Source organism: Pezoporus occidentalis, unplaced genomic scaffold (genome assembly GCF_034315485.1).
Source record: "Pezoporus occidentalis ecotype Australia unplaced genomic scaffold, CSIRO_AGI_Poc_V1 ctg34, whole genome shotgun sequence".
Taxonomy (NCBI): Eukaryota; Metazoa; Chordata; class Aves; order Psittaciformes; family Psittacidae; genus Pezoporus; species Pezoporus occidentalis.
In genome coordinates, this window is record NW_026915376.1 from 2,283,583 (window position 1) to 2,571,940 (window position 288,358).

Consider the following 288,358-nt stretch of genomic DNA (forward strand, 5'->3'; position numbering starts at 1 on the left):
ACAGATTTTTCTATTAAAAATATAATCATCGTACAGCCACAGTTAAACCAATATTCTTTCTGTCACTCTTAGATTTTAAATCTCACATACTAAAAATTGCATTTAATTAGGAAAAAAAAGTCTAAGTGTGAAATATAAACTGTCTATTTGAATTACTCACAATGATCTGGAAAAATTGACACAGAGGATATTAAATGTCCAAGGATTATTACTTCTGAAAATTTTCACTTCTCTTTGCCTATTTTTGAAAAATAAAAGCAAAAATCCTTATTTTCTTACAAAAATTAAGAGCTATTATGGAATAATTTGTAACAAATAACCAGGGGGACTTGAAATACTGCATAATAATAATTTTTTAAGATTCAGCTGCAGAATTAGAAATCCTTTCTCTTTTTCATATTTAATTATGCCTCAGAATTGTTATACTGAGAATGAATACCTACAGGACTTTCAGAATTAAAAAAATACATTTATATATTTTGTTTGCATTCATTCTAAAAGGCTCTCTACAAAACATATGATTCTAATTGCACCACTTAAGCTGGATCAATGAACTTGCTTTCTTGTTTGAAAGAAAAACAACAACAGAAAAAAAGGCTGTAAGTTGAGGGATAGGAAAATGTAACTAAAAATCTAATGTATTCAAAGTTTGATCTACTGAAGCCTATACTGGATGAAGAAAGGAAGGTGTCTCAAGATGCTTTTGTCCTTTCTTGAGGTTGGATATAAAAACTGATTCAGAAGGCATAGGAAGGACCTGGACTTTGGTTACATCCTGCTGCCAGTTGTTCTGAGTCTCTTCCAAGCCTATTATGGGAACTGGGAACTGTCGTCCTCTTCCTGTTCACCTGCTCATGTTCTTGAGACAGTGTCAGTGGCTTTATCCTCATAAAATGTACTAGAAAGAGCAGGATGGCAACACTTCTGTCATGTCCTTCTCAGTAACTCCCAGTTACCACCCCCGGGCATGACGTGCTGTGGTATGGAATACCTCTTTGGCTAGCTTGGGTCAGGTGTCCTGTCTCTGCTTCCTCCCGGCTTCCCCTCCTCCCTGGCAGAGCATGAGACTTACAAAGTCCTTGGTCAGGGTAAACATTACTGAGCAACAACCGAAAACATCGGTGTTATCAGCACTGTTCCCAGGCTGAAAGTCAAAACCACAGCACTGCACCAGCTACCAAGAAGGAGAAAAATTGACTGCTACTGCTAAACCCAAGACAACTTCCCATGATGTACTGTAGCTGAGGCAGTGTGAAAAGTCTGTATATGCCCTATATAATAGTGACAGGTGTGATCTGTTTGCTGCTTGCAAATCTATTCATGAAAAATCACTGTAGATCCAGATTAACTGGCCAGTAAAAAGTAAGTTTTTACCGCTAGTCTGCATTGCTGTGAATAGTTAAGCAGACAAAGCCTAACAGCAAATCTTTCGCCTTATTGCTAAGAAAACTCTTAACAGCTTCACTGCCATAGAACTATAGCAAGCCTCTATAGCAGTGTTTCTGGTAGAATTCAACTTGTGAGAGCTGCTTAACCTTTTTTCCAAATTTGTCACCTAAACTCTCTTCTTTTCTGAAGGAAAAAAAAATTAAAACCAAAAAGGCATAAATGTCAGTCAAGCACTCAAGAGAACGTATTAATTACACCTCAGAAAGTCTCTTTGATAAATAAACTCATGCTAAAATCTACCTACTCAATCTAGAGCCTAGTTAACCTGGGGCAGGTTATAAAAGGCTGTAATAAGATGTGGGGGCTAGACCAACTAGCTAGGAGAGGAAATGGCAACTTCGGCTTTGACATAACCCCATAAATAAGGGATTTCTAAGTTCTAGAACATTGGATCTGCTTCAGCTCAAAAGCAATGATGACCTGAAGATTTCATGAGAGGAGAAGCCTTCTTTTTCCAAGGAGATGACATAGTAGGCTGTTGACATTAATGCCCTTTATCTTAAGAGGGAAGGACTGGGAGGATAATACCAGTGATGTCTTGTGGTTTTATTGGTTTATTGTTAGGAAGTTATAGAACTTGAAATGTCTATGAAACTGCTAATATCTTGCAAGTTCCTAAGAACGGTAGGATGCTAGTCCCTGTATTTGCATGCCTCCCATCTTTCCCCTAGCTTGAGAAAACTTTCTTGTCCACCTGGTCTCTACCAGTCCATATCAATCAAACCATCCTCCTTCCCATCTTCTTTGTTGCTGAAGCTTCTCTGCTGTTCAGGGCCCTTGTTAAAAGCAAGCCGTCTTACCTTCCTGCTTCTTTCTTGAACCACAACCCCACAGTCCCTTTGTGTAAGATTCCAAGTTCACACCTAGAAAGATAAATGCTGTTCAAAACACTGGGTAGCCAGCAAATTCCAGTGGATTCTTTCAGCCAAGCTGGACCAAAAAACCTACTGAATATGTCTTCCTTCAGACTGAAAGAAAAGGTATTTGATCTTGAATGATGCTGGATATGTTCTGATATTGGCTGAGAGCATTAATGTTTGTTGAAGCCTACAATAAAATTCAGACTTGCAAAGTCTCTCAGTCTACTTAGCAATTTACAAGACAATTTACAAGACAATTTACAAGTCACCACATTTCTAAATATGCAAAGAAAAACAAACCAAAACAAAACAGAAGTTAGCAAATAGTTATTTCTAATATACAGAAATCAGCCATGGGAGGCCAATTAATATCACAACATGAATAAGAAAATATTAACAGAAGAAAAAACAATGAGTAAGGCCTAGATACCATTGGAAAAAAAAAAAAAAGACAGTAATCTGTATTTGGTTTTGTTTTTTTCCCTAAAATATCATAAAAATTAACACAGGCCAAACAACTGATATGAATGTGATTTATATTAACCTTTTCTCTCACTGTAACCACACCACATTAACTTCAGACATATGGACTTTGCAAATGGTATCCAAGCTGTGCATAGTTCTAAGGAAGCTTTTATAAAGCTGAGCAGTTAGACTGGCTATTTACTATCCGTCAAGAGGAATAAAGAAGATCAATTTATAGAAATACTGGTTTACTTTGGGAAAATGTCTCTGCTTTACTCTCATAAGCAACATTAGCTTTCTAGGATGGATGACCTAGCAAAATCTGATTTTCTCAACATATTTGGTAGATATCAGATGGCAAGCTTCTTAATTTGGCATACATTAAGTTGTAGTACTCAGAACAGCCTTTGACTTTGCCCTAAACATTTCTGCTAACCCATATCACCATCTGCAGAAATCAAGATCACTACAGACATGAATGGAAGCAAGTCAATAGGGGTTAGTGGGTTTTATGGCATTAAAATCTAGAAAGAGCTAGGAAAAACAATGAAAATGCACTGTGATTTCTTGGAATGAAATCTTCTATCCAGCTTTAATAAAGACACCAAAAATAATTTTAATTTGCTAAATAAGTCCAGGGCCGGACTGAGGTTCCTTAATAACCCCCGGCATCTGTGGGTTCTAGCGGTCAGAATACAGCGAGAATATGCAAAACTGCCTGAAAAAGTTACAGAAAACATTGTCAGGATACTCAGTGGGGTTTATATAGCTCCTCTGCCACAAAGCAGGATAGCTATAGCTGCCTCTCAATCCCTTGCTGAAGGCTTGTCTGGGTTATGCATTAACTGTGTGGCAAGACCCAAGACTCCTGCAAGGCCCAGCATGAGCCAGCTCATGTTGGCAAGCAGAAGTGTTGTGTCTGCAGGACACAACTGTGTCTCCACCCTCCACAGTCACCAAGGTCAACAGCCTATGCTCTTCCCCATGGCATTCTTGTTGCTTGATGCCAAAGACTGCCTTACATTCATCTTTTACCACCTGTGGGTATGGGGTAGGGTTGGGGTTTGAGGTGCTTCTTTTTCTTTTCCCTTTTCATGTTACTCTTGACAATCAAGAGCTGACTAGGCCCACGCATATGAATGTACCTGATGAAGGGAAATGTTTCTGACACAGAAGATACATTCTGGAAACGTTTTATAGATATAATCCTCTTAGAAAAAGAGAAATGAGAGATCATACTTGTCATTAATGTTGTTATTAAGAAAACCTTTTTTCAGTGGTCTCTGAATAAGAGACCACTATTCACTCATAATTAGACAACCTTCCTTTTAGCATCTGATTTAGATGCAAACTAGAGGGTAAGTCATTTTGCCCCTATTCGAATCAGTTACTTCAAGAGTTTGAAGCTCAGTCAAGTTCTGATGAGTTTGAACTGAAATAAAGGGTATTACAGTTAGGGCCTGACTTACCTGGATAATCAGCTACCTGCCCGCATGCCTTTACCCACCAACTTCAGCCTCTTGTGCCTTTCCTTCAAGAGTTCAAAACCATGTTCAGAATAAGAGGTACCTTGCCTAGAACTCTATGAACTATTCTTGAACATCCTAAGATAGGGTATTAACTATTACAAATTTCAGATCACATCCAGCATATCTCTCATCCATCTGATTTCATCTGTTTTATACGGCAGTTACTGAAACACATACTGAAACACAGCAGACTGCAGTGAAATAAAACAGCATTTTAAGTTTTATATTTTAACATTTCAAATCTTGTCAGTCTGCAGCACTATGAAGAGAACTGTAGATGCTGACTTAATCCACCTACTTTTTGGCTGGCCAGATCTTCTGTAATAAAAATGCATATAATCCTTAGAATGACAATCCAGTTAAAAGACTGCTTCTTTTCTTATGTAAATTGAGAGCAAATTGTCTACCCTTGCTAGCTGTATTAATTTGTTAAAAATATTTTCTTTGTGCTATAGAAACTAAGACCAAATTGACCTTGAGTGTAATCAATTTAAACACAAAACTGCATTTCTAGATATAGCAGTTGTTTCTCCTGATACATTCCTGGTAGATAGCCTTAAATAGCTATTGACTCCCTAGTTCTTTAACCTTGCAATTTTAAAGATACATATTATAAATTGTTTGGATCTGAAAAAATCCTTAACTTGCGTGTGCAACAATTTCAGTGATTTAAGCGCAATGTGAAGAACTGCACCTGTAAATGGCCAGTCCTGTTCATTCGCAGCTTATTTATTTATAATTTAAATTAAATTAGTCATGCACTTGGATTTTAAAATTGTTCCAGCAGTTGCTCTGAAGCCATTAAAAAGCAGGCCCTTTTACTTCTATGTTCCATATGAGCAATCAAAGATGTATTACGAAAAAGCTACAAACAATTCTGCCTGTTAGTTACTCTGGACTTAAATTTTGAAGCACTGAGCTGTCTGAAGCTAGCGATTCAGCTGAAATGAAAAGCTTATAGGGCTGAAAAAAAAAACCAAGCCAACAGAAACTACCCAATGGGATATTTATTTATTATGAACTTGTTCAAAACAATTCTTAAAAAGATTGTTTCTATTAAAATGAGTTCTGATATTTGCTTTCCCATTTTCCATTTAAGGGTTTTAAAACACTGCGCAGCTACTAATGTAGTAAGTCCATGGTATCTCTGAAGACGAGAGAAATTATTCCCATGTGGTTTAGACTGATTCAGCACTGCTCGCATTAGTGGCAGGTTTCATCTTGATCCTTTTTTTTTCTGGGAGCAGAGATTCCTCATGTGTACAACCTGCTTGTAATTTTATGTCAAGAGACTGCTATAAAGGAGACACAAACAATCTTAAAAGACTAAAGAATAAAAAACTAATTTAATGTGCAACGAAGACACAATGAGGCACAGAAAAAAACACAACATTAGAGTAGAAAAAAGTACAACTTTGGTACATTCAGAGATGCATATGGAGATACCAGTATATATAGCATATATATACCAGTATATATAGCATATATATACCAGTATATATATATATACCACAGTAGAAATAATCTTTTGAATTGAAGTGAAGGTATTCTGGCATTGTACTTAGTATTTGGGGGTGGGATAGTAGTATAAATGGTCACCCACACCATAAAATGAAATCTGTATTTCAGCTATCATGATGGTGAATATAGACTTACCCGGAGATTTATGCTGAACACGTATTTCTCACAGGGAGGGACTGACCAGTAGTAATGGAAGTGAGTAGAGGACTGAGGAATTAGTGAAGGGTGTAGTAGTTTTCACATAGCACTGTGTGGCTGAGCTTTTTTGCAAAAGCTCCACATTACAGGATGACCAGGAAAGCTGTACAGTTCCACTTGATTACTGCTGCAACTCCATCCAGCCTAAATGTGGCTTTGATACAACACTAACATTACAGGAAAACAAGCCCAGGAAATTTCAGCTGCTACAGCCTGTTTATCAGAATGCTTTTCTTCCTCCCACAGTAGTATTTAGCAGTATTTACTAACCTGTTTCTAGGGGAAATTAAAAGATGGATTTCACTTCAGTAGCTGAATCTTCTTACTCCTAAGCTATTTGTATCAACAGACCCCTTAATAAATCAAGAGACAGCAAGAAGCAGGGGTAGAGTGAATTTCTCTGTAAATATCCTTCACTACTTCTTGATGGGGAAGGCAGGGATATTCACCTTCAATGTAAAGTCATCAGACACCAGATTTGCTGATTTCCAAGGAGTACATCATTGTCCCTATGAACTCTTCTCAGGTTTGGGGCAGGAGCATTCGCTATCTTTCCTGATGAATTCATGCCACTGTGCATTGAAGTATTTAAATTCCTGGGGCCAGAAAAGGGAAACACAAGCAAACGCACAAACAGTTCATGTCTTGTACCTAAAGCACAAGGCATAAGGAGACAAGAACCCTAAATTTTGGTCCCTGTTCCATGTTTCCATATTTTGCTCCCTTCAACACAGCTATTACTGGGTAAACAGTGTATGAAGCAGGGCTCTAATCCTGTTCACAGCTGAAGTCTCTCTCATTTGGCAGTCAGCTCAAAAGTTTGCTCTCTTTTTCTCAGGGCCCTACCACATTCTTATCTAAGCTGTCCGTAGCTTTCCTCTTCGTCTGTTTTTGTACTGCTTCTAGCACTTCTTTGTTCATTCCCACACAAGCAAACAGGCACAGTAGGTCCAATGAATTCTTTGTGCATTGAGTATACTGCACATCAGTACAGTACATGACGGTAGGTCTGGCATGTCTGGGAAATATTGAACCGCCTGTGCATGCAATCCAACATGTCTGGGATTTCCATGCTGGCTATGTTCACAAGTCCTGGAAAAATACCCACATATTTTTCATAGACCAGTTCATTTTTCCACATGAAGGGATTAATACACTGTAATTGGTTCACTTTTCATCTTTTGATAAACTAAGCTGATTGAAGTCGCTGATCATGTATTGTATTGTATTGTATTGTGCAGCGTCCTCTCCAGCACTGAAATCACTTTTGTAATTCCTCTCCGCACAATCTCAGGTTGTGAACGGTGTTTTAAAAATACAGCCACAGGAACTGTGTGCCTCATGCAAAAAGCAATCTCAGCAACACTATACACAGATGGTAAAACCCCTTCATGCGCCTCATCAGTAAGACATGACCAAAAGGCTGTGTTTCCAGTTCGTAGGAAAAAGTCTGTTTTTACAAATTGCTCTCATACAAATCACAGTGGTTTTTTTGGTGGAAACTTCTGGTGAAATCAAAAGTACTCTGACCCCTGCAGGTGCTTCGGCAAACTGACGGGAGGGTTGAGGCTGAGGGAAGAACCTGCATTTATGGGGAAACAGCACAAAACTTGGTGTTTTGCTACATCTAGAGCATTGCCCATTTGCCATACGCAGCATTTAGAATTTGCGTGCTTGTGTAATACGACCTTCAGAGTGCTTTCCTGACTTACTGCTTTCCGAAACACAGAACACACAATGGTTTTGGTTGGCCTCAAACGTGTGCATTGGGTTTGTTTATACCAAAGCATGGTGCCTTTAATGAGATCAGCTGGTCATTTACTTTCCAAATCTATTAAAAAAATGTAGCACAGCATCAGCTCAAATACTGATGCTCAGGAGACGGCTGCTCTTCATTGTCCGTTTCTTGGGATAATCAGCCAAATGGCCCCAATCCACTTAATGTATGCTGTACTGATAGCATTTTATCACAGTAATGACATTTCACTGAAAAATAGACCAATACCTTGCAAACTACTGGGGCTAATGAAAACATCTGTAGCTCTTGAAAAATAATCCCCTACAATTTAGTTTAAGTTCTGAATGAACCAGAATATAGTCAGCTGGTCTGATATGATAAAAATAACATTATTTTTAATGACAAATATGGGAAATGCTTTCTTTTAGACAAATATGGAAATGCTGTTTTTCAGCATCATGTTAACGTGGCTGTACTGTTTCCATTAGGAATGCGCCTATTCTAGTAACAGGGAACCTTTGCTACCAGCAAAAGTTTAGGCTGGAGTGAATAACGGTGAATTACAGTGCCTGTAAAACACGCCAAAAAGGTATGCGGCCGCTGACAGAGCACAAGGGATTCTCCTGATAGCAGCTTGTCCTTTGCTGTGCCAGTGGGGTTTTGCCCTCCCGTAGCACCTCTTCCCTTGACACGAGAACAGGCTCTTTCTGCTGAACCAGATGAGCGTATAGGACTGGAGAATCAGTAGAATCCGTAGAAATACTTTGGCACTTTCTGCAATAACCTATATTAAGTTTTCCCTACCGCTGGCGCCAGCGTGTGCAACCCAAGCCTTGCCCAGCTCAGCACCGCGCAGCTGACACGATCTCATCGGGCGAGTAAAGGGCTTTGCGCTTTCAGTCGCACAGCTCCGGGCGTTTCGGGCTGGGCTGACCCGGGAGCAGCGGATCCTGATAGAGGGGCTGCCCTGCTGAATGCAATGGCCTCCCGTTCCCCTGCCGATTCTTCGCCCGGGCGCTGCTGCCTGTGGTTACCGACAACCCAGCAGTTGCCCTTCGGCAACACCGCTGTTTTCCCTCGATCGCTCCCGTGCCTCAGCCCGGGGCACGCAGCTCCCGAGGCGCAGGGTCCGAGGCGCCGCTGCCTCTCGGCCCTACAGGGCGCCGCCGGACAGCGCCAGTCTCCGGCCCCCGCCACCCGGCCCAGTGAGGCAGCGCCGCCGCCACCGGACCTCCGTCCGCAGTCGCCTTTTCAGGGCCGAGCCGCACCAGCGCACCGGGCGCAGGCAAGGCCGCGGCTGCCCGTCCCGCTCCCCTCCTGCGGCACGCCAGCCGGCTCTGCGCAGCGACGGCAGCAGCGGGCGCCTCCTGCCCGTACGCGGCGAAGACCGCGGGCCGACCCGGAGACGGTTTCGAGTGCCGAGGTCCGCGGGCCAGCCGCGGCACCTCCGGTTGTTTACGAGCCGTCGGAGGGGGAGCCCGGGGCAGCGCTCCCCCGCCGCTGCCGGCAGAGCGGGGCAGCACCCCTCAGCATGCCGCCGCGGAACGAGTTAGCCACGGCTCCGCACCCGCGGAGCACCTGGGCGCGACCCGGGCCTAGCAGCTAAGACCGGACGGGGCGGGGAGCGGGCGCCTCTCTCCCGCCGAGGAGCAGGGGCTGAGAGCAGCTCCCCGTCCCGGATCGCCGCGTCCCTCCGCGGGGCAGGAGACAGAGAGGAAAGCTCTCGCCGCCGCGGCCGAGAACGCGAAGCCCCTTGCGCGACTTTCCCTGCCATCGCCGCGACCTTCGCGGGGCCCTGTCCCTTCCCGCCTGCGGTGTCCCCCACAGGCAAAAGTGCTCCCTTTGCCGCCGCCACCACCACCACCACGCCATCCCCGAGCTCTGGCGCAGCCGTCTCACTCCGCTCCTCGCTCACAGCCGAGGGGGAGGGGAGGGGAGGGGAAGGGAGGAGAGAAGAGGACAGGGCAGGGGTGGGGGCGGGACGCGGAGAAGAGGAGGTGCGGCCGCCGTGGGGCCCAAGCTGCTCCTCGCCTCCGCCATCTCTCAGACCCAGGGCTGCGGCTAGGTTGATGTGTGCGGGAGGAGGGGGCGGGGCTAGCTTGAACGGCACCCAATGAGGAGGCGCAAGCAGGCAGCCGGGGCGGGGCGAAGGCGATCACCGCCCAATGAGGGGAGGGCGGAGGGTGCACTCTGAGTGGAGCGGGTTGTAAGCAGGAGGCGAGTTGGGACTCGGGCAGAGCGCGGGGTAGAGCTGCCGCTGTCGGCGCCTCAGCCGGGGCGGGGGGGATCGTTCGTTGCCGTTCCTGGAGCCGGGAGCTGGCGGGCGAGGCTCGGAGGAACTGACGGACACCGCTTCCCGAAGGGGGCAGCGGGTGGAGCCGCCGTTGCCGCCGCCCGGAGGAGAAGTTTGGCTGAAGCTCCCGCCGCCGCGAGAGGAAACTTTCCTCGGGGGGCCGGAGGTGGGGGCAGCGGGAAGGAGCCGCGGCACGGTCGGGTACGCCGCCTGGCGAGGGGGCTCCCGAGAGGCTCCCCCCGGCCCAGGCCGGGCTGCGGCGGCCGGGATGTACCTGGCAGCGGTCTCGGCGGGGAGGAGACGCCCGGGCGGAGACGGCGGCTGGCACCTGGCGGCGGCAGGGTGGCTGGTGCTGCTGGCCGTGTTGCTGGGCGAGTCGGGGACGCGGGCTTTGGTCTGCTTGCCCTGCGACGAATCGAAATGCGAAGAACCGAAGAGCTGCCCCGGTAGTATCGTGCTGGGGATCTGCGGCTGCTGTTTCATGTGCGCTCGGCAACGGAACGAGAGCTGCGGCGGAGTCTACGGGCTTCACGGAGCTTGCGACCGGGGGCTACGCTGTGTCATCCGGCCGCCGCTCAACGGGGATTCCATCACGGAGTACGAAGTTGGGGTCTGCGAAGGTGAGAGGCGGCGGGACGTCATCCATCTTTCCATCCATCTCTTGGGGAGGGGGTATCCGCTGGGCGGTGGAGTGGGAAGGATGCTCCTTTTCACCCCACCGCCCGCCTGTCCCATCAATGAGCATGTCTTTAACCCTTCCTGCCTAAAAAAAGAACCCTGTTTAAAAGTTTTGACCCTTAATTTTCTTAGCCTAAACTTCCAAGCTCTTCCACTTCGCCTTTTCCATAGCGGTCCACTGCTCAGGTAATAGCTTAGACCAGCTATCCTGTTGCCCACCTAAAATCCCTCGATGAGGGACTTGGGAAAGGTTTGGCAGATGTACATCGGCTGAGGTCAGTCGTACACACATGATGCCTGTTCCGGATTGCCTCCTCTGTAAGGAAACACAAAGGCTGATCATCTGTTGCAAAGTTTTCCTTCCTGTTCCTGTCATTTCATGTCTCCCTTGCCTGTCCTACTCTGTATAGGATGATAAGGGATGGCCTTTTTTCTTTTTTGGAGCATCAAGGGGGAAGGGAGAAATCCCCGTGGCAGAACTCTCGAGTCACTTCTGTGTCCTGCCGGCCGCTTGTGAGGTGATGAATTGGTATGGAATGCAAGAGGAGTTAATCTCCCACCCCTCCAAATTTTGTATGTATCAGAGTCCCTGAGGCTTATTTTTCAGGTATTATAATTTAATGGGAGGCCAGAAGCAAATCTTTAGTCTCTTTTTATCTCGTACCTCCAGCTCCCTTTTCCCCCAAGTTAAGGGAAAACATGGCGCTGTAAAGAGATTACAAATAACCAGTGGTTTGGGATATGTATAAATGTATGTGAGACTCGGAGCAGGAGCTTCGACAGTTCTGGAAGGGGAGAGGGAAGCGATCCGGTCTCGGCGGGTAGAGGGCGGTAGAAAGTCCAGAGAGCTGATGAGGCAGCATCTGTCCGAAAAAACTTGCATTTGAAATGATGCACTGTTTTGAGAGAGCTAAAACCGGTCGGTTTTAGTGGGCATTTGACCTCGGTCCCGGCGCTCATTATTAGTTTAAAACTCCATTTGCCTCCCTAACAAATAAGTTGCAAACCACGGTGGAGCAGGGCAGTGTGTCTCCCCTAACAAAATGTACCGTAACAAATGCCATCATCCCCTGCTGTTGCTTGGGTAGGACAAGCTCTTAAAAGCTCTGTAGCTTTTTAAATGACCTGAAACTACTCTGAAGACCCTGGTTGATACCATGTTGCTGAATATGTGCATTGCTGTAGTCTTTCTCTCCTATTAATATTTTGAATATGTATTGTAAAAGTTTTCTTAACTAGAAAAGTACAAGCAGAAAGGGAACAGGTACTTCAAAAACATGTCTAGATTTGGGTGAGTTTCTCTTCTTGCATGTTTTCAAGTAAAAGGTGGGCTTAGATTCTCCCCCTTGCTTAAAGGAACTAAAAGCGTGCAGTCATTAAATGCCTTAATATTCCAACTTCCTTACTGTATCACAGTACGGATGTCTCTGGCAGTTTAGGAGTATTTCATTCCTTTGAAGTGATGCAATCTGTACGTTGCTGTAGTTCAGCTAGTAACACGTCCCATCTACTGTTGAAAATAGTATGAAGCATTTGTTGGCAAGATTGCATTTCAATTAGCGTTGTAGTTTAGGAACTAGTTCCAGCTGTCCCTATAGAAACAGTCAGGGAGATAACTTATCTATTTAACTCTAATTCTTGTAAGCGAAAAGCAACTGAGCTGAACTGTCAGCCTAATAAATAGTCCTTGAATACCTGTTACTTGAATTGTCAGGAAGCTGCCTCATTCTAAGCAACAGAAGTAATGTGGTGTTGTTCATGGTGTGTGTTGTGTGCAGGAGGTGGCAGTTAAAAAGGGCTTAATGTACTACCTCCAGTCACTAGAATAAGGTTGATTAGCTCTATATTTTTCTTAATTGTGGTGACCTAAACAGTTATGCCATTTACAGGCACGTGATGTCTGATGTGTGAGTAGCACTAAGCTGTGCCTTTATCCGTTGATGGAATAACTGCTCCTTCTTATTTTTATTTTTTTCCCTGTCGGGAGCACAAACCCTTTCCTATCACAGTTCAGGGAGGAGGGAATGGAAGTGATTTACAGCACTGTGTGAACAGAAAATGATGTTTTTACTTGCCTTCCTGTCTCTATCCTTTTCTTTCACTGCAGTTTTTTACACTGAAATGACCCCTACTGGCTACAGTTATAAGCATATATTTTTATAATTATTGAAGCTTCAGCAGTGTCTTATTTCAGAGTATCAACACATCCTAAGCTACAGAAAACTTTCAGAGCTGGAGTTGCAGCAGGTAAAAATGCTTGTCTGCTAAATTAGTTTTACTGTTTAACACATGGCTAAGTGAGTGCTGTAACATCTGATGGAGAAGTCTCTGTGGCATCTGTTGATGGTAGCATCTCTCTCTGCAACTAGAAAAGGAATTGTCTTTGTTAAATCAGTGTTTATTAATGAAATCTGTTGTTCTTTCCTTTATCCTTCTAAAATCTGAAGGAAGTCCTTTTTTATATTGCCTCCTTAACTGTTCACAGCTTTGTCATTCTAAGACTCCATTTGTGCTGTTATCCTGAAGTATGTAAATACCCTTCCTGAACTTAGTTGTTTTGTGTAATGAACAGTTCTGAGGTTGGCTTTTCCTGGCACCCATGGGTGCCCTTCCTGAAGGGCAATCTTGAGAAACTTTGCACACCTCCAGCCTCTCTTGGCTTTTCAGGGATGATACCGGATTGACTTGATGAGGTGTTGAGAGCCTACAGCCCCTTCCAAACTCCTAGTGTTGAGAAGTTGTGAGCTCAAGTCAGGAACTGCCCTTGGTCGCCTTTGAAGATAGACCTAGAGCCACCCCCTGATTAGACTGGAGATCTCCAGAAGCACCTTAGCCTCAGCTTCTTTGCGGCAGTCCAGCTGGGCAGGGCTTCTGCTTTCTTGGGGATCCAAAAGCCTTGGAAAAGCTCTGCCAAAGAAGTTCAGTTGCTCTCTGAAGGCATTTCTTGTGGTGGCCCTTGTCTGTTTCAAGACTTCCCCAATTTCTGGTGCTATTAGATGAAGAGGCCTTGATTGCTTTCCTAAACTCTTCTAAGGCATAACAGCAGCATATAAAATAACACTGAAATTATTTTTAGCTGTGTAACGAATGTAAGCTTGCAGTATATTTGAAATGCATAGTTAACAGAACTGCTAGTCTCACAGTATTCTTGGGTTCCTTTTAGAATACACTTCTATATGAATAGAATAGAAAGAAGGTATTTCTGCTCCAGTAGCTTACCATGTAGTACTTTGGTTTAGTTTTGGTAGGGTTTTTTGTGTGTTTGGTTGGTTGGTTTTGTTTTATTTTTCTTTGTCAGCAGGGAGGACAGGAGGGAAGAATACAGTATTTTTGTGTACTGTAGGTAATTTAAGGCTTACCTGGAATACCTGAGGCTTGTGTGCTGAATGTGTAGCTTCTGAACAGGGATTCCCTTGGGACTAGCAGAAAGATACTGTAGCAGATTTTAGGCAAGTAGCAGGAAGTGTGCAGGTTAATCATCTAGGATGATGGTAGAAGCTTGCCCTAATACAGGTTTAGTCCTGGTCTCTGAAAGCTTGGAGCGTTACTGTCTCACTCCTTGCTTGGGCAAATGGGAGAGCTTGGGTATTGTTTCCTCCCTGCTTTAAAAATAGTCTGGACTAATATTCCTCCCCTAGAAACATATAATGGAGTATGATATATGTAAGGGCACTGTGCACTCTGTGTAAACAAAACACTGTGAAACTGTAGCTGTGGGAAGAAATTAAACATTGAAAACCTAACTTTTTAAAAAAAAAAAACCAAACCAAAAATCCAAAACATTTGCAGGAGGGGAGCTAACTTGCTATTTTTTGTTGTTGTCTGTCTCTTCAGGCATTGGTTTACATGTATACTAGTGGAGTTATCCTTTGGTTTTCTGAAGAATAGCTTGCTTACAGACTGGCTACTATTTTTGTCACAAGTAGTGCTGCTGCTTGTGACTTCTGTAGCCAGTACCCTTAGGAGAACTTTGTCTTCAGTTCTTCTCAAGTCCAGTACTCTCTATCTAACGGGTCAGTGAACTCAAAGCCTAGAACTTAATGCTTTGTGTCCAGACACACTTCTGTACAACATACTTGGCTTCTTGCCTGTGATGCAGTCCAGAACCCTAAAGATTAGGTAGCATTTTGCTTTGAATATGAGTTACTGAAGTTCAAGTAGTTGAGAAGTTGCATGTGAATAACCTGGTGGTTTATGTCTGTTTGACCAGAATGGTGTTGTCCATATTTATAAACTTTTGATTTGTTTAGTTTTTTTTCCTTAATCTATTGTATAGTGAATGTCTGGAAAAATGTCCAAATAGTCCTGATGTCCATATGTGTACAGAGAACTTCCTCCATAAACATCAAGATAGAACTGGTGGTCTAGTTGGGGACTTAATCAGTATTAAGTGGTGCACCAGATATTAAGTGGGGATGAAGGAAAAAATTCATGGTGTCAAAAAAGTAAAGTCTCAAAAATTACTGAACTTGTGAAACTGGAATGAGAAGTAATTCTTTGGCAAATATTCAGCTTTTGATATGATGGCCTTTATTTCACAGTTCCTTTACCCCTACCCCCCAGAAAACGCTTACTAGGCACATGCTGACTTCTTATATACAGGCTGAATAATCTGTAAGTTATTTCTACTCTGTCTTGTGTCAATGCCAAAATCTCCACAACAGTAAGAACATGCAGCTTTCGAGTGTGGCATGGAATTTGAATTGAATCGGGTGCTTATTTGACTTGGAAATGGTTTCCTCTCTGTTTCTGGGCATCATGTTTCAATTTTAGAAATTACTGGGTTCCAATATTTCAAGAAAAATGAAATGGAAAAGTCCAGTGGAGAAGAGGAGGGCTATTGGAGGGGTTTTGCTGTTGTGGATCAGCACAGTTGGTTTAAAACCAGAAATCTCACTGTGGGTAGGCTTAATGACTAAATCTTTTAATTTCTGTTAAGAAGAATATTCTTATTTTTATTTTTTAAAGCCATTTAATCTCACCTGTTCACAGTTGTGATTTTATTTTTTTTTTTTTTACCCTGTAGAAAACAGTTATTTCATCACGTTCGCCAAAATCATGCTACTTGCAAAAAAAATAACTGCCTTCAAACTTGTCATACAGTAATTTCTTCACCCCTAGGCATGTTTGCTGGTTTAAGTACCCTCTAGCTGATTCAAGAATACTTGCATAGTACTTAGTCAACCAAAATATCATTTGCCTGACAGGTGTATTATGCAATAATTAATCCATTGATATGGTTCAAAAATGCCTTTCTCTTTCTTTTCCATCTCTTCCCCAAGGATCGTTGATCTAAATGAGTAAAGTTTACAGCATCTTGCAGACAGGGCCAAATGTTTTCCCTGTTTGGATGGATTAAATACTTTGTAGAAGTGACCTATTAAATGTCTCTTGTGACTTGTAAACGGCTTTCATTTGAGAATGCATTTAATCCACAGTGAATTCAGGATTTTGACAAAGACTTCAGGTGACACAAGTTGCGTAGTCTGACCATGCTGTGTTTTAACTCTGCCTCTCGGTATGTAAGTATGCAATTTGGAAAATGACAAATACTAACATACAAAGCTTATGTGTATGGAGAAAATTATGAGTATAAAATAAGATGGGAAGATGGCCTCTACGCAAAGTTATCTTCCCTTATACAAAGTTATCTGGGTTAAATTCCACATAAGCATATGGATTAAAAGATGGTCCCTGAGGGAGCTTTAGTCTAAACAGACTAGTTTGGCCATGTCTGGGGGAAATAATCCCTTAGTAATGTATTGAGATGGATGGAAGCAGTTCACACCTTTACCAGAGGCAATATTCAGACCCTGGCAGCTTTCACTGGGTATACTGGGTACTTCTGAATCTGCTGATGATGTTAATACCTTTTGTGTCATGAGTGTGCAGGTCTTTCAATAAGAAAGCAAACAGGAGAATATAGGGTTGTGGATAAGAGGAAAAGCACTAGCTCACAGGCATGCACCCATTCCCATGTTCATACTCATTTCCAGAATTTTAAGCCTTAAATAGCCACTCACCTTGATACTGATAGGCTTCAGATATTGGGGTCTTTTATTAAGTAGTGAAAAATTTAGCAAGTGTAATGTTTCTCAGTCTGAGAGAGCCCATTCTGTTGGATGACTTACCCATGCTTTGATACAGCCGATTTTCTGTGTTCAGGAAGACTGGATGTGTGCATGTCAGGTGTTTCTTCTGCTCATTGATGGGCTCTTGATAAAAAGGTGAGGCCATACTGATAATGGTATTACATGTGCTAATGTAAAATATGCTGCTTTGATAATAGAAAAAGTCAACTTGACATCTGTCTTTAAGTTAGGTCTAAGGAAAAGGAAAAAGAGAATCTGGGTTATGTAGAGGTTTTCCTGTAGTCTCTGTGACCAAGAAATTGGGTGTAATTCCTCTGAAGCATCCTGTAATTATGGTGCTCAGTGATGTTGCCTTAATGACTGAGGGGATAAAGTGGCAAAAGGTTTAGGATATCGGGTTTCTTCTAATAGTGTGGATTGTGCTTGCTATAGGTTGCTTTGTTCATAGCCCTGTTACAGAACTTGTCTTAGCCAAAATTTTTCCATCTTCTGTCAGCTTTGCCTCTGCTGAGCAGTTTCTGCACACTTGGTCAGCTACTTCTTTGCAGTGAGTCTGGTATGTGCTGCTATGTGTGCAGGCTTGTGAAGTGTGTGTGCAGAGGGCAACTTGGTGAAAAAAACCAAAAAGTGGCATTTTAGCCCCCTTTGGGAAGTGGGTACAAAGGTTTTGCTCTTCTCCAAGGCTTTAATAATTACTATTTTAAGGAGTTTTCTGGAGCTAGAGGAAAAATCTGCTAGGACAGCTGAAATGGTGCTGTCCATGCTCATTCTAATCAGGGGAGTACTGGCAGAGGCTCTGACTGAGCAATTAAATCCCAGGAAGCTCTAGTATTTTCAGTCAACTATTTACAAACAAGATGGAGGTCTGGTCATAAGATTAAAATAACTTACTTGCAAGTATTTTTCAGGTGCTTAAATGTCTAGGAGTCACACTTCAAAACTAACCGATTATTTCAGACAGTCTTTGGGGCAGAAGTCTGTTGGAAATATTATTTGGTCTTGTTCGGGGGACCCCTAGTAGCAAAAGTCATAGAATTAAGTAGCTTGGAAAAGACTGTTGAGATCATCAAGTCCAACTGTTAATAGTGAAAGTCATAAACAAAAAAAGCCAAATGAAATGCACACCAACCCCTCCCTGCCCCCCCCCCCCCCCCCAAAAAAAAAACCCCAATCCCAAAGCAATAAATAATAAACCCCAAACCAAACAACCAAAACAATTAAATTAAAAGGGGGGGGGGGGCGGGCACGTTGCCTGGAGAACTGAAATACTGCAGAGAGCAGGAACAAGGGAAAACTTTAAAACTTTAATAGTTGTTCAAGTCACATGCTTCACTTAACACTTCCATTTATCTCCTTGCTTCCTTGGAGTTTCTGATAATTGAGGAGAAAGCTGGTTTGTTTAAATGCTTTCTGCATTCCTTAATGTGAAATAACTGCCTGAAGACACACGCAGAGCTGCTGCAGTGAAATTTTTTCTTGCTGTATTAGGGATTTGATCACCTGAGATTCAAGCTCTAGCTTGAATAAGGCAAAGCAGGCAGTCAGATTTGAGATGAGCCTTACCATGTGTGGTGCTCCTCAGGTATCTAAATGTTGTGGTATGGTTTTGCTTTCGAGCTTTGACTAGAAACTCTATCAGGAGACTGCAGAGCCCTTTTGTACTGACATGCATTCCATGTGAAGGTTCAGTCTTGAAAAGCAGACCCTTCCAAAAGGTAGTAAAGCCACCTTACTGTAAAACTCTCAGCTGTGTGTCTTACCATAAAAGCTTCTGCCAGCTCTGGTCCCCGACTCATGACTTCACTAAAGGAGTAAGTTGCGAGAGGGGAGAGGATTGCAGCCAGTACATGAGCTCAAACTAGCTTCAAGGCTAGCCTTCCCTTCTGCTGCTTTTCAAGGTCTGGGGCTGGGTTTCAAGCATTCTTTAGTGGTGATTACTCATTTCTATTGTTCAGCTTCTCCAAAACATGCATTTCCTTTCCATCGTTCTTTTTTCCTGTTCAAAGAGAAGCCAAAGCCTACTGCCAAGAAGTATTTCCTTTTTTAATTTTAGAAAGTCTGTAGAATCCTCTCGGTCTCATACCATCTTAATGAATAGCACTGATTTGAAAATGCTGTTGTGTATACCATTGTGCAGGAGCGGTGGGGCTAAGATCTGGGTCTGGCTTAATGGAGAAGCTTCTAAAAGGTTGCCCCATTCCCAGAGTGTAGTACCAGTCTCAGTAAGGATCACTTCTGTGTCACCATGAAATCCATTCTTCCTCCTCCTTCAAATGCAGGATTTAAAAGGATGCAAGAGTGTAAGATGTGACTGACTGTCCCAGGTTAGCAATGCATTTGATGGTCTCTTTTCTCTTCAGCATCCTGAGAATCTGCCGTCATGCTTTGAACAGGCTGAAACAGCTGAGTAACACGCTGCAGTTAAATTATGGAAGTTCACTTAATTCATTTCAGTTATGTTTTACTACCCTCCCAAACTGTAATGTAAGATCAGTGTGGATGTAATGCTTGTATATTAGTTTTCAACAGTAGAGACCATTCCAATGTGTCGCTTGTTGGTTTGAGGTGATGCATTACCTTTATAAACAATGAAGGAGAAATGTATATGATTTTCCAAACAATAGCTGATATATTCATTGAATGTCCAGAAAAGAGGAGGCACAAAAGAGGAGATACTGCGGCAGGCAGAAGGAATTGAGAACTTGAAGGAAGGGAAAGCAAAAAATATAATTAATGGAAGAGGAGTCTCAAAAGAGGACTGTCCTTGTACTTTTAACTTGCACCTGTTTTGAGGTGATCCTTTGCAAATAGGAACAATAAATGCAGCTACTACATACTTCAAATACAAGGCTTTGAGTTAGTGTCTCACAGTTGCATGCTTTTCTGGAACACAAGCAGCTCTTCAGATGAAGAAGATGTAAATGCTTCAGTGATGAGCATTGTGCCTCTCATGCTGCTGTGGTGCTGTATTGGGGGTGCTGGTATGTAGGATTTAGCACAGAAGTAGTGATGGAATGCTGCTTACCAGAGACATTTCTCGGGCTGTTTCCCAGACTGGACCTGTTGTTTAAGGACCTCTTGTTCAACTTGTTAATGCCTTAATCCTCTTCCCCAGTTAAGATGCATGCTATGACAGGTCTTGAGAGTTCAGCAACCCAGAGCAGCACTTGAATCATTACCAAGCTGAAGCATTTGTTTTGCAGAAAGCAAGTGATTATATGAGTGATGGCAGAAAATGAAAAAAGTTGGGAATTAATGCGATGTCTCTCCTCCCATGGCTTCTTTATGTTATAAAAGCACACCTGGAAGAATTAAAGTATTGTGTCCAAGACTTAACTCCAGCCTGAGTAAGTGCAGAACGATATTGTCAGAAAAAGGACCTTGCCTGAATGAGTTGGAAAGAGTAGGGAACTGCATGTAGATAGAAATGAAAGAGTGACTTTTGAGCTACAGTTATCAGCCTGCTTGGAGAGTTTGAACCAATTCTAGGGATGTGTGTTCAAAAAGTAGTTGAGTGGCTATCTAACAACAGTTTAATATCAATGCATGACTGCTAAGAAGAGCAGTCCTTCCCCCCTTCTTTGTCCATACCCAATCATGCCAGCACAATGAGATGGTGGAAATTGCAGCTTAACAGTTCGGATAAAAATTAGCAGTTTACTTCGGGTGCTCTTCAGATGGATTACTTTTAGAAACCTAAGATTGTTAAACAGCTGCTTGATCTTTGTATTTTTAAGTGTCCTAGAAGTCAGCTAGTGGAGAGGATGCTCATACCGAAGTTTGAGAGGCTCTTAGATTCTTGAATTTGGGTTTTTTCAACCCTGCTTGCAGAGAAGAAAAGCATTCACAAACTGTTATATCTCAATTTCTTCCTTCCAATCACCTAGATCTGAGAGATATGCATGAAAGAGCCCTCTCCTGAAAAGGAAGCCATAAAAGAAGTCAAACACAGCATGCAGGAAAATGTGCTGCAGCCTGGAATTGTTCGTGAACTGTCCCAGGTCTCCAAATCACTGGTGTGTAAAAGTTTGGTTTTTAGAATAGTCCACAAGACATAATGATTTGGGGAATGATAGAGGCTAGGTTATATTCTTCACAGAGCCTAGACTTTGTTCAAGACTTGTTTCTGTTAGCAGCTGAATTATTGCTGTTCCCTAAAGGAGCAGGTATGCTGTACTCGACCACCTTTTATCCGCATTCAAGTGAAGCATTAGATGGCTTTGCATAAAGTAACTTAAGCTTTGAATCAAAGTGAGACACTGGATTAATCCCTTTAGCTCATACAAGTGCTTTGATGTGATTGTACCTTTCATTCCAGGTGATTTTGGTCTGCCTATACTGATATGACTTCTGATGGTTTACTCTAAGTGGTAAACAAGTATTCGTTTAACAGGACCTTCAGCTTCTGCTCATGAAAGGACAAAATCAAGTAGGTAAGGGAGCCTTAAGTGTGCATGAAAGATCATGCCAGACTTTGCATTGATTAACTAAACAGAAGTAAGCTCTTGTTAACACATTTCCTCCTTCACTGATGGAAGTCTTGTTTCTAAATGAAATTCTGTGAAAAGGAGTCTGGTAGAAGATGTCTAGGCTAGAACTGGATTTGCATTCTTCCTGACTGGATGTGACTTTTTTGTATTCAGAGTAATGAAAAATGCCTTGTTTCAAGATTCATCATGTTAGATCTGTAGTTTGCAAGTATTACTGAGGGATTTATCTTCTCTTCCATCCTCTTAATGGCTACTGAGCTAATAACTTTCAAAGCATGCAGCACTGAAGACTTTAGTCTTCTTAGACTTTAGTCAACTCAGTGTTGCGCCATGCACTTTCAGTGTACCTCCTTTCCCTTGTTCCATTCTGAGAAGTCATGAGGTGACTGATAAGATATCAAACACTCATCTGTCCTGGAAATCAGATAATACTGTGGTACTGCCAAAGTGCGTGGTTCATCTGCATTGATGCATCCTGCTGTGAGTAAGAGGTGGCGCTGCTTTCCATGCGATGTGTGTCCCACCTTATGTGAGGTGAGCAGCTTTTGTGTAGCAAGGTTCCTGCTCCTATCTGTCAGCCTTTAAAAGATGTGGTGCTGGAATACTGCAGGGCAAAACCACACAAATACACTGAACTGGTGTCTTGGAGTGTAAGTGCGCTGTCGTTGCTGTCTGTGTGGCCCAACAGCCTGCAGCATGCTGGTCTTGAGAGGCTGGTGGGTAGAGCAGCTCCAGGGAGCCAGGGCAAGGGGACCTTGCAGCCACTGGGGTCAGCGAAGCTCCTGGCTGGCACACAGTGGTAGGGGAGAAGAGGCTGAGTGTCTAACAAGGAACAATTCAAACTGTTTTCTTAAGACTAGTCTGGGTGAAGCTGTGGTCCCTGCAGTTACAGAATTTGAAACACCAAGTCTTGGAGCGTAGCTGTAGCCTCTTTTGTTCTTGTCATTACGTGGATTACTGCTGTGATTTGTAAAATACAAATTGTCCAGGCTGTATTCCGGCTTCTCAAAAACAGGATGTATTATTGTTCTCTGAATTCTCATGATTTTTTATTTTTTTTCCTCCCTCTGCATGCATGGCCTCCTCATGATGAAAGCATCCCAAACATTACTGAAACGGCATCTTCTCTTGAAAGGAATTTTAATAGTTTCTCTTCAGGAACTTCTTCACTTCCTGTGACTTTTATTGATACAGTTGCTCTATGGGATGATAGTTTAACAGAAAAAAAAAGAAAAAAAGAGAAATTACTTCCTCGGGTTAATGACTGCTCTTCCTTTGCTATTTTTATGGAGTAGAAGAGGTTCCCTTTTTCATGTCTAAAACTGACTTGGTTGTTTATTCTGTTTTCTTTGTCAGCAGGGTACTTTGCTTACTTACAATAGAAAGCAAGCAGTTGGTTATACAGGGAGAAGCATATCTGTGAGAATCTCCTGTGACGCTTTCTGTACATTATGTACTGTACTTAACTGGTAACCAGTTCTTTCCAGGTGTTGGTTGTTTTTCCCCAAAACAGGAAAAACTGGAGGGTAGCAGGTGTTCTGCATGTTTCTGTGAGCTGAGTGTACTTACATGTGAATGAACCTCGGTGTGTGTGGGTATACTGTTATTTACTATCAGTTTTCAGACTCCTATTGAGTGTCAGACTACTGAATGACAAACAGCTTGTATTTGGCTGTGGTCTTCCATATGGAAAACAGCTTCTGATAACCCAAACAACCACCAAAAAACACATCCTTCATAGGCAGGATCTATATTGGAAACTTGCTTGTTGGTGTGAACTACTAGAAAGTACTCTGTGAAAGCCGCTCTGGGGTAAAAGGATGTAAAGATCAAAAATAGGCTATTTGTCATTGCTAGAAGTTAGTGGATGCTCTTTGAGACTATTTTGTAGTATTTGTTTTGGTAGGTAGACAAGGTTAGAAAATTATCTGGCGCTCTGTAGCGAAGAATATCTTGTGCCTAGTTTATCTTCTTCAGTCTTGCATAAAAAGCATGTATCTTGCTTAAACTTCTGCATTGGTGGGATGTTGCTGTATGTGATTTGACCTGAGGAAGCCTGTAGGATTGCTGATCTTGGTGGAGTTCTGGATTGACTGGATTTGTTCCTTCCTGGAGGGGGGGGGAACATCAAAACAAAAAAACCCAAACAAAACCCAAAACCAAACCCACAGACACCTTTTTGCATGTAGCCTCCTTCTGAAAGGAACATGTGCAGTTGTATATCAGTTAACATACATTTGATGGGACTGATTAAGGAAAAGCAGAATTATTTGAGCAGAGACTTGTTCCAGCCTGGTTATCCCCCTGCCCCTTGACATCAAGGAGCTTGGTGTGCTTGAGCAGTTTTCCTAGAGTTGGATAGTAATCCAGGAGTGCTGGAAAACTCACTTTGGGTCATATTGCAGAACTGGAGGCCTGGCATCTGGCAGTATTTTTTGTAATAAAAAGCTATCCCTATGAAGCAAGTTCTATGTGATGTATTTTTTTTAATTAGGTTTATGAATGCTCTTCCTGATTCAATTTTGACTTTTATAACAGCTGCAGATTCTGTTCAAAATTCTCACTTCCATGATAAATATAGCTTCAAGTATCTGCAAAAGTTATTTTGGTTAGAATAGTGCTCATTTGTACTATAGCTATGCATTTCCCTGAGACATCATAGCTTTTCATACAGATGGAAGCAAACAATGCCAGTAGCTATAGCAAAATGGGCAGTAGAACAGCTGCAAAACATGGTATTTGGCAAATCCCACAGTTTGGATTAATCCATTATTATTTATTTTTTTTTAATCTGTTATCTTCTATTTAGCACTATGTTGAACATGAAGTAAATCACACCCAACTCCAGAGGAGCTGACTTTATGTACTGCAGCCAAAATCCAATAGTGAGAGAGTTTGTTTGTTTATTTTAGATGAAAACTGGGATGATGATCAGCTGCTTGGATTTGAACCGTGCAATGAAAACCTTATAACAGGTTGTAACATAATCAATGGGAAATGCGAATGTGCTACCATTCGGACCTGTAACAATCCATTTGAATTTCCAAGCCGGGATACTTGCCTGTCTGCTTTGAAAAGGATTGAAGGTAAGCACTTGTCTTCAGTAATTCAGTTAGTGATTTTTCTGTGCATTTGGTTAAAAGCTAGGGTCTAGTTTAATATGTTTTAGGATGACTTGAGTAGTTTCAGATACCTGTGGTCTTGTACTTTTCAGAAGAGGACTTCAGTAAGCTTAGTCTTCCAAATATGATGGTTTAAGAATGGAAGAAACTAATACTTCGTGATTTGTGTGTTATGATGTTTACAGGTTTTAAGACTTAAACTGTTCTGTTTAGTTCATGCTGCCTTTGCATATCTTTAGCTGTAAAGCAGTGTGGAAAACTCTTTAGATGTATTGATGTGACTAAACCATGAGTGAATACAGTGGATTTCAATAGCAAAGGCATGAAAAAGGAGTAGTTGTTGATTATACTTCTATCTTGCATAAATGCATGAATTGCTGTTTCAGTTTATGTAATGTAGCATTGTTTTAATGCTCATATTTTTCAATTTCTGTGTTCCTTTGGTTAGAGTTGCATTAGGCCATGTATGTTTATGCTTCTGCACACATACATAATGGTTTCTTTGGGCTTTTCACGTTTTTTTTTATGTTGTAGGGTAATTTTTTTGTCGTTGTTACTTATGGCAGAACTGGAAATAAGTTAGCTCAAATACATCCAGTTGGAATTAAACTCCCATGGTGTATTTCTAGTATCGTTTTGAACAGCTGTCAAATGCTTGATCTTGGTCCCTTGCTATGATGTCATAATTACTGTTTGTTTTCCAACATGTCCAGGAACATTAAAAAATTGATTAATAGTGTGAACCTGATTGATTGGCCTACTTTAAACCAATGTTTAAAGTCATTGTAAAAGTAAAGGTATACTAACTGTGTTTAAAGTTACTGTCTTTGAGTTGTGTGATTTGATGTCATTTATTGTATTTCCTTTGTGATAAGAAAGTTGTTTTTGAGCTGTGAACTTTAAACGAGATCTTGCGAGAATGTAGGTTATTACTGTCAGCTATAATGTTGATCTCTAAAGGCGTGCAAGTGCTTTGTGTGGGGATTTCATGGTTTTTTAGTTCTAGGAAGAGGAAAGGCACAACCTTTAGTCTCTTGTTTGTTGCTGTGTAGTGGGCAGTAGCACGCAGGAGTTCTTAAGTAACCTTACTCACTGCTTCTTTTTTTTTACTTGAGAATGTGTGATTAAGTCTGTAGTAGTTCAGCAGGGCTCTCTTGGCATGACAATTCATAGTGTTAAACTTGCTAAGTAATTCTGTTGTGGGATGCCTTTTTTTGCAAACTTGGAAGAAATGGAGTTAGTGTGCAGAATGGCATAGCCAAAGCAGGTTGATTCTTTGAGTAGCTTGCCTTCAGCAACCTTGTGTTTCGGATAAATTCCCATTTAAAGAAGAATAGCATTTTAATCTTAGCCACGAGGTGGGAATAACTCTCTGGTATGACCGGGGCAGCTCAGTTGTCTTTCAGAGGGGAATGAGAGGGCAGTGGGGAAGGGTGTTCTTTGAAAGTCTCAGGGCACCAGTAGAAGAGTTGAGAACCTGTTGATTTTTAATCCTTTACAGATAGAAAGGGTAGTGATGACGCAACAACAATACCCTTAAATACCAGGAATATGGCAGTTAGAACAATCCAGCTTTTACTCATAAGAATGTGACTTTGCATTTGCATCCTCAGACTGTCAAACCCTACCACTGAGGAATGTTTGAAGTTAAATTCATCTGCACTTCCTAATAGAACGCAGAAGTCATAGCATAACTTTGATTTATCTGCATTTGACAACTGTAGTCAGTCAAATTTCCCTACTGTGTTTTGCACTGTAAAGCTTATTCTCTCTCTTTTTGTAATTAGGATTGGGAATTGAATGCTGAATGTTTATGGAGGTTGTTTCTTTAAATGCATTACTTCTTGTTTTCATAATTAAACCCAAATTAATGCTTCATCCTGTACCTAATGGAAAAGAAGAGTAACTTTTTTCCCCTTGTGCTTACCATGTCCCTTTTTGGTAAGCAAGCCAAGTCTCTTAGATTGAATGGGATAGCCACTTTGGTGTGTCTGAGCCAGTATTTACTGTTGGGTATTTCAGGCTTTCGAAGTTTATAGTCTAGAAGTTGAATTCGAGAAGTCTGTGTGAAACACAGCTTAAGGGGTATGCAAACCAGAGGGCTTTTTGAGCACATTAGAATAGAAAAACCTTTGTTTCTTTAAAGCCAGCTAAGTCTTAAACTTTAGTGTCGTGTAAGATATGTTAAATATATTTAAGATTTTCCTAAAAATCCTAAGTACTGATGTGTGCTTTGCTCTTTTGGCTTGTCTGTTAAAGATAATAGCAGGAAGACTTGAAAATCTAAGTCTTGAAATATTCTTTCAAGAATGTGCTGCCATGGGAAATGGGATCAAGAGAGGACAATCCAAGTTGTCTCTCCACACCACACTTGATGTGGATAATTAAATACACAATGTGATTAAAAAAACCCATAAAGATATAAATGAGCACCTGAATGATGGATACACCATAATTGGAGTTTCTGAATAAAACTTTAAGAATTTAAGTGCCATCTAAACAGCTGTTTCCATGTGGCTCATACTTTGAGGATACTTATTAGGCAATTGAAAATGTTTTATAGTGTATTTGTTATAAGGTGAACTTCTGTAACACAACTGAGGAAAGGGAGGATGCTTAATCCCATCCAGCTGAATGGGCAAGGTAGCTTTCCTTCTAATTATGGAGGTAATCAGGAAGGTCCTATGAATTTTTTTTTGTAGTGCAGTTTATAAACCACAGCTGAAATAGATTTATAACTTTACAGAATATTTGCTAAATTGGAACCTAGAAAAATATTATTTAATGGCATCTTTAATGGAAATTCTGGCTTATGCATTTCATTAAAGCTGCATAGCTATGTCAAGTTATTTTGGGCTGTATAAATCCATTTAACTGAGGACCTGTCTTTGTTTCCTGAGCAGTTCAGGCAAGGCTGTTATAAATGCCAGTGATGCTGGATCAGTGTGGTTTGCTTGTTTTGATTAAAATGAGTTATGTCACTTGCTTTTATTGTTTTGTTTCTTTTTGTTTTGAGTTTGGGTCTGTCTTTTTTGCCATTTCCTTGAAAGAAGGAGGAAGTGGGCAGTTAGGCTGCACTTACTATCCCTGGTGCGCGCAGACCTGTGCACAGGAGTCACTAGTTCTAATGCCAGCTGTACCAACCTGCATAGCTCACTGAAAGCTACCTTTGCCTGCAGGTATGGAGTCCATTCATAGTCGTGACTTGGGAAATAACAAGCATGAGCCAAACACCTGAAGTCCCATTTCCAGATAGGACCATGTGTGTGAGAAGGGGTAGGGGCTTTTGCATGTACTTCAGTTTCTCGTATATTTTGTTGCTCACACCATCCCTTTTAGGTGCCTCTCCAGTCATCTTCCTTTTTTAATCTAATTTTAGATTAAAAAAAAGTCTAATCTTAAGCTTTTCAGAGGTGAAGACCACACACAGCTTGGGCTTGATGTCAGTTCTGGCTTGCTTTCTCGGCTAACCCAAAGTTTTTTCTTGTTAGCTTTATATAGGATCTTTCTATCCCTGTTGGCTTGTGTCTGCCTGCCTGGCTGGGCCCCTCATTTACCTTTCCCTGCCTCCTTTTCTTACTTTTTTTGCCTACCTGTCTCATCCTGTTTGCACCCCAGTTGGCTTAAATAAGCCATTATGAGGCAAATAGGACCACTTTCTGTCCTTCCTTCCCCAAATCAGGCTGCACGGACTCTTACTGTCATGTTGCTTAGATATCATTAACAGGGCCCAAAAAGCCATGTTCTTTATTTTGTGTCTCAAAGTCTTATTCTGCCCTGAGCTGTGGAAGCCTCTAATGAGGGTAGTTGGTTTAATCTCTCTTAAATATATTTAACTTCTGTAGGGATGCTGTTGTCTATTTGAGAGAAAGTACTGAGAGGCTAACATGGGACCTCAGTAATATAGGTAGTGAAGGCAGTTGTTGCCACTTCGTTCCCCTTGTTTTTCCTGGAAACTGGAGGATTGGGTACATTTAAAGGATTGATTTTTATCATAGAACTTGGTAGCTAACTTCTAACTAATCTTTGTGTAGGCATACTGCAAATGCTGAAAGACTTCTTACTTGAAAAGAATATCATATATAAAGCATGCTTATGCCTTGGAGGTCTCTGAGCCTTGCTACCAGGCTTAAAGTACCCGCTTCTCTACATGGACCATCACTCAGCCTTCATATAGAAGGCTTTAACAGAGGTCACAGAACCATTCTGCTATGAGGAAATGCACACATTTAGGGGTATAAAGTAAGTGTCTGGAAAAGCTATTTCATACCTAAATAATAAGATTACTGTGTTGGTGTTCTGTTGTTTAAAATGCTTTTGGTTATTGTCTTGATGAGTGCCTGCTCTGTTATGGTTCAGGAAATCCTGTGTTCTTGAGCTTGGAAAGTTTGTTTCTATTCAGGAGACTGCTAATGATGACAGCTTGGTTGAACTTGAACTGCTGGAGTGGACTGTGGAAAATATGGCTAGAGGGTGAAAAGTGAGGAGGTGCCATCTGTCTGCTGAGCCACAGCAACGGGCAAAGTCTAATATGCTGCATCCATGCATTCTTGCAGTCAAGAATTAGCTACAGACAATACGGACATTTTGTCAGACTTTGTGAGACACTGAGGACTGGGGTGAGGGAAGCAAAAGAAGTAATTTTTTCATCAAGATACATTATTAGGGCGTTGATAGGTGGTAGTGTTGAAAATTTATTATGTAGTGCAAGTCTAGTTATCTCAATCTTGCCTAGCATGTGTTAGTCACTAGGAAGTCAGTATCTGAAGTGACCCAGCCTCAAGAGTTTCAAAGGCTGTGTTCTGGTTCTGGGATCTTCTTTCTCTTCATTTATGCTGGACTCTGGCAGCAGTTCAGGTAGCCCAGCAGAGCTTTAAAGAACAGGAAGCCAAGGATGTTTTTGAGCCTGCTCCTCCTCCTATACCAGAGCAGGTCAGGATCTGTGCTCTTGTGAGCTGCCCATGGGATCACAGTGTGTGCCTTGCCGCTTTACTCCTTCAGAGGTAGCTGTAGGTCTTTGAAATGGTGACTTGCTCCTTCATATTCCCTGCTGGAACAGCCATCTCCTCTTCCCTCTGGGAAGCGAGGGGAAGGGTGCCTGTCAGAGGCATCCAGTCTTTCACTAGGTGGGCTGTACTCCAGGTTGGGATCTCTTCAACCGGATTTGCTAAGAACTTCAGTCTGCAGATTCTTTGAAAGAATGCATGCTTCTACTAGCTTGCTGCTTTAATTTGGCAGCAGTGTGTGTTTTGGTAATATGAGGTACTGGTGTGGCATACAAAGGTGTTCTTGAGTACTACAGAGAAGCATAAATGCCAGCTGTCGTAGCAAAGGTGGTGGTTTTCTCTCTCAAATTCTCTCAATGTACACTTGAGGTCTAAGAGGAGATACTAATTGACTTTAATTTGTTCATACTCTACCAAGAGCATAAGCATGTTCCATGTCAAAGTTAAGCCTAGTCTTTATACAGAACATATGTGAAGAATAAAAGTAAAGAATAAAAATTTTTACCTTTTTTTTGTGAAAGATACAATTACTGCTGTAGGTAGACACCCTTCACCATTCTGTCTGCATGTAAACCCTGCTGCTGATATGGAGTTATCGAAACTTATTTTAAGAGTTGCTTCTTAATTACCTGGCTTGTGCCTTTCCAAGCTGTTCACAGCTGTCCTTCATAGGTGAAAGGAAAAGGCCTCTTAGGTTGCTGGCATCTATTAAGCTAGCTTATTGCAGCATACTCCTTGCATTCCATTATTTTTTACATGTAACTGAATAACTTTATGCTGGCAAATGTTGCAATACCTGTTAGACCAGTCCTGGAATAACAAATATGAGAAAGTAATTTTATTCTGAATGCTTGTTTGGTGGTGAAGTCTGATTTTGTTAAACTTTCAAATGTGCTTAATCTGATATACTTTCCACTCCTCTCGCATAACAATTAACGTATGTTTTTGCTCAAATAACTGAAGTTTGAAGGTTGGCATGTATTCGCAATAAGGAATGCGGTTGTGGCAGAGGTCCAGGTTTTACTCTTGAACATGCTTATGAGAGCCAAGTAAATACATTTGAAGGCAGAATTTCGCATGAAACATAGGAAAATAGCAGTATAGCTTTCTGGCTTTGTTTCTGAAGGCATAGATACAGGAGGAGAAAATACTTGATGTGGAAATACTACAGATCAGGAATACTGTTGTAAACTGGAATCTACAAAGAAATCTTAAAAAAACCAAAATTGAAGAACTTGCTTGTTAGTTGATGAGAGAGGGTTTTGTGACAGTGGCACATCTGGCAGTGCATTTGCCTTCACAGCATAAGAGAGGTGTTAAATTTGCAAGACTTGTCACTTTTTTGACTCTAGCTCCTCAGTACTTCTCTGATCAGGGAACAGCACTCTATCTTTTTCTAATGTATTGGCTCTCTTAGCATTTTCTGTTTTTAAGATGAGCTCTTGTACAAAGAGCATGTGTGCCATGAAATTTCTATCTAAAGGTAAGAATTTTGCAGGAGTTTCAGGAACATATTGAATAACATATGACTTTCATATTTCTGTATTGATGTGGCTGCATACCTAATTTTAGGCTTAATTAGATGCTGAATAATGCTGTATTTGTATTAATGAGGGAAAACAGCATTGCAGAAACTGTTAGGTGGGAAGATTGAACCAAGAACCCCAAATGGAGCAGCTGGCTAAAAACCCCCAACCTTGAAGTGTTAGCATCACAGAAATCACTTAGGATTGTAACTTCACACTTTTTTTTTTTTTCCTTGCCATTTTATGCTAATGTGTGATGTTTTTACTGTGGTGTAACTGAGCTTATTGTGTTTCTGTGCTGCACTTGCTCATGTGAGCTGCTGTGCAGACGCCACCCTTGACTTTCCGTCTGCATCCAGATCTCTTGGGTATGTTAAGTTTACGAAGAGGGTACTGGATTTTCAATTTGTGACACTTCAGTTTCCTCCAAACTTGCTGTTTCAGAGTTTGTCGTGGACATAAGTGCAATCTTAACTGTAGGCCTTGGGGTAGGACTGTGTAACAAATGCTTCCTACAGAGCTAGCCATCAGATGTGGATGGTCAAAATGTGGTTGTTCCTAGAGACAAAGGAGCATTCTTGTGTTTTTCTGTTTCAAATGCTCACCTGCATTCTTCTGAAACTGAATACAAGGTTACTTGTTGTACCTGGAGCCTCTGTAAGAGAAGGCAAAGAAACAAGACCTCTTACAGCTGATAAGATCTTGCTTTTGGGGAAGTTCAGTGCCTTCCAAATACTCTCTTCCCTGTTGGCAAGTAGGCTGTGCTGAAATACGTCCACTTTAACTGCAGTGGCAAGTTACAGGGTTTAATGAATGCTTGACCTTAAATTCTGTTGAAGCTGGGGAGAGAAAATGGAGCAGGTGACTTTGAGGAGAACACCGCTCGATGCAGCATTGATGTAAAGGATCAAAAGTTATCTGCACGTGACAGAAGAGACTTGAGCAAAGATCTCGAATTGAATGGTGTGTAAATATTAGGCTAATGTTGCATGCCAGCAGGAAGCTATATTCCTCTGGCACTTGTGTGCTGGGTCACAGGTCTTGTTTTGACAGGGCAAGTCTTGTTTGGGTATATGTAGCATTGATGCTGACAGAGATAACTAATGTTGGATGAATGTATCCAGTGATAGTGGTACCAGTGACATATTGGTCAATATGATGATTTTAATAGAATGGCTTTGTCTCTAAATAATGAGGAACAATTCATTGAAAAATAAAGCTGTCATTTTTTTTTATCCTCTTCAGTAACTTAACAGTTGTCTCTTGTAAAAAAGAATATTATACCAACATTTTGTACTTACGAATAGTTATATAGCATGGTGACAAATTATTTTATCTGTTTGTCTCCAAATTTAGGCCTTGAATTATTTTGTAAAATGTTGTTGCTGTTTTCTAAATAGAACAAACACCACACAGCTTCCACAGCATTAGACTAACTTTTCTATGGACTAGAATGAAGCATTACCAGCAAAATCTTCATCTTGAAGATGAATGGATGTAGATTACAGTTGATGCAAGATCCTGTGAACCAGTTAGGTTTCAGAGAAACTGGTTTGGTTGGGTTATCCCGTGCAGAGGATGGAAGTTGGAAGGGGAAAGGAGAAAGAACAGTGTTTCTGGAAAACTTCCTTTGGTTATACTTTGGGAAAGGCTGCAGATATGATGCTTAATAAGCTTTTAAGTAGAGCAAGAATATTCATATAGCTGTAACAACAGTACCCTTTTCAAGATGCATGAGACACTAACCCAGTCCAACTTAAACATTCCAAAAATGTGTGTGAGACTGTTCTTTAGCTGTGTTCACTATTAAAAGATGAAACACTTCCTCCCTCTATACAAAAGCACTTGCTAATTAATACAGTAGTAGATGTCCCTGTCTATAGTATAGATGTCCCTATGGTATAGATCAATATATCTATAGTATAGATATAAAAATTTTGTTCTGTAAGAAAGCAAAATAATTAATGTTTGCAATGGAATTGATACTGGTATGATAAGAAAACCAAAATTATTTGCTGACCAGACATGTTGGTTGCTTGTAATTAACCCCCCCCAAAAAAAAACAAAAAAAAACCAACAAAACAAAAAAAAAACAAAACAAAAAAAAACCCAAAACAACCGAACAGTGTTCTGTGCATTAACTTGTCTCATATGGGACTTGATGTGCATTTTTGCTGTTGGTTTTTCTATGCTGGTAAATGTAGGGGAATTTTAATAGCTGGTTAAACATTTGGGGTCTAGCTGAGCTCATGTCCCCATCAGCTTCAGTGCAAGGTTCTGCTCAGCATTGCTGCCAGCAGTGGTGCTGATGTGCACCACTGAGTGAAAGAGCCTCTAGTTTGTTTTTACATTCAGCAGAAGTGTATCAAAGACTTCAGTGTAATAACCTCAGGAAAATAATGTTCTAAATTGGATACTGTCCTAGATCTATGCTGAGGCTGTGTATTGCCCTCCCACAACCCTTTGCTCCATTGGTTAGTCTGTTTTAGTGTACATTGTGAATCATTTCAAGTAGAAGACTTGACCTGCTTCTGTTCGACTTCTTTCATCTCATTGCTGTTACCCACTTCCAACAACCTGAGGAATGGAATATTTAGTCTGGAACCATTTTATTTCCTACAAATGGCAAAGTTTCATGCTGTGTTAAGTGAATTGTAGAATCGGCAAGGTTGTAAATGACCTTTAAGATCATCAAGTCCAAACATTACCCTAGGCTATAGCTCATCACGTCTAGCCGTGAGGTACCTCTAGGAAACCGCCCTTTTATTTATTACTTCATGTGATTATTTTTCTGATAGAGGAACACCTTTGGAAAAGAGCACTACTACTATAACAATTAAAAATCGTGTCGAAATCTCTTTGTATGTGTGGTTAACTACTTCTCATCTTCCTATGGGGTTGGGTGGAATTTTTTTTTTTAAGGGGACTTCACATTACTAAGGTTGCTTCTCCAGATTATGGGTGCACATTGCTTCAGTAGCATTAGATCTGTCTGATACTATGTAACTAATCCAGTGTCTGCTTTTCCCGTTTTTTAAGAGGGGAGTGTGTGCGTGTCCAAAACCATTTTGGGTTGTCCTGTAGCCCTGACTGCCAGTACAGCCTGATCTAATGATCTAGGCAGGAAGCTCTGTTCTGAGCTTATTGTTCCTGTTTACCTGTTACTATGCCCTTCTAGGCTCCATATGGGGAGGTGTTGCTCGATTGCACCTTCCAGCTCCCCAGACAAGCCCCTGCATAAAACTTTTCTTCCTAAGTTCCTCTTACAAAGACCTGTGAGAAGAATTTTTGCTCTACATCAGCGTATTAGCAGGGGTGCAGCTCACAGTATAAATAAGTCTGAATGTCTGTTCAAGTGTATGGAAGCTATCTAGTTGTAAATGGGCTTTCAGGACTTGGTTCCACCTTTCTTGGTGATACTGCAGTGAGATGGTACTCTGGCCAGTATACTTAACGTGATGATCCTCAGTGTTGGTGGTGTGTGTGTGTGGATACTTAAAAACATAAAATGACTGGTCTCCAGACACTGGAGCATCTGTCTATTTGCTGCTAATATGTTTAGGGCAGATGTTTGTGCTTCTAGTTACTGATAAAGGATTCCTCTACACAAATGTAGAGGAACTTCCTTCCTCATTCATCAGTCAACTTATATGATGTACATTAAATAGCTTGTCTAGAATCAAACGTGCTAAAAGATGTAAATTCTGCCTTTCTGTCTGGGAGAAGTAAAGCTTTCACTAGCTCTTAGCTTCAGTTAGGAAGAGAACAAATAGTACTTTTGTATATCAACTTTGTTCTGGAGACATGTAAAAAATTGTTGTCATAGTGACAAACCAGTCTACATAATTTAAGGTGCTAGAATTTAAATGACTTGTCAGATACATATGCCAGAATCACAGCTTCTATAAATGATGCACTAATATGTTAAATGTTAAACATGTTTGACTTTAACATATGACTTCAGAAGGGCAAAGAAAACACTCTTGATTTAAAACCAACAAACAAAAAACACCCAAAGCCCTGAAACTGGAAACTCAAATCTGCTTTTGACCTCTGGGTAGGAGATGCAGTCACATACAGCAGCAGAGGAAATGCCTGACATTCTAGCCATCTGAGCTGGGCTTCCAGCTCTTCGGCACACCTACATGTGTAGGTCTGATGGTTGGTTTGGTTTTTTTTTTCTTCTCAGTTGTCATTGCAGGCTCTTGTAGAAGTGAAAAGGGGGCACAGTAATGCCAAAAGTTAACTTTTTCATTATTATTTTTCAGCCTTCTGCTTTGGGTGTTTCTGTAATATGGATTAATTACTTTGAGTGTTTGGAACACGTTCCTCGTCTCCTGTACACTTTTAGAAGCCAGGTTAGAATATTAGTATCAAGATTTTACAATTCAAGAAAAAATACTGTATTTTTAAAAAGCCGATCTGATTTCTTCTGAAGACCACTTCAAATGTCAAAAACTGTCCAGTAAGCTTGTGACTGATACACTGTACTGGAATGATGGATAGAAAACATGATGTAAAATAAAATATCTGATAAAATTGTCTAAGTGCTGTGTTATTACAGTTTGTGGGCAGTGTGGGTATTCATTACCTGGGTAGGTCACATGTAATGGACTAAAATAGTAATCTCAGTGCTGCTGCTTTTCAGCAGTCTTGCACTTCATACTGCCACACCAGCCATAGAGTTAGAGCACATACCTGTCTGTGACACTGTTCAAAGCAGCCAGTCCTTACCTGCCCTCTGTGCCCTCTGTGTGCAAACCACTGCTTTCCACTTCCAGCAGTAACTGGATAGCTTCTGCTGGGGCTTTGATGCCCTGCAAAGTAGGGAGACTGGGTAGACAGACAAACACCTTGAGCCTGGAACTCGCTTGCTAGAGCTAGACAGTAGTAAGAGCCAAGTGCTGCCTGTCTCCTTGAACTGGATCTCTCCCTGAACAAGGTGCTAGCAACCCAAGAAGTCAGGAATACAAGCAGAGTAAGGCAGGACTCCTCATCCTGCCTTTCCTAGAAGCTGAAAACACCAGGTGAGCCAAGCAAGATCAAACTGGAGCGTGTACGTGTGATGAAATGAGAAAGAAATACCATTTTTTATTTTTTTTTCCCCCAGACACCTCTTCCTGGTGTTGGAGAGTTAAATTGCTTAAACAGATCAGCCTTCTAGGGCTGTTTGTTGTGTGACATTAGTTGTTGTGTTAAGCAAGAAATCGAGTACTTCAGGAAAGTGAAATTTTGGGAGAGCATACAAGTAACTGAGGGTGGATGGGACTTTGATCTTGACTCGTTGGCCCGTGCCTGTATAGCAGAGCTCTGCTTATTTTAAAGAAACAGGTGAACTGATTGATTCACTGACAGGTCTGCATCTCTGACAAAGCATGTAATGCATAACATCAAATGAACAACTCTGAGGCAGAGTCCCAGAGATTCATAGAAATGAGAAGGAAACTGCTGCTCTTCTCAGCATGTTTTGTTCCAGTTTAGAATTTTTTTATTGCTGCATAAAGTTATTTTAACTTCGTCAAGGTATTTTTAAGTGTTTTCTTAGTATTTTTGAAAACTCTAACTCTGTAGTGGGATTTCTGAACCAGGTCTACAGGAGTATCATATAAATGGATAATACTGCCTGAAAACAGCTTACTGGCTGTCTGAGCAAGCTACTTGTTCAAATAAGGTGTAAAGGAAGATTCTGGTTGAGCTCTGATTAACAATCTCTTATGAGGACAGTCCTGCATAAAGGACTGTGGTTTACTATGGTACTCTGCAAGTTCCTTAGGTTGCAGCTGAGTTTTGACAGAGCTGTTCAGTTCCAACATGAACTGAGATTAAATGAAACCTGAAAACTGAGTTAAAGCTGTACCTTCATGATAACGCATCCCTGACTTCTTTTGAATGATACTGTGATGTTATGTGAATAGCTTTCTACGTACAGACTGGAGTTTGAGCAGTCCCTGTAGGAAAGCTTTCTGTGCTGAGCCTTTGTTGGTTTGGTCCAGGAGGCTGCAGAGAGAAGCAATCCTTGCGTGGCGTTTATGCACGGTCCTACAGCTCTGCAGTATTGCTTTGCCAACATCTTTATTCCAGCAATCTCTGTTTTGCTTCTTAATCCCAGGGACTATTGCTGTGAAAGCTACTAGCTTGTTGACAAGGAAAAGAGCTTTTCTTTCTAGCAGAAATCTAGTCTGTCTTTACATCTGCAATCCACAAAACTCGTCACTGAGTGGTCAAACATGGTTTCACATCAAAGTACACGTGCACCCCTTCATCAGAGTGGTAGTTTTTACATGCTTGTTTTACATCTGTACCTTACAAAGCTGAAATCCAAATCTGTGAAAAATACACAGCAAGAAATGAAACTTGCTGAAATATGCCCTTTTTAAAATTTATATGTATATATATTCCCACCCCCCAGGAGCCCAGCAGAGATCTGAATCATGGCTAGCTCTGCAGTACTGGCTCTTCTGTGACAGATCTTCTTTATCTTTTTTCTTACCACTACTTCCCATGACTTTTAAGGGGGAAAGTTGCCATAGGCTGCAGCTCAGGAGCTTTGGGGAGAGTGCAGGGATTGCTATGGATTGGAGGAAAAAAGCTTGAGAAGGCAAAGGAAAAATGTCAGATAGGATTTACAGCTGTATAGTGCTTTTTTTCAGTTGGTTTTGTTTTGTGGTTGTTTCAATCCAGAAGAAAAAACAAAAAGCAAACAGTCCACCAAAACAAACAAAACTGAAATATCCAAACCTGTCATTTACTAAGAAATCTGTAGTAAGCGTAGCCTAGAAGTGCTCCTGGCTTATAAGGGTTACAAAAGCTGACAAATGGGGGCTGTAACTTGAAGCATCTGTGGGGCTATAGCCTAGTAAGAATACGAGATCACGTCAAATTACATTGTCAGTACTGCATGGAGGAAACGTATGTCTTGCATGGAAAAGAGTCGTTTGTTACCTATGTCTGTGTGAGATGTGTTCTTTGAATGTGGCTTTGATACAGTTTTTTCCTTAAAAAGAAAAAAGGAAAGATGCAGTATGCTGCGCTGTGCTTTGTGGGAAGGTGGTTTTGACCAGTCCAAGTTGAGTGAATGATACTTCCTTTCTCATCTGTGTTTTGTGTAAACAAAGACTGACCTAGTTTAGGCATTAAAGTGCTTCTGGTTTTGAATCCCAAGTGGGAAAGGGGGTGTTTGAGTTTATGGCCTGACAAAAAAGAGGGGTTTCTGCTAGCTGCTTGCCTGAAGGAGTTCCTGCCTCTGTACTCTTCTGTGTCCCTGTTGCCTTGGCATGCCATGCTGTGGGTCCATGCTGCGAACTGGGCAGGGGAATCCCTTGAGCAGCTGGGGCCAACAAAGATTCTTTATTGACAAACTTTCATGTAGACAGTGTCATTAGGAAACAAGGCTTTTGTCATTCTGCTGGTTTTGTCTCTCAGTCTCTGCCTTTCCCCCTTTCCTGCCCACGATTGCTTTTGAGATTTATCAGATTCTGGCAGTTATGACAAATGGATAGGGGCTTTAAAGATGACGTTATATGGTAAGTGCTGAAAATGGGCAGCTGACTATGAAAGAGACTACACAACATGAAATTAATATAAGGTAGCAGAGAATCTACTGGAGCTGGCGGAGAGGTGAAGAGAAATACGCTATGACTCCCTAAATAGCTAGAAAAGCTTCAACTGAAACTCTCATTATCCTGGATGCTACAGAATACAATTCTGAAATGAAGACACAGGAAACCAGGACTGATAATTTCAATGCTAGTAAAACTTTGTTCTCTGTTCAGTGTCAAATCCTTCCAGTTGCGGGGGAGGAGAGGGGAAAGGTAATAATATGGTAGAAATGATAATTTGAGGCTCTAGATGCCACTAGGTGGCAGAACCCCTGCATCTCTTCTGTGGATGTCTCTTTCTGTGTTTTGATTCTTTATGTGAGTATGTAAAAAATACTTTTCAGCTATAGTGAAATGAGAATAGACATCAGTAGGGATGCTTAGATGTGATCCTGATAGGGGTTATATTGGCTGTTGTTAGGGGAAACATGCAGGGCTTTCAGTACTTGATATCTTGTATTGTTCAGCCTTCTACCTCCTCTGAAAAGCCTGCTCCTCAAAGCAGTTGCTTGCATTTAGGAGTCAACACATGACTCTCTCTTCTTTCCCTGTTTCTTGGTTCTGTTGTTAATAGATCAGAAATGAGGAGATGACAAAATGATATTTGAAGAATGCATTGTAAGGAGTGGTGGCAGTGGCTGGAGCATGGAGATGGTAAATGGTTTAACCTACAGTGGAAGGTGTGATTTTTGAGTGTCAGGAGCTTACAGTGTTGTAGAGTGACTCATGTCCTTTGGCAAGATGTTTGTAGCTGAATAAAGTTACCACTTGGAAATAAGTGTATCTTGAAGCAATATCATCATTAATATGGTAGCAATACCAGTATCATTAATAAGGCTCATCTTCTCTTAGTACTACTCTTCAATTGCAGTGTGCTTGACAACCACTCTGTAGGAGATTTTTAGGTTAGTTTTATTTGGTTTATTGCTATTTTGACAACCTAAGAATCGGGTCACTGCCTGCCTGTATTTACTAATCGAGGGCTATCTAGGTAATTGGTGTGAGGATGCAATAAATTCTGCTGTTTTTCTTGTATGTTTGCATACAGTGGTACCTGGGGTATAGCCCTTGTCTTGCATTTGGACGTACAGTGAGACCAAGCCAGAAGGGAGCCACATCCTTTTGATCTGCTTCATAAATAAATAGTCTTATCTAATGATGACCTTGACTGTTGGATGCTTAGGAATGAGTCTGAAAAATACCAAATGACAAATCTGAAAGCAACCCTATGGGTTTCTTTCTTTAGGTGCTGTATATTAGGAGCATCTTCTAGATGTTTCAATTTGGAGCATTAATACTGATTAAAAGTGAAGTGTCTGATTTCAAAGCAAGTTGATCAAGGTTTTCAAAAGGGGTTAGAATCACTTAACAGAATGTGATGTCTACTTTGAATTTTTTATATAGTTGTCTACTCTGCAACAGAGCAGTTTAATACAAATACTTCTGTTCATCTATGAGGAAATGGGAGCCTATTCAATTTGTTTGGTACCTGATGGTTAGTTTATAAGTTTATTTTGCAGTTCTGGAATAGTCGCATAAATGAGAATGAACTTTTCAATGTGGTGTCTTGGAGGAAGCCTTATTTCTCAGTAATTCTAAATAAAAGTTTGCATGCAAAAGGTTTCTTTCCACTTCTGATTTTTGTCCAGTGCTAGTCAGCTGTGCACAGTCTTCTTACTCCTTCATCTTTCTAGAACATCTACTGTGCCTGCACTTAACTTTTTCCCAGCTGCGCTGCATCAAATCAGTCCCCTCCTCTGGTTATCTTCCTGAGCATGCCCACACCTCAGTGGCCACCTCACCTCGCTCCTTGCTTCATCCTCTGTGGATCTGCTCTGAACAGCTGTTCAGGAAATGGAAGGGCTATTTCAGCTGCCGTCCAGCCCTGCAGTACCACTTTGAAGATGTGGTGTGGGTGCTTGAGAACTTCAGCTCTGGGTGGTGCTAGGTGTAACTCTCATTCTAGTCTGGACAGCATTGGTTTGGGTTTGATGGTTTTGGTTTTTTGGTCCTTTGTTTTATAGGAGATCTTAGGCTATCAAACAGAGGCTGTGTCGCCTATCTTGAAAAGCTCTTTATTGGTACACATCTGAAGCTGGCTTGTCTGCACCATTCCTTTGAAATTAGTAGTGTTTGACTGAAGAGTCTTTGTGGAATGCGTAAGGGAGTGTTGAAGGAAGTACTGTGAAGGAGAGAAATGTAGCCAAAAGTAAGGGTAGTTTGCAGGAAGGCGGTGCTTTGGCTGTATGTTTTTGTCATAGGAAGATAACTGAAAAACCCCAAATGCCAAGAAGTTGCCTGTTTCTAATGTAAACACATTTTTAAAAAAATAAACCTTGACAGAAATGCCTAAAGCATCGTGGTGTTAAGAATTATGTGTACAGTTTCTTCCTTGTACCCTGTTCGTGTCATCCGGCTCTGTATAATGGCTCCCCACAAACCAGTACTGCAGAGATCATCCAGCAGGCTTCATTTGTGATGTGACAGCTGTGGGTATTTATGCATGATACAGACTTATTTTTTGAAAATTACATATCTCTAATATATACCTTCAGCTTCTCACTTATTACCTTCCTACTTCATACAGTACTTTGAAGATGGTATTTCATGTAAGTTTTGAGGAGGTTGGTTGTTATGGTGATAGCCATTTGAATAGCAAAAGCTTCATTTTTTTTTTCTTTTTTTTTTTTTTTTCATTTTAACTTGACATTTCTTTAAAAACTGTGCATGGAAGGCAGTCTTCCTTTCAGGAAGAAATGTTGACTCTCTGCTTTCCTATGCCATGTTGAAAATATCTGGTGGTTGGACCCTGGCAACTTGAGAGCTCTGTGTGAGAGCTGTGTGATGTTTGGTGAATCTTAATACTGTTGTTTAAGGCAGTATGCAGCCTAGCAGACTAGGCTGGTGATGAAAGCAAGTTTGCACTAAGTAAATAAACTGTAAGAAAGAGTGATGCCTGGATGTAACATCCCAATTTTGTTAACTGTTTTGAAGTGGTGATGATTTCTGATGTTGCAGTGAGGCAGAGAGAAAATAAACTTAAGCAAGCCTTGGCAGCCCTCAGATGCTGAAGAGTTCAATGTTGATGAAGGGGATTACTGAAAGGAGAAGTTGTTGTGGGCATGTGGAGACCCGAAAAAGCTATTTTACTGATAATACCCTGAGTATAACTCAGAAGACAGAGGCGGAGCATGCAGTCAGAGAAGCAGTATTAGAACTAAAGGTATATTTCTGCCCTATTGATGAGAGGATGGTTAAAACTGAAGAGAAGATTTCCTTTGTCGCAGAGGTCTTGTGTGGGGTCCTGATGAGGTTTTCTCTGTGTAGAGAGAGGAGCTGGACATCCACAGTGAGGGAAAATATCTTGTACTATCAGTCTTTGGGTTATACTAGGTCTTTTTTTGCAGTATGTGAAACAGTGTATGATGTCTGCCTGTGATATTAACACACTTGCTGGAAGAGGGACTTACTTTAAAATAGTTTTGTCCTGATGTACAGGGTTGTACTGAGACTGTATGAGTACAGCGGGCTTTATTTACACAGAGTGTTTGTGCATTCCTGAAACGATGATGCTTTAGTTGTTCTGAAATGAGAGACAGACTTGCAGTGCTGGTTTGTATGTCCAGATTGTGGCTGTGGTCTTGTCAGCATGGGGCGAAAACAGTGCAAATAAGTTTTGTGCCAGCTTCTGTGTGAAGCTTAATTTCAGCCTTGCAGTTCTTTTTCTGGTTCACAGTAGTTGTAATTGCTGACTGAGATGTGTTTTAATTCTGCAGTATAGCTTGATGTGGGATGTTCTTTCTGCTTGCTTATGAGAGTGCCTTTGAGGAGTAATGTGTTGGTCTGGCATTTCTTGTGCCCCCTTAGGGACTGCTGTCACCTCAGGCTGTTGGTTTCAGATTGCTTATATGACTCTGCCTGGCCAAGAAGCTAGACAATAAAGTTTTCTAGGGATGTCACACTGGGTTATGTGAATTAGATTTGGACTGTGCAGCCAGTGGTTCTTACCAGCTCCAGCGTGATCCTTTTTAGCAGGTGGATTAAGTCTATCAGCTCTGCAGTCCCTGGCTTCCATCAGTCTTGAGCTTGTGGATTCATTGGCACTGGAGAAGGTAAGTCCCTTAAAAGGGAATTTTCATTGGAATAAAAAAAAAAAAACCAAGAAACCCAGCATCACTTTCAGTTAGTTTTTGAGGAAGTAACTGTAAGAGTTAGCGCTGTGTATTTTGTATTTAGACCTTTATCATTAATGCTTCACATGGCAAGTGATCATGTTGTAATCATAACTTGCAGAGAAGCATTTCTGAGTGTGACTTTTCGGCGCTCACATGGTTTTGCTGGATCCAAGGGGATCACAAAGTTCTCCAGAGCACTACCATGGCTCTTCCCCTTGCAGACCTGCTTTGCTCCATTTGGTCAGGTTGGGAGACAATGACCAGGATGCAGTTACCAACTGTAGCCATTTGCAGAAACTACTGACAGCCATTGTCAAACTATTACAGCCATGTCAAACTACTACAGCCAAACTACTACAGCCATGTCAAACTACTGACAGTCTTCTCTGAGGGGGACAGACCTGCAGCCACTACTCTCTCCATGGTAGCAGATCTGCAGGTGGTACAAAGGTCTGTGCAAGAGCCATGCTTTACAAGTGTCAACGCTCTGCTTGTGTGAACACAGGGGTTGACCTCCATCCCTGAAGATGATGGTAGAATTATTTTCTTCCAAGCATAATAAGTGGTTGTTGCCTTCCCTACTTCGTTAAGACTTGGCAAAAGGAAGATAAATGTTCAGATGTTTTATCTGTGAGAAGTTCAAGTATCTCAAAGTCATGTCATAGTTTTCTCTCCTTTGTGCAAAAGGTCATAGACTTAGACCACAGAGACTGTGGTTCTTAATGTCTGAAAAAGAGATAAAATGATTGAGACTTCCACTCTACATGGCATTAGAAGATACCTAGATATTTGCAGTTCTGTTCTGCAGTGAACCTTGTGTAGATGACCACTGTCTGAGTCAACTTTCTGGCCTGATCCACCACAGGCCCTGGCCACACAGCAATTCAGCTGCATCCCAGTTTTCAATTCTTGATCTATAAACCAGGAAATAATACTTACAAAGAGGGACTAGCATTATGAAGATAGTGATGGATCAAGAATTTAAGAATTGGGGAAGATGTTGAAAGCTGCCCCTGCTTCACTTTCGAGACATACATAAGGAGAGATTTCGGGGTTCTGATGCACACAGGGTTAAAGCTTTTCTGCAGAGGATACTGAGTTTTTCCATATCTCCAGCCTTTTTGTCTGAAAAACAGGTGTTGACTCATGAGTGAGTATTCAATGCAAATTATGGTATTGCTGCACTGTAGGTTTCACTTCTGAAGCTTCTGTTGTAGCAAATACGAGATTAGTACAGTCCATGTTACATTGTTGGTGACTTTGATGTGGGTTAGTCAACGAACATGATGGAAACTGTCAATCTCCTTTAGTTTTCTGGTTCATTTTATCTGTTGCAGTTTTCTGCCTGTAGTCACTTTCTTTTACATAGTAACATTTATGTTGACTTTCTCAGCTAGTGGAGGAAGCTTTATATTCTTACGTTTCACTTAATTCTCCTTTAGGGTTAATGTATTAGGGAGAAGGTTGCTGTTCTCCATAATAAAGTCCTTTCCCCTCTAGTTAAGACATCTGCTTTATTCTGTGCTGTATTTCTCTGGAAAATATGAAATGTCCCCCCTTCAATATTATGCCACATAATTGCTCCTTGTTAATTGCATGTTAAATTGAAGGATAAGTTTTACCTCTTTTCATAGAATCGTAGAATAGTTAGGGTTGGAAAGGACCTTAAGATCTAGTTCCAACCCCTCTGCCATGGGCAAGGACACCTCACACTAAACCATCTCACCCAAGGCTTTGTCCTACCTGGCCTTGAACACTGCCAGGGATGGAGCATTCACAACCTCCCTGGGCAACCCATTCCAGTGCCTCACCACCCTAACAGTAAGGAATTTCCTCCTTATATCCAATCTAAACTTCCCCTGTTTAAGTTTTAACCTGTTACCCCTTGTCCTATCGGTGCAGTCGCTAATGAAGAGTCTCTCCCCAGCATCCCTATAGGCCCCCTTCAGGTACTGGAAGGCTGCTATGAGGTCTCCACGCAGCCTTCTCTTCTCCAGGCTGAACAGAACCAACTTTCTCAGCCTACTCTTTCATGGCCAAGTAAAAAAAAAAAAAAAAAAAAATCTTAAATCTGTTTTTTTAGATTTTATTCAAGAGAATTTTAAAAATTAAAAACCTTAACTTAGAAAACTTTTTTAACTTAAAAAAAAATAAATTTACAAATCTGCAAAACAGGCCACCAGGTGCAGAAGGTAGAAGAAGAAGCAACAACCACTACCTTTTTTGTTCTATCTCTTCCTTATAGAGAAGAGATGGAGACTAAACTGAGTTGTTTCCCAATATTTTGCTCTTGTGTAGTCGTATTTAGATCCTCTAGTATTGTGCAGCCTGACTGATTGTCTGCCAGTTTGACTGTTATTGTTTTAAATCTTATTTTCCTTATTTTCTCTAAGCTCTAGGTCTTATAAGAAGCAGGTTACTTTTGCTAGGTTGTCAGATCCAAAATATATAGTGTGAAAAACAAGTGCTTGAAGAGGTTCCTAACCTTTAAGTGTAGTGGAAATTTCCTTAGCTGCGGTCATCAGCTCAGAAGCAACCTCATTCTCATGCTTTTGCAGCACTCTTGTCCTTTTAATATAAAGATGAGTAACAGAAACAGAAGTACTCAAAATTGCCTCCTTGCCAGTTCTTTTTAGTCTTTGTGTGAAACATTTCATCCTGCAGATTTAAGTTTTGGGTTTTGGAAATAACTTTATTAATGTTTGTGACAGACCGCAGAGTAGCATTATCTCTTCTAATTACTTTTGGAATACAAAGTATTTGATGTGAATGTTGAATAATCTCGCCTCTTGTCCATTCAATACTTAATCCCCACCCCCCTTTCCCTGCATTGTGGGCAAAACTTTGCTGGTCTTAGTTTTCACCTGTAGTATTTGCACCACTGTTTGAGTTCTTTTTGTTCTGGTATGTTTGTACAGACATAATTATTTTTCATAATTCCACATTCATCAATATTCCTATTGTAATGTGCTCCCATTACTTCTTAGTACCCAATATTGCTTCTGTTTTATCTAATATTGGGAGTTTTCAAATTGCTTTTTGTTTTATCACACCAATAATTTTGTTTCATGAAGAATCCTCTGCTTTATGTGTTTGTGTATACAATGTATATGATTTCAAATTACCTGTTCTTAGGTTCTTGTCAACTGATATATTGCTGACTTAATTCCAAAATGTCAATTTTAAATAGTATCTCTAAATAGTATTTAAAGTCTCAGTTAAAAAAAAAAAAAAAAAGAGAAAGGACTTTGTGTCCCTGTTGAAGAGCAACACTAAAATATTTTTGGAATAATATATTCTACTCAGCCTCGTTCCTGTCTCTGCATTGCCTGCCTGTTGCATTTTACTTTTGAAGCTGGTGGTACAGGTAAACACTTCAAAGATTGAGGAGGAGGATGCACTTGAGCTCCCTTCAAAGCACTTTAGAGAGGAAGTACAACTGACCCATCCATGAAATTCTCTATACAGCAAATGCTGGTAAGTGTACTAAATGAACTGGAAAAAAAAAATAAATGTTTATGATCTTTTAATTTTAGCACTCCTGTAATAGGACCACAGTGTCTAGATGAAAATGTGTGTTTGCTTTTTGAGCTGAATGGTTCTAAGTTAACCATCCTGTCTCTACTTCTTCCTTTCTCTTGTCTTGGATCTATAATTGACCATTTCTTTCAGATAATCCAAGAAATTACTTTCCCTAGGATGCTGCTTTTCTTGGCTGCTTTCTTCCTTACAGCATTTCTCCTGTTCCTTTCACAGTAAGAATATTTCCCAGCAGCAGCTCTACTTATTAATATGTGATCTTAAAGCACAGTTTTTCTAGCAGAGGTGAGAATTTTCATGAAGTATCCGTGGAAGTGTATGAAAGTGTCTTAGATCTGTACTTGAATTATGCTGATTATTTGCTAGAAATGTTGTGTGTTTGTTACATACACTCAAACTGTTTTGAATCCTGTAATCACTTTACTTCATCTTTCTAAGATGTTGGGGATATGTGATCATGGTAGCCAGGTGAATGTCAGCTAAAAAATTGTAACTGCTGTTGTCCCCTTGCTTAGCTTATTGCGGATGCAAATTAAAATTCATAAGTTTAGTTAGAATTTGCATTTGGGATGGATTAAGCACAGTCATTTCTTGTCTCATTATGTTTGTTGCAATAGCTAATGCTGCTGTTCTAATTTAAGAAAAAAAGCCCAAGAGAGCCCTTCCAGTAATAAAACAGATTTTTGAAAATTCTTTTAGGGAAATTGTCCTTGTGGTAATTTTCTAAAAAATTTAGAGGCATTTTCAAGTATTTTGAGTTTTGTTTGCCTCTGAATTATCTCTCCCCACCCCAGTTAATTCTGTTCTCTCCAAATGTCTTCAGGTACTTAATTCTGACTAGTTTCAGGTGTGAAATATTCATTTCATTGGTTGAAAAGTTAGTGAAAAGTTTTGCTTAGACCCTGATGATTGTATCCCATGTAGTGGAGCTGCATATAGTAGGCTTTCTATCAGTAGAGGCTGGAATCATGGAATCATTATTTCCTTTCAGTGTTTTCAAAACATGATTCTTGATGGCTTGAGTCACTGTTTTTCAAGCAAACCACTGCTTGCTTATCTTACAGACTTTGCTCGTATTAACAAAAGCAAAAATGTGTTTTAATACACTAGTTTTCTCTGGTGCAGAGGTATCTAACATCCTAAATGGCATTTTATTCAATTCAGGCTTTTCTAGTGGTGTCATCCCTGGTAAAACTCCATGTTATAGTTACTGATGTAGTTACAGTAAACTTTAAGAAGCAAACACCTTCTTAGACAATTTTTTTTATTAGATGTGGATGGAAACCTGTGTTAACTCCAGTAAGGGCTGAAGTAAATGAGGTACTGTCTTATGGTAGTATTTTGAAGGTTAAAGCTCTATGGGGTTCCTTCATTGCAAATTAATGTTAGCCAAGAAACCAAAATTCAAAGAGAAGACCTTCTGTTCAAATATTGAGAGGCAAAAGCTGCTTTGCAAGTTCACTTTTATGTACTGCTTCTGTCTGAAAACATCTGTACAGAAATGCAGAGTGATACTTTGAGAAGTGTCAATGTGTATATACAGGGTTTTTTTTAACATTGTGCAAAAGGGCTGAAAACTGAAGTGGGAAAGTTAAGAAATGCAGTGATGCCACTTAATGGGAACTTTGATTAAAGAATAAAACAGGCAGTGGCATGGCCAAGAACTGAATTTTTTTAGATATGAAAACAGAAGAGAAACTAAATAAAGTTGGCAGCTTAAGGCTTGGGTGAGAATCAAAGAGTAAAGGTTGGGGTGTGATGGTAGCTGGTGTGGTGCAAATAAAGGTTTAGGAATGCAATTAAAAAGAGGTGTTAACACAACTGAAGAGGATAGCTGGGAAAAGGTATGTAAGTTTGTATATAATTTTGAGAAGAAGGGAGAAAGTGAAGGCAGTCACTAAGAAAAATCAGAACTCTAGTTGTGGAGCTAGGTAAAAATAAGGCAATAATGAGAAGGTTGTAAGATGCTTGTACTGCTCAAAAGGAGTTGAGAAGAATGCCCGTCATCGTCAATGGAAAAGTGTCACTCTTAAGCAAAATCATCTTTTTGGATGCTGAGATGAATCAGTGACAGGGAAAGTACAGAAGACTGTGCAATGTAAAGAGTATTAATTCTCTGAGGCAGAAAGGTCAACTTGTGGAAAGGGAATTTAAGTGTGCTCTTTTGATTTTGACAGAAACATGATATCTAACAGAAGCAAGTGATACTGCCGTCCTGGAAAGTCATTGTGGTGTTAAATACCTGTTGAATGGCTTTTGGCAGCCTGATGGTTTACAAATGTGTTCAAAGAGCATTTGATAAGATAGATACTGAGTAATGGCAAGGTGCAGTCTGTCAGGGTGAAGAACTGCAGTATTTCCCATTTACAAGCTTGTTTCCCTGGGTCAACACATCATCACAGAAATGCTCATTCAGTTATTGTAAATAATTATTTATTGGCAGGAGGGGGGGAGGTAGGGAATGGAGTAGCATTTAAAGTAGCTGTTACAAGCATTGGTTAGGTGTTTGCCTGAAGGTGTTCTCTGCATTTTCCAGTGTTTCTCATATAGAACCTACTGAGTTGGGTGAAGATTTTTGAGCACATAGTGCAGGTTAAATTTTCAGTGCCCTGGAGCTTAGTTTGTTGCTCTTTTTCAGCTGCTGGGCCGCATGCTTAATGAGAAATGCTTTATTCAACTTTGAAATTTTAGAGGTATCCAGCTTCTGGCTTCAAACTGGGAACCTTTGACTTCTGTTCAGTTACCCTGCCTAATTCCACATGCAGTTTCTTCATCTTAGGGGTGTTGGTTGGTTTTGGAATGGCAAGCAGAATGAGCACTGCTTCTGTGTTTATTCTGGTTTTACACAAGCTAAATGCTTGAATGCTTCTTTACTTCCCTATTTAGCATCCTTCCTAATGTTCCTTTACTACAATTTTTTTTTGTTTGTGTTTTGTGGGTAACTGTTGCCATCTTTTTAATTTTTAAGCCATATGACTCTATTTTTTGAAGAGAAATTAAATTGTAAAATTAATTTTGAATTACCCTGCGAGAATATCCTCCAGGAGTAGTCCTTGGCAATCTGTAAAGAGGAGACTCTTTTCCTTCAAAATTCCCACCTTAATGGGCTGTTGTCATCTTAAGCATAGCGAGCTCACTTACTGTCTCAAGTCAATAATTCAAATAGGTAATGCTTCACTGACATACTTTGTCTCTGGATTCTTTATTTGGCACACAGGATGTTTTCTGCGATTCTGTGATTTATTTTGTCATATAAGGCAGTTTTTCTCATTCAATTTTTTTTTTTTTTTTTGAAAACTTCATACCAGCTTTGCGATAAGTGGGTAATTTTGGATTCTCAGTTTCTAAAAGAGGCAATTTTAAAAAAAAATTGTGTAGAGAAACTTTCTTGTAAAGAAAGTTAACACCATGGAAAGGTGAACCTCAAATAGAAAGATGATCTCATTCTTGTTTTCTCTCATCACCTTATGTATCATCACATCAACCTTTTGTCTGTAGCTGGGCTTTTATGCCTTTGAGTTCCACATAGAGTTTCAAATATGATAATGCCAGTAAGTTTGGCAGCTGAGATATCTGTCACTTTTGCCTCAAACTAAAAACCACATTTTTCTGATAAAGCAGTTGTAATACTTGGAAAAAGCATGTTAGAGGCATGAAACCTTATGACAACTTTGTCAGATGTCCCCATTTTAGACAAGTAAATTGTCTTACATCAGCTCATACGGTTCCTAAACCCACTGTTTTGCTCTAGTCAACACATTTTACATTCCTCCTCTTCAAAGACTGGGAGTAGGTAATTTTTTATCCCTCTGTACAAAGATTGGATTAATGTAGCAGATGCTTTCATAAATTCCAATAGAAGAAATAGGTAGGTATAACATACTTTTCCACAACCAGTTAAAAAAAAGTTACGTGTGTATAATGCAATTAAAGAATTTACTGATACAGAGGTACAGACAAAATAGCTTTAGATTATATGCATCAATCCTTTGTACAGTCTTTCCTCTGGAAATTACATTAATAAAGAAATATAAGTCTTTTTACATGTATCGTCTTAAAAGGACAGTAGCCAATATACCTAATACTGCAGATAGTTGAATTTTTTTTTCCTAGTAGCACATCATCTTATCATAGCAAAACCAATAAGTGTCCGTAATAGCAATGAAGTTCTATTCCTATGTAACTTGCTATGCCCCATTATGTTTCAGCAGTTCTCCTGGTGTTTAGACTGTACAGATTTGGATGCATGCCTCAGGCGTGCATTTGGCCTCCAGTAACTGTTTATAGCAGCCTTTTTCTTTCTGATTTCCTTAGCAGAGGCTCCTACTTAAGAGATCTGTGGCAGGGGAGAAGGAGAGAAATCATCAACAAGCCATTGCTTCTCTCTAGCTTCTTAACGCCTCAAGCAACTGCTTTCCTTTTATTTCTTCTTCATTACAGTTTGGTGATGAAGTTTGTCTAGGCTCTAACATGCGATTTAGGTCTCCATGTTATGGAAATGTAACTGAGATCAAAGTGCACAGGCTGGTATTTCCCTGCTGACCTTGATTGACAATTCTTTTGCTTCCTGGTAGGTGGGAGCTGTAATGCTTAGTGTAAGGACTCTGTTGTAGGCTGGAGGAAGAGGAAGACTTCAATAAACAGGACTACTGGTAAGTAACACTTTCTCCCCTCCCATAAAAGTTCTCAGCAATATATGGTGATTGGAAAAGTATTTGATGCTAGATTTAAGTATGTCTGTTCTTGAGGCTTCCCAGGAAATTTCCTGTATTACTTCAGCCACACCTTAAACTCTAAGGGAGTCAGAGTAGTTAAGAAGAGTTGTTCCAAGTAATGGGGGTGCAAAGGGCACTCTGAGAGGCTTCAGAGTAGTGGGATTTTCAATCTCCCGCATGTTATTGGATTTAAAGAGCTCTAAGAAAATGTTAGAAACCATAATAAAAATAGAAAATTCACCCTCGCCAAAAATTACCTGAAAAAATCAGATGAAAGAGCATGGCTCCCTGTAAGTAAAGTAATTTCAAAGTTATGTCTGCTGTTTGGCTCTGTAACATTTCGATGTTGCAGGCAAACATATGTTCAGTAACTGAATTGCTTGTAATATGTGTTGGGGATTATGTGTTTTATTCCAGTACTCCTTTAAATTCTAAGATTTCTGGTATGATAGGCTTGAGGAAGGACAATATGTTGGTGTTTGCGTATTGGTGGCAGTAAAGCCCATACTGCATATGTTTGTAGCCAGGAGAAGAGAAATGTGAAATAGCAACAGCTACTTAATCTTGTCCATCTATACATGAGAAATATGAGCAGTGCCGCTTAAATTCAGTATCTGTTGCCCTTTGTACAGCCTTGCAGAACAGGCAATGTCTTGATATTGTGTGTTAAAAATAATTAGTTTTCTACATAGCATTAATATTGGAGCTATTTTTCAGTGTTGATATCCAGTGGAAAGTACATGACTGATTATTGTGCTATAGCCAGCACTAAAAAATACTGGAAAGGTTTCAGGAATCATCCTGGCTGTGCTTCTACACTAAGATTGCCCCTCCCAATAACTTCCATGAGGTATTAAAAGGTAATGATAGTACAGAGGAAAAGATAAGGTCACCTGTGAAATTTAAGTAAACCTTGAAATTGTTTTTTTTAAGTGTAATCACAAAAGCAGGTTGTGGAACACTCACTCATCAAATGGTGTTTGCCATCCTTCTGCATGAGTTGGGGTAAATACATATAACCAGAATGGAAGCCTTCAGAAAGCCTTGAGCAGAGTTGGTATGGTAGTGTACACTGACAAATAAATTTATTGGGAAGGTAAACTTTTATATTACTTATTGAAATTTTCATTGTAATAAAATGAACAAAGCAGGGGTACAGATTGATTACAAATACATTTTCACATGCATTTACCTTAGAACCTGGGCAATGCAAGAATAAATGTTTCCTTTTTACATGACAGAAGAAAGGTTTGTCATGAATTAAAATCTGCTGTCCCTTGCATCTTTAACAAGAATTGAAAACATCAGAGGATGAGAGATACTTGCTTTGTTAATGTTTTTTTTTTTTTATATATGCATGAATATAAGCCAATCTTGTAATCTTTGTAAATGTGAAACTTCTACTTGACCTCAAATTACAGACATTGCTGTTAGTATTTTACTTAATTAAAAAAATTTGGTGATGCATAATTTAATACTTCCCTTGTTTTTATTGTCATCAGCTTTTGCAAGCTAGAGTCAGTTTTGGCAATGTTATCATGTTGTCATAGATTTGCACCTTTAATGCCTTGAAACAATCTTAAAGTCTTAAAACCATATTAATGCTTGATCAGACTTTCTTAACTTCGGCTCTAGATATCTGGAGTGTAGTCTGGTAGCTCAACAAACACAGAAATCCAGAAAGATCAAGTTTTCTGTGTCAGGCTTCTTTCTGGGACTTCGAAAAACATACTCCTTCCGCTCCAATTTCCTAATATGAAAAACACCACGTATCTCTGTGGAACTTGATAAAGGATAGAAGCTGCTCACATATTTTAGTATCTCGAATAACAGATAGAGGCTAAAGGGCCAGGATTGACAGGCTGTACGGAGAAACGGAGTTAAATCACAGTAGATTTTAGTGAACAGGTCCAATTTAGTGAGGTTACAGGAGCTGGAAAGAAAATAGTAAATTAGTACTGAGAAAATGTTGGCATAATCTTGGAGCTATTAAAAGTGATAAGTTTTTAACTTGTATACAGTTCCAGATGCCTGGAAGGAGAAACATTTTGGCTGTGTCATATATGCCAGCATTTAACACACCTTTTATTGCCTTTAGCCCTTGGTTTGCTGAAAGTTGAACAGTGTCCCTTCCACAAATAGTTTTATCTCTTGTGCTTATGCTACTGGAAAGATGTCCAGTAGTCATTCTAGGTAGAAGCAGTGTTGATCTCTGATATATCTAGTCAGCATTCATGCCATCTTACCACTTCTAGTTAGGAGCAAAGGGTGTGATGGTCAGCTGGAAGAAGAAACAAACAAAATCACTGCAAGGCAAAAACAGGTGCTCAGTTTTATATATGTTTATTTAATCTTTGAAAACACCAAAAGTCTGCTTAATCACCTTCTTCCCTTTCTGAGCTGAGAAAACTGTAGTGGTAACACTCCTGCATTCCTGCAGGTTTCAGTGAAGCTTTTCTTTCCCATTGCACTTGTTTCTGCATGTTTCAGAAAAGCTGTATTTCCCCAGTCTGGCAGCAGCTGATTTTCCTTCTCAAAGGAACTATATGGATATGATGAATAACTTCTACTTATGTGTGAAATGTCCCATGTGGAGATGATCAAAAGACATTAACTATTTCATAATTAATGGTATGATGGGGTACCATAGTTACCAATACTCCATTGTGTGCAGAGAGAAAAATATAACCATCTGACTAATAATTCATAGCTTTTAGGTGATTATAGATAATGGTGATTGTCATAAATTCTGCATGGACCTTAGAGTTAAAAATCCTCCAAACCCATAAATTCTTTAAAATGTATATTGTAGTGACGGAGAACAAGACAAGTGGTCAATTAAGTTAAACTTCTGGAATTGAAGATTAACAGATTTTCAGAAAGAGCACTGTAAACCAGTTGGTGAGTGATTTGCAATGAAAAGTAGTACTTCAGTGTGAATTAAAATTAAAAAAAGACACCGACCAAACCTGAAATTTTCTGTCTTGTTTGGTTACGAAGGTGTTATGTGGGACCCATGTTGAAAGCCTTGTTAAAGTAAGGGTAAATGACATCCACTGCTCTCACCTCATCCGCTAAACCAGTCATTTCATTGTACAGAGTGGTTAGGCATAATCCAGTCTACGGTGCTTGTTCCCAGTCACTTACTTCATGTAAGTGACTTCCTGAAGTGGCTTCCACAATGACTTGCTCCGTACTATTCTTGTGGGCTGAGCAATTCTGTATGTCCAGTTTGCTCTTAGATGTTTCCAACTTATCTTTTCTCAACCCAAAGATGGTTCTTCATCCTCATGAATGCACAGTGGCAGAGACCCAGGATGGGTGGCAGTAGACTTTATCAGGAACGTGTACTGGGAACATATAGTAGATCAGCCTTCCCCATATATTTTTCTTATTGCTAGGTCCTCCACCCATTGGCAGCTGCCCTTGCTTTCCTTAATCTTCATTTTGCTGCCTAACACAGCCTTTAGAAGTCCTTGTGGCTTTTAGGCCCTCCAACAGTTTCAAATCCAGCCCAACTTTGGCTTTCTTAATTTCATCCCTGTGTCTCTGAGCAGTATCTCCGTATTTCACCTGAGTAGCCCAGCTCCCCTTACACTTTATTTTGGTTTTGCACACAGTTGGGAATTCCTCATTGAGGAATTTTCTGTGAAAGGTTAGGTTCATTTTAGCCAGTCAGAGATTTGGGCTATTGTGTACAGAATATAATTCTGAAGACTAAAGGAGTTTGACCCTGTTTACAAGGACAGAAAATGTTAAGAAGTAGTTTGCAGCAGCAGGGTTAACTGTCTTTCAGATACACAAGAAGCAGGAAAGAGGCTTTTCTAAAAATTGGCATTAAAAGTGTAATGAAAAGCAGCATTGTTGTCTGTCCTTGTTCCTAAGATAGCAAGTGATACATTCTCTTCCTTGATCAAGTTGTATGGAGAAAATATTCGTGGTTGAAGTACAGATAAAAGCTTTAGAAAAAGCACAGTTTGAAAAAAATAATGCGGAGGATGAGAATTCGGGAGTTACCCACTAATAGCGGTCCTAATTTGGGTTGTTTTTTTGCACAGAGAAGAAAGCAGTTTTATTCCATTACAGATCTGAAATACTACAGAAGAAAATGATTATCATTGTCTATAATTTTGAGTCTCTTTTCACCCTTTCCTAGTAAATTCAAACATACTGAAAGTTTTAATATCAGTGTTCCATACAGAGCGTATGCTGTGCACGATGACAGCCAGCATGAGAGTGGTCGGGTGCCTGGGTCTTTGACCAGTAACCGCTGCAGGTCAGAGCAGTACTTCCCGCAGTCAGTTCCTCAGCAGAAGGTCCTGATCAGAAGCATCTTTGTAAGGTTTCTCCTGTGGAGATTTCCCACCTTGTGAGAACACTTGAGGAAAGGGTTTTGCACTTTGTAGTTATTCCACCCTTAGAGGGGAGTTGTATAGGTGATTAATGAATCATATAATATTAAGCAAGATACAAGAAAACGGGTGGCAAGAACAGTTTTTCTGTAGTCTTGGTGTGTTTACAGTGTGGGTTATTCACTTTATTCCTCAGGAATATTGAGGGATTGTCTACTTTAAGCAATGTTAATGTAATAAAGCAGCATTTCAGATGTACCTGAAGCTGAAATACTCACACGTGTTAGAAGGCAGCATAATGAAAGGCAATGTACTAAATGCTAGAATATCTGTATATTAGGGTACTGCATCCTGTTGATAGAGTAGGGTTTTGTTGGTTTTTTTTTTGTTGTTTTTTTCAGTCAGTTTTCTGGAAGTGGCAGTAAACAGTGAATGTATTAAAGCTTCCACATGATTATGAATTTAATAACTGTGTGAGAAGTGTAGGTATCCAGAGAAACTAGAAACATGTAGCAAGCTCTTCTCTTTTTCTTCACAGTATAGACAGAATTTCAGTGAAGTCTGAAATAATTACTGGGGTGGGAAACCCCCCAGATCTGACCATTTAATGAACAGATTTAATGAAGGCCTGTTGGGATACAGCTGCAGGGGCATACTGTTCATTTGATAATCTGTTTAGATAGCTATTGCATGCTGAAGTAAGAGTAAGATCTTCCTTGAAGCAGAGAATTATCATTCTTTTCATCTTCCTTCCTTCACTAGTGTTTCCTACTTCAAATATACCTTGCATCTATTAGTATTGAGATTTCATAAATGGAAATTTTAAGACTGGTAACTCATAATTGTAGAAACCTCAGTTATCTCTTGCTTTTTATAATCGGTCTCACTTAGAGTAATCTCTGTGCACAGAGGAACAGATGCAGATTTCTGCAATTTCAGAACTCCCTGTATTTCTTGTTTTTAGAATAGGCATGCTTAAATGTAGGTATCAGTCATATTTTTAGGATGAAAAGGAACAGCTTATGCTTCTTGAAACTTTCTGACTCATTATAACATAGTCAGATCTAGCAGTCACTTATAGTGAAAGAACATCCTGGGAACTGCATCATTCAAGGAATTTGGCATTTTATCTTTACTGTGGCCTTTAAATTTGGCTTTTCATGGAACTGTTGTTCATTAATTATAGATTCTTACTTCTGTGGTTTCTTAACAGGCACTCTTGAGAGTTTAGTTGATAATTCATCATCTTAAAATCATACTCAAATTTTTAGTGTCTGAATTGTTTAGAAGAAAATTCAGGAATGAAAGGAGAAATATTTTCAGCAATGAAGCACACTGTTTTGGGAAGACAGGCCAAGAAGCACTGGAGAAGATGCTTAGGACTAATTTAAAGGGTTCTTCAGTTAAATTGCTAATCATGTCAGCATTCACCGTGTGCTACAAGTACAAATGTGGAAAGTATAGTACTGCCTGTAGCAGGTTTAACTCTGAAATAGTGGAAATTAATGAATTACAGGCACCTGTTTCCTGGATATTTTTTCTAAAATAAGGGAAGTACAAGTGTTTATAAGGGAATTCTGAAAGTTCTGAAGTTTGGAGTAGTTCCAGTAGGCTTATTAATTTCTCCTGATCTCATAAATAATTTTAAGATGTAGAATTCAGTGCACTCTTGGCCTACAGCATTTTCAAATAGAAATTATTGTGGTTTCAGCCAGAACATACTTTCCAGTCTGACCTTCAGAATAAAATGATAAATATCACCTTAGCCAGTAAGACTGAATTGAAAAGATTAATAACAAAATGCTCCATATGCAACAACCAGTGAAAATACTCAAATGTACTTTAAGCCATAGCACTCTTACTATTTCCAAAAGAAACTTTAAATTGAAATTCAGACCTTAATCTGAAAGTAGGCATTCAGGCTAGTTGTTTTCAAAATATGTAATAAAAGCAAGTGTGCTGGGTAAAGAATTGGTTGTATGTAACATCAGAATTTATCCTTAGAATAATTCTAGTTTGTTACAGTAATAATTTGTGACAGCTTTGCTGGTTTGGATGCCTGGAGGTAGAACTGTCCTGTTCCATGCTTACAGTGAGTCTGCTAAAGTAAGTTTTCCCATTAAGAGTAATTTATGAAGAGCACAAAATACTAACATAGGTCAACTTTTGTACCCTAGGAACTCAAATCTGCTTGGTGAAATGTTAAGGTTAATGGTTTAAAATCAAGACCATCTCTTCTGTCTTGCAGAGTTTTGCTTTCCATACAGGCAGTTTTCACAGGCTTCCTTTCACAAACCTTTTCCAAATCCCCATCTGCACCCTGGGAAGATCTTTCTCACATCTCACAATTTGTTTGTTCACCTTTTCTCTGCTTTCTTGGGTGTCTCCTCTGCATTGGGATCCTGGCTTTCTGTGTCTCTACCTGCCTGCTGTCTCTGCAAGGTTGCAGCAGCTTCACTTGGCCTGGGTCTGGTTAGCTGGTTCCAGGGAAAGGGGCAGTTTTCCCTTCTTCCATAAGATCGCACCTGAAAGAGTTCAACAGGCTGGACAAAATGAACAGGCAACCTTCCTTACAGCTATTCTGCAATACTCAGTGTTTACTTAACCAAAGAATTGCATACTTGACACTGAGGATTAAAAGTGTGTGCCTGAGTACAGTTCACTGCTATGGAGATACCCATACATGCTCTGAAATACCTGACTTGGGTCCTGGGACAGTATAGCTGTCTTATGAGCACTTGACAGGTTAATTTGTGGTGTGTTGTCTGTGCTTTCTCTCTGCTGTGTCTGTATGGGAAACTGGCTGAACTCCCCAGCGACCAGCGGTCTGCCTTGGATTACTGTGGTAGCCCCACAGCACTCCAGTTTACGGTTCACCACAGAGTAGTTGCTTTGTGGTGAACCATAGGAAGTCTGACTTGAGACCATCGCGGGCTGCTGTTCCCAGTGCTGGTACAGCTCCAGAGGCAGGAGAGAGGCACAGCTAATGCAGGGTGGGAAAGGCAATGACATAAATCTAAAAATCTGGTGTTCAAAATAAAACACATCTCTTTTTCCATTGCAAGTTTTCTCTAAGGCTTTGTAGTAACAGCCCACTCCAAATGTTGTATTTCTGGAGGAAATTTTCCTTTCACAAGGAATCATCAGCTGCAGCCAAAACTTTAATTTTCCCTTGTGGCTGTTAAATATGAGATGAACGCCGCCCCTGTACTGCCACCTCCCAGTGTCTCCTTTGCTGAGGACTTCTTTCAGTTGAGCATAATCAGCTGTTCTGGTCTCCCACCCTGTCATCTATCACACTGTATCAAAATACATACTTGACAGTTTGTTTGGGTTGGCAGCTTCATTTTTATTGAAATTTAGCCGATACGACTAAACAGGAGTCTTGAATTTCAGAAGGTAACAGTTTTAACATATCATCAACCTAATCTTATAGTGCAGTCATATGCTTATGAATAGTTCTTTCACTTTGTTCTATCCACAGTATGCATTGAAAATGGATATTTATCTCTGTTGTGATTTGTAGTAATCAAGTGTAGCAGTTAAATAAATTGAACAATGTGGCTAGTAATATAGACAGGCTTGGTTTGTTTTTTGTTTGGTGGGTGGTTTGGGTTGTTTGCTCATTTGTTTGGGTATTTTTTTTAGATGGCATTACCATGATGTGTACCTGGCTGAGTGTCTCAAATAGGGGTTATACAGATGGAAAACAGAAATATTTTTCTGACCAGCTTACACAGGAAGTAAGCAGTGGATACATGGATACCAACAAATGTGTAACTACAGAGAATCAATAAAGATCTGGCTAGAATTGGAAATGTAATATTGTCAAGATTTGTATTTGGTATCTTCGCAGGAGCTTAGGAAGGATGTAGGGGTAATGACACTGTGGGACACATTGTTTTGGAAGGGAGAATGTCCATTTGTGCTTCAGCCTTGCAGCACAACTGTCATCTTTACTTCCTCTGTTTTGTTTTTTTTTATATTATGTAGATTGTGGCTACAAAGAGGTAGGGCTTAACATTCTGGATAATTGTTACTTGAATGTTCACCACGTGATTATTAAGTAGTGAGCAAATACAGGTCAGTTTAAAGCATAGGTTGCTTTTTCAGGGCACCGAGCTGAAACCTTGCTTTAGATATTGTTAGATGTCCACTACTTGTTTTACTTCTCTTTTTTTGACTTGTTCTACATGCATAGGTATCTTCAGTACTATGACTACATTTCAGGCAAATTAAGATCAAATAGTACTGCTTTAAATGGGGTAGGCATGGGAGCTGGAAGGTGAAGGTGTAACAGATCTAGAACATGCAAGCTAAAGCCTAGGAACAAAATCCATTAATATTAATTGTAAAGCTGTGGGGTTTTTTTTGGTTATTTTTCGGTTTGGTTTTATCCCCCCGCCCCCTTGAGTTTCAAAGTCAAGACCTGGGTATCTTTCTAAAAAGATTCTTGAGCTTAATTGGGGACAGTAGCTGCCATGATAATTTTTTTTTTTCTTTTTTTTGTCATCTTACATAGGCTTACACATTCCTTTGTATAATATGGATTCTTCTTCTTGGTATTAAAATAGCCATATGTATGAAATATCTTAAGGTTTATTTGAATAGAGTGTGAAGTGAGAGAGTAATGTACGTGGGATGCATTAGGAATGACAAGAAAATCATCTGGACTAGTTAGCGTGGATTCACCAAGGTGAAGTCATGCTTGACCAACTTGATAACCTTCTATGATTAAATGACTGGCTTAATACATGAGGGGAGAACAGTGAACAACTGTCTGGTCTGCCTTGACTTCAGTAAGGCTTTTGACACTGCCTTCAAAAAGATTCTCATAGAGAAGCTGATGAGGTAGTCTGGACAAGTAGATAGTGAAGTGAAAAATGGCTGTATGGCCAGAGTCTGGTGATCAGCAGTTGAAAGCTTAGTTGGAGGCTGGTACTAATGGTGTACCACAGGGGTCAGTACTGGGTCCAGTCCTGTTTAACATCTTTGTTAGTGATGTGGATGATGGGGCAGAGTGTGCAAATTTGCTGATGGCTATAGAACTGAGTGAGTGGCTGATACACCAGAGGGTCATGCTTCCAACCAGAAGGACCACCACAGGCTGGAGAAATGAGCTGATAGGAACCTCATGAAGTTCAATTAAGAGGACTGCCAAATCCTGCATATGAAGAGGAAAAACCATATGCTGGGAGCCACTTGGGTGGAAAGCACCTGGGCAGAAAAGGTTCTGGCTGACCTGGTGGACACCAAGTTGACTGAGCCAGCAGTATGATCATATAGCACAGAAGGCTGGTAGCCTCCTGGCCTGCATTAGGAGGAGTGCTGCCAGCAGGCCAGGAGAGCTGATCCTCTCCCATTAACTGAGACCAGATATGTGGAGTACTGTGTCTAGGTCTGGGCTTCCCAGTACAAGAGAGACATGGACATACTGGGGAGCGTCCAGCAAAGGGCACAAGATGATTAATGACTGCAGCATCTCTTCTACTAGGAAAGGATTGAGAGAGCTGGGACACTCTCAGAGGTGAAAAGAGAAGGCTCAAGGGGCATCTGTACAAGCTATATAAATACCTGAAAGGAGCATGTAAAAAAGACAGAGCAAGGCTCTTTCAGTGGTGCCTAGTGACGGGACAAGAAACAATGGGCCCAAACTGAAACACAGAAGATTCTTTCTGAACATCAGAAAGCATGTTTTCACCATGGGGTGACTGAGCACTGGCACATGTGGCCAAAAGATGTAGTGGAATCTCCATCCTTGAAGATACTGGAAAGCCATCTAGGCACAGTCCTGGGCAGGCTGCTCAGGACAGCCCTGCATGAGCAGGGAGGTTGGACCAGATGACCTCCAGAGGTCCTGTCCTGCCTCAACTGGTCTGTGATTCTGTGAACTGCTGCACTCCAATTTAATGAAAAGCTTTTTTTTTTCCTTAATAGAATTGTAAATGGGCCATTTAGAATAGTGCTTAATTGTGTCACAGCTTGTAATGTGATTTTTATTCAGCGTTTTGTCACCACATTGAAGGTATTTTTATTATGTGTGTGGAATGCTTAAGTAAAACTTCGGGCTTCAATTGTTAAGGTTTGAAATTGGAGCTTATATATTTCTATCTTCCTGATTTAAATGGAGTAATACCAGCTGACAGCCTCTGTCAGCAAGTTGTGTGCTCCAAACAAAACTTTTGCTTGTAGGGTAATATTTTACCAGTGCACACCCCTGCCGTAGACACAAAGCTGTTGACTTTGTTTTGTGGAGGAAAAAGTAATTTCTTTTTTTAAAAGAAATATATATATCTTAATAAAGAAATAAATAAAAGGCCTGCTTTACTCTTTACTTTTCTATGGCTGTGAACTTCTCTCTAAGTCTTTGAGGAAGCAGATATGTAATATCTATTGCTTGTCTGGAAAAAAAAATGTGGTGTTTACTATAGGGGCATTTTCCAGGGCGGGTTCACATTGGCATGTAAGACAAGAAGGCGCTGCCTGGATTGTGCTGTTCTATCCTTTGAACATAAAGACTAATCATTGCTGTCAGTAGTTCCTTTAAAATAAACCCTCCAGGGTTTTGCTGCTTTTAAAGAGTTGTAGAGTGAGAGAAATAGCATCCAATGCTGAAATAGTTATAATCATGAAGCACATTTTTGAATTTATTCTGTTTTCTCAATATGTTCCCATCTTGGTGTCATCAAATTGTAAGTGTTCTCTTATATAAAAATATTAATTATACATTCTGCAATAATTGATAGCTTTGATAGTGGTGTCACAATACTGTGGTATTGCAGGAAAATTACAATTTTGCAAAATAAATTTCATATATTTTTGAAGGTTATTGTAGTCTTCTGACCTGTAACCTTGGAGGGGGAAGATACAATTACTAATCCTTAGAGTGTGACTTGATTTTCATGCTCCTGCCATTCCAATTTGGAAGCAAATGGCTGTTGGTAGTGTGTCTCACCTCATATACAACATTCATTAACATATTCTCTCCCTTCATTGTGGCCAGGTTTTAATTTTTAAGTCCAATTGAGTCATTCTTGTCCTGTTTCAGAACTGTGGAGGAAGTAACCTTGTCTATTTGAAAATACAGATGAAAAATTTCTCAGCAAGTATCTTCCTTCTGGAGGAAGAAAAAGTCCAACAAATGTTGACATCAGATATTAATTTTCCAAGTAGTTTTTGCAAAGAGTAAGGCCAAGAGCTTTTTTTGTTGTTTTTTGTTGTTCTACTTTTGGAGAGTTGTACCTCTCCTTGCTGCTTTCCATCCATGTCCTGCCTGGCCTCAGCAATCGTTTGCTGTTTTTCTTGTTCACTGAAAGTGCGGTAGAGTTTAGCATTTTGCCGGTGTGAAAATCCTGACTTAGTAGTCTGAACCTTAATTTTCTGTTAATATAGTGATAGGTGCTTTAAATTCAAAAGGATTAAAGACACTGTAAAGCTTTTTAGGCTCATATCCATTGCAAGTGAAGTGCTTAATACTTTAATTCATGAAGCTAATTTAAAGCTAGGGTAATATTGTGAAAGTATAATATTTCTGGTTTTTAAAATGTTTTTCATGTCAAGCTAGCTTGCTCTAACAAGAGGACTTCAGCAGGCCAAAAATAATGGTTTTATTGTGTGAGAAGTTTCATAGGGGCAGTTGTTTCCTAACTGTCCTGCCTAAAGCCTCATTGACGAAGGGGAGCAAATCAAGTTGTACTGACTTTTTCATATGCTGTTTGCAGTATAACTTTAAAGCATATGATTAAGTAATCATCTGCCACTTGTTACAGTATTTGGAGATGGACAAAACTGCTGCTTGAGTTAACAAGGGCACTTGAGCTTGAATCTGAAGTAAAAAGCCTTCAGAAAGCAGGTTTGTAGGAAAGCAGTAAAGAGCTTAAAGCTGCCCCTTCAAACAGCAGCAGGAGCTGTTTAAACCATCTGACAGCTAATGCTGGGTGCTTCCAGCATGGAGACTTTCTTCCCTCTGCTGGTTGAACAGCACTGGCTCTTCTCACCTGCTTTCCAACTGTTCAGATCAACCTCCCCTAAGCCCTCCACCAGTGTCTCTTCTATGCTGCAGCTTTTATCTTCTCCTGTACTCTTCTATACTAATTGTGGCACAAAGGTCATACGAGATATAATTACGACTATATCTCTTCTCTCTACTTCTTGCCTACTTAAAACATTCTTTTTCGTAGAAAAGGTTTTGTACAGTGTCTAGTAGCCCTGTAGCATATTCTTAGTCTTGGCATGGTTATTAGTGTATAGACATAGGTTTAGTATAAAAATTGCTTATAATGTTAAAAAAGGAGCCACGAGTTAAACTTTTCCTGTCTGGGGTATTTTAGTTTTTGCATTGTACTCTTATTTTTCCATGTCTCTATCTGAAGAAAAGTCCTATAAACTTGACATGTTTGTTGTCAGTATTGTATTTCTCATTTTTCTCAAATGTGGAATAATATTTTAGCTTCCTTCTATTTCATACTGTAACAGAGTAGTACTATACACAGTAAACTACTGTGGTATGCCTGTTCTTTGAAAGGCTTGAAGATTTTACTAGGCTATTGGGATTAGTTTAGTAGGTGTAATTCTGATACATTTTCCCCTTTTTTAACTTCTCAGAAGTATGGAGTTGTTGTGTTGTGGTTAATAGGGAAGACGATCCGTGCCACCAATGGTCTCAATTGCATTCGCATTTATTCAGGCCTCACCATAGCATCATGTCAGCATGGGGAAATTGGGTTCATATTATAGATACTTCAGCTGGATGCCTCAAGTCGAGTGTGTCTAGGTGGTACAAAGCTCCTGGTCATTATTACAGCTTGTGTTTTATGTTTTCCTCACTCCTGCATCTTTCATGGCACCTGCACTAGGCAGAAAAAGATGCACAGTATGTAGTTAACAGCTATATGTTTGATGATTGTCTGCCACCCCTTTCTAAAAGTCAAAACAATATCCAATTAAAAGCAACAAACCCCCCAACAACAAAACTCCACCTTTCCTACTTTTCTGTCTCTCCTCCTTACCACTTATCTTTGGGTTCTTTTCTTGTGTTTCAAATTCTATCCTTATTTGACTGGAACTGGGTAACAAGTTTAAAAGCTCTCAGGTAGAGGTGCTCGCACATTACATAAGCTTGTGAAACTAGAATAAAAAACGTTCAGCTTTCTTTTGCCCCTGGCAAGACATGCCAGGGTTGCTTCTCTTCTCTCATTTCCTTGGAAAAATCCAAGTTGACTTTGCTGACTATGTGACGCTTTTTCACCTTAATAGTAAAGCTTGGGATAAAGGGCTTTGTTTGCCAATTAGAAGCAACCAAAATAAGGTCTCAAAGCAAAATAGCAAGTAGTGTTAATTACATTTCATCATTAGAAATTATGACCAAACCAGAGACTTTTGGTGCTACCTTATTCTTATTTATGTTGGTTTGGGTTTGTTCTCCCTCCGCCCCCCCCCCCCCCCCCATAGTCTTTCAGCACAGTGTAGATTTTATTTCAAACCTTTGGGAAATATCCATGAACTGGTGATTGGGTTTCAAAGAAAGCCACAGACACATCTGAAATGTAGTTAAAATGGGGAGATGAAGGGCAGTGTGCTGAATGGGCTTACAGACCTAGTCAATGAGTGGCAAGCAGTGTAATTTGGCTATTTTAAGACCTTTTCTTTCCTTTTTTTTTTTTTTTTTAATAAGCCAGTGCTGTTTAAAAACAAACCCCCCAAAACCAACCCACAAACATCACCCAACTCCTGGTTATAATTATCTTGACATGGATGATCTCCTAGTGGTACATGCGGGGCGAACCTCTCCATTTGAAAAGGGATTAAAGCACTAAGTAGGCAAAATAAGAGGAAATTAACAAAATTAAGTAAATGGGTGGAGGAAAAGTGTTTCTGGAGAGGGTTCAGCACTAAAGCAGAGTAAACCCAGTAAGTCACAGTGAAGAAAACAACCTAACTTCTGTTACAAGGATATTCCTTGTAATTCTTGTATTTCTATATACAAAGTAAAACCAATCTATCTCAAGATAGGAGAAGCAGATCAACCTGCTCCAGAAAGGTTGAAATGAGTCTTTTGAAATCAAATCTGAATCCAAGATGCTTCTTGCTGCTCTTCTGATTAAAAAAAAAAAATAAATCAAAAATAGAGCATACCCAAGCGTTTGAGAAATACTGCAGTTGGGGCAGCCCAGCTGCTTACAGACGTGCTGGGGTTCCTGCCTTACAGAGCTAACTGCCACTTTCCGAAGGCAGTTGTTCTGGAGTAGATTAGAAGTTGTACAGTTACAAGTGCCTTTATTCTGCCTCTTATTTATCTTGTATTTTACAATTGCCTGTTTGTTGGATCTGAGAGATAATTAAGTCATTTAAAAGATTAATTGGTTTCATAACTGAAATTGCATTCCAGGGATCCTGAAATTGCAGGAGACTATTCATGCAAAAAATGCCTTTGTGTGAATTCTAAATAGCTTTATAAATATGAGACCTGATTGGTTTTATGATTGTAGCCTTAAACAAGTAACTCATCTGTCTTCAACATCATTAATCATTTTAAACATTTAGGGTGAGATTGATTGTCAAATATGATTAAGACATTTTTATCTAATATTTTTCAGTATAGAGTTTAGAATTTAATTAAAATGTTGCTATCCAACTGTTACATGGAAGAAAATATTCTTTGTACGCTTGTTTAATTAACAGTAGTTATTGACAATAGATCTGTTGAAGGTTTATACTGTAGCACAGACAAAAAAGATTAGTAGTTGAGTTTGTAATTTTGTGTTTAATCCAAGTGGCATAAATGAACTCCAACAGTTCCTTGTCATAGAACTGTCATCTTCTTTATGTTGATAGATCTCAAAGCCCAGATAGTGGTAGTATGCCATAATGGGTATCAGTCTGTGGTGCAGTGTAGCACTGTATAACTTTCTTCTGGCATTATAGAATTCTGGAAATCGGAGGAAAAATATTTATATAAACAAGTGTCACTTGCCTTGTCCCCAGGTTCAGACTTTTTTTTCAGATGCAGCATGTTATTTTGGTTTTGGCCAAGAAGACATTAAGTAATTACGTAGATATTGTTGCTTTGCTGTAGATTGACATGGATGTGGAAATGTTAGCTCATAAAATACTGATTATTAGATGCAGCTTTCTTGTAGTTTCTTCTAGTGAATTTTTATCTGCTGTTCATGAGATTGGTTCATATTTAAACTGAATTCCTCACATAGCTGTTTATAATTGTAATGTTTCCAGGAATTTATGTGGGATAAAATCTTCCATTTTATTAAAAACATTCCAGGTGAGAGTTTCTAAGCTGGGGATAGATAATTTGATTTCCTTTAGAGTTTCAAATGTAGTTGCTTAGAATTCAGGACCTAATGAGTTTGACCTATCTTGGCTTCCTTAAACTTAATTTTATTTTTTGTTCCATTCTGTTTGTAGGTAGTCTTCTCACTTTCCTGGTTATATAGTGGGACTTTTCCCACTGCTGCTGATGCTCCAGATGGTCTCCTTGCAGGAGGAGCAGCCTCAGCCATTCTGTGGGTGAGTAGAGGCCATTGGGTTGGAGGCCTGAACAGTAGTGCCTCTCCTCCTACCTGCTCTTTTTCTGTTCTTCCCAGGCAGCACACAGATTCCCCTCAAATTTTAACTATATGGCATGCAATGTTTGCATTTCTCTCCAGGTTACAGGCATGGTAGAGTTCTTTGACATACATTTTCATTTGGAGAAAAACTCTCATATGCTTCCAGTTACATGGTTATCAGACTGTACCTTTCTCCTGGTTTGATACATTAACTCCTTTCTTCTCCTTGCACCAAGAAAGAAGCATCCATTTCCACATGCCTTTCAAGTCTCTATGGTTCCTTTCTTCCATCAGTAGTCCTGGTCACAAAGCTAGAAGACCAGCAAGTGTTACAGGGCATGGCTTGAACATATTCTGGTACTTCCACTATTTCTTCCTCTTGGTTGATCTGGCTCTGGCAAAGTTCTGAAGAAATGCAGGTGCAGGGCTGCTACTTGACTGCTACTCAAGAGTGGGAGAGGGAAAAACAAACAAAACCTCATAGCTTTGTCTTTTATTTTTTTTTAATTAAAAATTCTTTTAGAGTGATTTGTAGGGCTTCTGTAACCTGTATGTTTTGGAGGTGGTTAGCTGGAAGAGAATCATGGGTTGAAAACAGTTTCTTTAGTTCTAGCCCTTTTTAAAGACTAGTTTCTTATCTCTTGTTTGAAGGAGTTCAACATGGTACTTATTCATTGATCATGAAGCTTTTCTTGTGGGTTGGAAGTGGTGCTTGATTCAACAAGCTGGATAAGCTTTTTCAAATAAACAAGTTTTCTCTTTCCTAAAATTATTGGATTGAAAGTCACCTTCACGCCGAGTCTTACTTGGTTAACTAGTACCTCCGTTCAGGATTTACATAACGCTATCTTTAAAATAAACTATGACAGTTCAAAATCTATACAGTAGCTGTTAGGACTAAATGAGCATCTGAGAAGTTCGTATATTCAAGATTTAGCAACAGTAATCTGTTAAAGCTTTAATAAGTGGTTCCTTGAGCGTGTTGAGAGTCTGAAAAAGGTAGTGGTAAAAGGACCATTGCCATTCCATAGCATCTTCCACCAGTATTTAAAATATAGCACCACACATCCACAAAAAACATGTGTGAACAAGCAAAGTACAAGAGAAGACTTCTGAGGTAAACATACTTTGAGGTGGAGAAGACTTCCAGGGCTTCCGCAGAAGTAATAACAATTTTGTTATTTTACTTTATACAAAGATTGAGTATTTCAGTGTTTGTAAGAGCAGTTTATTAGAATCTTTTTTTCTTTCACTTCACCAAGCAGTACTCAGTTTTTTCAGCACTCAGTATTTGATTTGGCTGCTACTTGATGAAATTCTGTCCCATATAAGTCTGTGGTCAACTAAAATAGACTTAGTAAATCCTTTTTCAGGGCAATGTAAGTAAAGTTATGTTAAATGCAGATTATAAACAAATGCATTGCTTAAAAAAAAATGGGGGGGGGGGGATTATTTATGTTAATTTGGAGTTTTTCCTCATTTCAAGTTGTAATTGATATAAAAACTTGAAGAAATTTTGTCCTCAATCTTTATGGCTGACGTTTCTTCATCTCTAGCTATGTCTTGATCTTGACTGTACATTGCTTGTTGTTATTCTTTACTTTTGCTCTTTACTTAATTTTGATGTGAAAAGTTCTTCCAGAAAAAGAATAGCATCTAAAAATGTGCTGTTCGAACAGTTGTCGCACCTGGTGTTAAGTAATGTATTGGTGTCATTGTATTAATGTTAGAAAACACGGTAGGTTGAAAAAACAATCAGTTATTTATATCATCCAGGTTGGTAAACCATAACAGATACTATTTGGAGATGCTTGTGTGTTGTTTTTTTAATGATTTCTGCAGAGACCAGTAGCACTGTACCAGTGAGTTGTGGTGTTTCAATTATGTTGGAAGTGGTAACTGATAAAAACAAGAATAAAAATACAGAAATATTATGTGTAATTTGATCAAAATAGTCTCTTAATGCAAATGAGACGTTATCTGCACTGAAATTACATTTTGTCATCTTTTCTGTAAGTCTTTTGGTTGATACGGGTTTACAGCTCGCACCTCTCTGGGTGCATTAATTTGACAATAGTAGATACAAGCTGGGGGTAGACAGGATTTGGATGTAGTATCTAAGTGTATTTTGTTGATGACCTTATTAGTACCTTCATGACACCCATCAAATCCGTGAAAGAAATGCCTGGTAGTCAGGTGTGTTACTACAGATTCTGTTAACTGAATTGTATTTAAGACAGACACAAGATTTGAGGGGGAAAAATGCCCTTATCGGTTATAACTGACACGGTCAGTGCACAAATACCACATCTGTGTAGTCAGTCTTGCTACTGGATGTCCATGAAAGGAATCCTCCCTGCATTAAAAGTGATGTGGAGATTTTTGGCATCTCATTGCACAGGTGCGTCCCTTCACTGAGTGGAAAGATGTTAGCAGCATGAAGCTACTTACTGCGTGTTTATCATGAATGTATCTTGAAGATGTTTTTCAGTATTTGACTGAAGACTGAAAATGGTATGAAAATTACCTTTGATGAACGTACGTTCAAGGCTGTTGTAAAAACCTGTGATCAGTGTCATGGTTTAATCCCAGATGGCACCCAAGCGCTATACTTGCTCAGCTCCCCCATACCCGGCCCCTGAGTCAGATGAGGGAGAGAATCGGAGAATTGAGAGCTCTCTTGGGTTGAGAAATGAGTAGGTGTAGTGCTTGCAGTTATCTGCAGTGCTTGACTCCTCAGCGAGTGACAACGAGCCACTTCTGTTGCAGGGAAATTGATAGTGGGCAGGTGGCCAAAACTGTTTTGGCTTGCAGAGGCACTGCTGAGGACCAAGATGCTGACTTGAATCCAGCTTAGGTTATTTTGGGATGTAAGTGAGCAAGCAGCCCTGCCAGGTTTCCCTTCGCGGTGCCATCATGCTGTCTGCCTGCAGCGGTTGTGCAGGCAGTCTGACTTTGCCTGGCGCTGCCTTCCAGCAGAGATCCATACTGTGGTGTTAACTCTCATCTGTTTGCTAGCGTTAAGCAGGGATTTTGGTGTTTACAGCCCCAGTGAATCAAAATACGTACTGTGGTATTCCTTCTCAGCTTCATTGCTTCCTCCACTCCTTTAAAATTCTCCCAAACCACATTTTTGCACATCTGATGGTAAATAGTGTTGGTAGCACAATAACCTGTTTTGTGATTGATTCTACCTTCAGGCGGAGTTTTATCGATCTCTTCAGTTGGTCAATATAACAGTGTCCTGGATTGTTTAATATGCTACTAAACTCTGCATATTTTATAACAATATCATCATAAAAAATTGCAGCAGAACTTGATTTGGGTAATTTTTCTCATGTAGGTGTTTCTGTGGACAAATGGACGAGTTCATTATTTTGTCCCAGTGATAACATTTAACAGCTTGGAGCAGGTGTGCTAAAGAAGCTGAAGGATTCTCAAGGGTGGTCAAGTAGGCCTTGGCCCACTTGTGTTTCATTTTCCTGTGTTCCTGACTGATTAATTCCAGCACATTCTTCAGCACCGCACTCTACGTCAAGCTCATGAGCACACTGGGTGCTTTTCTTCACTATCACAGTTGGTTCTTCAAATGTAGCCACCTTCTTAAGAAGAGAAGACTTTTTTGGCTGCATCTTTTATTTCTGAATTTCATGTGGCTCCTGTGGTGTCATTTGTCCTGTGAGGAAGTCAGGCTCAGTTTGCAAGGGGAATGCATACGGTGAATGCAAGCTGTTCTTGCTATGCAATGTTGTGTGCTTCAGGATCTGCATTATTATTAGTCTTTGCCGTGTTTTGCCATCGGGCCATTCCTCACAATGTATCAAACATAATTAACTGTTCCCAAATCTGTTGTACCTCTGAGTAACTCCTCTGTCTTCAGAGAAAACGAGTATTTCTGAGTTGTTTACTTGTAGCTGGCTTAAGTGATGCCCCCTGCGACATTCTCCCTGAGCGAGGTGTTCTTGACTACTTCTTTAGACACAATACAATAGCAAACACCTTTCCTTTTGAATCCGGCAGATCTTTTTGGGTTGATCGGGCTGTGTGTTCTTTCCATCCACTTTCGTGGTGATGCAGAGAATTAAAATATGATTGGAGAGTTTTCAATACTCATTTTCAAATTGGCAGTAACTTGTATTTTCTGAAGATACAGATCTGGTAACTCTTTCTTTTCCGGTCACCTTCATATTTTTAATTAACAGTAGTGAACAGGACAAAAATCTACCAACACATTTTACAACTGTTAATAGTAGTAGCAGATGTATGAATAATACTGGAGAAAATTCAATGATCATTTAGGTGAGATTGTTTAACAGGGTTAATGTAATGCTATGGGGGGGGTTGGTTGGTGTTTTCGTGTATATCTATGTAAACTAAAATATGCCTACAGACCTGTCTGACTGAAATTCCATCGTATGATGTACTCCTGGTTCATAACCCTGATGTATCAGCCACTTCCTGAAAGTGTTTGGTGTTTTAATAATGTGAACTTCAGGGACATAAGAGGCTATTGATCTAGAATACAAGAGTTGTGTGTGTTTGAGGGGGGGAGAGAGGGGTCTTTTTATGGTAAACAGTATAGTTTACTGGTTTTGGTTTTTGCTTATTTGTGTGGAAATCTTCCTACCACCTGAATTCCTAAGGAAGACATCTAAGTAGTTCATTGCTTCTGTATCATTTCAAAGAACAACTCCGTGTGTCATCTCAAATATTATGCATAGTTCAGTATGGTCAGAAATACATTGATCAAAACAGTATGCTTTATGATGACGAAAGAAAAAGCACTGATAATATTGGGAGAGAGGTGGCGGTGTTTTACTGGGGGGAGGTTTCCCCCCAGAGTTTGTTTAACAGCCATAGAGCAGTAATACAGCAGTTACTTTTTTCCTGCAATCAGTGATGTTCAATTTTCTTAATTGTGGAGTAATATTAAGGCAGACTTCTTTATGTGTAATTAAGCTGCTATATGGTGATGGGGAAAGGACTGTATATCTAAGACTAAATAAACTTATATTACAAACTATGGACATTTCCAATTGGCCAAACTGTATGTTTGTATAATCAGATTGACAGTTTTCTTCCTTAACATTAAATCTTGTTTTGAGGCAAATAATTTCTTTGCTTTCTCCCCACACTGAAATGAAGAGTAGGGTATTAAAGCAGTGGTTTTATGTCTTAGTATTTGTTTACAGCTTGAATTAGTGAAATATTTTTCCAGGTGACTTGTAACAGGAAATTACATTTCTACTTATATTTTCTTTTGCTCTTAAATTATGAAGAGGTGTTACTGGCTGTATGTGTGAATGTTAAATAATTTTAAAGCTTTAGGGTAATGGAAAAAAATATTGTCAAAAAATTAACAGTAAATAATTTACAGGACACGGAAAAATAATTTTAGGGCAAAAATCAAAATATGAAATAAAATTAAAACAAACCACCTCAATCTGAGTAAGATTTAAATGTTACTCTGTTGTTTTTTTTTTCCTGCCGCACTGTTTTGATTTGCTATTCCCAAAGAATTGGGGAATAAAAACTATCTTGTTTGAAATTCTTGTTCTACAAATTTTAATTTAATTTTATATTAAGATGGTAACTTCTGGTATGAGTTTGGAAACTTTGTTCAAGAATGCTGATTCAGTTCTTCCTATATATACATGAACTCTAGCTGGACTGTATCTAAATGATGTTTACAACTTCTGTTACTGGAAACAGTAAAGCTAGAAATAGCATACACATGGTGTAGCATCCTGCCAGTTACTTGGGATCCATTCAGTCATTCTGCTGTTTGCTTGTTTCATATTCCAGGAAGTATTTCCATACCCTTTTCTTCTCTAACAAGACCTCCGGTTTTTACCATCTGATATTTGGACAGAGCCGTGTTAGTCATCATTCTTTTTCCTATTGCTTTTTTGTTTTCTCAAAGAAATTGCTGTGGTTTTTAACCCCAGCCAGCAACTGAGCACTACACAGCTGCTTGCTCACTGTCCCTGCATCAGGATGGGGGAAGAGAATTGGAAGAGTAAGCAATAAAACTAGTGGGTTGAGATAAAGACAGTTTAATGTGTAAAGCATAAGCTGTGCACACCAGCAAAGTAAACCAAGGAGTTCATTCACAACTTGCCATTGGCAGACAGGTGTTCAGCCACCTTCAGGAAAGCAGGGCTTCATTCTGTGTAACAGATGACAAACACCATCACTCCCAACGTTGTCCATTCCTTCTTCCCCCAGCTTTATATTGTGAGCATGGCATCATATGGGGTATGCCTTGGGTCAGTTTGGGTCAACTGTCCCAGCTTTGTCCCCTCCTAACTTCTTGTGCTCCCCAAGAGTAGACGTTGGTAGGGTGGGGTGAGGAACGGAAAAGGCCTTGACTCTGTGTAAGCACTGCTCAGCAATAGTGGAAACATCCCTGAGTTATCAACAGTTTCCAGCACAAATCCAAAACATAGCCCCCTACCAGCTACTATGAAGAAAAATAACTCTGCCCTAGCCAAAACCAGCACGGCTTTGTACTTTGTTGGATTATGCAGTTTGCTTCTTCATTCATAAATGTGTGTAGCTGCTTTTGCATTCATAAGTGTGTGTGCTGCAGAACAGTAACTAAATTCATATTTTAATGGGGAGGATGCATGTATTAAGTAGTCTTTTTCCTTTTCAGTGCTACAAATTTGTTTTCTTGAAATCTGATGCAATTATGTTGAAAGCCTTCTGTTACTTTTTTTTTTTTAAGTTGTACTTCTAAGCATCTCATATTTATGAGTGCTGCCTCTCTATTTATTTTCTTCTTACTACATATTTTCTTGAGTCAGCAATGATGAATCTTCAACTGGCAGGTTTTGGCTGGAACCAACAACAAGAAATCACAATGCTTAAAAACCAAAAACCAAGCCAAACAAAAATTGCAGCAGACAGCAAATGAAACAATTTTTTCCTTAGTGTCTGGTGCCAGCTAGTAGTGTAAATTTAGTGTGTTATTTGTTAGGGTGTGATTGCTTGTATGCACTCTTCTGTCATTCAGTCACTGTGATCGCTTTCAAACATCAGCTTGTTCCTTTTACTTGTTTTCTAAGAGCACAGTGCTTATTCCAGCACTGATGGAATACCTCCAGAACAGTAGGTAGTCTTAACAGCTAAGTTTTGTTTATAATAGTTATGGCTTTGTTGCTGTCAGTAATGAGGTCAGCAGGATTTCATCTCATGTCATTCTGTGCTGTTCTCTGAAAATATCTCTGCACAAAACTGAGTTGACTTTCACTGTCACTTTGCTGATGCTTTGGAGCAAGAAAAGATGTCCTTTTAATAGTTCACATTTTTCAAATGGCAAAACTTAGACTTGACATTTTCATATTGATTAAAATATGATTTAGTGTATTAACAGCATGCTCTTCTGCTTTCTAATCTTTTCTACCTATTTTTCCCCGTGTTGTTGAGTGGATGTGAGAAATCGATCTCCATTGAAAAGTGCTTGGAGTAAGTTTGTTTGAAGCTGTACGTGAAGCTTAGAAGCAAAAAAAGCGTGCCCAAAACCATACTGCTTCCCACAAAAGTTACATGGGAAGTAGTTTCATCATCTGTCATCATGCATCACGCTCTCCCTGTTGTATTCTTCTGCTCTTAGTAGTCATAATCCAAATGTCTTTGATTTAGTAACTAGTAGATGCAGTGACACTTTCCTTGCTGTTTTCACTGAGAATATATCTGCCAGTTTTTACTTTGTACCACTTAAAGCATCGCATCAAACTAAAACATGTATCAAACTGTTCTTCTCATACTTTGTCAAGGCTAAAGCCTTCTCTCTCTTCATTTTATCTGTATATTTAACTGTGTTACTTTCAGTGTTCAGTTATTGTCAACAGCTTTTTCTTGATTTCTAAAGCACCTGTACTTGCCCCAGAAAGAAGAGTTACAGGAACTGAATTGGCAAGTCTTATTTCTTTCCAGGTTCTTATATTAAGCTGCAGTAGATTTGTCAAAAGTGACTTCTGTCATTATCTGTGGATGAAACTGTTTTACTCTGCATAAAAATATAAGTATTAATTAAAGGATGGAAACTTTTACAGTGAAATGAAGCTTCTAATCCCTGAGCAACATAATGCAGAGGGAAGGAAACTTTAATTTTTAATGCCTAATGAAGGAGCCTCAACCTGAAAAATTATATTTTTTATATTATGTTATTATTATTATATTATGTGAAATGCTGTCATGATTATGCTCGTAAAAATGCAGTGTTTGGGTCACATGCAGAAAGAGGATTTGAACCTGAGTCTCTTCCATATTGTGGTGAGTGTGGGCTTACTGTAGATTCCTAAGGAAAAAAAAGGAAATGGTCTTTTACCATGAGAAATTGCTGGCGTGTTGTAGATGCTGATCTCCAGGATAGGGCTTAAAGCCCAAGTTCTTCAGGAATGTCCCCTTGTGATAATCACCTCACGCTATTCTTTTTCCTCATCCAGGTGTTTAGGAACCCCTCTGGGGCCGATATGTAACCTAAAGAAACTTGGGGAGAGGCATATACAGGGGTTTGACTCTTGTTAGGTATCAGTCTGCCTAAAAGCGTTGTACCATGGCGTGTGGAACAGGTGATCTTTCGGAATATAATTTGAGAGAAGTTTTTCTTGGTTGTGTTTCTGTTTGAGGAGAACAAATGTGCAGTTGCACATGTGCCTGGTTTCTCAAAGGCAATAATATGGCAATTATAAAGTACTTATTAAAAGCATAACATATTGTAATATACTTGCTTAAGAAAGAGTAGTCCAGTTGTGCAAGCATTATGTAAAGCACTGTGTAAGCTTTGCTAACTTCATGGAATCTCAGGAAATCAAGAAAACCAGCAGTAACTGAAGTTGACTAAAATTTGATGGTTTAGGCCATTAAGGCACTGCTACAGTTGGGTTTTGGTACAGCCATACCATGCATAACAAATACGCACATACACTGGTTATTTAGTTCTCTTTATGTTAGAGCTAGGTCAGGACCCTGTTTTGTAATCATGTTTCAGGTGCAAATTTGGTACTGTTAGCTCTCTCAGTTCCGTTACTATCTCAGAAAGCTATTTAGACAATTACTGATTCTGGCTGCCTTTTGGGGGTTTTTGATTGTGTGTGTCAAGTGTGCTTTCAAGCTAATGACGAGGTCTTATTCTTCTGCATGTATTTAAACATAGGCAAATGTGTAACTTAAAAATCTTTTTAAGAAGGTAGATGAGGTTTGCTTCCTTCTGTAGGCATTGTGTGGTACAAGACAAAAGGTTGTTAAAACTGCTATGGTAGTTGCTGTGCTCTTCTGCATTCTTGGTGGCCTTTCCTGTGTGAGATGAGGTGGGCAGGGATCAAGTTATGACTAGTGTTGGGGTAATTCAGCAATTTAAATAATTTTTCCTTAGTCGGGTAGTATTTTGCTGACCTTTAAATGTGAAAATTGAAGTGCTCTTTGCTACATCTACTTCTGGATGATTTAAAACCGAAGTGAGAACAACAAAGTGCAATCCCAAAGCGAACGATCAGTTTAAGTTCAGGTTTTGTTTTCTTTGATTTTTTTTTTTTCTTAAGTGCATTGTGATGTTCATAATAAAAAACCAAAACCTTCATGCAGTGTTTTCACAAGGAGTCTCTGCCACGGCATGCTGTACATCAGATTTAACTTTGGCATTGATGATTTTTGTAGTTTATGGTAACTGGCAGGGAATCTGTATTCTGTATACTCTTTCCGTTATTGTCTGTCCCTTTTGGGTTCGATATGGCATCTGTCAAAAGAGACATTGCTTGTGGTTGGCCAGGATATAAACCAATCAAAAAATGTTTGCACAAACAAGGTTCAGTAGAGATTTAAGAAAAAACTTAGTTCCTTTTTCAGTTGTCTGAGGATTCAGGGTGCTGTGCCCATGTGAAAACCAAGGAGGATTTTGTGCAGCCTCATAGGTCTGTGTTGTCAGGTGTAAGTATTGAAAGCAAGGACAAACTTTTGTGCACTTACTGCTCCACTCAAGTTCAGACAGCATGTGGAAGGAGTTCGTTTGAACTGGAAGCAATAAGGATGGGATCTGAAGAAGGCGAAATAAGAGTATTGAAGAGGTAGAGGACTAGGAACGTAAACATGAAGACTGGGAATAAAGGAAATGGTGTCAGGAATTCAGAAAGGAAGAACTGGAATAGATGGGGATGTGATAAGGGACTGGTGTTCAAAGAGGAGAAGGGGCAAAGAAGATCTGCAAACATTTGGGTCTTTGCACCTTCCATTTCTGCAGGCTTGGAATAGTTGCCAAATTTCATGTGTTTGTTAACAAATACCAAGTCAGTTGCGTCTTGACTCACTGTATCAGTGCAGATAGAGATTCATAACTTGCTCTTGGAAAAATATTAGTTTTAGAAATTATTTACAGTAATTTCTGTGGTGAATGTAATAAATATCCTTCCCATGATAAATTAATGCAGTTCCAAACAATGCAAATTTATATTCTATTCTAAAATAAATGCAACTTTATAAAATAAATGTCTGTCAAAAATCCTGGAGTTCATGGGGTACAAGTAAAGTTACATTTGGAGGGATCCATAAATACGTATTGAGATGTATATGTATATTAAAAGTCTTCCTACCTTTGTCATGAAGTAAAATGTTTCTGCATTTAATTATTTACTAGGCAACAGTAGTGAGGCTGAAAATGAATATACTGATGTCTAGACTGTGATGTGGACAGAGCTGATCTGAGAACATTAGGGAAAACATTCCTCTAATAGGGAAATACAGGGTTTACCTAAATTCTACTCCTCACTGAATGTCTTGGAATAACCAGAGAGGGTTAATCTCTTTAAAATGTGTAGTTCGGGGTTGGTAAGGGTGTACCCTGCGTGTGCATGTGGGGTAAAGGTGTATTCCGTATGTGAATGCAGCAGAATACTACCTTGCAAACTGAATTCTGTTAACTTGTGCTGGTTTAGGATGGGATGGTTAATTTCTCCATAGTAGCTTGTATGGTGCTATGTCTTGGGTTTGTGATGGAGAACAAATGTTGATAGAATACTGGTATCTTAGTAATTGCTGAACAGTGTTTATGCTGAGTCAGGGCCTTTTCTGCTTCTCCTACCACCCCACCAGAGAGTTATCTGGGGGTGCATAGGAATTTCTGAGGGAATATAACAGGGACAGCTGACCCCAGCTGACCAAAGGGGTACCCCACACCCTACAACATTGTGCTCAGCAGCAGGAACTGGGGAAAGAAGAGGAGGGAAGGTTTGTCAGCATTGCTATCGCTCTTGGACTGTGTGTTGCTGAGCAATTGGGATTTTTGCATCTTTTGTTTTTCTTGGATTTATTTTCTTTGGGGAGTTTTGTTTTTTTTCTTTTTCTCTTTTTGCCTTATTAAACTGTCTTTATCTCCACCCATGAGGTTTTGCACTTTTGCCCTTCCAGTTCTCTCTTCATCATACTGGTGGACAGGCAGTGAGCAAGTGGCTGTGTGGCACTTAAAACTGTGTGCTGGGGTTAAACCATGACAGAACTCCAGTTCATTTATGAAGGTCTATCTAAACGAAGTCCTGAAAAGTTTGGCTGATTGCCTGCTCAAGATTTCAAGTCAATGTGAAGGATTAACCTAGACTCACATGCTTTTAAGATCTGCCAGTGGCTTTTTTTCCTCTATGCATGCTGTAAGAGTTTGCTTACTTAAAGACTTCACCATATTCACGTTAGGTCTGGTATTTTGCTTCTGTATTTCACGTTCACTTCTTGCTCCAGAATCTAAAGTGTTACAGTACCTTTTGTTTGATACTACTACTCCTGAAATTGAATGGATCTATTATGAGAGTGCAGTGAACTTGCAGTTGAAATGTCTCTGCTCCACACAAACATATGTTGTAAGGTGATGTTTAGGTATGACTTAATATGCAAAATGTTTATCTTTAATACATAAGATTCTAGTGTTCTGTCAACATGTCCTCAGTAAGTTTTCTTTTAAAGTCCAAACAGTATTTATTTCCTGTTTGAAAAACACTGAACAAAATTCTGATTTTAAAAGGGAGACAACGTTCCAGTATTTTTGTTCTTCAGAAGGGGAAAAGCCTGGTGCTTTACATGTTTCATCTCGCTCAATATGCAGATCTGAATTTTAAATATTTTAATGTAATATATAGATTAATATACAAGTTCTTTTTATAGTAATATGTATTACATATCTGAAGAAAAACAATACTTGAACTCTCTAAAAGAAACAGCTTGAATTACAAATTTACAAAACCAGTTTTCATTTTGCATGTATAAAATGTGACATAAAAATAATGATATATGATAGTGTCCTTGAAGCACAGAAGTGATGTAGCTATAGCATCTGAGCCTTGTTATTATAACAAATGTTGCACACTTACTGTTGGCTACTGTGCAGTTTTATTCCCTTTATTTTCAGTTCATGACTTCACTGCTATGTTTTGTAATAATCAGCTATTGGAGAATCAGTATGCCTGACATTACAGGGCAAACACAGAGCTGTGACCATGGGCATGAACACAAGTGTATTTGTTTTATTTCATTGTTCATCACAACCAAGTCTTTTTCAAAGGCAGGCGCTTTGTAGTGGAAGCAAAAAATGATTTCTTACTGGAAGTCTTGCTCACTTTAAATTGAGTTCTTACAGGGAAATAAAAAGTTACTGTAGGCCAGCAATATATGTAGTTAAACACAGTGTAGGTATAAATAGAATCATTGAATCATAATACATAACTGTTTAGTTATTCTGTGTGGTCACTGCGATTTGATATGTGTCATATGTGTCCGCACAACTTGTGCAGTCAGCCTGTCACTCAGTGTAACAGAAAGTTTCTCATAGCTTAACTTGGGTTGTTAGTGTAGGTGGGTGTGTTTAGATGGAAGAATGTAATGTGTTGGATTGAAGTTTGGTATGTTGGGACATGCCTTCTACTTGACCTGTATGAACAAGGCTGTAGTCTTTTCAGGCATGTCTGGACAAGAGCAGGCACCTGAAGAGGGGCTGCACTGCCTGAGTGAAGGGGTTGACGATAGATGTTGTATTATGCTAGCTCTTAAGTCTTTAGGGTTTTTCTTGGAAGCAGATGAACTTCTATGATAATTTAATATTATATGAAGTATTTTGGGACAAATTGGTTTTGGAGTTGAGGGAAAGACTATTAATGTTCCTCCTCAGTTGTTATTCAGTACAGATTCTCCCCCAGCACACACCCCTCCACCCCATGCTCAAGTATTAGAAATAGAAGTGTTCGGATGAGACGAAAGGTTGTCATAACTCATCCTAATGCTTCTGGCACTATCCCCTTAAGTCAGTAAGTTAATGAAGAGTATATGTTAACTCTAGAAGGAAGCTTATTTGCACATTAGTGTCCATATGGCTCACTTTTAGCTAACAAAAAAAAGTTTGGAGTTAATTTTTAGATCAATATCAGAAATTGCCATGTGATCTGACTGTGTGAAGGCTGGATGAAAAATTGCTGAGCAGGGTTGTTTCCTTCATAGCCTAAACAAGCTGAAGTTCCCAACAGAAATAATAAATACTTCTCTATCAATAGAGCAGTAAACAACGTGTAGTACTGTGAAAATTTCCTCTTGTTTATCCAGAATTTGTCTATTACAGGTAAGGTAGTAGACCGTATCTGTAGTAGGTAATTGTCAGGACACAAGAGATGAGGAGCGCATAAATTCCCCACTACAGTAGTAATTTATGAACAACATAAATTTACATTTTTTTTTTTTGCAATGTATAAGCCTGTGCTACAGCTGAACATCTGAACAGCTTCAGGAGACGTAACTGAGATGAATCCAAGTTTAAAATAGTATCCTTGAACTTCCCTGATCACATTTGTTGGTCATCAGCATCTGGCACCAAAAGAAAATAATTAGTGTTTCTGGAGTTTGTGTTTGGCTTGCTGGACTGTAGAAGCTAATGATGAGATGGAAAATCTACCTTAAATTGTTTTACTAATAAAAAAAAAAGAGGTTCCAATAGGGCAATATGTAACTGTAGAAATTTCTGCCCTCGTGAAAACTTCAGCAGGGAAAAAGCTTACCTGTCACAGGCAGGAATAATGGCTTAGCCTGACCAAGGCTGACAGTGCAGCGAGTGGAACACGAGTCAGCAGTGTGCCCTTGCGGTGAAGGCAGCCAACTGCATGCCAGGGTGTATTAGCAGGAGGGCAGCCAGCAGAGCCAGGATGGAAAACAGGCGTTCCTACCCTCTCTTCATCACTCGTAAAACGTTGTCAGGTGTCACATAACCTGACTTGGGATCCCTAAAGCAAGTAGGAGGCTGCGGAACACGATCTACAGGGAGAATACGCTTTGTTCAGTCTAAAGAAAAAGCAGCAGAAGGGACTTTATTGCAGTCTTCAGCTGCCTCATACTTGTTTACAGAAAAGATGGAGCTGCATAGTAGAAGGGTGAGAAACATCAGACATAAACTGCAACAAAGAACATTCCAGTTCAATGTTGGGAGGTGCTTTTTACAAGGCTGGTCAATTTGGAGGGACTCACTTCCTAGAGAGGGTTTGGAAGTGCTGTCCTCGGGGTTGCCCAAGCTCACCTGGACCTGAGCAGCTGACAATATCAGCCCTGCTCTGAGTAGGGAATGGCACCAGGAGGTGTCAGGACATCCATTTGTACTGGAATTACTCTGCAAGTGTCAGCCTCAGAAAGGGTAGAGTCACTAAAAGTAATGGAGGGGCTTGAGCCTGCCTTGAGAGTTCTGAAATGGCTTGCCTCGGGGAAAATGCCGAGAATTTTTACTTAACACTTACTATTCTTGAGAGCAGTTGTGACTGCTTATTACCTGCTAGGGTTTGTTCCACAGGACCTGTTCTAAACATTGCTGGACACCTCCTACACCTTTCACACTCCCTTCAGAAAGAAAAAAAAACAAAGCTAGCTGGACAATCACTGCAAAGGGAAAGGGTATTCCTGTCTTGGGGGGGGGGGAGGCATTTTGTTGCTGTATTTACAAAGCAGCGTATACAAGACAATACACATGATGCATACTGTTGTGGCCTTGAACACTTAATCATTAGGCTTCACAGTCCTGTGTAAGAAAAATCCAATATTGTCTTTCTTAATGTCAGGTGCAAAAATGTTTGGAGAGGGAATATCCTTGATATTTCCCTCAGCTATTCAGCTACTTTCTGGTGGATGTCTTAGTTTATAGATTAGGGTGCTCATAATGAAAATTTAAAGAACTGCGAGTATATATGGAAGAGCACAGGCTTCACATCAGTGAACTGTAGCCCAGGCATGCAGTTTGCTGTTAATATTCCTACTTCTTGTTGTGGGTCAACATCGACAAGTAAAAGTTGCTAGTATCATTACTGTGGCTTATGTTTGGAAATAAAGTAGTCTTTTGTCAAAGAGATTTGATGACCCTGTAATACTGTTGTGTTGAACATCAGGTTCTTCACTTGACAAGCCTGCCTTTTAGAGTTACTGATCCCCTTAGTGAGTGACCGTTTTTGTTCAGCTTGGTTTTTTTGATGATGGAAAATATAGTGCAATAATGAATACAATAATGAGCGACACTAAGGGCCACCCTGAGTTGTTTTTCACTCTCTTGCAAAAAGTCACACACTGTTTTTTCTCTTTCTCTATATGATGTCAGCTAGACAGTTTCTGAGACATAATTTTACTGCTTCTTACTCTATGGTTGTTTTAGCTGCTGCCTCCATCTTCTATATCTTTATCTTCTTTGTTATGGTGCCTTTGGGACAGCTTGAAAATTTACTCTACAGAGCTCACCCTGCTGGGATAGTGGTTGACCCTTCTCCCTGGCCTTTGGAAAAGCTGCCTTCTGGAAAAAAAATGTTCATGAAAGATTAACCAAAATGTGTTTTCTTCCATTCTTGCTTTATTCCAATCAGTGTAATATGTTTCTGGCAAACTAATTGCATTGCGAGTATACAGACTTAGGTTTAAGGGTTAATTAGAAGAAAAATTCATTCATCATACTTCGGTTTAGTCTGAATTTCAACTACCTAATACTTGGTAAACTTAAGTTTCTTTGCAAAACACCAATTAGCAAATACTTGCCCGTGACTGATGAGTGAATATTCATTTGATAGTACTTTGTGTTTGCTTCTCTGCAGCTCATTCAAGTCAAGGAAGTATACTCGGATGTAATTTTTCTATTCAAGCAGAACTTGTGTGAATTTTTCCTGAATATGCAGATTTACTAGCAACTGTATTAGCAAAGTTTTTACTAGCAAAGTTTTCAGATACATCTTAATGGGGGGGGGGGGGGGGGGCTGTTTTTGTTTTGTTTCATTTTTTGTAGCACATAGGGATCTTGACTGAGCAAAAGATCATGTGTTGTACAAAGTGTGATACCAGATGCAGAGTAAGTTCCCCTGCACTTTCAGACCAGTTGTGTTTATAAAGAGAGTGATGGATTGGGAAGTCAACAGAAGCAAAATAGCTTGTCTGAATTACTGAATCTAGGAATAGAAATGCAGTCCTGTTGAGTATGGTGCTAAACTTTTGTCCTAGGTCTTCTGGATTTTCTGTCTGTTGGAGCATCCTTTCTTGGTTTGGCAGCTTAGCTATGTATTAGTTCTTTTGGTATGTTTTTGTTTGCTTTTCTTCTCATGATGCTTTTTTATTATTATTATTATATGTTCAGGGTGTTGTGGGAGTTTTGGGGTGGGTTTTAATATGTTTTTTATTTTTACTCAGTACTCTCGGCTACCATACTGTAATGTGCAGAACACGAGGCAGTATAAATTAACACGAGTACTTCAAAGTCATTGATTGCAAAGTCAAGCATCTAAGGCAGTTTACATTAACTGCAGCTTTGTTCTTAGATTTTGCTAGATAATTGATTCCCAAAGAGAATGTTTCTGTGTTTCTTAAACTGCATTTACAGTTTATTTAAGCTTGACCTGCTGTCCATTTTTAAGTGTGAGCTAAGTAGAGCTTGTCTTGCAGCATAATAGAAATTGTGGCTAGAACATGACATTGACTCAGGTTTATTGTTTTGTTTTGGGTTTGTTTTTCTTTTTTTTACCTTTTTTTTGAAATTGTGCATAAATGCTATTTTGAAGTATCTTTTACAATGTGAGTCAAAAATTATGTGAAATGAGAGATTAGTGTATTCAGGGTAATACTTAAAAGCCTTATTCACAGGACATTAGGTAGGTTAAGCACTAGGTCAGGATCAGTACTGCAAGTTAAGTATGTGAGAGGTTTATTAAATTTACTAGCTTTGCTTCCTTTTAAGCATTGACCTAAGGCATTAATGGGACAGCGTATGGGAAGGTATGCGTTTGGTAAGAAATATAGAGTAAAATTTCTAACTTGTCTCTGTTGTAGTTCAGTTATTCTTTTTATGTTGATGAGATTCTGAAGGCATGCTTTGCAGGTTACACACTTGGCATATTTGCATTCTGTTTTACGTTTATTAATATACCAGCATTGGTTAATCTTGTCTTCCTGCATGCTTATATTACAGAGATTTCTGAGTCTTTGTAAGTCTTGATCCAGATTTCCATGAAAGCAAGTATTCATTTTGTGTTGAGAAAATGTATGCATTGCGTAGATTGGAAGAAAGAAAAGAGAAGTGTTTGATTGTCAGCAGCAATACCATATGGTATGTTACGCGATTTAGTCGTTTTGTTGAAAAAAAAAGTATGCATTTTGAGTTGTGCTAATGAAAAGTCTCCTTTAAAACTCACCTTATTAATACCGCCTTCATTAACACCACCTCCAGCTCCTTTCGATAAAGGTCTTTTTTTGAGAATAGAGAAGCAGTTTTCATTCTTATTTACTTCTGTTGCTGCTGGTTTACTGTGAGGACTGCTGTTCACTGAGGTGCACCATGGAGGAGGTATCTTCAGAGACAAGTGAAATAACTCATCATGTGATACTAGGTTTTATTCCCTCTGGTGTCTCTTGCCAGCCAAGTGGGAAAAAACAATGGAAACACAATGTTGTTCAGAGTAGCATCGCTCTGCTTTGAGGTGTACAAGCAACAGCAGCTATGAAATATGGTGAAGCTATTTTGTAGCTTTCGCTTTTTTCTGTTATCTTTTTGGATGTCAGTAGGCTTTCCTGGTTAGCACTGCTCAGGCTTTGCTGACTTGGACAGTGCCAGTTCTCAGCTTGGCCTGTGTGCAGGAATATGTTCTGAGCCTTTGGATATCTGAAATGTATTGCATGAGTTTATAGAGTCAGTGCAGTATCTTGATTGTAGGCGTTGTTGCATCTTTAGAGATACAACTTTTTTTATAAGAGCTCTCAATTATAATTCTGCTCTTCCTGCTCATGTTGCCTGCTGGAGTGTGTTCATGAGGTAGGATTGCTGTCATTGTAACATGAGAGTGTACAGAGCCAGTCCCTTCCTCGGGGCACTTGTTAGTTATCTTTCAAAACTGCATTTGTCCTCTTACTACTTACAGGTTTTTTTCAGGTTCAGTGGGGAGTGTGTGAGGTCATCAAAGGCATCATTGGTGGCTTTTTCCTTTTTTTGGAGAGGCTAATATTACTTTTGTAGGTTAGGTGTTATCTCATCTATGCAACCAGTTTATTAGTAAGCCGGCATGCCTTGTCTTTTGGCGCTGAAACTTATACTCTGTACACTAACACGTTTGCTGCAAATTTGTAAGTAAGATTAATGTGCATTGATTGTGTCCAAATCCTGAGCCATGCACTTCCCAGAGTTTGATCTAAAAATGGCTTTGGGTGTGGCTGAATCCCAAACCTAGGCAAGGAGTGCCATCATGAGAATCTTACCGGAAAGTAACTTCTCTCACTGTACATGATGTTCCACAAAGGTATGTAACCTTCATTATGGTGCCTGTAAATTATATCTGTATTTGAGGCCTAGTCAAAATGCCCTGAGAAATGGTGCTGATTAAATGCTTCTTCGTCTGAACTTTTTAGTTTTCTCTTTTTCTACTTGTGTTGTGGAAGCTGGTATGCAAAATGCCACAAAGCTGGTATGCAAAATGCCACAAATACACAATAAAAAGTGTTTAAGAGAAAATAATATTTTGTATTAAGGTAGATTGTTACACAAACCAAGTATGTTGCTATTGTACTAATGGAGATGTATGGTAAGAAAGACAATCGGATAAAAAAAGATGTGAACTAGTTTCAGGCTTTTGCTTTAAAGTAGGTGTAAATGGTAAGTGGTTAACTGAACAGAAAAGGACAATGAAGAAGAAAAGATACGGAAAGCACAAGGTAAAGAATCAGATTAAATCTCTGAGCCAGGGTAATTTGTGATACTCCTTTACTTTGATAATTCTGCTAAAAAAAGAAGAAAAATAGTCCAAACAATACACTTGGGAAAAATGGATTGGCATGCTTGCTGTCATCTAGATCATTCCGCTGTAAGCTGCTCTTGGAAACAGCCTGTCTACCTAGTTAATACACAACTTTATGCTTCAAATGAGATCAGAAACTGAATCTAATTAGAGAGTGTTGCAGCCAACAATATTCTGAAATTGAGAGATTATTTTTACGTATTTGGCTTAGGATTGTTGGTCTTTTTCCAGAGTCACTGTCTTTTATTCATAATAAAAGGTGTTGGCATTCATTCAGCTTGAAAAGAGGGGTCCAAGTTTAATGACTACCGCAGTCAGCATAATCCTTGTAACTAGTGTTAACAGAAGCTTAGTACTTCGTAAGCTCTTTCTGCTTTTTTGTAGTTTTGACATTTAGTTCTCTCTGTGGGAGGTTGCTTCTTTGAGGTAGAATAAGGATCCAACAGGGTGGTGATACCTAGTAGCATTTAATGTATGATGGATGTGAAGCTGCATTTAATTGATACTGTCTATTTTGCATATTTCATTTATGTACCTGCATAGGTACATAGGTATGCAGGCACCTGGTCAGTGACTGTGAGGAATAAAGACTGTGGATATTGCATGTTTCTCAGTTTCTGTTAAAAATAATCTGGTTTCTTGCACTGGGTTTTGTATGCCAGCATTACAGAATGGCACAGCTTGCTTGTCTTTCCTACTCTACTGTGATTCCTTGTAGTCTTTAGTCTGTTTGAGGGTTGGTTATTAATACATGTGTGCATATGCGTTATGTGGCTTCCCCCCTCTACCGCACTCCCCCAGATATGTAGATATTTCTGGTTAGGATACTCCTGTAGTTTGGAAGCAGGAAGAGTTAAGATGAGTCTCACATTTCTAGTTGTCTGTTTCTTTTTCTAATCGAGTCTCAAAAACTTTAGTGCTAACAGTTGGACAGCTGTCTTCTCAAGCTTAAACTTATACTAAAATTTAAATTTCTTATGTTTCTTGTTGTCTTTTGTTATTGCTTCTCGCATTTTATTATTTTCACAATAAATACTTTTTTTCTTTTTGTATTTGCGTGATTGGTAGTTATGAAGAAACACGAGCCCATCCAAGCTAGCACTGAAAACGGGTAGTGCAAACAGGAACTTAGAATTTAACAAAACTAATTGTGTGATATTTAAGTGCTTCATTTATTTTTCCTAGTGCACATGTTCTTTGTATTCAAGTAAACCTATCTTCAGAGAGTATTATATTTTAAATATTCCATATTTTTACATAGAATATGAGAAATTGCCTCTAGTGTAAGAACAAAAGAATGGTGCTTTATCTTCTTTTACAAGCAAGTCTTCAGATGTGATGCTTATTTGTCCCTCTTGCATCTTAAGTGTCAGATGAGGCAGTTTATTAGAAGATTTGTCTTTGAAGAGAAGATAATGTTTTATGTGGAATATCCACCAACTCTGTCTTCAGTGAATGCTCTCAACTAGGGTTTCATTAAGTGTCACTTTCTTACAAAAATAAATCTGGTAAACACCCATATCTACTTTTTCTGAAGGACTGAGCTGTTCAGTAATTGTTTCCTGTTGACAATTTTTCTTGGAACTGGAAATGTAGTAAAAGTATTGTAGCATCTCTTCAAACTTCAAGGCAGCGAAAACTTTTACGTAAGAACTCACTGCATCAGTATAGATTCCACACAGAATTATATTGGCTGTTATATTTTCTTACTAAGGCTGGAGCTCTTTTTCTGTTGTCTAATGCATAGAACTTCTGTTCAGTAAGTTGATGCATGCTTTGTAATGGGTGAATTGCAAAGTAATAGCTATAATTGTTGATATTAAAAGTCATTCTAGGGAGGCCAATTTAATAGAAATATTCATGTTAAAAAAAAAGTAAGAATTCTGGAAGATCTTTGGTAATATGGATAATCTTGTATATTAGAAATGCATTTAAATTTTAAATTTGAGAGACTATTTAGAAGAATTTAGGAAGAAGCCAACACAGAAGTCAATGGAGAGGCACCATAGTACATAGTGGGAGGATGAAAATGCCTCAAAACACTTGGAAATTGGTCTTCATTAGACATGTTCTGTTTAACCTAAAAGAAGGAAACTACACCTTTCTTCCTACTTTATAACAGCTGTACTATCTTGGGTTAGTAAAGAAAAGAATGAAATGTTGAGCAGGGTTGATTTTTCTGATGTTACCCGTTTCTGAAGTATTTTAAGAAGTGTGTGGTTAAGCTGCTAACAGACAGAGGTCCTTTGAACATAATAGCTAGGAAAGCTAGTTTGCATAATAAGGTTTGCTGTCAGAAGTATCTTCAGGCATTCAAGTCCTTGTTTTATTATGTGTGGGTTTGGCTTTGTGGGTTTTTTGTTGGTTTTATTTTTTATTTTTTTTTATATTAGCAGAGATCAGAGAACTTGAAGAAAGCACTTAAATTCATTTTTATTAACTGAAGGGCAGACAGAGGTTGATTCAATTTCACTAATAACAAGAAGCTGTGTTCCTTTGAATATTAAACCCCTCACTTCTAAGTTAATTTTTACACTTTGGTTGCTTTTTTAAATCTAGCTCTAGAAATTAATGGCTTTTCTTGCTGTTCTGAGTTTTGTCTTGGTTGCTAACTTCATATGTATGTGAATTCTCTTTTCCTTGTAAAATCATATATTTATTTTGATTGTAGTTTGCATTTATTGCAAATGCAAGTGTTTTCTGGGTCCCTGTTATGCTTATGTTTTCAGATGTTGATTAGGAAGTAAACAGTGATTTGAGATTACTACTTGGGGGTACTCCTTAGAAGCTAACCCCAGAGGTGTTTGTCCTCTGCGGGGTGTAGGTTGTATGCTCAAAGTAAGATCCCGTTCTCCCTTGCCCATCAAGATGTGTGTTGTAGTACTCCTCTTTCAGTGAATATGTATGAATTGTTACAAATATTTATGCTTCATCATTGTTTTGGTGTGCATTCAACATTACCTTGGTTTGCAGCTGCTTATATCGTTGCAATACATAATACTTTATGCTTTAGGTAAATTTACTACTGGTGCACATTTTTGTAAGTCATTGAAGTATATGCAGTTGATACTAGTTAAGAATTTAGTGTTTTCATTTTTTGGTTTACTTCCAAAATGTTTTGGCATTCTTTAAAGTCTTGGCTCTGTAGTTGAGACCACCGCGTTACTGTTTACATACTCCCTTCTTTCTTTGGAGATTTCAGTTATTTGCCAATGTAAAGATTGAGCAATAGCAGGAGTAGTATCATTCATCCAGAATAATAGGCTCGCTTACATAAAGAAATCACAATGCACAATATTATTCCATTCATGACAGTACTGAAAACTGAATTACCTACTGTGAATTTGACCACAGGCAGCTGTCTGCTCATCTCTTCATCTAATTCTGAAGGATTTTCAGTACTGAAGTTTAAAGGGGCTTTATTGCTACTCAAAGCAGTGTAATTACTAGTGGAAACGGGTCCTGCCTTTGGGATGGTACACCTCCCCATCTGCTGTGCAGCAAGCAACAAATTCTGTCCTTCTCTGTTTGTACAGTTCTGTCAGAAAGCTGGTGCTACTGATTATACATTTGAATTAACTTGTTGGTGTCAAGCCCTTAATGTATATTAAAAAAAAAAAAAATCATCAATTAAAAGGAGGGTTTTATTGAAATGCAGGAAAAGGAAAGATACCTTTAAGTTTTCCAGACTGTTTCTAAGCCTAATGGAGAAATGCTTTGAGCTCAGAGATCTGAACCCAAATGCAACTACTGCAACAAATAATATTGGTTTCATAGAACTTTATTTGCATTTAGATACAGGGTGTCTGACAAATCCTCCTTGATTCTTTGTAGGCAGTGTTTAGGTTAAGGCTGGATTGCAATTCTGGTGTGCATTTGGTTTTGAATTACTACCTTTCTTCTTAATATTTTCAGTACAGGAGAAGAAAAAAGTTCAGGAAGTGGAATTATACCATCCTAATAGTTTTGCTAATCCAGATGGGATTATTGCCTTTCTTGTCTCTAGCGGTTTGGAGTAGCATAACCCTTGTTCCTGGTTATTAGGTTCTTGAAATGAAAAATCTTTGGCAAATCTGAATACCATGTTGCAAAGATGCGCATTTAGTAAAAGTTGTCTCAGATGGTCTTTGGTGTGTAACTCTTTTTAACCCAGGTTAGTTGCAGGCTGTTGCTGTTGTGTTACGAAAAGTTTAGGCTATCATACTGGTGAGACATTGCTCCACTGTGTAGTATGCAAAATCCAGGGTGCCAGAATGCTGGAAAGCAAAGCAAAACTCATTTAAAATGAAGAATGGATTTTAAATAAAGTTCAGATATAGATAAAAGGTCAGGCTCTAGTTCCCTTTTTATTTGCAGCAGTTCATCCGTATACAGTACTGTGCATATTCTGTGTGAAAGGTAATCTCATTTTTTAATCTACTATAACTGTCCTTTTAATTCTTGAAAATCCTTTTGGGTATTTTGCATTCCAGTATCGATCCCTGTCTGTCTGACTGCTTCAGCTGGGTAATCATTTTTCTTCTTTATCCCTAATCCTTTTAATATTTCCTTCCGGCCACTGTATACCAGTATAGCATGTCTATTGTTTGGGATGTGTTTCAATGGCTACCGTAAGACTGTACAGTAAAAGTGGCTGTATTTTAGACTAAATTTCACAAAACTGGTATACAGTTGTCCTGGGTTCAGCAGTAGCAGTCATTTTTCCCCTTCTTGGTAGCTGGTGCAGTGCAGTGTTTTGACTTTCAGCTTGGGAACAGAGCTGATAGGTGATGTTTTGGTTTGGCCAAGGACTTTGTGAGCCTCATGCTCTGCCAGGGAGGAGGGGGAGCCAGGAGGAAGGAGAGACAGGACACCTGACCCAAACTGACCAAAGAGGTATTCCATACCACAGCACGTCATGCCCAGGATGTAACTGGGAGTGAGCCGGAAGGGCTGGGAGACTGCAGGGTTGGAGGAGGTATCGGTCAGAGCTTGGTCGGGCTGGGGGGGCGAGTTATCGGTTGGCTGGTGGTGAGATGATGTATTCTCTTCCCTTGTTATTTCCTTTATCATTATTATCATTGGTGGTAGCAGTAGTGATTTGTGTTATACCTTAGTTACTAAACTGTTCTTATCTCAACCTGTGGGAGTTGCATTCTTTTCGATTTTCCTCTCCGTCCCTCCGAGAGCAGGGGGAGGGCAAGAAAAGGGGGGGAAAGTGAGCGAACGAATTACCTGACTGGGTTTAAACCACGACAACAGTGAAACAAAAATGCAAAGCTGAACAACCCACGTCTTCAAAGCACGTATGCTGACCTTAGTTCTTTGTTTATTCATACAAAATGTTCATCCTTATGAAGCTTACTGTATTTTGAACTGCTCTGAAAAATTAAATATGAAGGTAGGTGTTTCAAAATGCTTCTTATTCCTTATTCTTCTTACAGACCTAACAGAAAAGATTAATTTTATTCTCTCTGTGTATACACATATGTATACATCTATGCATACATGTGCATGTAAAATCTTGGTTTTAAAGGTGCAGCTGTAGAACAGTTTAAGTATCTCGGCAAAAGTGCTTGGACCCAAGTCTCCAATAGTTCTCTTCAGCACTCTCCTTGGATGAAAACATTCTGTCCTTGTTTCTATGGTGACTGAGTAAAAGCATCTCTGGTCACACGAAGTCTTGACAAAATTATAACAATCCCTCCCTGAAAAGGTTTCCAGAACAGCACAGGTCTGTTATGTTTCACTTGAAGGAGGAGGAGGATGCTTCCAACCCCACTGGGGTCTTCTACTGTGTTTCTCCCACACTAGGTTACACCTTCAGATCACTTTGCTGTGCTAACCAATGCTTCAACTGTTCTGCTTTTCTCATTAGCTAAATGTGGCATATGCTTTCTCTGTGTGTCAAAGCAGAGCATGCAAACATAATGAAGGAAAAGAATTTGAAACAGAGGTGAAAGCAGAGTTTTTAATTCTTCTTCAGGAACCCTCATTTGTTTCCATACTACTTTGGTACCAGCCAAGAAGGGTGTGTGTGTATGTTTGAATTTTATTACAACTACTCTACTTTAACAAAACAAACAAAAAGCTTCAGAGACCTAGGCTTCTGATATTCCATGGCTGTCTTAATAAAAACACCTCTAGCCAGTAGCCAGTTTGAGTATTGTATAAAGCATTCAGGAAGGTAAGGAAGCTACCTTCTCTCAAAGCATTGTTTGTAACATTAAGACTTCAGTAACTTGCCTTTATATACCTCCACTTCCCCATAATAACTTCATAAGGTCATGGGAAACAAAACTATCAAAATACATAGTATCTTCTGATATGGAGAAACTTCCTGAAAGTTGTAGCTTTATGGCTGTTGCTTTATGACAGACTCTTTCCAATGTTAATAGCAAAAAGAAAAATAAAATCCACATCTTGATTTCGTCTTTTTATTCTGTCCCTTGAAGATTACTTCCTCCCCCTCATGCACCTTACAGCAAATCTACTGTGGTTCCAATGAAAGGTCAGTTTGAATGTTGTTATCCCTTGACTTCTGAGATGCTGCAACTTTCCTGTGTGCTTCCGAGATGAAAATCAAATGCAAATGTGAAATGTTTTGGAGGCATTCTGACTTTTTAAATGACTATTTTAATATTCATGTGTTTTAATATTAAAGCACAGAGTATGTCGTAACTTAGTTATTATTTTCAGTTACATGCTGTAAATTGTGTGGTTGTTATTAACTGTAGGGTGCCCTCTGTCACATGCTTAGTAACGGCAGGTTCTTTTTAGAGGCTAATTGCCAAGTAACAGAAAGTAAGTCTGAACCTTCAGACCTACAGAAAATACAGTTTGTCTTGAAATGCACATTGGTGCGAATCTGATACCAGTAGTAATTTATACCTAGAAATAGAACTGTCACTGGTAAACTGAATAATTTTCTATTAAGCAGTCTGTGAGACTGCCTTTTAGAGTAGAGACAAAGTTTGTTTCCAAGGGTAGGAGTCTTATTTTGAATTAATAAAAATGTCAGTTTTCCTGTTTTGATTATGTTCAGTTTATTAAAAATGTTATCTTTCCTGATACATTTCTGAATTTCTTGAAGATTGACAGGCTCAGGATAAATAGTCTGTAAAAAGCTTGATTGATCCAGACTCTTCTTTTATCTGTGTAGAGATTCTTTGTTGGCTCAGGCTGGTGAGATGTCAGAGATACCAGAATGCTTCCAGCTTCAGTGTTACTAGATGAAAGGCTATAAAGAGAATAGCCTTTATGTGTCCCACAGAGAAACCTCATCAGCAAACCTGCTGATAGCTTCTGTTCTTTGTGTAGTCATTTGAAATGCTGCTTTTCTGAACACAAAGGCAACGTTTGCAGCCAACTAAGTTTTGTTTAGTGAGTTGTAGATCTGTACAGACTTGATTTATGAGAAGCTTGATGGATGCATCCTTGACAAGTAATTGTCCACCTTGTTAGTGGTGGGTTGTTTTTTTTTAAAGGAGAGACTAAAATATGATTAAGTTGTATATGTCTTTTCCATTAACTGGCTGATTCTGTGAAAATCAAACAGCAAAAATGTGTGCAACTCCTCTCTTCATTAAATTACTAACTTCTTGCCTTGTTAACGTGGTCAGTTTATTAAATGAGACCTATTAGCTGCTTCAAGGGTAGAGGTAGAGCAGTGTTTTATAAAAACCATACGTTAAGCAGTGCAGTTAAGTGTCCTGTGTACAAACTGTTAATTACAAAACCAGACATCTGCTTTAACAAATAATTTTCATGCTTTTCTATATATTGTTAGGGTTGTATGAAATGGTTCTTGTAAGGAAATTACGCTATGTATTAGGAGAATGTGACACATGCTATCTTCTTGCCATGTAATCTGTGTGCTAAGATGCTTCTTTATTCCGGCATAAATGTGTTATAGGTTTGCAGTGCTGATTTATTTCATAGTAAGTCACATACATACTTCTCCCTTGAAAATGTAATTCTTTTATGTTTGATACACTGCTTTGAAAAATGAAGTTCTCCTGCTTCTGGGTGCACATAGTAATTGTATTCTGTTTATTATCCAAATTTAGATAATAAAATGGAGATTAAGTCCTGATGCCTTGTTTGATTTTGAGGGTGCTGGGTTTGCATAATAGAGAGGTTGGTCAGAGTCTTGGGTGACATGGTTTAGTGTGTCGTGTCCCTGCCCACGGCAGGTGGGTCAGATCTAGATGATCTTAAGGTCCTTTCCAACACCAACTATTCTATGATTCTATGATACAGTAGCTTAAAGCATCTGGGAGGCAGGTCAATGCTTCATAGTGCATGCATGTGTATTTGACAGAGAAGTGGTAGGCTATTGTGAATATACCTTGGTATATTGAGGAGCTACTTTGAAGTAGTCCCTTGTAGGTGTATTAAAGGAGTAAAGTAGCATAAGTATCACTGGTGAGTAATTTCACAGTTGTCTTCTGTGGAATGCAGCTTACCATCGCCCTCCCTTTCTGTCTTTTAAGATGGTCTCTTGCATTTTTAATCAGTTTGCTCTGACCTGTTTTCTTATGTGCTCCTTTTGGAAGGCTGGAAGTGTTTGTTAACAAGGGAAAAAAGAGCCATTAAATATTTAATGCAATCTTAATTAGCTATACGTAGGGGAATTAAATCGGGAATCCTGCTAAAGCAGTGTCATTTATGTCTGTATTAATGCTTTAATTTATTTTGAGAACAGATTCAATTTTGATACCTTTTTTGACCAAGTACTGAAAATGTTAACAAGTTTGCAGTGAATTGTAGAAATAAGCCTCATATAAACCATTATCCCTGTAAATAGGGAAGATGGGTATGCTTGCCATTTGCTGAGGTAACTAGAAGAAAAATCTGGAAACTTTATTTAGTGTCTGCTTAAATGCAATGTCTTTTACTCAGGGCTCGTATCCAAATGAGGAGCCCTCATCAACTTTTACTGAACTGCAGTAAAACAAAACTCCCACCTTCTGATACTGGAGTGAGTGCTGGGCTCAGGATGCAGTTGGCTCATGTGGTGCCAGCTGATTGAACTTTTAACTAAAATATAGTAATGCCACTCTGGTAGTTGCTGGATTTTTATGTTTAAGATAAAGATTATTTTCAAGAGTATGAATTAGGGACTCGACTCATCACGGAAACACTTTGAATACTGCTGGTCATACATCATGTCAGTCACTTGTTCCTTTGCACAGAAGGAAAACCAAGTATGAATCAAGAAACAAATCATGGTATATTTTGCAGAGAGCTTCTTTACCTGCCCATGACTGCTAATTGGATTGGTGTTAAGGAAGCTGAAAAACAATTGTCTGTTGGCTGGTCCAGCCTGGCTTAGTACATTTGACTTTCCTGTTGCTTAGTTCATCTGTGTATGGAGAAGGGAATGTCTTAACGTGTGCATAGTTGGAGATCATAATTTGGAAGCACAATATTTATACAAATAATAGCAGGGAGGGGACTTTGGTTATTTTTCAGGACTATGAAACACAAAAGTAGCGGTGACACGGGATTAAAAAGAAAACCTTAGTTTTATTGCAAAATATTTACTGGTGTTATGTAACCTGGTATTAAAACATAAAAAAGCATTTGCAAGGTAGTGGTTGTTTGCATTTAAGCCATTTCCTCTGAAAGTGATGCTGGCTTTATTTAGTAGTAGAGTCCCATTGTATTCTGTTGGAGTTAACTACATTGAGCGCAATGTTCTAATGTGGAAAAGACTATCAAGGATAATAACTGTGAAACACTGAGTGAACACTGTGTACAAAAAAAACTTGCCATGGTTTAAATTTCTCTCTTCCATGCTTTCAATGCTTCTCACATGCTGATAATGATGTATCCTTGTTTACTTTGTATTTTTGCTAGGTGATCTTACCAACTCTTAACAGAAGACTTTGCATTGGTCTTCAAAATAAATTTACCTAGAGTTCTGAATAGTCTGAATCTCAACAGTTTGACATCTGCATCTGACAAACCTTATATTGGTCAAATAGGTCAAATGCAATACAAATTGTATTTGACCAAACATATTGTTCAAATTGGTGTACTGTAGGTACACTTTTAAAATGCATTTTGAAAAGTTAATATGTTAGCCTTCCAGTATCTGAAGGGGGTCTACAAGGATGCTGGAGAGGGACTCCTCACTAGGGACTGTAGAGATAGGACAAGGGGTAATGGGTTAAAACTCAAAGAGGGCAAGTTTAGATTGGATGTAAGGAAGAAGTTCTTTACTGTAAGGGTGGTGAGGCACTGGAATGCGTTGCCCAGGGAAGTTGTGAATGCTCCGGCCCTTGTGGTGTTCAAGGCCCAGTTGGACAGAGCCTTGGGTGGCATGGTTTAGTGTGAGGTGTCCCTGTCCATGGCAGGGGGGTTGGAACTAGATGATCTTAGGGTCCTTTCCAACCCTAACTATTCTATGATTCTATTATACCTATTTTAGACTTCACAAGAGAGAATGTGTGAGTGTGGGATTATCTTTTAGGCACAGAAATCAGAAAATCGATGGATGCATAATGCTAGGACAGATCAAGTAACGAACAGTGAGTTTCAGGGTCTATCATGACTACGAACTTGAAAGGCTGCCACTGCACTGCTGTTCTATTACTTGTTTGTGCGCAACTGAATAACATGCAGTGGAAAATTAAAAGGTTTTCAAAAGCTAAAATATCAAGCCTTTGATTATATCTGTAAGCTAAAGAATACTGCTGAAATACTGAAACTAGTATGTTATCTATTATTTATACAGCTTTCTACAGTGAACCTCTGTGGCCAATGTTCAGTCTGAACAATGTGTTTAATAAAGTATATAAGAACCTAAACATAAGGGTAATTAAAAAAAAAAGAGTAAATCAGTCACAAGAGCAATCTGATTTCGCAGTGTGGGTTAGTCATTTCAGGACATGACACAACATTTTTGCCGGCAGTAAGATTTGGGTTTTTTTGAGAATGGGGAATCTTCACTTGTTTTCTAAGATTTTGAAGAGTTACCTAGGTGGCCAAGAAACTTCTTCAGTGTCTTCTTTCTTTGTCTTATGTCAGTGTTTGTCTAGCTTGTTGCTATTCCCACCAACTTGTTGGTCTAGCTCTTCAATATTCCTTTTCTTATTGCTATGTGACTCCAGCTAGTGCCTCGAACCTATAGTGCCTCTAGCCAGTGCTAATCAAACCTCTTCTCTTTTACTCTTCAAGCCACTGAAGTACGTAGGAACAATACTTTTACAGTGAGAATTGGGAGCGTGTACAAGAAAAATCCTCTTCTGCTAATATATGGACTCTCCAAACATATCAGCTGTTGAACTTTAAACCAGCCTTTTGAATATGTGAAATCTCAGTTCAGGTCAATTAGGCTTAATAATAATAAATCAATTAAAATCAGTTGCTCATAATGGAAAGACTTAGGAAACTGAAGGTGTAGGTGTGAACATCAGGGCTGCGCATGATATGACAACTTGTTTCGTAACGTCATGACCAGATGCAGAGCTTCACAGCTGTTTTCGAGGCTGTGTGGGTTCAGCAGTTGCGCACATTGCACAAATTAGGATTTTTGTAAAATATTCCATAATTCACCTGCTATCTTGCAAATGCCGAGGTTTTTTTTCTTTAAGCATATTCCATAAATTTTGCTAGTCAGTTCAGCACCAGAAGTTTCCTATTCTTTTTATTGTTTGGGGGGGGAGGGAGAAGAGAGGGAGTTTTATCTGAGCTCATCTTTACAGCTTATTGACTATATATGGCATGCTGATTTTTCTCTCCCTTTCAGAAGAGAAACCTGATTGCTCCAAGGCCCGCTGTGAGGTCCAGTTCTCTCCTCGCTGTCCAGAAGATTCCATCTTGATTGAAGGTTATGCTCCTCCTGGTGAATGCTGTCCACTTCCGAGCCGTTGTGTGTGCAATCCTGCAGGCTGCTTGAGGAAGGTTTGCCAACCCGGCTATTTGAATATATTGGTTTCTAAAGCATCAGGAAAGCCAGGGGAATGCTGTGATCTCTATGAATGCAAACCAGGTAAAAATGGACATGATTTTTTTTTTCCAATTGTAATTTTTTTCTAACTGACCAAATAACCTACATAATTGCATCTAATAAAGCCTGTATAGCCTCTAAATTCTTCTAGTTCTTCTTCAAAATTAAAATCATAATACGTAGGCAATACCCATAAAAAAAGGTAAGAAATATTATGATAAGTTTTGCTTTCTTTTTTTCCTCCAAACATAAATTTAAACTGAGCAACAAGGGAAAAGTAGCCTAATGAGGATGTTGCATTTCTGTGGATGCTGCTAGTGAAAGCGACGTACTGATTAGGTCATATAAAGGTTTTACATAGTAGAAATATTTTGTGCATGGACAGGGAGTTAAGGTTTCGATCTTAATATTTCTCTAGATTAAAAAGTGATGACCCTCAAAAACTAGAGAGTGAAGGGATTGTTGAGGTTCAGATTGAAAGACTTCACAACATTTTTTGTATTTACCTATTTTCCATTTCATGAGAACACAAATTGCCCTTTTTTGTGATTTATTCTCAGTGGAAGATGTAATTCACTCTTCTTTTTGATCCAGGCTTTGGTGAAGATGAATAATAAATAGAGAGGGATGAAAGCAGGCATATAAAATTGTATAATCCAAAATCTTAAACGCAAACAGTGTGCTTAAACTGTGCCTCTCCTGTGCTTGTTTTAACATTTTCTTAAATCCTCCACAGAAGATGATTGTACAGTCTTTGTATCTTCTAGTGCTTCTCTTTGTGCTTTTCCTAATATCCGATGCAAATCTGACTGGAAATTTAAGCAAACTTTTTCGTCCTCTGTCGTGTCTAGTGGATGAACAAGTCTTTTATAATATTTTTGTCTCTGGAACATGTTGTCAACTTTAGTCATCTTTCATCTAAAATTAGCTGTAATTTCTTGTGGCATAGTTTCCTTGGACTCATTCCTTGTTACATTGCTCCTCTGTAAGTTTTCTTAAAGTCTACCCACATTTTTCAAATGTGTTGTCCAAAAGCAGACTCCTGTTTTGGGTGAGTCTTCATCAGCACAAAATACTGTAAAATAATTACTTTGTCTTTCAAGCAAAATTCTAACTAAGTGCCGACTCCTTTGCAAGAGTTATATTTAGTTTGTAAAGTACTTTGAATCCCAGATCTTGTAGCATGACTGCTGCTGATCCACTATATTTGTACATTTTAATTCTTCCTACGTATACTTCAGGTATGCCTTTTCTGAATTTTATCTTTGTCATAGTTTAAGTGCAGCCAGTCTAAATGTCTCTGGTTCAATCCCAGGTTTCAGCGCCAAGGGGAGAGAATATAAAACTAAAAGGGGAAGGGGAAAAAAAAAACCAAAAAACAATAAACACGACTGATGCAGTTGCTCACCACTCACTGACCAATGCCCAGCCCAACCCGAGCAGCGACTGGTCCCTTCTAGGCAACTTCCCCCAGTATATATAGTGGGCATGACGTGCTGTGGTACAGAATACCCATTTGGCTAGTTTGGGTCAGGTGTCCTGTCGCTGCTTCCTCCTGGTTTCCTGTGCCCCTCCTCAATGGCAGATCATGAGACAGAAAGGTCTTTGATCAGAGTAAGTATGACTTAGCAACAGCTAAAAACATCCGTGTGTTAGCAGCATAGTTCTCAGTCTGATGTTGAAAACAGAGCACTGCACCAGCTACTGAGAAGTAGAAAAATAACTGTTACAGCTGAACCCAAGACAATCTTAATGACTTCGGGTTATTTCTTTGTTTCTCAAAATAAATGTTGATTCTGCTCAGATCTTCCAAGTGTAATTTACATTTGCATTTTGTAGTTTGCAAATAACTCTGTCCAAAGTTACCTTTGTAGGTTACTTCTTGAAGACTGTTTTCAGCTTGTTAGTATTACAGAATCTTTGAATTGAATATGTGATTATTGCATTAGTGGATTTATGTAAGTGTGTTGTTTTTTGAAGTAGTTTGTGTTTTTTATTGTAGGGAATTAATAGGTGAATATACATATTGGTGAATAGGTGAATAGGTATACGGGACTGGGAAAATTATAATGCATGGTAGTAGGGTAGAAGAGCAGAGGCTTTGAAGAAATTGGGGAAGGAGAGACATTAATGGGATTTAGGGAAAGTGTAGACCTTTGCAATGGGGGTTAATAATTGAGAGGCTGAGGGAAAGCAGAGACTTCTCCCCTACTTGAGAGATGATGAAAGTATGTTTCTTAGGCAGTAGCTAAGGCGCTGAGGAGTGTATGTGAGTACTCCTGTGCATCCCCACAGTGACAGGTGATGAAAGATGCAATGGCTAAACTACAGGGTAAGTGGGACCCTTACTTTGTGACAGGGCCTTTGCTTGAGGGGAAATAAAGGAGTATTATTAATACGTAATTATTAGTCACTACATAGCCTGATTTTTGTCAAATTAGACTTCAGTGGCTGTCCAAACTGACTTCTATAACTTTGATGTAGATCTGCCTTTCACTTACCATTCATCACAGTGGGAAGACTGTACAGGAAGAAGAAGCCAACCCAAGACTGGAAGACTGGAAAAGGAGCAGATGAATGTTGTCAAATCTTAGTAGTCTACAAATTACTTGCCACAGAAGGCTGCTGCCTTTTTTTTTCTTGCCTTTTTTTTTTTAATGGCAAATATTTGCAAATCTGAAAATTTTTCAGTTTTCAGAGGATCTCTGTTTTTAAAGAGTATAAGCTATACTTTGTATAGACAACATTGTAGTCAATGTATGAAGAAAATTTTAGACTAAACATGCTGTTGTTGGGGTGGGTTTTTTTTAATACTTCTTTCTTGTAGAAAATTTAGGGATTTTACTTTTAAATTTGGAAGTTATCATGAGCCTTGCTGGGTTTTTTTCCATCTGAAGTGTTCTGTCATGTTCAAAACCACTGGCTGTGTTTTTAAATAAATGTCTTTGTTTAAGAGCAGGCAAGGGAATATCTTGTTTTACTAGGATTGTATACTCTATATTCATATATACTAAGATGTATATATGTATATAGGCTTATCCAGTCTTCCAAGCTAAATTATAATTCCATGAATTTGGAGGTAATCTAGTCCATCCTGCCTCTTCTGCATTGTTTTATGCCATTTATTCTCTCTGTGAATATATGCATACCACTGTATATGTAGTAGCATATAACTTTTTATGTATGTATGACACTCTGACCATTATGAATGTGGATTTGCTGAAACAGTGGTCATAAAGAGAAGTCAGATAATACTCCTTGCATGGTGAAAATATTTATCTAGCCTATGATAAATTTGATAATAATTCCTGTGTCTTCAGAGTTTGAGATGTAATCCTCAATAGCAAATAATCATAGCAAAGAAGAGTTGGAGAGGGACTGAACTATCAGTGCTCTGTTTCATGTTTCATTTGTTTTTAATGGCATGTTGCTGAAAAGAAAAAAAAAAGGGACAATGGACAGTATAAAGCCTGGTAGATAAGCATTCATGCAGAGTTTCTTATAAGGCTGATGTCAGTTTTACTGAAGAGTATCAGCATGTCTATGGAGTTTACATGTTGAACAGAGAAAACTGTTTTCCATACTTTGCCGCAGTCCTAAAAACTTTAGTTCCAAGTGCTGCTACCCCAGAGCACTCTTTCTGTACCTCTGTGTCTGCTTAACCAGGCTCCACCAGGGTTTTACACTAGCCAGGGCTTTCTGGTGGAAACAAATTGCTAGAAGCTAGGAGGACTGCTTCCTATGATACCAGTGCTGCCTTGTGCCAGTGTAAAGTGTTTGTGCAATTAAAGCACAAATTTTGTTTATTTCTCTTCCTTAAATAAGATGTCTTTAGTTTACAGTGGCATTTAAGTTTGGAGCTTTCTGCTGAGAACTGCATATGTTCAAATACTGTGATTGGCAACTGAGTTACTGAAAGGAAAACAGGAAGTGTTTTCTGAACACTAAATGCTAGAATAAAAATCCCTTCATTTTGAGATACACTTCCTCTTCTTTTACTTTAGAAATGCAGTGATTTAAAGCTTTGGAAGTCAGTTAAAATGAACAGTGAAGATACTTAGAAGCTTAGCTGTACCCATCTATTAAGCTCCACATTATTTTGTCTTAAATGTTCTTACCATTACTCCACCAAGCATCTCACTGCAATTGTGGTACCTACTAAGACCAAGTATGTCATGTCCCTTTTGTTTTGCTGTGGTTACTAAGCTCAGAGGTGAGATAACACTGGTTTCGTGCCATAAGAAACACTTTGTTCCTACAAGCTGTGTACAACTGTGTATATAACTGGCCAGTCATTAGTAGTGAATTTAGTTATAACTTGGAAGCTACCTCTCAAGTATTCTCAAACTTTTTTTTTCTAAAGATAGTTTGAATGAAGAGTCTAACTGGATCTGCTTAATGTGTTAACAGCAAAAATAAAAATAACATGAAGCATGATTTGAAGGAGTATATCATGCCTGTTACGCTATTAAGCTAAAACAGTATAAGCAATGATGGTTTTGAAATCATGCTTGTTAAATCAAAGATGGAGTTAAAATGTAATCTAAAAGGTATTTTGCTGACGTTGTGATAGCAGCTCTAGCTGCCACTTCTGAATGAAGAAAGGTAAATAGTTTATTTTGGCACTTATCCAACAGATGTTGTCTGGACCTTTATTGCTAACTATTTTGTTGTCATTGTCCTATATGGTGAGATAGGGAGTGTCATCCCTTAGTTTCTGACATCCTTGGGAAAGCATTAGGAAATGTCTGTCGTGCTAGACAGAACCTCTTGAAAAGGCCACTCATTTTCTAGTAGTCTTTCTGGCAGAGCTTTCATTCACTCGCCTTCTCCAACACACCTGCATGGCCTCAGAATTACTCTTACTTAAATGGAAGGTTTTTCTGGTACCAAATCTTTTTTTAAACACAATTCTAAAGAGAATGTAATAGCTTTGTGCATTTCTTTGGGGAATTCTGTGCAGTCAGGGCTTGATGGAAAGTCTGAGATCAGCAGCAAAATGTTGTACGTAGTGCATAATGTACAGGGAAGTAACCTGTGCTCCACTCAGGTACAGCTTCAGCATTGAAAGTCAGGTCTGGAATTTTTAGTCTTGCACTAAGGATGAGTGTCAGCAAATTCAAGTTTTTTATATGTAGTTGTGAGAAATAGATTTATTTTTTTTTTCTTAAAATTCCCTGTTGCTTACAGAATGTGCTGTTCTATTGGATACTCTGTTAGAACCTGATGTTGAGAGTACTTAACAGATGAGGTTGGGAAAGGACTGAAGAAAGTGAGTGGGGAAGAAGTACATGTAAGTTTCTAATGGAGCTGGGGAAATGGCTTAAAAGTTGACAGTGATGGTAAGGGAGTTAAAAAAAAAAAGGAATCAGCAAATTCAGGGTTTCATTTTGAGAAATACCTGTGTTAGGAGAGTTAAGGAAGTGATACAACTGGATTGAAAGCCCAGGAATGTCATTCACTCTGACTGTATTTAATACGTTCTGAAGTGTGAAGGAATGCGAAAAGGATCATGCATTGTCATGAAGAATTACCTTCATCCTTTCTTTTTCCTCTCCCAGAACAGAAAGCATAACTACCATTATCAGATGTAGTCATGTTGTGTTGTATTATTTGTGAGGGACCACTTGAAATACATCTGAACTGAAAGCAAAGGGTGTAATATGATGCTTCTTAGCTGCTGTAGAAGCAGACTTTTTACCCTTATGCTGAACCCACAGAAAGCTGTGACTTCTGGAAAAATACAAAATTTTTTCTGTGCTGAGCCACAGTGTTAAAAACTAAAATCATCATAGAAACATCAAATGCTTAGAGTTGGACTTTAAAGGTCATCTAATTCTACCTCCCCTGCCAGGGGCACGAACATCTTGCACTAGGCCTGGTTGCTTCAAGCCACGTCCAAACTGGTCTGGAACACTGCAGGGATGGAGCAGTGTTCAACTTCCCTGGGCAACCTGTGCCATTGCCTCACCACTCTCACAAATATGTAATAACAACTTATAAAATAAGCCTGTTCATGAAAAGTACACTTTGTAATTATTGGAATCAAAGAAAGATGTGAAAACTAGTAGTTCAGTGGCAAAGGTTTTTTTAAGGCAGTAGTACAGCTAAACTGGGGGACATAGGATCATAGAATCATAGAATAGTTAGGGTTGGAAAGGACCTTAAGATCATCTTGTTCCAACCCCCCTGCCATGGGCAGGGACACCTCACACTAACCCATGTCACCCAAGGCTCTGTCCAACCTGGCCTTGAACACCGCAAGGGATGGAGCATTAACAGCTTCCTTGGGCAACCCATTTCAGTGCCTCACCACCCTCACAGTAAAGAACTTCCTCCTTATATCCAATCCAAACTTGCCCTCTTTAACCCGTTACCCCTTGTCCTGTCACTAGAGTCCCTAATGAAGAGTCCCTCCTCAGCATCCCTATTGGCCCCCTTCAGATACTGGAAGGCTGCTAGGAGGTCTCCATGCATCCTTCTCTTCTCCAGCCTGAACAGCCCCAACTTTCTCAGCCTGTCTTCATGTGGGAGGTGCTCCAGTCCCCTGATCATCCTCGTGGCCCTCCTCTGCACTTGTTCCAACAGTTCCATGTCCTTTTTATGTTGAGGACACCAGAACTGCACACAATACTCCAGGTGAGGTCTCCTGAGAACAGAGTAGAGGGGCAGGATCACCTCCTTGGACCTGCTGGTCACGCTTCTTTTGATGCAGCCCAGGATACGGTTGGCTTTCTGGGCTGCTAGCGCACACTGAAGCCAGTTTATGTTAAGTTTCTCATTGCCCAACACCCCCAAGTCCTTCTCCGCAGGGCTGCTCTGAATCTCTTCTCTGCCCAACCTGTAGCTGTGCCTGGGATTGCTCCCACCCAGGTGTAGGACCTTGCACTTGGCATGGTTAAACTTCATGAGGTTGGCATCAGCCCACCTCACAAGCGTGTCAAGGTCCCTCTGGATGGCATTCCTTCCCTCCAGGGTATCAACCAAACCACACAGCTTGGTGTCATCGGCAAACTTGCTGAGGGCGCACTCAATCCCACTGTCCATGTCAGCGACAAAGATGTTGAACAAGACCGGTCCCAACACCGATCCCTGAGGGACACCACTCGTTACTGGTCTCCAGCTGGACTTTGAGCCGTTGACCACATCTCTTTGTGTGTGGCCATCCAGCCAGTTCTTTATCCACTGCGTCGTCCATCTATCAAATTGATGTCTCTCCAATTTAGAGACACATATTTTTAAATAAGGAAGAATCTGATGATAGACTGTTCTATAACCTTTCAAAATGTTCAGCTTTTCTGGAAGTTCGGCTTCAGGCATTTTCCAGTTTAAGAAACCCATTTAAATGTGAAAGCAAGTAGGAGCTTCTTTTTTCTCCTTCAGCTATCTTTCATCTCTTACCTCTCCTCATCTTTCTCCTTTGGGGAAAGGCTAAGAGGACCAGCAGTGTTCAGCCTGAAGAGAAGGGTCAGGGGAGATCTTATCAATGCATATCAATACCTGAAGGGAAGGTGTAAAGACAGAGTTAGGCTCTTTTCAGTGATGCACGTTTGCAGGACCAGAGGTAGTAGACACAAACTGAAACAACAGTGTTCCTCTGAACATCAGGAAACACTTTTTCACCATGGGAGTGACCAAGCACTGGCAGAAGTTGCCCAAAGAGGTGGTGTCATCTCCATCCTTGGCAATATTCAAAAGCTATCTGGGCATGGTCCTGGGCAACCAGAACTGCGTGACCTGGCTTGGGGAGGGGGTTTTGCTAGTTGACCTCCAGAGTCCCATCTAATCTCAGCTGTTCTATGAGTAATGTAATAATTTAATAATAATGATCTCCCAGTTCAGAGAAAAGACTGAGGTGGGGTATGAGTGTGGAAAACAAAATTCTGTGGGTGGTGGATAAGGTCATTCATACCCTTTGCTCATCAAATCCTACTAATCCTGTAAGAACTGGAGAACGCTTCAGTACTAGTAAGAGATCAGTGCAAAATAAATAAAAATGGGTAAGATCAAATAGGGGAACTGCTGACTGCATACAGCCACTTAATTACTTGAGAATTTTCTGTTTGAATGCTCTCGATTTGAGGTTTGTTTGTAATTCTTCTTAGGTTTGTACTTTTTTAATAAAGGTAGATTGTTTGGGCTGCTTTTCAGGGTTGGTGAGCCATGTACTAGCACACTGTAACCACTGGAAAAAAAAAATTAACTATTTGGGAAAAAAGAGCACCTTAGCTGAGACTTGGTGGCATGATTAGTTTCCTTGTGTTTCTTCTTTCATTGTCATCACTGGTATATGGAAAGATGGACACAGGAATAGCTGTGCAATAGCAGCTTGTTGGCTGTTTGGGGACCAGCTTGCCTGGGAAGGAGGCAGAGTGGACCTTTAATCCAGATTAGAAAGATTGCTAGTATCAATTCAGGACACTGGACATCAGTAGCTTCTTGGCACAATAGAATGATGCAAATCATATTGGTCACTTTGGACCACACTGACAAGCTTATGATTTTCAATGCCAGATATGGTAATGGAGGACTTAAACATAAGAGTTGTTTCACAGTTATTTGTTAATAAAATGGAACATAAAACTCTAGGGGTTTTTTAAGTGCAGTATTAGTAAACTAAGTATTTCTGAGTTGTTTACTCTTTTAAATGCTATGGGGAAAATATATTCTCAGTAGCCTGGTATATTTCTAGTAACTTACCTAATTTACAGGCATCTTGAACTTTTATACTTTTTTAAGTCAATAATTAAAAAAAGTGAATCTTAGGAAGTGTTTTTGTAATGTTACCTACCAAGCATGCATTCATTAGGTAATTTTTCTAACATAAAGGGCTGATGCATACCTGGTTGCTTATGATGAAGCAATTTGCAAAAAGCTTCTAAAGCATGAATAACAGGATTGTTTTTTCTTCCCTTCCTCCATAGTGTTCAGTGTGGATTGCAGCACAGTCGAATGTCCTCCTGTTCAACAAGTTGTCTGCCCACTGGATAGCTATGAAACACAAGTCAGGCTGACAGCTGATGGCTGCTGTACACTGCCGACAAGGTTGGTGTCTTGATGGCTGAGTATCTTTAATTTGTTCTCTACAGTTCAAGTATTATAAACACAAGATTATTATGCGTAGGTCTGTGGTAATAAATGTTAATACAGAATAAAAAAAATGTATGAAGTAGTTTTAAGGTATATCAGGCTGATATAAATACAAATTTTTATCTTTTTGAAGCAGAAGAAAATTCTTGGTGCAGATGCATGAAGCTGGTTTTTTTCTAGTTATTTGAGGGGTTTGTGCCTCTAGATATATTTCCATGTATTCAAATAATTTTACTAAAATAAATTCTTTCAAGAAACTTCTGAATATCTTTGATAAGGATTTAAATGATGAAGATGACAGAAGATATGCAAGAGAAAATCTTGTCTAGTTAAAGAAGAAAACTGTTGGGCTTTTTGGTATGTGGAAGACCACTGTAAGAAGCTCAAAGATGGTGGCTATATGGAACTGCAGGGAAATAGAAATTTCAAGTACTCACTTCCATTTTACTTTGGTTGTTGTTTAAGCAGATATAATTTATTGCAATTTGGAAAAATAAGATGATTTGGAGTTGGGTTTCTTCCAGAATTCTACACCACTGTTTCAACTTCTGTTTTTACAACAGACTTCTCAAAACTTGATGCAGCAATATGCCAAATAAATGTGAATTCAAGCAGAAAATAACATCAGTGAAAATATTTTACACAAAACAGGAAATATTTCTTGTAGACTTAACTAGTCAATCTATTTAGTATAAATGTCTTTGGACCATACAGTATTGCCATATTCTCAGCCCCTTTTGGATTGTGAAGGAGTGATAAACTTGAGAATTAAGAAAGTAGAAAACGGAAAAGGTTATGTAATGGGTACCATTTGGGTACATGTTTAATATGGTGACATATTTGAAGCTGTTGTTTCCATGAAATATGAGGGTCTGTTACTGCATGGGGAGTTAATAATATAGCTACTAAAAAAGGCAGAATGAAATCTGAAGAACTTATTATAGTGCTGTAATTCTATTTATTAAAATTTGAGAATGTATTTCTAAACATAACTTGTTGTAGAATACACCTAATCATCTACTATTAAAAAAGACAAGCCGCTTATCCTTACTAAGTGAATGCTACAAATGTTCTTTCATTCAGAGTTGTCTTCTTTTTCTGTTTTATGAATTTGGGATGAGGATGTGCTGTGGATTCTTGATATCCCTCCTTTATTCTTTGACATGTTCTCATTAAAATTCCTAGGAATGATGATCATTTCATATTAGTTGATAATTGGCCTGGTTAGTTTGGATTGCACAGGAGGCTGTAGATTTTTTTAACTAGTCATTATACTGGCATTGATGCCAGTACAGCTCAGCGCGTTCAAGACAGCTAGAATATAATCCTACTAAGGACTGTGTTTGAAAAGATAGATTATAAAGGCAAAGAAGCAAACCAGATTAAAATTTCACAAGTTTCTAAGTTAGATTAACACTCGGAAAACTTGACACCATAGAAAATTCAGATTAATAGAGATTTTACTTCAAAATAGTTTCAACTTGCTGGATTAAAAAGTGATATACAAGCTAAATTACTTCTGTTTCCCAAAAGTAAAATTGTGTTGTATTTTTCAGCAGTCTAACACAAGTTGTGGCTCGATTTTCCTATTGCTTGGTTGTAGGGAATAAAAAATATCCACTTTAAATTCTTTGTAAATGATAACTTCAGTGTTCCTTCTGTCATGGAACACAAAGTACCAAGAAAATAAAACTTCATTTACTTCAAAAAAATGACCAGTTGGAAATATTTCTATTTCTGGCATACACATGGGAACTGATCTTAAATAAAACACATAGAGCAAACGTGCTTGCAAGAATCTTTTTCTTCCTTTGATAATGTTTAAAAATATAACCAGTTGGTTTGCTGGGTTAACTGTAACTAATATCTGAAGTGAACTAGTACATGGGCATGCTACTTAAGTGACAAAACTGGTGTTCTCATCTCCTGCATACACAGACCTCAATTGTGCAGGCAGGCATAGCATGTCTGAATTACCAGATAATTGTGAATTGCACTGAAACTGCTTGGAAGTCAGATTACCGTGCATTACTGGGATGAGAGTTCAGCAAGGGATCAGAGCGGGGATAGATGTGTTCTGATCAGATAGGATGTCTTTTTGTGCTAATATCGATGTCCTCCTTGAGGTGCAAAACTGAACAAAAAAGCCACAATTAACATAACCTGGTCTGTCTGCAGGTAGGTTAAAACAATTATAGGTGTCTTGTGCTCCTCCATTAATTTTTTTGTGGTTCAGTCTGTGTTGCTGTATATAGTTACCATATAGGTTGCTAAATTTTTGGATTGCCTTCATTCAGCCAAAGCAATAATGTACATTTTAAGAGAGTAAGTGAGAAGGAAAGAAGAAAAGCTGAATCTGGAAGCAGTAAGATCCTAGAGTAGTTTATATGTTGTGTGCCCGCAGGTAATGTATGTACTTATTTCTGATTTTAAAAATCTGCTGCTGTGCTTCTTAAGGAAGACAGTGCCATAGTCAACATTTATATGCTGTAGATAAAGATATTGAAGGGGATGAAGGAAGGAACATAGATGTGAAGCTAATCAGAAAAGAGCATTAGAGGGAAGAGAAGTATATGCATGGAAAGAGACAAGACAGAAAGGGAAACTAAGTTCAGTTATTTGGAATATGAAAGTCAAACCATTTTAATCCAGTTTCAATGTTTCATCAGATTTGAGGAAAATTGGACCTTTTATTTGAAGCCAAGTCTCCATTCCATGAGTTTTGCATTTCAAAACTACAGGAAAGGCAAACAAAGTGGAGATTTATGGATGAATGATTCTAAATTGGGAAAAGGGGATTTTTTTTTTTCTTGATTCTGCAATTTCTCACTAAACTCATGGTGAAATACTAACATTGCATTGACTGTGATTCAGTTTAGAATCACCTAAATCCATATCTTATCTCTTTTTAATTAGTAGAGTTACATTACAAAGAAGTGTCACTGTATATTTTAATGTACATTTGAGAATTAATTTATTAAAAGCAAAGGTACATTGTTTCATAAGGCCATAGACAGTAAGACTTCATGAAACTATTTTAGTTCAGATTTTTGACTTTGTCAAGAAATTACAGTTGTTTCATTTACTGCCACTAAAATAAAGGCTTAATATCAGCAGATAAGGAGAGCTTCACAGTTAAGGATGGATGATGCGTCACTGTTAACAAGTAATGGACAACTTCACATACAGCAGGAACAGTCTGACTTCTGTAAACACATCTTGCTCTTGGCTGGTTCTTGTAGGGTAGGAAATACTAGGAAAACAGAAAAACTTAAATCTGGTGTTAAATTGACCTATGTTTTATGAGTTAGCTCTTGAACGCATCTTCATAATCACAGAATCATAGAATAGAGTTGGAAAGGACCTTAAGATCATTTAGTACCAACCACCCGCCATGGGCAACACCTCACACTAAACCATGTCACCCAAGGCTCTGTCCAACCTGGCCTTGAACACCACCAGGGATGGAGCATTCACAACTCCCTGGGCAACCCATTCCAGTGCCTCACTGCCCTTACAGTAAAGAACTTCTTCCTTATATCCAGTCTAAACTTCCCCTGTTTAAGTTTGAACCCGTTACCCCTTGTCCTATCACTACAGTCCCAAATGAAGAGTCCATCCCCAGCATCCTTATAGGCCCCCTTCAGATACTGGAAGGCTGCTATGAGGTCTCCACACAGCCTTCTCTTCTCCAGGCTGAACAGCCCCAACTTTCTCAGCCTGTCTTCATACGGGAGGTGCTCCAGTCCCCTGATCATCCTCGCGACCTCCTCTGGACTTGCTCCAGCAGTTCCATGTCTTTTTTTTTATGTTGAGGACACCAGAACTGCACGCAATTCTCCAAGTGAGGTCTCCCGAGAGCAGAGTAGAGGGGCAGGATCACCTCCTTCGACCTGCTGGTCACGCTCCTTTTGATGCAGCCCAGGATACGGCTTTCTGGGCTGTGAGCGCACACTGAAGCCGGCTCATGTTCATTTTCTCATCAACCAACACCCCCAAGTCCTTCTCCACAGGGCTGCTCTGAATCTCTTCTCTGCCCAACCTGTAGCTGTGCCTGGGATTGCTCCGACCCAGGTGTAGGACCTTGCACTTGGCATGGTTAAACTTCATGAGGTTGGCATCAGCCCACCTCACAAGCATGTCGAGATCCCTCTGGACGGCATTCCTTCCCTCCAGGGTATCAACCAAACCACACAGCTTGGTGTCATCGGCAAACTTACTGAGGGCGCACTCAATCCCACTGTCCATGTCAGCAACAAAGATGTTGAACAAGACCAGTCCCAACACCGATCCCTGAGGGACACCACTCGTTACTGGTCTCCAGCCGGACATTGAGCCATTGACCACAATTCTTTGTGTGCGGCCATCCAGCCAGTTCTTTATCCACTGAGTGGTCCATCCATCAAATTGATGTCTCTCCAATTTAGAGACAAGGATGTTGTGTTGGACAGTGTCGAACGCCTTACACAAGTCCAGGTAGATGACATCAACTGCTTTACCCCTGTCCATCAGTTCTGTAGCCCCATCATAGAAGGCCACCAAATTGGTCAGGCAGGATTTGCCCTTAGTGAAGCCATGCTGGCTGTTACCAAGCACCTTGCTGTTTCCCGTGTGCCTTAGCATGCCTTCCAGGAGAATCTGCTCCAAGATTTTGCCAGGCACAGAGGTGAGACTGACTGGTCTGTAATTCCTCAGGTCATCCATTTTCCCCTTCTTGAAAATGGGGGTTATATTTCCCTTTTTCCAGTCATTGGGAACTTCACCTGACTGCCATGATTTCTCAAATATGATGGCCAGCGGCTTCGCAACTTCATTCGCCAGCTCCTTCAGGACCCGCGGATGGATCTCATCAGGTCCCATGGACAGGTTCTTAAGATGGTCTTGAACCAGATCCTCTCCTACAGCGGGCCTAGGGTCTTCATTCTCACAGTCCCTGCAGCTGCCTTCCAAGATTTGGGTGGTGTGGTCGGAGCATTTGCCAGTGAAGACCAAGGCAAAGAAGTCATTCAGAACCTCAGCCTTCTCCAAATCCAGGGTAGCCAGTTCTCCTGATAGCTTCCGGAGGGGGCCTACATTATCTCCGGTCTGTCTTTTATTTGCAGTGTACCTACAGAATCCCTTGCTGTTATCCTTAACATCCCTAGCCAAGTTTAATTCTTACTGGGCCTTAGCTTCCTGAACCTGGTCCCTAGCTTCTATGTTTAATTTTGAAAACTTCTCTAGCAATGCCAGGGGAAAAATGGGAATAATAAACATCAGATACTCTAAGTTCTTGTACTTGTATTCAAAGGTTACCTTTAGTTTTGCGTGTATTCTACTGTGGTAGTCCAAACAGAACAGCCTACTGATTTGGCACTGATATCAAGATACTAGTTGCTTCAGGTTTCATCAGTCTGTCATGAGACACCTTAAATTTCCAGCTATTATGTTGGGAATGTCTGTGGTCTTGGTAAAGATGCTCTGTTCTCCAAGGAGCTTATTGAAAGAACATATGTCATGTCTATTAAAAATTTAAACATAGAGATGATCTATACTAATTGTACAAAATCTGTTGTCTTTGATTGTTTCCAGTTTTTCTGTTGTGAATTATTTTATTCAGATTTTCAGATTTCTTTGCAATTTACTTATAAGTGTAAAGTATTAAAATCTGTTAATTTTTTTTATGGATGAGTATAAATCAGTAGCTGATTTCAGTGATTAGTGTTGGCTTATGTCTTAATTGCTGACATGGTTTTGTACATTTTTTCGTAGTAATATATACAATGGAGTAAATGGCATGTTTGGATAGGTTTGCACCAAATATTTTTTTTATTGGCTTCATTCTTTCTGGCTGCTCTCTACTAGAATAATTTAAAAGGTTAATCTTTACTAGGTCTCTGCTTCTTGCTCTAGTTTTATCCCCCTGCTTCGGTGCTCATTTCCCTTCATCTAACCCAAGTGTGGTCTTTTTCCTTGCACCAGTTTCCATTCTCCCTCCTGCCAACTGTTAAAATCTGGTAACGTCAAGATTTATTCCATGCTCTCTTCTCAAAGATATTTCCTCTCACCACCTATTCTTGGTCAGTCTTTTAATAAAAACAGATAAACCAAGAAAATTAGAGAACTAGAAAGGTGTTAGTACTGTGCCAATATCAAAAAGAATAAAAACTAAGTAATTAAAGTCTTGTTATCTTGATACCAGTTCTAAGAAAAATACTGGGAAAACTGGTAGAGGATTGAATTGAGGATTAAAGGATGTAATTAAAGCTAAAAGCAACTGAATGTTGCTTTGAGGGAGGCAGTTTTATGAAACTTGTTCCTATCTTTTGAAGATACTAAGCTTGCCTTAAAAATCTGAGCATCAAATTTCCTTTCTTCTCAATTTCTGTCTTCTGTAGTCAGTAGTCTTTTTCCTTGTACTGGATTCTCTCTTAACAAACAAAACAAGAAAAAACAACTAGACAAACAGCACCCTCCCCCTAAGAAAACCCCACAACAACCACCAAAAAAAACTATGTCAGACTTTAGAATTAATACTGTCTTGTTGGGTTTAATTTATAAAATACCCTTCCCAAAACTACTTATCATTGGAGAAGAAAATTTCCCTCACCTCTCCTCCCCCAGGTTCTGGAAGTGAATCAGTCCCAGTGAGTCACATCGTGATCCTTTGCCTCCTGAGATGAACTCTCACATCACTGTCTTGCTGATAATATAGGATATAATAATACTCTTCTGAGAGGAGAGAAGCATTCAGGAGTATGTTCACTAGATACCAATAATAACTGTGCTTAACATACTTATTTAAAAAGCTTACACCAGAAGCCTGCATATGTTCTAGATTAGATTTTTTTTTAGAAATAATCAATACATGTTTATCCATCAAAAATTCCAGCAGTTTATTTTCTGAGTCTCAGCTTTAATAAATGCAGTTTTAAGTTTGATGTGATGGGAGGAGAAGGGAAAAACAGATGTAAATGAAGCATAAAAAAATCAGATAAGTTAGAGGGAGACAGACTTTTAAGAGCAGTGAACTGCTTCATAAATCTAAACAAAACAGGAATATAAGTCATGATGACTATTTCATACATCAGAAAGTGAAGAGCAGCTTTTTACAGATACAACCTTGCAAGATGGGAGCCCAAATATCTTGGGATTGAAGGATGAGCAAATGAAGACTTTGAATCAGACCATTTAGCTGTCACTTAGTTACAGATAGCTGGATGGTGTTACAAATGCAAAACTCTCAATTGGATCAAGTAGCATGGAGGAGTAGGATTGTAGCTTTATTGTTTAGAAGAAAAGGTCTGAAAAAGTTTCTCAAATCAATTAGTCATAGAATTTTTTTCCTTGTTTGAACAGTATTTTCCCTGTTGTTTTTTCCCTTACTTGAGTCTAAAATGTCTCAATCTGGAGCTGCTTTGGACTGGCATTGCCACAGATTATTATGCAGTATTGTTAAGTGAAATGGTCTTGACCAGCAAAAGTGTTAATTCTGTAGGCGATACAGTGAACAGGACAAGTGGTAGCCACCTCAAGCTGCACCAGGAGAGGTTTAGAATAGAGAAAGGAAAAATTGGTTCACCGAAAGGGTGTATATAGGTATAATCTATAAGAAAACACTCTTTTGCATCTGTCCTATAGCAAGATATTTTTAATATGGGTGTTCTTTATTTAGCAGTTTTAAAGACATTAAGGAATAGTGGCAGTTTACATTAGAGTCTAAATTTTGTACACCATTACTGAATTGGTTTTTATTCCAAAGGAAGATATTTAGGAAACAGCAAATACTTCTCCCAGAAAATCCATTTTCTTCCTTCAGGTCTGAATATCCACATAGAGCAAGGATAAAAGGGTAAAAGTGTGACCTTTATAGATGACTCTCGTGTCCATCTTCTCCATACTGGTCTTCCAGGAGATGTAATGAATTGCTGAATTCAAAGTTCAGGCAGTCCCCTTCTTCTTCCCTTACTTACAGCTGCCTCAGCAATTCCTAGAAGTTTTCAGTGTGACGATAGTTACTTGCTGCCTTGGCACCCAGCCTCACAATGTGGGTTGGTTTGGCAAGCAACCATATTTTCCTGAATTCCACAAATGAGAAAAAGATGATAAGGTTTTTGTTTTGTTTTGTTTTGTTTTTTTTTAAGCCATCTCAATAAAACCTGAACAGAAGCTCTTGAAGCACAACACATTTCTGGAGCCTGATAGCTGACTTCAGGGTGTCAGAGACCTCTGACAAAGAGCGGACACATGAGAAAGTCTTCAGAAAAAATAAGATGTAAATATTCCACAGAAGCAGCTGTAACACATTGTAAATGTAGGCATCCCTACTTGCATCTTCTATAAGATCAGCTCTCTGAAACTGTATTGTAAAAGCTAAAAGTACACATCCATGCTCTTTCACCAACTCCTACGACTTACTGAATTGCAAAACCTTTAAAGACAATACTATGTAAAGGAAGGAGCATATTGCCCATAAGACTAAAAATCCTAGCATTTGCGCAAGGGGAAGAAGTATCGATCATAGTTATGCAAGCAGCTTCCTTTTTTTATGTGTGAGTTTTTATGGAAAAGTATATGTAGTACTTTAATCTGACCATGTGCTGTCTGAACAATGTACTTACTCCTTCAGTGTTAAACTTAAGAAGAAATTTGAGCCCTCATAAATTAAAGTATCTGTCTACTGTATCTACCTTTAGGCAGTGTTTTATGCTTGAAAGTAGAATGATACTGTTGTGTCTGTAGGATCTGTTTTTTGCATTTTTGACAAGCAAGCTCTTTCAATTTACAATAAACTGGTAGATGTATCTTTCTACTACAAATTTTTGTTTTCACTTATGAGTCTAAGAACTTGTGTATATCATGATCACAATGAATATTGTTCTCCCTTCTCCACCCAACACTCTCCACTCTGTTTTGTTCATTTTCTACTTAATCAGTTATTAACTTGTTTGGAAATTGAATAGGTGATTTATTTCAGAATAATTTCTGACTTGAACAGACAAATTTCTGCTTGTATCACAGAAATAAATAATTTTGATTTTGGTTTTGACAGTTGTCTTCAAACTCAAAACTGCCTGGGGAGACCCATAGGCAAAATAAAGCAATAGGAGTATCACTTTCATGTTTGCATTTTTAGAAGGGAGCTAGACATAAGAATTTCCCCAGCAGCTTCCAACAGTACTTAGAGCAGATAATAATATCAACATTATTGAGGTTACATCAAAAGAGCTTGACGTTGTGTTTTCTCTAGAAAATAGTGGGAAACATTGTATCAGACTTCACCAGTCATAAATTGCTGCTTCCTTTCTTCCCTCTTTAAATTAGTTAACGTTTAAAAGAGGAACTGAAGGTTGTGGACCATTTTAAAATAACAATCAGTATTTTACTGCTTTTCCATGAAATGTCATTGTCAAAATTTCAAGCGTCTTGTTTCTAGAAAAGGGTTACAGTTCTTGCCTGTGTGGTTCCCATTATATAGAAAAGGTCTCATTAACTAAATGGACTTGTTTGCTTTCTGAAACCATTGGATTCTGAAGCAATCTTCTCACCTTATCTTTAAATTTCACCTATAATGGAATAAATCCAGAAGCTAAATGATCATCTAAGGGTTTCCCACATTTTGAGGAAGGGCTTATTTGCCTCTTCTGGACAGTTTGTTTTCTGTCCCCTCTTACAATTCTAGCTGAAACTCTGGAATGGAGTTACCCCACATGCTTTGTCTTTGCCTGCAGTGTCACTTTCTGAGCTTATTTTTTCTAGGACTGGCATTTGGTTGATTCCCTGTCTGGAATCTGTAGCTTGGCTGGTTTAAAACTCAGGATCTCACCTACTTAACTTGTATCATGGCTTCAAATGTGAGTAACATGGGCATAATCCTTTGCCAATTTCGTGAGATTGCTATGTTAATATTTCATTTTGCTGTATCACTATTTCTTATACCCTGCGCTTGATGATAAGGAGGTCCTCACATTTAATACCTTGCCACTTTCAAGCTTTGATAATGCTGGGAATTCTCTTCTGAAAATTCCTTATTTTACAGCATCCTTACCTGTATGTATTATTAATGGATCTTTGGGAGTTGTTTCTAATATATTTAGGTAACATAAGTGCTAATAATGTTAATGCAAATTGTATTAGATTCCTGCAAGGAAAAAATGAGGACCATGATAAAAATCTCCACAGGATGTATGTTTCAGGAAGGCATTTCTCTAGTCTCAGTGCTTTAGATTTAATTCTGGTTTGATCCTCAGAATAGCTGTTTTCTCCTCAACATACCCCAGCCCCAACCTTCCTGTTCACTGGTACTAGATATTTTTTTCCAAGGTGCCTGTACTTGTTTTCATAGCCATTATGCCTTGTGCCTGGAGCGCTCTTTTGATCCTACCATCAAAACAGCTTTTCTGAGGCTGACCAAGCACTTCCCTCTTTTCATCTGTTTAATAGCAGAAATAAATGAACCAAGATAATTGGATTTTAAATAAAAATTGTCATTTAAAAGTATTCTGTTTGATTTTTTTTCTTAATTTTCTTTTTTCAATTTTGGTGACATAAAATAAGACAGGAAAAAATGATTAAAAAAAAAAAAACAACCAAGAACAAAAAAAAACGCAAACAAAAAGCCACCAAACCGAAACCCTCAAACATAAAAGACAGTAATGAAATTACCTGTTTTGAAGAACTTAAAACTGAATTTTAAAAGCAGACCATTTGTATTACTGAAGCAGTTACCTTCCTCAGCTGGTTAATGGGCATCATCTTGTTTCGATTCATTATATACTGGGCCTTCCCTTGCTCAGTTGTTCAAATTTCTAGAATTATTGTTGTTATTATGTGGGTTTTTTTCTTTTTTTGACATGAAGAACTAAAGACAATTCCTTTCACCAGCCAGGTTCATTCTGTATTCTCAATATTTCAGTACAGCTGGCTTCTTTCTTGGGATTCTTCTTTCCTTCCAGGCCATACCACCTTTCCAGGCTGCACTCCATGAAGTCTCTTGCATGACTGATTCTCCTTTCTTCTTTCTGGACTGTTTTGTTAGGGGACATTTGACTCTTAAAGGACTGTTCTTCCGTGTTAAAAGGGCATGTTCTTGACTTGACTGAAGTACTGTGATGGTGTAACACCCAAAGACATGTGTTTACTTAGTGCCTTTATTAGTAAGATGTGAGGGGCAGTTACTGAGTGCCAGCTTCTCAGCTATTCAAGCGTTGGCCTTCCTTTAATCTTGGCACTTTTCGATGACAGTATGAGGTTTGATGCTGCAGTGGTGTCACTGCAGGCTGTGTAAGGGGAGAAAGGGGTGTATAAAGTTATGTTCTTTCTGGGAAGTTTTCCTTGTAGTAACTTCTGCTGTGCCTGTTTTCCTTAGGCAAGTGACAGTTATAGAAGGGGCAGCTCAGAAGCAACATTGTGCACAGCAGTCTGAACAGCCAAATTTTATAGAAATTACTTTGAGAGGGCCCATAGCCAGGTTTATCACAGTCTGGCCTGCTGAACTTCCTCAAACTTAGTGCTCAGTACCAAGCCTAAGGTACACACACCCTGCAGGTGGATAGCTGTCTGTGACAGAGCACAGAGCTGGACAACAACTTCTCTTCTGTCTGTGCCTCTGCTCCAAAAGGCGCTGCAGAGAACACAAGTACTATAAAGCTCATTTCTCTGTCTTACTGAGAACGGGATCACTTATTCCGAATTTCCAGATGTTGTTGTTTTGGCAGTGCAGCAGTCATGCTCGGCTACCAGAATTCCTTGGGTTTCTTCCTGAAAGACTTCTGTCTCCAGAACAATGTTTTCCATGTTAATAGTCTGGACAATGGTCAAAGGTTTTCCTAGCAAAGCTGGCTGAAAAGAATGCAGACTATTTAAAAGTCCATCTGAGACCATTCGCTGCTTTGACATTCTCCTACCCATGGATTTTTTTTTAACCAAATGGGAAGTCAGTTTATAAAATCTTGGAGGGTTGGGTTTTGTTTGCTTACACTGTGAATGAGTATGTGAGGCTTTGATTCCTCTGAATGGGAGGGAGTCTCTTCTGCAGAAAGGAACATTGGCTCCCAGCAGTCTTTTAAACATCTTTTTCAACCCTTCCTCTGGAATATTGTCTTATCTTAAGTTATTTAATCTGGTGATTTATATTTTTTTTGGTTGGTTTGTTGGTTTTGTTTTTTTTTTTTTTAGAAAAAGCATTGGCTTGGAAGAAAATGAGAAAAGTACAAGTTAATCATTTAATATTCTTTTGCTACTCAAATCATCAATGATAATGAGAGGAAAAGGATAGAGAAAATACAGGCATGTCTGAAAAAGCTTATTATTAAGGCAGTAAAACTAAGAGTGGTAATTTCAGCTCCTGAGACTTGGAAAATCATGGTCCATAAGTACATTTCCATCACGTGTGCCATTTTCTCTGTCAAAAACATGAATTTTCAGGAAATTTGATCTACCTATTTTCCCAGAGATTAGCTGGATGTGAATATAGGATGGTTGAAGTGAAACTTAGTATTTTTATCTAGGCTTTTAATACCACTTTTATACTGTGTCTGTACTTCTCTTTCTGTTATATATGTTTTATCTTTTCTTTCTTTAGTAATATGTAGGTGCTTCTTTCTGTGCTTTATTCTTCTCACAAGGCAAAGGCATCTTCTAAAGCAATGGTATGGGTTAAGGTACAAATTCCTTGAACTTGACAGTGCTAATTGTTTGTTGGTTTCTTTTTCACCAATTGTCGGAGGTTGTCTTTCCCGCCCCCACTCCCCCTTCCATTTATTGGGGCAGCAAAAAGTGAGATGTTAGTACAGAATTCTGCAAGATGCCTTAGAGTCATCTTAAAGGGAAGCTGCTTTTTTGATTCCATGTAGTAGAAGCCATAATGCTTTTTTTTATTTCTACATCTCTGAAGGGAAAGGGTGAACAGTAAAGAAAATCTCCTTTTTTTTTTTTGTATTTATAAATAAGTTGAGAAAGTAAGGGTCTGATAAATAAAGCTTTTCTTATCTGCTCTTCCTTTTTTTAATGGTTTAGTTCTAATTATCCTTCACTATTATGGTAAGCACAGTATTATGAAAAAAACAAACCTTGAAATGCCTGTTTTAAAATTGTCACTGTAGTGTAGTATGTCTGTGCACATAGACACATTGCTCCACTTTATCTTGACATATTTAATGTAACTTGTGAAATGTGATATAATTAATACTGTTTTTTTCAAGGACTCATCCTTTTATAAGCGTGATATTGCATTACGCTGCTGTTATTCAATATTTTAAGAATCTTTTCCAGATAGTATAATAAAGGTTTGGTGAGATTCCTTGACATTGCTTGTATTTCTTCTTGCAAACTTCCTTTTGAGTAATACCTTACAGTAGAGAATATAACAATATTGGCTAACACTGACGAGATTAAAAGAGGGAGATATTAAAACCCTGTCTTTTGAGAGGTGGCTCTTTCTCATTCATGGAGCACTGGTCTGTGATGACATGTCTGTTGGGCAATTAAGGAGACATGCAGAGGAGAGCCAAACTTCTTGTTTTTTAAGCATAAAGAATAAGAAAATACATTAAGTGCTGATGATGCATCTTCCTAATGGGTGGTTTAATGTGGGGGTTGTCTTAAGTATTTAAAATACTTGAAATAGTTATTAGCAAGTAGAGTTATTATTTTCATTTCTTTTAACTCATAATTACAGGATCTTCTGGGTTGTTTTTTTTTCCCCTTTTCAAATGTGTGTGCATTTGTAGTATGCTAAATTAATCTACCAGTTAAAAAGAAAAAAAAAAAGAAAAAAATCTGTCATTTGCAGCTGAAAACTTTTAGTGCTATTCCATGAAGTTTCTCATCTATGATATTCGCATACTTCTTTTTTGTTCGTTTTGTCTTGCATTCTGTTGAATCATTACTGCTTATCCCTGTAATAGGCCCATTGTCTGTGGCAAGCACTCTAAGTATAAACTTACCGAAAGTCTTAAGTGTTTGACTTCTAAACTGTTATGTTAATCATGAAGCAAAGAATCTGGAAACAAATGTGACTATTGTCTATCTATATTTTATGCATTCCTGTTCTTAAGACTGTTTTCTTAAATAAGCAAATAAATATTACTTACATGGAGGAGATACTCTTTAGAATTTTTCCAATTTCTGAAACTAACTGTAGTGCTTAATATACCTAGCCTCCCATGTTATTTGGCATCTCATGTAATTGATTGACCCTCTGCAAACTGAGGGCAGTTCCATCAAAAACCAAAAGGGAACCTGCAGTTCTTCTCATTTGGCTTAAATTTAATGATTCTGTATGGTCTTCCTTTCTTTTTAATTAGTCCCTATATAAAACTGTGTATAATACAGTTTCCTAACGAGAGAGCACTTCCCTAATGAGTGGGTGCAGTTACTGCTATAAGTGTTTCACCAGTTTTGATTTGTTTGGATAGAACTGGAGGAGAAACCTTAATTATGCAAGTCTGGAGGCTACAGTTATTTTCAAGCAATGTGGAACCACGGTTTTCTACATTTTCTACATACAGCACTAGAGTAGTGTTGATATTGCATAGTACCACCTCCTTGTTTGCTTGACCACCAGAGTTCAGATGGTTAAAAAAACCCTTGGGTTGATAAGCCATCTACCTTGGTTGTTGGGTTAATTAAAGATGATTCTAAGATATGTATATGCTAGTACTGGAACTTGTGCTCTAGCTTTCTGTTTTCCTCTTGCTTATTCTATCCCCTTATAAGTGGCTTCATTTATTTATGGGGTTTTCCTTACTGTTCTTTGGTTTCAGATGCGAATGTCTCTCTGGTTTATGTGGTTTCCCCATGTGCGAGGCAGGCTCCATTCCCCAGATAGTCTCACGTGGAGATGGAACACCTGGCAAGTGCTGTGATGTCTTTGAATGTGTCAATGGTACGTGAAGCTTTCTCTTGCACATGGAGGAGGATTTTTTCTATCTGTAGAAAATGCTGGGTTTTTGGTTACTTTTACCATGTTATTAAGATCTAAGAGAAATAATACTCTTGAATTAAGTTCAGTTAGAAAGAATGCGAAGCATGTGGTGCTGGTCCAGAGGAGGCCACAAAGATGATCAGAGGGCTGGAGCACCTCTGCTATGAAGACAGGCGAAAACACCTGGGATTCTTTAGCCTGGAGAAGAAAGGCTAACAGGAGACCTTATAGCAGCGTTCTAGTACCTAAATAGGGCCTACAAGAAATCTGGATAGGGACATCTTATAAGGGCATGTAGCGATAGGACAAGGGGGAATAGTTTTAAACTAAAAGAGGGGAGATTTAGATAACACATCAGGAACAAGGCCTTTATTGTGAAGATGGTGAGACCCTAAAACAGGCTGCCCAGAGAAGCTGTGGCTGCCCCATCCCTGGCAGTGTTCAAGGCCAGGTCAGACGGGTCTTGGAGCAGCCTGGTCTAGTGGAGGGTGTCCCTGCACATGACAGGGGAATTGAAACTAGATGATCTTTAAGGCCCCTTCCAACACAAACTGTTCTATCATTCTAACTGGAAATTCAGATGAAGATACTTAAGTGGGAGATTGTCATTTATAAGTTGTGTTTCTTTAATTTCTAAATTTCTAATTTTCTTTCTAATGCACTTTTCCCTGTGACACAGGGAATTAGCAAAACTCCTTCACTGCATTTTTTTCCTTTTCATATTTATTCAGCAATAATTAATCTTTAGTGGTGCATGTATAACACGTTTGAAACATCTTTTATTTTACATTCTTCATTGCATATGCACATAAACATACATACAATGTGATAGACTGCCCCAGGAGAATGTTTGTGATATTTACACAAAGCAGTATTTTAAATGCTCAGATGCTGATTCAAAAACAATACTTAGCATATATAAAGGACATTATACATAAAAATTAACTTCTTTCATATGAATGAAAGAATTTGCATCAGGAAGAATCACAGGTTCTTTAGCTTTCAGGTGGATTTTTTCACTGTTTGGGATGAGATTGTAACTACTGTAGAATTGAATGCAATTTACCTAATTCTTGTTTATATGCTCCTTTTACACTAAAGTGTAATAATCACCTTCCTTTGTTTCATATTCATATCATTCTATTAAGGTATCATTTCTGAATTTAACTGTGTGGTACACTTCAATGCAATGTTTAGTTCAGGATTTACTTTTATACTTTGAGCAAGAAATGTGAAGCCAGTTTCTGTTAGGATATTTTCCTGATAGGGTATCTTTGGTGTAAAACAGTCTCAAATGCGCTAACCTTGCTAACATTGCTGTTATTTGTGGTACTGTTACCAAAATTGTTGCAGTATTTATATCAGGTGTTAGATGAAGCTGTTTAAATTGGCTTTTTTTTTTTTTTTTGCCTTTAGTCATTTTAATATCCTGTTTCCAAGGAGGAATTATATTCATTATTTATTCTTAGCAGTGAATTTGGACTGCCTTAGCACTGTTCCTCTATGCATCATTGCTTTATTGCTCATTGCAGCAGACTCCAAAGGTTCAACCTGGTTTTGGGTCAGGATTTCTTTTTGTCTCTCAGGCTTTCCCACTCCTAATCTTCACCTTAGTACCCTGCAAAGACAGAGTAAATTTGAAGAAAAAATAGGAGTTTTTGAAGGGAATGTGATGTGACAGGGAAGCAGAAAGGCCAGATTGGAGGAAAACAAAAGTTTGTAGGAAGAGATAATCTTTTCTCATCTGATGTCCTTAAAACATCCCTACCATTACTTCTGTCAGTTTAAAATGAAGGGGGCAGGGGAAATGCTGTTTGTGAGGCTGATAGTTGAATATAATAACCAGTTCTGTTTTCTAAAAGGGTCTTGAAATACTGACAAGTGCAGAAGAGATACAGTAGGTGCCAGTGACAGATGGAGAAAATAATCTTACATTGATAGGCTTAGATCAGTTTCTTCATTAAAAAAAATTTCCATCAAAGTAACAAGAGCCAAATCTGTAAGATCTAGGACATGCTGTTCTCAGTAGTGAGGGTGGTTAGCTGTTGGCACAAATGCTGGGAAGATGCTGAATTCCTTATCTTCATCCTTTCCAATTAGGATTAGATGCTTTAGTTAAAGAGTGTGTTTTAATCAAATGCAAGTTAATTTATCAATGGTAAGTGGGGAACTTTTGTAATCAGTGTTACTAGCAAGTTCCATTAGTTACTTCTGTGTTTGGAAACCCCTGAAAACAGGCAAGAGGATGGAATAAAAAGGACACCTGCACAGTCATGTTAGTATAGTTTTCGTGCTGTATGGTATCTATTTAATGTTAGAATTAATTAATTCTGTTGGGGAGGGAAGCAGTCAGGAATAATACTGATCATCTGTCATTCATTATGAATAAGTATATTTAGACTGCAAAAACTGTTTTGTGTATTGTGGGGTAACTAAATTGTGTATTTATGTAACCCTAATGATGTGCAGAGTGTTAACGCAGGCCAGCCTTCTGCAGTATTTGTTGCAAGTATGTGTTAATGTGATAGATGCAGAGCTGCATGTTCAGAAAGAATATGGGGAGGCTGCCTTGACTATGTAGGAAAGAAGTCTGCTCTTGTTTGAGGACAGCATCGGCCAGTGTCGAGGCAGTAGTTAATGAATAACGGCAGCAAAATACATGTCATGTAGAGGCTCTTTAGTATGTCCTGTTTGTCAGCATTTTTGTGACAGATCAGTCATTCTTTCACAAATGCCTTTCCTGGATTTAATATAAAACTGATTTAGAAGTTCTGTGATATATCTGTAGATTTTGTGTGGTTATCTTTGTTACCAGTGCACACTGTCTCAAACTAGCTTTTGCAGAATGGTTTGCTTTGGAAGGGACCTTTAAAGATCATGAAGGGACCTTCAAGATCATTTTTGTTAATCTGTTTTAGAAAAGCATATTAATCTGAAGCAAAAGGGACTTCTACACTAGGTACTCTTTGCAGGTCATGGAGCTGTTGTTCCTGTTTGATGATAAATACGGCAGTAAATCAATACACTGCTGTATTTATAAAATATCAACTTACAAAATGAACATTTTTATGCTTCAGTTATATTGAGTGTGTCATTATGTGTTTTATCATGTCTAATCTGCTGTTTCTCATAGTTTATATATATAAACCATATAATTTTATAGGCATTATTTACCATGAAAAAAACCATATATTCCTCCTTGGAAATGGTCCTGATATTTTCATTTAATTGAGCCTTGTTGTTAAGTACCAACTGTCTGTGGGTGTTTAAACTTTTATTGGTTGAGCTTCTGACTGGATTTTTTTTTTTTTAATATAGGAAATAATTTAGTGCTGAGAAGAACCTTCTCATTGGTGACAAAAAAAAATGCGTTACAGCGAGCTGATGTTCCTAATATTTGTGTGTGATGTTCTTATCATTGTGAATATATGGAGAGATCAGAGTATTTTAAGTAAAACTGTTATGCTAACTGAAGACATAAATTTATGCTTTTTAAAACACCACTGCAGTCAAAAGAATTCATCATTACAATTAGCATACAGGTATTACTGTCGTTACAATGCAGTTCTTGTCCAAAGGTTAGTCAATTAAAAAAGTCAAATTTAAGGCATGTATTATATGCTTGATTCCTTAATTTTCAAGGAAAGCATCTTTATAAATAAAATAATTCTGTATTGTTTAGATTGTGGTAAGAATCAAGTCATAGTTCCCTTTTGATGCATGAAGTTCTTCCGTCATGATTTATGCGGTATGTGTTTTTGGGGCATCCCAGAACATATGGATGTCAAAATGATAGCTCAGACAACGATTACCACAACTTTGTTGTTTCTTACTCTTTTTTCCTTGTCAGAGAAAGGTCTTTACTGTTTAACTTGTAAATTTAACCTTGCAGCTCTCTGGAACTGTTGGTAGACACTGATTTACAATGCAGTAGTGATATGACTGTGTCAGTCGTCATTGCTGAGAGGACGCTGGCTGGCGGTTTCTCCTAATCTTACTGTCCTTGATGACCCTCAGGGCAAGCCCGAGGTTGTGCATGAAACAGAATTGTAGCCTGAAGGAGAAAGAATTGTGAATTGCTAAATTTAAATCTGTGGCTGCCATCAAATAGTCTAACTAGAGGTATAGCTGATACAGCTATATATACCTCGCTGCTAGTTGCATACGGGAATTGGCAATTACTGTAATAGTATTCAGTAGTGAAGTTCTCAAGAGCTACATCCACAGTCAAATGTGCTCATTTCTAGGAAGTGTGAAGTAAATAGAGAAAATATGGCAACATGGGAAATCTATAGCAAATAATTTCATCTTACTATATGAAACTGAAAATGAGGTTTTGCCTGTTTTGTGGTTCCGGTGCATTGTAACAGAGCACACATTTCAGTGGCATTGAGAGTGTTTATTGCTTTGTTTAAAGGCAGGTTATTCCAGTTGTATGAAGTTTTCCTACTTATCTAAAGTCTGCTTTCCATTTAGATTGCATATTATATTAATCTGGGGAAAATTGAGCAAGAAATTCCCAGGAGGCAATCCTTCCCAAAATCATGCATTTTACAGAAGATAATTCAAGATTTCTTCTGATCCACCCAAAATACATTGTTCACCAAGGTTTTTGTCTACTAATCCCGGTGCTGCCTTTTCTCATGGAAAAGCTTGTAAGAAAAAAAAAAAATGATTCCGCATTACATTTAAAGCATGAAGAAGTGAATCTAAAGAGACTGCAAGCTGTACATGCAGTAAGAGTAGAAGGGTTTGGAAACCAGAGTATCCAAACTTGCCTATTCCTTAATTAGGTATTGATGCGTGGGTTTCTTGAATGTAAGTTGCACTAAAGCACATACTGACTGTGAGCTCTGCCTTAGAAATTTGAAAGTGCAATTACCCAGCATCCTGCAGCTGCTTCCTGCTGTCAGTCAGGGCTTCCACTTCTCAGTAATTTTTCTTGAATACAATTGCTAAAAGGGTCTCTGGTGGTAAATCGCGTGTGTGAGAGTGGTCCTTGTTAATGTATCCATGTGATACAGGGTTGAGGGGACAAGCCTTCTTTCTTCCATGGCCATGTATGGGCTGTGATTTGAGAGTCCAGTCTTGCCAGGAGTGGCTCTGCAGCCCCACTTCACACACTCCTTTCCCCCTGGAAGTGAGGTGTGGACTTTTGTTGCCCTGCCCATTGAAAATGGGACTACCTGATACGTACATAAAAACAACTGACATTGGTCCAGAGAAGAAAGACTAACAGCCTTTCCTGGCACTTAAGATGGTGACCCTTTCTATGGTGCTGTTTTAGGCTGTACTGCTGATCGCATGGCAGTAGAGATGTCTCCTAAATCATCAAGCTCATTCACTTGATGTGACACATAACCTGGGTTTTACAACTGCTTCTGTAGGTTTTTTTTCCTCATTCAAGGAGATACCACTGACATAAATGAGGCATTTGGGTACTTTTCTGTGCCTCCTGACTTTCGTCATGCCTCCATCTCTATACAGTGGTTCTGCATTGGAGGAGAGAGTAAAATTGTTCTTTAATCACCCTTCTCACCTGTTGATTCACTTACTCCTCACAGCAGTTGCAGTTCCGTTATTAAGTTGATGGTGTGGAAGAGGACAAAGGTGATTCCACTGTTTCTGAAGAAAAATTAGAATTACCTGTTTCTAGAGGGAGCATCAATAAGTACTGAAGGGATTTGAATGGGGACTATCAGTTCAGCAAGGAAAACCTTCACTAAAGGAGAATGCAGTCCAAGTGAAATGCCTCACAGACATCAACTAATTACCATAGAGTTCCTGTTATTTATTGCACTAATCCTTACAGAATTTATATTGCACTTTCAGTAAACTCATTTTCTGTGTGCTCTTAAGAAATAAGTTTGACCATGGTAAGAGAGGATGTGCTGAAGTATAGTCCTGATCCTGATTAAACGTTGTGCATTTCTCTCTGGGAATCCAAAGCCACAGAATTTTATGGACTTTAAATAGTCACCTGTTTAAAAATAACAAGGTTTTAAAATAACAAGATTCAAAATGCAGTTTGCAAGGAGCAAGAGATAGCAAACTTTTATAAATAATAAATGGAAGGTTAATACTGAAGGAAGATAATCTGATGTCAGAAAGGTGAAGTGTTTGTGGGGTGAGGTTTTAGTTTTTGGGTTAGCTTACTTTTTCTTCAGTCAGAACATTTGAACACTATTTGAAAATCATGGCTAATCACCATCCACAGCAGTATGAGAATTTGGTCTAGTAGAGTGAAAAAGCACGTCAGTCTGCCAAACCACATCAAATGTGTAGATCTTCTGAACCTGGATTATACTCACCATTGTCAAGTTGGGAAAAATATCTGAGTCAACGCAAATCATTCCCAGTTACATTTAAAACAAGAGGCCAATCAAAAGAACAATGAGAAATTCCCTGTAAGAGCAATCAGTCCGTAGTTGCATGTAAATAAAATATTAATAAATAAAATGTAAGTAAATAAAAGAATCATAGAATCATAGAATAGTTAGGGTTGGAAAGAACCTTAAGATCATCTAGTTCCAACCCCTCTGCCATGGGCAGGGGCACCTCACATTAAACCGTGCCACCCAAGGCTTCGTCCAACCTGGCCTTGAACACTGCCAGGGATGGAGCATTCACAACTCCCTGGGCAACCCGTTCTAATGCCTCACCACCCTAAACAGTAAAGAAATTCTTCTTATATCCAATCTAAACTTCCACTTTTTAAGTTTGAACCCATTACCCCTTGTCCTGTCACTACAGTCCCTAACGAAGAGTCCCTCACCAGCATCCCTTAGGTTCCCTTCAGATACTGGAAGGCTGCTAGGAGGTCTCCACACAGCCTTCTCTTCTCCAGGCTGAACAGACCACCAACTTTCTCAGCCTGTCTTCATGTGGGAGGTGCTCCAGTCCCCTGATCATCCTCGTGACCTCCTCTGCACTTGTTCCAACAGTTCCATGTCCTTTTTATGTTGAGGACACCAGAACTGCACACAATACTCCAGGTGAGATCTCACAAGAGCAGAGTAGAGGGGCAGGATCACTTCCTTCGACCTGCTGATCAAGCTCCTTTTGATGCAGCCCAGAATATAGTTGGCTTTCTGGGCTGCGAGCTCACAATGAAGCCAGCTCATGTTCATTTTCTCATCAGCCAACACCCCCAAAGTCCTTCTCTGCAGGGCTGCTCTGAATCTCTTCTCTGCCCAACCTGTAGCTGTGCCTGGGATTGCTCCGACCCAGGTGTAGGACCTTGCACTTGTCACGGTTAAACTTCATGAGGTTGGCATCAGCCCACCTCACAAGCGTGTCAAGGTCCCTCTGGATGGCATTCCTTCCCTCCAGGGTATCAACCGAACCACACAGCTTGGTGTCATCAGCAAACTTGCTGAAGGTGCACTCAATCCCACTGTCCATGTCAGCGAAAGAGGAGGGGTAGAAATTGTTGGGACCTCAGTTGAATGTGAAACCGAATTCAAAGCCTTTACAGTGGTTCACTATGCATGAGAGGATTAGTCAGTGGGTAATAGAGACTGAATTTTAAATAACGTAAGGACAAAGTCTAACTCACTTTTTTCATTCATATCAGTTAATGAAAAACAAGATGCTAGATAGAAACTGTGGAAGTGGTGGTATGTCATATACAAAGAATATTAGAAGCCAGATGGTCTAGTTCTGTCTGGTTTTAAAAGTTAAAGGAAAACAAAAAATGTATCTAGTTTTTGAAGTAGTAATGGTTTTGCCAAAGTGAATTTTCTAAGCTCAGTCTCCGGTAACGTTCTGATTCTCAGATGTTTCTATATGCTTAAACTTTAACAAGGTTTCTAACGCTTTGGAGAGGACAAGGTTAGAATTAAATATTTTTCTCAAAGCAACGAATTCCAAACCAGAGCCTGTGTTACAGGTTTGGGGATTCTTTTTCTTGAAACTTTTAACTTTTTATATACACAGGAGGCTTATCACAGATGTACTGGCAGTGAATGATGGGCTGTGCCAGTACCTTTTAGGGGTGCTGAGATTGTTTCAGATGCCTGTGTCCTGGTAACATGTCTAGGGCTAAACTCATGACAACATGCATTTTCTCCTTTGATAGACTGACAGACTGCTGGGATTTAGACACATTGCTCTGTTATGAAGAACATGGCTTGCTTCCAAGAATTGCTTGGCAATTTTATCAAGAAAATCTGTCACTGTTTGGGGTTTTAGAGCACAGCCGTGGTCCTCGGTGGCCTTGGCTGCTTGGTTTTTTGTGTCAGGGCTAAAACCTACTGCAGGATAAAAAGTAGCACTGCTTAATTTCCAGAAGGATGTATAGACAAAAGGAGGATAGCCTGAAGGAAAGCCACAGAAACAGTGAAACACTGAAAAGCATGACATGATGAAGAAAAATTGAAATTTCATCTGTAAGAGAGGATGGATGCAGGAACACCCAGGATGAGTCCTCTTAGGAGTAATTTTGCACATTGAAGGAAGAGAAAAAATAGTAGGGCTGAAAGATGGGAAGAGTAATGAAACTTGGGAAACTTCATTCTGTTTTTCAGCTGTTTCTGCCTGCCCTGAATTATCCTTGCTATGATTTGAGCTTAGTTACAGTAGTTAAAACTTTGGAATTGTTTAGTAGACAGGTTGCAGTTTCTCCATTACCAGTGGTTTTAAAGAGGAGATTAAGTCGGGGATGTATGAGGTAGAGCTGATTCTTTTGAGGGATCTTGCCATGATGCAACACAGTGACTTGGAAATAAGTCTTTTGCCTCTATGAGGAACACCTTGCAGTCTTGTCTACTGTAAGAGAGACATGAATCAACCTGCACAAGAGGTGTCTTCTGAAGCTGCCTGAAGATTACTGGATTGGGATCCCCACAATTTTTAAGACTGATGTCTATAGTTGACTCTTTATATATATTGTGGCAGATGAATATAAAAGTGGTTTCTAATGTAATGATACAGACTTTCTCTGCTATAAAACTTACTATAAAAGTTGAACTGCTGAATTTGATTTTCCTCATCAATCCCAAGTATCTTTTAATATCTTACAAACCTCACATACCACAAAAAAAAAATTAAGCTGTGAAGATATGTGCATATATAATTGTATAAATGCATACATAAATGATTGCATTGATTTACAAATATCCGTACAAGTTTGTTTTAATTCTGACCTCTCTGTTTCTGGGTGACCTTTTTAGAAGAGGCAGGACCAAAGGACTTTGAGAATGGTTCTGAAGTTGTGTTAATAGGGAATACACTGCACTAAGCAGTACAACCTGAAGAGCAAGAACCCAATGATATTTTTCTTTCCTACCTAGCTTGTTTTTATGTATTTGCAAGGAAACAAAAGCGTGCAGTCTGTTGTCTCTTAACATCGTTACGGGCTAATTCTGATGAAACTTAACAGGGTTTTTTAAGTCCTTATCAGCACAACTTTTGAAAAACAGAAAGCTTTTCTCTATTTTGTTTATATGGACACAGGATTCAAGTTTATCAGTTTCCTTCCCTTTCATTTAATCAAAAGTTCACAGCAGTTGCTCCAGTTCCTTCCAAGAGTCTGGTACAAATACTTTGGTATGCTGCAATCATGAACCTTTTAATCCTTTAAACAAGGGAAAACTGTAAACAACATAATCTTGCTTCTGCTTCAGGGGGGCTGGAATTTCTGATACTAGGAAAGAAAATGCCCAAACTTTCCTAAAGACAGCTGATGCCTGAAGCATCTAATGCACTGTCTCGCGAGGGATGGAGTGCAAACTTGCATGTATTTCTGAGCTGTTCCATGATTCTAATCAAAGGAAACCACAAGTATTGGGAAACTACAGAAATCTCAAGAACAGAAGTTTTATATTGAGCTAGTTCAGCCAACAGAACTGTATTTAATTAGATTTAAAAGTAAGGTGAAATACCTTTGAAAGCTGGTTTGATAAAACAGATTGTCTGTCTGCAGTTCAGATGGGAGGTAAAGGTCTTGAAGTAATCAGTTCGCATCTGTAGTATGGGGCTCTATGGTTCACTGCAATGCTGACTTTTGGAACAAAAAGGCTGGGCTGTGAGATCTGTAAAGCTAAATTTGTGCCAGCGCTATTTCTCATTTAACTCTGTGGCAGGAACTTTAATGCCAAATCAAGTCCATCTTAGTCATGTTTATATGGGAGAAAAGATGTGATATTATCTGTCCTTCCACGGCCAGTATAAACTCTGTATTGTTCTGAGTACTGTCTGCTCTGGCCTGGCTCCTTTCACAGATGGGCAGTTGTACGTCTGTGCTCGGTCTAGATCAATCTTGTATAACTGGGTTATCTGATATCTGGCAGAGACTGAATTCATGTTCACAAAACCATGGTCTGTCTCATGCCTGCTGTTTTGTAGCGGTAGTCCTCATCAGAAAAAGGATTTGGGGATTTGGATGTGTTTAAGCACTTTGTGCTGTGAAGTTCAGTCAGATTACTTTGTCACACAGTGAAGCTTTGGCACTTGAGGATCTCTTCATTGGCAGAATAATGAAATCATGGTTACTGGCCTTTAGGAAAAGATGCATTGATTTAATGTTGGCTTTATGTTCTTTCACTCTGTTCTGGCCATAAGCAAAAAAGAGACCTGAGAATCTTCCAGCATATCATGGATGGAAGAAATGCATCGTTACAATTTTACTGCATGGTGCTTACCCTTTCATTAGGCTTCCACTGTATGAGTATCTAAAGCTACAGTTCTTTGGTCAGTGCTTGTTTTGGCTTGACTGTGTCTAAGGACTGCAGTCTTACATATGGTTCTAACAAAAGTAATCCTTGTCTCTGGATTTATAGGCTTAGGTCAATAGTTAGTGTGAATGTATACACTACCATAAATCTTGATGGTAAAAATACACATAGTGAAATTCTGTGGTGGTTTTCATTGTACAGAGAAAACATACTGTTTGCTTTACAGATTTACAGTTACTTCTTTGGTCTTATTTGGACACTTTTAAAATTAATTAAAAATAATGATAATTCATGGTAGATGATGTTTCTACTTCAAACTAGGAAGGAATTCAGATCTACTGTTTTGGGCATGGGGGGGGAATCATTAAATCATAAAAAATCTGGAAAGCTGTAATCAAACCAGTGAAGTCTGGAGCCAGTAGATTAAAGGCCTTTTGAACTGTGTTGGCACTTACTCCTTTTTGAGAAGGTTTTTAAACTAACAGCTTGAGCTGCATAAACTTGAAATATTTCTCAAGTGTTTGTTTATGCGAATTGCTTTCTAATGAGGTCATACCTGCTTTCCTGACACAGCACAGTGGTATTTCCTCCTGGTTTGCTTTTTTTTTAAATGCTGCTTTCTAGATTATGTCTTGAAGGCAGAACAGGCACATTATGACCAAACATTGGTCAGGATTCTTCCAAGTTTCAACTCTAACACTTTACAGTCATGTTAAATGACTCAGGGCTGCAGCAAAATATAGGCATATGTGGAAAGAAATACTAGGGTCCTTGCAATGCTTTAGAGATTTGAAGAAAACCCGTATTATTGTCAAGAGTAAATCAGGGGAAAAGTTTTTAGCCCCCAGAAGAGGATTGGAATGGGTGGAAAGGAACCTGCAAATGCTGAATTTTCCATAAATATTTTTCATCTCCCATGTGATATTGAGCCCTAACCCAAAAAGAAAAATCACCTGACTACATAGCGGGCGCGTTTTTCAGCCCTGTGTGGCTAGGCATTGCACATGTAACTAAGTAGTCTTTTCCATCTATTCAGCTGAAATCAGCAACATAGGTAATTGAGCTTTCTTTCCTTTCTTGTTTTAGTTCAGATGTAATGAAAGTTGATGGTTTTATCCACAGTTTTGTAATCTTTTTAATTTTGACTTTGTTGCTGAAATTAATAACTTACTGTTTGCAGAACCTTTGGCTTTTAAGAATACAAGATTTTTAGCTTTTGGAAAACTACACCTATTTACTACATATTCTTTGACTTCAGCTGCTTTGAAAAAAACTTCAAAAATTAAAATGTTTTCAGGTTGCTTGGGCTAGTACCATAGAAGGCCAAAAAGTTTATTTAGAAGAGGAAGGAGGCTTAACTCAATCAGTAATGTCATGATGAAACTGAAGTCATGATTTCCTAATGACTAATGTGATGTGTTATAGCTGAACATAAATTTGGAGTATTTCTTCTAGGGTGTCTTGAGTCACAATGATTCAGCCCTGGGCTGTTGAAGTACGCAGTACTGTGTGTGTCTCTGTTGGGCTGATTGAACAGAATACACTCTGCTGGTGGAAGAAAATTTGTATGTGTGGGGTAACTGCAAGGTCAGAAGCTCCAAGGAAACCTTATGTTGTATTCATGGCATGTGGATCTGCTTCATATTCTGGAAGCAAGCCTCTTTGGTATAAAAAAGTGACAATAATTTTTAACAGGTGGTTAAATTTGCAAACTGTTCCATTCCAAAATACTTAAGAGTTTTCAGAAGCTTTCGGTTTTCCACAAAATTCAGGTTTACTTAAACATTAGGGATCTGCTGTAGATGAAGGCATACAAGAAATAGTTGTCTATATACAATAAAGTGATCACATAAATATTTATTAGAACTGAGGTTATTTTCTGTGGGGAGTATAGATGTGAGCTGACTAGTACAGCTCCATGTTGCTTGAACTGAGTAGTATTCAGTTCTGCATAACAGATCAAGTAGTCACAAAATAAGTTTGGGTTTTGCTTTAAACATATCCCTGTTGCCTGAACAGCTTTAGTGCAATTTATCCACCTGTGTACTGAGTCATGCAGAAAGGAAGATTACACTTAAGAAACATCAAAAATTGTCTTCTGAAAACAGAAAAATCCATTGCGTCCTGTGCTGAAATTTGAAGTAGCTTCTGTCTCATCCAGAATAAGAAATATTTAACACCTATGAAGATATACCTGTGCCATAGCCTTCCTTCAGTATTTGATCTTGTTAAAAAGGAGACTTTAATTATGCATGGAATCATAGAATCACGGAATGGTTAGGGTTGGAAAGGATCACCTAGTTCCAGCCCCCTGCCATGGGCAGGGACACCTCACACTAAACCATGTCACCCAAGGCTCTGTCCAGCCTGGCCTTGAGCACTGCCAGGGATGGAGCATTTCCCACTTCTTTGGGCAGCCTGTTCCTGTGCCTCACCACCCTCACAGGAAAGAACTTCTTCCATCTAACCTGAACTTCCCCTGTTTAGAATAGCATTTTATTTTCTTCCATTGTTGAAACCGACAGTAAAATATGCTATGTTCTTAGCAAAAAATTATTTTAGTTCAAAAATGAAAGAAAAGTCAACTTTCTCTTGTCAGTAGCAACATGAGTTTATTTCTCACCAATAATTGTAAAATGCTTTCTCTTTTATTTTTTTTGTTGTTCCCCTCCTACTTTCAGAAGTGAAGCCAACTTGCATATTTAACAGCATGGAATATTATGATGGAGACATGTTTCGAATGGATGCTTGTCGTTTTTGTCGATGCCAAGGTGGAGTCTCCATTTGTTTCTCTGCCCAGTGTGGTGAGCTACACTGTGACAGGTACTATGTGCCAGAAGGAGAGTGCTGCCCAGTGTGTGAAGGTACACTATCTTTTTAATCCTAGTTGCTTATTAATTGTGCCGCTTCATTTGTATTTGCTTGTTCAGTGCAAATCAGCAAAGTGCTTTATTTTGTTCCTCTAGAGTTTATAGATTCTTTCTTAATTTGGTTTAATTTTACCCTTTTGCCGTGTCTTCATGTGCTGTCTTGTTCCTTGCAGTGCTTCTCTGATGTTGACACTCTGCCCTGTTTATACAGAGCTGTTTGGGTTTCCGCATGTTTCCCTTCTGCATCAGGACTTGCTTAGATATGGTCAGATGTGCAGTACTTCTACGGTGACCTTCTTCCCAAAGGACTTAACAGGCTGTTCCTAATTTCTGCACCAGGTATTCAGACAGGCTCCTCTGAAGCAGCAGTGGTGGCCCTATGACACATTTCCACTGCAGCCTGCTTCTTCCAGTCCTGTTCTGCTCAGCTAGAGCAAGGCATACACCTTCTCTTCTCAACAATTATAGCAAAGAAATGGGGTAGTAATCAAACCTGAGTGTCTTCCTCCTTTGCCCTGTTGACAGCCTGCTCTGCTTGCTAGAGCTGCAAGTCCTCCGAAAAAGGGTCCTGTTGGAAATTTCATGTTGACCCTCTTGCTTAAGCAAGAAAATATTTGGTGCATCTTCTGCCAACAGATGACCAGGATTCCAGTAGAGGTTGGTGGGGCTGGGGCTCTATACTTGGATCTTGCCTCAGCGGGGACCAGGTTAAGGACACCACATAGACAAAAGGCCTGTGAAGGACTCCTGGTCCCTGTGTTTAATTGTGAATGTAAGAATGACTTCTTAATAAGCAAAATAAGCTGGAAAACTCAAATCTCCTCCTAAGAGGAGAAGAATCTAATCATTAGTGTCACTTTCAAACACTTTGCAGTGTGCTTGATATCAGTATTCCTGTAGTTCCTTGTTAGGAACAAATAATCTAAAAGACCTGTTACAGTTTTGCTTCCTTCCAGAGAAGCTCATAAAAAGCAAGTCTAAAAGAGTCAGCTGTAAGAGCTGGACCTTCTCAGTCAGCAGAGATGTAGTGAAGGATACTGGTTTGGTAGTTTGTTTTGTTACAAACAATTGAAAGCTTTTTCAGAGATTTAAAAACAAAAAAAGAGTCCAAAATCTGGATAATGAAATACTAGGGTGGTGAGGTAGGAAGTAGGAAGTCATTCTTCAAAGAGTATTTTTATTTTTATATATTTTAGTGTATCAGTTCATATCAGGTAGATTGAAATGTGGTGTTCACATGGAGGAAAGCTGCAATACAAATGCTGTATGCTTAAGTATTTTAAAAAGGGTATCAGTCCACGTTTGCCCTGTGTTTAAGATCTGGGCTAGACTTCATTTTTTACTAAATTTGGAGGCAGGATGCTATTTCTTTCCTGCTAGAGTTGTGCCTATACTCTTAAGAGCCTTAAAGCTAGGTATGTGTGTGCAATAGGTTCAGTGCTGTATCATCATTTAGTGACAAGTTGGAAAAGTTTAGAGAAGGCAATCTGATGTGGTGAAACCCTTCCTGAGTAAGTGCAGATCCACTCCTGAAGAAACTGCTGTGTGAGCTGCTGACATTACAGAATATGTGAAATCTGATGGGTTTTGGTACAATTACTGTTTTTTACATATGTGAATATTCTGAGATTTGTCATTATGAAATCACTATGGCAATCTATATAGATACTTAATGATGTAACTGTATATCTGCTGTGTCTGGACTCTGTATCAGCTCTGTCATATTCAGATGTGGATGATGATTTTCCATATTGGACTTAACAGTTCCAGATACATCCTTCATCCTCTTTGGTGATTTAAATATTCAGCTATCTTATAATTTATCAATAAATTATTCTACCATATCATCATACAATGCTAAAAATTTATTTCTTAGGTTTTGAATCAGATTTTCAAGAAAATCTGTTAACATATAATTTTGGGTTTGAGTTAGTTATGTATTAAGCCTGTAATGGAAATTTCTCCTTGAGACAGGTCCTTAGTAGACAGAAAAAAATGGGTAATGATTTATAATTACTGTATACAATCTTCTTTTTCAAGTGTTGGCTGTGGTTAATTTCTGCTCAGCTGACTGAGATCCCAAGTTACAGGCTCCTTCATCAAATCATCTGGTGCTGTTTGGCTTGCTTGTTTCTGTTGTATGCTTTTCTGATAGGGTTTAGCACTAAATCAAGGAAGTCTTATTTCTGACTCTTGAATGATTGGATGGTAAGATATGTCTTGGATTTTACTATAAATAACCTTTTGATTTAGTGGGATTCTTTTAAGTGAGACTAGACAACTGGCCCCATTAATGTATTATAGTTTTCAGGGTTCTTTTAAGGACTTAAAAAAAAGCTCTGATCCCTTCCTTAATAATTTGAGTTAATGACACCTAAATTGACACGGTAATTCTTCTAAATGGGCAGAATGTATACTTAACAGCCCACCCGTTGATGCTTTTCTAGTTGATGAAGAGTTAACATTTTTGTTCTACTTCCTCTCTTTCTAATTGATTATTTCATGACTGATTTTCAAGGTTGTTTCCTACTAATGTTTTCTTGATGATAGAAATATAAAGAAATATAATGCTTTCTTCTTGTCTGCAGCAGTTTTCAAATGGCAAATGGTAAACTAGATGAGCATTATGCAGTACAGGCAAAAGCACTTCTTGCCTTAGCTCCAGGAAGAATTATTTCTCAAAGTCCTATAGGATACCTCAGCGTTCAGGAAATAAAATTTTCTGGCCTTGATTTATCTTTAAATACTACTGACCTTTTAAGGGTACTGAGAACTTTGTGTTTTGGTACACATAAAAGACTATTGCAAATAACATGAGTCTTATATGGCTTTTCTGTTCCTTCTCTATTTCTCTGTCAAGTCAGAATCCCATACATGAGCTGAATGATAAAGTTCACTTCATTTGTTTATTTATCATTTGGGGGATTGGCTAGGTAAAAATGGAATTACAGGAGCAAGGTAATCCTAAAATATAAAAGGTGCAAAATCAAGAGGTTAGGAAATGTTTTAATTTTGAAATGTCTTATTTTCCAGACATCTGGGGATTTATATTGACTTAACTAATTTTGCTAAAAATGGGAATGTAACTAACGTTCAGGGTAGAAGTGAATGTCAAGTAGAGTTAAAAGTTGTGCGCAGTTTCACTCCAAATACTCAGATATTGTCATAAAGCGATACAATGGTTTATAAGACAACAGCTATTAATATATACACTTAAAATGCATTGCCTCCTTCCCAAAGGGGAGTGATGAAATTTCAAGTCCTTTTTTCCCCTTTAGGCAGGATATATCTTTTCTCCCAAGTCCTTCAAACTTAACACTTTTTGAAAATTGACTTATGTGTAAATGACTTGGGCCTATTCAGTATCTGCTATCTGGTGTCAGCTAAATAAACAAAAATGCTTTTAGTTGTATTTATTTGTTTTAATATATTGAATTTACTTTAATATGTAATTTATATTATTGCTTGCTTTGAAAACTTGACCTGTTTACTGGACATTCTTAGATATTTAATTTTTGAGTCTAACGGTTACCTTTTATTAGCCACTGTGATAAGTTGCATATATTCACTTAATACATCTGGGTTTTTTGCTGTTAAATATCGGTGTTGCTTATCACAGTTCTGAAGAGTAAAACCTGCCCTTTTTTCAAGTCATGAATTAGCATGTACAGAGTTGCATTATTTATGTGCACAAAACTTGAGGATAAATCTTATACAAAGTATGTCCTCAAAATTCTGTTATTTACATACCCGATTCTTAACTTGATTGGTAGCAGGTAAGTGGGTCTTGTGGCTTCCAACTGAAATAAAATTGAAAACCAAGCCACATCATCTTTTGGGGAAGACTAGTATATGTCCAAAATGGTGATGAGATGTAGCTTAAGGCAGCCTCCTTGTTCCAGCAGGAAATGTGCCAGGTCTCATTTTTGCTTATACTATAAAACAGTGGTGTGATGTTGATATGAGTCATTCTAATTCATTGAGATATTTTCAGTTTTCTTCAGAATTTCAGTTGGGACAAAAAATGGATCAGTAGATCCAAGATCCATTTTGTTATGAAGAACAAAATCAGAAAATGAAAAAATTAAGCCTTGTAATTGTTATGTACCAAACTTGAGTTGAAATAGTTAAAAATAGAGCACTGAATTTGTGAATGTTCAGTATAAGTTGACTTAACTTTTTTGATAGTAAATTTCAATATTGAAATATCTAATTTATTACCTACTTTATTTTATCACAGTCTACCACAGTGTGATTCTTTCAGTTTTTGGTAGTGGCTGCACTTTACCCTTTCTAGGTATTGTAAAATCACAGTACTGCAGTTATTCATGTGTAAAATTTAGGTGTAAAATGGAATATAAAACCTCTTGTTCTCCTGCAATTCGTCTCATTTCAGACCCAGTTTACCCAGTAAATAACCCTGCTGGCTGCTATGCCAATGGTCAGATACAATCTCACGGAGACCGCTGGCGAGAGGACGACTGTACTTTCTGCCAGTGCATCAATGGAAATCCACACTGTGTTGCAACGGCCTGTGGGCAGAGCTGTCTAAATCCTGTTAAAGTCCCTGGGGAGTGCTGCCCAGTGTGTGAAGGTAAGACTGGTATTTCCATTGTTATGCTTCAGTCTGTCATGGCTGCTGCTTACCTGGTAATTCTTGGTCTACTTTAAAATTTTGGAGGATTGGAGTAGCTGGCATAGCATTGCCTGGGACTGAAGAAACGACTGAGGGTGGAAAAAATAAGCATGGCTTAACTGTATCTGTATGTGGGAATGTCCAATACCCTTTTGGCCCAAAAGAGTATAGTAAGAAATCATTGAAGATCAGCATTGTTCACCGATTTAACTCTCTGTTGCTCTTAAAGCTCATTAATAAATAACAGAAGTTAGACGATCAAAATGCTTATTGGCTGGTATTACTGATAAATGGATTATTCCTGGTTTCTTATTCTTCGGTGTCATGTAGTTTCAACTAAAAATCTCTTTGCACAATATAGGTTGACATTGGATGTAATTATTTCAGTGAAACTCACAAAGGGTGATATTATCTTGTGTAACTGACTAAGTTTTTAGCTATATGCCAAATGCTCATTATTCAGCATGTATGTGAGCAAGCTTGGGAAGGTAGTATGGAGAGAGAGGTTAATTGGAAGTATGTTGAAGGGTGTTTTTTCCTCCAATGAGAGAAGAATAGACAAATGTCTCTTTTTCCTCTTTCATATTCCAGAAAGTGGGTGAGAGATAATTGGATTAAATGCTTATCTATATCAGACTGAGATAATTATGATGAACCATGGGAAGCAGTCATGATATAGCATAGGCTTCCATCGTTCATTGCTAAAGGCTGCAACATAGCCATGCTTGTGCTTCATTAACATACCACACTAATGCCTCTGCAATGATTTCAGGACACAAGTTAGCTCATCTGGACTAGGTTAGATAATTCTGTGTTACCACATGTTTTTACTCTTAGAAGCAGAAGTAGCTAGCAACTACTTAAGTCCATAAAGGTTGTTTTGTTGGGGGGGGTGAGGTATGGTGTTAAATTATGATACAAGTTAGGATAAATAGGTCAAGACTGACACAATAGCATCATGGAATCAATAATAATGATTCCTGTGTCATTTTAGTTATATTTTCTCTGAAAATAATCTATTTTTTTTCTGTTTGCCATGTTAGCTGTTGTATGATGTATGTTTAATTGTAGTCATTTAGATATACACTTAATTGTAGCCATGTGGTTTTGAGTGTGTCATTTGGAGGAGAGTAATATTGACTGGCATTTTGAGCGACTTCCTAAATTTTAAGCTTAGAAGCATCATATTTGACTTGGTGTTTCTTTCGTAGCGCATACTGCCAAGTAAATAGTCAAGTGGTAAAGAAGTTACGTAAGTGATGAAACCAGCAATTAGTCATTTAAGAATATATATTTGAGAATATTTCAAGTATCCAAAATCTGAACTATTAAAACTTAGCAGTGAGTTCAGATGCTAGAACCCAAAATATAAAAAATTAAGTTTTGCAAGAAGCAGTTTCAGATGATGTTATGAGAAATTACTGAGCATCTGAGACTTAACAACTTCCCTTGCAATAGTAATAAATCAAAAGATCTCTGAGAAATAAACCAGTCAAGGGTACCAGTAAACTTCTTGAAGTTCTGTTTTGGGGTGTGAAATAAACTTGAGGCTGCTATGACTTGTGATTAGAAGGTTACTGCTGGGAAGCAGGCTAACAAATCAATCCCTTGATTTTAATGATGCTAATGAAAAAGATGTGCAGTACATTTAGTGAAGTTCTACAAACAATAAAATACATTCCAGGCACATTTTTTCATAAGAGGAATTAAAAAACAGCAGTGTCAGCCATAGGATGCTTTTCTGAATATTACCCCATTAAATCTGCCCATCCATAGCTTAACCTTAATTTTGTAGTGTAGTCTATGAGTAAAAGTGTTGACTGAATAGAATCTCAGATGTTACTAATGTTGCCCTAATAGCTTAAACCCGCCATTCTGTGCTCTCCAGTCTGTTCTCCTTTGTCTTGGTTTGGTTTGGTTTTAGTATTTTGTTTCTTTTTGTTTTTGGTGGTTTTTTTATCCCATCCTTCTGCATCTTTTATCTCCCATTCTTCAGAAAAGAAAACCAAAATCCTTATCTAGTGTGGGCTAAGTTTTAGGATCACTGGTGTTACATGTTATCCTGTTTTCAACTATGCAAGTTATTCAAGAAAGCAAGCAGTGTAATTTAGTGGTATGTTAAATAAGTGGGCAAAATTAAGGTAAACTTAGGTGATTTTCAGATGATAGTTTACTAGTGATTGTAAGCATAAGCATACCTCCTTTTACATTTCGTTTTTGAATGGTTTACAGTTCTCACTCACATCTCAACTCACATTGTAAAATGTGCAATCCATAGAGAATATACCATAGTGAAATAATACACTTTTTGTACATCAGTTTAAAATTACTATATATGGTAATGCTGAAGCTGTATTAATGCAGTTTCATCATGAATATACTTTTCTGTTCCTACATGTGTTGTGTCTTACATTTCTTAATTAATTTATAGCTCTTTTTGCATGAAATACTTCACTTTCTTTTTTCACTAGTGCAGAATGTAGGAAATAATTCTTTTCCTTCTAGACTCTTAACCCTACTTCAGCTCTAAAGCAGGAAGATTGATGACTCTTGAAGTCTTTCTATTTTTATCAATTTAGTTGCTGGTGAACCAATTCAAGCCCATGTTTTCATTTAAAAATAGGCATTAGATCAAGAATAACAAGGCAGAAAGTTTATATGCTTATCAGTATTTTTGATAATGCATTTATTTCTCATCAGACTTCTGTTCACATGTAAGAGAGCCCACTTGCCAGCAGCTAGCTTCGATTGCGTGAACTTATTTTATGCATGTAAGATATTATTAGCTCTTTAGTATGTGAAACAAAATATTTAATCAAAGATATTTCTGTCACTCATTTTGTTTGAAGTGTTGAGGGGTAGAGTTGTTTGTGGGACATGAAACTGACGGGCAAATGCTAAGCAATGTTGCTTGTGGATCTGAACCTGGCTACAACTCATCCAGGGTAAATGGTTATTTGAATCAGTCACTTCTATATTTTCCTCTATTTTTTCAATCTAAATATTGCTGCAGTTATGGTTCTGCCAATTCAGTTATTTCCTGGCTGGTTTATAATCAGTTTCAATGAAGGAAGTATCTATTCCCCTAGATAAGTTTGCATTCCTGCAGCTACGCAAAGATAAAGTTGTTCCTGGGTTATGCTTTCGAAATATTCTGCAGTCCGAGATTAAACATAATGTAGTAGAAATTCTGTGTACACAGGTTCTTGAAGTAATCGGCGCAGTATGTCAGCACATGAATGCATTCAGCCTTTGAACACAGCAAGTTCAGACCAAAGTATCGCAGAGTAATAGAATACCAGGTTGGAAGGGGACCTGAAGGATCACCTGGTCCAGCCTTTCTAGGCAAAGCAAAATCTCAGTGTTCTTACTACAGCAGTGAGAAAAGCAGAGTCCAAGGATTGTAGAGACTGAAGTTACAAAGAAACAGCTGTTCACAGCTTTTTGAATTAGGGATCAAGGAGTTGTAATTGTGATACGTAATAATACCATACAGACTTGTTTTGTATCAGTTGTCCACAGTAAACCCTTTTTAATGCTTCGTCACACACTTCTGTATACATATCCACAGTGTATATCCTGTATGTGTGCACGTAGCCCATAGAATTCACACACCAGTGTTGATTAGACAGCAAAATTGGTTTGAGATGTGTAATTTTCTGAATGAGTTTCTGGGGTTTGCTCAGCTTGGAGAAAGAGGGTAATTATTCAGCTCCCCTCACTTGAATCTTCTCTATTGATGCTGATGGTGGAAAGGAGAGGCTGTGTGAAGTGCTCAAGATACTTTACACTGGAGCTTCCTGGGGAGATTGATGGGGTGAAAGAGACAGGAACATGTGGTAGGTGTGTGGGGGACAGGGGTATGTATGCATGTGGTGCTGCAATACAAGGGGTTTGTGTATGGATTTAGTCTTCAAATCTGTGGGCAGGCTTTTTTGAGTTGTCTTATAGTTGGTATCCACTGGTATCTGTGCTGGGTCCAGCTCTGAAGTTTACAGTAGCTCAGCTCAAAGCTAAACTTAATTTGCCTACAGACAACAAAGCTAAAAAGGGCATCCAGTATCTTGGAGAGCAGAGTGTAAATTCATATGTTTGTTTTAAAGCAGAGAGTTTGCAGAAAGATGTTGACCAAATTCAGCAAGGGTATCTACAGTGCTCTGTTCTTGGAGGAGATTTTTCATGAATCCTGAACCAGAGTAATGGTTAAATAGCAGTTCTTTTGGAGAAGCCTGATAATTAAGGGGAAAGAAAAAATTAACAGAGCTTTGAGAAGGCAAACACCATACTGAAATTATGATCAAGAATACAGTTTGCAAGACCTGAAGTAATCGATTTGACCCTCTTTCCTATGGGTGGGTATGTTCTTAGCTGACATGTAAGGGTCTTGGATCTTTTCTGGGCATTGTTCCTCTGAAAAGATGGAAGCAAGTTGGAAAGAGTCAGAAGAAGGGCTGTGAGCACAGTCCAGAATTTGCAAAACAGGAAGACAGGCTGAATAAATTGTGTTGGTTTAGCTTAAAGTGAAAATGATGAAATCTGAATGAGAAGATATCAGTCTTCAAGTGCCTAAAAGGTTATTGCAAAGAAAAAGATGAAACAAGAAAGAATGGAACTGAATTGCAAGAGGGAAGATACATTTTAGAGGAAGAAAGGAAATTGTTGAGGAAAACAAAATTCCTCCTGTGGTTTGTCGTGACTAAGGTTGTCTTTGTAATGTGTTCAGGGCATCACAGTTTATTTTCAGCTTCAGTGAAAGGAGAGTTGCTCAGGAAATTGAATACATAACTGAAAGCCATAATAGTAATTCACATGTAGGTCTCAGTGTTTATGAAAGTTACAGCTGTGGCTCACCACTACGTAGCTGCTGGGGTTTTCTTTTTAAGTAAACATCAAAGTGATCGAAACCCTTCTGCCAGCATGTCTTGTTGTTGTAGGTCCGCCCCTGTCAGTTCTTGTCCATTTTCTGGCACAGCAATGTCTGGGCTATGCAAGGGGTGTGCAGGTTGCCCAGAGAAGCTGTGGCTGCCCCATTCCCGGAAACATTCAAGGTCAAGGTTGGATGGGGCTCTGAGCAGCCTCATCCAGTTGAAGATGTTCCTGCTCATGGCAGGGGGGTTGGAACTAGATGATCTTTAAAGGTGCCTTCCAACCCAAACCATTCTATGATTCTATGGGAGACAAAAGCCCAAGCTGCGAGGAGGGGGCTGGCTACTTTGAGGCTGCTGTTTCCAGGAGTGGAGGGGGAAGGCAGAAAGCAAGTCACCAATAAGGCATGAAGCTAGAGACAGAGTCACACTGTGACAGATTAGTGTGGAGGGGAAGACCTGCCTTCATTGGCCTGTCCCCAAACTCAAGCTCTTCAGACTATGCAGCTTTTGAAGGCAGGCACCTCCTTTCAATGGTGAGAGCTGGGAAAAGCAGACCCGCATTCTGTGGATCTACATTCTGTGGATCCAGCTACAGAATTAGTTTTAACCTTCTGATGGATGTTTCTATATAGCTTCTGTAGCTGCTCTCATGATATTGGGTCTTTTGGGATTTGCCTTTGTTTGTTTAATCTTCTGTCTATTTAGTCTGTTTTTTTCTTTCTTTGTTTTCTAGACTGCCTTCATAAAGAGCCAAAGCTTAGGTAATCATACTAGCCCTCTGTATTTTCCCCACAGTCAGAGCCAGTGGCTTCTTGCAGCAGGAGGAAGCCTCAAAGGGAACCATTCTATGATTCTTTAAACTTGGATGTTCTTCACAGGATCTGGTCTGTGTACCTGTTCTGTTGCGGGTACTCAGATCTGTTGACAATCAGCTGGTGTTACTACTGCTGCTTACAGAGCTGCTTACTTCTCTGTTGAGCTAACAATTGTTTATTTTCTAAATAAAATTGGTATGGTTTAAGTTAGCACTTACACTGTTGATCTGTTTTAACAAATAAAAAAGTGAATACCAGAGCTTAAAATAGCTGTTTAGTGTCAATATGTGACAGCATATGAATAGCACCAAACAAGCTACAGTGATAGAAATAACCATGTTTCCCCGAGGCCATCTGCATCTGTGGACAGCCATCTGCAAATTGGAGCAATAGTTGTGTTCACAGCAAGTAAATATTGGTTAGGATAGTATGAAAATACCTGATTTGTATTTTTTTAACAAGATTACAAGTGCTCAGCACTGGCACTGATGCCGGAAATGTCACTTACAAAAGTCTGTGGTTGCTTGTTCCTTTGCATCTCCCAGAGGCTCAGGCTATTCATAGGGAAGGCAACCCAGTTCAGTGACACTCAGTAACTGGTTATCTTGCACTATGTCCTTCTGCATGAGAGCTCTCAGGTACAGGTGGCAGGGTGCCAGCATAAACTGTGGATAAGAAATTAAGTGTTAAACAAAATCCCCTCGGAAGGTTTTCATGAATAAAGCCCACATTACTTTGCTGTCATTATGGCTGACACTTTATCTTCACAAAAAGAAATTAACATTTTCATCAATAAAGGGCTCCAAACTCTAGCTGAGATGTAATTCAAATCAGTTCCTTTAGCGTGTCCAGCACTTCATTAAGTAAAAACAGACAGCAGAGTCCAGTGAAAAGAAATCTGATTCATTCAGGATGAAGTCAGTGGTAGTGAGCAGTGTTGACCGCCACAGGATCTGGGCCCAGAAATCTCCTTAGAGCATGAGGTATAAATTATTGTTCAACAGCAGTGCTGTAGCTCTCAACCAGCCTTTTCATCAAAGTCAATTAAGGGATGCAAACACTGTGCTGTAGAGAATTGAGCTTACATTTGCCAGATCATGATTTAGCATAGTGGTTTTAGACAAGGCAGCTGAGCTTGTTGAACCACACCATCCAGGGTATAATAAAACCTACTTCCAGTGAAAGTCTTTCTGAGTTTTAGAAAGTCAAAATGCTAGTGTATGCTGGTATAAAATAATATTTTCCTAGTTTTCAGTAATTCATCATTAAGTTCAGTGGAATACTGCTGAAAGGATGATTAGCCAAAGAATCCTAATGAAACATCAGTTCAGCTAAGGATGTCTCACTTATAAAGAACCTCATGGATCCTCTAATTAATTCTTTTCAGCATCTATAGTATTCATAGATTTGCCCCAGATGCACACTAATTTAGTGCTGTATCTTCACCTCGTAACGATAACTGAATGGTTGCCTTAATCTGCTCAGACATTTCTTGATAAGCTTAATTGATTCTGCTTTAATAAAGGTGGTTATTTCTTCATTTCACTCCACCTAAAATTATATTACAAAAACCCAAACTTATCAGCATAAAAATGTATTTGAAGAGTATACATGCCTGTTAAACCGAAAACTGAAAGAATTGATTGCATCAGCAAAAGTTTTTAACTTCACATCTTAGGAATGGAAAATCTGTGAGTATTTTGATTGCATCACTGCAAAAAAGACCACACCTCCCACCCACCCCCATGCAGCTTTTGTTCGTATGAGGCTTCTTCAGTTTGCAACAATTATAATAGTTACTATATTTAATATATTCTAATAGTTAACTTTCAAGGAAAAAACCAAATTTAAGTAGTTTCAGGCTGACAGTATGAATAACATTTGAAACAAAGCCTGCTAAAATGAACTATGTGTTTGAAGCGTTAGTGAATATCTTTTCAGACGGTTTTGTGACATTAGAAAACGGTATCATCTTAAGTCCTGCATACATTTTCTAAATAGTTATGTGATGCTGAATTGTTGAACCCTGATAGTTAACACAGATCGCTAAACACTGGGGGAAAAAATTCCCGCAAGGCATTAGGTATGTCAAACCCAGGAAGGAAATTCTCTTGCCCAGTACTCGGGACTGATATTTTTCATGTAATGAACTGGAGGGGCGGGGAAGGCTGGAATGCGAACTATGAGGATGGAAAACATTTAGTCACTCTTGGAATGATATGAATGTTTTTACAGGAAGCTTAAGTAAACACACATGCTGCTGCTTAGTAGGCTGCAGTTAACTTTTTTGGACAGCAGACAGAATTCAAACAAGTATGCAGACTCAAAAGACAGTTGAGCAGCACACCCTTGAGGACCAATTTTTAGCTACTTACCACATAGAGCATGGGTAGAAGTTAGACTCCTGTTCAGTTGTGCTTTTGCTCTTAATTTTCATAGTAAATGCTTAAATGCACCGATGCTATGTTTCTTTAAGTCAATTGGTGCTGGTTTCATAGGATCAGAACTTCTTAATCCTTTTAGAGGTAGCTTGTGTTATAAAATACTACAGGAGAGGGAGCTATTTCCCTTTCCCCAAACACAGGCATGTTCTTTATTATTGGTGTTAGAGGCCTTTCTCCATGTGCAGAACATGATTTTGATTGATTTTTCCCTCCTCCCCCAGAAGAGGTTTTCATGTCATGGTCCTGATGAGATGTGGGGCTTCCTAGAATTCTATTCTGTTCAGCTTATTCTTTGCACATGGCTAACATCTTCACCAAATATCCCAAGACTAATCACTGCAGAATCTAAATGCATTGCTATTTTATATTAGTCACCCTCTCTGGAGTTAAAAATAATTCTAAATTAAATGTGGTGCAAACTTCAGAGAGTTATCTTCTGAATTTATGACTTCTGTAAAAGGTTTTCACTGTTGTCCCTCCTTAAAAAAAAGTAGTTAATTATTGCTAGAAGTATTGGAAATATTAATGGGCAAAAATTGGATTTTTTAAATTTGTTTTTCCATTTATTTTGGAAAATGTGGAGGATTTTGTCATCAGCACTGCTGGCCTAAATGTAGGGAGAGCATACCTACTACATGTGTGATGCTCACAGGTGAACATAAAGCTTCCCTGTGCTATACACTGAAAATGTGTTTCCATGTTCCAGCTTTTTTAATAATGTGCATAAGGAATTAACCTACTTTATCTGACAGTTGTTAATTAAGTTATAGACTGGTTCACATTAGCAAAATGGGAATATGAAAGAGGAGCTTACGGAGTTTCAACACTGCGCGGTAAAGCATACAATCCCACTTCTTATTCTTACTATGACTACATAGTCTTCACATTTAAATTTAGGATTGTTTTTAGGCCCGGTGACTTAATTGTGTTGCAGAAAAGCTAGTTTGATGTGTTTGAAAAGTTCATGTGTTACTGTTGGTGTGAACTTGTATGTTGAAATTATCTTGATTGTAATTTAGCCTTTCAGAAATGCAAATGCTTTTTGCATGTTTTTGCAATTTGTTTTCCCAAATTTTTATTATACATGGGAAGAAATCACAAGGAACCTTGTCTTCCAGTTGCATGAGCAATATTCTCCAAATAATTCCTCAAAATACCTTGATGAGAATATAGTGTAATTGTGTTATATCACTGCAAAAACAAACATCTGAAACTGTTTAAGCAAGCCAGTAAAAGTCAGTATACATATATTGAATAAATGCAAATAAAATACAAAATAGTATTTTTGTGGGTTTAAATGTCTGTTAAGGTAAAAATTGTTCTCTTGGCAATGATTTTTTATGGCCTGTGCTCCTAAATTCCTTGTAAAAAGTAGATACTGCAGTAGTTTGCAGTCTTGAAATGGAATTGGTGAAATCCATGGTGGTTTGGGTATTGGAAGGAGGATCTCATTGTAATTTTCAACCTCTATATAGTGGTATATCTGTAGAGCTTACAGTTTTATAGTTTTGAAGAAACATGTGTCTGTGATGCAAATTAAAAATTCTTTGTTACCATGAAGTTGGCTAGAAATGCTGTTTTTATGTGAACACAGGTAAATTTGTATAGAAAATGTGTATATAAAAATCCCACAAGGCAAGAAAAACATGCATCTGTGCATACTTAAAACACCTGGAGTTTTGGGGTCCAAAACATCCTCTGTTTACCTGTTTTTGTGAATATGTATACAGGGACTGCTGTCAACTCACACTGTGTGGTAGTTTGTTATTATAGTATTTGTAAATGATACTGTGATATGTTTGGGACACTTTACACCAAACACTGGTAGAACTTCCTGGCTTTCAAGCATATGTGTGTAGAGTAATACTGAGTAGTAGAGCTGCGCTGGGAGCACCAAGATGATGGTGAAGATGATGAAAAGAAGTCAGACCTCCTGCGTCTGCTTAGCTGGAGTTAATCATTGCGCTTAAATCAAAGTAACTGAGCCCAGGTGTTCAGTGCCTACTGTTCTCATACTTTTATGGGAAGGAAAAATACAGTAATTTTGTTATAATAAAGATAGGGATTTTTCCTTTCTATATTGACAGGACAACATTTATGAGTGGAATTCGAAACTGGAATGATTTAGTAGTGTAAAACACTTGTCCTCTTACATTTCTAGTAATTTTGGGTTAAGATAACATGATGGTCCAGATTTCTAACAGTCAGAAGCAGCAATAGAAGTTCCCTATTTACTTTTAAAAAATTCATTTAAAAGTAGTACATTTAACAATGTGCACATGAAAAAACTTAGAATGTAATAGTTGCTTCCCTACTTAAAACCAATTTTGGAAAAGCTTGGAGAGGTACTTCCCTCACACAGTATTACTGAAAGCGTGAAACAAAACCTGGTTTGAGTTAAAATACTGTACTGCAAATGCAACAAAGTGAAGAGCTTGTTTTAAGTTTTTTACATGGCAAGGTATTTTTATTATTATTACAAGAGGTATGGGTAATGTATGAACTTAAGGGAGGGAAAAACTAAAAAGAGGCTGGTTAAAGGTGGCTGCGGCTGTCACTAAATGACACTTCAGAGAGAAATACTGTTATAACAGCCTGGAAGAAATTTTGCTTCTTGAATAAAAGGTACTCTTCAAGTCTTTAAATACATTTCAGAGAGACAGTGTTAGGCAAACCTGTACTTGTATTGCAGAAGGAAGGTAATCAGTGCTTGTCAAAAGCATACAGAAATCATCAGAAATTTAAATGTTTATCTTTGGATTTCAGTTCCCTGATAGGATCCATCAAGGATATTGCTGCTTTCAGTGGAAATGTCCCAAGTTTATTGAATGTGAAATTCGTGGAGTCATACAAGTTGGAAAGGACCACCAGAAATTTTTCTAGTCCTACCTCCTGCTCTAGCAGGTCCAGTGACAGCAGGATCTCAAGGCCTTTTCCCAACTAAGTTTTGAGCATTTTGAAGGATGGACATCCCACAGTCTCTCTAGGACTCTCTTAGTTTGACCACCCATGTGGTTTAAAAGAAAAAACAACTTTTATCCAGTCGTAATTTCTCATGTTCACATTTGTGTTCGTTGCCTCTCATCCTAGCCTGGAGCATCTCCAAGATGAGCCAGACCTTGTTGTCTTCTTACCTGCCAGTTAGGTAGCAGTAGGCAGCAGCAGGATGTCCGCCTTCACCTTGGTCAGCCCTTCTCTGGGCCGAGCAAGACCTGGTCTCAGCCTCTCCTTGCAGCTGGTGGCACTATGCTATTCTCAGGTGTGTCTGTGTCTCTTTTCTACTGAGGATCCCAAAGCTGAAGAATACTCCAGCTGTGGGCTTGATAGTGCTAAGTAGAGGAAAGCATCACTTCCCTGCAACTGCAGGCTGTGCTTTCTCTTGTCCTTCATACAAGCCAAAACTGAGTGTTTGATGTTCTCATAATACATGTGGCTTTGCAGTAGTACAGTTAAGTGTAATCCCTCTTTGTTTTCTAATACTAATTCAATGGCCAGAGTTCAGATTTTGAACAACTATGGGTATGATAAGGAGGATGGGTATAATGTTTCATCCTGGTACCAGCCCTAGGGAGAATATTTTTTTATTTATTTTTGTTGTCTCTAAAATTGAAGAATACATAAATGAAATCTCCAAAGTTAGAAAGGAAAAATAAAACCTCTACAGCAGACAAATTAATCCTCTGCACTAAAATTCAGCATAGAAAGTATCAGGCTCAGAAAGCACATATGGAATCAAGACATTCTAATAGAAATCTGCATTTAACCTTATATATAAGCACCTGACATCTATTATCAGCAAAATGTGCTCTATAAAAATCCAGTTTTCATCTAGTCCCTCTTCAATCCCCTTCTCTTTATTTTCCTCTTCTCGCTCTCTTTCTTTCTACAGTATAGTTCTATTGTTGGTAAAGCACACAAACAGAAACGACCTCCATTTTTCCCACCCATTTGTGCCCTGGATCTTTCTTCTGCTTTTTCTACCAAGAGCAGCAGTGAAGGCTTAGCTCTGATCATGCAGTGGTGCATGCTTTTTCAAGCTTAGCTACTGCTCGCCTATTCAAATAGCCAGAAGCCTGGCAGAGCAGAGCTGGCTTTATTTGTTGAGTCTTGTCTAGCAAAGTGAAAAGGGCTGATTTTGGGGGGTTGGTTTTTTCCCTCCTTTTTTTTTTCTGGCTGCATTTTTGCACATGTAGGGGTAGGGAATTAAATTATTTCTTTTGTCCTCTACTTGCAGCTCATTGAGAAGCAGGCATGCATATAAAATTACTTTATCTCAGGGCTTACCTTTAGGGACAGGAGGGAGAAAAATCAGATTTGTAAGCTTGTCTGGAAACGCTAAGGATGCCGAGAGCAGACACAAAAGTGGGAGGTGGCAGAATAATAAAACACAATGAATAGGACTAACAAAAACTTTTCAAACTAAAATGACAGTTTAATTTTGTCCCTTGTAAGAAATAACAGTACTGAATATATCAAGGGAGCAAAAAAATGTTGTGTTTGTGTGTCCAAGACACAAGAGCATCAAAACACAGAAGTATAGGTTTGAAAAGGCAAGACACAAGAGCATCAAAACACAAAAGTGTAGGTTTGAAAAGGCACCATGGAAAACACATAACATATCTGCTGAGGTGTTTTTTTCAAGATAATAATCTATACCTGCAATTACAGAGAAGTTATCTTGACGGGTGGACTTCAGTGATGGGGGTGAAACATATTCGTGTTTCTCTCTAAGTTTAGTTTATAACCAAGTGGATCAGTCAGTACTAACCTGCATTGCAGCTTTCAGTGAGGTTTTGTGGGTTCTTTAACTACATATTTTACATAACTGTTCTGTTCTGTTTACCTGACGGTAAAGCCATGGTCTTCTCCAGACCTGGGTTACTGTCTGTGAACTTTGCTTTGGGTAACATTAATGATTCATATGATTCGTAGTGGTTTTAGCTGCTAGTGGATTCTTTGTCATTTTCAGTGTAGGGTTTGGCTTGGCTGACCACTAACCTGAATGTAGCTTCAGAGTAAGTCTTATATCTTGGCCTATTGCATGTTTAGGTTACTTTGGTTAGAGAATGGAGCGAGGTAGGAAAGGAGGTTTTCAGAATAGGCACCAGATGCTGTAAATCAGTTTGTTTGCAACACTAGTTTATATACTCTGAGTCCTAAACAGGTGTGACTAATTAATGGAGTTTCTGGAATATATCAAATTATTGGTCTATATCAATATGTTCTTGATTCCCAAACTAATGGTTTGTTGAAGTTGCAAATGTCAAATATTAATATGGATATGATTTAGTCAGAGAGTTTACAGAGTGAACTTGAAAACAAATACAGAGAGTTCACTGAAATTAAATGGATTATAATTTGGGAATCCATAGATTCTAGAAAACATTGCTCTCTCATGCCACATGTGCAAAGCCACAAGCAACAGAATTCAGATGTTACTTTAAAGTTTTCAGCAAAGTGAGGAATCTGAGCCGTGACCTCTGAGATAAGTTTGAAGTCATCTAATGTCTCTCTGTAGTGCCTTTCATGGAGTTTTCCCCTCCAAAATCTGTACTTAGCTGCCATAATTTAAAAAGGATTAAAAATGTTCATCCACTGCATAAACTGTTGTGAAGGGAAAAGTAGGGCTGGGAGAAGCTACGAAAGCTGAAAATTGTGAAGGACAATGAAAGCAGAAAAGCTCATTCTTTTAATAGGATAATTTTCACTTGACTGGAAGGCATGAGTGCAAAAGCTGCCTGCTGGATGTGGAGCCAGTAGGCACAGAAATTTGTAATTTAGATAACACTGTATACTTCTAACAACTTAATCAATGTTGAGTAGTATTTTACCTTCAGTCTGAGAGTAAAGACTAGGGTTTAAGGATGGCAAAATCTGCCTTTCAATGTATTTAGTTTGAGAATGAGAGGTGGCGATGTATGGCCATCTCCAATCCACGAAAATGTGCATGCTGTATAATGCATGTTATGGTTTATTGCCCTGGTGGTTACTATATCATTTCATCATATTTTCACAATCCATCGATACATGTATTGATCTTTTTTCAAATGTAATTTCCTTTGTCTTCATTTCCTGAAATGGAAGAAAAGGATAAACTCAAAACAGTTGAAACAGTGAAATGAAAGCTCACAGTTACTTCTTTAAAAGTCATGAAATCTGTGTTTACTAAATGCTTAGTATAATGTTAATAATGCTCATAACTATAAATAGTCTCACAGAGCAAAAGTCCTTCAGGAAAAATAGGTATTTAATTCCTTCTGTATCCAGTTTTGTGATGGTAGTGTTGAGGTTCCTTGTTATTTCGATAAGTTTTTTGATATTATTTTATCCTAACAACTTTGTATACTAAACCACGTTCATATTTCTGACTACCATGTTCATGTTTCTGACTACTATTAAATTTCATACTCAAACATATTTCATTTGTGACCAAAATTAAGTAGTATACTGTCCATAAATAACTGATAATTGGCAATAGTGTCTTCAACTGCGAAAAGCATAGTGTGGTACTGCGGAAGTATACTATAAGAAGTGATGTTTTAAATGAATCGACATGTTCCATGATTTCCAGAGATCTTTCACACGCAGTTTATCTTACATTTCCTTTTGGGATTCAGAGTCCCTTCTGCTTTAAATTTCAGTAGAAGTGATCTTCCTCACACAGAGAAAGATTTGATCTACTGAGTCATGTGCTTTGATTTGCAGCTTGGTATGATCAATCAACTGCACTTTGGAGAAAGCTCTGTTCAGTTTTTAAAGTAAAAAGAAAAAATCTGCATGAAGTTTTGATTTAATACTTTAGGAGAAAAGCGGGCAAAACATATTTTACATTCAGTATTAAACTGCATATGCAAGACAGCTGATTTCATAATGAACAGAAAAACACAGTATTTTTTCCTGTTTCCGTATTTCAGAAGCTTTTGTTTTGGAATTGCCAAGAATATTCAATAATCAGAAGCAAAATTACTTAAAGGTTATTCTCTTCACTGTTGCTCTGTGTATACCTATTAATAGACTCAAGTAATCTCAAATTTATTTGTTTCATATTTTCTCGCCCTCAGAACCCACATACATCACAATAGGTCCGCCCACCTGTGAGGTTCTGGTGAACTGCACTTTGACAGAAAAAGACTGTATCTACAGCTTCAAACTGGACCAAAATGGATGCCGCATTTGTCAGTGCAAAACTAGTGAGTATGCAAAAACACAGTGGCTTCTACCTTGTATGTCAAGCTGTATGTGGAAATGCTAGTATGCTGTTTCTTCCATTAATAATGTTGATTGTGTTGCGTTAGTATGCAACCTTATAGTTGTTCTTTAAAGGATAAGTTCCCGATTTCTGACATTGCTTGCTTAAAATATGTTGGGAGGAAAACACAAAATGTCTGACTATGGAAAAAAATTAACAGCTGGGGAGAAAAGGTTATGATTTGGGATTTAGTATTCATTCAGGCTTTGACAAGTCTGATAAGACTTCCACATTTAATTTTCTTCTGTGTATGTAAAGAGTTTAAGACCATCTTGGTTTGCGCACTTCAAAAACTCCCCTTGCTAAGCAGCCTGTTTTCAACTCAGCTTTTTTTCCTCAAAATTTAGCTTTTGAGGTTGAATGTTGGAAAATTATATGCTGGGGGTGGGGGGAAGGGGGCAGAGGGTGGAACTATATAAACATATATAGTTCAAACATATCCATATATAATTTTATATATTTTATTTTTATTATTAATATTATTTTATTATTAATAAACATATTTTATTAATAATATATTTTCATTGTATTATATATTTTAGTTTTTATATAGCATGTTCTTACATCCTATCTAGAGTGCTATATATATACATATATACACACACACACACATACATATGTGCAGGCTTTAACATCTATTTCTTCCCCAAGGAAAAGCATTGTGCCGTTTAAGAACTCTGTGTATCAATGAAGCAGCAAAAATGTATTTTCTGTACGTGTTTCCTTAACAGTTCAATGTTTATGGATGAAATACAAAGCAAGATCAGGTGGCTGTTGGAATGCCCAACAAAGGACACCTGTGCTAGTCTGAGATTGCTAGTCTCAGCTGCAGGATGCATCACGCTGCCTTCCAGCCGAGCCTAGGAGTGGGTTTAAACTCTCTGTAATTTCACTGTTGTTCTGCATCCTCCCTGTAGCCTGTGAGGCTTTCACAACTGAAGTGTTTACACTGTTCCCCTTCTTTTGGTTTCAGTCCACCCAGTCACGTCTAAACCAATATGACTATTTTATTGATCAAAATAGATTTATTGGTACAGAGTGTTAGGCTTGGGTCAATGTTTTGCTTAAGGAGCAAGAAAAGGATTTGTCCTGGCTTTTTTAACTTCTTTTCTGGGGAAATGTGCATTTTTTGTTTCCATAAGCTAAAGGACCAAATATTTTAATAAGAAATAAATGTGTGGCAAGTAATAATGTTATTATGGTAATACAGAAATAATATCTTTGATTGCAAGTTGTATTCATGGAAAGGGCAACTTTCTGTAGTAATGCTATCGTATACAAGCCTTACTTAGTTTCTAAGACAAAATTGGAAATGTTAAGTTCTACTTTTAACATTGTAATTTGATTGTCCTTCTTTTTTTATTGTTACAAAATTGATTGGTGAATTTGACAAAAAGAAGAAGATGAACATAGTTGACAAACTTCATCATCTGTGTGTGTGTCTGTGTGTGTGTGTGTGTCTGTGTGCAGTCCTTCCCTCCAGCTTGGTGCAGAGGTGACCCGTCACTCCAAAGGATCATTTTTTTGTCCTAGATTAGCAGATTGCATGTGTACACATCCCAGCATCCCAGGAAGTCTCTGTTCTTGTTTGAAGTGTTTCTGATTAAATAGTGCTTAAGATCCTATTCAAGGGAATTTTTCTCTTGCCAGATTTGCTTGAAATTATTTTCATTTTGCAGTAGCAAACTGTCTGGAGCAAACTTAATACTCTCATTTGTCTGTCGTGGTTTGGATTTTTTTCAGTTAAATAACCTGTATTGTAGATTGCTTAAAAATCTCAGTTGTTCATAGAGCAGAAACATTTATTTTCTAAAACAGTGAAGAAAAATAACAGCTTGGAAGTCTTCATCACTTCATGGTTATCAGTCAAAATGACAGAAGTAGTTTTTTTCCATCAAGTAACGTCTCTCGCTTGCAAGGCTTTAGGCAAATGAGTCTGTGAGCACTGAGAGGAAAGGAGTTTTGTCAAATATGCTGCTGCTAGATCTCTGCGTTTTAAGATCCTACATACTTTCATGTCCAAACCAGTGTAGTTGCATCTTAACTCTCTAAGAACATGAGAATGTATATTATCTTTAGCTCACATGGACTTTTGGGAGCATCACTGTCTTTACTGCACCTCTTGTTTCTTGCTAGTCTAAGCTGCTCAACTAAATCAGATTCAAAGTGCCTGAGTAAAGGAGGCCCGCATTACCATTAGAAGATGTTATATCCTAGTTCTACTAATCCCTTTCCAATAAAGTTTCCTTCTTTGCTAATTTCTCTTTAGATATCACTGCTGAAGATTCATTACATTTCAGCCTGTTCCAGCTAAAATAAAAGCAAAATGACAAAGTGGAAGAACATAGAGTTGAAGCTGTAAATTGTGATTCATAAATACCTTCATTTACATTCCTGTAGCCAGAAATCAGTACAACAGGTTTATTTGAAGTAATTATCTAAGTACAATATAATGAAACTTCTTTCAACTTTATTGTAATTTAGTTTCAAGTTTATCCACCTTGAATCAAGCCAACTACCGAATAAGAAGGGAAAAAGAAGCAAATCATTATATTTCTAGAACATTATTTTAACAGAAGCAGTTTATTTCATGCTTTATTGTTCTTCCTGGTTTTGCAGTGAAGGCAAAAACATGCTGTAAAAACACAGTAAAAACATGCATGCTGTAAAGTAAAATAAAATTAAAAAAAAAAGTAGAGGCAGACCAGAGTTACAAGGCAAAGGAGGTAAAACTTACCACTGAGTAAAAGGTGAGCACAGATGGGTACAGGGGGGGGAAGTTCCAGTGAGTAGAGATAGAACCGCAAATGATGAGGGAGAAAGAATGATCATGCTGACTTGGAGAGTATAGGAGCCGAAGCAGCAGCATTACATGAGGATAAAAGGAAAAAAGTGTAATCCAGGATTTAGGAAGAATTGCTGTAAAAATATCCCAAATAAAATTAAAAGAGTAGGAAACAAATTAAATGCATTACCAAAAAATACAAACAAAAATATATAAGGTGGTAAAAGAACAGGAAATAAATAGGAAAAAGTAAATAAGTGAAAAATTGTTACTTGTAGGGTGCAGCAATTGCTATTGCGTTTGGAGTGTCTAGGCCTTTGCTTCCATCAGGAAAACTGGTGTGGATTAAAGTCTTTAGGAGGAGGAGTACATTAGTGGAATAAAACAAGGCCAGTGATCAGCTATTTGTAGTCTTTCTTTCTCCAGAGACTAACAGGCACATTGAATAATACCTGCTGACTGCAGTAACATAGGATTTCAAATCTGATGGCTGTCTACTGAACACCCAGTCATTCTTCAGTGAAAGTCTGCAGTGAGGACCAGTATCTTATCTGGCCTTGTCTATTCCCTGTGTTATATTTGTAGAAAAGAAAAAAGCATTGAAAAATCTCTCCTGCAACTTTGACTATAACATTTTACCCCAGACGAATTGAAGTCCTTTCCAGCATATAGCCAAGAGCATGTATGGTTTTGTTATTTTTTTATCCTTTCATATCTCATTAAAATGGAATTAAATTGGAGCATTGCTATTCATTTTAAAAATTGCTTGCTTCATTTAGAAGGCTCAGCTTTGCCGTTTAAGTAAATAGAAGCTTTTGGTAAAATTTTACAAGATACAACTGTTATGCAATTTCATTAATTCCAGACTCCTTATAGAGAGACATGATTGTAGAAGTCTAACGATGAGTCATTTTCTCTGCCCATCCCTGTACATCATCATCCACTTCATGTTGTGGGGTTTTTTGTCTGTCAAAACAAACAAAATCACTATTCAAAAATTAGAATTCTTACCATGTTACATGTTTGCACAGTCCTCCAGCTGTAAAACCACCTCCTTTTCCCATTCCATGTAAATACAGAAATATGTTTGAAAAGTGTTGGTAACTTTTCCATAAATGAGAAGAAAATATATTACAGGAGGTATTGTCATTCACTCAATACTAGCAGACATTTGCAGCATGGAGTCCAGTATTCTGGCAAGTCATGCCTTCTCCATTTTATAGCTGATGACTTAAGAGTGGAATTCTGACATGGAAGCTGGGTTTGGCAGCGTGGGACTTCGTTTAGTTGTGTAGATATTCAAAGGCAGATTGGAAGGTTGGGAAAAGTTAGGTAAGTGCATTGATGGGCCTTCCATGAATATCAGTGGTCAAGGCTCTGAAAGTTTATGGCATGACAGGAAAAAGCCTAAGAAAAAGTTTGAAGGTACTACAGTGGGACAGTGCATCTCTGACTCCTTTTTGTGTGTGTGTTAATCATTCAGTAGTTTGAGTTTGGGGTTGGTTTTCCTAACCTTTCACTCTTCCCAGGCAAAATCTGAGTATTTTATTCACAGAATCATAGAATTCTTTGGGTTGGAAACAACCTTAAAGATTGTCTAGTTCCAACCCCTTTTATTCCTTTATAGTATTACTTTATTTCTGTAAGTAACCCATACTCAGAGATGTGTTCTCTATTTAAATAAACATCTGTTATGTTTATTTTGTTTTCAAAGTAAGGTGGGACGAGTAATCACACACAGTGACAAGTCATGCAAAATGTACACTTGAGACAATGCAAAATTCCTGTAAATAGTAAAGTAAAATAAAGGTAACACTTTTCTATTTTAGCAACTGTTATCTCCCATTGTTACCTTCATTTGGCAACAAATTCAATGAGGGGAGAAAAAAAACAAACAAACAAAACATCAAATAAACAAAAACCGAGATAGTCCAGGTAGTCTCCCGTAGGGCAAGGAGAGTGCATCTTGAATTTTGGAATAAGTTTGTAGGCCTTGCAGAAAATGTATGCCTTATTATCCTTCTGCAGATAACTTCACTAGACCTAAATTAGTGAAATACAGCCATAGAAAATTTGGGATGAAGCACATTTCTTAAAAATTTTAGGCTCAGATCTGAAAAAAAGTACATATTCTAAGTAAAATAGAAATACTAACTGTAAGTACCTACATGGAAGATAGTGGAAGTGCTCCCTGAAGAGGGGTTATGATGAATTACTCATGCCAAATAAATATCATCTATCTTCTCACTAGGATAGAAGTCTTTGCTGGGTATCTCTGAAGATTACAACAATATATTGAGTATATTAATGCTTACACTATATCTAATGCAATAGAAGCAGGTGATAATTTTTCTTAACTTGTGAAAAAAAAAACAAGCACCTTCATGTGCTGGCAGAAGTTTTGTGGAAGCTTGGTCATTTTCCACTAATTTTACCTTTGAGATATCACTGCTAGAAATTCATTTTCACGAAGTCACATGTGGTATATAAATCCTAGAGTTGCTTAGAGCAAGTATCCAGGTGGGTAATTTGCCTGAATGCACTCATGAGATTATTTTTTTTAAAACAGGGTTTTCTAGCATCAGAGTGACCGGTCCCTTCATTTTTATCCAGCTATTGTGAATCGTGAGTTAATTCTAACGTAAGGAGGGAGGGTTAGTGTGGATCTGTGGAGGCAATATATTCAGAGAATTCCAGTTACTGATAAGTAACCTAGTTTTCTCCTTCATAAATTTGCCTCCCCAGATCCCCACCCCTGAAGATTAACCAGCAGTAGCAATCCACACCGAGAGGACGGCTGAGGAGTGCTTAATTATAAAGGTACTGTGAAACAGTTCTCCTGATTCGATCTATCCTCAGCGTCAAGAAAATAATGATGGTGAAGGTATGTAGCTAGCCTCATGTAGCCACGCTACAGATCGTCAAAAAAATGGACACCAGCCTAAATTGAAATACTGACATAATTCTTGTCAAGTATCTGTTAATTTTCTCTAGCAGTTATTTTTTTATCTGTGAATTAGAGGATTGACAACTAAGAGTATTTCAACAGGCTATGCATCTCTAAAATGCATTTTCAAAAGTTTCTAGACTAAAGATGACTTCCAGTCTTCACAGTACAATGATCGGTGTGTCCACATGGAAAGCAATAAATTGGAGAAAAAGATATGCCCCAGTTTAAGAGCTTAGAGTTCTTACATGTCATATATGTGTGCTAGAAGAAAGAAATCAAGAAGTTGTCCTTTAAATAAGTTAGCTGGAATTTCAATTGAGCTATTAGAAGTTCAAACAGAAGACCTCTTTTATACCTAAACATGCAATTCATAGAATTGAATTTTGTTTTCTTCTCAGTTTGATTTCTGAGCAATATTTTATAACACTCCAAGTATTCATAGGTTCATGGGAGGTGGACATGTGAGCACTTTGAAATCAGGAATAAATCACACGTTTGATGGTTTGAATTTGCGCCAAAGAATTGCGACTCCTTTTGAGATACACTGTATCTGAGGTACCATACTTGAGGAGAAGATTGTGTTGTATCTGAAGTATATGACTGCTGAGTGAATCCTCACAAATGCAAAGATTTTCTAACATTGCATATCCTGGAACAGAATTTTATCCTTGTCTTGTTTGCAGGTTGGGATCTGGACTATAGTAGGTCACATGTTGATTTTGTACATAACCTTTCTTCCCTTCTCAGTCTTACAGTGATCTGACAGTCTTTTAAAAAGAAGAGTTGGCTTTAGTTTTGAAAACAAGAACTTAGTGGAAAAGAGTTTTAAAGCACCACGTAGTTTGTATGCAGTGTAGGGCCTCACCATAGCTTGATAATCATCTCTTCTTAAGACAACACTTCCTGCTTCAGTGTTGTCCCATCACCTGTATCCCAAGCATATTCCCCTTAAACAGTTGTCATGCTCTTCTGGAACTGATATTTGCATTATTATAGTCAGTATGAAACTCTGAGTGGATGAATAAAGGCTGAGAAAGAACTCACTATATTTAGAAGGAATTTTTGGGTAACAGTGACCAGGCTTAAAAACCTTGGTTCTCATATTTGTTAGTAATTCAAAAATGTTTTTTTGGAAGGCAAATTCATCTTCAACTGTTGTTTCCCTTTCTACTTGTGGGGTTTTCTTTCCCTTTCTACTTGTGGTTTGGTGTTCTTTTTTCCCAATATCATCTTATTAGATTGATCAAAATGAATCCAGTAATTTGAAATTCCTATATCCAAGTCAACATATAATGTGTGGCAAACTACAGAACGAAGTATTTGCTAGAGCTACAGTGTTTAGAGAGGTAAAAAAAAATAGCTTTTCCCAGTGTAGTGAGGTCTAGTCAGGACTGACTAGAAACATGGATCTTTTGGTAACTGACTTTGCTGCAGCTTTTGCAGTCATGATTGCACATGGGAAAGAAAATTACATGGTCTTGTGTGGGATGGAGTCACTGCTCTAAGTATTCTCTGTGTTTGTTCTTGAGTATTTGTTCCTAGCAGCAGGCTATTTTAATAATATCACTGGTTGAGTACAAACAGCCTTTCCATGATTATTGTCCTAGCCTTGTGCTGTAGTTCATGCAGTTGACACTCTCACAGAATTTTATGTAATGTTTCAGCATATGTCTGTCCTCACATTAAAAAGCTAAGTATTTGTGGTAAAAATACAGTTATATTAGCCTGAGACATTCAGGAACACATTCATCTTTTTCTGAAGTCGTATCACATCAGTACCATTCTGATACCAACCAATATCCTGCACCTGACCTCTAGTTTGTAGCCCAAGTTCTTGTTTACTCCTTATGGGCAGCATGACCTACTATGTTTCCAGAATTATATTTCACCCACTATTACTATTTTATTCCCCTGAGCCCTTCTCTTACCTTGTGTAGGAGGATTGTTTTCTGTATTGACATTACCTCGTGGACATTTCATTTTTCATAGGAAAAATTAATGAACTATTTCTACTACTGACATAGAAGAACTCTACTCCCCAGCCAGGTATTTCCCCAAGCAGTACAATGAAAGATGTCCTCCCTTTAATTGGTTTCCTATCCATTGTTATACGTCTGGTTTAGTCATCTACCACCTATCTAGCCATTAGTTTAGCTCCCTAGGTGATGTCAATACAACTGATCAGTCAGAGAAATAAAGATGGCTTATACTATGTGTTCAGAAGCTTGATCCCATTCTGTTAAGAGTTCAAGTGCCGTGCAGATGCCTAATGCAGTTCTCAAACTTTGAAAGGTAGTTTTCCTTTTACATTAACTTCTAAAATGTTTCCTAGTATCCTCTCCTTTCAGACTTCCTGATTAACCCTGATGTACTTTTGAAGCAGTTGTTAGCCCAGCTAGAGCTGGATCTCTTCTCTGCAAATATGTTCCATGATTTGGGTTCAGGTTCCTTATGAAATTTAGCTAAGCAGAGGTGGAGAATTCCTCTAAACAAAAAAACTGCTGACATTTTGACATGGTAAATCTCCATTCATTGTGGTTGAACTTCGTGAACTAGTTCTCTTTATTCTAAAGAATAAAGAATTACGTATTTGTCACTTGAAATGTAAAACCTTGGCAGAAAAATCTTTTTTCTTATCCTTTCATAATAAATTTATGATGATTTTTTTATGATGAACTTAAAGCTATAGCTAAGGCTATAGAAATATTTTCAAATTGACAATTATATAAAGTGAATTTGATTCACATTTTAATCTTAAATGCCCACACTGTTTTCTGAAAAACATATATATATATATATATATACACACACACATATACCCAATTTAATATACTGGTCCAGTGTTTTCAACAAGCCTGTACAGCAGACATAAGTTGGGTACCAGATTGTACTTCAGTTTGAGACTGCCTGTTAGTTGTGTTTTTAATGATATGTAAATAGGGGAAATTCAGGTCAGATGTGAAAGCAGACCAGAATTCACTGGTTTTCAGGATACTGAATTTCTTTATAGAAAATTTAAATCTCATTTCCACAGCTTGTAATGTCATAACATCAGAAATACAATAACATACTAATTTTAGTAACAAACATCTTCGCAGAAGGCATCATTTTTAGCATCTTATTAGAAAGACTGTCAGCAGAGGTCTGTGGCGATTATTCTGATTTCCTTGTGTAGTACTGACATAACACTAGTGAGTTCAGATGTTAACAATGGTCTGTGTTGACTTCAGCAAGCTTGTCCTGTGCGTTGTTTTGATGACTTTTTGGTATGCTCTTCACTGTCTGTTATTAAGATCGGTGGCAGTGGTGGTTAGTCAGTCATCCATCCCGAGGCTCTGAAGAGCTTTTCTTTCCTGGCCACTTATAAAGTGAAAGTTCTTTTGAAGGTAACTCACTATGCAGAGGATTAAGCAAGGAAGATACTGCCTTGAGACTGGATCTTCTGGCTGATATGTCAGGTGACTGAGTTTTATGTATATTTAACACCATAAGCTACTTGGAATGAGACACCATCTTCCTGCTTTTATAGCAGTGTCTTAGACACCTTTAACTTAAAGCTACAGTGTATTAACTTTACACATAACAAATTTGTTTTGCATCTCTAGAAGCAGTTTCACCATCCATATCAAAGCAATCAGTGCCAAAGAGAATAATACTGAGAACAAAAACTGCAGGAAAAATCTGTAGGGTTCTGAGCAACCGTTATTTTACCGTCTTTTCTAATTTCATATTCAAACCTGGGTGTTGCACTTTGATAGCTCTCCTTAACAAATAATCTGAGTCAAATAAGATAAAGATATGCCAATTTAAAAAATGGGTTTGTTTTTTCTATTTTTAGATTTTTTTATTTCCAGCTCTTTTTTTCACCTTTTAAGACGTCTGTTCATTTTTCCCATTGCCTTTGCATTTGTACCTTCTTGTTCCTTGACCTGTCTTCTGTGAGCTTGATGTTTATGGACAGCCACCTAAACACTTCATATGCATGACAAAGTGTGCATCAGAAGATGAGTGGTTCTGATCAATCCAACCTGTGTAATTCCAGGATCATTCACTTGATCATTTCAGAACGTCTCCAGGAGTTATCATAACTTATATGACATCCAGGGTCATAACTGAACTAAATTGTTTTTGGAGATATTCCAGTGGAGGTGACTTTTCCATACATTCTTATGAAGTTCAAGTCTAACTTTAAAATTATGACTACCTTATAAAGTCATGCATAATGAAAAGCTTAGTTAGTTTTACTATCAGTCTGCACTTTCAGGCAATAATTGTGTACAAGCATCCTAGTGTAAAGCTCATGAATTAAAGAGCAATCCTCATTATTTTAACTTGCTTCAAAGAAAGCCTTTGTGTTACAAATACATCACTCTTTACCAGAGAAGAATATTGGAGTTTCCTCTGCATTATAATGTTTTTAAATCAGCCTTAGTGGCTGTGTATTTAAAAGACCTACTAGTCTTGATAGATCAGCCTGAATTCTGTCCTTTGAAGAACTTTTAATACTTCATGAAGGTTATTGTATGTGTGTTTCTGAGTACATCAAGAATGTGAGGTAAGGATTACCGTTGCTATGTGAAGGTTAGATATGTCTGAGAGTAAATGCTTAAATCCTGTAGCATTGGTACTCTGCTGACAAAGACAAACTTCTAGAGGTTGTGAAAGGATCTGGCATTTCTTTTTCTGTATTCTGAATGACAAAACAACTTGCACCCTTTTTGCTTCAGACATCAGATTTGCATAAAACCAGAGTGGTGGGAGTGTTGAACCTGATGATCTTCATCCTACTTAAACTGAGAACTGTTGTTTGGGATGATAAGGCTCTAATGTTGCATTGCACTTGTAGGCCCAAATTCCACCATGAAAGCACTCTTAAGCTGCTCTCTGTATGACCAGCGCTTTGTAGTGGTGTGGATGTTTTAACTGGATACCAGTCATCCTTTAAATATCTCTCTAAAAGTCAGCCTTTTGAATGTTACCTATCATAGTCTTCTGTTGAAGAAGCTCAATTATATTTTCCCGTTTTTCTGTTCTGATCTTATATTGGCTATTGGAATAATGGTCTCTCAACCCACTTCCCTTCCCTCTCCTCCTCCCCCCCCCAGTGTTTCACATCCCTAGTATAACAAAAATCATCTTAACTTTTTGTTTCCTCTCACCTCTGCAACCAGTAAATGAATTTTATATCCCAGAGCATGTTAAGAGTTGTCTTTCTGGTCCTTCTTCTTTCAAGAAGAAAAAAAAGCAGCTGAGCATTCTCAAAATAATAAATTTGAATGAGAGTGAATGAAATTACCATTATTCTTCTCTGTACTGGAGAAATTGAGATGTCAGCAATCCACGAGCAGGTCTTAATCACCAAACAGTTCACAGCAAACAGCATAAAGAAAGGAAGTTGTTAATATAGCTCATTCAGGTCTATTAAAATAAATAGAGAGGAAATAAATATGCTCTATGTTGACCAGAAACCTATTAAACCCATATAATATGTGGAAAGTATACTTTATTTTAAATGTTTTCTTGAAAGCTAATGTTCACAGATGTTAGAGTCATTTGGCCGTGCATTTCATTCATAAACCATAGTTTAGGGTACCAGGTAATACTCCCCAAGTTCTTGACTGGAACGGAAGACATCATGTAGTGTCTGCTCATATGGTTTGGGTCATTACTGGAGAATTCTGTCACATATTTTAAAGTTAGGACAGTCTGAAGGTAAGGCTTACTAGTACTTTAAAAGTTACGAAATAAAAGGGAACAGAAGATTTAATCTGCTAAAGATGCATTTGTCTGGTATAACCAGTTTCCACATTGTGATAACCTGCATGTGTCCTTCGCAGGGGAGGAGCTGTGCACTGGCCTCATTTCGGGCTGTTCCTTGGAGTGTTCCTTTGGCTTCCAGACTGACGCCCACAACTGTGAGATCTGTCAGTGTCGACCGCGGCCTAAGAAGTGCAAACCCATTGTATGTGACAAGTACTGTCCCTTTGGATACTTGTACGTATTCTCGTTCTGAAAGCATCTTTAATACAATCGCTGTACATATTGAAAATATGCAAAATCCAGGCATATGCTTGTGTTTGCTTTGTGGCAAAGCAGAGGAACATGTAGGAAAATAGAAATGTCATTACTTGATGTGAGATTAAAGTATTCTTCAAAATGGATTTTGATCAACAGATGAAGAAGCAGCAACTTAAAAAAACAGCAGCAGATTATAAAAGCAAAGCGATGCTTAAATTTTGTTTGAAGAATATTCGACAAACAAGATGAAAAAGCTACTTACAAGTAACGTCTCTTGCATGTAGCTTTTTGAAATTCTGTTTGCGTGTTCCACTGTGGTACCCTTTTATTTTATAGCCATTTCTTTTATTCAAATGATTTTCTAGTATTTCAAGGAGGTTTTTTAATGTTAATATGACAACAGAATAGTTTAATGAGACATTTCTGACAGTTACATGATTCATGCCGAACATTGCTGTCTCTTATCCACGTTTTTATAAGTCTGCTCAAAATCTGTATTGTTGCTGGGGTTCTTTCTCCATGTAAGGAAATATTTGTGGTATTTATTAATTTATGGAATGGGTGACAAAAGCTGGTCAAATTTTTCATCACAGAAATTTTTTAGCAATCAGGCTGGTGGCTTCTATATGTATTATGCATTTTATTTTTTGATGGATCCATTCCATATTACTGCCTGCTTTTCGTAACAGTTTAATTTCTGAAAATAAAACCAGATACGTTGCAATACTCAAAAAAAAAAGGGGGGGGGGAATTCCTTTGAAAACATTAAGTCACTTTTTTTTCCCTAAGTTAGAAAAAATGCTTGAGTTGTATCCTTGAGGCATTCCTAGTGTAATTTAAAAATACTCACATAATAGCAGTCCAGCAAAACCAAGTAAACACCATTTAATATAATCCTGTGTCTGTTACTTGAGACACAGAATTAGGCTTGCTTCTGGTTAAATAATAGCAGATTTTTGCACTCATGAGAGCGGTGGTATTGAAATAAGACAAAACGAATGAAAGATAACAAAGATTAAAACAAACTTCACTTTCCTCTCCAAACCTCAAAGTTTAATATGGGAGAGGGAAAGCAAGAATTTAAAATTAAAAGGTTGATAAAATTATCTTCAGGCATGTTGACTTCAGGAGTGGCTGGGAGTTGTTTTCAGTGAGAGAAAGCAGAACAGGAAGGAATTTACACAAAAGGGATATCAGTTTTGTCATTCCCAGAAATTCTGCCCAATGGCTTCAAAAGCAAGGATGGCTGAAGATGGGTAGCAGGATGAAATAAAGATGAGTGATTGAATGAATGATTGAATGAATGAATGAATGAATGAATGAATGAATGAATGAATGAATGAATGATTTATTGTCTGCAGCGGAGTCAATAGCGTAACCGTGGGACAGGATCTGAGAAGATTTTTCTCATCCATATGTTCAAGGAGTGTGTGCACGCGTTAGCAGCAGAGGCAGCTGATATTAACCAAAAAGTATTTAACTGTTTACTCTGTGATTGAATATCATTCAGCTTGGAACAGGAAAAGCTGTTTTGAATTTTAATTTTGCAAGAGCATAAAAAAATTATTATTCTCAAGGCCATTTGCTTTAGCCTATTTGAAAGTTATGAGAAAAACAATAAGTAAGGTCTGTTTAATGTCTTTTGTCATTTCCATTTTGGACTTACTAGCTAACTTAATAGCTAGCTTAATAGCTACCTCTATTCTTTTCTGTGGTATCTAAAGTAGTTAAGTTTGTTTCTCTTTTTGATTTCTTTCAGTTTACTACTATTGGTTTTCTTCACTGTCAGTCCCAATGTAGATTTCACACTGAAGTGTTAAAAATGTTTTGCTGCTGCTGCTGAGGATTGGTTTGAACTATAGTTACCAAAGTTTTTTTGTTTGTGTAAATGTGTTTCCTGGTATATTCTTCTAGTTTATTGTGCAATATTTTTCCCATCAACATGGATTTAGGAAGAAATACTCTTTCACATAATGAGCAGGTTTGCATGGTTTGGTTATTTTAAGCTGTGTTTTTTGTCTAGAGGAAGGTGGACAGTATTTTTACAACTTTAACTGGAACATGGTAGAGACCTTAATAACCTCTGATGAACTGAGCTTGGTTTTTCAGGTTTGTTTGTTTGTTTGTTTTTTCACTTCAAAACTGAATCTTCAGGAAAAAACAAATGCTCCTTTAAGATAAAACAGTGAATTTCCATTCCTGGGCCTGTGCTTCCAGTGTGTGTGACTGGTAGTAATGTTCTTAAGTCTACCTCATTAGTCACCAGACCATGGTATCTTTGCTGTCATTTGTAAAATACTTGTCCTACATAGTTCACATAGGGCAGAAACCTCTGAAGATGAGAAAGATAAGAACCCAAGCAAGGAGCCTAATATGCTTTGCACCTTAATAAACCAATTTTCCTTTGAGAGCAGTTCTCGAGACCTATGGAGTCCTTAGTTTGCATGTGAGTACCACCCTGCTGATACCTGTGCCCAAGCACTTAAGGTGATTATTGTTAATAAATCTGTGGTGTGTGTCAACAGTAATCTAGTTGATTGTGTGGGGAAATCTAACACGGTCTGTGCCATCTTCTTCAACATGGACATACATTGCATTAATGCTGTCTGTCTACCCAAAAACGGTTCAATATTCTGAATGAAAACCAAAGAGGACTGAAGAGAAAAAAGATAGATGGGCCTAGCTTTATTTCAAGAAATTAATGAAATCAGTCATTTTGCTGGAATGCTTTCCTGTAATAAAGAACTCATGACTCAGTTTCTGAGAAGTCTAGGAAATGGCCTATGAATATTGTCCTTGAGCTGCAAGAGCACTTTAAACACAGAGATGCTTGGTTCTAGGTGCAAGTATTTTTCAGTGTCAATCAAGTGTCAAGGAGAATACGTTAAAGAATACAAATTTCAGGCACAAATCCCAGTGATTTTCTAAACTTGTGGAGGAAGCAGCCAGTGTCTAAGAAATAGTGTGTTACTGTCACATAAGAAGGTTAGAAAAATATTAAGGTTTATGGTGTTGAAGAAGAGAATAATAAGACAGGCTTTATTTCCTAGATTTACTAAGCTTACTATGTATAACTGGATAAGACTAAAAGTTCAAAGTAATATGCTTCAACATGGAAACACAGACCTTCAAAATTTGAATGTATCTGGAATTTAGTGAAAAGGAAGAAAAATGATAAACAGGTTAAAGTTAAGTATAAATATTGAATCATGCAATTTGCAACTATTCATTTGAAGTCCTATATGTAGTGAAATGACACTTTGATCCAGCACTGATCACAGAGTATCAGCTCTGGACCATGTATTGACTTGCCCAGGCACTCCCTAGTGCAAGGTGTGCTGTCTGTGGCCCATTGTACCCTATCCCATTCAGAGGAGTTGTGGGAGGTCGGTGAGAACATTACACAGGGCAGAACTGCTCCATGGGCTGGCACTGAACCACACAGCTCATCTTCAAATAGGAAGCATTATGAAAAAGATAATGTTCAGCCTCTCACAGAATTACACTGCTTGTTGTAAAGAGGAGTAATTTTTAGCCTGTATGTGTGACTCATTTAATATATTGGCTGGAAGGGGAAAATTACAGATTTCTGTATATGTTTCCTGTGCTTAGATAAGCTGAAACACAGTTTTCTCTTTTTTTTTCTTTTAACTGAACTGTGCATAAACCAGTTCTATTAGAAAATCTGTGTAGGACAAGTATTTTACAAAGGACAGCAAAGATTAATGGACAAATATGGTAGATGGGAGTCAGATAAAGATGTTTTTAAAACAAGTTTTCAATTTCAAGCTGGTGTTAGTGCTATAGGAAACCTGTCTTTGAGATGATCTTTCCCTTGCACTTTTGTACACCCGAAAAGAAATATAGTATGCTTGTTCAGTTCTCTACTGCTACTGTGCCAATTTCTTCTCTAAAATAGCAAGCCTCATGTGACTTTTGAGCCTATTATGACCATCAAAAGCATGGGAAGACAGATCTCTATTACCATGTAAAACTCTGGTTTTACCTTAAAAACCAAAATCACAAGTAGGACACTAAAGAAGCAAGTTAAAGAGTGGAAAGTTAAGGAGTAATCATCATCTGTTTGATGTTTTTAAGTTTTTCTTAAAGACTGCCAAAGGTTGATAATTGGGAAATCTAAGCTCGTGCATATTTAAAGAAACCAAAACGTTTTCACAGTTGTCTGAAAAAAAAAAAAAGCTTAATAAGAGTTTGCTGTTTGAAAACTCCACATAATAATGGGAAGAAGCACTTCTTTTAAAATTAAAAGACTGTGGATACAGAGATAAAGGAGATAAAAATAGATGGATAGGAGGACAGAAAGTTTTCCATTGTCCATCCTATTGTGTGACTGTTTTCCTCAGCCTTTTAACTAAAAATCGCATGGAGTTTTCTAGAGTTTGAAGTCAGTATTTCTAGAGATTTACATAATTTATTTCTTCTCTATTCCTCTAGATGTTCTGACTTCCCATATATTGTCTTTGGGGGGAGGAGGACAACCAGTGTGCATTTAATGGTGTAGCAATCAATGAGAGATCTGTCAGTTTCCCAATAAATGTTTTGCTGATTTTAATGAGTTACCACATTCGAGCAATATATTTATCCACAGACTTAAGGGAAATAATTTATTAGGGTTTTTTTACCCTTTTTGTCTTTAATTTCTTCATTAAAACTCCCCTTCCCACACACCCCACCCCCAGTATCTTGGGAAGACACAGAAAATTACTCTATCTGTATATGACAGTTTGACATTGTCCTGCATGACATACTTGTCTCTAAACTGGAGAGACATCAATTTGATGGATGGATGTCGTGGTTTAAACCCAGTCAGGTAGCTTGTTCACTCACTCCCAGTGAGTGGTGGAGACAGACAGGTCCGTGTCCGTCTCCCCCCCTGCCTCAGTTGCCCGCTGATCGAGAGAATGCAACTCCTACGGGTTGCTACTATCAGCTACAACAATGATAAGGGAAAATAACAAGGGAAAGAACTGGCTGGAATGGCCACACACAAAGAGTTGTGAGCCTCACAAAGTCAAAATATGGCTGTTCGAGCTGAAAGTCAAAACACTGCACTGCACCAGTTAACACAAAGGAAAAACATGACTGCTACTGCGGAACCCAGGACAATGGACCACTTGGTGGATAAAGAACTGGCTGGATGGCCACACACAAAGAGTTGTGGTCAATGGCTCAATGTCCGGCTGGAGGGAGTGGTGTCCCTCAGGGATGTTGGGACCAGTCCTGTTCAACATCTTTGTCGCTGACATGGACAGTGGGATTGAGTGCGCCCTCAGCAAGTTTGCTGATGACACCAAGCTGTGTGGTTCGGTTGATACCCTGGAGGGAAGGAATGCCATCCAGAGGGACCTTGACACGCTTGTGAGGTGGGCTGATGCCAGCCTCATGAAGTTTAACCATGCCAAGTGCAAGGTCCTACACCTGGGTCGGAGCAATCCCAGGCACAGCTACAGGTTGGGCAGAGAAGAGATTCAGAGCAGCCCTGCGGAGAAGGACTTGGGGGTGTTGGGCAGTGAGAAACTTAACAGGAACCGGCTTCAGTGTGTGCTTGCAGCCCAGAAAGCCAACCGTATCCTTGGCTGCATCAAAAGGAGCATGACCAGCAGGTTGAAGGAGGTGATCCTGCCCCTCTACTCTGCTCTTGTGAGACCTCACCTGGAGTATTGTGTGCAGTTCTGGTGTCCTCAACATAAAAAGGACATGGAACTGTTGGAACAAGTCCAGAGAAGGGCCACAAGGGCGATCAGGGGACTGGAGCACCTCTTGTATGAAGAGAGGCTGAGAAAGTTGGGGCTGTTCAGCCTGGAGAAGAGAAGGATGCGTGGAGACCTCATAGCAGCCTTCCAGTATCTGAAGGGGGCCTATAGGGATGCTGGGGAGGGACTCTTCATTAGGGACTGTAGTGACAGGACAAGGGGTAACGGGTTAAAACTTAAACAGGGAAAGTTTAGATTGGCTATAAGGAAGAAGTTCTTTACTGTTTAGGGTGGTGAGGCACTGGAATGGGTTGCCCAGGGAAGTTGCGAATGCTCCATCCCTGGCAGTATTCAAGGCCAGGTTGGACAGAGCCTTGGATGACATGGTTTAGTGTGAGGTGTTCCTGCCCATGCAGGGGGGTTGGAACCAGATGATTTTAAGGTCCTTTCCAACCCTAACTGTTCTATGATTCTGTGATTCTCTGAAGAGATATAGTGCACTTGTGCCTGATGTGTAAATGGTATTATCCGTCTTCCCGAAAACAAGAAAAAAAGACAAGCAAATATGCCAGTGTAGGATTCTCAGAAGCAGCATGTTTATGGTGCTGTGAAGAGATGCTCTCAGGTGGTGCTCTAGACTCCTGCCTAGCTTCACCTGGAAGTTTTTGAAGTATTTGTGTTCTTGATTTTCTGTACTCTGTCTGGTGAAAACTTCTCTGGTTTTCTCTGTTTCAAGATATGTTACTGTGTTCCCTACTCTTTATATGGGTTACTGGCATTCCACATGCTAAGTTTTGAGTCAGCCTTTTGTCTGCTTATTTAATGTTTTCATAGGTCTCTCTATAGTGTCAGTGTGCAAGAGAGGAAATCTTCTGTACTTACTGTTGGAAGAGGAAAGTTAACACTAATTTGTGTTACAAAAACATAGGAATTTTAACAGACTCCTACCTACCCCTCTAACTTTTTCACAGTTTTAGAAGGTTTTCTTTCTATGTTTCCAGTTGAAAACAAAAAAAAAAAAATTATCATCAGTAGTTGTCACAAGGACATACATGTATATTATCTGCTATGGCTTGCAAGTACAATATGCAGATTCTGCCAGTTACATGGAGGGAGTACATGCCAGGGATGGAAACCTGTACATCCCATACACCTGCTGAATATAAGGGCGACAGTTAATGATAATTTTCTTTACTTGATCAGTCCCATCTTTAGGGAACGCTTTTGCTTTAAACATGACGCGTAGATATTTGAAGTGACCTGCTGACCTTTAACAAATGATTTTGGTCATCTAGGAAGAACAAGCATGGCTGTGAAATCTGTCGGTGTAAGAAATGTCCGGACCTGCCTTGTGGTAAAATCTGTCCGATGGGTTTCCAGCAGAACAGTCATGGATGTGTTATCTGCAAGTGCAGAGGTACGTGTGAATGCATCACCACCTGCAATCGCAACTTGTGTTCAAAGGGGTTGGAAGCTAGAGCAGAAGAGAAGGAATACTGCATGGAATATGTAAGAACTGAAATACGGTAACTGGTTGGGGCAGGCAGTTCAACTTCTCTCAAAGGAGAGTGTTGCTTTGCAGGTGGTTATTATTACCTGTGTTCGTCTTGGCTTCAGCAGAAAGCCTCTGCTCCGCTTTCATCTCCCTTTACAAAGTCACAAAAATCAGTTTGTTATCATTAATAAAAATTAGATCAGGATCTTAATAAGTAACTACTAGAAATAAGCTAGTTGAGAAAGGATTTTTTTCAGTAGCAGTGCTCATACTGGCTTCTTCACCATCATCTTTTCTTTACAAACTCAGGTTTTTAATTTGATAGATGCCCTGTACACCATCTAAAATTAGAGTGCTGTTTCTTGGACACTTCTCAGGCAGACTCAAGGAACAATTTGTAGAGGGAGTGCTAACACAGGACTGGGTATTCTTAAGGCAAGGATGTCACATGTGCCACATCCCAAACTCGTAACCACCAAGTGTGAGGTGGAGATTGAGATTGTTGTCTGCTTTAGTTTCATACTGCTTTTAACATGTCTCTCTTCTAAAGAGATTTTCAGTTTGTTTTGTATTACTCTGGATATCTGACTTACTCCATTGCTCATCTTCATGTGTTGCATTTAGTGACTTCTTTTGTGCTCAGGCTCTCTCTGATCCTAACCACTCTTTCATGCTTATTTTCTTTAATTCTTACTTGTGAGTTTTGATTTCTAGCTATAGCCAAGTACTTCTGAGTATTTTGCCATTGCTTTGTGTAATGACTGCATTCTTACCTTTTAAAGCAGCTGGGTTTTTTTACATTTTAAAAAATCATAAAATATAATAAGACAAGCTATGGGAACATGGGACTTGAAGAAATGGTACAAGTTCCTTAAGTTGCTCTCCTGTAGTTGAAGGCAAACATGCAGTCACATTAATCAGAAGGATCCAATGTTATATTTTTTCCGCATGACATCATACATTGCAGACAATTATAACAAAACTGTAAGATTTCTAGAAAAAAAAAAAATTACAAGTCATAAATGTACCTTGCAGGTATGAGAAGCAGAGATTTCACTGGCGTAAGCTGCAATGTATGACTTTTACCAAAAAAAAAAATTTAGAAATTAAGAAATGGTAACTGCTGAATGGAGTCCCATTGAGACGCATCATTTTCATCACTTACCTTGTCATTTGTCTCCATGATCTCAGTCAACACACTTTTCCTGATTGTTGTGGTGCTGTGATGGAATTTACACAGGGTGTTCTCTTAGGTGTGCCCTAATTGCATCCCACACTGCAAACACATGCAACTCTTCAATTACTAATTATATGTATGCACGCTTTCCTTTCCTTAACCAAAATGTACTTTAAAGCATGCACACATACTTAGGAAAAGTAACTTGATCCCTCTCTTAGTAGTATTTATTGTTATCATGACCATAAAAATACCAAGCTATGAGCAAATCACTTCAACGTCACTTCATCAGCAGCTTGTCTAAAAATAATGGTAGCAATTGTCAGCATGTTCTGGGGAACTGTGAATCCTTGTTAACATTTTCACCCAAAATCCCTGTGTAAGAGAAAGGAATAGGTAAATCCCCTGCCTATGAATTAGCTCCACTTTCTAAATTGCTTCTGCCAGAAATAGCTTATGCTAGGATTAATAGAAGTACAGGGCTGGGATAGTCCTCTGGAAGACTGAGGGTCCGTTTGTCTGCCTTTGTATAAAATAGAGTATATCTGGATAATCCCTGACAGATGTTTGTCTAAGATTTAATTTATTAAGAATATGCACTCTCAAAAAGGGAAAAAAAAAAAAAACAGGACCCCCCCCAACTCTAAATAATGTTTTCCACCAGTATGTGACAATTTAAAATTAATTTTATAATATTTCTCTCCCTTTCTACAAACTGTACCAGTTACTTCTTGTCCTTAGCTCATCAAACATAATGGGACAGCTAAGCACCATTCCCTTTAGAATTCTTTCAGTATTTAAGGGATTGCAGCTGGAGCCCCCTGCATGTTTGTGGGTTTTGTTGTTTGTGGGTGGAGGAGGTGTCCCAAATGAAATAAACCCAGTCATTTTGGTCTCTCCTCACAGTTCAAAAACTAGATATTGTACTTTAGCAGTAGTGACAAGCTTCAAACTAGTAGAGATAGTACCTCATTGAAAATTACAGTGTTCCTGTACTTGTATCTTAGGTTGAACTTGCCTTCTCTGCAGTGGTATCACACTTATTATTTCTGTTCGTGCAATAGGATGAAGTCTGATTTAAGAAGGATTTTATCCTTATACCATGACTTTTCTTTTTAATTCACAAAATGGTATACTAATGTAATTTCTGTGTACTGGGTTCTTACTCTGATGACATGCATCAAACTAACTTTGTACCATCTGCTTCTGGGTCTGAGACCACCTTTGACAGATCTGCCACAGCTGAAGACATGCTGACTTAGATGTTAGTAAAAAACAACAAAAAAAAAACATTATTAAAGTTACACATAAACATTACTACTTTTCATACTGCATCATTTTTTAAACAGAAAATGAAATAAGCAAGTTAATACAAATAACCTTATATATATACGTCAGTAGAACATGGTTGACATACCCTGAAAACAAGTCAGTTCACTGACAAACTGATTGTAAATCCTTATCGTAATGATGTGGATGAGGGAGTGTTGGGCTCTAAATTCACTCTGCTGATTAACAAGAATATATTGAATCTGAATCCTGCAGTGCTTAAATACCACATAAGATACAAATGAGACTTTATCCTCCCTGGACCAGCTGCTTCCATGTGCTGGCTAAGTGCAAGTAATGCAGCATTTCAAGCTACTGTATTTTCATCTCAGTAAAAGGAGGAATGAGGGACAAAATTGTCAGAGCAGTTGTCTTCCAAGCATCTCATTTCTCATAATAATGTAAACAATTTCTCTAGGTGTTTTACTAAATATTTCCGGTATCTCGCATGACCATTTTAAAGCTTGCTTGTAATTTTTTTGTCATTCATGATGTAAGACCATCCTTAGCTGTTGTAAATGCTTTTATATTCTACTTGCTATCAGATACTCACATTATAGATAATCTAATACACTGCCATATTAAGCATTTCATTTTAAATATGCTTCATGTTTTCTGCTGTTACACTCCATTGCACTTCTTTTTTTTAATATACATTGTTAGCAAATATTGCATTGCTGTATGATTAAAAACAGTATAGGTGCAACAGAAAGAAGAGATTATATTTTCCAAGGAAATGCATTCAACTTCATCCCACCATACCCTTCAGTTTATCCTTTAATTGTTCTATGTGTTTTGTTACCTTGTTTCTAAGTGTGAATGATAAAACTACTATTCACTTGGTCTTATATGTGCTTTAAGAATAATGCAATCCTGGCATAAAGTTGGTGTGGATTTTTTCCTAAACAGCACATGCTAATTGGGACACTTTTTTTTTCCCTTTGACTTTTTTGCAGAGGCAACTGCTTCTCTTATGCCTCCTGTTAAAACAGGCTCTTGCTTGTCAATGGATGGGCGGCGACATGAGAATGAGGAGAGCTGGCACGATGGCTGCAGGGAATGTTACTGTCACAATGGCCGGGAAATGTGTGCCTTGATCACCTGCCCTGTTCCTAACTGTGGCAACCCCACCATACATCTGGGGCAGTGTTGCCCATCATGTCCAGGTAACATGCTTTCTTCCATATGCTTTGTAATTGGGTTTTATTTCACACGCGTTCTGTTTCTAATACGTGAAAACAATCTCATGCATCATTCAGTAGTAGGTATCTATGAGGGTTTCTATGCCCTAATGTAACAAGACAAGTGGCTTTCATTAAGATCTCACATGTGAAAAATGGGAACTTCAGTATTAAAAGCATATGCATGTTGTGAGTCCTAACATGTTAATCTTTGACAGATTGAAATCTTTAAACTAGCAAAAGTTTCCAGTCTGTATTAGTTCTAATAGCAAATTCATACTCGTATACAATTTTTGTTACCTATAATAACAAATATAATAAGCCATTGCATTTTCTCTTTTTTAATTTGAAATGGAGTTTTATTAAAATTTATCTCCTCATCTATGTTTCACATCCCCTCAAAGGAATACACATTTAAACAGATGTCTTAAGTAATTGAACATTATGATTCTGTCTTCTGAGGGAAAACTCCATGTCACCAGCAGGTGATTTCAGTGTCTCCAGTGGGAAGGCCCAAGTACAATGTTGCATTCCAATATAATTTTAATAAGTGTTAATATGAGAACATCTATGAAATTCATTAGAGTGTAGGTACAGTGTAAGATTAATGCCCTTTAAAATATTGTAGGAATCATTCTAAAGACAAAGTGCTAGACAGATTAATTTGTAATACAGTGATATTTTCTGACTTGATTGGAAGTCGTGTTACAAGTAGGAACAACAAGGCTCATGATGCTACAGTAAATAGCAAAACAGTAAAACAGCAGTAGCAGGATATAAGCATTTATGAACCGCTTCAAATTCTTCCTAAAGAACAGAAAATCCTAGGGATAAAATTAGCAGCCAGATCTTCTTTCTGAAAGTGACGGACACATAGGACCTAAGATAACCTAACCCTTTAGATTATTTGGAAAAGTTGTGATCTCCAGTGGAGTTTACACCTTGTGGTAACTGGAAAAACCTAGCCCCCCAAAAGATGCAAGACTCCAAAAAATGCCTTTCTCAGTCCACACTACTCTCCTGTGTGGAGGCTGGGCACTGTGGTTCCATGGGCAACCGTAGTGCTACTTTTGGCACTGGTTTCATGAAGCAGGAGCTAATTTCAGTACCAAGTAATTACTTAGTTAATGAGGCCAATCTCTTAATGATTAGCATCCTAGTAATGACAACCATTAATGAAATTTTTAGCTGAGATGAAAACAGCAAGTTATGCAAACTAGGGGAACAATCCTTTGCTCGCTTCCTTCTTTTCCATTGTCAAGTATCTGGCTAGTCTGATGGGGAATTAAGAAAGCGTAAGATTTTTAAAGGAAACACTAGTGTTTTGTCAGCTTGGAGCACTTTTGCCACAGCAGTATGCAGTGTTCATCTGTGTGTGTCCCATCAGGTATTGTCATTCTCTTGTCCAGCTCCCTACACACACATACATTCACAGTCTGTTTTTTCCCCTGTGAAACCTCAGTGTGGCAAAAAAAAAGAAAAAAAAAGAAAAAGAACAAAAATATTCAGTCTGTATTGTTCCAGGAAATAACAGTTACAGAGTATCATATTCCTAAAGTTGTGTCACTTGACAGGGATGTTATTTTCCACTTGTATTACCTGGAGTTCAGGGCTGCACAGAACTTTTGGAGTACCTGCAGTAGTCACTCACCTTTTCATAATGATTTGTGTACTATTGTAGGGGATGCTGTATGGATGGGCACAAGTTAGCATGTCAGTCTTACATTAATCATAGACTCATAGAATAGTTAATAAACATTCAAGATTCAGAATTTATGTAGGATGGTGGTTTCAGTTCCAGCAATTCTGTTGTTAGGTTCCTCAAGAATCATTCCTGGTTTCAATCTACTGTCAGCATATTTGTGTATAGTGATTTACCTAACACAGAACACATCAGAGCATTTAACTAAGACTAATGTCACTAGTTACTTTGTTTATGGAGAATGAGTAAATCCATTTGTAAGCCTAATGTTTAGTTTGTGGAAAAAAGATCAGGATGAGATTAGCAGTACCTATTTTCTCATGCTATGCATTTCTTGGGGGTGAGATCAGTGCTTGATTCTGAGCACCAGCGTTGTTGGTCTCCTGTGCAAAAGGGTAGTTGCTTACCCAGTAGTGTCCCTTTCGTTGAGGTACAGTGTCTGCATAGGTTTCTCTGACATTTTTCCTGCTTTTGAGGCACAAGTCAACTAGCTTCTGTGTTAGAAAAGTCACTTGGTGGAAACTCTTACAGTGCTAGGTCAGACACAGATTTTTTGTAAAGCGATTGCATATAGAAGTGTATGAATTAATATGGCCAAATTAGTCCTGGTGTGGTTTTGTTTTTCCCACTGAGGTTTTGTATTTGTTGGAAAAGTACTTCTGATTTTATTTTGCGATGTATTGATTCCCCACTGATGTTGTTAAATAATAATCATGGCTTTCAGTAGATAGTAATGCAGTTTGGAATTGTGAGACTATGAGCATGTCACTCAAATGTGTCTGGCATGAGGATATTGAAATAATTAGAAATTCTGATGCACTGAGTTTTGAATTGCACTGTTAACCTATCAACAGGGAAATGGCAGCTCTCAGAGGTCATTTTTCAGGCAAAAAAAAAGGTTGTTACATTCAATTCCATACTTAGTTAGTTTTCAACAGAGCAAATTACCTTGACTGCTAGAACACTCGTTATAACCATGTTTCTATATATTAAGAGCTTTGAGTGAATTGTCACAATGCTTGTGAAAAGCTGCAGGTTTCTTGTAAGATTTAGAAAGCCATTCACTGCTAGCGTTTTGAAGAGCTGTGCTATCCAGCAAGCATGTACTTCTTTGGCTAGTTGCTTCTTCAGGAATATAGTAGTTGTACATCTGTAGCAATTCAGTTGCAATCATATGTCAATATTAATGCTGCTAAGGGAGCGGTAAACAATACCTTATGTACAGCAGTACTATCTGGCTATGCATTTCTGATTATGAACAGCATATGAGCTGTAGCAAAACAGGCCTGTGACTTTGCAGAGAACTAAATGCAAAGGAGGTTGCTCAGAAGATTTCCAGAAAATAATTAGTATTCCCTTTGCCACAGTGAGTTAGGATGCCATTTTGTAAAATGTAATATATTGTTCCTGCTGAAATAAAAAACAAACAGTGACAAGACCTGCTATCTCACTTCAGGTAAATGCTACTGAATCACATGTGATTCATAAATGTAAGCAGTAGGAAAAGCTTAGCATCAGCAAATCAGTGAAAGGTAAAAGAATTCCATCAAAGAAGAAATGCGTGAGTACTTTGTGAATAGGGTAAGATTGGCCAGAGTCAGTTTCTCTGGGTTCTATTGATCATTCTCCAGAAATGAAAGCAAAGAACAATAACTGATTGCTGCGTCTTCCACCTGGTAGTGTCCTTGAGCAAAGGGCATTCAAGTAGGCTGTGAGGATGCAGTTTGTGGCATAACCTTTTCTTGATGGTAAGTGCTTAGACACTTTCAAAGTGCAGGACAGGTTTATTTTTTCTTTTAGAACACCAGGAGGTAAAGAGAGTTCCCCCAGTTTTGGAGGACACTCATGCTGAGCAAGGGAAACATGTTTGGTTCCTTACTTAACTTGAAGGAGGTTAAATCTATTCTCTAACCTGCCTGGGTTAGAGACCGGGTGAGTCTTTCGGTCAGCTGTGTAAAGATAATGTAATTAATCATTTGAAAAATAATTAAGGTTCATTTGGTTCGATACACTCACTGGAAACATGAGTCTACGCACTGCGGCATCTCCCTGGATCCAGTTTCTACTTCAAAGACTGCAGTTATTTATTTATTTGTTTATTTATATCGGAGCAACACAATGAAGCACTTTTAACAATGTTAAGTGCTTATAGGTTTTTAGGGGTTTGGGTGGGGTTTTTTTTTTGTTGTTAGGGTTTTTTTTTTTAATGTGGCACCAGATGTTACAGATAGATATCACTCAGGAAACTGAAAGGTAGACAGTTGAATCTGGACTTCCTAAATCCCATACTTGCACATACTTATCCGTCCGTTCAGAAATTGCACTGATGCAAATATTTAGCAGTAAAGAAACTGTCCAATCAGTGTGATTTTTCTGAAAATTACAGTTATCTCTTGAAATTCCTATATCAAAAGTTGGTCTGATTTATTCTGAAATGCCAAAAAACCTTGAAGTCATCTGATTCATATTAACTGGCATTTATTCAGATTGATTCTCAAGTGTTTTCTTGTGAGGTGCAGGTGTCGAAGTTGAAAGAGCTTCATGAAGAATATATTTATAGCTAGTTTTGTTATTCTTCATTTTTTCAGTAGTAACAGAAATAATGAATCTTGGGTACATTTGCTAATCGTTACAGTCACAACTGATTTTGCCTGTCTTCCAATTCTGTTTTTCCCAGATGAAATAATTGTGCAGAAGCCAGAGCTCACCAGTCCATCAATCTGTCATGCTCCTGGTGGGGAATACTTTGTAGAAGGAGAGACATGGAATATTGATTCTTGCACACAGTGTACATGCCACAGTGGACGTGTGCTGTGTGAGACTGAAGTCTGTCCACCTCTTCTTTGTCAAAACCCCACCCGCACACAGGACTCCTGCTGCCCACAGTGCCCAGGTATACACTGACAACCAGCTTTCATCAGTTCTTTCTTGATCTGAGTATGTATGATGGAAATATTGAATGTTTCAGTATGTGTGAGGTTGGTTGTTGTCGTGCCTGTGTTCTTCAGCAGTTCAGAGTGAGAGCCTGCAGTCCTCTGTCTCAACTGCAAAACTTGACTGTGTGCAAGAGATACCATACATGTAAAGAGCAGTAGTAGTCCTCAAGTTTGACCATTTTCAAAGGCAATCTAATAATTTCAGGGTTGTATGAGAACCAGAATCCTCAGTTGGAAGGTTTGTGAAATATACAGTGGTCTGTTCATGGAAACACACAGAATGAGAGAACATTCGAAAGCAGTCAGAGTGCCAGGCATATAGAGGCTTGTTTCTTTTCCTTTCTATGTGGCTTGGTTTCTGTGAACATTTTTATTTCTATCTTACCTATTTGGGATTTGGTCTAAAAAATGCTTGTGCTTGCTCTTACATTCACCTGGTATGATTTGAGACTGACTTGAAGGCAGCTGAGTAATATCAAAGCATTCCAGCCCAGCAGGTGTGCCAGATTCCTCCTAGACTGCCTGACAGTATCAAGAAGGTAGCAGGATTTGGTTTCCCCTGAGGAAAGAGATGCAATTATAAATGAACACAAATTCCTATTTTACATATCAAATGGGGGAGTTAATTGCAGTGGAAATTTAGTCCAAACCTGTGAATTCCATATGAACTCACTGAGAAAATATTTGTCTTCATTAAAAACAAAACTTTGTCATTTCTTCTACAGGGTATTTGTTGGTGTTTTGGGTGGGGTTTTTTCTGACAAAATATTTTCAGTCAAATGTATTTTCAGTCAGTTCTTCTGACTTCCATTTTCTCAATTTTAATAACAGTGAACATTTGTTTAACTTAATAATACTGCTTGGATGAGCTGATCTTTTCTCACTGGCTTACACAGTTACTGAGAACCTGTGCCCTTATGTATCTTTTTTTCTTTCTTCTCCTTTTTTTATATGTTCTCTGCACATACTTTTTGATCTGTAATGTCTGTCAAGATACAGCTTCATTACAGAAATGTGTCACCCCTATGTGTTGGCATGAGAATTAAATCAGGCCCACAGGCATCAAGATGAAACCCAATCAAATTCCATTTGTTTCTCACCAGTTTATAATTAGCTCATACAAGTCCACTAGGGAAGGCAACAGCAGCATAATAGCTTTTCACTTTGCATCATTCAAGCATTTGAACTGACATGGCAGAAGCTGGGACTCAAGTTTTAGATTTAAAATTTACTCTCGGTAATTTAAGCTGTATTCCTATATACCATTCAGGTCAGAGCATTCTGAGGGGCTGCTTCTGATGGCAATGGTTTTTCACTTTGCTGGCCTTCTTATTTTTTCATTTCCCCCCCCCTTTTTTTTTAATAAACCCAATAAAGGTCTACATAAATTTTATTCTAGAGCACATCATAAGATCCTCATCACATGTAAAGCCTGAAAAGGCATAACGTTCTGTACCTCTAGTTGTTTGGAAGAAGTGAGCCAATGTGTTATGATTCCATTGTGTTCTTCAAGAGTGAACCTTGTGTTGGCAGGAAATACGAGACAAGTTAGCTACTTAAGTTAAATAACTTAATCTGTTTATATTTACAGATGAGCCTCTTCAACCCTCTTCATCAAGCAATGAGAGCATGCCCAGTTACTGCAAAAATGATGAAGGTGATATTTTTCTGACAGCAGAGTCCTGGAAGCCCAATGTCTGCACTAGCTGCATTTGCATGGATGGCGTGATTAGATGCTATTCAGAGTCTTGCCCACCAGTATCCTGTGAGAGGCCTGTTTTGAGAAAGGGACAATGTTGTCCTTATTGTATTGGTGAGCAAATAAAAATAGTTGCTAATTTGCTGTTACCTTCTTGGGAGCAAGAAAGATGTTTTATTTCCAAACTGAAACATATTTTCCCTGTTCTGGGAGATGCAGTTTGTGCCTTCAGTTGAACTGGAGAGTGAAATCAGCATAGGGAGCTTTGTGGATCACGATTTGTGGATTTTAGGTGGAAGCTCACAAAGATACAGATATAATTTCCCTACAAACTTGAGAGGACATCCTCCTGAAACCTTGATAAAATACCTTACTAGATGAAAACATTACACAAAAAATGGTTTATATAAAGGAAGATCTGCCAGATAACACATATGTTATGTCAAAATTTAATAATATGATGAAAATACTAATTATGACTGCAGAAGATAGACTGAAGCATTATGAAATTTCACAGAATGGAGAAGTGTTAATAAGGCATCTAAAATAAAATACAGGAAAAAAGAGAAAGGTCACAAAAGATAATTATAGAAATGAGGCAAAATTATATATTTGAGAAAAAATTAGGTTTTGGTTTTTTTTTCAATGGTAAAAATTCATAAAGAATAAGGACCATCCACTGGTTTTGAATTTAGAGTTTAAGTAAATGGTGGATGCTGTAGACAGTGAAAATTGCCAGGCATTTTTAAAGTTGCAGACTTCAAGATTATTGATCACTTCATTTTATTTTGAATTGGAGTATTTATTTACAGATTAGCCCTTTTTTGTGAGTTCACAGTAGGTACAAAGGCTATAGAATGGAAGCTCCTGATAGAGAAAAGTTGTATAATAGACTTACTGAAATTAACTTGTCATGGTTTAACCCCAGCTGTCAACTACTGTGCAGCCACTCACCCCCTCTGACCAATACCCAGCCCATCCCCAAGTGCCTTCTGGGTAGCTTCCCCCAGTTTATATACTGGGCATGACGTGCTGTTGTATGGAATTTCCCCTTTGGCTAGTTTGGGTCAGGTGTCCCGTCTCTGCTTCTTCTCAGCTTCCCGTGCCCCTCCTCATGGCAGGGCATGAGAGTCCTTGCTCAGGGTAAGTGCTACTTAGCAACAACTAAAAAAATAGTTTGTTATCATTATTCTCAGACTATAGCCAAAATACAGCACTGCACCAGCTACTAGGAGGAAAATTAACTCTATCCCAGCCAAAAGCAGGATGTAAATCCTTGTAGCATTTTTGAAAAGCATTCAGAGCTTACTATAATCTTCATTTCCAAAAGCAGTAGGGGGAGATACAGTAGAAAAGAATTCAGTAAAAAGGCATGTAATAAAATTGACAGGCTTTAAGTGAGCATGTGATTCAACTTGCCCATCTATAAACAATAATTAGTCATCAGAAATATGTCACAAAGGTTGTGAAGTCCTTTCAGATATGTACCATTGATAGAGGTCTTGAAATCTTTAATTTGTTGCAGATACAATATCTTCAATAATAGGTGATAAAGTTTTATAGAATATACAAGGGAGTCCATCAAATAAATGATTGGAAAAGATAGAAAATATCAAAATTTCAGTTGCCCGTAGAATCCTACTTAGATTCCTGATGAGGACATTTTGAGGGGAAAATACTATGTTATCCTATTATTACCTTATTGTTTATGCTCATTATTATTTGCATAAAACATAGGGAGGATTTAAAGACTCTTTGACAATTGTCTTTCAGCAGGCTTTTCTCCCTATGATTGACTTTGCAACTGTAAGGATCATTTTAATCCAGAATACATTTCAACATTAAAAAAACTGCTGTATGCAGCATTGGGCAACCAAACCAGTAGATTCAGAACATGAGCCTTTGTACTATATGGGAAAATTCTTTATGTGAAGAAAGGGATGCATCACAGGGTCTAGTGCCATGAACTGCAACAATAAAACCACTAGAACTTGGTGCCTACACCTTCCATGTCAGGTTTGCAAATATATATGCACAACATATAGATAGGGCTTTAATTAATTTACTTTCAATCCCATGTAGTTGCCCAATATTGCAAACAGTTGCAAAATGTGTGAGCTGTAAAAGCATAATGACTTTTTTTAGTAGCAACTGCTCAGCAATACGAAATGCAGGAGCCAGACTTTAATTATTACTCAGATATGAAGATTTTGAATGATGATACATTTTATTAATCCAAGTTGTACTATGTTGTCAGAATGGTTTGTGGTCTAAATAACTGTAAAGGCAACTTAACTTTTTTACTGTTTTCCGTGACTTATGTACCTCTTGCCTGTAGGAGGAATAAGGTCATGTACTTCATTTTTGTCTTTTGGGTTCTTACTGTTTTACTTTTGAGAAGCACATCTTTGTGCAGATTCTTCCTTACTGTTTTCATATAATAGTTGATAAAATGTAAAGTAGGCAAACTGTGGAAACCAGCCTTCTTCATTTGTTGGAGTTCCAGAAATTACACACTGCGTTTGGTTCTGCTTGTTTCTGGAGCCAGATTGGGTTAATGCCTGACAAGGTAGCATAAATTCAGATCCAGAATTTTACAGGCTTTGGATGTTTTGTTAGTTGTCTGAATCCTCAAATTCATCCTGTGTGTTCAACATTCTTCTTTCTCATGCAGAGGGAGATTAATTTAGAAAGACAACCTGAGAGGATAAAAGGAAATCTATTTGATTAGAGACAAGATTAGTCTTCTGCAGAACACAGCAATGACTGCTTGTTTGTTTACAAGATGAGATTGATTTACTGATGCATCTAGAGGAAATTTGAGAGAAGACAGGAAGAGCTAGACGTGATATTCTGAAGTGCATTTTTGTATGTGGGTTTCTTAGCTCCAAGTCTCTCTTGTTTCCACTCTCCTTGAGCATTTACTGGTATTGTGGCTTTCACCTTCATCCTGTACTTATACTTGCATAGAGAGGGACACCAGAATGGGAGATACACACAGGATAATTCTTTCTTAGGACTTAGCAGTTTCTTCTCAAGGTTCAAAGGTGCAGTGCTGCTGTTGTGATTTCACCTGTGTTCATTTTGCTAAAAAAAAATTACTGTATTAAACTGGGATGTGTTCTTTACAAACTTGTAAAATTGTGAGGAAGTTGAAGGACTCTTCCAGCCACACCAGCTGCTGAGTTGAAGCTGTCCTGAGTGGGGCAAGGTAGCAAATCATCCCTGAGTGCACAGAGAGTGCTCAGCTTCAAGCCTGCATAGGTAATGAGCAGTAGAGGACCACTCAGACTGTGTGCCTAAACCTCTCCCAGCCATATGCGCTTTGTGACCAACTCAGGGCTCCACTCTCTCTGTGTGCCAGCACGCGTGTCACGTACGGAAGACCCAGTGTGCTTCCTGCAGCTTGCAGCCACCTTTTCATCTCACTCTTCCTTTTCCATGTCCACCCCATATTCACTTACAAAATCACATACTTGGAGAGGTTGAGGCCATACTTATAGCCATGGCAGTCATGGGATACACATACCAAGGACCACTGAAACATTTGTCATTTTCAGATAATTCTGTTAGTATTTTCACTATAGTACTTCTTGCTGGTCTCATTGCATTGGTCTGGTGACTGCTAACCTTATTATTCTGGATGATGTCAGTCTATTACATTGTCACTACTTAAAAGCTCTACAGATGGCCATATTATTTAATAAGGGGTTTTATTTATATTTGAGAGGTAATTCTGGCACATTTACATATGTAATGTGTGTGAATAGTAAACCAGTACTTCTCTGACAGCTTAAGAAGTTACTTTGCAATTTCATCCTGTTATCTCATGTATATGCTTAATTTGCAAGTTAGTGTCATCAGCAGGTTTCATTGTAGTAACTTCTGGCTCTAAGGAAAAAAGGTAGCAAGAAGCTAAGATGAAAATGAGGTGCTGCTTGGCTTTTGGAGGTTCTGCTGTGTAGATTTATTTTGATTATCTATAAAGTGCTATAGCAGCAAAAAACATCCTAGGCTAAGCAATTCATGACTGTCTTCTCAGTGAAATAGAAGGCATGCTGCATACCACCTAAAAGGCTTGCATAGGATGAACCATAAAAATATTGGTGTATTGAGTGCTTAGGCAGAAAGCGTAGTGCTTCTTTTAAGTGTTTTTCCAAGATGTATTTGGTTTATTAAGTCCAGGTCCGTGTTACATATACTGTGTCAAAATCTGTCTGAGAAGTTGTTTTACAGCTCTCAATCGTTGGGAAAGATGTTTTGGAACCTCAGTGTTGTTTTGGGTTCTTTTTTTTCCTGAGGGTTAAGATGACACCAATTTCTAATTTGTATAATACTAACCATAAAAAAAAGTGTTATTGCCCTTTTCCTGGGGTTTTCCATTGATGCAGTTACAGGGAATGATCAGATCACTTTCAAATCTGTTTTATTGCAATAAGTAGAATAAGGACTTCAAGCTATGTCACCTGAGAGCAGCTTCATCCTTCTAGGCATCCTGCCTAATCTTTTATTCGAATATTCTGGACTGAGTTCATCTTTCTTGATGAGCCTTGTAGCTAGAAATGTAAGTAGTGTGGTTTGTTTTCTTAGTTAAATAGGATTTACCAGGAAACAGGGAAAAGGCGTAGTTGGCAGTCTCAAACAGTCAACCAAAAAAAAAAGGCTTTCTTAATTTTCACAGCACTTTTGACATCATTTTTGTGTCCTAGCCATACCTCTTCTACCTGCAAGAGGTAGAGAGGGTCTTTTAATTACAGCTGGGATTTCTTTGGTGCTGGTGTTTCATTCTTGTGTTTGGGGAGGAAATGAGATTTGTGCCATTACTGTATGATCCCACCACTGTTCTCCTTCAACAGAAGATACAGTTCCAAAGAAAGTCGTTTGCCACTTCAGTGGAAAAACATATGCAGATGAGGAACGCTGGGATATTGACAGCTGCACACACTGCTACTGCCTGCAGGGTCAGACCCTCTGCTCCACCGTCAGCTGCCCACCCCTCCCATGTGCTGAACCCATCAACGTGGAGGGAAGCTGCTGTCCCATGTGCCCAGGTAATGTGAGGTGATAACCCATATGATTGTAATGCTGCTTTTCCAGGACTGATAATGAGGTTTCTTAATTGGTTTTTGAACATCGGTCCATATTTAAAGAGTATCAAGAAGACAACAGATGTTTAGACTTCAGGAAAATCAATATTCGTAACAAATAAGCATATTGTGCAAATATGTAGTTTGAATTTTAGTTATTCTGAGAACCGTGATCTCAAAAGTTGGTTGGTTGCCCCTGCTCTGTCTTTGCGCAAGGTTATGGAAATACATTAGTAAAGTAGGAAAGTGAATATTCGTACATCTCTGCAGATTCTGTCAGTGCTTAACATTTCTGATTTGAGTCTCTTCATTACTTTTCAATACCTCATTGCCTTATTTTAACTTGGCTTAAAAGTAATGTGAAATTTTCTTAGCTATGGACACTAGCGACATAATAATTGCAACTGGTTTTTAACACTAGTCCTGATATGCTTCTGCAGAAGTTTGCTCATCCTTGGATTAGTCTTGTTTCCAACAGGACAACTGGGGAGATTCAGCAATACCCTTTCCTGCAATTCTCCTGCTTTTGAGGAAGGAAAGGAGACAAACCAGCAGTGACAGTTTATGTATCAGCTGGGAAGACTTAGCCTTCCCTTGGTATTTTTGTTGTTTGGTATCACAAAGAAGCACCACTGTAGTAAAGTGTGTATTTTGAAACGGTATTTTCAAAAGCAAATTTATCCACACGACTGTATATAATGGCAGCAAGCATGCATCCCATGTACAGTGTGAACTGTACAGTATGAGGTGTTAAGACAAAAACCTAGACTAGTCATGGTGCAAATTCTGAAACAAATGAAAAGATTCATAGGACAAAGCACTGCAGATGGTCAAGTATATTTCCTGAATTAAGAGCAGCACTGGGAATTTAAGCAGCCTGCAATTTGTGAAACACATTTATTTCCTTTCACAGAGATGTATGTGCCTGAGCCTACAAACATCCCCATTGAGAAAACAAATCACCGAGGAGACATTGAATTAGGAGTACCAAACTGGCCAACACCAAGTGAAAATGACATCATCCACATTCACAGAGGTGAGATGGGATATAAACTGGGTTAACTTAGGTCTGTCTTTATTCCCTGTGGTTTAATGAATCTACTTGTTTTGTTCAGGAAGCACCTGTATGACTGTTTGAAAAGGTAGGTATCTGAGAATATTCTTCAGTGCAGAACACTTACATGCCTTTTTTTTTTCCTTCCAGTAAACGCAAGTCAGTCTATAATATTTATGCAATTTGATCTCATCATTCCATCTTGAAAGAAACATCTTTGTCAATATGATGAAGTCCTATAAAATTAAGAATATGATAAAATGATGAATGAGGAGTGATTCTGCTGTGTCTTTTCTGATACAAAATCTAGAAACAGACTGTTGTCAGGCCACTGGGGTTGATAGACCTGCATTTGATCCCTTTGACATTCTTATAGTGATAAACAAAACTGGGAAAACATGTACCACAACTTAACATGTATCATAGACAAATGCCAGAGTTAAAAAAACCCAAATCACTTCACTTATAATGACACAGAGCTAATAAAGTTATCTGAGGATGTAAATCCATCTTTGGTTAAAACTGTGCTGAAATCATTATTCCAGGGTAGGGGAAATGCTCTATGACACAGTTTTTGTTAACTTTTTCTAATTGAAGGACTGCCTAAACTTGCACGTATTTTTTTTTTTAATCTAAGGATGACCTCATAGCATACTTTGTTTGGAGAAAGGATACATGAGATGTAACTGCTTTACAGAATTTAAATGTAGCTGCTTTGCAAAACTGTAAGCCTACACTTTGATAATTACAGCATTTTAATTTCTCACAGGCATTAGTAGCTGGCTTGCAACTACCCTGGCTGGGAATTATAAGCACACTGCAAACTGTTTGAGAATGTTGTATATGTCATTGAAAATTACCATTGCATGCAAAACTTGCTACAGTCTAGTAGACTGCCAGCAGTATGTTTTCACAGGCTGAGTGGTGCAAGTATTATATGTTCTCAACAAATGGGAGAACAAACACATCATGATCGTTTTACCAGGGTTGGGTTTTTTTTTTTTAGGAGGGGAGGGGAGAAGGAAAGGAAAGGACTTTCAATCTAAGACTTCTTCAGCATTGAAACACAGGCTAATTTTTTTCTTTTTGCAAGTGGGAATTTGGTTGTGATCACATAAGATGATGTGAACACAGCAGAGCTAAGAGGTTATTGTCAGACTTGCTTGTTGTTGTGCTTAAGATTCCATCCTATCTCTTGATATCCTATCTTTTTTTCAGTTCATGTTTCTGGTGGCCTTTTCCTGGCTAATACAGTCACTATACAAGATACTAGCTTTCAGTTGTTCTAATTTATGTAAATAAGGTGACATTTCAGGAGAGAAAGTCAAAATTCATATGACAAGTGACAAGATCCAAGACTAGAAGTTTTTATATTGCATTCTTCTTTATGATCAGGGCCCATTTACAATTACTAACGAGTGCTCACATTTGACTTGCAGACATGAATCACCTCCAGGGAGAGTACAGAAGTGGCAGTGGACCGCACACAAGCGAAGATGCATCAGTTAGCTCTGTTGCCTTGGTGACAATTCCAATCACAATAGCGCTGTTACTCATCATCATCCTTCTGCTTGTCAATCAGAAGAAGCAGTGGATTCCAGTGTCCTGCTACAAAGCTCCAACAAAGGTGCCATGTTTGTGTCTATTTCTAGGCTTTCACTTAGGGAAGTCAAGATTAAATAGAAAAATGTTTAGGGTGCAGTTGCATTCACATCCTGTGAACTCTCTTAAATTGTTTTCTCTTATGCCCTAAGCTGTTTTATACCAGTCTGTTGGTATTTAGTTAGTTTCCTAAATGTTTTATTTTTTCATTATCAAACAAAACCACTTTATGCTCCCTATAGTAATGAGCTGTCACTAGATAGAAATCGATCTCAGCAAAAAGTTGTTTAAAAATCCAATTCTGTATTTGTGTAGGTAAATTTATGCAATTTTCTTATCTGCAGTAAAAATCTTAATATCTTTGTTTTCTTACTTTCATCCACTTTAAAAGTCTTGTCAAACATCAGGTAATGTACGTGCTAGTAGCGTTTATCACATTTTCTGATAGTGATAATCATGGTTCTCAGATTCATATTTTGAGAGATCTCGGGAAATATCTACCAATGAAGTATTCTGAGACTACCAAAAAAAAGGAAGAAGCAGGTAGCTTGGAAATGAACAGTGAAAAGACTATCCTTTTTTTTTTCAGTAATAGTTCAGTCAGCAGACTAAGCCCTTACTCCACATTCAAATGCCATTTATATCAGTTCCCCAATTTATCCCACTTTCTAATTCTACTCAAACAGACTTTGTCCACACTTGTAATGGAATTTGAGACCATCTTTTCTTCAGTTCCACCTAGAAGAGAGATGTAGTAATTAAAAAAACAAAGTGTCCATATTCTTTCTGTCAGTGTTGCAGAGGTTTAGGGTTGTTGTTTATTTGTTTGTTTAAAAAGTAATTTCCAAAAAGCTTACAAGTAGAGTCAGAGCACGAAGTTTAATTCAACTGTAATTAAATAGGAAGTGTGAAGAACTGCTATTATTCTATTTCCAGTCTTTCAAAACAAGTAAAAAAATACCAGTTTCTGAATTTCTTAAGGAATGCATATAAAATTCATTTTTAACTCTAGTTCAGTCCTAAGCTCTCAGAAAGGCTGCTTTCCATCCAAGTGTTGTGTGACAAAATGGTTGAAGCTGAAATGAAAATCATAATTTTCCAAGTGTGGAACTATAATCAGTAATTTTCCATACTTTTTTACTTATGGAACATCATTTTCCTCAAACACTTCTTTGTTGAAGCATCATTTTTTTGGTGTCACCAAGAGGCACCATCCATATGCTGAGAAAGCTCACTTAAAGCCATATACATATACAAGACCATGGATATACTGGAACTCAGATTTCTTGTGAGGGTCTTTGTCAGAAATTTATCTTTCCTTTAAGAGTTCTTCAACTAAGTGTCACACATTAGATTTTCCTATTCCTTGCTGTGTGAAGGTTCCTAGTAATAAATTTTGGCAAGCCTATTTTGGCTTATGTTCTTTGTGTTCTAAATAGTCCATCTATTTAATAAACAGCAAATCAACAACTGTGCTTAAATCACACCAATACCAAAAGGAAGATGATAGAAAAACATGTTTAAAATTACAGATGGGACTGCCAATCTTTAGCCCTGATTCTGTTACATGAACCTCAGGACTCCTTTGTGAACCCAGTCCATAGCCTTTGGAAGAGCCAAATGTAAAACATTTTAAAATACTGTTTCCTAATATCTGGGTAAAAAAAAAATCTTCTTGTGATAAGGGCTACTAAATGTGAACTTTAGGGAGTAAAAACTCTTCTGATTTAAGTCTTGGAAAAAGAATGTACATGAGTGGAAACTTGACTTTTTAAGATTTGCAGTCCACTTACATGCTTATATTGTGAGCATGCATACACATTGTCACTAATTTCATATGTGTCCATAGAGTACGCTTACTTCCTGTCCTCCTTCCTGCTTAGCCTGTAAACATTTAAGGTAGCGTGCACAGCGTGTGGTTTTGCTTTCCTCTCAGCTTTTTTCTTCCAGTTGAAGGATCCTTCAACAGGGGAATAGCAGGACTGGAAATCCAGTACACATAGCTCAACTCTTTCTCGGAGTGACACTTTATATGCATTCATGCTTGTAGATCATTACACCCAAACTCTCATTTATTCACATTTTCCTAAAACTAAATCCCCTATCTTATACTTGCAAGTAAGGGCAAGATAGATAAAATACAAATGATTTCCTAATTAAGGAAATCATACACAAACTACCTTGGAAAGAAACACAGAAGGATCCCATAGGACACCCCATGCCAGGATTAACTGTAACAGCTAAGATCTGTCCCATTCTCTTAGCGGAATTGCAACCATCAATAAAACGTTCTTGAAAATGGTCAGCAGTAAAGGGGCTGTTAAAGTCTGGGAAGCAGTGTGCTGCACATTGAGGGCAGCAAGGTAAAGCCCTTGTGTGGTACTAGATTAGCAGAGAGCAGTTTAACCAGTCCATGTGGGATATAATACCAGAGGTCCAATCAAAAGATGAAAAAAAGGTGATTCAGAAGACGACTGTTGGTCTGTTATTGTGGCTGGCATAAGCTTTTACCAAGCTCAGCTGAAGTCCAGATTCTTTCATTGCAAATCCGATTTTGTTTTGTGCTTACTTGAACCACAGACTTTTTTAATTATGTGTAGAATACAAACATTTTTTAATTTACTCAATATTCCCTTTCTATTTTAACAGCCTTCCTGCCTAAACAATCAACTGGTATATGTGGACTGCAAGAAAGGTACCATGGTCCAGGTGGACAGTTCTCAGAGGATGCTAAGAATTGCAGACCCAGATTCAAGATACAGTGGATTTTACAGCATGCAGAAACAGAACAACCTACAAGCAGATAATTTCTATCAAACAGTTTGAAGAATTGCACCCTTACCAAGGATTTAAGTAAAAGAGAGAGAGAGACTAAGTCTGCTATTAAAATAAAACTAGAATTGTGCACTTGCTTAGTGGATTGTATTGGATTTGTGACTACATGTACAGCTCTAAGACCTTACTGGGATGAGCTCTGACTCCTGCAATGTGCCAGAAAAAGCATTCCCACTTTTCCTTAAGATAACTGACCAAGTGTTTTCTTAGAACCAAAGTTTTAAAACTTGTTAAGATGTATTTGCTTGTAACATAGCTATAGAGGTTTTTTTGGGAGGGGGAATCAGGGGCTAGGGGTAGGCAATGAGGTAAAAGAAAGCTTCAGAGAAGAAAGGCTGGTCATGCTTGGCTGGAGAAGAAAATGAATAAATATTGCCGAGCAGCAGGATAGTGTTTTTTCTCGCTGCTCTGAAATCACATCTGTTGCAGCAAAGCCTAACCCCAGGTGAAAAACATATGAAAAGGTCTGGTTTTTTTTTTCCAGCTGTTGCTACAGTAATATACTTCTAGAACAGAATTTGTCACATCACAGGTGTGGTGTAGCTGCAAATATTTTTCTATATGATGAGAAGCTGCAGTAGTTAATGAAATAGCAAGAAAAAGGTTATAGCAGAAAATAAAGGGTGGGTTTATTAAGGATGTATAAAATTATACCTTGTGCTGCTTTTTGTTTTTATTTTAGTTTTCTTCAAAGTTGATTGGCTAGATTAGCCAGACTTCGGCAGAGTTAGCAAATGACTGAGGCCTAAGTAATTCCTGATACGAGCACTGGATCTTTTGACAGCAGTATTGAAGGAAGGAAGGAAAAGTCAAGAACACCATGCAGTTCCAGGGGCTTTTGTTTGTTTGTTTTGTCTGTTGTGGTTTTGTTTTGTTATTTTGTATCAATCTCTGGTTGTTCATAGAGGAGAAGGAAAACTATTTTTGTTGGACAAAGCTCTTGCTTACAAGAGAGTAAAAAAAAAAAGAGACTGTTTTAAGGTTGGTTTTTTTTCCTGTTGATGTTCTTATTTACTGGTATGCAGATTTAGAAACTACTTCCATGCTAGGAAGCTGCTTAATTTTAATTGTATATTACTCAAGCACCTTTTTTGAAGCTCAGAAAAAAAAAAAGGAGATCATGCTTCTTTAAACTTTAGCATTATAGGAATATTTATGTAAATATAATTATGCTAAAAACAACAAAAAGTATTTGTATGTTTGTGTATATATATGTATATACAAATGCATGTAGGTATACGTACGTATATGTACGTGCATGTGTATATACACTATACATATATATACTGTATATATAAAGTACTATGTATACAGTATATATTTTTTCTATTTTTTTTCTTGTTGAATGTATTTTTATCTGAGAGAGATTTTACCCAGAGCAGAAACAGGTAAACAGGCATTCCATATCAGTGCTTAATCGCTTGTGAGTTTAGGAAAGACAAGAAAAGAGCATCTCATTCTACCTACAGTTTGATTTGATTTGATTTAAAAGTGTTCGTGCGTGCGTGTGTGTGTGTGTGTGCACTCTTGTGTTTGCGTGTGTACAGTACGTGCACGATTATAGCAGTAAGCGTTGCTCTTGCTACTTGCTACATTTCAGGGTGTTTCTTATTTTTCTTTTCCTGCTTGGCCTTAAAAAGGCTTTTTAATAAATGCATTGGCTAGAGACACTGATGACAATATACATGCAGCACTAATCAGCTCCATAGAATAACACCACCGGCTCCTGGATTTTCTGGTTTTTTTTCTTTCTTTCTTTTCTTTTTTCTTTTTTCTTTTTTTTTTTCAAACAATTGTTTGAAACAACTACTGGAATATTGTCCACATTAAGCTGGAAGTTTGTTGTAGCTTGCCTCATTTATAACTCTGACTGTGTAATACAATGTTAACTTTCCAAACAGGTCTTGGCACTTTTATACTAATTACCCATTTGTGCATTGCCTTTTTTCTTTTACAAATGCTTGTCATAAGAGACACAGATACCCAGTATGCTTAATGTGAAAAGAAAATGTATTTTTTGTAAAGGAACTCTCAAGTATTGTTGTAAATACTTGGTCAGAGGTTGCTGAACTTTAAAACTGAAAAAGAAAAAAAAAACCTAATTTATTATTATAATGACCTAATTTATTAATCTGAAGTTTAACAATTTTTTTGTTTTAGAATATCAAAAAGGTGTTCTAGCTGTTTGCATCAAAGAAAAAAAAAAATAGGTGTATCATCGAGGGTCAGCATTTTTTCTGCTTATATAACTTCAGTTTCTAACCACCAATAAGAAAAAATGTAATCTCCCCAGCTTTTTGTACTCAATCTGATATTGAAACAGAGATGTTTCTGTCCAGTTACTACAAAGATTTTGTCAAGACAAAACATCCATTCCTTGCATAAGAGTAAGCGGTCTTTATCCAGAAATTGTAAATGCTTGCTTTTATTTTACAATCAAGGCCATATTCTGAAAATATTAGCAGGATATAGGACATGGTGTAAAATGTTTTTTATTATTATTATTTTATTATTATTATTTTAAAGATATGATTTATCCTATGTGCTGTATCCATTACACTCTTTTACTTTGGTTCCTGTTGTGCTCTTGTAAGAGAAATGCAGATATAATTTTCTGAAAAATAGATGCATATGTGGCACTCGGAGTGCACTGCGGTTCAGCAGATTGCTTGTTTACTTTTTTAACTGTAAGGCGGTTTCTTGTAATTTGGCTCTTGGCAGCACAATAAAAAAGTTTTAAACCTATTGATGCGTATTTTCTTAAGTGTTCACATTTATTTCTTCTGCACACTGCTCCTTGAGACATTAGTTTATAGCTTGATATTATGGTGAGGGGTTTTTTCCCCTGGGGGTAGGAATTCATAATGTTGTCCTGCTGACCCTAGATCAGAACAGCACAGAATATGTTGTGGGCAAAGAACAGTTTGGATTTTACACTGGAGAATTTTCACATTGGAGGAATTTTTGGAATTCCAAATAGCTTAAATGTTCAGTAAAGGTGAGTCTCAAATGCAGTGTTAGGCCTTGGCCCTGCCATTGAGTCCATGTGGTCTAGCCATACCTGTCAGAAAGCAATAATTAATCACAAGGAACTCCCAATACATGGTCCTATAGAAAGTGTGTGGAATGACAATTTGCACTTCATGGACTTTGTGAGCCACAGATCATTTATTTACACATTAGCTGATAACATCTGGGATTTTTTTCTTCTATTAATTTGTAAGTTAATGGACTTGATGTAAAGTTCTTGTATGTAATTTCCTGAGGCACAGAGTTTTTCCATTTAACTACTTGCCCTGTGAAAAACTGCTTCCTTTTTTTGAACCTACTCTCTTGATGGTTTCATTTGATACCACTGACTTTCTGCATTCAAAGCAGCAGTGGATCAGTATCTGTATGCCATCCTGCATTTTCTATTTTTCCTGTGCTGAAAAGCCCAAGGTATGATTCTCTGGGAGCAGTTCCATACCTTCTGGCCAACTTTTGACATACCCTGTGCTTCCCATTCTGTTACATTCTTTTGAAATGAAGGGTGTAGGGACTGAAAATGTGCACTTTATCCAAATGCGGCACACCTTGTATCTTGCATCATATTTACTGTTTGGATTGCTAGTGACCCCTGAGTGATGTTCTTGCAGAGGTAGCTGCAATAATCCAAAATGCCCAAGTAGTAAGAGTTACCACAAAGCCCATAATTGACTTTGACTAAGATACAGAAGTATTTTTGTGCATTCCTTTACATTTATGTATGCTGAAGTCATTTCTTCTCTCTCTAGTCACCTGTTACATCATAATTGCTCCTTCCAAAGACTATGGCAATGGCAGGCTGAATCTTCTAGAAAAGCATCCTCAAATTCTCCCTGCAGACAAATTGGGTTTTCATCAGAACAGAACAGAAAACACCACTGCACTAATGTATAAAACTGTGGGGCACTTAATCTGAACACTCAAAGTAGTCCTGGCCTCCATTCCCCTACTCGCAGTGTCAGAAAGGATCATATTTGGAATGCCTGCATATATTAGGGCTTGTCAGCTTGAAAAAGCTGTGGTTGAGTAGGACAAAACCTTGAGGGCTTGAGGATAGGACAAAAGTCTTAAAGGCAAAAGTCTTTAAAGGTTGGACTTGATGACTGTAAAGGTCTTTTCCAACCTAATTGATTCTGTGATTCTTTACTTCAGTGGCACAATGACCAGGGTAGGTGCTGTTCAGCAACAATTAAAACATCAGTGTGTTATCAGCATTCCAAACACCAAGCAGGAAGTATGAAAATAAAGTCTCAAACCAAACTCAAGAAGTTGATCAGAGACTATCTGTGCTGCGTATTCTGGGGTATCAGAAGGTTACAGCAGGCCAAGAGGTACTAGATAAAAATAAACCATCAGAAGCTAACAAAGCGCTAGGAAAAGCTAAGTATCCCCAAAACTTTGTTCTGTATGTGGCTCAATGGAGGGAAAAGCGATAGCCAAAAGCTACCCATCTCTAGGTTACCAGGTTCAGTGAAATTACTGCGGATACACCTCCCGGTCAGCCGCCCCTAGTGCTGCCCCACAAGCACCTGACCCAGCGCACCCAGTGCAGTGGCCAGAGCCAGCTTTCCTGCCGGCCCGGACTCCCCCCTTGCCCCTCAGGCAGTGTCAGGGCTGGGCCGCTGACTGACAGCACCCTGCGCGCCCCGCCCGCTGCGGCCGCCGGGCAACCCCGTGCCGTCACGCGCCCCGCCCCGAGCGGCGGGAGCGCGCACTGCCGGGAGCGCGCGGGCCGGCGTCGCCAGCTGCGGCTGCGGCAGCCATGGCGGCGGCGGCTTCCCAGCGAGACCCCGGGGACTGGCAAGACTTCTCGGGCTTCCAGCCCTCCGCGGGCGGCGGCCCCGAGGCTGCCCGCGACAAGGGCGGCTGGGGCGGTGGAGACCTGGGGGCGAGGTTGTCCCTCTGCTTTGAGCCCCCGCAGGCCCGGGCTGGCGGCGGGGAGAGCCGCGTTCCGCTGCGTCCCCTCACGGAGCAGAGCGCCCTGCAGGACGACGAGTGAGTGCAGGCCTGGGGAACAAGGGGTGGCGGGGAGAGGCAGCGGCGGTGGCTGGGCCGCCCGAGGAGGGGAGGCCTGGCCCGGCCTGCAGGTACGGCCGGAGCAGGGGCGTGAAGCCGGTCGGCAGTGCGGGCTCTGTAGGTCGACAGCCCTGCCCCGGGTAAGAGCTGCCACGGGGCCTTTACCTCGCGGGGTCCCAGCAGGGTTTGAAGGCTGCGGGACCGGAGCCTTCTGGTTGTATTTCCCGAACCGTCAAGGAAGTGTGTGAGCATCCCTGTGCGTGAGCATCCCAATGCGCTTCCCTCCGGGGTAAGTAAAAGTAGCTGTTCTGAAATGCAGAGTGACTGAGGGTAGGATTTGTTTAGCTTCTTGTGAAATGTCCTCCTTCAGTGTTTGAAATTAAACATGGAAAGAACGGAAAGCAGGTGAACAAAATCTCAACTGTGCTAATTCTTTTTTTTTTTTTTCCTTTTTTCCCCCTGAGCAGAAGAGCCTTTATGATCTATGCTGCCTTCCTGTTTTTAACATTATTTTACAGGCATTTATGCTAGTAACTTTATTTACAGTAAATTTCATTCAGAATACTGCAATTTTACTTTGAGGAACCTAAATTGTATGCCTTATTCTAAGAGAAGAAAAAAAAAGAAGAAAAAAAAAAAACAGTTGGCAAAAGACTAGGTATTTATGGTTAACAGTGAGGTAAGTTTGGAGAACCATGAAGCAGAAACATATTGGGCAGCAGTGAGGCTCTGTCTGCCTTCTGTGTGTGGCTTGGCTGTTCCTGTGACCTCCTCTGAGCCTAGCTAGGCAACCACTCCAAACATGCCCCTGCAGCATAGCACTTGGAGGCAGGGTTTGTTGGCTGACTTGAGGCAGCAACTTGCTAACAGGGCTGCTCTGTTTCAGAATCTGAAATGGTATAGCAGAATAGGGCTGCCACATATGCAAGCCTGTAGTATGCCAGAGAGATTGTGCACAGTAGACATAATAAAGATCAGCTGTAGGCAAGAGTGGTGGACTGAGCTCAGCAAGAGTACTTCTGGATAAAGCTAAATTATTGCAAAATGTTAGTTAAATTTGTGCATGTTCATTATTCTGTGATAGAGAAGGAGAAGAAGAATGAAAGAGAAGGTGAGGAAGAAAGAGCAAAGAGAAATTGAGAAAGAATTGTCTCAGAATTTGCTACTCAGCCTCTGCTAATTCCAGACTTTAATGTGCAAAAGGCAAGGAAAATAGGAACAGTGGGTATAGGATTTATAGCTGAGCTCAAATTTCATTAAAGGATGGACTCCCCCAGAAAGATTCTGAGAATGGTTATATAATTAATAACGCAGTTGTCTCTTCATAGCATTGTTCTGTTTCACCACTGTGCATACATTGTTGGGTATAAAGGGAAATAAATTATATTTGTCAAAAAAAAATACTTTCTCTTAGCTTCAAACCGTTATAAAAAATATTGTCAGTAACTTGAATATTTAGGGAGGAATAAATAGTTGTTGATAGAAATAACATTACTAGCATATTTACTGCTGATCAGTTGCTGCTTGCTTTATGGTCTTCATTTTTGTTCTGTTATTCCTCTCTCCAGGATTTGGAATGCTTTGACTGATAATTATGGTAACGTAATGCCAGTTGACTGGAAATCTTCCCACACCAGAGCTTTGCACTTGCCAACGCTAAATCTTTCTGAAAAAGGGGTAAGTTCTGATCAGCAGAAATACCTTCTTTGGACCTTTTGTACTTGGCAGGAAAATAAAACAATTTGTATTTGTATAAAAGAGTGTTGTTATTAAATCTGTTAAAATATTTTTAGTGCTTGACATTATACATAAGAGGTTTTAAAAAATAAAATCAACCAACCATCGATGTATGTTGGCATCTCCGTGTGTTGGCATAATTCAGGGTTAGTCTTAGGTGGATGGTCATTAGAGCTAGTGGGTGATAGAAGAAACTGTAAAATGAGGAAGTTTTTCACATAAAATCTTTCTACTGTTTCACATTGAACACTGTCCAGGGTTAGGGGAGAATAGAGGTGAGAGTACTGTAAATGCAGTGTGGAGTTTTTTTAAGTGCATCTCATTTTGCTCTCAAGTAGAGATTAAAGTGTCTTCTTTTACAGGAAAAGTGATGCAGGAGACATTGAAGTGTGGGTTTGGTTTGGTTTTCATATTTAACAAGTGTAATAGTTGTCTGGGGATGGAGAAGGGAAGGAAGAACTTCACAGAGGATTATAGAAAGGGTTGTCCTCTGATCTTCTTAAAAGTGGACTAAAATGCTTCAGGAAGAAATGCTAGGCAGTATTCCCATCTCCCAGGTCTTCTGAGGAAACAAGTGGCTTATATTTTAAACATAGTGAAGTTGAGTTGTGTTGTAAAAATATCTCTTGTGTGTGACCTGAGAATAGGGTAATGCTTCGACTTCTGCCATCTGTTATATAATCCACAGCTACTTTTTACTGTGACATGAACAAAGATTGCTCTGCTGAAGATGATACTTTGGGGTTCAGCAGGGCAAGAGGGCAGTTGAAAACTCACCTTCTCAATTTGAGTCTGATGATCATCCCTTGAATTTGACTTATGTTTATTCTGCTTTTTATTAGAGTGAGCATTCAGATTTTCTTAGTGGGTTTTGAGTAATTAAATCCTTATATTTAAAGTAGAAAGACTTAAAACCCCCCTTGCTTCAACCTTGTGTGACTGAAATATGGACTAGAAGACCAATGGATCTCTTGATAAGGAACTAGGTACAATATAAAAAAAAAAGGTTTCATATAGTCTTTGTAAGTTGTTTGCAGGAAGTTATGGAAGAACTACATAAAAAATATAGTGGTGTTGCTGTTTTAGAAGGAATCTAAGGTATGCTGCCAGTAGAGGGAAAATCAGTTTATGGATTAAACATGTATCAAGTTTTTTTCAGCTTTCACCCCACCTGGCATGCCTTTTTCTGTGTAAAGCCCATCTGTTTGGAAGCATTTGACATACTTTTTTTTCCTACTTTTCTGTGTTTCAGCAGTATTTCTGGATATGTGGCAGCACATATGGACCAGCTAGTAGATTGTTTTAACTTTCTTAAAATGAATGCCAACAGCTAAGCGGCACTTTTTTTATGCATTTGAAACTAATAATATGCTGTTGAACTTGTGCTTAAAGATTTCTGTTCCTGTTTTTGTAGGGGAAAAGATGTAGGCCAAATAAAGGTGATTTGTCTGATCTTTGTTGCTTCACATCACAGATCTGTGTGCTATAGGGCTCTGACAGTGAAAGAAGTAGTTGGGTAGAAGTGTTGTGCAGTGGTACAAGGAACAGGATTGTGCAATTGCATGTTTATTTTATTTTTGTTAGATTGCTTTTGAATGGGTCATTCCCTGATGGAAATGTGAGGACAGAAATGGGCATGGAGTATGGCTGTGTGGAAGGCCTGATGGACTCGTGGCATCAGCTGGAGGTTGTCCTGGTTTAGGAGGTTTATTTAGGAGCCTAAATTGTCAAAATACGTTTTGATAGTCTCTCAAAATGTTGTTTCTGGAGATGTCAGGAGAAGAAGTTGACCTCCTTCTAGATCAACTGCTGTGATCTAGTTGTTGGCATAGTTGTTGTCATAATCCTATATACATGGAAAAATATTTGAGGACTGCAGGTGTTAAAGAATGTCAAAACTGTGGTGTATCAGTGCAGTAGGTGAACAGATATTCTTAATGTAGCCCTGCCACTGCATGCTTCTTGAAATTCAGATTTTGGAAAAAAAAAAAAAAAGGAAATTTGACTTCATTCTAGTGGCTGAAGAAGTACAAATGGTGTGTTTCCCCCTTTAGATTAGCTTTCTGGGGATATCAGTGGCATCTTCATAATGAATCTGAAAACTAGTAAGGTTTCTGAAGAAACTGAAAATTGGAGGAATTGCAACAAAAATTGAAAACTGATACGGTGGCCCTGAGGACTTGATACAGCTAGTCGTAATGCTTGTAAATTACCCAAAGATCATTTAAAGCAATTGAGCTCAAAATGTCAAAGGTTAGGGGTTGCAGCTTTGGGAGGTTGAGGGGCCTTTCTAGTTTGTTTTGCCTGAAGCCTTGTAATAGACAAAAAGCAGAAAAAGCAAACAAATTTTTAAATAAACTAAAATATATCACTTTGTGAGTAAAAAATACCTGACTGATCAAGGAGGAGACTTAATTTTTTTCCTTTGCGATGTGCACGTTTTGGTTTTGAAGTATAGAAACACATAAAACAACAGGTTTGTGTAATGTTAGGTAAGGGTAGGTTTTCATCCCACACTGACAGTTGTCTTTCTTCCTTTAAGATTTAAATACCTACATTGGATTGACTGCCTTGCATGTAGGTATCTGCACATCACAGTGTATATGGTCTTTGTATGCTGAGGGTATTTAAAGACTTTACTGACTACTATTTTAACTTCCTCCAATTGCAGTTTTGATTTCAGTTAAGGTATTTCAGCTTCCAGGTATTTGACAGCAAGAATCATTCATGCCATTAATTATGGGCAGGGAATCTGTTTCTTAAAATTCACTATTAGCTCCCAGGGTTGTTTTTTTATATATATACATACATGGATTTTATACACACACAAAAGTGTGTATATATTTATATAAAAACACATTTTGGTGCTTTCTAGGTAAACGATAACTTGAACCTTGACCTGTCAGACGACGAAGAGCTGAGAGAACAGTTGGATATGCATTCTATCATTGTTTCCTGCATCAATGATGAACCACTTTTCACAGCAGAGCAGGTAAGTGTTCAGCAAAGAACAGTTTTGTTGGTGTAGTATTTTCTTTCATTATGTAATTCTTTTTTGTTCTTCTTTGCTGTTCACTGTAGCTAAACTTCTTGATTGTTTTTTATTTAGTTTTGTTTTTTTTTTTTAGGGTCATAATAATTTGTGATATTTGATCATTCAGGTTTGAAAAGTATTTTAAATGCTTCAGGTCATGTTGATAGTTCAGGGGTTTTGAAATGTTTATGCATTTCTTTCCATGACTTAGTCAGAAATACTGCTAAATTAAATGTATCTGTTAAGAAGCAATAATGTTTTCAGAATGTCAGTGGTATTGTAGAGTTTGTAGTTTTCTACCATGACTGTGTAGCCATTCATAGCTTCATGTGGCTTTGTGGTTTAGTGAGAATTCCTCAAAGTTTTTGCCAAATGCAAGAGCAGATCAACAGTTCTGCTACTAAGCTTTCAAATTACTTAGTGTTTAAAGGTTTCTGTTCCAAATCCATGGATTTACTTCAGTTTTATCTTGAAAATTGCTCTTCTGTGTAAGGTTAATGACGGTCCAGTAAGATCCTCCTTTAGTAAGCAAATACAAGAATGTATTTTCTTGTTCAAATGGTTACTTGTGAACTCTGATGGACATGATTATTAAGGGTACAAGAGACAGGATTGCTTGAACTGTCTCAGCTCTTTACTGTGAGGTGGATCTTGGCACTGACTGCAGCCTTTAAACCTGTAAAAGTTGATGTGTTGTTCAGCTATTCAGTTAATAATTTAACCTGTAAAATATGGTCATTTTTATACTGCAAAGTAAGCTCTCTGTTCTCGTATTTTATGTCGCTCAGGTCTTATGCTCAGGGATGCGAATCAGCTTGAGGTGATGATGGACCAGTTCATAAAACTTTTCATAAGCACAGCAGATTTTTCAGGTTATTCAGAGATTTGTTTGTTTGTTTAAACATGTGTAGTGAAATGAGGGGTGCAGAGGTAGCTGATATTTGTTGTTGTTTTGTTTTCCTTCGACTGAATACTTAGGAATTCATATATTCTGGGTCACTCTTTAGTTTAGTTCCATTAAGCAGAACCATGTGTACCTTCACATATAAATAACTGTTTAGTTTCAACACACTTCTTGTTATGAGTTCACCAGTTTACCTTGAAAAGGTAGGCTTATTCTCAGAGAGCAAGGATGGTGAGAAAATGTTGGTAAGACTTTGTTGGTTCTCTTCCATCTATTCATGGTATTAGTTTTGTCCAACAGCATCTTTGCTAATTGAGAATAAAAAAAACCCTTAAGCTTTTACCAGGTTTCTTCAAATTGCAGGCAGTTTCTCTTAGTGCAGGAGGGTTTTCATTAGGGTTTTCATTATTTGAAGGTGATTGAAGAAATAGAGGAAATGATGCAGGAATCACCTGATCCAGAAGATGATGAAACACCCACTCAATCAGATCGGCTCTCCATACTTTCCCAGGAAATTCAGACGCTCAAGAGATCCAGTACGAACAACAGCTATGAAGAGAGTAAGTGATATTTATTTAGTATTTTCCTCTTATGATTGCTGAATACAGTTTAAATGGCAAGTTTGCCACATGTTTGTTTTATGGCAAGTCCTTCTTATGAAATACGTGGATTCAAAAATATTTTCAAATTGCCCTGAAGAATAACCTGGATTTAGAACCTAAATAGAAATCTTATCTTTGTCAGCTTTCATAACTTAGAATAAAAATAAAACTTTATGGAATTTCAGATTAAAGCAAATACGCTGAAGCTTGATTCACTGGAGCGAGGTCCCTTCATAGGTAAAGTGATAAGTCAGTCATTTTTTATTGAACTTTGAGACACTTTCTTGAGGACAGTACAGTGCATTTAAGAAGACTAGCTAAAACTCTGGAGAGCTATACATCTTCAGATAAAGAAAATAAAGAAAATAGTGTTTCGTTGTCACTGTTTCAGACATTGCAACATAGTTTGATATACACTACACAAAAATAAGGCAACAGTTGCCTTGTTTTTCTGGCAAGAACCTCACATATTTTTGTCCTTCCATTTCTCTTCAGATAAAATTTAAAAAAAGACAAAAAAAACCCACCCCCCCCAGACCAGCACTTTGTATCATCTTCTACTCAAATGAAATCATCTGTTCCTCTCTATACAAAAGGAAAGGAGAAATTACATGTATAGTTTAATTGTAGTAGGTTGAATTGTATGTGAAGGAAACTTGTGATTAATGAGTTTTATGATAGGAATTTATTTCATTTGCATATTTGTCAAAATCAGGTCTCAAAGGTGATATGAACCCAAGGAATGTTTGCTAGATGATCCTTCTACCCTACCTTGGTCCCTTTTACGAAGTTTAGTGCTTTCTTTCCAGTAGTCTGGGTCAGCAATATAAATACTGTGGAAGATTCAGAAAACTAGATGATCTTTTGTGACATGACTTACAGTTTATGGTGCACTTCAGGTTTTCGGAGGAGATCCTATTTTCATGGTTGGACTCTTAGCTGTCTCAACACATAAATTTCAGGAATGTGAACACAAAGTATATCCTGCTCAGCAGGGCTTCCTGCTTTTCTGACAGTTCCATATGTCCTTAGGTTTGGAGCTAATCAAGCTGGTTTGATATTTCATATCGTATTTATTTTGCTTTGCCTCAGGAGTTCATCTTGTCTGTTGCATCTTTATGGTTTAAAGGTCAGTCTTGACAACCAGCCTTGAGTTACTTTGGCAGATAGTTTAACTTTGCTTCACCAGTTTCTCACGTCTTTCAGGTTGCTACTTTATGAGAAGCTACCTTTTTTTGCGTGCAAAGCTGCTTCAGAACTAGTCTGCACCTCTCTGAAATTGTTGCAGAGTTTACCTAGAAACTGTCTTTTATAAGACAAGTCAGAGGTGTTAACATTTAGGGTTGAGAGCAGGAAATCAAAGCTTGTATTTACTTTTTTCTTGGATAGGAAAAGACATGTATTAAGACAGTCTGAAAATAAAACTATTTACAGCTCTATTTACACAACTGAGTCCTTTAGCTTGAATAGCTAAGATTTAACCCAAGCAGTCTTCTGTATTTGAATTACTGTGTCTTTACTCACCTGCATCAGCTGTGTAGTTCCTGTGTAGCCCTTTTGTAGGCTTTGAGAGCCACAACTGATCCATCATAAATGAGTCAGGATTGCAGTTGGGTAATCTGCACCTATGTCTTTGGAACAATTGTTTCTTAGCTTCTGAAGTATTAGGGCTTCCTTGTACTTCATTAGTTACAACAGAATCATGGAAAGTTTCTTTTGGAAGGGACCTTCAAAGGTCATCTAGTCCAACCTCCCTTCAGTGAGCAGGGATATCTTCATCTGCCTTCATATTTGTATATTATATCAGATCTCTCAGGAATAAGAAGCAAGTTTAGCCACCTTCTTGTTGCTAGTCTAGTTGCCTTGTGATCTATTTATTCCTTTGGGAATGTTGTTTTGTTCTATGTAGGTTTAGAATTTAATTTTTTGTTTTGAAAAGTTTCCGAGTACATTTTTGTTGTAATTTCCATAAGTATTCTCATGCTTAAAATCTTGACAGATTACTTTTTATATAAATTATTTATAGGAGTAAAAAGATTGTCTGTTGCTGAGTTAAATGAGTTGCTAGAAGAAATTGAGACTGCTATTAAGGATTATTCTGAGGAACTGGTGCAGCAGTTGGCTCTACGAGATGAGTTGGAGTTTGAGAAGGAAGTGAAAAACAGCTTCATTTCTGTCCTCATAGAAGTACAAAACAAACAGAGAGAACACAAAGAAACAGCAAAGAAGAAAAAGAAGCTGAAAAATGGTAGTCCTCAGAATGGCAAACAAGAAAGAGGTCATATGCCTGGAACAGTAAGAAAATTTTTGTAACTGTTTATGCATTTTAAATGTCTTGGGGTTTGGGTTTTTTTTTTTTTCTATGGGAAGTAATAGTCCTAGATTATATCAGAATACCTGCTTCCATGCCTTCATTTGCAGACAAGGCTTAGGTACTTCCTACTGAGGTTATTTATTTTTTTTTCCGCAAGGTCATGCAACATTCTACTCTTCTCATACTCAAAATTTTAATTGTTTGAGAATTAGCCTGGAATCAGCATATCTTTCTTTCAAAAAATACTGTCTTCGGATGTACTGCTGCGTGTTCTATTGTCAGTAGGCAAACACATTTATCTGTTTGGTTTCGCTGTGTGAATTTTAGTATGCATGTACCACTGATAGCCTGGCAGAAAATTCGGTGTTATTGTTGGTGTAGCTGTACAGACACTTACTGATCATGTTGGGTTTTAGGTAGGAAAAATAAAAAAGTCTTACCCTGGATCTCTTGAAACCTGTGGTAGAGTTACCATGTCCAATGAGAGTCAGTGGTGAGGCCAAAATGTAGCGCAGGAGTAGAGAGGGGAGATAATTTGGCTTATTATTTGCAAAATATAGCAACAAAAGCAAAAATGTCTTTCAAACAGAGATTGAACAATAGGAGGCAGAGAGTGAAAGAAATTAGGTTGTTAATGCAGTATTTTCTTTCTTATCTGTCCTAGTATATTTTTAAATTACTTAAGTGGATGTTAATACTAGAATTTCTTAGTGTCTCTTATAGGATGCAGAAAATGTGGTTAATGTATCGTACATCTTTGCTAAGTCCTGGAAAGAATGCTTCAGTTTGACATTAGAAGGACTTGGGGTTTGTTTTTCAAACATAAGGAATAAACATTTGTAATGAAATATTAATGCTTCAGAATCTATTTCTAAAGTTACAAGAATAAGATTCCCATGATATAACCCAAATGGAGTGCTGCTCTTGTCTGTCTGATGAAAAGTGTTTGTGTACCTAGCAAAGTTTTAATGGAGCTCCAAGTAAGTATGTCTGTAAAACAATAGGAAATTCTTATCCATCTGCAAGAGCAGAGTGGAAAGTTCTAATCTACTTATTTTTGAGTCTCAGTCATGGAAAACCAAGAAGTGATATTCTAAGTAGAGAGAAAAATAATTACTTGGTTTTGAAACTTGAGTCAAGTGATTCATAAGCTATTCTGGTTAGTTTCAAGTTTAGAAACTTGAGTGATGCTTTCAAGTATAATTTTATGTGGTCCCAATGTAAGACATTTGCATGTTTAGTTGCTTCAAGATATAGATATTTCAGATTGCTTTCTGAGGGAGACTGAACACACTGGCTGCCAAATAAGACTGTAGGCTGTGTGTGTAGTTCCTTTGAAAATAGCTTTCACTGTCACCAAGCACAGATTTGAGAGCCTTCTCCCAGGAGCTGGAGGCTTCCTTCCTTCAACACTCGGGTTTTTTTTTCTTTATGCCCTTTTTTTTTTTTTTAAGAAAATGCTGAGGATGTGCATTCAGATCGTATGTTCAAGTAACTTTGTGAAGAGTGAGTTTCTGTTAATAAATAGTTAATAAAACTAATAATTTATTAACTAAAACTGTAATGAAGTCTCATTTAAATACAAAGTGTGGTTTAATTTTCACGCTCTAAGAAAATATATTTCCCTCTAAATACTATAATTTGATTCTAATAAGTAGATGCTTTAATTCTTTGTTCTTGGTACAGTCTGTGGGTAAAACACTTTCATAGGATTCTAAAACTTTTGCCTTTCTCACAAGGGCAAACTGGAGAGAAGTTAAAAATAGTCAGAGCTTCAAGATAACAGTTCCTTTAAGCAGGGTATCTTAAAAGAGTTAAGATGGCTTTGGCAGCTTCTATGTCTATTTACTGACTTCATTGTGTTTTAGAAAGCAAATGAATAATGTATTCCAGCACATTTTATTCTCCCTCCCATAAATAAATACATTCAGATAAGCATGCTGAGGCGTGTGCATCATACTGCCCTGTTCAGCAGCTTGACAGTTTCTTCTTTTTATGTTCTTGTCAGTTGCTGATTTTTATATCTCATACTAGAACCTAAAATTGTTTGCTTTTTTTTTTTGACTTGTCATCTCCAGCAAGCAAAAAGGATTACAAAGTTCCAGGAAAAAAAAAAAAAAACTGTGGTAGGATTTTATATTAATTAAAAAAAAAATTGGAATCCATGATTCCATGTAATGAAGCTTGAAATTAATATGGGTATGTTATTGACTAATTGTGTATATTTGGTCATATTACTGAAAAATCAGGAACACCAGTTGTTGCTTCAGTTGTGGAAGTATGAAAGTTTACAGTGTTTTAAAGAGGTAGAGCTGAAACGTACTACCTCTATAGTTTATATTCTAATAGGTGGTTAAAATCTGAGAAATTGTTATCAACAGTATCTCTCAAAGTATATTGCTCAAACACAAAATTTAAATATTATACCATGAAGTAAACTTTCAAATATACTATATTTTACATTTCAAAATGAAGCAGCCTTAAAAGGCAAATCTCAGTTATTGGGTCCTCAGAGGGAAGATTTTGTTTGATTAAATTTTGATGTAATTGTACTGCTTAACTGCCATTGTAAAGTTTGCTTTTTAATTATAAAAAATTAAGTATGTGAATGAAAAAATAGAAATGTGCTGAAATACCCCTTAGAGCTTGACTTTGTCTTTCATCTTTTATAGTCTTGATAAACACTGATTAACAGTATTCTGAACTTTTCTCTGTCCTTTTTTTTCTTTCCGCTGTGTTTTCGCTACTTTTAGCGCTTCAGCATGGAAGGGATCTCAAATGTCATACAGAATGGCTTCCGCCACACGTTTGGAAACTCAGGTGGAGAGAAACAGGTGCTGGGCTATCTTCTCTTTCTTACTGTTTGCCTGCACTTTTGGTGGGAGCTGAGATCTTGATAATTGACAGTAGGTGAAGCTAAATGCTGAGGCAGAGAAAAAATAGGCCAAAAATGTTGGAATCTGTACTCTCCCTGCCTCAGGACTCTGAATAGCCTACAGTGTCTTTCTCTCCTCAACAGCTCAAGACAGTCAGGATTTGATATCCTGAGGCATTACAATAATAACAGTTAATCCTTACCCCATACTAAAAGTCTGTTTTGGCATAATGCGTGCTTCAAATATGTTGCATGTCTGTAAAAAATCTGACATCCAATTGAAGAATGTGTATCAGGTTAGTTAAATATACCAGCCATTTCTTTTTTCTTCAAATGTTCAGAGCCAATACAGCTAAAAAACATGGTAGCATCTGGAAAATGCATGGAGTGTATTGCATGCCTTTTTTGGCCTTGGAAAGTTGCATGATGTTAAAAGCAGCCAAATGTGTGCAATGCATGTTACAGATATAAAATACATAAGCCATCGGCAAGCTTGTGTCTTTTTAACAACTATTTAAATGTTGAAATATACAGCACAGAGACTCAACCTCAGTGGGCATTACTGTAGATGTTACATATACCTACATAGCAAGATTCTGATGCCTTCTTCCAAAGTAATACTTAATTGTTTCAGAACTGTAGGGTGTATTTTATTAAATGCATTCTGTATTTTGGTCAAGAGTCAATGCTTATGTTATTGTTTAGGCTTTTGGCACACATTACAAAGTAGGATTATTTCACATTATTTAACACATACCCATCCATTATAGTTTATACAGTTGTGTCAGAAGTGTGTTTGAATATTGTTGTTTTTTTTTTTCCCCTGTTGAGAAGTCCATTGAGGCAATAAACTGCCTGGTAGTTTAGAAGTCATGCCTGATTAGGCTTTTGTCTGGAAGATGACTAGAGTATCCCACAGAGGAGTTCAGGAGGTAAAACAAATCCTCTGAAGTAAATTCTGAATCATGAGGTTAGAAATCATGGACTTGCCCTCTTTCTCAAGCAAGGTATGAGAGTTCATGAAGACATAGAATCATTTCAGTGCCTCACCACCCTCACAGTAAAAATAGCTGTGTATCCCCAGCTTTGGGGATCTTGAATACATGCACAGAGCTTACCTAACATTTTTTATCACTCTACAGTTATCTCAATACTTGTACAGTGATAGCTGTGCAGGGGTTTGGTTGTTGGTTTTTTTGCTTGTTTGTTTGTTTTTCCTTGCAATTTTTACCATTTAATAACATATTACAGCTGTTTACCTGTATCTTTAGCTATTTTAAAGGTCATGTATTGTCATAAAGTAAACATATTTAGGTATGCCAGCCCTTCTTACTTTTGATTAAAAGGTTTCTTTTATACACGTCTCTATTCAGATGTACCTTTTCTTCTGCCTCCTAACTTTCTTTATATAGGTAGCATTATTGTATATTAAGAATAGCACTGATTGGATAGCTCTTCCAGTCACTTTTTTGAGTTAGCTGTTTACTAATGCTATTCATGTTGATCATATTTTTTCCCCTGATTTATCTTATACTGTATCTTTGTTAGGAGGGGTATGGTTGGTTGGTTGGTTGGGGCTTTTTTACCCTTCCTGTATCCTAAAGCCGGTCACGGAAATAACAAGAACTTAAAATGAAAAATAGGGAAGAATGCTAAGAAAGATAACAGCTTTTTTTTTTTTTTTTTTTTTTTTTTTAAGTCCTGGAAATCCATTTTTCTACTGCATTTGTTTTTTATTTGGGATTTTTTGTTTGTTTTTTGTCACATAATGAAAGCCTTGACCTACTTTAAAAAAACTGGTGATATCTACTTATTGCAGATTGCAGTGTATAAAAAAGCATCAGATGCTCTGTTGCTTAGTGCTGCTCTCAGACTGTTCATTTAAGTAGGGTTTTTTTGGGTGTATTGTCATTATAAACTTCTACTCAAGTGTTTTCTTTCAGCAGGGAAGAGTTAGTTAACAATCTAAAGGCCGGGGGGGGGGGGGGGGGAACAAACAGGCAATTTTTTATATACCTGAAAAGGTAGAAGCTCCTACATATAAAGTCGCATCATAAACTTTATGACAAGTTTGTACGGTCATTTTAGAACTCTGCTCAGTTTTTAATTTTAATATTTACTATCTTTGCTATTTTCTGGGAAGTATTTATCTGATAGTGAGTACTTTATAAAATTTTAGTCCTTTTGTGTGTGTGTTTGAGACATCAGTGAAAATTACTTGGAATTTTTCAGTGTTTAAAGAGCAACTTCCAGTAGGAATTCCCTGTTTTCATCTGATACTGCAGTTGGAAAACAACACCACTAACTGCATAAAAGCTATTGAAATATTGGTAGCTGTTTCTGTGATCATTTTTCCAGAAGAAATTTCAGAATAGTCATCTTGGTATCAGTTTTGAGGCATATCAAATGCTTTTTATAGGTGATTAGAAATTGCAGTGGGAATTGCTGCTTACCATATTGTGAGATCTGCATCAAAAATTTAGAGGTTACAGTAGACTTAGCACTTGGTCACATCAGTAAGCTACATTTTAGTCATTTTCTCTTCCATAATATGTTATCTTTCACACAGCATTCAGGAAATGAGTTTTGATAGTGGTATTGTAGAGACTTACTGTTACAACACCAAAGTATCGATAAGAAAGACAAGATGATTTCTGGAAACTAAGAAAGACATTTCTTTCAGGAAAATTACTTTTTCAGAACTCTACCTTTTAGGAAAACAAGGGAATATTGGTATTTGGTCCAGTGAAACATGCTAATAATGTATTGCCTGGGTGAAAAGTAGAATGCTACTTTAGTTCTGAAGGCTGAGATCTGATTTCTGAGTTAGAAGACCTACTTTCATCTCTGGCATTTGCAGATTTGCAACACAGCCTTATACTTAGCTATTGATTCCAGTAATTTTAGTAAGTGTGCAGTTCTCAGTGATACCTGTTGGTTATGTCTGCTGGAAAAGAAATCTAAAATTGACTGTTTCCTAAGAAGCATTGCATAGTTTCGTCTTCTGTGCTAAGTGTCTCTGAGGAAATGCAAAAGCAAAAGGGAGAGAGAAGGGTGCCCTGTGTTTGCATAAGGTCTTCGTGAGATGTCAGCACATCCTGTACAATAGGTTCCTTTAAGTGACACAGAACTGAGTCTGTTTGGCTGTTTGAGCCTGAAATGCATAATCCTGCTCTGATCATGGCAATGGTTATAGCTGTGTTAGGCAAGACTAAATCTCCTTCTCCAAAGTGAACCATTTTACCAGAGTCCAAGTTAGACTTGACTTTTGCTGAAGTGTTGCTACTAGGTGAGGAGACCTTCTATATAACGTGTTTTTTGGTTGTTACATGATGAACCACACCTCAAGTTGAGTGAGAGATGGGTTGCTTTGCCTTCTGCCTTGTAGTTAACCCAGAATAAAGTTCCTGTTAAATTCTTAAAAACGTAATTGAGGGAGATTTCAGGAAGCTTTTTCATTAGGGAAAATTTCAGCAATTTCAGTACTTTTGAAATGCTGACCTCTAAGAAGAAAATGCATTCATATAGGCTACAAAGTAAGACATCACCTAAATGTCTAGTTTTGTTTTATTTTAATTCTCCCTGGAAAGAATTACATTCTGATTTCTGATAAACATCACATGATATTTATAGGGGAGTTTGTTGTTTTATTGAAGAGCAAGTTTGAAAATTGTTCATCTGCATTTACAGTATTTTTTGAGGGGGTGTGACTTTAAATATATGAAGGACTTACAGAGGGAAAATGGGGACGCTTTTGCTGTTGGTTTGCATATGCTCTGAGGAGGAAACCTAACCAAGAAGCCTTTTACTATAAACAGCTCCAAATTTTAAGACTATTTTAGTGTTTGGCTGCATGACTTCTAAAGTGGTCATGTAATTAAGAAAAAATAAAATAAAAACAGAAGTTGGCTCCTGTGATAAAAGCTTTGGTATGGGAAAGATAGTATCTTAATCTGTTGTGAAATGCGATCTTTTGAAAAGCTTTTACTTGTGGTTAGCAATGTCATTTACTCCAATTTTTGCAAAATAAAACGCAAGCAACATAAATTGCACAAAAGGACTGTCAAATAACTCTGTTTTTCATTTGACAGTACTTAACAACCGTCATTCCTTATGAGAAGAAAAATGGACCCCCATCTGTTGAAGATCTTCAGACATTAACCAAAAGTGAGCATATAAAGTTCCCCCGCTGATCCTTTCCTCTTTGTATTTCTAGCTGTGGTTTGCTCAAAACCAAATGAATCCACAGAGTTTTCTCTTTCCCCTTGCCTGTATGTATGTAAACTTGCATATGTGTAAAGTTGCATGATTTTTAACTGTGTATTTTGGCTAGTTTTCTGAGTCTTCATGGTATGCTTGTTCTCCAGCTGTTCTCTGAAGCCGTGAAGGCTAGAAACTGGCATGTATCAGAAAGTTGGCATCCTTAGTTGGTAATTCATGCTTATTCTGTGACAAATGGATATTTCATTTAATATTTACTGTAGAGAAATTTTATCCTCTTGCCATATTGAAATTTAACTTTAAAATATTCTCAGAACTTCAGTGCTAAGCAGAGAGAGGTTAAAGCCTCCTGAAAACTTTTCATGTTGACAGTTTATTAACAAAATGTCTCTACAAATGCACAGTAAAGACTATTAACAGTGTTGCCTTCTGTGGGCTGGTTGGAACTTGATCCTGTGACTCAGTTGCAGATTTCTGACTCACTCTGCTGCTGTTAAGGCAGACAGTAAAGCAGGTGTCTGGGGTTATTGTTTTTTCTTTCAAAGCTATGTTTTATTCTCTACTTATGAACACTAGTGTCTGTTTTCAACATAAAAACTGAAATAAAGCACTTGGTATATTTCCACTTCAGAGTCTCTCATGAGGAATTTAGAGTTTATTAAATACTGCTATTCAGTATAATTCTGTACTTCTGATTTTTTTCAGTTGTTTCCAGAGCATTTCATAAAGGATTGTCATTAGTTTTGTTTATGGAGTAACAGACAAACTTACGTTTGTCAAATTGAGCTAGTACAAATGCTTTGCTTTTCTTCAGAAACGTGCAAGGGTGGACAATTTTGACTTGATATAAGTCACCAAAATGGCATTTTGGTATTGGTACGAGCTAATGCCAAATTCCAATCATGTATTCAAGATTTATTGTTTTTTTTTTAAGATACAGCATAATTTTCTCTTTTTTTTTTTTTTTCCTAAGAATTCCAACCCTCCAGTAGTTGTTGGCACTTTTTCATTCTGGATGTGGTGACTTTGAGATATTTTTTTTTTAAATAAGGAAGAAGTGTTTTTTTGTTGGTATGACTGATGGCATTTTACTGTAATAATTAGCCATGTAATATGGATCTATTGCATCCATCTACTGTGGAGTTCCGTGAGAATTACACAAGTGACAGGTGGAGGTATGTTATGTGTCTCATACTATCTTCTCATATTCCAGTTAAAACCTTTCTTACTAATTTGATACTAATAGCCCTATGAGCAGTTGAAACAAGTCCATGCTATTTCTTTTGAGAGTGTTGTCCTTAAGTTACGACTGATGCATTTCTTATATCTGATTTAAATGTTTTTTTCATACTTTAGTCCTGCATGCCATGAAAGAGGATAGCGAAAAAGTGCCAAGCTTGTTAACAGACTATATTTTAAAGGGTAAGTATGTTTCTTAGCAGGGATTTTCTTATTCTAAAATAGCTTGCTGTACATACAAGGTATGTTTGGAGAGAGTAATCATGCAGCATTCATGAGTTATGTTGCCTTCCTGTCAAACACAGCTCTTGTTTATATTCTATTTTGTTCTAGGTTTTGGAGGATGTAGTTCATAAACAAAATGTGGTTCTTTTGTTTGTGACAGTGTAATATAGAAAAGTATGAGGTGTATATTCAAATAGCTGAAGGTCATCAGCAGGAGCAGAGCAGTCTGACATACAAAATTAAACAGGTATAGTTAAAAACTGTGTTGTACCAGTTTTTCCAAATTGGAATTCAAACCGCCTATGGTAGTATTGCATTTGCTAGATGAAATGCTTATAGTTTCATTTTAAGTACTACCTTCTTATCAGTAGTAAAAATTATTTATTTTATGTCTACTTGTTATACCTCCTTCACATTTTATTTAAAAGGTTTGTGTGTGAGTCAGTTGTTTTCCAGTCTTACACATTGATTGTATTAATAGAATGTCAAACACTGAAACTTACTGCTTGCTTTAGCTTTAAGGAGTTGTTCCAGGTAGTTTTCAGGTTGTTAAATTACTTTATAAAAGTTTTTCTTCTGATTTTATTTTTGCCTAGATCTTACTAATGCTTATGTTCTTACTTATTTTTTGGCATATAAATGGTACCATCTTCTTTAGGGTTTAAACTAAACTTTATTGTTTAAGCTAAGTATCAAACTCCCCAGATCTGAACAAATGGGCATACAAAAGGATGATGCATGCCTTATTTATTTATTTGCCTATTTATGTTCATTTGGTATCATGTTCTCCAAGTGTCACTGTTTTTTCAAATACAGTCATTTGACATAACTCCCTCTGTATGATTTTTAAAGGTTTTTGTGTTTGTACCCAGACTTCTGATGTCTCTCATGTCACAGAGGTTTGAAAGTACTTTCAGGTTAAAGTTGTAGATGAAATTTAGTGTACTGTTGCTTCAGGAAAATCTGAATAGTGCCATGCAGTAGTCTAGAAGTTCCAATAGACTTCCTGTTGGAAGGGGCTCATTTTAAAGTTTTATGTAGGATTGCAAAACTACCACATACAACAAGAATGCAGAAATCCTTCCAGCTGATTCCTTTGATTTCTCCATTGTTTACTTACCCTTTCTGAAAATCCTTCTTAGATTACACTGATGTATTTGCTTATGATCTGAAGAGCCATTTAGGCTCAAGATCAAAGTTTTTTTTAATGGCGATGGCACAAAACATCAGATTTGTGAAGCAGAATCTTTGACCCAAGAGGATGAACTGTTGTCAATAATTATAGCTGCTTACTCTTCATCATAATACCTATGGTAGAATTCTGAGAGTGTGACTGGAGCGAATAGTGCTCTTTACAATCTCTGCTCTTATTTTAGCTTTCAGATTACTAGGACACTGAGGCGAAACTGGCTGCCTAGGGAAATGGAGAAATCTTCTACAGAGAAGGCTTGTAAAAGTAGATTAGCTGAACATATGATGGGATGATCTAGGAAGCTTGATACTGAGGTTCCCTCCTACTTCTGCCTCTGCAGGCTCATAAATTTAAAATCAAGAAGGATGTTCTACTAGGTAGATGCATCAATGAGCATCATACATTAAATATGTTGGATCGAACAGGTTGTCATATACAAGCACTCTTGTCTCTAAATTGTAAAACACAAGTGATGGGAGCATGAAATCACATCACTCATACTGAAAGGAAAATGCTCTTCCCTCACAGCTACCATTTCATTACTGAGCAAAACTAAGCTTTTCTTAATCTTCCGCGGGTCTGTTTGCCCAACAGCAAGTAACGTACAAGCTAGTAAGCACAGAATTTACTCTTCCTTTCAGTGTAGCTTTAACTAAGCTTCATATTGCTGTGTTTAGATTATGTTAAATATTTATAGCTTGGCTGACAGGGTTACAGTGTAATGGAGATGTATCCTGTGCAACAGGCAAAGACTTCCAATAATTTCTGAAGTTGTAATCTGTTTCTCATTTTCTGTCACTAAAACTTGTGGCCTGAAGCCTCAGTGAGGCTTCACACATGGCACAAAATATTCCCAGCCACCTGTCTGTTGTCTGGAAATTATTTTTAAAGCCTGTTAAAGGGAGATTAGATGATTCTATATGATCACTTAAAGCAACTTTCAGTTCAGCTTTTGTGCCTGAAATTCCAAGCTACTTCTTGAATTTCAATTAAAAGGAGGGACCTGCTTTTTGAAGAGCCTGCTGTCTTCACTGGAACGACTAAAAATGCCCTGGCAAGGTGAAAATTATTATCAGGATTATGGGGTTTGAATTTGTTTTCCAAAAGAAGCAGAAGGATAACAAATGGTGGGCTCAGTAATAATAATCTGTATAGTACAGTGATAATTGTATTAATATTACATTTCTATACTGTATGATCCAGCTATTGTCTTGCACTGAATGGATTCCATTTCTTTATATTGAGCTTTAATCAAGAAATGAAATTTTGAAATGTGTGAAATATCATCAAAGATGTTTTGTTAAAATCTGTCAACTTCTTGTTCCTTTGAGGATCAAGGCAGTAAATTATTATGTGACAATAGGATACGTGTAGCTTTATGGAAAGTACAGTTAGTGTAGCATTTTTCAGTAGAAGTAGGACCCTCTTTCTAGCCTTGTATTCCATTGTAAAAGGCAAAGGGAGGAGGGAGCAAAGCTTACTTACAAGTCCTTAACAATTTTTTTTTAAGGCAGCACTGTCCTTTTATTCTGTGATATTTAAAAAATTAGAACATGCAGTCTTATGTGGGTGTTATGGATGTCCACAGAATTGGTAATTAAAGTTGCTCAGACACTGATGGTTACTGTTGAAAAATTACTTAGTTTGTTTAGAAGCAACAGCTGAAGGAAAAAATACCAGGGAAAAAAACTATTCTAATAATTGCCATAGTATTGTTGGCATAATGTGATGAGACAAATGAAAGGACACAGTGAACCTGGAATGATTAATGGAAGCGAAAGACTGAGTTAATTTAACAAGAAATCTTGCCAAATTCACTGGTGTTATCATAAAAACAGACAGACTAAAATATTTTTTTTATTTTATCTGAATTTCATAGTGGTTTGTTGAAGTGTCATCGTCTTGAGTATCTTGAACTAAATACCAAACTAATTCTGAAACTTGTGAAAGACTCAATTTGGATCATGTACGAAATCACACTCAGACCCTTTCTGCATGTGGTGTCTGGTACTTGGTACCTTCGTTTAATCATGATTGAGTAGATTTGTTTTGACAGGGCAATTTGGGCACAAGCTAGGCTGAAGTATGGGACTGGGACTCAAAGGAGAGTCCTGTAACCAGATTGCTATTGACCTTTTGTGTTAATGTGGATCATTCTTGTGCCTGTTTTCATAACCATCTTCTGAAATGCTGGAAATAGAAATCCTCAGAATATGAGGTGTGCAAACCCAGTATAAGGAAAAAGTGAAAAAGGCCAGTGTGACTCTGCATTTCATGTTAAGGGGAAAAAAGCTCAAACCACCTCCATATGCATGTCCGAATAGGTTTATTAACTTTGAAATTATTTCTAGTGCTTGCTTTTTTGAAGTTTCCTCTTTTCCCAATTTCTACTGCCCTCTTGTGTCCTCCAGAATGTTAAAAATAGCATCATTTTGTCCTCATGCTTAAGTCCCTCTTTCCAGTGATCGTTTACCTCTCCCCTGGATCTATTCAATAGGGAGTACCTTGTCTCAGGGGTAAGTATCCCAAAGCTGGACAATGTACATACTCTATGCAGAGTCTCATACAACGCAGTAGCTTACCTTGTCTTGATCATGTTATTCTTGATGCAGCCTAAATTATTTTAAAAGGAACATTTTTCCTTTTGTGGGATTTTGTTTCTTTTTATTTTTCAGTGAACATTTCCATAATGAAGTTAGTAATAGTGAAAGGGACTTAGTGATTTGCTTTTTTTTGACAGGCTTGAGGGTCAGGGCAGTACCAAGCACAAATACAGGCTGGGTGGAGAATGGATTGAGAGCAGCCCTGAGGACAAAAACTTGGGGGTGTTGATTGACCTACAAGAGGGGCCTACAAGAAGTCTGGGAGGGACTTTTTATACATAGTGATAGGATGAGGGGGAATGGCTTTAAGCTGAAAGAGGGTCTGTTTAGATTAGACATTAGGAAGAAACTCTTTACTGTGAAGGTGGTGAGACACTGGCTCAGGTTGCCCAGAGAAGCTGCGGCTGCTCCATTCCTGGCAGTGTTCAAGGCCAGGTTGGATGGGGCTTTGAGCAGCCTGATCTAGTGAAAGGTGTCCCTGGCCATGGCAGGGGAGTTGGAATTAGATGATCTTTAAGATCCCTTCCAACCCAAACCACTCTTTGATTCTATCAGTTTAAGTGCATGCGGACAGAGGAACAATATGGGAAGGACTTGCTGGTATGGAGTTCATAGCAAATTTAAAGTAGAAGCTGAGGAAGGCATCATGGGAAGGGGATTTACCTAGTTTTACTGTTGTGAGGGTAACGAAGAACATCTGAGGAAATCTCCTGGAAGCAAGGGCTTCTTAATTTAGCTACTTACAGAACAAATCAATCATAGAATAGTTAGGGTTGGCAGGGACCTTAAGATCATCTAGTTCCGGCCCCCCTGCCACGGGCAGGGATGCCTCGCACTAGACCACGTCGCCCAAGAATCTGTCCAAGCTTGCCTTGATATGTATGAAATGTTAGATATACATAGATATAAATAGATATACACAGAATAAAGATATTAGGGATAGGTTGTCTGTTACACATTATTTCAAGATTATTAGTTTTTACTTCCAGCTTTTACAAAATTTGAAGGTTTAACTTCATGTACAAGGATAGTTTTTGAATATAACATACTACCAGTATGATATACAAACTGAATACATCATTTCATCTGTACCTCTGCAAGTTTAGGGGGTTTTTCCTTAATTCAAGAAAACACATAAGTGTAAATAATTGTGTTATTCTTAAAACGTAACTATTACAAATAACAATATAAATATGTACTTACAGCTGAAATAAATGCCTTTGAAATCAGATATGTCCTTACAGTAAACAGTTCTAAGATGTATATATTGCCAACCGTTGTGTTCCTTTCTGATTGTCTTTAAATAGTAATTGTGACACAAGTACAGTACAAAAAATAATATTCAATACATTACTACTGAGTAAAATGCATGAAATATGTCTAAACTACTTTTAGACTTTTATTCTGACTGTGGATGTCATGAAAGCAGAATAATTTTCCATCTTTAAGTTTGTTTTGCTGTTTCATATCTGATCTTTCAGGCTTCTAGTAAAGGCTTAAAAAAAAAAAAAATGTTTCTTTTTTTTTTTTTTTTAAATAAAGCAGGAATTTACACCTTGTTCTATTTTTAAATTATGCAGGTATTTCAGATCACATGAACATTTTCTTGCCTTTGAAGTTTATGTTTGATTGTTAGACCTGACTTCTTTATTTGCTTTTGTGTTGTGCTAGCATGGGTTTGAAAGCTGGATTGCTCTGAGGTTTGTGTCTTACATGTGAAACAGGAATGAGAAATACATGAAGGACATGTCTTATTTTCCCACTGTGTGATTCAAGTACAGGTACCAGAATTAGAAAGTAGAGCTAAAATCTCAAATTGTCAGTGCGTATTTTTAAGATATAACTGTATGCATCACCTGTTTATTTAATGTTCTGTTTTCTAATAGAACACCTCAGAAAGCACTGTTTAAGACATGACCTTTAGACAACTCATTTCTGGATTATGTTAGTTAAAGATAGTGGGTTGTGTCACTTAATTATCTTTTGAGAAGGGGATGATATACTAATTGCCAGTTTCAACTAATGTCTAGATTTTACAGTGTTACTAATAGGGTAGAATTCAACACTTAAGTATTTTAGTATGTACATTATATTTTTATACAGACTAACTTCACTGATGTTTATCAAGATGTATTTGTGGTTCTTTTGCAGTTCTGTGTCCTACGTGAAGAGGCCTGTCTTTCAAATTATTCATTCTCCTTCCTGGATGAGAAGCTCTCCATGTATATAACTCAGTATTTTTTAATTTGGCACTATACCTAAACCATTATGCATTTACCTCCTCTGTGTGTGTGTGTATTTTCTGATCCTACAGTAAGTCTTCTGAGCATGACAACTCATCCATTTTAACTTAATAGTGCAATGAACTGGAGCAGGGAACAAACATTGTACAGTTTTACTCACGCTGTTCTGGCTTTTTAAAGTCTATTTTTACATTGTATAGCATGTAGTAAATCCTCCCGCACATTTAATTGTTGGAAGGAAACGCAAACTTTGAATAGTGTAAATAAAATAAGCCTAGTTTTAAGGAATCCATATTTAAAAGCATCCTTAGTTCCTATAGCAAAGATGGAAAAAGGATCATAGTCGGGCTTGGACTAAAAGATGCAAGCGAGTTCACCAGGAAGCACTCCAGAACAGTGCTGGTGGAAGTCAGCATTCAACACTTCTTTTAAAATGGTAACTTTGAACTGTACAACAGTATTGTTCATAGAGTGGACAAATCCAGATTCTTTGATGGTTTGGCATAAGTAATTGTTGTGTTACCTATCCTTGTTATTTAATCCAAACATCCAAGTAATGTAATATCTCATATTTGTTTTTATTTTAATTATTAATCTTCATGTGGCTTAGGTATTCTCCCATGTTGCTGCTGTAATTTTACTGTTTTTAATAAGTGTTTGATCTTACTGAAAATGCTTCAACATGTAAACATTTTAAAATGCTGTATCTTTTTAAGAATACCTGTACAGTTTAAAACACTTGCACCCAGGTCCCAAGTCAGTATTATACGGAGACGTTCATTGTTGTGTATCTCTGAATTTTACTACAAATCTCTCTTGTAAATTGTATGCACTGTCTCCTCTGTGATGATGTATCTGCATTCAAACAGATGCGAATGTATTTTTTAAATCTTGTAGAAGAAACATACCCCATAATCTCAACATCAAATACTTGTCACAAATAATTTTGCTAATATTAAAGATCATATTGAAATGTAAGGAGTGCTAATAAAAATAAAAATTATTTTCTAGGTTGAATTGCTGTTGATTATACACACAGATTTATGTACTGTCTATGTGAAAGCACTAAAAGATAAAGTTCTAAAGAGACATGTATGTCTTCAAACGGTTTTTTCCATTTAAAGTCTTTTTGTTAGTTGAAGAGAAATTTGCTTCTGAATACCTTACCCAGTTTTATCATTGTCACCAAATGCTCATTTTGATCAGTAAAACGCATTCAGTTTGGAAACAGTTCTCATAATGCTTTCTCTTTTCTAAAGGCCTCAATATTTCTGTCTTTCGTGCCTTTTCAGTCAGTAAGGTTTTCAGCTTAAGATTCTTTCCTCTTCCCTGTCCCCCACTTGACCACCGATGGGTACTTCCCCGCCTGCTCAGGAATAAATAGATCCTCTGCATAAGTGCGTCATACGTAAGGAAGTTGAGGGTGGTTTTGTTGCTGTATACTTTATTCATCTGTGGTTTCTCTAACAAGAATAGCTGCCACTTATTTCTTTAGCTGATATATTATGAACTCATTGTGGCTTGCTTTTTGTATAGAAATGCTTGAGGTTGATGAGTGATGCCTGGAAATTGGAAAAGGGGATGACCCTGTTCCACTTATTTTTTTTCAAAAAGGTGCACATGCTGTGAAATGCACTATGTCTTCCACTGAGATCTAGTCAGAGATGTTTCAATCTACTTTTGAGGCTTGAAGTGACAAGATGGGACAAAATGATGACAATTAAGAGCTAAAAAAATAACAAAACGGTTGTAGCAAATCTTGGATGAGTTGAAGTCATAAAATGCTAAAAGTAGTAAAACTTGAAAGGAAACCCAGCACTAAACCTAGAAACAGCTTTAGTGATCTAAGCATCTGGTTGGGTATATCGTGCCCCTCATCAAGTTAAACAAGATATTATTATCTTTACCTGTTTCCCTTGTATGTAAATCCTGGCATTAGACAACAGTTGCCAAAGGTGGCAAGTATTATATGTGTATCTATATATGTACATGTACATTAAAAAATAAATCTCAAAACATTTGAATAAAAAGAACCATGCAAGTAGCTTTTCTGTTGAGTTTATGTACTTCATGTTCTCTGTTATGCATCCTTTTTCCAGGTGCGTTACTGAATCTTGTGTTCTTTCAGGGAGCTGAATTTTATTATTATTTTTAGGGTTAGCAAGTGATAGCTGTAAATGACAGCCCAAGAACAGCTGCTGAAAAATACCCTGGAAGAGATTTGGTAAAAATGCATTTTTAATATAGAGTCCTGGGAGCAAAGTCACCTTAAAATCATTGAATTTTAAGTTACTTAAATCGATACAGATAACTTTAATAGCCCTTTTTTGTTTGGTTTTTGTTTGTTTGATTGTTTTGGTGGGGTTTTTCTTTGTTTTGGTGGATTTTTTTGGTGGTTTTTGTTTTGTTGTCTTGGGTTGTTTGGTTTTTTTTTTGGGGGGGGGGCAGGGGTTGTGTTTTCTTTAATCCAACCCTTTTTCTGGGTGTCAGCTGTTTCATTTATGTAAGCTTGCTCACTTGCTGGCTAGAGTCAAATTTTGAGTCGGGGACTGCCTGGAAGTCTGACTGAATTATGGTTAGAAAGGAAACTCGAAAACAATGTCAGTTCCTTTCTGGTGAAAGCTATTGATTTAGTTGGACTCCCAGCTGGTGTAGGTAATTGGTGATAAAGAGCATGTGCTGTTGACTGTGCTGGGTAATCCTTGCCTGTAACTCGGAGTAGTGGTTTTATTGCAGCAGTTCACATCTTTGTTGCTTCCAGACTGGAAATTACCTTGGTATTCTTTCTGTATGCATGTCTCTTGGAAACAGCAGCTAGCCCAGAAATGGCACTCTTCGTGCTCAGCAACAGCGTGGTAATCAAGTGTGCCTCTGCACAGCATGGTTCACAGCAGCTGCCTCCTCACTTCCAAGGGGACAATTTAAGCTACAGGTTTTAGCTCCTGCAGCTGGTCCAGAGCCTGTGTAGCAGGATGCCTGCTTCTCCAGCAGTGGAGGTCAGCAGCTTGCTTCACTTGAATCGTCATCTACCCTGTTCAGTTGGGAAGGGCCTAGAAGCAAAGTGTCCCAGTGAAGCATTTTCACCTCAAATGCAGGCAAGTTGGAACTTTCTGACTTGGGTCATTGTTCTGCAGTGTATCTTTCTTTTGGGCAATGGGGCTGTATTGTAGCAGTAATAGAATCCATGTGGTTGTGGACCTAGTTTCTGATTCAAAGATCAATCCTGATTTTTAAGACCTCTTGTGAAATTCCAAGTTATCCCTGTATACAAAGTCACTCCAGAAAGAGAATTTCTTATCACTGAAGAATTAGAAGGAATGTTTTCTTTTTTTAAGTGCTTAATCCTAGCTGGCGAAATTAAGTGTCTTGTTCCCTTGCTCATGTTCTTTTGATTAGGACCTAACTCAGGACTTCCTGCCTTTTTGTTCAACACATTTAATTCTTCAGTTTTGCTGAATACACTCAATATTGATCAGTGATGGCTCTCTGGATTATCTGCTGAATGTCCAGTCTTAACAACAATTGTTGAAGAAACTGTATGAACAGGGAGAACTAGTTACTTAATTTTGGTACTGCATTGTCTTTTTCTGTCCTTTATAATCTGCCAAAGTTGAATAGAAGCCTCTCTTTGCACTGAATGCTAATTTAAACAGAGGTCATAATTTTGTTGTTAGGTTTCCAGCGTGTCTTTGTGTTTGGGTTTTATGTTAACCTTATGAAATATTAATTTTCTGTAGTGTTGCAGGCAGATTTATGAATTCAAATGCATGTTTTTTGGAAACGTGTTATAATTTAGGCTTAATGCCTAGTTTGAAAAACTCAGCGAAAAAGGTAACGCGTTTGGATTTTCTTGATCAGGAAAATGTTTGGAGAAGACCCCAGTTTTTTCAGAGCTGTGGAAAGCAAATTCTGATCCCACATGTTTCTGTCAGGATGCAACCCTCCACAGTTCTAGGGCTTGATGGTATTCAGGGGTCTGACCAAAGAAAACAATTTGGATTTTCCCACCAGCTGCATTTTTGGCCTTCAGGAATATTATATTGCCCACCCCAAGCAGGCTGGTGTGCAGGAATTCTTTCCAGTGGGATGGCAGCATTGCTGTTGAAATGTCAGTTCATTTTTATCTGTAGACAAATCATTGACTGCTCCCAGGAATGTTTCTCCTTCCGCTTGGTATTGCCTTCTCAGGAAAACTAGTTGTGCAAAATAAATTCCATGTAGATCATGCTGCTTATCTGCATATTTGGAATCTGTGGTTGCAAGATGCCTAAATTAGCAGGGAATTGCCCCAAAACACTTGGCAGCTATTTCTTCATGAAAAATCATCTCCAGAGTATTGCCTGTATTCACCTCTTTCCAACCTTCATTGAAGGCTGGGAATTGTCCTTGAGATGAATTTGGAAAAGAGAAATGCAGAACCACTGTCACTTTCAGCTCCAGAAGAAGCTGAGATTGTCCACTAGTGATAGCATGAAAATAGTTGAGAGCTGCTTCCTTCTGTGTGCATCTGTCACTGATGCAAGGAGGTAGCTGACTGTATCAGACTAACTAAAACTCATTCTCAGCAGAAATGCTGAGCTTTTGCCTGAAATTGAGCAATTGCTTCCTCTAAATGCATATCTGAGATCATGAAAGACTGGGCCCTTAGAAGGCTCCGCTTTGCACTCACTGCAGTGAGCAATCCCCCTGTGAACATTGTGGACACAGCAGCACAGTATGGCACTGCAGGTGCCTGTTACACTGAACAGCACACGAGCGACTGCATAAGTACTTGGTGTTGAAAGAGGGTCTTGTAGAACCACTGCACCTCACTGTGGTGACAGCTCCAGTAGGATAGGGCCCTTGCCATCCTCAAGATTTCTATGGGGTATTTCAACCATGAGGGGTGGACAAGGAGGTCTTTCTTCCTGTTTCTGTAGACATTGCTTCTTCAGTGCCTCATTAAGTTTTTGTACTGCTCTGAACTGATTTCAGAAGTCGAAGTTAAGTATGACTTTGCTGGCTTAGAATGGTAAGTGTTGAGACTTGGGGTAAAGATTTGAGTAAAATCCTATAGTCTTCAGGGCAATTTGAAGAGACCTATATCTAATAATGTACATTTGGGTTAGCAAACTATTAACGATTGGGTTTGTATGTTCGTGTACCCTTTGACATAGACCGATAGTGACATTTGCCTTTTAAATACTGATCAACAGCTCTGTTGACTGCCTACGGGCAATTCTGCGCTCTTACAAATTGCTCCCAGAACAAAGTTCACCTATGTAGCCAGAATTTTTTTCAAAGCTCAATGATTTTAAAAGCCTATTTACATAAACGAGTGTATGAAGGAACACAGAATGGATTTCAGTGGATTTCATTAGTAGTATCCCTAAACAATTCACAGGCATGTTTCAGTAGCTAGAGCAGTTCTGGGAACGTGAGCTGAGAACACACCACGCAGACCATATCCCTGGCATTCTCTTGTAGAAACTATTCCCTGGAACTGAGAAACAGTCGCCTCCTCACAGCTGAAAGCAATCACAGGCATCATCAGGAGATGGCTATATTCTTTGCCCCTATGGAAGCCGCTCAGAAACACATAGAAATCAGCTGCAAATGGATGGACCTCAGAAGGTAAGACCAGATAATGCTGCAGGGCAGGGCTGGCTGGCTGGCTGGCTGTGTTGGCTGCTAGCACGGAGAAGCACTGTCAGAGCCAGGGGCAGCCACTGGTGCAGAGGGTGTGAGGCTGAAACGCAGTCTGGCTGCTGCAGACTAATGAGTATTGAGCCCAAAAGAAGAGAAGGGGCTGTTGAGGAGTGGGTGAAAGAGGGGAGGTTGTCAGTGCATGATTTGGTAAGAGAGAGTGTGCTGGGAGACTGAAAGCCCCATTTTGTCTGCTGGTGTGAGCTGGCTTGTTTATGGAGGCCAGTTCAGTTGTCAAATAGCTGGGCATTAGAGGGACTCTGTTTTTCTGCTTGCTCCGTCATCCTGTGCTAAGGGGAAAACAAAACTGGGCTGCACATGCATCTGTGTGGCACCGTCCTGCTGGGGTCTGTAATGGCTTCTCATAATCTTTGCACAGACTTCACAGTTGGGAGATTATGCACACCATATCAACCTTCCTAGTGTCTACCAGACCTTTAGGCTTACTAAACTGAACGCCTATTCTATTGTGATCTGGGGCAGCACAGGTGAAATTAGCAAGGGGTAAGTGATATTTATTCTGCTGTGAATTGTACCTCATATATCTGCAGGGTGGAAGAGACTCTGTCCTTTTTAAACTGAGCATTCACAGCGTGGCATCAAAGGCAGGACCGGTACAGGTAACCATGGTGATTGAGAATTGTACCTGGTGGTGTCTAAGGGCCTGTATTACAGAACAGTGTGAGTCTGCCTAGTTGTATAGGAGTCCTGCAAAGACTGCTAAATAGTGTTGTGACTCTTCCAGCTTGCAGCTTCATGGCTTCTTCAGCAAGTGGATGCAGTTTTGCTGTGAGGGATGCATGAGTGTGGGGTGTGTTGCTAGAGTAGACTGGGGATGCAAAGTCTTCTGGGGTCCACTCTGTCCCAAGGCCTGTTCCAAGGACACACCAGTCTGCTATAGGACACAGCAGCAGAAGGCTCACATTATTTGAGCCATCTGATGGCTTTTCCCATTGAGAACACCTCATCATCAGAAACAGGGATATCTTTGTATTCATGTGCATTCTGGAACCAGCAGTCTTATATGGTTAGTGTTAGAGATGGTCAGGATTAACATCCTTTCTGGAGTCAGACTACTGGATGTTGCAATACCTCTCCATTTAAAAGGTGGACGTGAGCCTCTCCTGGTCTGATCCTTATTTTCTGCTAGAATCTCAGTAATGGTCCATGGCTTTCTAATATCTGAAGATTGCCGTTTACAGACGACAAGTTTTCTTCTATGGCATTTAAGAGTAATATGAGTTAGTAAGAGTTCTTTCTAAAATTACATTTTTTAAGTATTTTCTCTCCCGCAAACGTCAGTCTGAAATTCATGTGCCTGCCACAGGATGGCAGCAATCGGTCACCTTTGGAGCATCCTCTGTCGGATCGAGCCTTGCATTTCAAGATGAAGTCCAAAGCTGAACTATTCACACGGCATCACTCTGTGAAGATGATATGACAAACACGGGAAAGCCTTTGTGTATTCTTATTCATTATTAATGAAAACCATGTTTTAAAAAGCCTATTACAATATGGTAATTTGGCTAAGTTACAAAAGGGGATAAGCTCTGAACACCTTATCATATAGTAATCTATATGGGAGTTCAAACTTTGGGGAATTAAATACTGAGGGTGCAGTATGTAATATATTTTTAATGCTCCCCAGTGAGTGCATATTTAATTCTTAACAAAATCTGAGGGGTTTCAACCTTTAGGCTTGGGTTTCCAGTGCCATCTGGTCATCTAAACGGTACATCACTGCAATGTGATGGGGTTACTGCAGTGTGATGCATGGCTGTGATATACCTTCAGTTTACCTGGAATTCAGTGCGTGTTTGAAGTCATTCAGTGCCTGGAGCCAGTTATTAGCATGTTAATGTTTATGTACATTTACTTACAGTTAGTTTGCAGTCATCTCATCTGAAACAATTAACCATTTTTATATTCGGGCTTCTTTGAAGTCACTTGTTGCGGTCCCTGGTTGGTTCTGTGGTCAATGTCATCAGCTGTGACCAGTGACCTGCCTCAGCACTGACTGGTAAAAGCAGTAAGATGCTATGTGAAAACTGAAGGGGATTTAAAGCCTTTAGTATGTAAAGGATCTTGTGAAATGGAATTCTTCTTTGAAAGTTCCACTTTGGGAAAGCTGAGCCTTTTTGTTAGAAACTACAGTTTTAAAAATCAGAGTGCAGGGATAAAGCAGGAGCTGTAGCCAGTGAGCTCTCTCCCTGTCCTGCTGCCTCCAGCCAGGGACCTATATCTCCATCTCCACTGCTGTAGGTATGTGCACCAGTGCTGGAGTGCATGGCCAGTCTCTCTTCTTCCCAGGACTAATAAGGTTTACAAACATGAGTGTCTGTAATCGGGACAGTGCTGCTGAAGAGGTGCTTCAGCTGCTCACAGAACCACCGGGGGAAACAGACAGCGCTTCAGTCTCTCTTCTTACCAGCTTGGGTGTCTGTGCTGTGAATCACAGGTTAACTCAGTCTCTTCTATCTTGTGGTCACGGTGTGTGTTCGTAAGTTCCCTCTTTCGCTTTTCCTTTTCCCTTTTCATGTTGGGATACTTGTCAGGTGCCTCATGTGCAGCCCCTCTGTATGGACTCAGAAAGGCAGGACATCAGGTTAGATACACGACATCCTTGTCTCTAAATTGGAGTGACATCAATTTGATGGATGGACCACTCGGTGGATAAAGAACTGGCTGGATGGCTGCACACAGAGAGTTGTGGTCAATGGCTCTGTGTCCAACTGGGGACCAGTAACGAATGGTGTCCCTCAGGGATCGGTGTTGAGACCGATCTTGTTCAACATCTTTGTCGCTGATACGGACAGTGGGATTGAGTGCGCACTCAGCAAGTTTGCCGATGACACCGAGCTGTGTGGTTCGGTTGATACCCTGGAGGGAAGGAATGCCATCCAGAGGGACCTTGACACGCTTGTGAGGTGGGCTGATGCCAACCTCATGAAGTTTAACCATGCCAAGTGCAAGGTCCTACACCTGTGTGGGAGCAATCCCAGGCACAGCTACAGGTTGGGCAGAGAAGAGATTCAGAGCAGCCCTGCAGAGAAGGACTTGGGGGTGTTGGTTGATGAGAAAATGAACGTGAGCCAGCTTCAGTGTGCGCTTGCAGCCCAGAAAGCCAACTGTATCCTGGGCTGCATTAAAAGGAGCGTGACCAGCAGGTCGAAGGAGGTGATCCTGTCCCTCTACTCTGCTCTTGTGAGACCTCACCTGGAGTATTGTGTGCAGTTCTGGTGTCCTCAACATAAAAAGGACATGGAACTGTTGGAACAAGTGCAGATGAGGGCCAAGAGGATGATCAGGGGACTGGAGCACCTCCCATATGAAGACAGGCTGAGAAAGTTGGGGCTGTTCAGCCTGGAGAAGAGAAGGCTGCATGGAGACCTCATAGCAGCCTTCCAGTATCTGAAGGGGGCCTATAAGGATGCTGGGGAGGGATTCTTCATTAGGGACTGTAGTGACAGGACAAGGGGTAATGGGTTAAAACTTAAACAGGGGAAGTTTAGGTTGAATATAAGAAGGAAATTCTTTCCTGTTAGGGTGGTGAGGCACTGGAATGGGTTGCCCAGGGAGGTTGTGAATGCTCCATCCCTGGCAGTGTTCAAGACCAGGTTGGACGAGGCCTTGGGTGATATGATTTAGCGTAAGGTGTCCCTGCCCATGGCAGGGGGGTTGGAACTAGGTGATCTTAAGGTCCTTTCCAACCCTAACGATTCTCTGATTCTATGATTCTATGATACAAGGAAGAAGTTCTTTGCCGGGAGGTTGGTGAGGCACTGGAACAGGTTGACAAAAGAAGCAGTAAATGCTCCATCCCTGTCAATGTTCAAGGCCGGTGAGGTGTCCCTGCCCATGTCAGGGGGGTTGGAACTACATGATCAGAAGGTCCTTTCCAGCCCAAACCATTCCAGGATTCTGTGCTGGGAGGCTGGAGTGTACAGCATGCACAAGGGCACGCCAGAAGTGAGGCAGCCACAGCTGAGAACTGCACAGTGAAGGGAAGTGCCCTTGGGAGAGAAGGAGGTTACCTGATGCCTAGGGAGCACCAGAGACAAACAACTCTCCCAAGAGGGCATAATACCAGCGGCGAGGCAGTCAGTGTGGTGACTGATGTCAAAGAGGGTATGAGAAAGGCAAGTGACAGAGAGAAAGCCCTGTACTGAAGTAGAGCAGAAGTGGGCTCCTTCAGGCAGCTGGTAGCTGGAGTGCTCAGCTTCCTAAAGGCAGAGATAGGAAAACACAAGAGTAACATAAAAGGGAAATCTCAGCCCCAGAATGAGCAAAAAAATGGTGCTATGAATTTCAGGTTGTCTTGCTAGAAAAATGAGCTGGTATGATTCAGTGTGGAGAGCCTAGTACCAGACAAGATGTGAGACTCTCAAAGCTGTTAATAGCTCTCTGGCAGGTAGACTTTCCTGGCTGTCTCTGCTAGCCCATATAGCAATGTATTAATTGCTGTTCTGGAGCAGTCTACTGAAAATATGTTTGGTTTTGTCCATTCTTTTCCCTGCACAAATGATGTGTGCTGAGTGTCTTTGCCCAGCTCTTTGACATCATGTCCCTTTGGAGTCTGAGAAGTCATTTTCAGTATTGGAAGGAAAATATCCTGAGACAGTATAATACCGGGATGACACATTTTTATATCACAGAGGTGGATAATCTGAGGCTGTGCCAGGAATAGTACTGAGAGAAGCAGCACTTCTGCTCCTCTTTGCGGCAGAACCCCTTTTCCCATGGCGTGGGAGGCAGAATCCTTCCCAGCACCGGCTGCGTATGATGGGGGTAGATTGGGCACATCCACATCTAAAGTGAGACAAAGCATACTCTCTGGGGACTTGTGTGGAGGTGCTTGGCATCAGAAAACAAAACTACATGTGGAAAGCCCTGACAGAGGTACAAAAGGAATAACCCAGATCCACCATCATTGACGGTGTCAGACCAGAGGTAGGATCGAGGGCCTATTTAACAAAACGTGCCTCCTACTTATCCCTGAGATTTTAGCAAGTGTACATAAGGAGAGGGAACAATTGAGCCATTGGCAAGATCTTTATGATCTCATATGGGACACAGATTTAGGTTATAGATTTAAAGGTTTAGGAGGATAATTCCGAATTAGATGTGTTCAGCCAGAGCTCTCCACTTGTCATTCCTGAAGTGCCCATGCAGGCTCCTGAGCTGTGTACTGCTACACAGGGTCAGTGTCAGGAAAGCGTGTGAAAGATGGTTTCCCTCTGCTGTTCACACAGGTCAGGAGATTTTCATTCTCATCCAACAGCTTGTTGCAGTCTTTGTATTGATCTGTTCTCAGTCTCCTGCTGGCAGCAGCTTTTCTTCATAGAAATCCCAAATGGTAAAAAATCCAGCATTTCTGCACAGCTACCTCAGCTGCCGTGCAGTGAATGATTTGCCTGGCTGTTTTGCTATGGTGAGAGAAGAGAGGCACCACCTACTGTCTATGACCAATTGCTATCATTTTTGTGAGTTTCTCACTTGGAATTACCTGGATGTCTTTCCGTGTGACTTTATCTTGCCCCAGATGGAAGGGGATGTTCAGTAGTAGTACTGCCAGTATGTGTAGCTCTACCACTCCCCACAGTAAGAAGATCAGTTCCTGTAGCCTTTTAAAGAAAACTCTCAATAGCCTTGAGCTTTTCAGTTTTCCTTCTCCTTTCAACCAAAGTATGATTGAAAACATTATGAGAAAGAAAATACATTTGATCTCTGGCCCAGTATCAGGAGAGATCCCTGCACCCACAGGTGCAAACAAGGCTCAGATCGCTCAGCTGATGGGTGACCAACCCCTGAGCTTGGCAGGGATCTGCTGGGTTTGCCTGGGCAAATAAAGCATCCTTTGTGGAACACCTTGGCACCCTAACGGTGAAAAGTGCTGTTCAAATTTTAGGCTTTATTTTTCCAGTTTTCATTGGTAAAGTGACCCAAGGGCTGGCGGACAGCATTTTGAAAGCTCACTTTTTGCTTGTCTATGAACAATAATTGTCTCTGTTTCCCTCTCAGCAGATGCAGTCCTGCCTGACCTGCTGAAAGGATTATGAGTCAAAGTGGGCAATGTGGTATAGTGCCTGACTCCTGGGCCATGTTGTCAAGCTGCACAGTTTTGATGTAACTCCTCACCTCTTCTGACCTTGCTTGGTAGTGTGTGCTTTTGCCCAAATAGGCAGCCCATTTACTTACACACAAAGCAAACAGTCCTGAAAAGCCAATACTGCTCCTCCTGAAGTGCTGGAGATCTTTGCCATTTATTTGCAAGATTAGAGGGTTATATTTTCCAGGTAAGTCACTCTGAATTCCTTACTGGAGTTGTTTGTTCCTGTTTCATCTTGGAGAAGTCCATCCTTTTTCTGAAGTGCTCTCAGAGCAGAGTCCCAACAAAAGTACTGGTGTTTTAAAGCATCCAAGGGAAAGAAGAGGCAGTGTTTGCTCTTCTGGAGAGCTTGTGTTGTGCTAACTCTTTTTCTCTTGTAGGAATGCTACATTCAGTCACATGGAAAAGCTGTTTGCAGACACATGCGGCTCTTCAGTGGAAGTTACTGATAACTATTACCTATGCATTGTTGTCAGCCTTTTGATTTGAAGTTGCACTGTCAATATAATTTTGTTAAGTAGATCAATTTAGAAATGTGACATTTCTAAAAAACGTGAAATTTAAAACAAAAAATATTTTTGTCTTTAGATACATCTTGCTTCAATGTTTACCATGAGGAAGGCTGGCATCTGTAGCCTATATTTCTGTGTACCACTAAGGCATCTTGAAGACTGCTGAGGTGATGGTCTTCTGTAGAACTGTTGAACCCAAGCTTGTGGTGAAGACACAGACAGGTGCCACTATTGCCTTTTCTTAGTGTCCTTTTAACGGAAGATGTTGGAAAGCATATTAGTAACTTTCACTTGGCATTATTAAAGACTGAGAAAGCTTTTCCTGAATTTTTTTGTAATCCATATGTTTAAAACTCCTTCACAGGCAGCTGGGCCTGGCACACAGTTTCAGATTTGCTAGGGAGAAGCAGGCTGATAGAGTGATACATAAAGTGATGGCACACATGCTTTTTCTTTAGGAAATTATGCTGAAATGAATTTCAGCATCAGAAAATCCAGTCAATTGAGAGAATCTACCTTCTGTTTTTGTAGAAGTCCTGGGGTTTGAATGGGGGGAAAAAAAGAAAAAGAGCATTTTAGCTCTTTTAAATCCTTACAGAAGAGGTTGTACAGCCAATCAGCTTTTCCTTACTCACAAAAGGCTCAGGAAGAGAGTGGAGTGGGTAGTGGTGATGGAAGGTAGATACAGGCTGAAGTGCTACAATACAGATGTCTGCCTCAGTGCTCTTATCATCCCAACATCACCCCCACTCTTTGGCAAACATGTATGGCTGTATGCACAGTTGATCTGTCTTTCAGGTAAAATCTGGAGCCCTTGTATTGCAGATTCAAGAGGCTGTTCACTGGAGGTGCTGGTGGTGAAGCATGGCTGGTGGTGGTGATGAGGCTCAGGTGTTAGTGGAGCAGGAGTGCCGCCTCTACTCCTTTGACGGTTCTGAAATCACCAGCTGGCTGTGTTTTATCTATAGGTTAACCTATGATGTATCTGTAGTGCTAAGCAGAGGTCTGAACTCTAACATTCATTTGATGGAGCTGTCTGGCATTACAAAATACCCAGAGATTCTGATATTTTTCACTTTCTTTCACCAGTCTTGCTGCAAATGAGCATTGTTCTTGTCTTTGGTAAATGAAAGTTCAGTGGGGTCAAAGCTGCTTCTGTAAAATCCCACTGCTTACATGGACGTGCAAGTCCTTCTTCTCTAACAGAGTGAGTGTACTTTAATTTGCTTTAGAAGTATTGTATATACAGTATATTGGCAGAAATCTGTCTGCTATAAATGCCAACTTAAATTCTCAGCCAGAATGGAGTCCCTGCACGAAACGTTTTTATTCTGCCAGAGCAATGCTTCTGTTGAAACCATTCATGTGAGGAAAGGATATCTGCCACAAAACTCATGTTTTTTATTACATGACCCAGGTACTTGGGATTTAAACAGAATTCCTTTGGCAGTCACACAAAAGAGCCAGTAGGTACCTAGTACTAAACCAAACCTCAGTTTGCTTTTCCAGGAATTGCGCTCCTGATTTCTTCCCCATGTTTGGAAGAGAAACTGAAGTAGGTTGTCCAAAAATAGTGGTTCCACTGACTCTCCAGAATGTGGACGTTAATCTTATATTCATATATCCTGTTCAAGAAGGGACCTTTATCATTGTGTAAGTAAGAGTACAATGTTTGGGTCTTCTCTAATATGTTTTCGATGTATTATTGCACAAGGCAAGTGCTATCCTGAAGTAAACTAAGTCATGTAATGGGAAGGAGTTTTCTATTTTCCTCTTTCTTTGGAGCTTAGACATAATGGCTTGTGAGTGCTGTTACTTTAATGTATGAATCAAAACCTTGCATAGGAGAAACAACAAAGGGCAGTATTTGCTGGTAAGGAACAATGTGTAGGAGGTAAGAAGTATCTAATTCTCAATAAAACTTTATACTCCTGACTTAATTATGTACCGTTATATACCTTGCAAGTAATTCTATGACTGCTTATAACTGTTTTCAAGTGATATGATAATACATTAGGTGCTTTCTAAGCTCTAATCTCTTTTGGGGGAGTGACATTCTTGGTACTCTGGAAATGTCCATTAGTCCTGTTAGGTCATAGGATGTGCAGGAACATTAACTAGATATCAGAAGAAAAAGCATTTTTCCTGTTTTGCACCCTGAGAGGATGCATTTTCTCTGATTTCCAGCAGAAAACCAGTCAGTGTATCACAGGAAGCCCAGAAACTGTAAGTGCAGAAGAAACCAGCATGTCTAGGATGGTTTAGCATGTCTGCTATAGCAGTTTCCTATGCTGGTCACTGGTCTGAGAAAATTCTATTATCTGCTCCCACACCTGCTGAACCTTAGCAGTCTTTAATATCTTTGTATTAAAGACTTCATAGGAGCTTATGGTACATAGTTTATAATAGCAACTGGCACCTGGAAACAATTATGCGGATTTAGCTGATGGAAGAATAATACCATGTTAAGATTATTCATGTTTTCAATGATTTCCTCATCCTGTGGTGTATTCTCTTAATCCAGGATTAAATTCTAATTGTGGCTAAGTCCTTGGAAAGCTCATTGATTTGAATGGAAGTTTTAGGAAGCCAACATATCTGAGATTTGAAGGGGAAGTTGAAGGGTGTGAATCTTACTACCTTGTAACTTCTTAATGTTTTGTGCAAGGCAAGCACAAATTAAATAAAAGGAATCAAGAGAGAATCCTTGAAGGCTCAGTTTTCAGACAAGGTGGCAAAGGCAATGAAATGAAAGCACAGTGCCTTGGGGTTTGCTCTCATTTATGCGGCCTGCACACAATCCCTTATGAACAGGTTAAGAGAAAAGTCTGTGTTGTTTTGCTAGTTTGGATGTTGGAGCTAAGCATGGAAAGCAAAAGCATCATCAAAAAAGAAACCCACACTTTCTTCAAAGTGGCCAGAATCGACCTGTGCATAATTTGATACAGGACAAGAATAGAGGGAGTTAAGCAGGAGGCTTGCTTTGCTCTGCGGGTTTTATATGAATGAACAAAAGTTCACTAAAGCCAAGGCAGCTCTATCTAGCTACTGCCTGATCTGTGTAACCTGTAGCCCCACAAATACAGTTATTGCTGTTGCTAGTTGTATGCCGCAGGCTATGTGCTAACATTGCAGTATTAAGGCATGTCAGGCTTGCTTTGCTTCAGATTGCAAAGCCTGAAACTTTATTTTAGCTGGCTTAGCTGTGACAGCGATATTTTTAATTATCAGGTGACTGTTTCCTGATTTGCTTTACTTATTGGATGTTTTTATATATATAATCTTGGGATATAACCACAATTGTACAGCCAGGAAAAGCAAGTAGTTATTCTACGTAGAATGAAATATTTATGACACTGTCTTAATGTTTCAATGTAGGAGATTGTAGGCCTGCCCTGGGTGTGAAGGACTTGCCTGTGACAGCCCAGTGTGCTGTGGAGAGGAGCACAGACATGGGAGTATAAGAGAAGAGGGCAGTCAGCTCAGGGCTATGAACAGCTCAGCACTAAACAATTAAATGTAAAGCCAGGAGCAGGGCAAAACCAGCTTACAGATAGCAGAGAAAAGAGAAAAGAGCTGTACAATATACCTAAGATACCTTTTACATAGGACATTAAGACATAATGTGGAGTTGCAGACCAAATAAAAAGAGCAAGTTGTAAAGTATGAAAGAAAATGCGTAAAAATAGCCCCAGGTGGACCTTAGAAAGAAAAGGAAGAAATCAGCAGCTTCAACATCATGCTCTTCCTGGCAAAGAAGAGGAAATAACCTCTACCACCTCCTCCCAGCGAAATCGTAGGGAAACTGATGACTCCCTGTAACCTTCCCCCTGAATGAAGCCAACAGTCCAGAGACTTTCCAAGAGAAAGAGTGGAAGGGTAAGTATAACACCTGGGAGAGGGGTAGATGCCAGAAGTGTGTGTTTTATTGAATTATTCTTGAGACTTTTTCCCATGTTAGTATTCTTTATTTTTTTTCTTTTGTCATAAATGGAATACTTTGAGATGCTTTATGCTGCCTTTTTTTTGGTCTGTATAATTCTCTATTTTTCCAAATTTGCAATAGCTTGCTTAGTCCCTAGAATGCAACTTTGAGATTCTCCTGTCATTGAAACCCTGCTGACACATGGAATGCTGGGGGGGTGGGGTTGCCTTTTCTACAGAGAGTGATTTCTTCACTTGAGTCAAAGTGACAGTTACTCTGCCTGTTATAGCACACACCAGAATTCGGTAAGCAGAAAAAAAACTTTTTTTTTGTCTTTTGAACCAACACCTAAGGAATTAATTTCGCATCCTTTGTTCACAGTAATTCATAATAAAAGGCCCTTTTCTATTAGCAACCACCAGGCATGCTCTGTACTGAACATTTGACACTGTCCCGCAAGGCATTCTTGTCTCTAAATTGGAGAGACATCAACTTGATGGATGGACCACCTGGTGAATAGAGAACTGGCTGGATGGCTGCACACAGAGAGTTGTGGTCAATGGCTCAATGTCCAACTGGAGACCAGTAACGAGTGGTGTCCCTCAGGGATCGGTGTTGGGACCGATCTTGTTCAACATCTTTGTCACTGACATGGACAGTGGGATTGAGTGCACCCTCAGCAAGTTTGCCGATGACACCAAGCTGTGTGGTTCGGTTGATACCCTGGAGGGAAGGAATGCCATCCAGAGGGACCTTGACACCCTTGTGAGGTGGGCTGATGCCAACCTCATGAAGTTTAACCATGCCAAGTGCAAGGTCCTGCACCTGGGTCAGAGCAATCCCAGGCACAGCTACAGGTTGGGCAGAGAAGAGATTCAGAGCAGCCCTGTGGAGAAGGACTTGGGGGTGTTGGGCAGTGAGAAACTGAACATGAGCGAGCTTCAGTGTGGGCTCTCAGCCCAGAAAGCCAACCGTATCCTGGGCTGCATCAAAAGGAGCGTGACCACCAGGCCAAAGGAGGTGATCCTGCCCCTCTGCTCTTGTGAGACCTCACCTGGAGTATTGTGTGCAGTTCTGGTGTCCTCAACATAAAAAGGACATGGAACTGTTGGAACAAGTCCAGAGGAGGGCCAAGAGGATGATCAGGGGACTGGAGCACCTCCCGTATGAAGAGAGGCTGAGAAAGTTGGGGCTGTTCAGGCTGGAGAAGAGAAGGCTGTGTGGAGACCTCATAGCAGCCTTCCAGTATCTGAAGGGGGCCTATAGGGATGCTGGGGAGGGACTCTTCATTAGAGACTTTAGTGACAGGACAAGGGGTAACGGGTTAAAACTTAAACAGGGGAAGTTTAGGTTGGATATAAGGAAGAAGTTCTTTCCTGTGAGGGTGGTGAGGCACTGGAATGGGTTGCCCAGGGAAGTTGTGAATGCTCCATCCCTGGCAGTGTTCAAGACCAGGCTGGACAGAGCCTTGGGTGTCATGGTTCAGTGTGAGGTGTCCCTGCCCATGCAGGGGTGTTGGAACTGGATGATCTTAAGGTCTTTTCCAGCCCTAACTGTTCTATGATTCTATGTTTCTATATCTGACTGTGAAGAGTTGCTTGTAGTTTTGGGGCTTGATCCCGTTTGTAAGGATCAGTTTCCATGGTTCACAATATTTGCAATGCCCTTAAATTCTGTATGAGGTTGCAGGCACATTATATGATGCAAGCCCATATTTGTGGAAAAATGATACTCTGGCTTGGGTCCCCTTTCAGTTGGAGAGCACTGAAGTGCTGCTGCGTCACAGTAAAATTGCCCCAGTGACAGTAAGCCACTGCTTTGAAGTAGGTTCGTCTGAATGTGCTGCTATAATGAGCTCACCAATGATGACTGGAAGGCTTTTAAAGCAAAAAATACAAGTTTTGCTAGAGCAGGAACTACAATAATGTGTTTGGTGTTTGCATGGGCCTTTTTAAATGCCCAAAAGATCCAGTGCAACTCATGAAGATAGGCTGGAAATAAAAATGCTCAAATCTTGAACTCCCCTGTGCCACAGAGAGGATCCTGCCTTCCAGCCAAATTTCTACTCTTCCTTATTGGCTATTGAGAGTTCCTGGTCCCCTCTCTTCCCCTGGAAACTGTCATCTCAGAAGCAGGTCTTCCCACCCTTCACTGCTCTCTCCCATAACTGATTCAGCTGCCCAGAAGGTTTTAGTTTTCTTTAGCATCCCCTAACCTACCCAGTTTAAGTTCAGGTCAGAACAGAGAGTTTAAATAATACAAAGCATCCGACACCTAACCTGCATAAGGAATTATCTTTGAATATGAAAAAAGCACACATATGAAGCTGAAAAATAGTTTGTTTTCATACTGCCATCAATTTAAACACAGTGTTCCCTGAGAAATTGTTAATTTCAAGCTATATACTGCAGTAATAGGCACTAACCAAACATTTTTTCTGACAGGTAATTTTCTAGATCTGACAGAGCTAGAGCACAATCCCTCAGAGAAACATTAGCTTTCAGGATTGATGAGAATGAGAGTAAAGTATGAAAGAGAGCAGGCTAAACTCCATTAAAATCATGGCAGAAGCATGGATTTTACAATATATTAATTACATGATGTAATAATTTCTTTAACTGAAGTTGGCAAGTAACCTAACACAAGAGGAGCTGAAATGCTGTTTGGATATTCAGCTAGAGAATGCATTGAGTCCATTTGTTTTCCTGCTAAAATGTCATAGCAAAGGAACAGCCCAGGATCAAATGGGCATGATTTGAAACATTAATGGTTGTGCACATTTCACATTATGATCACTCTTCAATTCAAATATTCCAGATATGGTTTTCTGCTATAAAATTGGAGGCTGCTATGCTACCATCAGGTGAACCTTTGCAACAAAAGAGTTTACAGGTGAGATATTCTAAGTGGTATGCACCTAGAATAGTCAATCTCACTCATCCATAGAATCATAGAATCATAGAATAGCTAGGGTTGGAAAGGACCTTAAGATCACCTAGTTCCAACCCCCTGCCATGGGCAGGGACACCTCACACTAAACCATGTCACCCAAGGCTCTGTCCAACCTGGCCTTGAACACTGCCAAGGATGGAGCAGTCACAGCTTCCCTGGGCAACCCATTCCAGTGCCTCACCAACCTTACAGTGAAAAACTTCCTCCTTATATCCAATCTAAACTTCCCCTGTTTAAGTTTTAACCCGTTACCTCTTGTCCTGTCACTACAGTCCCTAATGAAGAGTCCCTCCCCAGCATCCTTACAGGCCCCCTTCAGATACTGGAAGGCTGCTATGAAGTCTCCACGCAGCCTCTTCTCTTCTCCAGGCTGACATGTTTTAAGCATTACTGACCTGATTTGATTAGAGGAGTTTTTTCTTTTAATTCAGTGAGTGTTAGAAGAGCCACTTGTGAGGATGGAAGGCACGGACCCAGAGGTAGAGTACAAGCTGGATCATTTATTGCAAAGGTTACACGATATTTACATGCTTCCAAGCAATTAGCTAAGCACATCTGTTTTTGCCTTGCAGTTACATCAGGTGAAAGGTCTAGAAATCCTCTTTCCAGTTCCAACGTCCTTGTTCCTTGCCAGTTCCAACATCTTCCAAGTACCAGTCAGGGACGGGCCACTCTTAATTGCCTGCTGTAGTTCCTCCTTCCCATGGTCTCTGACAGTTTCGATACATTCCAACCCCCACAGCTGCTGTGCAAATCATTTCAACAAATCTATTTTCTCAGAAGCAGTGAACAAGTATGTGATCTGATTTTGGAAAAATCACCTGTTACTATTACGAAATGCATTTTCTGACAACCTCAATGAAATCTACAGGCATAACTGATCATTGCATGATTATTCTTTGCAAGACTAAGGGATGTCTTGTTGGATATTGACAGCTTTTTTATTACAGTGAATAGTCTAATGAAAAATGTGAAGTAGAAATGAAAATAATTTAAAAAGGGTATATCTATGTAGAGATGTTCCTACTAATATACTGTTGGATTTGCCTTGAAATCCCCATTCATATTTCTGCAAAATTTCATGACATTTTATGCCTTCCAGTGACAAAAAAGTATTTTTATTCTACAAAATAGATTTCTATTTGCTTATGGTTTATTGTAACCCATGCCTTCCGCAAGTTTTTCCTTTTGGTCCTCCCTCTTCTGTCCCTTTCTTAATCCATGTGTAAGAGGTATCATGCAAAAATAGCACTGTGAGAACTTACACTACGTTTCTGACAAAATCATTTCTTTGGCAACTGCACATTCTCGGTTGTCTTCTGGGAAAGCAGGTGCTTGTTACAAACATAAATCATATGTTTTCTGTCACACACAAATGTTAATTCTTGGTATTTTTCTGTTATGATGTAATGGGAGCAGTTGGTAAACTGAACTCTGATGTAACTCTACTGTATCAAGTATCTCAGGCCAGTTAATGCCACTGTGATACTTGCCTTGCTGTGCTGGTATATATGTCACTTTGAAAGTGTCTGGAGGGTTGGATAGGGATTAACAGGCTGCTGCACATTTTTAGCAGCCCAAATAGGAGCTACCTGCCAGCTTACATCCGCTCTAAACTGGCTTTGCCTGTAGCCTCAGAGACCATTTGTCAGTTTGCAGTGTCCATAAAATGGGCTTCATTAACCTGTTGTGTCATAACCTAGTCATTTCATCACTCACTTTAATCATGTATGCTGACGTATCGGTGGCTTCGGAGGGTTTTTTCTTTCATTAACCTTCCAGTAACAGCTGCAGTAAAGCCTCAAGTGTAGCCACAAGTATTAATTTCTTATATTCTCCTATACATAGCATAGATGTTTCAGCTTCTGTTGAACTTGAAAATGTGGCTTACTAATGGTATTAAAATCCACATTCTGCCTTGTGAGGTCAGATTTCAGCTGGCAGGATAGTGTGCACAGTTGACCCTAGTCCACTTGTGCTGGTTGTGCCATTCCTTCCTCACAGGTCTACAGATTGCAGCTCACAGGAGGACTGAAACGCCCATCTCAGATGGGCATTGCTGTGCATGAACGTGGCTCACTCCGGCTCCCAGACCTGTGTGCCCCCCACCTGACTTGGTATGGGATAGGATCGTTGGCTGAGAGAAAGCCTTTATGGGCACTACAGCAACTTCTTTTCCTGCAGCTGATGGGTCTCATGGCTCTGCTATACCTGGCGGGGAGGTTGCACTGGGGAGAAATGCACCCATGAGAGGTTTGGGCAAGCAGGGTTAACGGATAGCAGCATCACTGTACCAGTCTCCCAAGGCACATTTGCAAAGCTCCTGTCCCTTCTGTGGAGCCAACCTGTAGCTCCTACAGATTTAGGAAAGGGGCATTTCAGGGTCCTTTCATGTCCAAATAATTTTTTCAGTTGCCCTCCCACAGCTATGTTGAGCACAGTAATTTTTCCCTATCACCACAGTGGCTTACTTTTCTTCTCCTTTTTATGAAACTGCCTGCAGCATATACTGCTCTAATCCTTCCAAAGCACTTCGCAAAGATGATAGAGGCACTCAGGGGTAACCTCTGTGAGGCCAGTTAATTGGTCAACACCAAAGCACTGAGAGACATGAAACGAAGTGACTGTACCCTGCAGAGGGAGCTTTCCTCTCATTTGGAGGCACAGTGACCTGTGGACACATGAAACAAACCACAGGAGTTTGCAAAGTATCTGTCCCTTATTGAAGGATGCCACAGGAGGGAGTGGATAAAGGAGAAAACTGCAAGCAGGCCAAGATATTAGTCAGTGTAGTGTGTGAAGAAGGGGGTGCGGGGGAAATCATCAAAAGGGTTGCTTGACCAAGGAGAGCATTTCACTCTGATGTATTTTTTATTTCCTTGATATCCAAAGTCCCTGTTTGTTTGTTCTCATCTCATTACTATTGCAATGTGCAAAGCTTGGCAGAAGACTTTCTCATTTAAACGGAAAGTTGAAGTGTCCATGGAGCTGCAGGGTTTATATGAAAGAAACTTGGAGCTGGGAAAAGTCAAAAAAGTTCAGGAGTTCAAGGTAAATAATATAATTTGTCTTTTACTGTAGCAAAAAGGAAATAATTATCATTGTTACTTTATTATCATTTAAAGTGCTTGTGCCTAAAGGTCACATGTATGTAGATCATAGTTTCCTTGAATGGCTTGCATGAAAAATGCTCTCTGCTGGTTGTCTCTGTCCCTGTTTAATCAAAGCCATGAGCACTGGCATTTGTGTGACAACAGATGCCAAACTCAGAGTTTGAAGTCCAGACCTGTGCCAAATGCCATGGAGAAACTGCTTGTGCATAAAAGTAAGTGATCAGCAAGGATGCTCTACCACCTCAGCACTGCCTGTGGTTCAGGAGACCAGCACTCCCTGTACCTGCCACAAGGTAAGTCCCAGGTTACTCTGTCACAGTCTGCTAAGCAGTGTGCTTTAGGAGGCTTGTTAGAGTGAAACTCTGGCTGCCTGTAGACAGACATAGGAAGAGGTCTGTACAGAAAATCAGCAAGAGGTGGGCTGTGGCTAGAGAGTGGGAAAATCAGGCCATTTGGCTGCTTAAAAGGGATCTATGGGAGCTGCCAGAGCAATGCTGCAGACTTTAGGTTGGAGAAACAGAGTGCAATGCTCCAGTGTGGTACAAGAGCAAGATAGTCAGTGACTAGTCAAGCCTAACACTCTTGCGAGGGACTTCAGTGAAGTGAGTCCCTGCCATCACCATTAGCTGGAAGGCTGATGTCTTTCACTACAATGAGGTTATTTCTCCTTCTTCTCACTGTAAATAATTGCTCTCCCCTTTTATTCTTGTCACATTGCCTTTATTTCCCTGTCTCGTGTTGAGGCTATCATAACAAACACAGGGAAAGCCTGATAGGAGGGGCTCAATCTGCCTCAGGAGGGACAAAACCAGCCCAGTGGAGGTTCCCAGTGAAGTGTTTTGCTTCCTTCAGCCGGGTGCCACCACAGGGGATGATTTGCTGCCCTGGGGCGGGAAAGTACAAGTTGGTTGGGAACAAAGAGGCACACAGGGACTTTAGTGCAGCCAAGAGTGTGTTGCTCACCAGGAAGACTTTGCTGCCTCAGTTGCATTAATTCAGTCTCAAATGTTTTAATGATGACTACAGCCTGCTTGGTGACAGAGGCCATATCTGAAATACAATCATGAACGCCTCAGTAAAGACTACAGATACTCCAAACTGACTCACTTAAATCACCTGTGATATGTCTCTTCAATAATAGGACATCCCATTTTTTAAACAGTGTGGTTAAGTCCAACTTTACTTGGAGCACACTAGACTGGAGGTTGCTTAGCAGTCTAAAAATACAATTCAAAAAACTTACTTTATTTCTTTCAAGCTGTACTGGAAATTATCTTCCCTTCTTTTTAAATTAGCAATTATCCTGCTGGTAAAGTAACTTCATAGCTGATTCCTTCTGCTACGTTAAAGTCACTTTACCAGGCAATGATCCCTCCCTGTAGTTTTTTACTGTGACACTTTTTTCTTTTTTTCTTCTTTTTTTTTTTTTAATCAGTGTAAGATTTTTCATTAATTCCATTTGAACTTAACCCCTGCTGGTCTTCTGTGAAAACAGACAAAAGTACTGCTTTTTGGTAGCATATCAGTATGCTCCCTGTTTGTGGGTGTGCCTGTGAGCCTGTAGCTTATGTGGTATCGCCCTGGTTTAAAGCAAGTTTTCTTTTTGTCAGAGAGATACACACTCGTCATTAAAGGTTTCTGTATGTAGCAGTAATAAGGCTATAAGGAAATCTGCTGTCTTCGGCTGGCCACAGATTCACAGACTGTATTAATAGATAGGATTAGTGAAGAACAGGTCAGAAGGCTGCAAAGCTCCTGTCCCTTGAGATTTCCTTCTTTAGATCATTAGTGTCATTGAAGAGCTCTCTTCAATACAGGGAGCAGAAACTGAGGAAAAGGCTGGAGCCATTTTATTTCCCCAGGACACACCGAAGAAAGGGCAATTTCTGGGTCACAATCCCTGCTGAAAATGTCTGTCCAGTTTTCTTCACAGGCACCCTGGAGGAACAACAACATCAGTTTTCTGAGCAGAGAGGCAGCTGTAACAGAGCAAGGAGAGACTATCATAGGTTTCTACCTACTGGCTTTAGGTATGTTCTCAGCTTGGTTGTGGAAGGAAGCTCCTAGAGTTTGGTGTCAAGTTCAAAATGATTCATTTGGGTTTCATCCCTAACGGAACAGGATGTGAGAAAATGCAATTTGTCAGCTATTAGAAGACCACAGAGGTACAGCTTTCTTTTGTTAAAAGGAGATTAGTAACCAATGCAGGAATCTTGAGGGGAAAGAAAGAGTAGTCAAGCCTGTAAACGTTAATGTTCATTAAACTTAATATGTAGGAAGATTTTAAAAGTACCCTACCAGAAGTATGTGATATTGCTGTGTCTTCTCGTGTCTTGGTAGCACTGAATGTTCCGTGATTTCCAGTTTTGACTGCTGAAGGTTAGTTGGCATCCTACAATTACCTCCTGCAGAGACAGAAAGTATGGTTCTGTATGTTCAACTTCTTTTTAACTGTTTTCAACATTTTTTAACTATTTGTACTGCTCTTAATTTAAACATTTGATACACATAGAAATTAACTTTTTCAAACAGGATCTGTGAAAGATCTAAATACTAGAACATTATCCTGTGTTAGCAGCCACAATACCATGTGTTTACTTTGGTCCTGCTACAGGGCAGCTGTTGTAAGTATATAATAAGGATTTGAAAATGGCACCCAGTATGAACTCACTTTGATCCCAACGCAATTTTGACTTGTTTGTTTAGATATTGTCTATGTGGGGCTGACTCATTGTAGGGTACAAGGAAACTTTATGAAATTCCAAAGAATGCATGGTTGCTAGGTAATCAAAGTTTCCAGCCGTTTTTCCTCACAGGAAAATACAAGAAAATGCAAGAATTATTAAATTTGTTCTTCTAAGGAGCATACATAAAAATATTTCTGTTTTTAAATGATTGATCTAAACATTTTTTTTTTCTAAGCTTATTACATATTTCAAGTAGCTTACTAGCTCTCAGCTTGTCCTTGAGAAAGGTCTGTGTAAGTTACAATATAAAATGCTAAGTATTGTAATAAGTTTACATGAGACTCTTTTTGCCTATAAGAACTAGTGAGGAAGAGGTTGTGTTTAGAATAAAAACAGAGATTCTAGTAGAAAAATATATGGCTTCTATCTTAGGAGACTTAATTAGAAGAGTGGCCATAAGATAAATCAGACTTGTTCCAATTTATCCCCAATCTGTTCACATCTGCGTATCCCTTCATGAATGGCTGGGAAATGGCTGCAGCATCAGCTAAAGAATTAATCAGTTGCATTTAAGACTAGAAGGAAGATCTTAGGTCAGCAAGGCCAGTCGCCTGCTGTGACAATATACAATCTCATTTATGAACCTATTATGCTCTGTCATTTGGCTGGCTAGGGTTCTTTTGGTGTTGCTACCACTTTTCTGATTGACAGCCTGTTCCTGATTGTGTTTCTCTGTTGGGTAGGATCCTTTCCGTATACACTTAGCTAAAGTGATTACATCAAATTTATACTGGTTTTGTCACTCCATTTTTTTCCTTTCTTTTTTTTGCCTGCAGTTAACACCTACAGCCAATCTGTTTTCCTGAAGGAGCAATCATACCCTGTAATCAACCTTTGCGTTCCTATATTAAGCAACGGTTGTTGGATTTTAGTTTGGTTGTTTAGGGTTTTTTTTTAATTATAATTTATTTATATATAATTATACATATTTACTATACATATAATTTATTTAGCTCCTGCCATAATATTGCTATCTTTTCCCCTGTCATCCCAGCCTATCACCTTTTACACTGTCTTTTACATCCTGGACACTTCTTTTTCTTTTGTAACTTATAGCCAGGGCTGAATGCTGCACTCAGGCAAGGTCTTGCCATCTCCATTCACAGTATTTACACTTCCCCAGCTCTACTGATCCCTCTTAGTGTTGCCTCTTGTCGTGGTTTAAACCCAGCTGGTAACTCAGAACCATGCAGCCGCTTGCTCACTCCCCACCTTATTCATCCCTCCGCTCCCAGAGGGATGGGGAGGAGAATTGAAAGAATGTAGCTCCCATGGGTTGAGATAAGAACAGTTTTGTAACTAAGGTATAACACAAATCACTGCTGCTGCTACCACCAATAGTAATAATGATAAGGGAAATAACAAGGGGAGAAAATACAACTGCTCACCACCCACTGACTGATAGCCAGCCCTACCCAAGCAGTGATCTAGCCCTTCCACGTAACTGCCCCCAGTTTCTATACTGGGCATGATGTGCTGTGGTATGGAATACCCTTTTGGCTAGTTTGGGTCAGGTGTCCTGTCTCTGCTTCCTCCCGGCTTCCCCTCTTCCCTGGCAGAGCATGAGACTCAGAATGTTCTCCGTTGGAGTAAACATTACTGAGCAGCAACTAAAAAATTTGGTGTTATCAGCGCTGTTCCCAGGCTGAAAGTCAATACCACAGCACTGCACCAGCTGCTAAGAAGGAGAAAAATGACTGCTACTGCTGAACCCAGGACACCTCTGCATCACACTGGTAGTTCAAAATCCTTCTATCAATTGACCAACAGAGGTGTTTGCTGCTTCCTAATGGTTCCACACCTAGCAAATACTTTTTAAAGTACCTATGTGCCTGAGCTTTTAGGTTGTTTATTAGGTTTTGATTGCTACAGATCCTTCTGGCAAGCTTACAAGTGCTTGGCATGTCATAGCTGCTATTCTTGAAACTTACCTCTAGATGCAAGTCTCAAGTTGCACTTCTTGTGCAGTGTATGTAACCAGTCCTCATGTCTTTTACTCCTCAAAGGTCTACTGCTGCACTTCTGCAAGCACCAACCATAACAATTTCCAGCTGTTAGTTTTATGTACACCAATATCTCAGTCTAGCTGGGGAGCAGAGATGTAGCAGAACAAAGTGCTCTGTTACACGGACACCCTTTTGCCTTTCTGGCAGCAGCAGCCAAAGGCCACTCCGTGTGTTACCTTCCCATACCTGCATTTCCATAAGGATGTGGAAAGACAATCTGCATTTGCAGTATTTGATGGGTACTTCCTTATACAAAGTCCCAGAGATGTTCATATTTATTACTGTGGGGTTTTTGTTGCCTTGGAAAACAGCTTCAGTGATTACATTTCTGATGCTGCTGCGTGTTTTCTTCTCTTTTGAATCTAAGTACACCAGTGCAGTTCTTTGCGAATTTCGCTGCACATTTCCAGTGCCACAGGGCTGTATGTGGTTGATGTTAACACTTACCCAGAAGATGGGGGTCCTCTGCATCTCTTCACCTTCTCAGCATAAAGTCCAAGCAAACTTTTTTGGGTTTTGGCCAAGTCTTCCCACAGTGGCACATCTTGACAGAGGACGTGAATATCCAAGAGCCATGATCTAACAAACAGCTTTTGCTGAGATGAGGCCTCTTTACATGTCCCCTTCTGGAAATTCTCGTGTCATAGGTAGGGCAGATGTCATATGGGACAGACAAGACACTGATGTATGCAGCATACAACATACTCCAGCCAGGCTATAACAGATCCAAACAGGAGGGTCCTCAGCATACTGCATGGAAACCTGAGCTCAAAGCTTGTGCTGGAATAGGTACCACATGCTAATGTCACAAGCAAACCAGCATCAAATTGCACAAGTGCTTTTTGCAAATGCTGATGGATTTTGAAATCACTGCAATACTTCTTGGCACCCAACTCACCATTTCATCGTTCCCCTTGCTAATGCTTTGGCCAGGGGATCAGCAAAGTGGGGGAAAAATGCAATGCCAATCCCAAAGCAGTGAGCATCATAGTGCTCTTAGAGGGGCTATCTGCAAGTGACAACAGCTACTGGTTTAGGCCAGCTGCCTCAGAATCCCCTTTCTGAAGGCAACACTCTGTTTTCATCCTTCCCTTCCATGAGCTCAGAACTGTCTTTGACAGACAAGTGAGAGCTTCTCCTACTGCCAGCATTTCATCTTTTTGCCTAAGCCCTGAGTGGCCTGGTACCATGGAAAATCCTTGTCTAGTTTAAATTATTAGGTGTGACTTAAAAGTTCTGTCTACAGCTGCTAGTTAAGTCAAACGTAGAGCTGGGGGAAAAGGTTAAACATTTCTTATTCATAATTATTAATTGGAATTCTCAAATAAATCGTTCCTTTCTGCATATATATGCAATTTGTTCTGTGCTCATTTCCTCTATTTTCACAGTTAACTGGAACTGTTAGAGTGAATGCTTGGCATAAAAGGAAACTTTAAGTCAGTAGGAGATAATTTATTAGAGAACAGATTTTGACTTTTGTGAGTGCTTATATCAGCAAATAACACTGAGAGCATTAACAATCCCATTAGAAAAATGGAACAGATCACAAGACCCAAAGATGCTTTTAAATTGCATGCTTCCACATCATAATAGTAAACTGTTATTTGACAAGTGACAGAATGAGTGCTATTTCGGGACATTGTTTGCCAGATAAATCTGAGAAGGTGGGAAAGGAAACAAGGTAGTCACAAAACATTCATCTACCAAAAATATTGCATTTATTGAACAAATGATCTCTCCACACTTTGTCAAGTCTAAAACACGATGACTCTTCTCCTTCTTGCCAAAATGGGCAATATGCCCTGGATAAGATAATGTGTATGTATAATTAGCAGTGAAGACTAAAAATGGAGCAGGTTCACTTCACAGTTGCAGTAGTTAATGACAGCTTTGCAAATTCCCTAGATTTTATTCCTGTTTTAAATAAAGCTTTCTAGTCTGAAAATCATTTACAACAGGCCTCTTCAGATAGACATTAGTGCTTGTGTGTAGGTAGTTAAATCAGTAATTCACTTCATTCATGCCTGCTCTATATATAGATGCTCAATCCAATTTCTGTCCTAGAGATAAAGTTATTTGCTGAAGGGAAAACATAGGTTGTCTTGTGACACTGAGCCTTCACCTTTTGCCCTCATTTATTGACCACTTAAAGGTCCCTGTATATTTTAAACTGCTGATGGGTGTGTCATAATACCCATTTTTCTAATTCATTCTTGCCGGGCTTCACAAGTAAAAGCCATGCAACTATGTCTAGCAAGAACAAGTCTAAGTACAAAGCATAATAACCTATCTTATCTGGGCACAGATGCAGTCATCTATTGGATGACTGGCTTGGAGCTATCAGTTCCCTTGTATCAAATTTAACTCTGCAAAACATGAATTGAATGTTAACGATAAAGTTGCATGCATCCTTGGGTGCTTATTTTTTGTTCAAATACCATCTCAGGTATATGAGAGAAAAATAGGGGAATGGATGCTCAGTATGGAGCGATTTGGCAGAAACCTTTGCAAAAGTGTTGTACTCCCTCTTAGCTATTCTTGAAGTTCAACAGTCTCTGTTCCCAGTCACTTCCATCAGAAAGATTTTTAATATCCCCAAACACTCTTGCTGGCTACTTTGTCAGTGTTTTCTTTGCTCAGCCTGGCAGACAGCATACAGATACGGGACTTTGTTTGATAGGGTTTTGGTTCCTGACTACCACCAGCTTGTTTGGCAGGCTTCCTGTGCCTCCCCTAAAAAGCATGGATAACAGCACCAACTTCCTTTGTGGAGCACATGCAACATCTGTGGATTTAAATGCTTTATTAAGGTGTATTATTCTAGGACAAGGATTACTACTGAATTATATAAGGGCAATACAACATTTTTAATATTGCTGTCCATCCTATTCCTTCTACCTCCCGATGTCTGAAATGTAATACCAAGTACTTTTCTGTGGGCATCAAAGGAGAAAGGTGATTCCTTAGATGTTCAATGTTTAGCATTCATCCACACTCATTTAATTGATGGTTGGAGAGCTGGAGCACCTCTCCTGTGAAGACAGGCTGAGAGAGCTAGGCTTCTTCAGCTTGGAGAAGGGAAAGCTCAGGGGGTATCTTAGAGTAGCCTTTCAACACCTAATGAGGGCTTATAAAAAAAATCTGGAGAGGGACTTTTTACAGGGGTACATAGGGATAGGAAAAGGGTGAATAGCTTTAAACTGAAAGAGGGGAGGTTTAGATTAGCTATTAGGAAAAGATTCTTTATTATGAGGATAGTGAGACGCTGAACAGGTTGCCCAGAGAAGCGGTGAGTGCCCCATCCCTGGCAGCACTGAAGGCCAGGATCGACAGGGCTTTGAGCAACCTGGCCTAGTGGAAGGTGTCCCTGCCCATGGCAGGGGGTTGGAACTGGATGATCTTTTAAGGTCCCTTCCAACCCAAACCATTCTGTGATTCTATGATACTGCCAGTCTCATAGGAGCTATTCTCAGTCCTGTCCTGTGTTAAAAAACATCAGTAATTATACATGATCTGTGTTTTGTCACTTCAGAAGGTCCAGAATCTCCTGATGAGCAGCCATATCAGACAGCATTACAGCTTATGAAGAAAATGTGGTGATTCCTCTCTGAACCTTATGTCGGGTTGAAGTGTTCAGTTTCTTCCTATCTGCTGTTTTTTCTCTCTCAGCGACATTTTGACCTCTGTTGGAACCTGTCCTTTCTCACCAGGATTGCCTTAGGGTGCTGGTGTTAGATTTGGGGTCTGGGTTTTATTTTTTTATTGTATACTCTTGTGAGTGGCAACTTGCAAATAAGAAAAACGAAACAAGGTCCCTCAGCTGTTTCTTTTCTATCCGCTGTTTCTTTGAGATGCCACCTGATGATAACAAGGCCTTACAGCACTTCAAAATCCAGAGGTTTCTTTCTGGGCTCCTGACCTGCCTGTGGTCTACTCTGAGGCACATAACACCTGCAAAGCAGTTGAAGAGATCCCTGCCCTCGCTGAGGGTGTCAGAGCTATTGCTGGGCTTCCTCTGCATGGCATTTTCAATTTTTTCCCTGTTGTGATGTCAAGGTTTGGGGGAGGGAAGACGTTTGGTTCTTTTGGTTAAACCACTGGTTTTGTTACTCTGCAGTTTACTGAGGATTGGGTTCCTCCAGGTTTCTTATCACAGTATTAATATGGTCTCCTGCCCAGACAGATCTCACGTTTTAGGGACTGGCTATGCCAGTGCCGGTTCTCCACCTGTTTTGGTTGAAAAGATTGTGCCTACCTGCAGAAATCATACTTGCTCTGTAAACTTATCTCCCTCAATGCTTCCATCATCCCCAACCTCAGTGTGTGAATGTAGTTCCAAAACATTTTCACAAATACTGTGTCTCTGTCGCCTCCAGCTAAACAATATGTTGTGTTTTTACAAGATGTTTTGCTTAATTTCTCCCTTAAGATACTTTGAGTGAAAACTCCCTTACCCTCCAGCCTGGGGCAATTGGCTGTGCAAGTTCCCAGGAGGTGCAGGTGTCTTACGCTGTAAGAGTAGCCCTCTTATCCAATACACTGTGTTGACAAAATTTTGCTATTTACAAAGGAGATGCCATTTTATTTTGTCTGCCACTTTAAAAGCACTGTGTCTTTGTATTGACAGGGAAAATATTTCCATGCCTACTGCCTTGAAAACTGTCGTACTTTACAGAAGGTAGAGCTGACATACACAAGCAACGCAACCACCATGTTTGCACTGCAAACTACCCTAATGCATTCTCAAAGCTGCCATCCTGCAGTGTCCTGCTCTGCCTATTTATAATACTTAGACTCAGACAGAAGTCAGAAATGATTCCTGACTTAAAGTGCATGCAACCATTCGAAATGAGACTTGATTAAGAAACATTGTCACCTAGTGGCCAGAATAAGTTGAATTTATTATTGTTGATCTTATCCTTATAATGAGATATATATAAAATATATGTATGTATTTCAGTGTATCATTGCACCAGAGGCTATTTCTGATTAATACCATATGTCAACACATCATCTCTTCCCAGTTCAAAAGCTCTTTAGTAAATTATGTTTCCTCCCCTCCCTTCCAAGCTGAGGCAGCCAAGCAGCAAACCACCGGGTTCCTGACATACGGGGTTGTTAATGCTTCCTGAAGTAAGGCAGCTGCCCTCTGGCTACAACATCAAACCTATTAGCCATCTTTCATCTTGTGAACTCCTTTGAATATCCAGAGATGCTGTGCAATGCCATCATGCTGCAGGCACTCAAAGGAGGTGGTGTTCTGCTCTAAGTTACCAAGGTAAGGTGAGGCCACCTATGTCAGCAGTGGCAGATAAGAGACAATGGGGAGCTGGTGCTGCCCAACCTGCTGCCCCACTCCAGCAGCTGCCCTGGAAACATCCCCTTTACTGGCTATACCCTATTTTCCATACTGAGCCTGATGCTTATGAGTAAACATTTTGTTGAAAGTCATTTGATTCTGCATGCATACATCATTCGAAAAAGGGGGATGCATACTATCAAGGTCTTGCACTGATGGTGGGACAATAGCTTTGCACATTTGGAAACTCTAGGTCTCTCCAACAAGAAATAAGCTGACTCTTGCCAGATTTGCAGTTAGCTCCCTCTCATTTTCTTCATGTAACTAGATGTGTACATGTCGGGCATCTCTCTTCCTGGACAGTAAGAGAAAACACTATTTTCTTTAAAAACAAATAAGGACTTTAAAGCTTTCAAAAAGTCTGTTCTAAATGTTTTCTTCATATAAATTGTCAGCTGAAAAATATTCCTATCAGCTTTGCTGCAAGGAAATCATGGAGTGTTCTAAGAGAAGAAACTTAATCGCATTAACTGCACTTCGAGACAGAGTGGTAAAGCAGCTCTCTGACTATGTATGAACTTTCCATGTCCCTTGTCACATACAATGCACCTAAACAACTTCAGCTTTTTGCAGATTGTTTGTAGTCTCTGCTCTGCTCTACCCATCTTTCCTCATTGCTTTTTTTCCTAGCTGTTACTTTTCATAAGTTTCATCTATCTAGTTAAGAAAAACCCCCACTTCTCTAGGCCCTTAAATGGTGGATCTTTGACAAATGCAGCAGCAGCTCTTCATGTTTATTCTGTTTTATTGCCAGATTTACTCACTCATTTCTGCTTCTGAAATGTACCCAGCTACTTAAAAAGGCTTCATGCATAGGTTTTCCAATGGATAATCTGGTTTAATATGTTTTTAATGGAACAAAAAGAAGAGACATCACGCATTTACATACTGAATTGTTTCTTCCCTTATTTGCTTTTGGATTCATAGATTTCTTTTTCTTTTTTTTTTTTTTCCCAGGTTGGCTGTCCTGGTTTGGAAATAGCATTGTGATTTTTGTTCTATATAAACAAAGACATCTTCTGCAGCCCACTGACTACCTCACATTTAACTTGGCAGTGTCAGATGCTAGTATCTCTGTGTTTGGTTATTCACGAGGGATCATTGAAATTTTTAATGTCTTCAGAGATGATGGCTTCATTATCACATCGATATGGACTTGCCAGGTAAGACAGGATTACACTTAATTAGACAAAATAGGTGTAGCTACATGTGTGTATGTGCTGTATATATATGTCTACGCTGGTTTATTACCAGCCAGGTCCAAAGGGGTGAAAAGAAGTACTAACTGACCTTCCAAAAGGACAGTATTCTTTTCTGTTACACCCATAAATCTATGCATTTGATGCATGTTTGAACAATTTTCAGTGTTTTTTTCTTTATCTATTTGCAATAGTTCCTATTAGTTTGGGAATTTACTTCATGATATAGCTCCCACTCATGTTGGAAAGCTAAGGTGTAGGCTGTGTTTATTTTCAGCCCCTCTGAAGTCAACCTGGTTATTTGCCTTTTAACATTTGACTTAAAGCAACGTAAACTCCTCCTTGACAAGGCACATAGAGCAAAACTTCCATGCAGTATGTGGCTTTACCTATATATTTTAGCATACATCGTCTTGTGCTAAATCAATTGCCACTCTTCAATCTTACCCCTAATTCTTGGTTCATTTGCTACCTGTGGTAGGATGAGTGACTTAACTCTATGGCACAGTCATCTCTGAACTTGGAGGCAGCTTTTTGTTGGAGAACTCAGGAAATGTTATTGGTGTTAATTCTGAAACACACCTGCATAGTCTGAAGATAAATACATCCCATGGATCGATAGTTACATGTCTGGCTCCCTGGTGCTTTCAATAACAACTGTGAGAAAGTTTATGATTCTACTTTGTATGTCTGTTTCATGAGGGGATCAAAATCTGAAAATGACAGGATAGCCTATGGTGGCAGCCTTACAGCTTTCTTCCATGGTGCCTCTGCCTGGGAGTCCCTCTTTGGCTGACCAAGCTATTTAGAGTCTTGTTAAAATGATCTGCCTTTCTATTTTTTTAGATGTAGAGAGTCTGGAATAGAAGTGTGCTTGAATTTAATGTGACGGAGGTGAGCTTAATCTTGCTGTGCTTGAAGTGCCTTTGCAAGGGGAGCAGTCAGTAATATGGGGTACCAGGTAGTTTGCTGGTCAGGGTGCGTTAAGTAATCTTATTTGGATCCCCCAGTTTTAAACATAATTCATTTGTAAAACATGGACATCAAGAAAAGTTTTAAGGTATTGGGATCCAAAGATTTTGTTCAAGACATTAATAATGCATTGGCTTTTCTAAAGATTCTGATTTCAAAAATGTTAAAGTTTCTCCTTTGGTAATCCTCTGTAAGAGTTAGCATTTATCATTTCAAATAGGAACTGATACTGTATTAATGGTAACCTGGAAAAGCCATTTTGTACTCTGAATTAATAGTTTGAACTGGTTGTGACTTGTTGAGAGAAAATCATGTAGGATTCCTGTTTGCATCAAGATTTTGTTCTGTGCTGGGGTGGGAGGGATGCCACAAAAGCATGTTTAAACCCTGACATCCATCTTCTTGATTATTAAGCTTGACAAAAAAGAAGCCAGGGATGAAAAAGTAACTTATGGAAATAGAGTGGTTTAGGGTTTAGGAAGAATATTGTGCAGAAATAGTAGGAAGCTTCTGTGTGTAAAAAGGATGTGAATGTTTCTCTGTGTGTGTGTGGACAGCCAGCACAAAGGTCATTCTAAAAATGTTCAACATTGAACAGCAGTAGGGTTTTGATTGCTTGGGTTTTAGCATTTATAAAATATAACACATTTGTAATTCTACCACAATGGGTCTCACATCTGGAACGTGAGTGAGGAGCATGGTGCCAGGAAGGTAAAGCCCATGCTTTCTGTCACATCTCTCTGAAGTCAGTGTCTCTTGTTCACCTCGCCACACTCAAGCTCCTCTGCAAATGGCTGGGATGAAGATTTGAGCTGTTGCACACATGAACACGGCTCTTTCCTTAGCATGGCCCATGTGTTTCCCCTTCCTTGGTTTGTTTTGCTGAGTCCAGAGGACAGACTTACTTGTCTTTCTGTCATTGTCCATTTCACTACACATTTGCTCTTATTCGATCAGTCAGCTTCTGCTGTCAGGTGTGCTTAGGGAAACTTTATTTTCCCAAGCTAGCCTGTCATTTCTGTTTATGAAGAAATGTCATGAGCTCACCTTACTTAATCCACCTAACTATTTTCCTCTTCTCTGTCTCTGGCATCCTTTTGTACCCTTGGGTAATATTTGTCAAAATTAAGGTTCACCATTCTTGGCTGCCCCAGTTAGAGGGAGTGGGGAGAAATCAGGCAGAGACTACTTCTCTTTCAAAACAGCTTAGTCTGTGAAAATGCTCAGTGACAAAAGACGCATCTCCAGCTAAAAGGACCATTTCACAGCATACTTGATGAATAGAGCAGAATATGCGCTCCTGTTCTCCTCTGAATGGAAGAACCGCCACTATTCTTCCCCATGCCAAACATTATTTTTCTCTTTGGAGGTCTGACAGAGCTGTTCTCTCACGAACGAGGTCGCAGGTAGATCTGTATACAAATGATGCCTCTGCTAAATGCTGTGTATGGATTTAGTTTTCCAAAGGTGGCTTTTAGACTCTGCTTTCACCTCTTGTTTATCCCTTCCCTGATTTAACACTGTGTTTTAGTCCTGATCTGAACAGTTAGTCTCTAACACGTAATTGTTTTAACCTCTGGTAATATTATCAGTAGGTGAACTAGTTTATATAGTAAAGTTCAAGTCAGGGAATGCAAGCTAGTCACCAGCTGCCATCTGTTCCCCTACTGACCCTATTTCCAGTGAAAAGCTACCTCAGGATATATTTTTGTCCTCCTCATATGTTTTTTATTCTCATGTTCTGCTGAATTAGAATTTTCACTGAAACCTGCAAATAACATTATGTACAAATGTTCTTACGTGTAGAGAAACATTCATACTCTGCAGGTAAACACCACAGTTTCTTCTAAATATTATTAATCAACCAACACGAAGTTTTCCTTGTATTCCTTAATCATAGAATGGTTTGGGTTAGAAAGGACCTTAGAGATCATCTAGTTTCAACCCCCCTGTCACAGGCAGGGAGGGATACCTTATAATCGACCAGGTTGCTCAAAGCCCTATCCAGCCTGGTTTTCACGTGGTAAATACAAAAGATGCAGGCTTCAGGAAGACTCTAAATACAGGGGAAGGATTATAAGCTATCTGATCCCCACAGGTGCATTGCAGTCATGTCAGAAGCACAAACGTGGGCTGTGGGGTGCCTTAGAATTTGTAATCTTTCATAATCCTGGTACTTCAGTTTAAGCTTTGTTCCACTAATTTACACTCTTTTTTTTTCTTTTTTTTTCTTTTTTGTGGTTGTTATTTTGACATTAGTTTTACAAATACATAAGAATTTTATTATGAGGCCCAAGAAAATGGACTGCTTTTATGTACTCTGTTGGTATAAGTTTCTTTCTTTAAAAAAATATTGCTTATTTCTGAACTGTTTCTTATGAATAAGATGTAAATCGGCTGTGCTCAGCAGGGGATGATGTAGTTAGTCTTCATGCCACAGTACCATCACAGACGTACCCATGCCACTGACATGCTGACTGACGCTATTATCGCAGATGCACTCACCTCACTAACAGTGTGGGTATCCCCAGTCCATCTGGCCAGGCAGATGGTGACAGAGCATCCCCAGCCAGATTCAGCTCTGAACAAACAGCCTCAGGAGGAACAAAAAAAAACCCAACAGTGTTCAGCTTTGAGGTATTAGTGAGCACCACAGTAGCCTGCCTGGCAGGATTCAGCCCATGCTGCCGCTGTCCCTGCAGCCTGCCCTCACCATCCCACTAAGGGCCAGGCTGGAAGAACCTGCCTTCACCCTCTTTGGCTGAAGCTGCATTGTGATGTGCAGAATAATAAAGCCACCAAGGGGAGCAGAAGAGAGACTGAGAAATGACTGTTTCACCCTGTGGTTTGGTTTACTACATAGCAGTGAGGAAGCCTGATTTTGAATCCTGCAGTGCTTAATGCTTTGATGCTTTCTATATTTATTTCTGTCTGGCATACCCTGGACAGAAACAATTGGCAACGCAGTGATCAGCCATAAGCCCCACACTGCATGTATGTACTATTTTACTTGGTTATGCCTAACACATCTGTGCACAGTATGCTTGAGAGCACCAGACCTGTGGCATATGTGCAACCTGAAAGGGCATGGAGTGGCCAAGAAGTCCAAAATTCCCTAGGTGTGCTAGACTTGGTGTGTGTCCATTGAGGAGTACATGACCCATGGAAATGTCTGTGATTTCTTGCACTTTAGCAGACTTTTACAAATCATGGTGGTGTAGCTGACCAAGTTGCCAGCTGAAATCCCAGACAGATGGGGATCTTTAAGAAAAGCTATGCTAGACATGCAATAGCCCTGCTTTAACAATGCTGCTGTTGGTCAAGGAGGGTTGCCCTCCTGCCGGTTGGTGTCTGACCATTCATGTAGGGAGTTTCTCTTTGCCTCTGGCCCTGGTATTTGCTCTAAAGACAGTGGAGCATCCCCACATGATGAATAGCATTGGGGCTTATGTTCTTAGGCAGGGGATGTGAATCTGAGCACTTTTGATGGAGAAAAGTAAATCCAGCTCTCCCACAGTGACCCTGCTTAATTTTCTAAAGGTCTTCCACAGGTAAGGGAAGGATATGGCTGTGAATACTAAGAAATGAGAATCTTTTATAGCCTGGAATAAGGTATTAAAAACCAAAAGGGAGTTGAGATATGCCCCTCGCCTTGTTCTGTTGGCTGCTTCAGGAGCCTCATTTGCTTACCCACTTTTCCATGTTTGATCTAGGAGCCAAACTTGGAGCCACAACTTTCCTTGCACCATGCAAGTGACCTGCAAAACTGAGCAAGGTGACCCTTACCCTCTTTTGTAGATTCTGTTTCCAGTCACTGCCTCTCACTTGTACATAGAAAATCCAGCATTTTTTGATGTTATTAGATGTTTAAGGTTTTGTTGTAACAAAATGTTCTGTAAATTGGCTGATAAATCAAAAACCCTAAAGGCATTTATGTTGTTTTATAAATAGAGTAGATTTGAAGGGCATCAATTTTTGTCTATCTACTATAACTGGTAAACCCAAGTAATTGTTGGCTTAGCTAGAGTACTGACTCTTTTGACTCAGTTTGTGATTTTATGCATTTGGAAATGCCAAGACAGTGTTTCGGTATTACTGTATGTAATACTGTATTCCCTCACATTCTGGGTGAGATGACTGACCAGTGGTAACTCAGCAGTAAGTATGATCAGGTAATAAAAGCTATGTCAGATGGAAAGGACCAAAATGAAACCTCCCAGGCTTCCTTTCTCCTACCTTCCCAGTATTTGGGAGGTTATTGAAGAAAACTGCAGTATCCTTGTGCAGCAGATAACCACCTATTCATGTTGCTCCATCATCCATTCATTTTTTTCTTCACCAAATCATTCTGCTTCCAACTCACTCGATGTGTAACAAGCACTCTTTCCGTATATGTCTCACCTCCACTTCTGCCTCTCATTCTCCCCCAGCAGCCATCCCTGTGAGTAACCCCACTCACCAAAGAGCTCTCGCTCATAAAACCCAGGCAAATCCACAAGCTGTTCATCTTTAACCCTAGCAATATCCATTGACTCAGATAAAGGTTTGGTCCCACTCATCCTCCCTTGCAGCTAGCTATGAGGAGATGTAGTGATGGTTGCTCTATGTGTCTTTGCCTGCATCTGAGAGTACTTGACTGTTCTTCCACTTTTTTCCCATTCTCTCCTTGTTGGAACAGTCTGTGCAAACACACCTTGAGTTCACTAGTACTCATGTGCAGTAGAACCAGAACACATGCTGCAGGAGTACCTTTGTCCTCAGCACGGCTTTCAGTGTCAGGCTAACTTTGGCAGAGGTTTCCAATCCAAAGACTGAGCTAGACCAAAGAAGCCAGCTCAGACTTGGCATAGTGTAACAAGTCTTGCAGTATCCCTGTGTCCAAGCATGTAATTCTAAGATTGAGGCTTTGCTGGAAGAAAACAGATATTTTTTTTTCTCAAATTGTAATAGTGCAGATACATCTACTTAGTTGAAAAATGCTTAGCTATCCGCCTATAAGATGCCAAAAGAAATAAAGTTGAATGTAACAACTGGGTGAGCTAGTAGTTATTGACTATCCTAGCACAGTACTGCACTGTGATATTGCTGGGATTTTACTTATATATAGCTTATAATTTCTGACATTTCAGTAAGATGAAAATAACCCAAAGTCATACCATAGAACGGGCACTAAGAGTATTAACAGATAAAACAGGTGTTAAAGGTGCTGAAGAGAAGCTGTGCAACATTAGCTTTGTATTCAGCTCACCTTAGCATACTGATTCATTGTGAAATGTAGGATATGGAGACTGATCTATAAAACAAAATAGAAAAAAAAAGAGTGCCTGTGCTGTGCTAAAAAAATCTTCCTCTCCCAGATATGTTTTTCTGGGAAAAAAAAATATATATATTTATATAGATATATCCAATATGAACACTAGAATGTATTCTCATTCTTGTTTCCTTGCATAACTGAGATTTGGATACTGAAAAGAGTTACAGAGATATTAATCTTCCCTGTTTCTTTATTTCTGGTCCACCTTGTTATAATCTTGAAAAGCACATTGCAGTCAAAAAGGTAAAAGAAACTCACGTAGACATCTGTGAGCTAAATTTTTATGAGAAAAATACTTTGTCTGCAGGGAAGGGAGGGAAAACCACGCTTTTGCACAAACAGAATCATTAGCAACATAGAAGATCATTTCAGTGTAACTAATACGACTGTAGGGAAGTTATGCCAGTTTTCATTAGCCATGAATTCTCTCTCATTTTCCTGTAAATTATTATTTATGCAGCCAATTGAGACAAATTAGGGAACTTGGGTACTTGGTACTTGAAAAATTATGGATGCTTAAGCTAACCGTTTCCTTGTATAACAAGTCTGACATAGCTCCTCCCATGCCACCCAAGCACTGCATCAAACCACACACTGCTGCCTGAAAAAGGCATTCATTGCCTAATAGTGCTTCTACAGAACCAGGAATTTCCAAAGCCTAAACTTTGATTCCTGCAGTAGCTTTTCCTCTAAGAGCACTTTGAAATATCCTTTTCTTGCTTCCTTATGTGGAAAACAGTAGCCTTTCTCCATCTTCTGTGCTGATGTGTGTTTCTAGGAGATGAAAAGTTTTCCCTCAAAAAATGCTGTCCATCACTTATCTTCGTAATTGAAGATCTTCTCACCACAAGGTTGAACAATTCATGTTCTACTGGCTCCTCCCTGTGTGCCACATCCTCTCACTGACTTTCAACCTAAATTTGATAGGAAACTTAAATATCACCCTGATAATATCTTTAAGTATCTTAAATAGTCCTACCTCACATTTACTCATCTTTTATTTCACATATATTAAGTCAGTATTCTGCTAGTGTGTAGGAAGCAATTTGTGTCCTGACTCAGATCCTGTGCTGACTGAATGACAAGATCCAGGATTTCCACACCACTGACCCTGCAGAAAGGGCATTGCACCTAATGACTTTCCAGGTAGCTCTTTTAATACCAATAACCTCTATCTTTTACACTTCCTTCTGGGCTCTCCCTGGGTTACTAAGACTCCTTGGCAATGTGTGTGACTCTCCCGTTAGGAGCTCGGAGGTCCAGCTTACCTTACGCAGTTGGGATATGAAAGCCCTTACAGTTCATTCTCAGTTTAGGACTATAAAAAATTTCTTGGCATTAATCAGTTATCTTCTGTTTCTTTTGGGATTTTGGTACAGGATACAAAGGAGCCACGAGGATCAGCCTAAGAGGAGATCTCCTAGTAGCCAGGCAGTTTTTCTGGCTTTCAGGAACATAACATGCTCTTGTCTTGGCCCCTTAATGGCTGAGCTGTCACACCAACCTGCCCTGCATTAGGAGCTTTGTGAGCAGAAGAATAAGTTCAGCAGTAGGCACTCAGCCAGCAGTCAGAGATGACCTTGTATTAACATGATGGTGGCTACGTAAGCAGATTCTTTCTTCCTGGGAAACAGCACAGATGACTGTACTTTGGAGAATGTGGAGGGTCGCTTGTAATCTCTAGGCTGTCCTGACAGAGCCTGTGAAGAGCCTCTGCTTCCTCTGGGACTTGTGTAAGCCTCCAGAAATATTTACGATGATACTTTGAAAAGGCAAAGATAGTATTTCTTTAAAAAGCTTGACTTCAATCTGGTGTTAATGCATCTCAGTTATTGGGGTAGGATCACCACACGCCACAGAGCCAAGCTTTGATTTCTGTGGAAATGTGAATGAGACAGGTGACTATGAGGCTGTTTTCTTCTTTTGCCTGTCTTTATATTAATGGGGCTGCTAGCAATAAATAAGTAAGCTCTGAATTAACATCACCCAAATGAAGGGAAGTTTTGGCTCAGTTTGGCACACTGAAAAGTGTTTTACAAAGCATAGCATGGGTGTTCCCAGAGGGCAATGCTGGAGTTTCCCATCTAGTGCATCTGAATTTCCCTGTGCAGTAATTTACAGAAAGACAATGGCAATACAGCATTTAACCTGAAGATGGGAATCTTTCCACTGTATCTGGATCATTGAGTGGTATGAGCTACATGGTTGGTTACTTTCTCCCAGTTCATTCTGCTGGAGAGACCTAAAACCTTCCATGGTCCCATAGTACCAGCCCAGAGCTAGAAAGCAGGTGCTCCCAAGCACCTGCTTGGGGTACTTGAAGTAAGATTATAATCTAATGAGGCTATGTAAGGAAATTCTGAAAGAAATTTCTATCTATTTGTTAAATTATGTGCACTTGGTGGAGTTGTTACATTCATAACCATGGTGATTGATAAGGGCGTGTTCTACTATGAGTAGAAATTGTGACCTGAGAGGGCTACAACTCTAATAGCTAAAAGTCAGCCCAAAGTAAGTATACATTGAATTCCATTCTTCAATTAACCCAATATATAAACCTAAAATAACTGCAAGTAAACTAAAATAACTACAAGCAAACAAATAAATGTTCCTGGATTTCCTAACATTACTAAAGACAAAACCTGTATATATTAATAGCTGGCACTAAATGAACATTTAAATATAGTTAGTACCATTACGTATCTGTGCACATAATTGTATAGTGTAAACGTTGCATTCATATTCTTCTTATCTTTAAAATATATGCCACCAACAGAAAGGTTTAGTCATTTGGTGAATGCAAAATAGTGAGTGTCTGATGCCCTCACTTAATGTTTTAAACTAATCCTGGAGCATATCAGTTCTCACTGTTTATTAGGAAATGAAGAACCATCTGTGTCAGAGACCTATAATGGCTTGGGTTAATGCCATCACCTCTAAGAAGAGCTACCCTCGAAGCCTTCTGGGACATCTTAAAAGGCAGAATGCAGCCATAGCAGAGCAATGACACATGAGCAAAATCTTAAGGAAAAATTTGAGTGCTTTAGGAATATTACTTCACACTTTAAGTAGTGTGAAGACTGACTTTGATTGCAAATCTTGGTAGTTCTTCCATTTAACAGAAGAGTTATTATAGTCTGACATATTATTGATATATTGGAGGATGGCAGAATATATTGTCAGATTTGAGTGCAATATTACTGCAAACTTTAAGAACGTGTTAAATTTTAAAGCATACTCTATTCAAAGGTACCCACAATTGTTTTTCCAAGTGTATTTCTTAAAGATTGATTTAAGCAATTTTTTGTGTATTGAGGTTGAAGGAGGTTTATTGCCATTACCTATTTCCATTACGATCTTGGAATAATCTGATCTGTATTCAAAGAAATATTCTGAGAGAATTTATTGTGATGAGTTTAAATAATCCCTGTTTAGAGTTTCGCTTTTTCTTTGCATATACATTATCACTTATTTTATAGAAGAGAAAAACAGGACGTTGTGGTTCTGAAGGGAAACAAAAGGACTTCAGGAAATTGTAACAGATTCACCAATTGGCCAGAGGAGGGAGCGATGCATCCTTTCTGGCTGGTGAGATCAGTGCTTCAACCTGAATTGAAATGTAGCTATTTTGGCAATGTGCTTTTGTGCCGTTAAACCTTGATCAATCCAATAATAAGAACAATAGGTTATATTTTACTCTGTCTGCTTTAAATGAAGACAACTCTTATGTAGTCAGTAGGGATGCATAAGTATTAACTGTAGTAAAAATGCGGAACACCCAAGCTCATAGCTAAAAATTTGATGGTGCACTGGGGATTCCTGACTCTCCCTGTGTTGAAGCGAAGCTTAAGAAATGAATTTGCATGCAGTGGAAACTTTACGTATTGTGGGTCGTAAATAGTACACCAAGAACATTAGCAAGATTTAAAATCAGGCTCAAGTACAAAGCAGAATAAAAAATCTTTTCTTCAGTTGTATCTTAGCTTCCAGGCAACATAAAGATAATGAGTGAGTTCTGTGAGTATCTATATAGCCAAGGGAGCAATACTGGCATAGTGCTGACAGAAAAGCTTTTAAAACTGCTAATCTACTCCTGTTTCTTAATGTATAAAAAGAAAAGCTGGTGGATCAAAATTACCACAGAACCAATTTTGTGTTTATGACAGAATTCACTATTGCCAATTAACACTGCTGATATTTGATTGTAATTAACAATAGGAAGGCCAAAATTGCATTACACAAAAATGGAGGAAATATTATGCCTGTGGAAGGAAAGAGCTGGATGGAGGGGGGAAAGAGGATAGGATAAAAGAAAAGGAAAACCAGAATCAGGAAGAGGAAATGAATCAATCTTCCAAAGTAATTAAATGTTATCTTCTATTCTAGGATTTCCTTGGCTATCATTCCAATATCTTTAAAGATGCAGAAGACTGAGAATATATTTTTGTTACCTACATATATTAATATCTATGCCTATAGAAGTCAGAGCTATGCTAAAGCAATTTTTTTCTGTTGCTAACTACTTTGGGTTCCAAATAGTCACTTTGGTTGCTAGCTATAGTCAGTGTTGTCTGTTCAGGAGCAGAAAAAGCAGCAGAGATCTTGCTTCTGTATCCAGTAGGTGTATGCTCGAAGTAGTTTGGCTACAGCTAGAGTAAGATCCCTCATTTTTTTCTGAAGACATATGTCTAAGTGAGACCAGTATAAATGTACTGCAGAATTGATAGACTTGCTGGGAAATGGCACATGCATAAGTAGGCTCAAGAGCTAACCCATCGCTGATAGGAGTCTGGCAGTGATGATACCGGTTTGAGGATCCTGCTCCCAAAGCAGCCCTAACCCTGTTGGACACGTTCTCATGTTTCAATGTTTCAGATGCCATGGCCTCTGTGTGGGCTGCTCTACAGCCTGAGAGACACCTCATTTACTTCCTTTATTTATTTCATCCTAACACTCTTGTCATTCCCAGATTTCCCTCTCCTCCTTTTCATTTCACCCCATCAGCTGTCCCTAAACCGCTGAGCCTGTGCTTAGCACAGGGACAGGTAGCAAAGCTGTCCCCAGGAGACTGCTGCCACTTCATCCACTTGCTAACCATATGGCCCTGGTCAATCTCTGATGAGAGCCTCACACTAGTAGAAGCAGAAACAGTATGTTGGTCTGCTGAAATGCTGTTATGAAATACTACATAAACAAGACGTGGCACTGACAATGGCTTGGTGTTGACTTAGGTAAAACTGCTTCTTTTTCTTTTTTTTCTTTTTTTTCTTTTTTTTAGCAAGGTACCACTCCAAAGAAAACATTTTGGCTTGTTTTTCTTATGGTGGCAGAGTTTCATCTCAAATGGTAAAGGGCAAGAGTGTACTTTTAGACCCACTTTCCTCCCTTGTAAGTGTGCTCAAGGGCTCTTTGAACTGATCACAATATAATTGTTTCTCTTTGGTCTGACATCAGGGAAGGGGGCTGGAAAAATACTGGTCACATCTGCAGGTGATACACCACTGAGTATGAGAAAAAATGTGGGGTTTATAGGAGGGCTATGAGACACAATGAGGAGCTTGTCCTACTTCTTCAGTGTTCAGTCTCATAGCTCTTTAGACTTAATTTCAAACTGTTCATTTGCATAATTGCTGAAATACTGCTTCCTTTCTAATCTCATCTAACTAATGGAATTGCTTAAGCTTATGCAGCCTGGCTTCTCCTTGGCCTCACTGTTTTCCTCATCTATGAAACATTGTTGTTGGAGCAAATGGAAAAGTGGCAGCTGTTTGCATCAATAAGGCTAATGAAATGCAGGTATTTCACCAATCCATCTCCACAGCACACATCAGGCCAAATTTAGCCAAGTGCAGTTTCTAGCAAGTAGCTGAGACATCCAAGGAAGTCGTTTTTTCTGGTGTAAAAATGTTTGCATTTACACCCAAAGCATGAGCTGACTGCAAATAAGTGGAGCACGGGTGGATGTAGATTGCTGTAGTAGCACTTTTTTTGGCACAAATTTAAAATGTGGTCAGTTGGTAAAAGTTGACATTAAGAAGTGTATAGAGTCAAGGTAAGAGCATTGGTAGTGAAAAAACAGTGAAAGAAATGACGAAGCGACCCATTCCTAACCCTTCACCCAATTTAATTTATACAATCCGCCATGGTCTCAGCTTTAAGCCTGGATTAAAGCCCCAGATTCAGTGCTGGGATAAACTGAATTCTGTGGGAGTTGTGCCCATTCACACAAACACAGAGGTTGTTCCTGTAGAATAATGATGTGCCATTTTGCTGATAATTTCACCGCTTGAATGCCAAGTTACAGTCCAGAGATGCTTGCTTAATATTCCTGCTTCCCTCGGTGTAAAACTGGCACCTCCAAGTGCTCCGCTGCTCTGGCTGGTTTGATGTATCACATCGCAAGCTTTCAAAAGAAATAAAGGACTGCCTTCAGCGTTTTCCCTGGATCATTTCCCAGTCGTGCAGTGCTTCTTAGCAGATGGCTACACCGTCTCCACTAGAGTCAGCAGCAATTTCCTTCCTATACCCATAAGTGAGGCTAGCAGAGTTGTAACTATCCTGTGCATCTATCACTGAGATACTGATGTCAGTGGGAGCCTACACAGATGTACAGCTCTGCCTCTGTCAGTCAGAAGTGATGGAGATCGGGCTTAACATATAGGAGCCAAGCAGTAGCACCAACATTGAGACACAATCTATTGGGATGATTCAGCTTTGGATGGTTTTATTTAGTTATTTAAAAAGCTTCTCACTCAGCCAAGCCCATTACCTCCTATGTTCTTTCCTCTGTGGCTTAGGTTTCACGAGTTCAGCTTGCATGTTTGTTTTGCCTACGTGGGACAGCTGCATCCAGTACATTTTTGCCTGTTCAGGGCTTTTCTTGCTTTCAGTTCAACCTTTTTCTCCTTCACTTGGCAAGTCATTTCGGGGAAGCATATAGATGTAAGGGTGCATTTGCTTGTTTATTTTATGTACATGACAGAGCACTTATATAATTTTTGAACATTCACTTGCTCACTAATCCTATAGATGATAACAGCACCTGACATTTCATATTTTCCTGCTAGCTGGGTTTCTGAAAAAACTTTCAAGGGCATTAACATGAAAATGACAGGAGCAATCCCTGTAGTTCTTTTCATTTTCCCCTCTCTGCAGCAAAAGAACATCCTGCTCTGCTTTGTTTTTCAGATTGATGGCTTCCTGACACTTCTGTTTGGCCTTGCTAGCATTAATACCCTTACAGTAATCAGTGTGACTCGCTACATCAAGGGCTGCCATCCTGAGAAAAGTAAGGAATAACCTGCCAGGAGTAACTGGCAGGCCCAGTTCTGCTTTGTGCCTTGTGTAAATCTGTGTTTCTTTCACTTACAGGATATATCAAATACAAATTGCCTGCATTGGAAATCAGAACATAATACAGTCATTTACATTGCAAATATGTTTGCACTGAATCCTTCAGAATCAACCCCAGTAAGAGCCAAATTATTACTACTACACTTTGGTCACCATGGGCTAAATACACCCTTGTGCTAAAGGAAACCACACATCCTGCTGACCCTCTGTAGTCTTCAAAATATAACCTAAGTAACTTCTAAGTGATCATTGTCTGGATCTTACTGTAAGCAATTAATTTAATCTTCAATGAGATGATGTTTTTTGGGAAGAAGTTTCCACTTATTGATAAGATCCTTGGTTCAGGGGGGTGCTACACCTGCAAACACTTTCAGTCTTCGGGTGTTTTACCAAGATTTGTGCACAGTAGGCATCATGGACTGCTTCAAATGGTGCTGGGAACTTTCAGTCTGTACATCTTGCCTCCAGCTTTTATAGCAACCTTCCATCCCCACGTCACTAACCAGTATAACTTTACAGAAATGTTGAGGAACAAAGTGGTAAATGCTTCATCCTTGGCAGTGTTTAAGGCCAAGTTGGACAGAGCCTTGGGCAATATGTAGTGTGAGGCATCCCTGCCCATGCCAAGGGGGTTGGAACTAGATGATCTTGAGGCCCTTTCCATCCATAACCATTCTATGATTCTACAATGCATAAGTATTTCACACATAACCAAAGAAATGACCACTATGTATGACAAGAGTAGGACAGATTAAATATTGTGTACCTAATGATATTCTAGCTTAATCTCAGCCAGCAACTCAGTACCATGCAGCCATTTGCTCACAACACCCACCTCTCCTCCGGTAGGATGAGGAGAATCGAAAGAAGGCAAAACTCATGGGTTGAGATTGAACAGTTTAATAATAATAATAGGAAAGAGAGAGAGAGAGCAATAAACAACAAGAAACACAAGTGATGCATCATACAATTACTCAACCACACACTGACCAATGCCCAGCCCATTCCTGAGCAATGATCGGTGGCTACCAGCCAACTCCCCCAGTTCATATGCTGAGCATGATGTTCTGTGGTATGGAATATCCCCTTTGCGTTCAGGTTAGCTGTCCCGGCTGTGTTCCCTCCCAAATTCTTGTGCACCCCCAGATTACTCACTCACTGGTGGGGTGGGGTGAGGAACAGAAAAGACCTTGAGTCTGTGTAAGCACTGCTCAACAATAATGAAAAGATCTCTTAGTTATCAGCGCTGTTTCTAGCACAAATCGCAAACATAGACTCATGCTAGCCACTAAGAAGAGAATTAATTCCACCCCAGGCAAAACCAGCACAAGTGGCTAACATGGTCTGAGCATCTAGTCTGAGCATCATATTTTATCTTTTCAACAGGCAAAAGAAAATCCTCTGAATTTAGACCTACCTTGTTTGTTTCTATGTAAAATTTAACATACAAGTGTTTTCTGCTTTTTACAAAATGGCAAAACATAAGTCTGGTGTAGAATTTGCTAATTCTGCACTGCACAAAAAGCATATTGTCTCCTGCTTTAAAGCCATTCACTTCCAGTGTTCACAAAGGGGCTTGAGATCTAGCCTGACAGATACCTTCAAGTTTAAGCCTTTCTTATGAATATGTATTATTTTAATTTTTTTTTTCTTATTTTTAAATGGTTGTATTTCCCTTATTAGCTGTTGGTATAGGATAGCATTTAGATTTCTGAGATATATTTGCCTTTCTAAATACTATTTTCTAACAAAATCATGCCATTGCAGGTCACTGCATCAGCAACAACAGCATGACGGTGTCTCTGGTTCTCATTTGGGTAGCAGCTTTCTTCTGGTCAGGAGCTCCATTACTTGGCTGGGGCAGTTACACAGGTAACAGGTATCTTTCAGTTGTAACTATTCAGCACCTGTCCACTTAACTGGACAAAGATTCTTACCTTTCTTGCTGTTTGTGATAAACCAGACCAATTGTCAGTGGAACTGAGAGAATCATTCATCATGCATGACATGTGTGCACAGTGTTGCCTGCTTTGGTATCAGCTATAAAGAGATTTATTTTTTTCTTTAAAGATATTACAGGAAATACTTGGACCAAGTGCATATTACCTGTGGAAAAAAAAAAAAAAAGAGAGGCCAGAAATATTTGGCATGGTAAAGCAATGAGATAAAGGAAACTATCACAAGACATCCTTCAAAAACTGTCAAGATCAGGAAACTAGAAAAGAACACAGGTTCCAGCAAGTTAAACTTGAAACTGTAGTAAGACAAGTCAGAAAGGTCTGTTGGAACTACTTGTTGAAAATACAAAAATCATAACAAAACAGCAGAAGGAAAAGACGTCAGAAAGTCTGTCAGTCCAAGAAATGATTAGGGTGCAAGATAAGGCCATAGCAAAAAAGAAGGTGGGGGAAGGAAAAATTTTTAATAGTGACCACTGCAGTAATTCAATGGCTAAGACATATTCCCACACCAGAAAATTTCTTCACAAGAAAAAGTTGGAGAAATTGCTTCACATTAAGGCTCAAAAACTTCAAGAAAACAAATATCTAGGAACAAATGGTAATGATACAGGAGTCCTAACAACTTAAATCTTGTGAATGAAATTGTCCAACTGTTCAGTAGTTGCATGCTTGGATCCTGCAGGCATCTGCATCCTTTGAGAAGTCATGAAATCTGCAGACTTATTAAAGCAGCTATGTGAATACACCCTCTTATCAAACATGAAGGTTTGAGGCATCTCAAGACTCTTGAAGTACGGGTGTGAGAAAAGCATGTATTTCTATAATTGATTGTCTAAATCATTAATCCTAACCAAACTAAAATGTTATCAGGATATTAGGCTCAACGGATGTTTTGTTTGAAACCAAATCAGTTTGTTTATTAGATATTTATTATGTTATTTATGTTACATATATGCTTTTGCATTATGGATATGTCAAATTTTGGGGTGTTGGACAGAACATTTTTTGTGCATCTTCTATCAATCTGTGTTTTCTTTTTACATTAATCTCATAGCTCTTCATTTGTTGAAGCATTTCAGGATTTCCAATATGCCCTTTTTGTTTTACACTACAGCCAAGGACTTCTTGGGCATCATTGCCTTATCAGGGTATCTAACTACTCCCATGGATCCTGTTCGTACTTTGTGTTCAATTCCTTGACAGTGGTCTTCAAGACTAATTCTAGCAACATTTTTCCCTACCAATCATAGCAGTTTCAGGTGCCTGGGCTGACGCTAAACTCATTGCACAGACAGCATGTGGGTGCTGAGCAATGGTAAGTCCAGCAGCAGGCAGCGGGTGCAGGCAGACAAGGATCTCACTGATTTTTGGAAATGCCACTTGCCAGTATCCCTGCAGAGGGAGAAAACAGAGCTGCAAATTCTGGCTCATGGAAAATCTGCAGGATTTTCTCTTCATGTCCTCTGGAGGCTGTTTTCATTTTTCAGTCAAAAAGCTTTGGAAACCAGAAACCTGGAATTAAGCCAGATTTTACAGTTATCTTTTTTTTATATTGAGGTCTGCTGATGAAAAAAAAGCAAAGGAGACGAAAATCTATTTCTGTTACTGAGCACATCCAGACAGCAGCACCTACAGCTTTTGGCGATAAAAATACCAAGCTCTTTTTGATGAGAATCATAAAAAAGATTTTAACCTTTTGCTGCTTTAATTCATCCTGTCTAAACCTATCACCTGTGAGGAATTAAGGGATTCTATAAGGTGGTGGGGTTTTCTTTTCTTCAGAATTATCCCTGGGTGTCAGTGATTTCTCATATCTCCAGGACTTGTTAATACTCGACTTACATAATTTTGGTTCATGCTTCATTTATTTGTAATTCCATTTGCTGCGATAGCTGTCTGAAAAAAAAAAAAAAACACCAAACAGTTTTTTCCACTTGAAAAATTAACAATTCACAATCTATAGAAAACCTCTAATGCTATTGAACCAAAGTTTTCTATCAGGAGACATCTGCAAACACATTAGAGGGTCTAAAGAAGCCATGAAAGTATTTAAGCAGAGACTGCACCTTACTCCCACTTCCTTTCCCTGACCTATCTGATCAGCTAGTGTCTTTTGTAAATCCCACTAGCTACAGATCCTCCAATATGCCCAATTTCTTTGCTAAAAGCCTGCAGTTCCTTTGCAGTTGCAGAACTGTATGCTTCCCATTTGCTAAAAGGTCTCATATCTTTCTAAGTATTCGTAATGTTTCATTTTCCAATAAGCTTTACCATTAACTGTAGCAACTTGCTTTCATGGCTCTCATAGATTTCATTGCTTTTTTGTTTCTATTAAAAGCCCTTCAATATTTTGGTTTCCTACATTGCTATGTAAGTAGTGACTTTTTACATTTGGCTTATGGTGCCTTCCCAATTGCTTGTTATGCTATTACGGTGCTTATGTTAGGAAGTTACTATGTAGAAGATTATGACAAGTAAGAGTAGATAACACACAAGTATATCAAACCTACTAAATTATTATCTTTTTTTTTTCTAGTTATGTCACAATTTCCCATCCGGAAACAACACTTTGTACATTATGTATTTACACTGGAATACTAAACTGGACAGAACAATAACAGGCATTAAAACTTCTTACAGTCTTGCTGGTCTTGAAAAATTGTTTATGTAGGAAATTATGTCACAGCCCATTAAATCATGAAGTTCAGTTCATTCTTTAGTGCTTAAAAGACAAAAAATACAGCATTTGAACTGATAAATTAATCACTTAAAAGCAGATGAAAGTTCTGAAAATGCTAGCCAACTTATTTTTTTTCTTTCCAGATCGAATGTATGGCACATGTGAGATAGACTGGGCAAAAGCCAACTTCTCTACGATCTACAAGTCCTACATCGTCTCCATTTTTATCTGCTGTTTTTTCCTACCTGTCACTGTCATGGTCTTTTCATATGTGTCAATTATAAATACTGTCAAGCTAAGCCATGCATTAACAGGACTGGCTGATCCTACAGACAGACAGAGGAGAGTAGAGCGGGACGTCACCAGGGTGAGTTTGGGTTTCATGTAGGGTGGAATTTTTTGCAGTGAAATCTACCTTTCCAAAAATTGGTCTCGGAACAGGAAAGGGCAAAAAACCAAAACAGCTGCATTGCATTTCTCTATAGTCTCTAGCAACAGAATCTGAACTCAGTGAAGAATATGAGGCTTGTTGAAAACTACCCTGTCACTTAGCTCATATTGGTGCTACATCATGTGAAAAATAATCTAAATATAATTGGAATGAGTTATATAGACCAAAACAAAAATTTGGTTCGGCGTGTGTTCTTTTCTGTCAGAAGCTGCAATACTTCTGAGCACACACAGAAGTTACAGTGGAGCTTTCAATTTACTTTTCATTGACATTAGTCTACCCAAAATCTTCTGAATTCATATAAACAAGGAGGGGACTGTAATTATTTTCATTTTATTAGATGACACATTGCTTAAGCACATCACCATGCCAAAATTTTATATACAGCTTCTATGTCTGCCTGGCTCCATCAAATCCAACCTTTTGCTTGCCTGTATTCTGCTGCGAGCCGTGCATTCAGGATGATCTGAACATTTCCCTTCCAGCCAAGCCTCCAAGCTATTATTCCCAGTGTATCGCTTCCCTGATGTAGTCTTCCAGAACAGATTTAAGACTGCTTTTCTTCTGTTTTTTAGGTTTCTATTGTGATTTGCACAGCCTTCATTATTGCATGGTCACCATATGCTGTCATCTCTATATGGTCTGCCTATGGTTACCCTGTGCCCAACCTTACCAGCATCCTTGCTAGTTTGTTTGCTAAGTCTGCCAGTTTCTACAATCCCATTATCTACTTTGGAATGAGCTCCAAATTTCGGAGGGACATTTTCATCTTGTTCCATTGTGCCAAGGAAGTCAAGGACCCTGTGAAGCTCAAACGTTTCAAAAACCTCAAGCAGAAACAACAAGAGCCCTCCCAGAAAGAAGAGAAGTATGCAGGAGAAATGCACCCGGCACCAAGCCCTGATTCTGGGGTGGGAAGTCCAACCAACACCCCACCTCCAGCAAACAGGGAGGTGGATATTGGTATTTTCGATACACCATCTAATAACCCTGATATTGAATGTGATAGACTGTAAGTTTTGCAGCCACTTCACACACGCATCCACTTTATGTTCAGGAAGACCCTCCTCAGACCCGTGCTAGAATGATTTCCTAATTCCCAGTCTGTCTGTTCCTTGCGATAGCACTGATGACTATACAACTCAAGCAAATCAGGCAGTAAAATGATATTTTCTTCTATGTAGGTACAAAATGCCATGAAGCACATTGCAATGTGCTGCAGCTTACTTAGTGCCAGAAACATTTTTTTTTTTCAAGTGTGCAGGAAAAGGAAAAAAGGAAAACTGACTTGCAGAAATCAGGCATAAGCGAGCAAAAATAACTGAAATTGCTACCTAAGTATGAAAATAACTATCTTGTTGGTCTGCAGTATTATTTCCATCTTCCCTGGCCTTCCCAGTGAGCATGGCCTGGCTGTAGCATTTGGAGTCAGAAAAGCTGGCCTTTAATTTTACTGATCTGCCTCCAAAGCGGTTGCTTTTTTTACCAGACTGTTAAGGTGGAGCAAGAGATGTTGTACAAGCAATGAAACTGAAAATCACACAAAGTTTTTAAGAGTACTGCTGAAGTATGGCACCAGAGCTATTTACAAAATATAATAAAGCACTTCACTGCTACTCCTAAAGAAAGATTTTGTACCTGCCTGTGGGTAAAAAATGACTTTTAGGTAAATGTAACTAAGTGACAATTAACCATACTGATTTAAATAGCTAAGATGTAGGCTTAAATCTGTATCAAGTCTATCAGATGTTATAATAGCCAATTATTCCACCAAGTTTATTTTACAGAATCAAGGAGAGGTGGTGTATCTTCATAATTCCCCATTTTGGAAATTAACACACTCAAGAGACTTCTGTAAAAATGTCTCTTCTTTAGCTGTGGAAATTGTGGATTCATTTAGTGCTGTTTGCAAGCTAAACAAGGGAAAAAGGAAGGAAAAAAAAAACACAAAAAGAAAAACAACAAACAAACCAACAACATTAGTTGCTAACCTCACTGCTATTTATGACTTCCTGGAATCTCCCTCTCTGAGTGTGCTAAAACATGGGGTTTTTTTGCAAAAGCATGCTTTTCCAGATGTGTCTCTTGGGAAAGTTACAAAGGGACCACTTTCATTTCCCCCATTACTTTATTTAAGAAAATCACCTGTGTTTTGAAGTTAAAAACAAATAAACATTATAAGCAACAGTGGGGAACTGTGTTCTCTTTCTTGGCCACAGATCTGAACTACAAGAGTATTATTTTTTGTGGAAAATTTTAAGATATGGGTGCTATTTCATTACCATAAATAATTAAAAGCAAATAAGTAAAAAGTTCGCTTTCAGATAAAAGTGCATGCTGTAGCTGCAGAAATATATTAAATCGTTTAGCACAAAATCTTGTCACAGATGGATGAAACCAGGCTTGCCTAGCCAAAACTAATGCCCAGTTTTGAAAGCTCCTATGTGTAGCACAAAATCTACCTTGGTAACTCTGCTGGACTGAGCCGTCTCACTGCAGAAAGTGCTTTGGTTTCCCTCCAAAGAAAGAGAAGTGACAGGCATCCCCATCAGATATGGTTCTCAGAAGTAACTTCAGGTGTGACAGAAACCTGTCTGTACAGCCTTGATAGCCATAGCTGCAGGCTAGCTTTTAATCTGTTTTCACTAATTCACAGATAACTGGGTAGAATGCTTGCACTGTAGCAATGCTGTTGATCTGCAGGATCAACATAGAAAGATGTGGAAAGGGCAAGAGGGAAGGCAGAGCAATGAGGCCACTTCTAAGAGTGCCCCCCTACGGGTGCCAGCTGAAAATAGTTCACTTAGCATGCATAGTAAGGTTAGACTGGAGAGGGCAAAGGGTTAGTAAAAATGAGCTAGAATAGAAGCAGAGCTGAGGAAAACATAAGAGGGGGAGAACCAGATAAGCAAGAGAGCAAGGAGACAGGAACCACAGGATACATACCTGCTGAGAGACAACTAGAAACAGCCAACACAGAAAAAGCCTTGACTGGACCATGACAGACCTCCCTTCTGTAAGGCATATGGCTACAGTCCTTTGTGGATATATGGCAACACCATGGGACTGCAGAACTGTAAAGCAGAATATCTGGATTTGCAGGTTACAAAGAGGATGGATGCCTTTGTAAGTACCATCCTGTGCTCCTGGTTCAGTAACAGCAAGAGCACATTTGCCACTCCACCTTGTGTGAAGGCACACAGCAGGCAGGCAGCATAGGCTTGTTAATAGGACCTGGTTATTCTATGAACTCTACCAGGGGCCTTTTACAATGTGTTTTGTACTGAATGGATTAGTGTCAACACAAATGAGATCTCTTGACTATCGCTAGTATCCAAATGGTCTCTTATCATGAGGTAGAACAATATTTATTAAGATCTTTCTCCCATTGGCATAGAAATTCTGTCACATAGGCGTCTTCCGTCCCTCTTGCTCAGGCTTGGATATTACTGTGAGATTTCAATTGTTGGGGTTGGTTTCATGTATGACACACTAAAACTAAGCAACATTATCTGGCAGAAGGCAGTAGGCCAGGCAATTTTACCATTTCCAAAGGATACTGCCAGCATTTGCTGACTTGTTCCAGGAGGATCTAAGATAGAGGTTAGCCCTCTTTTACCCTAGATGCAAGAAACCCATCCAAAGAAACCTTGCTAGTGTTCATTATCCATTTCTGTATTTACAGCCCTGCTGGCATCATTAAAGCACTCCAGAAAAAATGACGTGCCTGAGTACAGTAACTCTGCAGAAAGCTTAAAGCTCTTAAGCCACCATTTAAAATACGCCATTAGCCATCCTACATATTCATTTCCAAACATTTCCCAGCTGTTTTGATTAGCTATTGATTAGTACACTTAGAAAGTGGGTTCTTAATGGCAATGCAATTCATGTATTTACAAGTGTATAAAAATCTCATCAGCTCTTACTTGATTATTTGTCATTATCAATATTATTCATAATTATCGACATACCAGTATTATTCATAAATATCGACATACCAGTATCGACATACCATAATCACTGCAGTTATTAATACTCATATGTGCAACTTGGCCGTGCAGGTGGATTACTACCATCCCTGTCACTGAGACACCCTTTCACTTGGGCTACGCAGTTTGAACAATCATGTTAACCCAGGATTACTTTGGTTCGATTTCCACATTTGAAAATAGCCGCCTCTGGTTTGGGGAAAAGGGGAAGTTATAGTAATCAATCATTCATTAATTTATGCCAAGAAAACCTTTCTGTCCCACATTTCCCCGCCTGGCATATTTGCCAAGCTGAAAATTCTTTAGGGTGTCAGCACATTGAAATACATAATTTGACATTTCTAATATTAACATGAATAACTTGAGTGTGTAGTTTGAGGGAGTGGGACAACTGCTGCAGTCCAGTCGCTGTTCTCAGTGCTATTACGCCTTTTTATCTTATGACTCATGTAAAAGTATTTCTTGCAGCAGAGACCAGAAAACAAGACATCCTCCTCCACACCCCTCAAGACAGTGAATTTATCACAGTGTGAACTACTCAGGCTTGCACCGCCTTGCAGGCTCTCTCTTCACCCCTATTCATTCTGTTCACCCTTCATTTTTTTGCTACACAGACTGACAGGACAAGAACAATGCGAAGAACAAAGTATGGCCTATGGTTCGGCATTTTCCTCAGGAGAGAGAGATGAAGACAAAATCCCTTCCCTAGGGTATAGCTGAACCTTGTTCTTCTGCTTCCCTGGTGAATGCTCTCACCTCAAGCAACAATGAAAAATGTAGGTAATGCTACCAGGTCTGTGTTTTCAACTGTCCTGCAGATGCGCCAGCATGGCGAGCCAGGCTCTCGCACAATGCTGTGTGTCCCTCTGCCTACCTCTCAGACTGCTAAAGGCTTGGAGTCTGAACCACCTCAGTACATCCACAAACACAAAGGATTTTTGCAAGCACTTTGCGAACTCTGCAGATCAAAGTGAACGCACCTGCGGGGCCAAATGGGTCTTTATCTAGTATGTAGCCTGAAGTGCCCAATTCCTGCCTGCAGCAAAGACTCCACAGTAACTGGCCCCTAATCCCTTCATCTATTGATGATTTATGAATATGGAAAGCTACAATACTGTGCAATAGGGAAAAAAAAAATCAACAAAAAAAAAGAGAAAAAAAAAAAACAACAAACAAACAAAATGAAACACCATAAAAAAATACAAACCACCAAAACCCAAACCAAGCCTCCAAGATCCTCCTCATGAATTAGGTGATTCCAGATGAAGCAGCCTAAAAGCTGAAAACAGGATCTTCTCCAGAAGAACAGAGTGAAGGTACTACTGAATACATGTATACACAGATAGTACAAGAAGCGTCCAAGTGCCTGAAAGACTCTCACAAAACTTCATGTACCCACATTCAGATTAAGACAGGCAGTTAAATGAATTGCACTGACAGCAGAAGAGAAAAGGAGCCTGTCATCTGGGCCTATGTTTTGTCTACAGCTTTGAGTACACAAATAGGTATTTGATGCATACTTCCAGAAGTCCATTTTCTGTGTTGGAAAAGATTTTTTTTTAATCTTTCTATATTACAATAGCTCTTCATAAAAGAGAAGCAAGACTGCATCCTTCCTGATGTGCAGAAGTACAGGAATAAATTTCAGGTTCAAAGGATATCCAAATAGTACTCCATTAAGAACACAGAACAGTAAGAAAGTTACTAAATGGAAATAATCTGAATAATCCAATTGCTAATACAAAAATCAGAGCCATACTGAATGATAAAAATAAAAATTAAAAAAAAAAAAACAAACCAAAACCAACTACCAGCTGTCTGTGCCGATAACCATCACCTTTGATGCTCATTGACTGAGACAAAAGCCCTTTGGGGATAACAAACACACAGCATTTGATTATGCAATAGGATGTAACCTGGTAAAATGGGAGAGGAAGAAGATCACTGCAATAAACATCCTCCCTCATATTTGACAGCTTCCAGTAGCCCTTGCACACCAGGCAGCCTGGTTGCTGGAAAGAACCACCACCAAGGCAAAGTGGGGATGGTGCTGGAAAGTGCACATGTGGCTGGAGGCAAATTTGCTGCAGCTAGAACAAGGTCAGTGCAGGCTGCCCAAGCAGGAGGCACCAGTGTGTGTCATATCCCCTGCAACATCATAGAATCATGGAATAGTTTGTATTGGAAGGGACCTTCAAAAGTCATCTAGTCCAATATTTGAAAAGGAAGCATGAAGTCAAGAATAACACTTGGCAGCACAAATGAGAGCCAAGCATGTCTTGGTGGTGACCTGGCAAAGCCTTACCATGCAAAGATAAATTTCAAATGAATTCATATCATATAATGTTCATACAGAGAAATGGGAAAAACTTAGTGAACTCAGGGCATGCTTCACACCACCAATAAACTGCTGTATAAAATGAACAAAACTAACTTTTCCGAGAACAAGCTAGCCAATCCCTGGGATAACATGTGGATATACATGGATTTAAAGTGAATGGAAGAATGGGCTTTAGCTCATCCTTCACTGATACTGTGTTACCTGACAATCCATCCTTCAGCTTCCTTTGGGGAAAAGCATTCAAGTACAGCAGTTATCATGTGTCCTATCAGAAAAAAACGGTCCTGGGCAAATGACCAGTTCAAGAATTGGAAAGTTTAATTCCAAACTCCAGAGATGAGACCCATATCTCCCCACAGTTTGGAGGAGCTATTACTAGACCATTCCCCATCCTTGGAGCCATGGCAAGTGGAAACACTCACAGAAAGCTGATACACCTTATTCTTTGAAAGATGCTATACACATTCTTAGAAAGATAACACACCATGTGATAGCATGGAAAGGGAGTCCAAAGGAGAGAGGGTAGAGCTTTGTGAAAAATCACTGATCACTGTCTGACTATGAAAGCACACCACCACCCTGGCAAGTCTAGGAAGACTCAGATCAGCTATGCAACATATAAAAAGACAAAGAAAATGTGCTACCAGGACAGTAAAATTGCTATGCTTTCCTCATATTCCATTTTTTCCTGAGATGACACTCTCCAACAGATTCATGCTAGCATCTGCAAGGACCAGAGGTGTAGCACAGTATGTTTGCCCTGGGGGTGCAGGTTAGACCTGTATCTGGGGAGCTGTTGCTTATTAGGTGAGCTACAATACTGCTTGAACTGGCTATCTTTTCTTTGGGAGACGTATGTCACTGCTAGACCTTGGCTAAATTCACAAGAAGTTCTTCGGCCTTTCAGCTTCTGAAAGAAGTCAGAGCTTTTACAAGAGGTAGAGCACATGTGTTCAGAAAGCGTGGGAAAAGGTGACTCTCAGGGGGCTGTGAGGAAAGACCAAGCTAGCGCTAGGATAACTAGTCAGGTATGGCTCCAAATAAGGGAGCTGAAAACCTTAACATCACAGTATCACAGTATGCTAGAGATTGGAAGGGACCTCAAAAGATCATCTAGTCCAATCCCCCTGCCGGAGCAGGAACACCTAGATAATGTTACACAGGAATGTGTCCAGGCAGGTTTTGAATGTCTCCAGGGAAGGAGACTCCACAACCTCCCTGGGCAGCCTGTTCCAGTGTTCTGTCACCCTCACTAAGAAGAAGTTTCTTCTCAAGTTTAAGTGGAACCTCTTGTGTTCCAGTTTGCACCCATTACCCCTTGTCCTATCATTGTTTGCCACTGAGTAGAGCCTGGCTCCATCCTCGTGACACTCCCCCTTTATATATTTATAGACACCTGTAAGGTCACCCCTCAGTCTCCTCTTCTCTAGAGACCCAGCTCCCTCAGTCTTTCCTCATAAGGGAGATGCTCCACTCCCTTAATCATCTTAGTTGCCCTGCGCTGGACTCTCTCCAGCAGCTCCCTGTCCTTCTTGAACTGTGAGGCCCAGAACTGGACACAATATTCCAGATGGGGTCTCACCAGGGCAGAGTAGAGGGGAAGGAGGACCTCTCTCGACCTACTAACCACCCCCCTTCTAATACACCCCAGGATGCCATTGGCCTTCTTGGCCACAAGGGCACAGTGTTGGCTCATGGTCATCCTGCCGTCCACTAGGACCCCCAGGTCCCTCTCCCCTACACTGCTCTCTAACAGGTCATTCCCCAACCTATACTGGAACCTGGGGGTATTCCTCCCCAGATGCAGGAACTTGATGCACTTTCCCTTGTTATATTTCATCAAGTTATTCCCTGCCCAACTCTCCAGCCTGTCCAGGTCTCGCTGGATGGCAGCACAGCCTTCTGGCGCGTCAGCCACTCCTCCCAGCTTAGTGTCATCAGCAAACTTGCTGATAGTACACTCAATTCCCTCATCTAAATCGTTGATGAATATATTAAATAATACCGGTCCCAGTACTGACCCTTGAGGCACTCCACTAGTTACAGGCCTCCAACTAGACTCCGCTCCATAGACTACAACTCTCTGGCTTCTCTCCTTCAGCCAGTTCGCAGTCCACCTCACTACCTGATCATCCAGTCCACACTTCCTCAATTTAGCTGTGAGGATGCTGTGGGAGACTGTGTCAAATGCTTTGCTGAAGTCAAGGTAGACCACATCCACCGCTCTGCCATCATCAATCCACCGTGTTATTTCCTCATAAAAGGCTAAGAGATTGGTCAAGCATGACTTCCCCTTGGTGAAGCCGTGTTGACTGCCCCCTCATAACCCTCTTATCCTTGATATGCCTTAAGATGGCACCAAGGATAAGGTGTTCCATCACTTTCCCAGGGATGGAGGTGAGGCTGACCGGTCTATAGTTACCCGGGTCCTCCTTCTTGCCCTTTTTGAAGACTGGAGTGACATTTGCTTTCCTCCAGTCCTCAGGCACCTCTCCCGTTTCCCAAGACTTGGTAAAGATGATGGAGAGTGGTCTAGCAATGACTTCCGCCAGTTCCCTCAGCACCCGCGGGTGCATCCCATCTGGACCCATGGATTTATGGATGTCCAGATTGCTCAACCGATCTCTAACCCATTCCTCATCGACTAAGGCAAACCGCTCCGTCGACCTGACTTCATCTGAGGTCTCAGGGGTACAGGGCTCTTCAGGACTGCCTGCAGCAGAGTAGACAGAGACAAAGAAGGCATTCAGTAACTCTGCCATCTCTGTATCTTCTGTCACCAGGGCACCCATCCCGTTCATCAGTGGGCCTACATTGCCTCTGGTGTTAGTTTTGTCTGCCATGTACTTGAATAAGCTCTTTTTGCTGTCCTTGACCCTTCTTGCCAGGTTTAATTCTAAGGAGGCCTTAGTCATCCTAGCTGCCTTCCTACATCCTCTAGCAGCAGCCTTATATTCCTCCCAAGTGGCCAGCCCCTCCTTCCATGACCTGTAAACTCTCCTCTTCCACTTGAGCATACCCAGCAATTCCCTATTTAGCCACGCAGGTCTCCTGGCCCTCTTCCTTGACTTCCTACGTGTCGGGATGCTGTGATCTTGAGCTCGGAAAAAGCAATCCTTGAATGTCAACCAACTATCTTGGGTCCCTTTACCTTCAAACAGCCTTGCCTATGGGATTTCCCTTAGCAATTGCTTGAAAAGGCCAAAGTTTGCCCTGCTAAAGTCCAGGGTTGCAATTCTACTTGCTATTCTACTAGTCCTACCACACAAGATCCTGAATTCCACCATCTCGTGGTCGCTGCAACCAAGGCAGCCCTCAACCCTTACTGCTTCAACCAGATCCTCCTTGTTAGTGAGGATGAGATCCAGCAGCGCTCCTCTCCTGGTCGGCTCATCCACCATTTGCCGGAGGAAGTTATCATCCATACACTGGAGGAACCTCCTGGACTGTGGCTGGGTTGGTGAGTGGTCCTTCCAGCAAACATCAGGGAAGTTAAAATCCCCCACGACGACCACGGCCTGTGACTGTGAGGCCGCTCTCAGCTGCCTGTAGAAGGCCTCGTCAACTTCCTCACCCTGATCTGGGGGTCTGTAACAGACACCCACAACAGTGTCGCCCCTGCCAGCCTGCCCCTTAATTCTCACCCACAGACTCTCAACTCCCTCGTCATCTGTCCCTGGACAGAACTCAGTGCATTGTAGCTGCTCTCGCACATAGAGAGCAACCCCACCACCCCGCCTGGCTGGCTTGTCTTTCCTGAAAAGGACATAGCCCTCCATGACTATATTCCAGTCATGTGAGTTGTCCCACCACGTCTCTGTAATTGCCACCAGTTCACAGAATGTTAGCTTTAACCTGTTCTGTCCATAAAGAGCCCTTTAAGCATTTACCAGACTAGCAGCAAAAAACAGATCTAGAGCATGTGTCAGAAAAGTCACTACCAAGAGCAATCTCTCTGAAGTCCTTCTCCAAAGTCAACATGCATTTGGGGCCATTCCCTCTTTACAACCATATGCACGATAAATTCAGTTAACAATTTTAGTTATATTGCCACAGTCTATACCAGGGATGATGCTTCTGGCCTCATAAAGTTATATTCTACAATTAAGACCCATTCAGTGAATCTGCTCAATAACCTAAAGACTCCTCTCTGACACCTCCATCTGCAAAATCTGGAATTGTACTTCACCCAGCAAGTTCAGGTGCAGTTCAGTGGGCACAGTCAGGGCTAAGGGTGCTCAACATATGGTCTCTCAGATGTAGATTCCAAAAGCTTTTAATGAAGATGCCATGCTTCAGCTGCCCCTAATCCTGAAGAATCTGATTGCTTTCTGAACAGCAGAATGAACCCAAAGCACTTCTGACATGAAAGAGTTAGGTTTATCTTCTTTCTTAATATGGGTTCTTGCATGGTGAGTAAAGGAAAAGCTAGCTTTAGTCTGGGCAGTGGCAGTCACTAGCAGTGTTGAAATTATTTTCTCTACTTAATCGCAGCAGGTTTGCCTCCTCTGTTGGTCTCATGGATTTGCAGCATTTCACTGACCTACCTAATCTTCAAACAGAAGTATCCTGCCATCCTAACCTATGGCTGACCATAAGAAACCCCATTTTGTACTGACTATTCCTTAGGATAAGGACAGAACAGCAAAGCAAGTTTCTCCAGACTCCTCACAAGAAAATAAGCTCATCTCTGTCTATCTATAAATCCCTGTATTAGCCCAGGATACATACAGAGGACTAAAATACCAGACCATCAGTCAGCAAGGGAGCATACTCCCAGCCTCTGGGTGCTATTCAAGCCCTTCCTTGACACCTGGATAAACCTAGCAAGGATTAAGTATGCTCAGAAGGGCTGGAAACTAACCTGGTCTCTGCAGCTGGTGTCCCTTTCAGCACTGCTTTGACTGAAGTCACAAGCATTTCAGGCTTTGTGAACCGCACGTGGGTCAATTTGACTTGCTCAGCAACAGGCTTAAAAAACAAATAATCCAATTAATGAAAGAAGCAGCGTGTAAAAGTATCTGGAAAGGGTTGAGAAAGCCAGAAGGATCAGCCAGCACATCCCTGGTGGGATGTTTCCCTCCAAACAAGGATGCACAGAGGCCCCTTGTTAGTTTGCTGGGGACAGCAGCATGGCTGCTCTTTGAACACTGTAGTCCTTGGGACCATGACGTTCCACTGGGACTCAGGAAACCAAGGCAGAGGGACAAAGACCCATATGCCATGCAGGCATATCTTGCAGTTAAATAAACTCCAAAGACAAATGGTAACATTTGCAACTGCTGCCCACTTCCAATCCTATGGCAACATCTCAGCAAAGGCTTATATAAAACATCCTTCTCACCCACCAACCCAGCCTTCATTAGGCAACAACAATGAAATGTCAAAAGTGATTTAAGAGTATATCTTTAGCCCTGAAATAGGTGTTTGCGCTTATGCTGAGGGGAGGGGATAGAGGAGTGGGAAGAGGAAGATTGAGGAGTGTTCACAATTATTCATACTGCAGCCACAGAATATACATGTAGAGCTATTCATTCAAAAAATTGTTACTGGTAATGGTGTTCAGCTGCAGAAATCCCTAAATATCATTTAGAGAGAGAAGCAACTCTTCTGCCTGCCTGGAGTGATGAAAATTCAGGGCCTTAGTCCTAATTCCTTGTACCACTGCTGCAGTCCTGATCCTTGCTGTGTAAAACCTTATGATTAAGAAGCCATGTGACTGCAACAAACCTTACCATCAGTGGTCTCCTTCAAAAAGGATCATCACAAACATTTCCCCTTGCAAATGCAGGGCAAAATTCCCCCAGCCCTGAGCAAAGGCTTGACTTTGGTGTTTATGGCCATGCAGTTTTGAGATATGATTACATCTGTAAGATCAGCTGCTGAGGCAAACCCAAAGTCTTCCCCAACAGGTATGTTTGTTCCTGCCAGACCCAAGCAACCAGGATCATTCCTGCATCCTCCTTACAGTTTATACCCACAAGTACTGAGGGAAGGAGAAACAGAGGGCATCAGAGGGCAAACATCCCCTCTCCCTTCTCCACCTTATGTATTTCCATATGTCCCTTAGAGCAGGAGCAGAAAAAGTCATACCTTTTTACCCTAGATATATGGGACAGAAATCATAATCCCTTGTAAGCAACAGCAACCTGATTAATTGTAACTCGCAAAGATTTCATCCACAGCACCTCAAGATGAGGCCAGGTCACTGAACAAGTGCAATGTTTAGG

General features: G+C 39.1%; 3 protein-coding genes and 1 long non-coding RNA gene across 8 annotated transcripts; 3 read left to right on the forward strand and 1 right to left on the reverse strand.

Moving 5' to 3' along the window:
- The first annotated feature begins 10,008 nt into the window (after positions 1-10,008).
- On the forward strand, positions 10,009-197,973 carry CRIM1 (cysteine rich transmembrane BMP regulator 1). Of its 3 annotated transcripts, XM_062629506.1 has the most exons (17): positions 10,009-10,673; positions 24,226-24,399; positions 97,911-98,153; positions 107,036-107,156; positions 121,946-122,067; positions 135,464-135,646; positions 140,049-140,246; positions 155,477-155,605; positions 167,237-167,393; positions 174,427-174,548; positions 178,089-178,298; positions 182,693-182,908; positions 184,543-184,764; positions 189,507-189,701; positions 190,651-190,773; positions 192,231-192,418; positions 195,043-197,973. In XM_062629506.1, exons 1-17 carry the CDS (start codon positions 10,322-10,324, stop codon positions 195,217-195,219), a joined length of 3,132 nt encoding a protein of 1,043 aa, XP_062485490.1. In that variant the 5' UTR covers positions 10,009-10,321; the 3' UTR covers positions 195,220-197,973. The 3 variants fall into 3 exon arrangements, with proteins under 3 accessions (XP_062485490.1, XP_062485493.1, XP_062485491.1); XM_062629509.1 differs by lacking the exon at positions 140,049-140,246; XM_062629507.1 differs by lacking the exon at positions 135,464-135,646.
- Positions 146,233-151,805, reverse strand: LOC134169275 (uncharacterized). The gene is made up of 2 exons (XR_009966844.1): positions 151,550-151,805; positions 146,233-146,636 (listed from the first exon to the last, which is right to left on the reverse strand). It is a non-coding gene; the product is annotated as an uncharacterized LOC134169275 (long non-coding RNA).
- Positions 197,974-199,959: 1,986 nt separating the features above from the next.
- On the forward strand, positions 199,960-225,205 carry FEZ2 (fasciculation and elongation protein zeta 2). Of its 3 annotated transcripts, none has more exons than XM_062629511.1 (9): positions 199,960-200,250; positions 201,840-201,948; positions 204,884-205,000; positions 206,362-206,506; positions 208,575-208,843; positions 211,616-211,696; positions 215,829-215,904; positions 217,315-217,380; positions 223,369-225,205. In XM_062629511.1, the coding sequence occupies exons 1-9, from the start codon at positions 200,018-200,020 to the stop codon at positions 223,383-223,385; spliced, it is 1,113 nt and encodes a 370-aa protein (XP_062485495.1). In that variant the 5' UTR covers positions 199,960-200,017; the 3' UTR covers positions 223,386-225,205. The 3 variants fall into 3 exon arrangements, with proteins under 3 accessions (XP_062485495.1, XP_062485494.1, XP_062485496.1); XM_062629510.1 differs by lacking the exon at positions 223,369-225,205 and adding an exon at positions 221,355-221,451; XM_062629512.1 differs by lacking the exons at positions 211,616-211,696; positions 223,369-225,205 and adding an exon at positions 221,355-221,451.
- A 22,038-nt stretch (positions 225,206-247,243) lies between these two features.
- LOC134169197 (opsin-5-like) lies at positions 247,244-277,985 on the forward strand. The gene is made up of 6 exons (XM_062629513.1): positions 247,244-247,786; positions 256,826-257,031; positions 270,542-270,641; positions 272,474-272,578; positions 275,491-275,714; positions 276,374-277,985. Exons 1-6 carry the CDS (start codon positions 247,666-247,668, stop codon positions 276,812-276,814), a joined length of 1,197 nt encoding a protein of 398 aa, XP_062485497.1. The 5' UTR covers positions 247,244-247,665; the 3' UTR covers positions 276,815-277,985.
- The last annotated feature ends 10,373 nt before the right edge of the window (positions 277,986-288,358 follow it).

What these genes read in the sequence shown, in the direction of transcription:
- CRIM1 (XM_062629506.1), top strand. Translation starts at nt 10,322, where the DNA reads ATGTACCTGGCAGCGGTCTCGGCGGGGAGGAGACGCCCGGGCGGAGAC. An exon ending in TGCTTTGAAAAGGATTGAAG is followed by an intron (nt 24,400 to 97,910) that starts GTAAGCACTTGT and finishes TCTCCCTTTCAG; the next exon opens with AAGAGAAACCTGATTGCTCC. An exon ending in GTGCTGCCCAGTGTGTGAAG is followed by an intron (nt 135,647 to 140,048) that starts GTACACTATCTT and finishes GTCTCATTTCAG; the next exon opens with ACCCAGTTTACCCAGTAAAT.
- FEZ2 (XM_062629510.1), top strand. Translation starts at nt 200,018, where the DNA reads ATGGCGGCGGCGGCTTCCCAGCGAGACCCCGGGGACTGGCAAGACTTC. An exon ending in GAGGTCATATGCCTGGAACA is followed by an intron (nt 208,844 to 211,615) that starts GTAAGAAAATTT and finishes CGCTACTTTTAG; the next exon opens with CGCTTCAGCATGGAAGGGAT. An exon ending in ACTCAGGTGGAGAGAAACAG is followed by an intron (nt 211,697 to 215,828) that starts GTGCTGGGCTAT and finishes TTCATTTGACAG; the next exon opens with TACTTAACAACCGTCATTCC.
- LOC134169197 (XM_062629513.1), top strand. Translation starts at nt 247,666, where the DNA reads ATGTCTGTCCAGTTTTCTTCACAGGCACCCTGGAGGAACAACAACATC. An exon ending in GGGCTGCCATCCTGAGAAAA is followed by an intron (nt 270,642 to 272,473) that starts GTAAGGAATAAC and finishes ATGCCATTGCAG; the next exon opens with GTCACTGCATCAGCAACAAC. An exon ending in TGGCTGGGGCAGTTACACAG is followed by an intron (nt 272,579 to 275,490) that starts GTAACAGGTATC and finishes TTTTCTTTCCAG; the next exon opens with ATCGAATGTATGGCACATGT.